The sequence below is a fragment of the Hydractinia symbiolongicarpus genome, chromosome 5 (assembly GCF_029227915.1).
Source record: "Hydractinia symbiolongicarpus strain clone_291-10 chromosome 5, HSymV2.1, whole genome shotgun sequence".
Lineage (NCBI taxonomy): Eukaryota > Metazoa > Cnidaria > Hydrozoa > Anthoathecata > Hydractiniidae > Hydractinia > Hydractinia symbiolongicarpus.
Genome location: NC_079879.1, coordinates 4568547 through 4852121, shown reverse-complemented (window position 1 = coordinate 4852121; position 283575 = coordinate 4568547). Strand labels below are relative to the sequence as shown.

General features: G+C 33.8%; 31 protein-coding genes across 38 annotated transcripts; 16 read left to right on the top strand and 15 right to left on the bottom strand.

The window, feature by feature from the left end:
* Positions 1–14251: 14251 nt before the first annotated feature.
* LOC130644305 (ubiquinone/menaquinone biosynthesis C-methyltransferase UbiE-like) lies at positions 14252–18675 on the top strand. Of its 3 annotated transcripts, none has more exons than XM_057449847.1 (3): positions 14252–14529; positions 17646–17827; positions 17934–18675. In XM_057449847.1, the coding sequence occupies exons 1-3, from the start codon at positions 14523–14525 to the stop codon at positions 18534–18536; spliced, it is 792 nt and encodes a 263-aa protein (XP_057305830.1). In that variant the 5' UTR covers positions 14252–14522; the 3' UTR covers positions 18537–18675. The 3 variants fall into 3 exon arrangements, with proteins under 3 accessions (XP_057305830.1, XP_057305832.1, XP_057305831.1); XM_057449849.1 differs by having other exon boundaries at positions 14252–14666; XM_057449848.1 differs by lacking the exon at positions 14252–14529 and adding an exon at positions 16043–16471.
* A 1939-nt stretch (positions 18676–20614) lies between these two features.
* LOC130645916 (uncharacterized) lies at positions 20615–25116 on the bottom strand. Its single transcript, XM_057452041.1, has 8 exons — positions 24571–25116; positions 24258–24440; positions 24020–24165; positions 23686–23857; positions 22726–23448; positions 21970–22301; positions 21191–21736; positions 20615–20659 (listed from the first exon to the last, which is right to left on the bottom strand). The coding sequence occupies exons 1-8, from the start codon at positions 24935–24937 to the stop codon at positions 20615–20617; spliced, it is 2514 nt and encodes an 837-aa protein (XP_057308024.1). The 5' UTR covers positions 24938–25116.
* Positions 25117–29931: 4815 nt separating this feature from the next.
* Positions 29932–39117, top strand: LOC130644303 (exodeoxyribonuclease-like). Of its 3 annotated transcripts, XM_057449844.1 has the most exons (12): positions 29932–30015; positions 30991–31053; positions 32046–32095; positions 32483–32540; positions 32774–32863; positions 33418–33518; positions 33589–33632; positions 37196–37267; positions 37354–37384; positions 37826–37938; positions 38524–38704; positions 38868–39117. In XM_057449844.1, the coding sequence occupies exons 1-12, from the start codon at positions 30001–30003 to the stop codon at positions 38998–39000; spliced, it is 951 nt and encodes a 316-aa protein (XP_057305827.1). In that variant the 5' UTR covers positions 29932–30000; the 3' UTR covers positions 39001–39117. The 3 variants fall into 3 exon arrangements, with proteins under 3 accessions (XP_057305827.1, XP_057305829.1, XP_057305828.1); XM_057449845.1 differs by lacking the exon at positions 32046–32095 and having other exon boundaries at positions 29949–30015; XM_057449846.1 differs by lacking the exons at positions 32046–32095; positions 32483–32540 and having other exon boundaries at positions 29933–30015.
* Positions 39118–42491: 3374 nt separating this feature from the next.
* Positions 42492–48340, bottom strand: LOC130644297 (solute carrier family 22 member 7-like). Of its 3 annotated transcripts, none has more exons than XM_057449835.1 (9): positions 47421–48339; positions 47045–47148; positions 45229–45555; positions 44573–44788; positions 44104–44238; positions 43516–43607; positions 43306–43414; positions 42975–43177; positions 42492–42897 (listed from the first exon to the last, which is right to left on the bottom strand). In XM_057449835.1, the coding sequence occupies exons 1-9, from the start codon at positions 47790–47792 to the stop codon at positions 42851–42853; spliced, it is 1605 nt and encodes a 534-aa protein (XP_057305818.1). In that variant the 5' UTR covers positions 47793–48339; the 3' UTR covers positions 42492–42850. The 3 variants fall into 3 exon arrangements, 2 of the variants coding, with proteins under 2 accessions (XP_057305818.1, XP_057305819.1); XM_057449836.1 differs by having other exon boundaries at positions 47694–48338; XR_008982595.1 differs by lacking the exon at positions 43306–43414 and having other exon boundaries at positions 47421–48340.
* Positions 48341–55845: 7505 nt separating this feature from the next.
* LOC130644302 (profilin-4-like) lies at positions 55846–58788 on the bottom strand. Its single transcript, XM_057449843.1, has 4 exons — positions 58619–58788; positions 56440–56574; positions 56249–56354; positions 55846–56165 (listed from the first exon to the last, which is right to left on the bottom strand). The coding sequence occupies exons 1-4, from the start codon at positions 58763–58765 to the stop codon at positions 56137–56139; spliced, it is 417 nt and encodes a 138-aa protein (XP_057305826.1). The 5' UTR covers positions 58766–58788; the 3' UTR covers positions 55846–56136.
* A 7218-nt stretch (positions 58789–66006) lies between these two features.
* On the top strand, positions 66007–68812 carry LOC130644301 (protein FAM228B-like). Its single transcript, XM_057449842.1, has 8 exons — positions 66007–66149; positions 66471–66593; positions 66730–66807; positions 66885–66983; positions 67074–67172; positions 67288–67368; positions 68027–68259; positions 68501–68812. Exons 1-8 carry the CDS (start codon positions 66063–66065, stop codon positions 68652–68654), a joined length of 954 nt encoding a protein of 317 aa, XP_057305825.1. The 5' UTR covers positions 66007–66062; the 3' UTR covers positions 68655–68812.
* A 432-nt stretch (positions 68813–69244) lies between these two features.
* LOC130644300 (vasoactive intestinal polypeptide receptor 1-like) lies at positions 69245–79865 on the bottom strand. Of its 2 annotated transcripts, XM_057449841.1 has the most exons (14): positions 79742–79865; positions 78722–78798; positions 78373–78607; positions 77861–77985; positions 77220–77334; positions 76661–76814; positions 76174–76240; positions 76043–76103; positions 75898–75974; positions 75652–75775; positions 75538–75579; positions 75398–75449; positions 70510–70581; positions 69245–70380 (listed from the first exon to the last, which is right to left on the bottom strand). In XM_057449841.1, the coding sequence occupies exons 1-13, from the start codon at positions 79745–79747 to the stop codon at positions 70556–70558; spliced, it is 1161 nt and encodes a 386-aa protein (XP_057305824.1). In that variant the 5' UTR covers positions 79748–79865; the 3' UTR covers positions 69245–70380; positions 70510–70555. The 2 variants fall into 2 exon arrangements, with proteins under 2 accessions (XP_057305824.1, XP_057305823.1); XM_057449840.1 differs by lacking the exons at positions 69245–70380; positions 70510–70581 and adding an exon at positions 74626–74788.
* Positions 70814–73637, top strand: LOC130644298 (ectin-like). The gene is made up of 3 exons (XM_057449838.1): positions 70814–71584; positions 71782–71990; positions 72801–73637. Exons 1-3 carry the CDS (start codon positions 71016–71018, stop codon positions 73475–73477), a joined length of 1455 nt encoding a protein of 484 aa, XP_057305821.1. The 5' UTR covers positions 70814–71015; the 3' UTR covers positions 73478–73637.
* Positions 79866–80027: 162 nt separating the features above from the next.
* Positions 80028–87777, bottom strand: LOC130644299 (ectin-like). Its single transcript, XM_057449839.1, has 3 exons — positions 87162–87777; positions 86723–86931; positions 80028–81696 (listed from the first exon to the last, which is right to left on the bottom strand). Exons 1-3 carry the CDS (start codon positions 87566–87568, stop codon positions 81020–81022), a joined length of 1293 nt encoding a protein of 430 aa, XP_057305822.1. The 5' UTR covers positions 87569–87777; the 3' UTR covers positions 80028–81019.
* Positions 87778–88559: 782 nt separating this feature from the next.
* LOC130644295 (uncharacterized) lies at positions 88560–93131 on the top strand. Its single transcript, XM_057449834.1, has 2 exons — positions 88560–88721; positions 90984–93131. The coding sequence occupies exon 2, from the start codon at positions 91008–91010 to the stop codon at positions 91977–91979; it is 972 nt and encodes a 323-aa protein (XP_057305817.1). The 5' UTR covers positions 88560–88721; positions 90984–91007; the 3' UTR covers positions 91980–93131.
* Positions 93132–97604: 4473 nt separating this feature from the next.
* LOC130644294 (prefoldin subunit 5-like) lies at positions 97605–98303 on the bottom strand. The gene has a single exon (XM_057449833.1). It carries the CDS (start codon positions 98275–98277, stop codon positions 97780–97782), a length of 498 nt encoding a protein of 165 aa, XP_057305816.1. The 5' UTR covers positions 98278–98303; the 3' UTR covers positions 97605–97779.
* Positions 98304–98336: 33 nt separating this feature from the next.
* Positions 98337–99573, top strand: LOC130644291 (centromere-associated protein E-like). The gene has a single exon (XM_057449830.1). The coding sequence runs from the start codon at positions 98435–98437 to the stop codon at positions 99383–99385; it is 951 nt and encodes a 316-aa protein (XP_057305813.1). The 5' UTR covers positions 98337–98434; the 3' UTR covers positions 99386–99573.
* Positions 99574–100150: 577 nt separating this feature from the next.
* On the bottom strand, positions 100151–110217 carry LOC130644286 (TBC1 domain family member 12-like). Its single transcript, XM_057449824.1, has 9 exons — positions 109329–110217; positions 104398–104763; positions 104186–104292; positions 103451–103629; positions 102839–102910; positions 102524–102652; positions 102142–102251; positions 101674–101777; positions 100151–101411 (listed from the first exon to the last, which is right to left on the bottom strand). Exons 1-9 carry the CDS (start codon positions 110162–110164, stop codon positions 101215–101217), a joined length of 2100 nt encoding a protein of 699 aa, XP_057305807.1. The 5' UTR covers positions 110165–110217; the 3' UTR covers positions 100151–101214.
* Positions 110218–112596: 2379 nt separating this feature from the next.
* On the top strand, positions 112597–120262 carry LOC130644283 (VPS10 domain-containing receptor SorCS1-like). The gene is made up of 2 exons (XM_057449822.1): positions 112597–112906; positions 115166–120262. Exon 2 carries the CDS (start codon positions 115216–115218, stop codon positions 118480–118482), a length of 3267 nt encoding a protein of 1088 aa, XP_057305805.1. The 5' UTR covers positions 112597–112906; positions 115166–115215; the 3' UTR covers positions 118483–120262.
* Positions 120263–122486: 2224 nt separating this feature from the next.
* LOC130644292 (uncharacterized) lies at positions 122487–123794 on the bottom strand. The gene is made up of 2 exons (XM_057449831.1): positions 123494–123794; positions 122487–123291 (listed from the first exon to the last, which is right to left on the bottom strand). The coding sequence occupies exons 1-2, from the start codon at positions 123696–123698 to the stop codon at positions 122573–122575; spliced, it is 924 nt and encodes a 307-aa protein (XP_057305814.1). The 5' UTR covers positions 123699–123794; the 3' UTR covers positions 122487–122572.
* Positions 123795–125310: 1516 nt separating this feature from the next.
* Positions 125311–129980, bottom strand: LOC130644288 (TAF5-like RNA polymerase II p300/CBP-associated factor-associated factor 65 kDa subunit 5L). The gene is made up of 6 exons (XM_057449826.1): positions 128957–129980; positions 128295–128413; positions 127329–127466; positions 126619–126812; positions 126145–126258; positions 125311–125766 (listed from the first exon to the last, which is right to left on the bottom strand). Exons 1-6 carry the CDS (start codon positions 129910–129912, stop codon positions 125404–125406), a joined length of 1884 nt encoding a protein of 627 aa, XP_057305809.1. The 5' UTR covers positions 129913–129980; the 3' UTR covers positions 125311–125403.
* A 7098-nt stretch (positions 129981–137078) lies between these two features.
* Positions 137079–152324, top strand: LOC130644287 (cilia- and flagella-associated protein 99-like). Its single transcript, XM_057449825.1, has 23 exons — positions 137079–137424; positions 141623–141697; positions 142706–142781; positions 142855–142949; positions 143472–143525; positions 143844–143902; positions 145569–145657; positions 145935–145993; positions 146253–146279; positions 147117–147197; positions 147352–147458; positions 147664–147709; positions 147934–148227; positions 148300–148358; positions 148499–148581; positions 148869–148921; positions 149327–149407; positions 149488–149547; positions 149872–149955; positions 150331–150410; positions 150474–150562; positions 150858–150931; positions 151578–152324. The coding sequence occupies exons 1-23, from the start codon at positions 137317–137319 to the stop codon at positions 151692–151694; spliced, it is 1950 nt and encodes a 649-aa protein (XP_057305808.1). The 5' UTR covers positions 137079–137316; the 3' UTR covers positions 151695–152324.
* Positions 152325–152471: 147 nt separating this feature from the next.
* Positions 152472–160479, top strand: LOC130644284 (uncharacterized). The gene is made up of 33 exons (XM_057449823.1): positions 152472–152615; positions 152711–152759; positions 153598–153650; positions 153761–153834; positions 153975–154041; positions 154144–154230; positions 154307–154354; positions 154443–154503; positions 154678–154730; positions 154839–154912; positions 155017–155086; positions 155174–155260; positions 155358–155417; positions 155495–155555; positions 155770–155822; positions 156008–156081; positions 156159–156228; positions 156314–156400; positions 156481–156606; positions 156760–156820; positions 156962–157014; positions 157099–157172; positions 157289–157361; positions 157467–157795; positions 157882–157951; positions 158255–158341; positions 159021–159083; positions 159177–159306; positions 159420–159472; positions 159637–159710; positions 159835–159907; positions 160030–160116; positions 160266–160479. The coding sequence occupies exons 1-33, from the start codon at positions 152567–152569 to the stop codon at positions 160364–160366; spliced, it is 2631 nt and encodes an 876-aa protein (XP_057305806.1). The 5' UTR covers positions 152472–152566; the 3' UTR covers positions 160367–160479.
* On the bottom strand, positions 160364–167784 carry LOC130644289 (uncharacterized). The gene is made up of 4 exons (XM_057449828.1): positions 166787–167784; positions 163049–163129; positions 162823–162915; positions 160364–162623 (listed from the first exon to the last, which is right to left on the bottom strand). The coding sequence occupies exons 2-4, from the start codon at positions 163082–163084 to the stop codon at positions 161007–161009; spliced, it is 1746 nt and encodes a 581-aa protein (XP_057305811.1). The 5' UTR covers positions 163085–163129; positions 166787–167784; the 3' UTR covers positions 160364–161006.
* On the top strand, positions 163859–167204 carry LOC130644290 (creatine kinase M-type-like). Its single transcript, XM_057449829.1, has 7 exons — positions 163859–164124; positions 164673–164886; positions 165198–165344; positions 165423–165569; positions 166064–166297; positions 166366–166523; positions 166635–167204. The coding sequence occupies exons 1-7, from the start codon at positions 163894–163896 to the stop codon at positions 166740–166742; spliced, it is 1239 nt and encodes a 412-aa protein (XP_057305812.1). The 5' UTR covers positions 163859–163893; the 3' UTR covers positions 166743–167204.
* A 150-nt stretch (positions 167785–167934) lies between the features above and the next one.
* Positions 167935–170583, bottom strand: LOC130644293 (uncharacterized). The gene is made up of 6 exons (XM_057449832.1): positions 170096–170583; positions 169570–169679; positions 169448–169463; positions 169244–169340; positions 168574–168643; positions 167935–168088 (listed from the first exon to the last, which is right to left on the bottom strand). Exons 1-6 carry the CDS (start codon positions 170505–170507, stop codon positions 167939–167941), a joined length of 855 nt encoding a protein of 284 aa, XP_057305815.1. The 5' UTR covers positions 170508–170583; the 3' UTR covers positions 167935–167938.
* A 3651-nt stretch (positions 170584–174234) lies between these two features.
* LOC130644282 (uncharacterized) lies at positions 174235–178013 on the bottom strand. The gene is made up of 6 exons (XM_057449821.1): positions 177853–178013; positions 177403–177574; positions 176252–176399; positions 175752–176153; positions 175188–175618; positions 174235–174765 (listed from the first exon to the last, which is right to left on the bottom strand). The coding sequence occupies exons 2-6, from the start codon at positions 177547–177549 to the stop codon at positions 174709–174711; spliced, it is 1185 nt and encodes a 394-aa protein (XP_057305804.1). The 5' UTR covers positions 177550–177574; positions 177853–178013; the 3' UTR covers positions 174235–174708.
* A 2366-nt stretch (positions 178014–180379) lies between these two features.
* On the bottom strand, positions 180380–187337 carry LOC130644281 (serine/arginine-rich splicing factor 10-like). Its single transcript, XM_057449820.1, has 5 exons — positions 187178–187337; positions 183055–183159; positions 181386–181489; positions 181221–181266; positions 180380–180716 (listed from the first exon to the last, which is right to left on the bottom strand). Exons 1-5 carry the CDS (start codon positions 187237–187239, stop codon positions 180545–180547), a joined length of 489 nt encoding a protein of 162 aa, XP_057305803.1. The 5' UTR covers positions 187240–187337; the 3' UTR covers positions 180380–180544.
* Positions 187338–190330: 2993 nt separating this feature from the next.
* LOC130644280 (uncharacterized protein KIAA2013 homolog) lies at positions 190331–195525 on the bottom strand. The gene is made up of 4 exons (XM_057449819.1): positions 193922–195525; positions 193553–193746; positions 192781–193290; positions 190331–191428 (listed from the first exon to the last, which is right to left on the bottom strand). Exons 1-4 carry the CDS (start codon positions 194238–194240, stop codon positions 190589–190591), a joined length of 1863 nt encoding a protein of 620 aa, XP_057305802.1. The 5' UTR covers positions 194241–195525; the 3' UTR covers positions 190331–190588.
* A 529-nt stretch (positions 195526–196054) lies between these two features.
* Positions 196055–199015, top strand: LOC130645915 (uncharacterized). The gene is made up of 2 exons (XM_057452040.1): positions 196055–197489; positions 197550–199015. Exons 1-2 carry the CDS (start codon positions 196055–196057, stop codon positions 199013–199015), a joined length of 2901 nt encoding a protein of 966 aa, XP_057308023.1.
* Positions 199016–200275: 1260 nt separating this feature from the next.
* Positions 200276–201175, top strand: LOC130644278 (protein AMN1 homolog). Its single transcript, XM_057449817.1, has one exon. The coding sequence runs from the start codon at positions 200322–200324 to the stop codon at positions 201084–201086; it is 765 nt and encodes a 254-aa protein (XP_057305800.1). The 5' UTR covers positions 200276–200321; the 3' UTR covers positions 201087–201175.
* Positions 201176–203986: 2811 nt separating this feature from the next.
* On the bottom strand, positions 203987–212507 carry LOC130644279 (collagen alpha-1(IX) chain-like). Its single transcript, XM_057449818.1, has 14 exons — positions 212142–212507; positions 209023–209058; positions 208841–208876; positions 208700–208735; positions 208348–208392; positions 208153–208197; positions 207144–207179; positions 207010–207036; positions 206320–206346; positions 206222–206248; positions 205978–206049; positions 205814–205894; positions 205368–205406; positions 203987–204277 (listed from the first exon to the last, which is right to left on the bottom strand). The coding sequence occupies exons 1-13, from the start codon at positions 212377–212379 to the stop codon at positions 205378–205380; spliced, it is 735 nt and encodes a 244-aa protein (XP_057305801.1). The 5' UTR covers positions 212380–212507; the 3' UTR covers positions 203987–204277; positions 205368–205377.
* A 1209-nt stretch (positions 212508–213716) lies between these two features.
* LOC130644277 (THO complex subunit 1-like) lies at positions 213717–217216 on the top strand. Its single transcript, XM_057449814.1, has 3 exons — positions 213717–214607; positions 215534–216068; positions 216781–217216. Exons 1-3 carry the CDS (start codon positions 213771–213773, stop codon positions 217122–217124), a joined length of 1716 nt encoding a protein of 571 aa, XP_057305797.1. The 5' UTR covers positions 213717–213770; the 3' UTR covers positions 217125–217216.
* Positions 217217–239626: 22410 nt separating this feature from the next.
* LOC130644276 (uncharacterized) lies at positions 239627–240258 on the top strand. The gene is made up of 2 exons (XM_057449813.1): positions 239627–239895; positions 239982–240258. The coding sequence occupies exons 1-2, from the start codon at positions 239695–239697 to the stop codon at positions 240159–240161; spliced, it is 381 nt and encodes a 126-aa protein (XP_057305796.1). The 5' UTR covers positions 239627–239694; the 3' UTR covers positions 240162–240258.
* A 3517-nt stretch (positions 240259–243775) lies between these two features.
* On the top strand, positions 243776–244407 carry LOC130644275 (uncharacterized). The gene is made up of 2 exons (XM_057449812.1): positions 243776–244044; positions 244131–244407. The coding sequence occupies exons 1-2, from the start codon at positions 243844–243846 to the stop codon at positions 244308–244310; spliced, it is 381 nt and encodes a 126-aa protein (XP_057305795.1). The 5' UTR covers positions 243776–243843; the 3' UTR covers positions 244311–244407.
* Positions 244408–250147: 5740 nt separating this feature from the next.
* On the top strand, positions 250148–250919 carry LOC130644273 (uncharacterized). Its single transcript, XM_057449811.1, has 2 exons — positions 250148–250457; positions 250544–250919. Exons 1-2 carry the CDS (start codon positions 250224–250226, stop codon positions 250736–250738), a joined length of 429 nt encoding a protein of 142 aa, XP_057305794.1. The 5' UTR covers positions 250148–250223; the 3' UTR covers positions 250739–250919.
* The last annotated feature ends 32656 nt before the right edge of the window (positions 250920–283575 follow it).

Here is a 283575-nt window from a genome sequence, read left to right as displayed (position 1 = left end):
ATTTACGTTGGAATATTCTTCAAGAAAAGAAGAAATTGTTCTCACATTTGTAAATAATCAATTTTAGATTTTTGTCAAGTGACTTATTCGGGACAGGAAGACAAAAATCAAAGGGAGACCTTTCTGACTATAACAACTTGGTTTAAATCTAATTTTAGAAAATGATATTAAAAAGACAGTTACAATAACTTTTGTTAACACTAAAGTCACTAAAATTCCAAAATCAACATGAAATAGATGTAAGAGCAACTATTCCATTACGTCTATTTATTTTCATTCAGGACAAGATAAATATGGAAACAAGTAAGTGGAGAATTTATAAATTATCGAAAGGGTAGCTGAGATCTAGGGGAAGTGGCAATATTGCAAGAGAGGATGTATAATGACTGCATTCAAATAATCACAGCAACGGAAAGAGAAAACAAACAAACAATTAGATAAACAAACAAGTTTTAATAAGTTAACAAAAAATAGGTAAGAAACGAACAAGTTAACGGGTAACCGGTATACAAACAAACGGCTTACTTTAAAAGATCTCGAATACCAGAAAACATTAAGTTTTCCCATAGTTGCAAAGTTCACCTTTCTCATAGTTGTTCCTTAGTTGTCTTCGGATAGGCAGAGAATCAGACACAATTTAAACACATTCTGGTAAAGAACACCAAGACCTTTTATAGAGGATTGACTTTTCCCATGCCACATACGTGACACTTTTACCTTGACCATTCATGCGTTAGTCAAGGCACGTACACTAAGCTAAACTGTTGGTTGAGGGATTTAGATATGGTGTAAAAGAATTGTTTCCACTAAAAGGTTGAAAAACGTATTTTTCTTATTCGCATGCAACGTCATCGCTTATAGACGAGTTTCGAATGCGAACTCATATAATAAGTGCGGAAAACAAATGTACGTGTCCCGTAATTTGTTGAAAAGTTAACCAAGCTACAATTCTATCGATTGTAATTTAAAGTATAACACCAAAACTAAAAAAACAAAATGTTCACCTAAAAAAAAAAAAAAATTAAACCTCGTACCAAGGACCTGTTAGGCTTTTTATATTTGGACAAAACACAAAAAGCGTAACAGGTCCTGGGGACGAGGTTGCTGGAAAGTTTCCCTGTTCTGATTGATTATATGTGTCAAGATGAATACGCAGTCCTACGCTATTATGGTTGGCAATAAAGTGAAATACCACACAAAAAATAATGTTTTAATGAAGTTCGAGATTTGAAGAGTTTTAATAAAGTTCGAGAATGTTATAAAATAATGATACTCCCCCCTAATTTGTATTGACGATGAGAAAACGCTCCATTTTAACAAAAAGCTGAACGCCAACCTTGTCTCCAGGGAATCTTTGTTTTTCTTACATCGGAAGCCGATCTCACCACCCCGATATAAAAACGAGACAACCGTTCCTGGGAACGAGGGTAGCTGAATTTAATATAAAGAAATATAAAATGTCTGACATACCAAAACGTACATAGAATACATACATTTTATAGAAAAGATTATTTTTTTTAAATGAAAAGGAAATATCTTACTGAGTAGCATTCCAAATGAGAGGAAACAAACAATTTAGTTTAGTAACTAATATGCAACTTTGCCTCCAGGCTTTTTTTGTAAAAAGATTTATTAGTTTTCAAAAAATTTAAGGTATCGAATGTATCAACCTTGTTCCCATGCGATTTGTATGGTTTTAAAATAAGCTCCTTCCGTCTTCATATCAGAAAAGAACACAGGAGACGTAAGAAAAGAGGTTTCAAATGTTATTATTGTAGCGTTAAACTGTTATTTCATAAATACAGTTACAGAAACATGTTTTTTTTGTATATACAACAAACCAAGTCAATTTTGCTCTGGTCACGGGCTGGATGACATAGTTCACTTCGTGAGTTACACAATAAAAGGGAACACGGAATTATGTTTCTAGTAAAAACAAGAAAGAGAAATAAAAAAAAATAACGTCATAAAAATTTATTCCTCTGCTTCTATCGAGCCTATTTTCCCAAATCCAAAAAACTGAAGTTGTCTTGTTTTAAAAGTTGGCTATCTACTTTTTTTGGTACTGTAAAATGTAACGTCCTGTGAAAGCATAAGGTGACGGTTACCTTTTGAGCATGGTTTTTTAAATCGCGATTTTTTCAGCTATAGTTAATCAAAGTTTATTCATTCATACATCACTTTCATTCATACAACACCTATCAAATGGCTTAAAAATAATTTAAAACTTTTTAACTCGTAAAAAGTACAGAGACATTTTTGAAACACACCCTGGCTTCAAAAAAGTTACTTCATTTACAAAACTACTTCGTTTCCAACTCTCATTCGATGTTCTTTAGAATCGTGATAGATGTATGTAAAAACTATTTTTTAATTTTTTCCCACAAAGTCCCCGTTTTTGATTTATCTTACTTTTTCTAAAAAAGCCATTTTTTAACTTAAACTCTCGTCTTTAAGATGTAATATCTAGAGAATCGTTGATTTTTTAAAGACAAAAAAAAATCGCTTTTAGATAAACACCTTGGCTTCAGCGCAGTAGCTCTCCCTTGTAGAGCTTCTGTAGGTTTGTAAAAATAATTTGAAATGTGGTAGATGGTATACGAAAAAAACAACACTACGAAAAAGTGTTTCAGAGTTTTTTTTAAAATATCACAGCTTTCAGGCATACTCGTGATGATGGTAATACTTTCAAACTTCCGAGGCGATGAATATTCAGAAGGTTGTCCTTTTAAATTTTATTATTCACAAAGATGTGACTTAGTATATCATAGAAATTAAAGCAAAATTTTTTTTCCAAAGCGATGTCGACTGCCCGAAGTGATTTAATAAAAGACATGAAATTAACGGGTAAGTTTATTTTTCTATATTTCCAAACTTTTTTTTCGGCATTTTAATGAGAGAAGATGTGTACTGTTATAGATTTACTGGGATTCTTTTTGCTGACAACTTGAAGGAATCTGTACAATCGAGGCAAACCCACATACAAGAATTAGCGCCAGGAGATATCACAGGAGAAATGCGTTATAACGCTTTTGCAGTCCTTGTCAAAGATTTTTGCGAAGCTTTGAATATTTCTTACATTCAAGATCGTTAAAGACAATTAATTCTGATATATATCACAACCAAATCTCGGTATAGGTTACGGGAAATAGCAAAGCATGGTTTTCCTTTGTTACGTGGTGTCATTCGTACATAAGCGCAAGAAATGAACACATAAAATTTGGTACTTATTACAAAAATACCAATGGGTTTGTTTACAAAAGAGAACAACCTCGATGTTATTTGATGTTGTTCTTACAGGTAGCTTAGCTACTATAGTTACATTAAGGATTAAACTAGCATTTATTACTTAATACTCAGTAAAATAGGTCAAGTTTGAATATTAAATCGCTATAGCTAGCTAGACTAAGCATGAAAGGACAAGGCTGAGCTTTTTAGCTGGGTTAAAAGTCAAAACTTAAAGAGGGAAATTACATCACATTTTTTAAGATTTTACATTAACAAAAATTAAAAATTTGAAGATAAACTTTTGCGATTTTGTGATTCATTAGTTTTCAAATTTCTCGCTGGAAATTTTTAAGGTTTAAAACCCATGTCTCACAGTAACTTTTTTGTTCTTATCCTAATGTTAATACATAAGCTATGCAAGAACTTTTGCAGGAAAATAAAAACACATCAAGAGAAAAAGTTTGTTATTAAAATATTATAAATAATTTCAAACCGATTAGTCCCTGCAGTCATTTTGGTGTCAGCATGAAAAACTATGCTAAAACTATACTAAGTAAAAGTCCTATTACTTCAGTAAAAATTGAAATAATGACTTGAAAATTGGTATTATATGTTTTTAGACCAGTTTGATGAAATGAACCCCAAAAAATTTTTTACTACTATCATAGTTTCTGAATTCCTGAATTTAGCCATTTTTGGAGACTCCGAGAAACTTTTTTTGACAGCATATCAATTTTGACAAGCCATGTGAACAGAAAACATTCTAAGTGATTCTCAGGATTAAAAATAATTCAAAAAGATAAAATGTGTCCCAGGTTTAGGACCAAATACCTTATCCAGCTTAGAGAAAGTGGGAATGTGCTTCTACAGCACAGTGCTAAATACATAATCTAAATTTTATGCCGTATAAATACAAAGTTGTTAGAAAGTTATTTTTTTGTCCACCTGAATCTGCAACACGTTTACTTTGCACTAATCGCCCAGTCTGGTGCCACTCACAATTAATTTTTGAATATCCACAGGAACTTTTTATGCTAAATGAAAAATGCTAAACAACTGTATTTGCTTTGCAGAAGTAACAATAGGCTTATCTTTATCATACGTCCTGTGAATGTTGGTTTATGAAAAAGATATTCTTAATGCTACAAGCGCTCCACTGGATTTGTAACACATTACCCTAAGTGTCCTCCATGTGAAACAGTTTACGCTTTACTAAGTCTTAACCTGAAGACTTTAGGTCTTCCCACTTCAAGCGAATATTACTTCTGGCTATACTTTCCCAAATTTTGTTAATTTCATAAAAGAAAACTGAAAATCTACAAAATTATTTATATATGCAGAAATTTATTTATGAAATATAGGTTTCAGTTTGTCGTGGAAACATGCAATGTCTTGCATAGCTAACTAGCTATATACTCAGGTCTTGAATGTTCACTTCTATGGGAGGTCTAAATAACTACCTAGCTATTTTTATTTAAAATGACAGAATGCCTTGAAAAATCTTTTGTGCAGCTAGGTACATTAAAGTAATATATTTAGCTCTTGTACTTTATCACTTAATTATTTAATAACAAATGTGCCCTGGAGTGCTGGCATGGTACTGGTTAGGTACCTTAAAATCACAAAATAAATATTATCCAGATGTGACCATCCCTCATCATCAGACATGGAAAGGCGTTTCTGATCTTTACTTCTCATTGTGGGGTACCTCAAATTCTTGTAAATCCAATGAAAAAAAATTACTTAAGAATTCCTCTTCTTTCCCTTGCACTACTCGTGGCATTTCTTTGCATGTCTTTAGTTTCAAGCCACGATCCCTGAACTTCCAACCCCGTCTCAGTCACAAGTTTCAGCGCTAGCCAAAATGACGGACAATGTCGAGGGACTCCGGGTAATTTTGAAAAATGTGGTTCTGCCTTATGATTTTCAGATATTTGCTGCTGATATCAGCATATTTTGGCCCTCGGGTGCCACATATAGGAGTTAATTATCTTTAAACTAACAAAAAACTTGGTAAATAATATATATGTATCTGTTTAAAACATGTATAATTCAAAAAGTTAAAAAAAATGTCAATGTGCTGCGTTTGTGTGGAATCCCTGAGGTTGGTAGTGTGTACCTTCGATGTGCTGGAACGCATCTAGTTGTTTTATTTTTATTCATTTTTTTAATTTTCTTCGTTCCTTTCTGACCTCTGTGGTGGCATTATCTCGTCTCCAGGGATGCTTATCACTTTTTTGTCTTAGGAGGGACTGGGAACGAGGTAGGAACAATCGATTACTTCGAAATGTAACATTATTACTATACAATGTCTACAAGTTAAAGATGCCTTAGGAGGAACTGGGAACAAAATTGGTAATTGGTAAAAAGACTACCTGTGGACTTCCATCATGATTTTTAAAACAGTTTATTTCGTGGTCTGTTAACCAATCCAAATACTCCACTGTCAGCACTTCTCCATTATTCTTTTGTTCGTTCATCAAATTGCACAGGATGAAAGATCAGCATTTATAACCAATATCGAGAACCTGCGAAGAAACTTCGGCAATAGCAGATACAATACCGTTACTTGCAGTCCATCCTCTGGAACTGCCGGAGTCATCAAAACCAGAAGCTACATCTACTATAGTATCAACATTAACATTTGCTTCTTTGGCAATCAGCTCTTTCGCTCTTTGCACACATCGAAAGATTTTCTTCCCGCAATTCAAAGGATGTTTTTCCCCAAAACTTTACGTGTTCTACGAAACGTGATTTTGCCACTGGGTTTGACAATCCCAAAACACTGAATATTTTTAAAAGCCCTTTATTTCCCTTTCCGGCAAAGCGAGCCGCAAGTACGCTTTGACGGTTGATATTGTAAGTTTTGTCGGGCTTTTCAGTTGTCAAGAAACTCTCGTTTAGTGGGCATTCGCTATTTGTCAGTTCAAACTTTGTCCCAAATCCAGCTCGAAAGCTACAGATTTCTTTTATAGTTATGACATTGTGACAAAGTTTGCATACACACGATTTTCTCAAGCATTCCTTAATGAAATCCATGTTCGTGATCCAGCAGTAGCACAACGTCAAAGGTTCATCGTATTCTTCGTCCGACGAATCTTCGCTTTCACCGGAACTTTCTAAGTCATTTAACATTTTTCTGTGACTTGAAGAAACAGGACAGGATGGCACCGAAGAAGATGAAAGTTTACTTTGATTTCTAATCAATCTCCTTTTTGCTAGAGAATTAATTTTTTTTTATATTTTTCTTCTTTCGTTTTTTTGAAGACACGAACGGCGTATTACGATAACTTGACATTTTTAGAAATAAAAGAATTGGGGTGTTTTTTCCAGATGGTCATTTCTTTTCGGAAAGGAAATATAAAAATTTTTTTTTCATTTTAAAAATTATGCTCAAGAGGATGAAAGTATTAAAAACATTCACTCGTAACTCCTATTCAATTTGAGGTGTGAAAGATCGAGCTGAAAAAAAATTATTTGGATAAAATCAATATTTCCTTTCGAAAAATAAATAAATAGTTTCACCATTGGAAAGATCGTCGCTTTTTTAGTATAAAAATCGATTTTTTGATACAATAAAGGTATACCGTCACCTAAGGTAGGATACACGTTGGTAGGATTTGCACTCTTTGAGGTTAAGGCTACACTTCTATATGTCTCGTATCGCTATCATAAGAAAATTGATAATCGAGCAGATTTTTCTTGACTCGTTTTAACATGCTTTCTGCTGGCGTATATCTATCCAATATTAAAGCATGTGTTTGTGTTTGAACATGTATGAGACTGTTTAAAAAAAAAAAAAAATTGAAAAGTTGATGTTAGCAAGGTATTTTTTGTGAAAGGATTTTAATAAGAATACAAAAACTATAAATATATTCTTTAGAAAAAAATAAACTCCACAGTGTTCTATGCATGATGAGGGCGAGCAAAAAGCTAACTGATTTATTGTTTTTTTCGAAATTGGTAAAATGTAATTTTCGGTCAGGCATTTGGCTACTGAATTATCTTACTTTATTCCATAAAATTAACGAGTCATGAAATTAACGCGGTTTTTTAAAATTCGCGTTAATTTCATGACTCGTTAATTAAAACACTGTTAATTTGGTAACTTTTTTGTAATATATAAAAACTTAAAAAAACTTTAACAAAATTTTCCTATTTACTTCTCATCAGACGATAACTCAACGATGTTCTCTTTTCAGCAATTTTTCTAAAAATAGCTTTTTTGTATCATCTTCGTACTCTGATCCAAGTGAAGAATTAACTAAAATCACTTTCTCTTTCAAATTTTTTGAAATTTTTAAAATTGTCTTTCCAAACAACGAAAACTTTTATTTTGATTTTCAAACCGCCTTGTAATAGAGGAGAAGGCTTTACTTTCTAAACCCCGATAGTGACGTGATAACCATTGAAGTTGATCTTCGCTTGTCAACTTTAAAATCAGAGCATGCGAAAATCATAAAGAGTCAAACTGAAAAGGTCCTCGCATCAGCACTGCTGGTTGCAGGGCTGCTGGGATATGCACTCATAAGTTAATGAAGAAAAATGGTAGATATTAATCATTAATATAAATGGTATACTTTAAGATATTAGACACGAAACTAGCGTGCTGTATAATAATATGCACATACCATTGTTGCAGTGCAACTGTTCTCACCTGCTTTAAGGCGAATCTCCACTAGACGATTTCCACGACAATCGTCATATATTTCGTGATGGCACATACTCAAAAAGAAAAAAATATAATTAGAAAAAAATAGTGCTTTGAGAAATAAGATGGCATCCGAAGAGCATGGTCATGTCGTTTTGTCGAGAATAGTTCAGTAACTTAGCACAAATCAAACAATTATGAGTATTAATTAGAACTATTAATTAATTGCGCCCCGCCGAAGGGGCGCACATTTAGTGGACCGCGGGTATATAGTGTTTGTTGCGCCCCGCCGAAGGGGCGCACATTTAGTGGACCGCGGGTATATAGTGTTTGTTTTATGTATGGGAGAAGTTTTTTTCTTACTCTCAACTTCGCGGGGGAACTTCGGCTCGAACATCCAACCTAGGTTTGATATAACACAACCTGTGTGTTTGGTACCATCAAGACAAAAATAACACTGATCGAGCAAAACTTATCTTGTCTCGGTTTCCTTGTTGTCTCTGAAGATTTGACTGCCATAAAAAATATTAATCGAGATTCTTTTGTTATGTTAATTTAAAGCTTTGTAATATTGTCTCGTTTAATATGCTTAAATGTCACTGCAGCCCACGTGAATTTATCTTCAAGAAAAGGTTTGTTTTTCTTTGTCCAAGTTGTTTCGAAACTTGTTAACAGTAAGTAGAAGGATTACTTATATTTTATATGAAATTAAACTCAGAACGGTTTATGGCGTTGATCCAAAGGCCGCAATTTATAAATGCATCACAATTTAAAGTCAATCAAGAACAGAACATTCCGTGTATGGCCATGACTAAAACTGCTTGCATTTTGTTGGTCTTCCCTTCCCGATGGTCTGGCTTGTCGTAATAGCTTTAATGATGTAGCTAGGGAGCTAAATACTTATTTTTAAATTCTTGCATTTTATAAGTTAATAGTCGTAAAACTACTCTCACTTGTACTACAGCTATCAAGCTAGAACTGCACAAAATAGTGCTTTCATTAGAGTCCCTTTTTTCAGAAGCAACAAAAAACTTTTATCCTGCCCTGTGTAATTTTATCAACGAGGGTGCTGATAAGCCACATACACCGTAAAAAGTATAGGCGTTTTGGGTGAGTAAAATAACTTCTAAAGGAACCTTTGTGAGGCTGCTATCATGTATTCTTGCGGTCAGAATGTTCTCCTTCGTTGCTATCCGATGGAGAACAAAGTGGACTTTTCACGGTCAAACCTTCAAAGTAGCAACCTTACTTAAACAGAATTTACAAGTAAAACGTCGTTAAAATGTCGCAAAATGGCAAAAATTAAGCAGTATCTAAAACATATTAAAGATTTGACTAAAAAAAAAAGAATTCCTTGAAAAATCCAGTATTGTATTTATGAAGATTTCACCACAAAAACATTAATTACGGCATTTGTACCCCATTTCATAATGGCTGCCCGTGATTGGTTGACACGAATCCGACCGCAAGAATATATATAAAAAGATATTTGTTGAATCATGAAAAAATATTGTTGTTCATTGCACGGAACTGTCAAGTTGAACTGATAAATTAACCAATAACATAACATAGTTAGCCCTTGCAGTACAACTAGACGCTACCCACAGTATGTTACAGGTTTCTTTGTTTTCTTCCCTTTTTTATGTTTTTTCTTGAAATTATAAATGATGTTGTTGATTTATCAAATCTGACAAATTTATTAATTGAGTGTCTACCCTTTTTTGTATCAACTTGTTCAATTCAATTCGAAAACAATGACCAATCAATTTCCTCGATAATAAACAATCAAATTTGTAAAATTCAATAAATCGATTTCAACAAAATAAGTCCTGTATTGTCCACAGGTTTGAAAATCTTGTATCGCCTGCTTAATATTATACTTGTTTAACAATGATATCAAAGCCAGCTTGACTAAATTTATATATATATTTTTATTTATATAGTATACCTTTTGTGTATCACATGGCATTGATTTGTATGTTTTTAATAAATTCTAACTTTAAATCAGATAAGTAGACAATAATTAAACAACCTAGTATTAATTCAGTTCTGGTAAAATTGTATTCTTCTTTCTCAATTTTAAATATACTTTCTTTTTCAGATCATTTGTTATGAAACCATGCACCATCAGCAGTTTCGAAAAATCTTCAACGAGAGAAATTTTTAAGGATTTTATTGGTAACTTAACAGAGTAATAATTCATTGAAATTGAAATTGTTCAGAAGTTATTATATATATTCGAATCGTGAAGTTCATACATAGCAATCCTGCATCCTGGAATTTTCGAGATCAGTTATAAAAAAATCCAGTTAAAGTTTTAACTATTGTTTTGAATATATACTATATATATGTAAAAAAAAAATTATTTTTTATTTATCAAGTTGTATTTTACGCAATAATAATTGAGAATTAGGATACTTATGATGTGTTTATATACCCCATTGTTCTCTGTTTTAAAGTCTACTTCAAATTTCAGAATCTTTTAGGCTAATGACGGAAATCTTCAAGTCGCAGGGCTTCTTATTTAAAAATTTTCCCCTGGGCAATAAGCTTATTCACAAGCCTCTATGCAATTCCGTACTGCATTTCTATCATATTCGTCATATTTGGCGGAAAATGTTTCAGCAGAATAGCTTTCAGACACAATTTGTTATTACAGCACAAGAATTTTTGGAGATTTGATAAGTCAAAAATGTATGCGTAAGTCTTTTGAACGAATTTTAACCAAAAATCAAAAGCAATGATTACGTGAAATTACACAACAAGAAGGCTAGAGGCGTTTAAAGTGTACATATATTTAATCAAGATCTAACTTTATAGATAGAGCCTTAGCCAAAATGTGAAAATAACGAAAATAATAAGTTCTAACACTGCAGTTTTTATAGATTTCAAACGTCCACCATTTTCCATTTTAATTTTAAATCCCGTTCTAAATTTGAATGTTTGAAATCGTTATTAGTAATTCGGGGCGCATTAGTGGTAACTATGGCTAGTTTTATGTATGGGAGAAGTTTTTTTTCTTACTCTCAACTTCGCGGGGGAACTTCGGCTCGAACATCCAACCTAGGTTTGATATAACACAACCTGTGTGTTTGGTACCATCAAGACAAAAATAACACTGATCGAGCAAAACTTATCTTGTCTCGGTTTCTTTGTTGTCTCTGAAGATTTGACTGCCATAAAAAATATTGATCGAGATTCTTTTGTTATGTTAATTTAAAGCTTTGTAATATTGTCTCGTTTAATATGCTTAAATGTCACTGCAGCCCACGTGAATTTATCTTCAAGAAAAGGTTTGTTTTTCTTTGTCCAAGTTGTTTCGAAACTTGTTAACAGTAAGTAGAAGGATTACTTATATTTTATATGAAATTAAACTCAGAACGGTTTATGGCGTTGATCCAAAGGCCGCAATTTATAAATGCATCACAATTTAAAGTCAATCAAGAACAGAACATTCCGTGTATGGCCATGACTAAAACTGCTTGCATTTTGTTGGTCTTCCCTTCCCGATGGTCTGGCTTGTCGTAATAGCTTTAATGATGTAGCTAGGGAGCTAAATACTTATTTTTAAATTCTTGCATTTTATAAGTTAATAGTCGTAAAACTACTCTCACTTGTACTACAGCTATCAAGCTAGAACTGCACAAAATAGTGCTTTCATTAGAGTCCCTTTTTTCAGAAGCAACAAAAAACTTTTATCCTGCCCTGTGTAATTTTATCAACGAGGGTGCTGATAAGCCACATACACCGTAAAAAGTATAGGCGTTTTGGGTGAGTAAAATAACTTCTAAAGGAACCTTTGTGAGGCTGCTATCATGTATTCTTGCGGTCAGAATGTTCTCCTTCGTTGCTATCCGATGGAGAACAAAGTGGACTTTTCACGGTCAAACCTTCAAAGTAGCAACCTTACTTAAACAGAATTTACAAGTAAAACGTCGTTAAAATGTCGCAAAATGGCAAAAATTAAGCAGTATCTAAAACATATTAAAGATTTGACTAAAAAAAAAAGAATTCCTTGAAAAATCCAGTATTGTATTTATGAAGATTTCACCACAAAAACATTAATTACGGCATTTGTACCCCATTTCATAATGGCTGCCCGTGATTGGTTGACACGAATCCGACCGCAAGAATATATATAAAAAGATATTTGTTGAATCATGAAAAAATATTGTTGTTCATTGCACGGAACAGTCAAGTTGAACTGATAAATTAACCAATAACATAACATAGTTAGCCCTTGCAGTACAACTAGACGCTACCCACAGTATGTTACAGGTTTCTTTGTTTTCTTCCCTTTTTTATGTTTTTTCTTGAAATTATAAATGATGTTGTTGATTTATCAAATCTGACAAATTTATTAATTGAGTGTCTACCCTTTTTTGTATCAACTTGTTCAATTCAATTCGAAAACAATGACCAATCAATTTCCTCGATAATAAACAATCAAATTTGTAAAATTCAATAAATCGATTTCAACAAAATAAGTCCTGTATTGTCCACAGGTTTGAAAATCTTGTATCGCCTGCTTAATATTATACTTGTTTAACAATGATATCAAAGCCAGCTTGACTAAATTTATATATATATTTTTATTTATATAGTATACCTTTTGTGTATCACATGGCATTGATTTGTATCTTTTTAATAAATTCTAACTTTAAATCAGATAAGTAGACAATAATTAAACAACCTAGTATTAATTCAGTTCTGGTAAAATTGTATTCTTCTTTCTCAATTTTAAATATACTTTCTTTTTCAGATCATTTGTTATGAAACCATGCACCATCAGCATTTTCGAAAAATCTTCAACGAGAGAAATTTTTAAGGATTTTTTTGGTAACTTAACAGAGTAATAATTCATTGAAATTGAAATTGTTCAGAAGTTATTATATATATTCGAATCGTGAAGTTCATACATAGCAATCCTGCATCCTGGAATTTTCGAGATCAGTTTTAAAAAAAATCCAGTTAAAGTTTTAACTATTGTTTTAGAATATATACTATATATATGTAAAAAAAAAATTATTTTTTATTTATCAAGTTGTATTTTACGTTAATTACAATAATAATTGAGAATTAGGATACTTATGATGTGTTTATATACCCCATTGTTCTCCGTTTTAAAGTCTACTTCAAATTTCAGAATCTTTTAGGCTAATGACGGAAATCTTCAAGTCGCAGGGCTTCTTATTTAAAAATTTTCCCCTGGGCAATAAGCTTATTCACAAGCCTCTATGCAATTCCGTACTGCATTTCTATCATATTCGTCATATTTGGCGGAAAATGTTTCAGCAGAATAGCTTTCAGACACAATTTGTTATTACAGCACAAGAATTTTTGGAGATTTGATAAGTCAAAAATGTATGCGTAAGTCTTTTGAACGAATTTTAACCAAAAATCAAAAGCAATGATTACGTGAAATTACACAACAAGAAGGCTAGAGGCGTTTAAAGTGTACATATATTTAATCAAGATCTAACTTTATAGATAGAGCCTTAGCCAAAATGTGAAAATAACGAAAATAATAAGTTCTAACACTGCAGTTTTTATAGATTTCAAACGTCCACCATTTTCCATTTTAATTTTAAATCCCGTTCTAAATTTGAATGTTTGAAATCGTTATTAGTAATTCGGGGCGCATTAGTGGTAACTATGGCTAGTAATATAATAACAGAAGTTTTAGTTCACATCAAAACAAGTAACGCATCTTAACATCAGCCATCTTGAATATGAAAGAAACTTCTATAATCCAAGAAGCGAAATTTACAACGTTAGTTAGTTGCAATTTCTTTACATTTCTATACAGGACATTTATGTGGTGGAGGGTCAGCATGCACAGAAAAAGTCTGTAGCTTGAGCATGCGTGGAATTTTAGAGGCAAGAAATTATAATAAATCTAAAATCCAAAAATAACCTGAGTCATTCATTGCAACCTCGAATTAAAATTCTGCTAAATAATATTAAAATATGTGTATATGTTCTTTTTTTGTAATTGCAAGAAAAAAGGACAACCCCATGCTCGAGTGTTAACAGGCAATTACGGAGTTTCATACCACGCAGGTGTTAGAACTATAAACACCCACATAGGGACGAATTTTAGCTTGTTTATGTTTGACTCTATTACTCCTATTGTTTTCCCTGTCAGTTGCTAAAAAAATTTATAATGTGTAGGCGCAGTTGAGACATAAATTGCTCATTTCAGTTTTTTTGCAGTGTAGAACAGGTCTTACAGAAATAATCTCTTTTTCACTTTAGTAACCACGATTTAGCATGCACTGCAGCAAGTGAGAGATGTGTCGTCTCAATTGACAGCAGTTACTGTGAGATCGGGAGACAATTTATCTTCCACAAATAATTCTGATATCAGGAACTATTTTAGCAAACAGAACTGTATTATTCATTTCTGTTCACAAACAGTTGATAGCTTGAATAAATTTTAAAGATCTTCTTTATCCTTGATTTCAATATGAATGAAATTTCTTTCAATGAAAATTAATTTCTAATCAAAACCAAAGATGTTGCAATTTCTTCATAAATTTCTTGTATGAGATGATAGATTTAGCTCTACTTTATACATATTTTACGATTTGAACGTTTTTTTTAAAATATTTAGAGCTAACTTGAGGATGAAGTCAGATCAATGAAACGTAAGTGGATATTTTCTGTCTCGTTAGAAACTTGAGTTTTTCAGTGAAAATTAATAAACAAAGAAAAAATAAAATTCAATTCGCTGCCAGCCGGTCACGTGCAAAATTTGCAGTCAGTTACCTACACTATCCAGCTTGTAAGTTGCAGTCTTGGATTTGCAGTAAAAGGTGTTTACAATCATTGCTAAGTTGGGAATGTTTTTTGTGCAATAACCTTACGCTTACCAAGCACTTTCTTCTAATTCTTTTATTGTGTTTCTAATTAAAGAAATCTTGTTTAACACAGAGAGATATGACTCACACGATAAAAAGAATTGACATTTACAGTAATGGACAGCCCCTACCTAGTTCAAAGGTGCTAGGGTCTTAGGGCAACCCTCCACGAGTGCTTCAAACTATTTTGTGAATTGAAAATGGCTGACGTGACACATGAAAACTTGTTTAAGAGAAAGAGATGCAAGTTCGATTCAAAATTTATCAACTGTAGATTGTTAGCAGAAGGATGTGCTGAGGCAAATGTCTATTAACAACATTTAAAAACTCAGAAAAAAAAATTTCTCCAGCAGATTTTAAAAGGACGATTTAAGGCAGAATTTAAGAGTAATACAAAAAAGCTCCCAAAAAAGGATATTCTAAATTATCTGGTATCCGAATTATGCGGCGGATACTGTTTTTAAGCGTACACGCCTAATTTTTGTAAAGAAATTATCCTCTTTATATATCTGCTACTCTCTGATTCACGAAAATTTTTAGTTTACAGAAATCACAAATTCTTAAAGGAGAATTCAAGATGCAAATTCTCGATAACCTCCCATGTTTTATTAAAGTCTTAGTAAAACATATTCCTCCTAAAAAATATTCTTGAACATTTTGATCAGCAGAGTTGAGTTTCTTCATCATCTTTCTCGTTGCTGTACCTAACAGTGGTTATGTGCTATAAAGTATAATCTTTACGCTCAACCCTTACGGAGAAACATTCCATGGTTATACCTAGAAACAACCTTGACAGGGTTTGTTTGTTATGAAGTATATTGTTACAGTCTGACATAAAATAGGTTTGCCCAACATCGGTTGATTAAATTTGCGTTATGAGGTATGATATATAGTAGATAAGGCGAAGCTAACAAAGAAGTATATTTTCGTTCCCGGAATTTCGGGTATATTTTGAAAACACCGAGATTTTATTGGAAAATTATTTCTCGTACACTTCTGCGTAATATTTGGCTCATTTTTTACTACGTCGCGTGACAGGGTTGACGTAGGTAGCCTGAAAACTGCGTCATTGTGTCGAAAGATATTTCTTACTCGTGGCAAATTAGAATCAGTATGACGTTGGTGTGAAACCTTTTTAATTTTATATCATTCAAATGTTTGTAAATTGTGTAAATAGACAACTATATTAAAGTGAGAAAATAAAACACTTAGAGTAATTGTAGCTAACACATTAATAGAATACACCTTTCTCGAATTTTATAAATTATTTTAACTATGACGTCATCCGAAATTTTATAACGGTTCGATGCTCTTGAAACAAGGATAATCAGATAGAGTATTAGATTGACAAAAATGAAGTTTTTAGAACATTATAATATTCTAGTTGAATTTTATTTTGATTTTTAAAAAAATTATTTTAAAAACCAAGCTATACTTAGGAAGCTCGTCTATATAAAGGATTTGACCGTAACTATCAGTTCGCAATTGAGGCATTTAAGGAACAGAAATATTCACGAAATTAGGTTATCTGTGCTACCACTTGATAAGGAACCTAGAGACGAGAATCATTTTTCGTACCAACTTCTTTAATTGAGTTTGGCATAATTAATAAATTCGGGAAAGTTCTATACATATTTCGTGTTTTAACAGTTGGCCAACATTTTTTATTATACAGAATAATTTCCCGTAAAGGCTCAAAAATTAATCAGAAGTGAAATTGGATTGAGCGGTAAGTGTTGTTACTACAAAATTAATTGTGACCAAAAAATAAATTACATGAAAGTATCAGAAATTAGTAGACACTGTTGTTAAATTTTGAAGAGAACATATAGCTTCACTTTTTAGTGGGGGTACCTATGCTATTGTAGTTATTACCCACGTTGCAGCTTAGTGAAAGTCAGATTTGTAAAAATAACACATAATATTCGCTATGAAGAAAGTACTGATTCCAAACTATATAAAAGCCTTAAAGAAACAGCATAAATACAGCTAGCTAGCAAGCAGAGCTAGGAAGATTTTTATAATGTAGCTACGTTTTTAGACAAAATAAGTTAGTTTGATTGAGATTTATAAATGGGAAAAAATGTGATAAAACGTGATAAAATTTTATCCTAACTTGTGAAAACAAAAAAATCGGTAAAAAAAATTAAATTTAAGGGCCCTGAAGAAACCATCCAAATGGTTAATGTTACGCACATCGTCTTGTAAGTATTTTGCCAGGGCTTATAACTTCATGTTGTACTCATAAAAGGAATCTGTCACAATTTGTAAAGGTGTGTGTGTGTTCAAAAAGGCGTGCTAAAATATTACGGTTACTTAATTGGATTCTCACTTTTTTTGCCAGCCTAGCGGCAAGCTCAAAGGATGCGTTAACAGACAGAAGACGGGTATAATACCCATATCTATCAAAAACTTTAGTGTAAAAATAGAATTTATATCCTAGACGTTAACTTTTGTTCCATAACGTTTCATCTTTTCTAAACGCATTTCAACCCTTGTGTTGAGAGCTAAGGACGCGCGTGTTCAATATATAGTCTATTCCCAATAATAATAATAATAAACAACCTCGTCCCCAGGACTATTTGCTTCTCAACGGCGCTGCGCTTTCTGATAGTTCTAGACGCCACGGTAAAAGGTGCTGGGGTCGAACTTGTTTTCGACATGCTCTCCATCGCAGTGTTTACTCGAGCTTGGACAAGAGCCGCGTGAGTTGTACATAGAATGTAAACTAATATGTCAAAAAACATTGATCATTCTGTTAAATATGACGAAATAACTCTGCAAACATGCCTGATAAATAGCGATCAGGAAATGCTAGGATCAACGTAGTAACATGGAACTCTTAAAGCAGTAATGCGGAACTCTTAAATACTTATAATAGGCTTGTTTTTTGTGTATTTTAGTCGAAGCATTTCACTTCATCATGGACGCGTCTAAATCAGCAAAGTTATACCAAACCAAAACAGTGGAAGTTCAACAAAAATATGGCAAGGAATTGTTAAATCACATTGACTTGCAACCAGGTTATAAAGTTGGCGATATTGGATGTGGTTGTGGGAATCTTGCTGCAGAGATGTCAAAATTGGTGAGTTAAATTATTGCTACTCTATTGATAATCGTTCACTGATCTGTTTTAGTTTTAGAAAAGAAAAAAACTATTTTGTTTTTGTATTATATTCTGTTTATAACAGGTAGGTGATACTGGGAAAGTGATTGCCATTGACCCTGATGTGAATCGTATCAAAGTTGCTAAGCGAGAATACGGAACATTGAAGAATGTTCTGTTTTCTCCCTGCAAAAGCACCCAGTTTCCTGTAAACGAAGAAAAGCCGTATGATGCATTCGTTAGCAATGCTGTTTTGCATTGGATTCCAACAGATGAAAAAAGGATAACGTTTAGGCGTATCATGCGGTCATTGAAACCAGGTGGTCTCTTCGTTGGAAATATCTCTTTTAATAGATCTATTAACATGTCTCTTGCTGCATCGCTACTGACGGAGGAAGAGCAGGATGAAATTACGGGTATGTATTACAGAGAGAATGCTGAGATTTTGCACGAATTGCTTGATGAAGCCGGATTTGAGACAGTGGAGTTTAAGTACCGATATCGAGAGGTAAATATGGGCAGCGTGGATAACTTTCTCGAGTGGATAACAAGTACGTATTATGGAAAGTTTGATTTTAAGTCAGCTTACAACAGACGCAAAGAGAACGTAAACTTTTGCAGACATGAAAATGGAGACCTCAAGCACACTTCAGAAGGAGCCTTATTTGTAATGAAGAAACCGGAATAATGTCAATCGATGAACCAACGCAACATAACCTTCAGAACCATATTTTTTTAATTTTTGTTTTCTCCGTTCAATACCCATGACGTGTGTTAATTTTGAGAATTTAAGAAAATATGATATGTTATTACAACAATAAACACAACCGTGAATAATTCTTCCTGCTTGTGATTAAACGAAAACTGTTTTGTTTCCCTATGTGTGATTTCGATATTCTCAGTTTCTTCAGCATCACGGAAAATTTTAATGGAACAGGAGTTCAATGCTGGAAATTAGTTTAACTGCGATAACCTGGCAATGCAAATTTAATTGTGCGACGTTTCTTATGTCAACAAATACTTCAAGATGGCACGCAAACTGTAACAGCAATATTACTTATTAGACTAGTTTTTAAACCGTGGGAATTCAACAAAAATTCTTAAAAAATATATCGCGTTTACTATTTCGGCCAAAAATATTTCGAGCATTCTATATACGAAATCAGCCCATGTGATACACAAAATACGGCGATTATTATTAAAGACTAGCCGAGGGGAAACGTAACAAACAACAGGTAGAGGAATTATTAAGCACAGTGTGTTGCACATTTGTTGACTTATTTTCAATAAGATAATTTTTGCAATAGCGGTTCAAATAAAACACAAGATAACCTTTATTTAAGTCCATTAAAAACACAATAAACACAAGCCTCCGGCCTGTCGTTACCCCATTTACAATCCGTCACCAAAATTTTGAGACAATTGAACTTTTTAGGACATTTTGCAGAGTTGACAAAAGCTAGGATCTTTAGTTCGTTGTAAATATAGACAAGTAAACGTGTTTAAAAAGTTCAAATTTCGTGCACTTGGTTTAGAAATAGCCTATATAATTGCTTGTGGGGACGAACTTTAAATTTTGCCACCTTATTTCAATATATTATATCCTTTATTCTTGTTAAAAATAGATATCAAAACTGATAAGTCTGTGATCTTTATCTCTATCCATGGCACAAATTGCAGTAGCTCTAGGTAGCTATAAAAACAACATCAGAAAGCGAAAGATAACAACTAGTAGACAACATTGTTCTTTCCATCATATGTTAACCTTTGGTAGCAAAAATTTTATTGTATTATTTATACCGGCGTAGTTATTTCGTTACATAATGTACGGTCTTAGAGACCGCAGCCAAAAGGTTACAACCCAATTACAATTACACAATCACAATTAGTCGCCATTATCATCGAATATTCTCTTTTTATGTTCATACGTAACCTAAGAGGGATATCATCCTTTTTTTACTAAGTTTATCAAAAAATGTATGTTAAGAGATAATTTATTCGTTTTAAACCAATCAATCAATTTTGTCAATTCGGTGCTAATAGTTTTAAACAGGACATATATATCTTTATGGGTAAAAGAATATGTAACACTCAAGATGCTCTAAATATATCACTGATTTATTTATTTATTTATTCGCGAATATCTATGCAGGATAAAAAACTTCAGTTTCTAAATACATATTTACAAAATATTTTATATAAAGAAACTGTTATCAGTGTTTGTCCTGTTATAAGCTTAAAATTAAAACATAAACAGCATAAACTCGGGCAACTTACGGACAGTCTCCAATTATTTCGGGTAAAACACGGGTATACCGCGTTTTATCATAATCGTCTACCGCGTTTTGCTATCTGACGTGCTTTTTGTCGTTTCAAGTTTGTGAAGAAGACAAGAAGGTGCCGCCATTTTTGTGTTTTTGTGTTGACAGAAATGGTTGGTTGTACCATACATTTGGCTGTTAAGGTATTTGTGATCACGCAGTAAAAACAAGGTTTGTAATATTATTTATTCTATATATTTGAAATTTTCTATATTCTATTTGCCTATAGCTACCTGTCAAAATTATATATATAGTAGCTATAGCAAAAGCTAGCTATATATTTCTGGAAGTGTTTACCTAAACTTTGTAACTGTCAGAGCTATACATAGCCTTTCTGGCTGTTATATACATAGATATATACATAGATAGATATATACAATATAAAAACAGTTAGTCAAGAAATTAAACTGTTTATGTAGTTCTTAGATCACTGCAGATTACTTAGCTAAATAGTTGTGGGTGCAAATCCTACCTCTGTACGAAAGAGTAGCTTAATTAGAAAAGCAGTTTAGCTAGTATTCTCTTGATTTAGGGTGCAGATATATAACCCACATAATGGATTGTAAAAATGGACCTTTTTAAGACTGTTAGCTAGCTAGCTATTTCTTCTAAGTTTTGCACAATACAAGATTATTGCGTATTAAGCCCGTCAAAGCAACAACAAATACTTTGATATCTTTTTAAAGGTATTAATTTCCTTCTCGTGTTGTTCTTGTTTTTTCGTTTGTGCAAAATGATGATCCACAATAATATAAAAATACATTTCCCATACGAAACGTATCAGAAAAAAAGTTTTGTATATATATATATATCAAATGTTTTTATTTTAGCTAGCTCTGGCTAATTTGTTGAAAAATATGCTTCTTAAAATTTAAAAGCGCATATTGATCCTTTTGCTGAAAAACTAAATATTTGTCCATTGTTCAAGAATTTTTTTGGCGTGGTAATTTAATTTATATTTCTCCATGTAAATTTTATTTGATTTAAGCTCTTCTGTATTCGGCATCTTAAAATTTTTTGCTATGAAGTCTTTTTCCCAATCTTTCGTAGCTTTTTCTGCTTCATGCTGAACAGCCATCACTTTTTCGCGAAAATGAATGATAAATGCTCTACATTTTTTTCTTGAATGTTCACTTTTAGTCAGCTTATATGACATATGATGACGGTCGAAGTCCTTCAATTTATCTGAATAGCCAAGAACATACATTATGTTCTTGCATACACCTGATTCAAGAATTGGGTTTTGGTCAGCTTTCGTCTGTCTGTCTCTACAGATCTTTTCCAACTTACTATTTTCTGCAGTTTTTTTAGGATTAGTAACTGAGTCAGCTATGCAAGGTTGTTGTTCCAATGTAATTGTGTTTGATGTTTCTTTCTTAAAATGAACAGCTTGGTCAACTTCTAAATCCAATAAGGAAGGTTGCTGTTCTAATGTGATATCTATCTCCATTTCTATCTCTTCATTATTATCATGTGATATATACGCATTATCATATTCTGCATTATCATCATCAGCCATCAGTTTGATATTACTTGTTATGTTTGCTTTTGGATTTGTAACGCCAGTCTGAGAGTAAGAAAGAGTTCATATGAGCTAAGAAGCAGGCTAGGTATCTGTAGAATTAAAGATAGATGTTGTCCAGATATAAGTAGATTAAGTTGGTTAGGACACTTGCAAGAATGAAGGAGGATAATTGGGTAAGAAAGTGTAGAGATAGACTTGATACAGAGGAATTTGAGTTGGGGGCTATTAATATACCCATCCTACAGACAGTAAGCCAAGAATGACGTATTACTTACTTCTTCAAGTGCCTTGCATTCTATTAAATCTCCATTTTCGTCGAAAGTATTTATCTTTGTGATTGGCAATTCAATACCACGATCAACGCATTTCTTCCAACAAGCTTCTACATCTTTTGCTACTGATTGCAGGTTGTCTTGTTTGAAATTTGTCATCAAAGGCCCTTCAACTCTGAAATCATCATCCTCTTTTCCATCATGAAATATGATAATATCATTTTCTCTATGCCACCAAACACCATTACCATAGAGCAAAAAATCTGCAATTCTTTCCAAGTGTGCCTGATATTTCCGTAGAGGTAAGTTAATGTTAAAACAACTTCTTTTCTCATCTGAAAATTCAAAAAAGTTTATTTCGAAACAAAATGACAATCATACACTTTTTATCACATGTTAAAATTTTAAACAAAATTAGAAAGATTAATGTTTGAATATCAAACCAGACTTTTTATTAAGTCAAGCACTTCAAAATATATTTAATTATCACATAGAACAGCCTTTCTGTTTCAGTTTATTCCATGACGACAGAACATTGCCTACGTAAAATGACATTTTCCTGTTTTGCGTTGGCAAACTCGTGTTCGACATTTGCAATTTATATTTGTTTTGCGGCCAAATGCTGCAGTACACAAATAACAGTTAAATATTTGCCAATGTGAATTGAAAACTTTTGTTTTCATGTGGACATTCGTCTCAGCAATTTCTGAATGCCAACATGAATTAGAAAGCCAGTAGAAACAGATATTTTAGACTTACCAAGTACACTCTCTGAAAATTTCGATATTTTAGATGTGTTAGTTGATTTTCTAGAACATTCTTTGGCAATAAATTTCTGTTCAGCTTGAATACGGATGATGCTATTATCACGTATGGATTCTAAGGATCTGGCTGATGTTCTCAAACTTATTTGATTAATTTTGCTGAATAGCTGTTCTTCATTCTCTGTGTGTAAGGAGCTTGGTGAGATAATTCTCGATACTTCTGCTAAATGTGTTGTCAAGCCATGATAATAAATGCCATAAAGCTTTTGTGTAGACATTGACTTTAAATTATGCCCAAACAGATCTTGGCACAACATGGCATGCTGGAAACTAATATTATGTAATCGTAGAATAATTCGTGGGGACCTTTTTTGGGATTTAAGATATGATAACCGAACTAGCTCCATCAATGTGTACAACAACTCTTTGATTTCCTTTCTGCAAGTGCTTTGCATTGATTGGTAAACAACTATTGATGACAGCCGATAGTCAGATCCTCTCACCTTGTCCTTCGAACCATATGTGGCATCTAGGGACTGTTGAAAAATTTTATTCTCTTGAGGTGTCAACACTTCATGCAAAACATCCCACAAATTCTTGATATGTCCTTTACAATCATGCAGTGGTTCAATCGGCATCACTTCATAATTAGCAAGATTCAAGGACTCCATTGTACTATGTTCATTTCCAAAGCAAAGAGCTGGAACACGGATAATTCCTTTAAAAAAAATTGTTGACTGAATTTATAAATTTTAATGAGTGTAATTTTGAAAATAAAATCAGAATTGTTTTTATGCTTTTCAATTTTCCTCAACATATCTGATTTTCTTTTGCTTTATTTGTAGAAAAATTTTCAGACAAATATCAACTAACATCAACTTATATAAAACTTTTGCGAAAAAGGCCAAAATTTGCAAAAGTTATTTTAGTTTATCAAAAATAAAATAGCCCTAACCTGTCAAATGATTTTTTAGTAGCTGTTCAAGGTCCTTTTTGTGCAACTTTTGATGAACTGGTAAGTCACGGTCAAGGTTTCTGTAATTTACTTCAAGACCCAGTTTCTCCACATTGAGTTGTTGAAATGGAGACACAGCTTTTTGTTGTTGTCCTGCTGGGCCTGATATTACCTAAAATAATCAAAAATAGTTAGTTAAAAATAGTTAATGTTATGTAATAGAAATCTATAAATTTGTCATTCATATTTTGTTTCATTTACCTGGAATAAATAATTTTCTATACTTTTTGTCAAAATTACAAATAACGAACAACTTATTTTGAAATTTATGTACCTTCTTCCTTCTTTGTTCCAAGGACACTATTTTGTTACTGTAGACATGGGCTATATCTGTAAATCTTGATTTTTTGCATCCACAAAGACAGGGAAAGTTTCCACCATGAGAGTTACCACTCTCGTATTGTATTTCAGGATGGTCACCTAAAATATAAATGAATTCCTGTTATCCTTTTTTAAATAAATTGTTGCATTATGCAGATTAAACTTGTGTGAATTGAATTCCATCAACATACCATGAAAAAACCTTATCACATCAACCACTTTCTTATCATTGACAATTAATGGGTCAGACAATTTTCTAATGTCATTAAGTCTGGTTTCGACATATGAAAGCTTCTCTGCAATGCTATCCTGGGCAAAACCAATAATATAAACGGATGGACGCTCCACAAGTTCTTGAACATCATGACAAATTCCTAAAATTTAATTTAGCGAACATTATTAAGTGGCATTTAATGTCTACTATCAAAGTAAAAAAAGTAAATATTTTTGATTTTAGATATCTAGAATTTTGGTGATCAATAACAATACTTCTAAATGACATACCTGTTTTTGCATACATTTCCTCATCTGTATAAAATAACTTGTCATCGTAAACAACTTTGACAGTCAATAGTAAATGGCCAGCACTCAAAAGTGATGCATGATCAGACCATAGTATGAAGTATCTTGTCAAAGCACCTTTTGGATTTCTCATAATCCCCAAACTTTGATGTTCTTCAAAAATCTTTCTGCGAATGTCACTCAGTGGTATACAACGACCAGATACTGTGAATTCTTCATTGAAAATCACTCCATTCTTTATCACAGCTTTTTTATATTTTTTTGGCTCAACCAAAGATCCTAATAGAATATCTCCAGATTCAATCTTCTTCAGTATCTCCTCTTTTATTTTTTCAAATGTAGGGGGCATAGGAACCGACACTCCACTTCCATCTGTAAAAAATGAAATGTTCTCAATATCTCTCTTTCTGAACAAGGAATGTTAAGTTGATTGTACAAACGCTACGATATATACATCCTCTTTTTGTATAATACATATTTCTAAAAGTATTGTGAAGATGCAATGTGTTTTAGGTAAACATTGTTCTACACACAGAAATCTACTGTAACACTTGAAAGAATTTAAGAATCTTTTGCTATAAATTATACAGATTTGATGACAAGACACAATGTTGGAAGCGTACATTATATATCAATTCTTCTTTTTTTTAGGTACTCACCTGGAAACTTTTCATATTTTCGACGATATTTGCATGGGTTAACAAAATTGTTTGCAAATTTTGATAAATCAACACCGTTATCTTCGAGAAATTCCTTAACAACTGTATTTCCAGTAGTTCCAGGTATATGATATTTTCGGGCCAAGTCAGAGTAATTTATCTGCAAGAGGAAATAAATCGATGTGTCACACAAGTTATTTTTTTGTTCAAAATTGGACAATGATATAAATGGCAATGTGTTCAACACAAATGTTAACAGATACATGAAGATATACCTTACTACCAACATCCATTCCTAACACTTCTTCAAGTAGAGCATGACGATCGAAATTTAATTTGTTTGGATCTGGACTATGTCGTTTTTTCTTGATTGGTGTGTCATCTACGTCTTGATTTTGTTGTAATTTTGTCCGCCCTATGGTTAGAAACAACTCCTTAATATATTTTGTTTAAAATAATTTTTACAGTTTTTAGTTTAGTCAATAATGATTTGCGAGACTGAATTCTACGAACCTAAGGTTTTATTTATTTTTGCTATTTTTTTTGCATTTATTCACACAGCAACTTATTTTCATAACATAGTTTTAATTATTTCTGCGTGTTAATTTCGTGGGGTTATATACTTCATCATGATATATGTTGATTGCTTATTTTTTCATTTTAATATTTGTTTATATATATATATATGCGTGTATATAATTATTTATAAATTTATATTCAAAAAATGCAACAATAAAATAATACCATTCAAGAAAAACCAGTGCCTGTAGGTGAATGGAGATACAGTACAGGTGAAAGATTAAAATTAAAAAATATATATAGCTATACCTATCATTCTTTTAATTGAATTTTCTTTACTTTCAAAGTATTGAATCGATCTTGATTTTTTGTAGGAAGCTTTTGATTGTCTGATGCCAAAGATTGTGTCTGTTGCTTTATTTTCACCAAAACATTTTTTTTCCAAGGATTTTTTTATTATTTTATTCCGTTCTCTAAGCTCTTTCTTTTTATCAGACTTGGACTTCACTTGAGCAATATTAGCTGATTTGACCTTTGTGAGAACCTTTGTGAATGGAGTGTCATATATACTGTCCCATTTTGAGTTGATACTATTAAGTACAGATTCTGCCGTTGTTTTCATATATGACATGTCAGTCTTTGTTTGAGGAATTGTCAAATTTATGGTGATTGGATGAACTGGTGTTGTGTTGATACTGTTTGGAGTAGTAATCGTTGATATGTTGTTATATGTTACATTTACAGGTGTGGACGTATTATTTGTTGTAGTTGGAGTTTTATTATTCGTACTATTTACAGTGTTTGATATATCTGTTAATGGTTTTTTAACATTGTTGATTTTTTTTGTTCTGTGTGATGTTGAAACAGGAAATGTATTTTTATTTTTTTCTAATAAACTGCATGCTTGACATGCATGTATAGTATGCCTAATCTTCTCATTATCTTTGAGTTTCTTCCAATTGTCTTGAGAAAAATCATCTAGGTATTTTTCCCTTACTTTACCGTTCCACTTTTTTTTTCTCACAAACGCAGTAAGTTCCTTGGACTTTCTGTCAAAATGATTTTTCGTTATGGATACATCAGGAAACATCGCCATAAAATTTGAAAAACGCAAGTCACAGTGATGATGACTTATATTTTTCATCCCATTCAATACTTCAGCACGCATAAAAGCGCATTCAAAAACGTTTGCCATGATATTCGTTATTCGTTCTTACTTTATTCCACAAAAAAAATTTCCCGCTGAAGCTACCATATTTATGTTTTTCTTTTCCCGCAGTTTTTGCGCGTCTTTTAATATAACGGGAAAAAAATCCGACACCGTAGTAAAAATGACGTCAAAGTACTGAAAATGACGAAAAATCAAAGAAAACGTCGTGTTTTACAGTTCGCACCACTTAGGGGTATGTGGCGTCATCGGATATTTTTTTAATCCACAGATAATATGTCGACGACTTAAAAAAAAGCCGTTTATAGTTGATCGCGTATTTATTTATATGGGTTTTACCGAATTAAAAAGGTGAATAAAATCACGAAAGCGAGGCTATATCGACTTAAATACAACTAAAAAATTTTAAACAGCTTTTTTTCAAAAATCGATCCTTCACCTGAACGAATAAAAAAAACCAGGATGTTTTATTATCAGTCAGGTTGGTGCGCTTAGTAAAACCACGTTTTGGAGACTGTCCGTAAGTTGCCCGAGAAGGTAGAAAAGACTAAAATGGTAAATTAAAGGGTAAAATAGGTAAGAATACTGAAAAATCATTACGAATAAGATCTGGAAAAAGACAGTGAATTGTGGAAATTAACTTCAGATAAACTCGGGAAAAATTAAGTTATGACAAACATAAGATAAAAGATAAAAGTCTGTTCAGGATACATAGAAATCGAAATAGAATAGTGTTAAAATAAGACCAGAAAAATTATTATAAAAGCGATTTTCGTTCTGTTAAAGATAAATTATTAAATAATTTAGCACCAGCATAATAAAAACCAGATCTTGCGAATTCAAGCTTCCATGCTGGCAATTTTAGGCAGAGATCGTTATTTCTCGTCCTTTTTTTTGTGTCGTTGAACCTCAAAGTATTTGTCCAAGGTTTCGTGACATAACTCTTTGTTTAGACATTTTATAACCAGAAAACGGACTTGTTGTTCAATAACCTTTACGATAGGCTGAACTGGTGTTCCAACTATCCTTTCAGCACGGCGTTCAATCGAAGAGAACTTCCGTCGTTGGGTTTCGGTGAAGCAGGTCTTGATAGTTGAGCTGTAGGTTATGATCGGCAAAACCATCATCTTGTAGATGAGAGTGGCAGCCTCGATGGTCAGGCTATAAATAAGAAGCAACAGTGTTACTAAAATTGACCCTTAAGGTACTTCACATGTTATTCACCTGTAGTCAGTATTTTCGAAGAGGTAGTTCTTACCATGCAATACATGTATTTCCTATGCCATAATATTTTAGTTTTTCTAATAGAATCACGGTTGACTGTATCGAATGCCTTGCTGAGATCAATAAAGTAAATTTATTGTAAATTTATTCTCATCATTATTTATTTTTACTATTTTACTCCTTACATAAAATTAATAACATAAACTTTTTTCGTTGATGCGTGAGAAATAATTTATGACAATTCGCTTTGAAATAAAAAATTAGGCTCTTTATAATCAAAATTAGTGCAATTTTTCTCACTTCCGCCACTAGCTCTATCTCGCCGGCCCGCCCTATTGTTAAAAAGTCAAAAAACCCTGGGGACGAGGTTAAGTCTTCTCTGTTGGTTCTTGATTGGCTCGCGAAATTTTGAATGGGAAAAAAGTTAAGCGCAAAAAACCTGCGTCCTAGTTTCATGTAAAACATCCATGAATCTTGACCATGAGAATCCATCAAAATGGCTGCCTTTTGAATACATGAATACATGAGCTAGCGTGAACTGTTAATCTCTATTGTCTGGGGGGGATATCTTTTCCACTTTTGATTGGAACCCGGCTCTGAGAATACAAAAGTTTTACAAGTGCTGAACTTAATATTAATTAATGTTTACGGTGGCTCATATCTGCCATTTTTCATAGCAGTTGACTTAGAATTTTAGTGTGCAATAAAAACTAGTGACTTCATTAGTGCACACTAGAAAAAAGTACTATGTAGTGCGCAGTAGATAATAACCTATTGCGCACTAGCAAACGACTTTGGTGCGCCCAAGCAAACATGATAGTGCGCACTAAGATTATTAATTAATAGAAGCAAAGAAGACACAGTCGTCATATCCCATAAATAAATAAATAAATAAAAGTCATATGTTTTAGTATCATAGAACACTGCATGGAAATTTAAATGATGTATATATAAAGTTGAGGAAACCTTTGTTGGATGATAACACGATAGCTTCGAAGCATTGACATAATATAACATTCAGAAGATGAAATTTTAGATGAAAAAAAAAAACAAACAGTCTATCCCTACCTGAACTAAATAAACCTATAGCTAGATCCACCATTATGGCCATGTAAAATATGCACAACCATCTATCTATCTAAGAAAACTAGGAAAACAAAGGGAAAATGTATAAACACCATACTTTACGATAACGCAATTTAGTGCGCACTAGTCTTCTCTAGTGCTCACTTAAAGGTTTTTTAGTGTGCACTGAACATTTTAGTGCGCAGTGAGCATATTTCTAGTGCGCACTAGTAATAATGCTAGTTCGCACTAAATGTGCAGTCGTACTGTGCACTAACAACATTCCTACTGCGCACTAGCAGAATGTCTAGTGCGCACTAGAAATATTTCCAGTGCGCAATAGCAATATTTCTAGTATGCACTAGGCTGTATCTTTAGTGCGCACTGGAAAAAACTAGTGCGCACTAAATTTATATTTTCTATTGTTCTACAAACTCTAGTGCGCATTAGATCATTTTTTAGTGCACACTAGTACTGTTTTCTAGTGTGCAGTAGCAAAGTCACTACTGTGCACTGTAAAATGTTTTAGTTCGAACTAAAATCCCAAGTCAGCTGCTTTAAAAATATGGCAGATATGAGCCACCGTAAATGTAAATTCTTATTTAAATATATGGAGGCCTATGTTTATCCCCTTTTTGTGCTACAGCAAGCCATGTCAAGCATATTTTGCACTCATCATTTTGAATCATGTCTTTCATACTGAGTGCAACTAATAAATATAATACTTTTCAGGGGAAAAAATACTAGTACAGAATAATCATTTGTTTGGAAAAAAGAATGGGAAAAAGAGCAGTAAGAGCCATTTAATACTCTTGATTTCACTAGTGTTGTGACTGAGCACCTTTACCTTGTCCTGTAACATTTTGGATTTTTTTCCTATGCATTTCCTTTTTGTTGTATCTGGAACTTTTTGAAACTTTTTTTTTGTGTAAGTATATATACTGTAATAAGTAGGACAAGTTATGTTCAATCGTTTTGTAATTCTAATGCCTTGACTAAGACCTTTTTAAAATGCAAAAGAAGCCAAAGGCACATTAAAAATTCTGTTGTGTTTACACAATCATATTTGCAGAGTCCACTCTCTTTAACTTAGTTGTCAATTGAATTAGGTATGAATGTAACTATATCATATAAAGTCGTTTATCCTTTGGAATCTTTTCATTCTCAATTTATTTAAGATTCAGATTTTTTAAATCCAGGAACTTTAACGCTATATAAGTAAGTTTTAAAAAACGCTGACATTTACATTTTACCTCTAATAAGATCATTCTTAAACTAAAAAATTTACATATATATGTCAAGAAATCAAGATAAGTTAACACTGCTTGAATGTTTTAATGTTATGTAAGTTTAGTTTGCAAGGTATTTCTACTATTAATTTATGCTTACTACCTGATCACAACAATGATAATGTCATGAAAAGTCAGATGAAAAGATGATTACAAGCTGAATATTTTGGATTAAAAGAAATACTTTTAGAAAATTCTAAAAAAAAAATGATAAAAAACTTTTTATCCTCTATAACATCTATAAAAATATCATTGTCAATGCATGAATCACTTTAAAAATATTTATCAGACTTATAAATTATAACCAATTATATATATATAGGTTTCGTTTGATTTTGCATTGTTAGATAAAATCAAATCTGTGCATACTTTCTGGAATACAATGATCAAGAACTTGTGTAATTCTGTGTTGCTAAAAAAGGTTTATCTTCCTCTAAGTTTTATAAAATTTATCAATCAAAGTATGTTTCCTCTCCAGAGTGATGCAAAAGATTCAACACCGAAAAAGAAAGTGAAACAAGATGATGTCAACACAGAGAAGGCAAGTACTTTTTGTGTGCAAAAAATATTATGACGACGGTGGAAATATGGAAAACAGGTTTTTAATTTGGAAAATTGAAAGTTTTAGTCTGAAGTCTCCAAATTAAGTCCACTGAGGATTTAAGTTTTTTCTTTTATTGCCCAATTTAATTCACACCAAGTAGAAGTTTTGCACCATTGCCAAGCCATAGAATAAGATCTTTTATACACAGTTTATTGTATGATAAAAGTTTTTTTTTTTTTTTTACCCAATAAAATTTCAGTTTCATTTCTAGTTGTTGGGTAGAAATTTCGAGAAGTCATTTATATGTATGTCAAAGTAATCTCAGCTCCACCAAATAAAATCCATACCAAATTCAAAGACCTTTGGCCTCCTCCAAAAATCCATGCTAAATTTATGTTTTCCCTACATCAGAAGAAAATGAAATACACACAAAAAATTACTTATCACCTTTGCCAAATTAAATGTGCTGTAAAATTTGTATAAATAAGGTAATATATAATTTGAAATTAAAACAGAAAACAATGTGGTCAGCAATCTTAACAGGATGGTAAATATTTATTTTATTCTTTCGTATATTTCGTATATGTGTGCTTTAACTGCTCAAGTCATCCAGTGGATCTCCTATGCCATTTTAATTAATGCAAATTATTCAACAAACAAAAAATGTGACCAAGAAATCAGACCAAGAAAGCTTTGACTAAATGTTCCAAGTGAACTGCTCCTAGAGGAGTTCATCCAGATTCCAATCTAACTGCCCCAGATTACAACATAATGGTAAATGGAGCTTTTAAGGCATATAGATCTAAATCTCGTGTAGCATTTTAGAATCTATAAAATGGGCGGGGGTTGTTTCAAACAAATGTTTATTGCCTAAATTAATATCATAAAATTAAGTCTTCTAATACAATGCAATTTTTTTTGTTTGATCGAGAAATGTCATCAGTCACTGGCTATTTATTATGCAAAGTGGATCTATATTGCTTTAATAGGCTTCAGAATCTGTTTTAAATGAAATTAAGACATCTGCAGCAGATGGAAGGTTTGTGGTTGTTGTTGTTTTTAGTTGTGTGCTTTTGCTAATCTTAGTCTCGCCTGCTTTCTAGTTTTTGTATGCTTGATAGCCTTTTTTTTGTTTTTCTACTCCTAATCAACACTATAGTCTTGTATCATGCCTTTACCCCGTTTTGAGTTAAGGAAACCCCCGCTCCCTGATTTTGAGCCTAGCCTTGTTTTTTTTGTCTTGTTTAGAATTTAGTCTGTTCACATCAGTAATTTTATCATAGTCTAGTACTGGTCACATTGTATCATGTATTATTTTTGCCACATTATTAAACACATAAAAAGTTCCTATAAAACTACCTTATTCATGGTGAAATAAACATGTCAGATCAGGACTTTAAATTTAGGTTTCCCTCATTTTTTTTAGTGCAGCAGCAATTAAAATCATTTCATGGAATGTGGCAGGTTTGAGAGCATGGATCAAGGTTATATTAAATTATATACCTTTACGTATCATCTAATTTTTCTTTTCTTGCATTGAAGTCCTAAAGTTAGGCAACCGGTACAATTGAAATAATTTTCTGTAACCTTTTACCTTTAAAAGATACTTCTCAAAGTTTTTCTCCATTTGTTGTCCCCTGCATCTGATATAAAAAATATACCATCAAAAATGTTTGACTTTCTCCACAAATACTCACAAAATATGCATACAATTTAGAAAGATGGTTTAGATTATATAAAGAAAGAAGATGCCGACATTGTATGCTTGCAAGAAACAAAATGTACAGAGAAAGAATTACCTGGAGAGGTCAGTTTGCTTTAACAGAATGATTGCTTGTAGAGATAAATTTGTTTTGATGCCTTGAGAATGAATTGCTTGGAGAGTTACTTTAGGGGAAGAAACTTTCGCGAACAGAAATTCATTCGCGAAAGTTTATGTACGCGAAAAAAGGGTTATTTTCTTTCAATTCGCGAAAGTTTATTTAACCGGGAAAAAACTGATATTAAGTTCATACGTTGTATTTATGACTTTCCTGAGATGTTTTACTAACTCACGATTGACTGTTAATATAATAATACCTTTTGAAAATTTCTAAGGAAATTTTCTCGTTTAGAAAAATTGATTCCTCCGAAATTCTTGAAAATTATTAATTCGTAAAAGTTAATGTGGCGAAAATTTTAAATAAGGCTCATACGCCAAAGTTTATGTTCGCGAAATGCAAAAATTTCCTTCTCTAAAGTAAATGTCTTTTCATTTAGTACTATTTTTTATTTCAGTAAAAAAATTAAAGCTGTTTGTTAAGGTTGCAAATGTAAGCCACTATTTATTGATGAAATTGATGTACAAAGACATCCTTTTAGGTATTACAGTTGAAGAGTGGAAGCAAACTAACTAAAGACAAGCCAAATGATTACTACATGTACTGGAATGCGGCCCAAAAAAAAGGGTACAGTGGTGTTGCGTAAGTACATTGTTTGTTTTTGTACTTGAAATACTTTGCTTGTTACAAATTTATTATTTGTGGTTCGCAGGTTATGGTCGAAGAAAAAACCAATAAAAGTCAAGAATGGAATGGGTAAAACAACATTGTGTTCTATAGGATTTAAATAATTTTAGTTTTATTTTAGTTTTTGATTTTTTGTCGGTATATATATATTTATAAAGCTTATGAATAATCATTGTTTGTAAAATTGGAATCAGTTAGGGATGACAAAACTAAATTAGTCCAAAAATTAAAACTAGTCAAAGTTTCCATGGTGATCATAAAAGCATACTGCATATGATAATGCAGGGTGGCCACTCGTCCTTGAAAACCTTGAATGTTCTTGAATGTTCTTGAATTTTATTTGGTCTTGAATTGTTCTTGAAATAGTATGTTTTCCACCCTTGGTTCTTGAATGTTCTTGAGTTTTTACAATTCTATGAAAAATCTTTTTAGAATAGTAAAAAAATGTCTAGTAAAAAAAGTAACAGAATGCATGGAAAAAGTATTTTTAATGAAAGTTGGTTGAGCGATGAACAGTTTAAAATATGGTTGAAAAGGGGACCAGATAAACACAAAGCATTGTGTAGACTTTGTAACACAGTGATAGACATAACTATAATGGGAAAAAGTGCTTTAGCATCGCATTCTAAGGGCAACAAGCATCAAGTGAATGTGAAAAACTATAGTCCAGTTTCTGGTCTGTTCTTCAAAAGTAACCCTCCAAAGCCATCATCAAGCAAAGACGCCTCCCCCGCCACTAACAAGATTGATTTAATGATGAGTACATTAGCAGTTTCCCATGCTGAAATTCGTTGGGCTCTGAAAGTACTAACATCACATCATTCATTTCGTTCTTGCTTGAATTTGAACCAGCTATTTTGTGTGATGTTCCCTGACAGTGACATAGCAAAGTCATTCCAGTTATCAAAAACGAAATGTGCGTACTACATCGTACATGGATTAGCCCCATATTTCATGGAAATCTTGCTCCAAGAAATTAAAAATTCGCCAACCTATTCCACACTTTTTGACGAAAGTTTGAATCATTATAAACAGGAAGAACAAATGGACGTTCAGATTCGTTTCTGGAATGAAAATCTCTATGAAGTCCAGACACGTTACCTAACCTCAAGGTTTTTCAGGCGCCCAAATGCAGATAACATCTTGCACGAGATTCTTCAAGCAACTGATGCGTTACCCCAGAAATCAATGGTCATGCTTTCCATGGACGGACCAAACACTAATTGGAAAGTTTATGAAAATTTAAAATCGCATCGTACTGAGAAAGAATATCCCCAAATTATTGATGTTGGTTCGTGTGGATTACACGTGGTGCACGGAGCCTTTCAGACTGGCGTAAAAGCAACTGGCTGGAAATTGGAAAAGGTTTTAAAGGCCATGTGGAAGCTGTTCAATGATTCCCCAGCTCGAAGAGATCTATATATTCAGTTAAGCAAATCAGATGTTTTTCCAATAATGTTTTGCCAGACACGCTGGGTTGAGGATGAACCTGTTGCCATCCGAGCAAAGGAAGTTTGGGAAAATGTTGTGAATGTCATAAAGCATTATCAAACCTTATGCAAATCAAAACAACCAAGCAAAAACAGTTCGTATGACACCTTGGTCACCCACCACACTGACATGTTTATGCAAGTAAAGTTACAATTCTTTGTTGATGTAGCCAGCATGATGTCTTCGTATCTGAAGCAATTCCAGACGGATAATCCAATGATGCCATTTGTTTCGGAAATATTAGAAAATATTATCCGTCGGTTAATGAAGATTTTCATTCGGAAAACCGTTATTGATGAAGCTGATTCAGCTTATTCTTTAATTAAAATTGATTTGCAGAAACGAGAGAATCATTTACCACCGGAATTAGTCAAGTTACCAACTGCCACCAAAACCTTGCTTTCGTCCCTTCAAGCCAGTTTGACAAAGAAGTTGAAGTTTAAAGGAGAATGTGCTGCACTTATTAAAGGTATTATTGAAAAGCTACAAGAACGATCGCCATTGAAACACCTTTTTGTTCGATCTTTGTCTAGTCTTGTTCCAAAGAATATGATTGAAAGTAAAAACTGTCTACTTAAGTTTGAAAAGGTCGTGGACAAGTTTTACACAACAAATCACATCAATTCAAAAGAAGCAGATAATGCCAAGTTGCAGTTGGAGGAGTTCATCTCACGCACAGCTAAGACTCATAAAGATAAGTTTCTTGGCTTTAGCCTTTCTGATAATCGTTTGGATCATTTTTACCGCGAGTATTTAAACGGTTCTGATAAATACAAAGATTTATGGAAAGTCATGGTGATGGTCTTCACTATTTCACATGGACAAAGCCAGATCGAGAGAGGATTCAGCATCAACAAAGAAGTCACTATCGAAAATCTTAAAAACAAGTCACTATGTGCTCAGCGGTTGGTATATGATGCCTTAAAGTGTTGCAAGAAAGATGTGCATGATATTGAAATCACTGCCAAAATGGTTACATCATGTAAAACAGCCCGTTCTAGGTATGTATTTGCCCTTGAAGAAGTAAAAAAATCAAAAGAAAATGAAGCAGCGAATAACAAGAGAAAGATAATAGCATATGAGATTGATAGTGTGAAACGCAAACGAATGGAGGTAGATACATGTATTCGATCATTGAACAAAGATATGAACAACTGTCTTGATGAGGGCGAGGTTAGCCATGACATTGCTATGTTTCTGAAAGCAAATGCATTCAGAAAAGCCATTACAGAGAAAAAAGTGACAATGGTGGATTTAGATGAGGCTATTAAAAAACTGGAGGAAGATCTCAAAAACTAATAACCTCTATAATACTCGTAGTTTGTTGACATTAGTTTATTTCAAGATATATGGATTATTTATTAGCTTCATATTAGCGTCATTTTGTCTGGTTCATTTTCTAGTTTGAAGATCTTCTTATACAATACAATATATGTTCTATTTTTAATTGAGAATTAAAGTTTTATAAAACACAAGAAATAGAATCCTTTGGACCGTTTCCATAATACTGGATAAATAGATTTTAGAAACAAGAAGAGAAGAACACTATTTATTGAACTTTGTTATTTTTGTGACTTTTATATTCTGTTATTTTTAGTTTTACACTTTTGTTACTATATAATTCTAGCTTTCTGATAAGTATTTATAAACTTGTACACAAAGTAGCTATGTACTCCTAAAAGAATGATTTCTGGAACGATATCAACTTTATTATCAAGGTTTCTACATGTCTACACTCTTTTATTTTGTTCAAATTATCACAGATTATGCTATATTGATGTATAAAGTCAGTGAATTGATCAAGATATTAGCTTTTGTTGAAGTTGTTAAAAATTATTTTTGTCCTTGAAAACCAATATTTTGTTCTTGAATTGTTCTTGATTAGTTCTTGGATTTTTTTTTAATTTTGAGTGGCCACCCTGTAATGACGTGAAACACATTTTTGTTCCCTAAACAACTTGGTATGACAATTTTGTTTTTAAAAACGGTATTCAACAAAAATTGGCGCAGTTAACAAAAATTTTGACACATATTTTTTTGTTAACCTCAAAGTCAGAATAATCAGATTTATAATTCATAGTTTGGAGGGATATTTTAGAATTCAAAAGATTTCTGAAACTGCAAGAGGGTTTTTTATTCAGATGTGCCAGAACATGATAAAGAAGGACGATTAATCACAGCGGAGTATGACAACTTTTATGTTGTCACATCGTGTAAGTATGCTTATACTTTGCAACGTCTGTATGTTAGGCTCTGTTTTTACTGTGCAAAGTTCTTTTTATGTTAACATTGTTTTTAGACGTGCCGAACTCTAGTGCAAAACTTGTAAGGTGAGTCTTAGACAAAATAAACCATAGAAGTTTCGGTTATATGATTATAAATGTACTTGCGTCCGTAATAGGACTTTGTACATAAATAATTAAAGTTTAAACCATATATAGTCTTAGGGATAACTCGGAGGACACAGGAAAATTACAGATGTAGGGTATTTTTTCTGGTTCTTATGTAAATTAGTGTAATAAGAGTTTCACTCAAAGTGTTTTGTTGATCGTGTTAAGTGCGAAGTTCACACTAGGTTGCAAACGATATTTTGGCAGTCATATGATGGCCTATATTGGTGACTGACGGTAGTGAACTGTTCTTTGAATCACGTGGTACATAATTATGAGTTTTCTTCATTGTAGCTAAATGTCATGGTGTACATGATTACTCAAGCAAAATTGTTTAATGTTAAAATGAGATGTTGTAGTAAATGTTTGTACATACATTAGACTAGACTACAGACGAACTTGGAACATTGCATTGCAGAAGTATATAAACCAGTTAAATATGAAGAAACCTGTTATATTTTGTGGTGATTTGAATGTGGCGCATCACGAAATAGGTAGTATGTTGTAATTTATTAGTTTATACTGGAAGCTGATAGATTGGCAAGGAATAAATTCTGCTCAATTTCGCGAAACAAAAAATGAATGACACTCGTTTTTCAAAGAGGAATAAAATAAAATAAAAAAAGGTGAGATTTAATTTTCATAATAATTTTTGCGGAAACTAATTTTCGCAAAATTGACAAAACTCCGTAAAAATTCCTGCGAAACTTATTCCCTAAAAGCAATCATAGATACCTCGTCATTGCCTTTCTGTCATTCAGATGTCGATAAATTTCTAAAAAAGCTACAACTCCGGACATATTATACTTTGGAAAAGGGTAAGATTTTACGGATCATTACCACAAGAAATTGAGCACGCAGTTTCAATCTAAGGGACACGCACTGCGGACTTGTCAACGTTCACAGTGGATTTAGGACTTCTGATCTTAAGTTATTTCTTTAGATCTAAAATCTTAAAGGGTGATGATTTTTGCTGACATCAGCATGCTGAAAACCAAATTTTATTTCCAGGGTTGTAGTTTCATATTTGTAGGTTTGCTAACATTAACTATATTTTTACAAGTAATGTCTTTTTATAGACATTGCAAATCCAAAAAGCAACAAAAGAAGTCCCGGCTTTACTATCGAAGAAAGGGAAGACTTTACAAAACTTTTGGACGATGGTTACTTTGACTCTTACAGACATTTGAATCCCAAACAAGCGGGAGCGTATACCTACTGGACTTACATAGGAAATGCAAGGGCAAGAAATGTTGGCTGGTAAGGCTGTCTTTTGTTTGTTTATTTGTGTTATCGAGTGATGCAATTGTTCTCTAAGTATTTAATGTAAACTGCACCCTCGGTTTGTGGGTTGATTATTTTTTCTGTTGCGCTGTAATAGTATGGGGTGAATGAATTTTTGAATCTCAAAAACGTTTTTTAGGAGATTGGATTATTTCGTGCTTCCTACGACATTAGAAAAACATTTATGTGATAGTGCGATAAGATCGGAAATTCATGGTAGTGACCACTGTCCAATAGTGCTGACGTTAGCAGAATGGGATGCATCGACATGAAGAACAAGGAAACGCTTCATTTTAAAAAGCGCTTTATATTTTTTATTCATTAGTTTTTGTATATGTTTGTTTATAGCTACAGGGAAAAACATTTTACACAAGCACGTGTTTTAATAACATTTTCTTCTTCTTTTTGATGGCGTACGTTACAATATACTATCGGAAAATTTCCGAATTAAAAATGAAGAACATCTTCTAATTTTTTCCGACCTATTATCTACATTTTCGGATTTTGAGCATATGTTTCCGAAATCTTTAGTTTTTTTTTCGGTCTAAATGTTTTAGTTTCTAATGTTTCTAAAGTTAGAGCTTTTGTTTCCATATTTTCTTTCTTCAGAATTTTTTTTCGCGTGCGTGTGTAAATTCATCTGTCTATGCACTGTCATGGTATCCGCTGTAACGGCTGAGCGAAACACAGCAACGCTTTAAGCATGCATTTTATTCTTCATTATGGAGGTAAGAAATTCCTGATGAAGTATTTTAAAAGTGTAATTAAATTAAGGCTGTTTTGATACTTATCTACACGCATTTGCAATGTTGTACTAGTTGGAAGAAACACCTACTTTTTAAAGACTTTCAGTGTAGTGTACTACAACTCTCCTCTGAATATATTGGAAAAACTTAAGTTGTAAGAAGAGTAGAAGGTGAAGAAAAGCAGCTGGTAGGCTAGCACTTTATTTCACATTAATATCAAAGGGAAGTGGATTTTCTCAAACATTTTGTGGAGGGAGTGGGTTGTAGCTAACTGTGAAGTTAAGCGTTTTACTTACAATGCCTACGTTACAAGCTTGTATGATTAACGGTTCAATTTTGTTACGCTGGAAGTTACCAATTTCTGACCAAATTTCTCTCCCGATCTCAGGATTCCTTCTGAACTTACGGACAGCCCCCAAAGTATGTCTTGATAAAACGAATAACAATGTAGGGAGAATTTTCAGTTAACAAATGCCATGTAACAAGTACATAAATGTAACAACAATATTGACCAGCATTATTGAAACGAAAGACGTTTTGCTGGCACTTTCCGATTATAGCCTTAGTCAAATCACCACTACCGTGAACCCTAAGCTTCGAAATCGCTACTTTCTAGATGCCTATGTCAAGTAAACGTTTAAAATCTAATAGGACCTTAACCTCTAGAATTGAAGGAAACAGGGACCGAAAATTGGAAAAAGGAGGCAAGTCAACTATAAACACTGTTCGAACAATTAATTAAGCCTTTACAAGTTCAAAACACGCGAACCTATAGCTATAGGGGACAAAACTGTAGGCTTGTCGCAACATTTTTTGGTACTTAAGGCGGTCCTTTAATAGAAAAGAAGTACTTAAAATGTTTGGGGAAATTTGGTAATCGTATTCTGTGTCTGTGCGCAAAATAACTGGATTTTTTATAGCTATCAAGTTTTTGTTCGTTAATTATCATTCTTGGGGTGTTGATATTGGGTCCAATTTGATTCCAAAAAATAAAAAAACTTTCAAAGCCCCTGGTTTACATACTGTGGAAAAAATTCTTTTGGACACTGCAAATGATGACGTCACAAAACTTTTAGAAGCGAAGTCATTGCTACTTAATGCAAACTGCAAATGTAAGACACTAGTGGAAAATCTAAAACAAAGATGTCAGCTCTCTCATGACGGTACGTGAATTTTACTCTCATAATTCTTTGTAAAAAGTAATAACGAAAACTCTCACTTTAAAAATGGAAGTTGCTAAACCATGGTAACAGCATTTCTCAACCTCGTTTCCAGGAATTTTGCCTTGTTGACGGAGTTGATTGTCGATGAGTTGGCCATCACCCTGTGATAACGGCTCAGGGGCCACAAGACGAAGTTGAGCATTTCTCAAAGATGACTTTTTCAAAAAGTTATTTTTAAAATGATTACAAATTTTTATAATTAACTTCATAGAGACCATCGATCTAGCAGATATGCAAGGTGTGGTTCAAAAGTTGAGCGATCAAACAATTGATACATACGCTAGCGATTTTTTGCAACCGCGTGGTAATTACGTTCTTATCAAAGCGATAAGTAAGTTCGTTTCTAAGTCTACAAAAAGTTAATGTTCATGGTTGCAACAGTTTTGTAATAATAATTCTTTTTATTTAGAACGTTTAGATGACAACGGTCAGATCTGTAAAGAATATATTCCACTGTTAGATGGAATTGATTCCACCAATCCCGAATTTTTCGGTAAGTTTTTCCGTGTTACAGAAAAAGAAAAGAGCTAGGTTTGGTGAAAAATAATCTCATTTCTTCATTTTACTGGGCATTCTGTCTCAGGGGCAGAGGGTTTTGAGACCCCCCCAAAAAAAAAATTATAATAAAATTTTATATAATAATACGGAGTGTATGTGACAGTTATAGTGGATATCTTCATTTTCCTTTGATGTCGCCGAAATTTTCCTCTGATGTCGCCGAAAAAAGTATGTCTCAAATGTTAATCTTATGACGTTACGGCGCAACGTCAATAACATTACTTTATCGTCAATATCCTATATCAAATTAATGAAGCCATTACAGTGCACTTAAAACTTTGAGGCCAAATAACTTAAAAAAGAGATGATGACGTCAATGATTTTTAACCGCGTAGGTAAATAGGGACCACCTACGACAAATTTGGGTAATTTTCTCAAGCCTGGATCCCCGGATCCGTTTCGGAATGGAAGGGTTGATGACGTCATCAAAATCTCGTACCATATCTCGTAACCGTTTGTCAAAAGTACTTGATCCCATACATTTTCTTGATCAGCGTTTAAAGACCTATACGTTGAAGGCAACAGGTATAAAAATTTTTAAAAAATAGTTTTTTGTGTTTTCGCGGGTCTTTGCTGACGTCAGCATAATTTTTATACCCTTGTATATCATTAACCGTTCATCAAAATCACATGATCACATACATTCTCTTAATGAACATGTCGAGCTCTACACAATAGAGACAACGGATAAACTGAATTTCGTCAATTTGTTTTCGCATATGCACTGCTGACATCAGCAAAAGGTCTAAAATAACCAATTTTTACATTGCCCCCCCCCTGCCTAAGTGGATTTCTCCACGGGCCTTATCGACTAGTATGTCAATAATATAAAAGACACTTTTGCAATGAATACTTTTTTACTGAATCTAAGAGTTTAAAAACTCACCCTCTGGGTGTCAATCACTGTTCTGTTCTCATAAAACCTTTCGATATTATAAATTTTCTGTTTTAAAGGACACCCCCTCCTTGCTTTAAGATGTAAATCTCTTTTTTTTCCTACAAAAAGTAATTTTTTTCCAGCTCGGCTTTCCAACAAAAAAGTAAACCCCGATGCGTTCAATAAAGAGATCAAAGAGACGTCGAGGGTGATTCCGCGAAGGAAAGGAATTGACAGTCGACTCTCCACGAACAAAACAAAATCAAATATAAATGTGTCTGGAGATTCACAACGTCGAAGAATTTCAACTCGCCCCGCGTAGTTATATTCAATTGACAAAAAAAACAACGAAAGAGAGATTTATTTAAAATAAAGATAATATTTTTGGAAATACCATGTTACCATGCTTTCTTAAATTAATACTAAATAAAACTACACCGTGCTATCTACAGGAGCTACTAATTAAAAAAGTCTAAAAAATTGATATCAGACTGTGAACACCAACCTCGACACCAGGGCTTTTGAAAAACAATGAATCCTTGGGGTTGAGGTTGAGTGTAAACAAGAGTGCGCATATGTATTGTATACGCCTTAAGACTCACAAATCGCTTTGAACCCACGCACCATATATCAGAATTCATTAGTTAAAGACAACAAAATCATTCTGAAAAAAGTGTTTTTTTTGTGTATCTTAAAGTTCTTTCTCTGATACGCTTGACTAGATCACGGTGGTCATAGTTACTTCATCTTCATCAACAACACTATCTAAAAAATAATTATTTCCTTAACATCTATGAATTCAAATTAACGATGCTATTTAGAATGTCATCCTTATGTGTTACCTTTGTTTATTTCAGCAGTATCTGATATCTCAATATTTTTTGTTTCCGGCAAAGTAGTTGCCAATACGCACGACAGTAACGCTAATCCACCAATAGTAAAAGAGGGAATAGCAACGTGAAATTTTTTCATCCATTGTGATATCCATGGCGAGCTTGAAGCACCCATTTGACTGAGTACGTAAAGCAAACCCAATGCATGTGACCTACAACAAAAAAGGAGCAGAAGATAAAATTCTTTAGACGTAAAACACGTTCTTTTTGTGTTCACATTCATGAATGGTACATTTGGCATAACAAAACAATTAAATACTAAACGAAATTCACATTTAACCTAATATTTGTAGGGTATAGTTCGGCAGACCAAATTTCACATGCACACCAACTAACGAGTCCGAATGCTTTTCCAATCAATCCGATTGCAATTCTTATGTAAATATTCGCTAAAAAAGCATTTCAAAAAGTTTATTAGGATTTTTATTTTAGTTAGGAGTTGGTCAGGCGGTGGTAGTGGTAGTCATTGCAATTAAAAGAACTTTCTTACCTGCAATGTTAAAAGCAAGGAAACATCCAAATAAGATGAGAGAGGTGCTTGTAACGATATAGCCTGTTATTGCTCCTTTTTTTCTTCCTATCCTAAATATAGATTAAATTTTTATAAGATACTCTACATCTTTGTGTAATTTTTGATCTGAACTTTGTTGGTTAAAATTAACGTCGTTTCTAATTATTTCGAGGGGTTTAATGCTCGTCACCTATTCAAAATTTTGTCACTTAGGGCCGACACTTAGGTCGTCCCACTTTTCGCTTAATAATGCCTTTTTTAAAATAACGTACATCTTAAAGTAAAAATGAATAATTTTGTTGATATTGAACGTTTGTTATGAATCTTTCATTGCTGCCTCACTATATCAAAACTTAAAAAATGGTCCATGTTTTGTTAGCCCTAAATTTATTTTTTCGGCCTGTTTTACCTTCTAAATAGGACTGACAAAGTTTGGGCTTCAGATTCATTATATATAGATTGAGTCTTTACGGAAAAAGAGTGAAAAAAATAACTAGATAAATTCGTTACAAAAAAAAATCAAGAGTTGAAGAGAGACAACTTCGTATATCTTTTAAAAAAAATTACTTGTTTATGATGTAAATTGTTGATAAATTTACAGGAATTTCAATCAAACTCATCAAAACAAAATCACGATGTAGATTTCCACCAAAATCACTCGCAGCCATGGAAACACCATAGTATACAGCATCGTTTGTGAACCTAAATTATGGAGAAGTCATTACTGAAAGCTGCACCAAATATAAATAAAGTTACAAATAAATTGCTATAAACAACGTACTAGCTACAACAAATATTAGGAAGACGGATTTTAGCGGAAGTACATTTGAACCTTTGTAAAGCTGATACATGCGGATAAACAATTCTACGCGCTTTAAAAAGGCTCCTATAAATTTATTGATGGAGGTCAATTTCAACCTTAACGCTAACGAAGGTACTGCAAAAGGTCTTTGCTTTAGGCAGTGTTCGCAAAAATGTCGCTTAAGAGAGGTTCTACTGTACCATATTTTTTCTCTTGTTTTGGACAGTTGCTTACCACATTAAACAAAAGGAGAGAGTCCTCCAACTGCGACGTATTGTGCAAAATAAATCCTTATATGATGCATCTGATGAGTTCTTTTTTATAATTGGTTCCAATCTTGCAACGGCTGGATAAACTTTTTTGTTAACTTGTGCAACTTTACGAAGAATCTTTTCAGCTTCTAGTAACATGTGCTGGGAACGATACCAACGTACTGATTCAGGAGTCCATCTGATGAAGTTTAAACAAGAATTTTAAAAAACAACAATAACAACAGCTTCAGCAGCAAACATAACAACACAACAACAACAACAACAAAAAGAACAACAATAACAAAACAACAATAAAAACACAATAATTTTTTTTTTTTTGGGGGGGGGGAGATGAGCCGCGCAACGTCTATGGAGGCCAGCTGTCTCGGTTAGTCAAGCTGGATTACTTAACCCAAACCCCACTGATATTAAAAAACCTTCATAAAAATTTTTTTCTGTACATATAAAAATCAAACCAGTTTACTTAAGTGAGAAATGACTTACTTTGACTGCAAACCACCCAACTTGACACACCGGGCTGGCCCACCTCCATTAGAATTACCCTTTTAGTCAGTTGACGTCGACCTATTGGATCACTCTAATTAATTGGAAATCTAATTAACAAATATAATACCATACATAGCTCCGATGATTGGAACAAAGAGGTATGGAATAGATAACAACATCGTCAATTTTCTCCATTCTGGAACATACCAGGATTGAAGGCTCATAAAGCAAAGTGCTATAGTCCAAGAATTCCAGGTGACTAATCCAACAAAACCTCGATATCTTGGTCCAACAAGTTCCACTGACAGCACCATGAGTGGGACGACGATACCACCATGAAAGAATCCGCTAAGCACTCGCATTGCAGTAAACCACCAAATATTTGGTGAAAAACTCGAAATGAAGGATACCACACATAAACAGAATAAACACGAGAACATAATTTTCTTGCGACCGTACCTAGAAGAAAAGTTTCTGCTGTATTGTTTCCTTGATCTCATTTCTAATACTTCCTCCAAGTTCTAATTCATCTAATTCGTAAAGAGCAATTTCCTAGGTATTGTTTATAGTTAGAATATAGTGATGTATTTGCACATTTTTTTTGCCTACCCCTAAAAAATCAAAAAGCTTGGGTATCATACGTAATACCTTTCGTGCACATATATATATTTTTATTATGAACATAATGTTGCAAGCATTAACTTAAGCTCAGATTTACCAAAAAATAAACAGATTAAGCTAAAGCATAATGAAATTTGTTTTATGAAAATAAGCAATTTTTTCGAATTTTGCGTTAAAGAAAACAGTCCAAAAATATCCCTTTGTCGAACATTCTATACAATATACATTAATATTGCGCCCATGCCTTTGCTTGGAACACAATGAAAAAAGGAAAGAGCTGAAATTGATTTTAAATTGTAGTTATTTGGAGGTGTTACAAAACGAGCTGCTGATTTTTTACTTTAGTGACTTACACGAAATTAAAGCTTAAAGCGGGGAAAAGTTTATGAGCAACAAGAACAAAAGGATTAATTTGAATTATCTTGGATATTATATTGTATACACAGATATAACTGATATACAGAATTCTCTCTAATTAAAGGACAATCTAAGAGGCTGACACCCCTGATTAGCGGACAATTTTATTTACTGACCGTTTTCTGTTCAAAAACCTTTCTAAATAGCGGACACTCTAATTACCGAACAATATGGCTTTCTTTCTTTTCAATTGGCGGAAAGTCAAAGAAGATTGTGAGCCAGCAAACAAAAGTTAGAGAAAAATGAATAGTTATTTTTCTTGTCCATGAAGGCAGTAAGTTACAGAAATCTCTAGACCACAGCAACCTCCACGATCCAACCTCTTTCAACTAACTTAAACCGTAAGACTCGGCTTTATTTTGAAAATTGGCTCCTCAGTAGACACTTTGCTCTTGCACCGACGCTGTAGGCTTATTAAAAAGAATACTGGAATCACTCACGTTGCTTTTACATTAATTTTTCTGGTAATAGAAACTTTGAACATTTTTGATCTAGATAGCTAGCTAGCTAGATAGCTATTTTCTTCTCAGTTCTGCACAGAAGTAAAGTTAAAGCAACAACAATGCACTATGTTTTATTAAAAATGCGTAGTGTTCTATAAGAGGTGTGCAGGGTTTCAAAAGAGGTGCGCACTATTTTTATAAGAAGTGCGCAGTATTTCAAAGAAAGTGCGCAGCTTTTCATAAGAAGTGCGCAGTGTTTTGAAAAGAAGTGCGCAGTGTTTCATAAAAAGTGCGCAATGTTTTAAAATAATAATGCAGTGTTTCATAAGAAGTTTGTAAGAAGTACGCAGTGTTTTAAAAGAATTATTTAGTGTTTTTCTACAAATGGTCTACGATTTCTACAATAATTGGAGGCTTGAAGTACTTTACAATGTAATATAAGTCAAATATTATAAAGCTATAATTACCTATCAGCCAACCAACCAAACATAATGGCTCCTATCATTTGACCAATAAATAATCCTGAGCTTGCTATATGCGAAAATGCATCTTTGTCGCACACCAGGTCAAACTAAATAAAAGAAGATTGGTTTTTATTTTCTTGTTTTGTAGTGGTCATTGGCAAAGCGCAAGATGTTGCAGAAACTTAAAGAGACGGTGTATGCGAGTGACACAACGCTTTTTTGTCAGACGTGTCAATGAGTGCAGTGCTGGGTGAAGGACCATAAGCCCTTGGAACGAAGTTGCTCTAGTCAGGTCACTCCTACGCCTCCAACATATGGCCCTTCTCACTTAAATTTGGCGTTTAAAGCCCTATGGGAAAAAGTCAATAATATAAAATACCTGAGTTACAAGTGAAAATGATTTTGGCGTTACGTATTCCCATGATCCTCTATTCATACGACATCGCTTTTCATCAGTGGACTCGTAAATATTTGTATTATTGCATTCACTGTGGTTGTTTTGTGAACGTCTCCATGAAGGAGAAACATTTATGAAAACAGTGATTAATGCCTGATAGGCGGGCACAATTAAAACTAAGCTATAAATCACCATTACTTTTAACTGAAACGGACCAAGTTGCCCTATATGCTCTAAAATACGATCAATACTAACACTTTTTCTTGTTGTTGTCTCGCAATCGTCTGCGATTTGACTGTTTTCTTTATTGTCATGCATTGCAACTTTTTTTTCACTTAACGGATCTTGTGCCATTTTTTTAAAATTATACTTTTAATTCGTAGCATCCATTATAATCCGTTTTCAACTTTCCAATCAATTATTTGTCGTTAATTAACTTCTTTATTTTTCTTTACAACCACTCTCACAAAAGCTATACATAGTTTGTTTCGCGATATTGTTTATGTTAAATCGTAAAGTAAACAATGACAACTGAGCCTTTCACAAATGAAAATAACAGCTTAACAAGATACACAAATGTTAGTCACTCCGGTAGTACTTTCCGAAGGCTAATGTAGCAAAATTTGTTTTGAGGAATATTCAGATGTAAACGAATATTTCTGCACGAAATTCATATTATGATGTTAGGTGAATGTTTGCTAATTAATGAAAATAAAATATCAATCAATACAAAATATTCTTCACAGATATATACCTCCTTCCCAGGGTTTTGAACACTTTTAGACAATAAGAGAAACCTAACAAATCCTCGGGGCGAGGTTGGATATATATGCATGCTAGCTGAAAAAAAATGCGCCTGAGTGTCCTACACAGCCTGTTTGAATTTTCTTAGATTATGCATTCGCTGAAAAAGAGAAATATTTATTGTGTTTTAGTGCTAAGTAAGGAGCCAATAGAAACGCGCAGAAAAATAAATAATTTTTAATTAAAAAGCTATGCCAACATCTGGAAAAGATTTGCGATTTCCTGAAGATAGATATTATTGAAGGTGATAATGAAAGATTAACATATCGAAAAAACTTGAAACATAGAATTTCATAAACGTACTGAGAACAAAGTTGGTAAGTTTTTCGTGGTTGCATATACGTTACTCCTTAAAGGATAGAATGCTTTATAGAAGATGGTGTAGTGGTAGTGCATTTGACTTGTATAAGGTTTCAGGTTCGAGTTCCCACTCCGGCGAAGTTGAAATGTAGTGTTGTCAGCACATTTAACACATTTTAATATAGACCTTGGAGGAAAGACAAACAAGTGAGCAATGCTATGCGTATCTCGAGCGGTAATGTAATATAGTTACATTCGGAGGGGAGGAAGAGCCAACCGCTCGGATGGATTCCCCCAATGACGAAAAACTTCCCGTTACTTACATATTAGAAATCCAATTAAATTATTTTCAAAGGTAAAAATGCGAAAGATGTATATTCCAACGTCCTCCCATGATGAAGGTGATACAGGACCGTTTAATAACTACGGTTGTGACAAATATAAACATTTCAGGATCCTGCATGTCAGAAATATCCCACAGTTAGGTTTTCGTTAAGCTATTCACACTATTGCAAGAAACTTTGTGATTAATTCTTTTCTAATGTTTCATGCGTGGTGGGAAAAAAGATAAAATGATCTCGACAAATAAACATGTCAAACCAGTGTTGGCAACGATTCTATTCTATTTCAAATAGGTTATTGAGCTGTTAAACAAATGTTTTGCTCTCAGAGGAAAGAACAGGTTTGCATCTTGCTAAGTTCAAGTTTTATTATTCTCTAATAGATTGTATTTAACAGAAAATAACGTTATTTAGTAACTTAATAACTGTATATATTGGATACACATGTTAGCAGTACGGTCAGGCTTGTAAGAGGGTCAGGCTAGTAAGAGGGTCAGGCCAGTAAGAGGTTCAGGCTAGTAAGTATGCAATCGGCCTTCTGAAAAGCTAAATATATGAATATGCTATAAAACGTTAATGCTAGGGATCGAATAGTGGTAAATCTTTAGGGAAGGGGGTGGAACTACTAAGCTGATTATCAACGTGTGATACTTCCCCTTGTGCTGTTTTTTAACTCGGTCACATGACAAGGAATCAAAGTGGATATAACAACTGTATGGTGGCCGAGAACTGCCACACGAAAAAACTCTGTTTAATTGCGTTTTTAATTGATTTATCTATTTATAAATTTATTTAATTTCTGTTTGTTTTGTTTTTTATTAACTTTGACTCTGACTTTTACTCTGACTCACATCTTAGCCTAAACCTTAAACGAAACTCCAGGTGTGACGTACGGAGTGTGGTTTCTATTCGGAGTAATACTCCGTATAGCTGCTATACAGAGTTTGGTTTAGCTATACGGAGTCTGCCAACAAATGTTCTTAAAGTGGAAATATTGCAATATTATGTGACTGTTTAAAACTATTTCCGAAAAAAATAAAAAATAATCACTATAAAGAACAAGTTAAAAAGACAAGCACATCATTTTTCTATTTTTTTTATCCATCATAAACATAAGAAGTATATTGCTATACGGAGTCAGTGGAAACATTAGTTTGATTGCAGCAAACGGATTATGGCATACAGATTGTGAGATACCGAGATTATATCATGCAGAATTTGCTATGTGGAGTATGCAGAATGTGCTATAAGGTGTATGACATACGGAGTATGCTACACGGAGTATGCCATAAGGAGTGTAATATGCTTCATATACGAAGTATGCTACACGAAGTGTGACATGCTTCATATACGAAGTATGCTATACGGAGTTTGATATGCTTAATATATGGAATGTAACGCGGAGTATACGGAGTAGTGTGACGTGCTTAGTATACGGAGTAGTGTGACATGCTTAGTATACGGAGTGTGACAGGCTTAGTGTACATGTTCATTAGGAACGAATTCGATGTTTTGTTAACGAGTTAAGGTATACAATGGCTGGTATAAAAGTACACAATTTTAAAGTTGCATAATAAAATGTCATTGATTGTATGGTTAGTTTTATTGCATATAGAAACATAAAAAACAAAGTTCTAAAGCTAAGAATGAATATAATGGAAGCCATAAAAATAAAATTCATACAAAACGCAAATAGTAAACTACTTCATATCCTAAAAGAATTCGTAGAGTCTCCCCAATTTTTAAAATTTATCTTAGCCCTAACGATTTTCTACACTGAAATAGCCCAGTGAAAATTTTAATAAGAATGCTTAGTTAAACTTCGACGCTCATGCTGCATTCGCTGATGTCTAGCGAAACTAGTGTCGGCATTATACTCCCAAAGCTGTCTGCGCCGCTTGCAGCTTTTTGTACTTAACATTTCCGTCTATACGGAGTAAACATGTCGCTATACGAAGTTATACTCCGTATAAGCATGCCTATACGGAGCCGTAATCCGTATAGCTGCACACTCCGAATGGAACACAGGAACGAAACGTTGTTTAGTCGCGCCGTTTATTTATTTTTGTGCAAATGGCGCATACTTCGCTTTCCGTACAAAAGTTTCCGTACAAAAGTCAGTTGACGTCGACCTATTGGATCACTCTAATTAATTGGAAATCTAATTAACAAAAATAATGCCATACATAGCTCCGATGACTGGAACAAAGAGGTATGGAATAGATAAAAACATCGTCAATTTTCTCCATTCTGGAACATACCAGGATTGAAGACTCATAAAGCAAAGTGCTATAGTCCAAGAATTCCAGGTGACTAATCCAACAAAACCTCGATATCTTGGTCCAACAAGTTCCACTGACAGCACCATGAGTGGGACGACGATATCACCATGAAAGAATCCGCTAAGCACTCGCATTGCAGTAAACCACTAAATATTTGGTGAAAAACTCGAAATGAAGGATACCACACATAAACAGAATAAACACGAGAACATAATTTTCTTGCGACCGTACCTAGAAAAAACGTTTCTGCTGTACTTGTTTCCTTAATCTCATTTCTAATACTTCCTCCAAGTTCTAATTCATCTAATTCGTAAAAAGCAATTTCCTAGGTATTGTTTATAGTTAGAATTGGATGATTACTGGTTACTTGTCGTGGATTTTCATTTTAGTCCTTATCTTAGTGTTTTAACTATGGGTTAACATTGATTTAATCTTTTTTCGGAGCTTAAAACATATTGATTGTATCAATTATAAGGAACTTATAGCTTGGCTATAGCTAAATCAGAATTTGATTCTATTTTTTATTCGATTTTATTCTATTTCTTAAGTATTTACCAGTGTTGCTAATGATTTTGTATCTCCATTATGATGATACGATCATCTTGAAGTTTGTCATTTCAGATGATTGTTCATCCCAAAAGTTTTGACATCAATCAAATATAATTGTAAACACAAGGTTTCACTTTATTATAGACAACAACATCATTGGTTAAATCACAAATTTATCGCCAATGAAGTCAGGAATTTTGCATTTGTTATGTTGCTGAAATTTTTCAAATCGAAGAGAAATAAGCTGCGTAGGAGCTTTTATATTATTTAGTATGTATATGTAGAGCCTAGCCGTATCTCACATTGAAAAACATAACACATCACAGGATTAAGACGTAAATCACGAAATTAGGATAAGCCGCATACACCGCGGAAAGTGCGGGCATTTTCTGGCGAGTTCGGCGTTTTGAAAAAAAATCAGGTATTCGCCTGAAAAAATCTGCATAGAACCAAACAAAAAAAAAAAGATTCACCACAAAAACACTCAATGATTTACCACAAATTATTTAAAAAAGCATAAAAATTAAAATAAACTATGTGGTAGTGAAGTTCTTAAAAGAACTGTTTTTTATGGTTTTTAATAAGATTTACTTGATAAATAACTTTATTAACTTAAGCGCGTGCCTTTAACTGTCGTCCGCCATGTTTTTGTTATAAGGTGTTGCATTTGGGAATCCTCTGGGCGAGTTCGGGCAAGTTTGGGAAAGTGCGGGCGGTTTCGGCAGGCAACCGTCGATTTAAATTAAGTCACCCGAGCTCGCCCTTATATATGCGAACGTTTGCAGCTTAGTGGCACCCTTGTTAAAAACCATGAAGTTATGTGGCGAGATGAGTCACCAGATCATCGCTGGAGTAATAAAAGGATAGTAGAGGACATATACTTTTAGAAAATGCAATAAATATAAGAAAGAAAGACAATGTGGTTGCCTAATATATTTTATGTATATATATTTAATATTTACATAATATTGTTATAGAGATTTATGAGAATAGCTGTCGGCTCCAATTTCTCAGTTTTATAACACAATTTTTGAGGATTGAAGTCCGAAGTACCTGTACTTTTTTCCTGATGTTACTTCTATTACGATATGTTTGTGAAGATTTTTGAGAATCACATCCAGGCTGCTACTTTTTACAAATTCCTTGTCTTTCATAAGTGATTTTACTTAAAATTGCAGTAATATGATGTGCTGATGGTACAAACAGGACTTGTCTATTAAGTTTTTTACAGGATTCAATTTTTCACATACCCAGTGTTGTATCTTTGTTTTTTATTATATATATACTTATATATATAGGTAATTGTGTATTCTTTTGTTATTCAAGGTTTTTGAAAACAATTTATTAAAAAAAAATATTACTGATATTTTTTTATAATAAAAGTTCTTTATATACAGTGTTTTTTTAATCGACACCACCCTCTATATGGAAGTACTCTTTTGTGCTTAATTGTAGGGGGGGGGTCAAATAAGCAGGGGGGTGGGTACTCTGGGGAAAATTTCTTAAAGTGGGGGGGGGGGTCATAATATAATGACCTAAGGGGTATTACTAAATTTTCTGTAAAATGGGGGGAGGGGGTGGGGGAATAAAACGACTAACTTTAAATAAACTAACACTAGTGAAACAACTAAAAATAAAGATAACAATGCTTTTGACATGTTTAAGGAATAAACTGTCCTTTGTTGATATTTGTTATTTTTAACCTGTAAATAGTATTTGTTCTTGAGATTTGTTCCAAAAGAGAGTTGTGTTTTGATTATAAGAAAAGATGCTGCTTTGTGATATCCAACAAACTTATTATGGGGGGGGGGGGGGGGGGGGGGTGATAATAAAATGAAGAGGTGGGACTCATTCTCAAAATTCGAAATTTGAAAAATGGAGTGGGTCATTATAAAATGATTTTAGGAGTGAAAAATTCGAAAAAGTGTAATTTGACCCCCACCTACAATTAAGCACAAAAGAGTACTGCTAATACCATTTATAATAGAACATTTCCACAAAAGCGTAGATAGTTGAGTTTCAACTGATGGAATGTCAGAATAGCCTTCTGTCAGTTGTTAGTGTTTAAGCCGTCCTACTTTCTTTCATAGGCAGATTTTAACCATGTTCTAATTGATTTATTAGGATTGGGTTGTGTGTTCAAACTGACAGGTTTTCTTGTTTATTTTTAATTTGCTTTTTCTATTTTCATTTATTTCACTTTTCATAAAAAATCAGTAGCTTTTATCTTTTTTTTATTTTGTTTTTAATTTAATTTTAATAAAAACTTGTTTTCCATTTACCTAAGTTTTAATTTAAAAAATTAAATTGAGTTAAAAAATTAAATTAAAAATCTGGATTGGCTGAGAGCTGCCATAGTATAGCATAATGCGAACACCTGGTTTCTATATTGTCATAAGGACATGTAGTGTTAGACATCTTGTTGCTTTATTGTCATTGGCAGGACACCTGGCTTCTAACATGCTTTTTAATGTTTTCAATGGTAATTTTTCGTAGTCATAGGAGACAATTCCTGCAGACCTATCTTTAAATACTTACGTGCAGGGAAAGGAGCAAATTTTGCTCCTTTCCTTGCACGTCACTGGTTAGTCTTTGCGCTACAATTTCTCGCCTATTCAAAATTTCTTTAATTTTATTGAAAACTTGTCCTTTCCAGCTGACGTGGTTGGTTTTGTTCTCTTTGCAGCAACGGCTTTTCGGGAAACTTTAAAATCAGTCATTCTAAATAAAGGAAGCATAAAAATTGTCATGACATAGTAAAAACCGGTGTTTTGAAAAAAGGGTTTTACACTGTTAAGAAAGAATTTTTCGCAACTTCCATGGGTAGTTTTTGCCAACATACACAAGACAATGGGCAGGTTACTTGCGTCTCTACATAAAACAAACAGATGTTAGTAGAAAGATTAAAACCTGTAATAGCAGCTGAAAAGGACAATAGAAAGCCAGTTCCTTTGTTATAAAAGATCTCATTCATTTGTACGATAGCGTCTTTAATAATTATCTTTTAATTACTCACTTTACAAATTGCTATCCAAATTATAGTGAGAGGAAAAGTAAGAACAATTCTCGTTCTAAATGTTCGACCAATGAAATCCTTACATGTTCTAATGAATAAGAGGGAACCTGAATCTTTATTCACCAAGCAACCTGGTGCTTACCCAAACTACGCATTTCAATACATTGTCATAAATAGATTTACCTGGATTGTTTCTTTTTTTTTTGTTACCTCTTGCTTCTCGAATTAATATTTTGAATTATTTGGCTGGTTTCTTTCCTCTTGTTCTTACTTGCTTAGTGTAGTCGAAATGCATTGTGGTATACTATGGCAGCTTTCGTCCAAGCGACAAATCGATTTTAAAAATTTAATATAAAAGCATTTTTAAAAACAGAAAAAAAAGGTAAAAGTAAAAGTATAATAAATTGAAATAAAAAAATGAAAAAATAAAAAATGAATTAAAAGTAAAATGAATTGAAATTAAAAAAGTCAAATAAAAAATGAATTAAAAGTAAAATGAAATGAAATAAAAAACAAAAAGCAGAATTAAATAATTTAAAAATAAATAAATTATTTAAAAACGCAATTAAACAGAGTTTTTTTCGTGTGGCAGTTCTCGGCCATCATACAACTGTATCATCTTGTTAGTATCCGTTATATAACTTAATAAATTCATTGTGGACAATATCGCATAGACAACTTTAGCAAAGTACACTTTCCTATACAAGAAATACGATTTTAAAAAAACTCAAGGCTAAAATTTTATTAGAAGATATAGTCTAAAAATTTAAAAACAAAAAATTTGAATTGATAAGGGTCTTGATAAAAAAGAGTATAAAACAGAGCCAGGCTCAACAATTTTTTTAGAAAATCTGCTCGCAAATCTTCATGGCGATCATATTTTATTTTTTTCTATTTTAGGTGAAAAACCTAAACTGATGTCTCCGCATAAAAAATAAGTTCTGTCTTTATTTTAATAATGATTAGCTTCATAATCTTTTTAAAAAATACAGCCTTGATACGCGTAAAGAAACTGTTTATGCTAGCAGAAACGGACGAGTGACAGGTGTTAAATTTTTTTTGTTGGTCATTCTTTTATACTTTTTTTAGAGCGATCATATCATCATACAGCATCGTTCAATCACTGGGTAAGGATAGGTTTAAAAAACAAACTGTACAACTAACAAGTGTCATTTTTTACAAATATATATAATAATTCTATAAAGCGATAATGCATATTTAGGTTTTACTTATTGATAAGAAAATATTGTACATGTTTGTGTGAATGTTTTAATAACAACTTTATTCCGAATACGTTGGATTTAACTTTGTATTTAAAATGCGCTAATTTAAACGGCGATCCTGCTTTGGGATTCTCTCTTGCTAACTTATACAATATTCCAACCTTTTCATTAGCTTTGTTCCATTCATTTTCCCTTCTCGCGTAAATAATCACCTGAGATAAAAAATAACCAAGTCTTAAAAAATTAACAAGTAACGTTAAATATCTGGTTTACTTATTATCAATGCTAATCGTACTTAGTTTTTCTGTTGCTTCCACGCAAACGCCAGGGTACATATCCTCTGAAAACAGTGATAGAAGTATAAGGGTTGCTGTTTTTGTTAAAACTATACCCTGCTTGTCCTAAAATTAGAATTAAAAAACAAGTTACAAATCTATTTTAAAATCTTCAGATAGTTAAGAAAAAAATAAGCTTCAGACTGCAGACCTTTTTTCCATATATAGAGTATTTGTCTGCACGTATTATTTTGTAGTGGACATCTTTCAGATTAATGCCGTTAGTTCTTGTTTCTGAACAATCATGAAATGCATTTTCTAGGTCCTGCATTTCTTTTTCTGTTAACTAAAAATAAAAAACACAAAAAATTAAAAACAGAATTTAAGCTGAGCTTACATAAACTGTTTTGTAATAGGTAGCTCTGTTCTTGCTGAGCTTATGTTGTAGCGATATATATATGTTTTTTCATGCAAACAACAATTAATAAAAAGAAAACGTAGGTATATATGTACCTCTTTACAGTTTAAAATGTTCGTTTATTTTCAGTATTAAAAAGAGAGCAAACTGCTTGAGTTTGATAAAAGCTTTAAAAATATTTCTTATGTTATATATCATAAAAATTTAGTATAGCTGCTAGCTATATGGCAGTAATCCTAACATGTGTAGAAGAATTGTAAATCTTCTTTTTAAAATATTTCACAAAAAAATCACTTCACTTTTCTTATTATATTCAGAGATCATAGCTAGTTAGGTATAACTAAAAAAAGGAAAGGTTATCTCTTTAATTTTAAACATTTTTACATTTTTATAAGGGCATAATGTAATGTTTGATCGAAAGTATGGGCTTGAGTAAGATAAAAAAGGCAAGGCTAAACTTTTTACATCCACCTGTTAAAAACAATATACAAATGCAACTACAATTTTGGTAATTGCTAAAATAATAATAAATATTTAAAGTGGCTAGCTTTCCCAGTAGTTCTAGTTTTCCCAGTCTACCTTGGGTGGCACAAGTCCATGCCGAGGAGCAGTAGTTGAAATATGGCATGACAAGTGCATTAATTAAAAGGTTTTTTGTGTGAGGTGTTAAACAGGATGGAATGGTTCTAATTTTAGAATATTTAATTAGTATTTTTCTATTTATGTCATTAATGTGCTTTTCCCATTGCATTTTTAATCAAATGTTACCGCAAGATATTTAACTTTTCGTTCCTCTTCAAAGGAATACCCATATGGTTGATAGTTTTGTTCTCAACTTTTTTTAACTGGCTGTGGTTGCCGAAAAAGATTGTTTCAGTTTTGTCCGTATTAATATTCATTTTGTTATTATTCAGCCAGAGGTCGACTTGCGAAAGTTCCAACTCAACCTGGGAGACAAGGGTATCCAAGTTTTTATGAGACGACATAATTATTGTATCATCTGCATATAGATGGTGGTAGTTTGAATTGATGACAGATTTTAAGTCATCAATATACAAAAGAAAGAGCAGGGGCCCCAACACAGATCCCTGCGGCACCCCAAAGCATCTTCATGAAGCAGATCTGATCCTGAGTTGTTTACAAGAGTCAGCTGCATTCGGCCCGTTAAGTAGGACTTGAACCAGTCAAAGGCAGCATCTCTGATGCCAAAACATCATAGTTTTTTTAACAAAATTTTATGATCAACAGTGTCAAAAGCTTTTTTAAGGTCAATGAACACAGCACAAACAAACTTATGTTGGTCAAGCTCAGTAAGAATAAAATCAGAGACATCGACTACTGCAGTTTCTGTGGAAAAGAGTTTTCGAAATCCGGACTGTCTGTCATTCAGGAAGTTGTGCTCAGAAATAAAATGAGACATTTGCTCATGCACTAAATTTTCAAAAATTTTCATGGGAATTGGCAAAATGGAGATAGGCCGATAATTAGTAGGATCTGTTTTATTGCCACTTTTAAAAATAGTCGAGACCCTTTTAGTCTTCCAACATTTATAGGTACATAACCAGTAAATAAAGATTTGTTGAAAAGACTTAATAAATAAATACTTAAAACTATAGATAGATAGATAGATAGATAGATAGATAGATAGATAGATAGATAGATAGATAGATAGCTAGACCTTTTTGAATGTTTACAATTTCCTAGCTCCTAAAAGGCAGGGGGTACACTTGTCTCATATAGCCTCTGAACATGTAAAACGCATAAAATTGTGTTTCCAAGTAGGCGACACTTGGTCCTGTAAGGTTAAAACTAAGCAGCAACCTAGCCAGCTAGCTAGCTAGCAACTTTTGGCTAAAAATATTCAAAGAGAAAAATACATGGTCAGAATATACACGGCAATCAAGCAAGGAATCCATGCTTGCTTGCATATATTCTGCCCGTGTATTTTTTGCTTCCAGAAAAGTGTATTTACCATAAACCCACTTGAACATGCCCGAAGAGCGACATCTTTTCTTGTAAATATAGCACAGTCTTCAACGTGGCCAGTAGATGTAAGGTTATCCTGCAAAACTGACTGCAGTTGGTTGTTCATCGTATCGTATGGTACCGAAGCTACCATTTATTTACCCAAATTGATATCACGGTTGCCGAGAGTAGTGTAAAAAAAGAGCATTTGAGAGATGCTTTTTTAGTATTACTCATGCAAATGTTCGTAAGGTTTAACCAATTCTTGTTGTAAAAAATTGATAAATAAATCTGTTTATGCCAGAAATAATAATGAAAGGTTCTCATATCTTTTTATATGATCACAAGGACAATGATTTTGTTGCCATAATTTTTTACCATGACAACTAAAATGCAGTGCATTGCACGCGGGTTTTGTCCAGCCGCTTTCATGGCTTCCACATACATCGACACATCAGCTTAAACGGCTCTTTTTTTATTCTGTATTGCTTTCCCTTTTATAACCGTTCTTCTGCATTTCTGTAACACGGATAACAACATATGTTAACATATTTATACCTCCACATCACAGCAGAAAAAAAATGTATCTATCCACCGAACAGTTTACCCTTCTAAATTATAGCTATGCTCTTTTAACATCTTAACTTGTACCTTCACAGCTTCTTGGAATAGACGTGCATGTGTTTTAGTTGTTACTCCTGTATTGGAATGTGTGTTTTTAGCATGGCTTAAAGGTTTTTCACTTTTATTAAACAGCTGGGTTGGCCCAGCTTGTAGAATTTGGCTGTTGTTGCCTATTATCATGTTGTTGCATGAGAAGATGTTTCTAGCGGGTTACAAGTTAAGGTTATAAATGCATCATCAGCACTGTATAGCTTATGAAAAGTGTGATAGTTATAAGCACTATAAGATAATGGTGCCGTCATCTTATGGTGGCTATAACCTTTATACTTTTGCGCTGGAAACCAGGGTTCTATGCCTCACTTGGTGGCCATTCAATGTGAAAGATTGAATTCTACTATACCCCCAGGTTCCAAAGCCATGTATATAAGGAAAATTAGGGAGATAGTAGTGCAAAATGACTAACATCACCACCTAATTTCCAAGTTATTTAGCCTCAATGTTATGGATGTATTGTAATGGCTTCATTAATTTAAATTTAAGCTATTTGCATTAAAGCTTACCTCCCGAGAAAAATTAAGTTGACCTAAATTAGCTCATATTCATACGTGATTTACAAATATAAAGTTTATTTTCCTTAATTCGCACTTATAAGTTAATAATGCCTATTCAAAGATTCAAAAATTCACCTCCGACACGAGGTAAAACATCCGCAATGTTGTTTTATAAATTTCTTCACCTTGAGTGCTCTGACGTCACCTGTTAGAAGATTGTAAATCATCTTCCACATTGAATTTTTTTACTCAAACTTTAATAGTGAAATTCATTGGTAATGAGTATGTTTACCCCCGTGAAAATATCAAGAAACTTCGAAAATGAATACTAACTTCGGTTGAGAAATCATCATTTAATTGCAATACCGAGAAGCTGTGACGCAAAAAAAGAAAAAAAGAGCGACAGGAAAAATGTTGTAGAATTTCAATTTGAGCCTATCAGGCGAAATACTAAACCAAGCACTGACTTGGATTTCAGTTGGGAGAGCTGTGATGAGGATACTATTCAAGAAGAAGTCGTTTCACGTGTTGCTGTTGCTGTAAGGACGTGGTGCAAGTGTGGAAAGTGTAAGATAATGACGAGCGAAGCGGAGTGTCGTTGCTATTGCGGGTTAGAATCCGCGAATATTTTTAATTTGATCAGTGAGTTTTGATATGTAAACGTATTCGAATTAGATAATAGCGCATGAGTTCAATGAATGACGATAAAAATAAAAAAATCTTCTAACCTTCTTCTTTTTGTTTTTTTCTTTCAAACTCAGTTCTAAAGTAATGAACTCGGAAGCAAAATGAGCTTCGCAGATCTTAAAATTCTTTGGAAGCGTATCCTCTCTCTTGATCAGTTTGATCCATATAGTTCGTTTTTTTGGATCTTTGGGAAAGTTGAAAAAAATACACCTTGTTTCTTTTGGTGGTTAAGACAACTAGGTAAGTGGGCAAGAAGCCATATTACTATTTAAAAAAAGGATTCGTCCTTATTCATCAACGTGTGGAACGTTTTTTTTACAAAACACATCATATCACATCCGCAAAGTTTCGCCTCTCATTCCTGGGGTCCGAATGTGAGCTTCTAACTAGTGACGTCAGGCGCATAATTATACTCTTAAATGGTCACTTGCAAAATGGCGAACAAGTGAGGTGAAGGCTTAAAAACATGAGGTAAACATTGTCTGTTTCTTGAGTACTGTAGTGATTTTAATAAAATAAACGTTAAATTGTTTTTTCTGAAGATGTTATGAATCGATTTAGGTCAACTTTAGGTAAGCTTTAAATAATGTTATTGACTTTGTGACGTCTGCTTTGTTGGATAACATTTAGGACATCCATTTTTCAGCGACTTCATAGGAAAATGAACACATCTGCTTAGCCTATTACAGACATTGTGGCGGTTCAGTTTATGAATACATCCGGTCATCATTTCTGCAGTTCAAATTCATTCCGTGCTTAGCTCTCGTTGAGGTCGGACGTATCTAAAACGCTCCGGTCTTGGCGCGCTAAGTCGAAGAAAGAAAAAAGAAGACTAAAGCTTGAAGAGCTCCTGCTTTGACAGCTAAGTCCTTTTTGATTTATTATATACTGTACTGCCTTCTTTACTTCATTTATATCTTTTCATTTCTTTAATTTGTTGTTTTGTAAGTTTTTTAAATTATTGTTTTTGTTAATAAATTGTTTTTATCCCAGTCAGTTTTTTATCCATCTATCATCTAATATGGTAGCTTTGCTGTGTTGTGGGTTCCTGCTGCTCCTTCTGTGTAACATCGTAAGGAAATGGGCTTGCCTCAGATCCTTCAAACATAGTTTTGGAAGAGCACATAACCGTAGAATGATCTCTCTACGACTTAAAAATAACTTTACTCAGGTAGGAAACCCCACATTTACGCTAAAACTGATTTTTGTGTTCGTTGTATTTTTGAGCAATACAAAACCTTCGTTCAAAAGTAGCTCACCCAACAACAACGAAATGAGTCGACTAGATAGGAGTTTCTTTTCTATCTCTTCACTTGATGCCTGCAATAGAGTTTCTGAAAGCCAGCTCACTCTCCAATTAAAATTAATGGCTTTATCAAAACTTAAGCCAAGCAGGCACAAGTATTTCTATTTTTTAATCCTCTTGTCAGGGGACATCTGCCTCAACCCAGGTCCTGTAAAGTATCCCTGTTCTTCATGCTTAAAACCTGTGGCAAAAACACACAAAGCACTTTCTTGTGACAAGTGTGGATTATGGGCTCATAAAAAATGTGAGCGTATTTCTGATAAAAAATATCAACAATTTATGAAGACTCCTGAAGATAAACTGTTTTTCGTTTGCAGTCCCTGTCTTTCTCGTAATTTGCCCTTTGCTAATGAGGAGTCATTTGGTGACGAAATTCCGGACAACATCAATATTACTATTGATGAAAACTTTGATTTTGAGGCAATCAGAAATGGGAAGGGCTTAAAAATGGCCCATCTCAACATTAATGGTCTGTCATCCAAACTAGACTATGTTAAACTTCTGCTACATCAAACAAAACTTGATGTATTCTCCATCTGTGAAACCAAAATTGATGACACCATCACTGACAATGACGTTAAAATTGATGGCTATGTTTGTTATAGGAATGATCGGAATAAACGAGGTGGGGGTGTTCTAATTTTTGTTAATGAAAACTTGGATAGCCACCTTTTGAAACACCTTTACTTCGAAAATGTTGAATCACTATGGGTGAAAGTGTGCCTGAAAAAAACTAAACCTATTTACGTGTGTGGGGTTTACAGGCCACCTGGAGGTAGTGATTTGCAGAGTACCGAAAACCTGTGTACTCATTTTAAACAGTGTTTTAACAAGCTCCCAGAAGAGAAAGAAGTTTTTATCTTGGGAGATTTTAACTGTAACATGCTTTCAAAATATGCTCTTTCCTCCAAAATAAAGGAATTATGCTCCACTCTTTTCCTAAAACAACATATTACGGAGCCAACTCGTGTTACTGAAAATAGTAGCACTCTTATAGACTTGATACTTTCTAACAGTTCTTGTATTTCTAAAACTGGTGTCATGGATTTAGGCATCAGTGATCACAATTTAGTTTATGTGATCAGAAAATTCAAAAGGCCAAAATTTGAACCTAAAACATGCAAGGTTCGTAGCTACAAGAACTTCAGTGCAGAGGCTTTTCTGAAGGACCTCAGGAATTTAGACTGGTCATATTTTAATAATTATGATGACCTTGATAAAGCATGTGAGAAACTGAATAAAAATGTTAAAACAGTGGCTGATAAACATGCCCCTTTCAAAACACATAGATTTTCTGGCCGTGTTGAGGCATGGGTCACTGATGAATTAATAATAGCCATCAAAGAAAGAGACTTCTTGAAACGGAAAGCATCAAAAACAAAATCCATCATAGACTGGGAAGCTTTCAAACAAAAAAGGAACCAGGTAATAGGTCTCAAAAATCGACTCAAAAACGAGTACTATAATGACGTTTTGCAGGACTTTCAAAAACGGCCAAAACAACTTTGGAAAACCCTAAAAAAACTGGTTCCTGATAAGTCAGGCAATACTACCTCGATAAAGCGAGTAGTCCAAAACGATGGTACAGAAACTTCTCACCCAAAAGAAATTTCCAACACATTCAATTCATTTTTTGTCAGTGTTGGTGCCAAACTAGCCTCTAAATTTTCTTCTGACACTACTAATGTTAATCCACCTGTTAGCGGACACGATTTTCGGTGGGCTCGTATTGAGACCAAAAGTGTCGAAAAAATAATTAGATCACTAAAACTTAATAAAGCTACAGGCTTGGACGGAATTGGTTCACGACTGCTAAAAGCAGGTTCGTCAGTTTTAAGTATTTATTTATCAAGTCTTTTCAACAAATCTTTATTTACTGGTTATGTACCTAAATGTTGGAAGACTAAAAGGGTCTCGCCTATTTTTAAAAGTGGCAATAAAACAGATCCTACTAATTATCGGCCTATCTCCATTTTGCCAATTCCTATGAAAATTTTTGAAAAGTTAGTGCATGAGCAAATGTCTCATTTTATTTCTGAGCACAACTTCCTGAATGACAGACAGTCCGGATTTCGAAAACTCTTTTCCACAGAAACTGCAGTAGTCGATGTCTCTGATTTTATTCTTACTGAGCTCGACCAACATAACTTTGTTTGTGCTGTGCTCATTGACCTTAAAAAAGCTTTTGACACTGTTGATCATAAAATTTTGTTAAAAAAACTATGGTGTTTTGGCATCAGAGATGCTGCCTTTGACTGGTTCGAGTCCTACTTAACGGACCGAATGCAGCTGACTCTTGTAAACAACTCAGGATCAGATCTGCTTCATGAAGACGCTTTTGGGGTGCCGCAGGGATCTGTGTTGGGGCCCCTGCTCTTTCTTTTGTATATTGATGACTTAAAATCTGTCATCAATTCAAACTACCACCATCTATATGCGGATGATACAATAATTATTTCGTCTCATAAAAACTTGGATACCCTTGTCTCCCAGGTCGAGTTAGAACTTTCGCAAGTCGACCTCTGGCTGAATAATAACAAAATGACTATTAATACGGACAAAACTGAAACAATCTTTTTCGGCAACCACAGCCAGTTAAAAAAAGTTGAGAACAAAACTATCAACTATATGGGTATTCCTTTGAAGAGGAGCGAAAAAGTTAAATATCTTGGGGTAACATTTGATCAAAAAATGCAATGGGAAAAGCACATTAATGACATAAATAGAAAAATACTAATTAAATATTCTAAAATTAGAACCATTGCATCCTGTTTAACACCTCACACAAAAAACCTTTTAATTAATGCACTTGTCATGCCATATTTCAACTACTGCTCCTCGGCATGGGCTTGTGCCACCCAAGGTAGATTGGGAAAACTAGAAAAACGATTAAAATGTGTCCGTACCTTTCTTGGGAAAGAGAGGGAATATTCAATGAATAATTTACTCATCAAAAACGATGCCATATTAGTTTTCAAAGCCATGAATCACATTGCTCCTGATTACATGCGCTCAAAATTCCTTTTGACAAAAAACTGTCATAATCATCAAACAAGAGGAGCTTCAAAAAACAGGTTCACACTTCCCTTGGTCAACACGGAATTTGGCAAAAAAGCCTTCCCATTTAGAGCTGCAAAAGTGTGGAATAATCTTCCAGACCAAGTGACCTGTGATGGAAGTCTGCTTTCGTTTAAGACTTCCATCTCTAATGTATTTGGCAAATTCTAATGGAGATCACTTTTGAATTTTTTAATTTTTGTTTTTTATTCTTTTTCTTTTCAATTTTCACAGATTATAAATGTTACTATGTTTGATTGAGCTGAGGCAGTCTAAGGTTTATCATTTTTTGTTTCTTTTTTGTTCTAGTGGCCCCCAGTGGAAACAATCCACTAACTATAGGTTTTTGTGATTTTCTGGGCTAGCCACTTTAAATATTTATTATTATTATTATTATTATTATTATTATTATTATTACATCTTTCTATTATCATATAGACGATAAGATAAGGCCCATGGAAAAATCCACGTAGTTAGAAAAACAATGGAAAAATAGGTTTTTTTAGATTTTTTGCTGACATCAGCAGTGCACTGCAGATAAAAAAATGCAAAATTTAGTTTATTTTATGTCTATTATGTGTAGAGGTTGAAACGTTGGTAGGATCATATGTTTTTGACAAATGCCTAAAGAGATATAAGGGCTTAAAAAGTTTGCTGATGTCAGCAAAAGCCCGTCAAAACACAAAATATGTTTTTTTTTCAAATTTGTATATACATAGTATATAGTTCTTGAAACGCTGATCAAGAAAATGTATAGGATCACATATTGTTGAAAAACGGTTGCAGAGATATTGAATTTTAAAGGTTTTATGATGATACCTAAACTCGTCCATTCAGAAGAGGATTCCGATGTCCCAAGTGGTCTTTAGTTACCCACACAGTAAAGAACTGATGTCTCCGCCTTGTTTCCAAGTTATTTGGTCTCAAAGTTTTAGGTGCATTGGCATAGCTTCTCCTTAACCAATCTTCTTAAACGCGTTGACGTCAGTCTAAATGCATTGACGTCGCACCGTAATGTCAGAAAATTAAACATTTGAGACATTACTTTTTCGGCTACATCAAAAGGAAAATGAACATATCCACTTTGCCTGTCACAAACAGACAGACACAATTTCTGTATTATTATAAGAGATTATATATGTACATATAGTTCATTGATCAGCAAATTTCACTGCTTGTTGCAGGTTTACCTGTATATTTCATGTTTTAGTTAATATATATAAATAATGAAAAAGCAACGTCCGAAAACAACGGGAAGTATTAAAGTTTTTATGAGGGAAGTAAATCAAGATTTACTTAAACATGGGCTGCAGGTTAGTCTTTTTTACATTTGACTTTGAAATATTGAGGTAACTGTTATTTATGTGTGTGCTGTAAATTTATAGTTTTTTCTATGAGTCATTCTATTTATATGACTACAGGGTAATTTAAAGAAGGACAGCTGTAGGATAAGCAGGGATGCATAAAAATTGAAATTGACAGATGCATCTAGGTGCATGAAGATCTTTACTGTACTAATTTATTCTACAAAACACAATTGGCTAAAGAGCTATATAATAAACATTTGTCCTAGCCTTCACCTAATGAAGTTAAATTGCTTCAATATAATATGACAGAAGAAATCTTTATTCCAGCAATCGAGAGATAATGCAAGTATGCCTCAAAAAAGCTTGTCTTCTAGGACAGTTTACATGTCCAGAAGTCCTTCTGCTTCAATCAGTGGGTGGCTCAGTGAAAAATCAATAAAAACTGTTCAAGTAAGTTGTTTATGAGATCACTGTTGCTGTGCTTTGGTTATCAATTAAGTATGTAGACTTTGTTACTATATATAACTTGTTTAGTAAACATGTCCGGAGTACTTTTATACATAGTTGCATGGGTGTACTTTTTCAGGAAAAGACTGATTATGAGTCAAGTGCTATCAAAAACATGTACCTAAACTTACTCGAAAATGAGCAGAAAATACAGCGAGTAAGTGAGCAAAAATTAAGTTTTGAAAAAAAAGTGAAGTGTATATGTTTTATTCACTTTATTCTGTTGTGCTTCAGCATTTAGATTATGTTATTGAGCATGACAGTATGGTAAGGAAAAGAAGATTACAAGCGTTGTTGAAAGAGTGGTATGAACAAACATATAACCCTTTAAATGTGAGTTTACACTGTGTTTACTATATCTTAAAAAAAGTTTTCTTATCAGTTTAAGTTTTGTGGCTTACAAAGATGCGTGCTTTTTCGTAGGAAAAAATTTTAGAAGAAATGAATGGAGAATCGTATAAGACATTGGAGAAAACGAAGAGAGAAGAGTATAACAAATACTTGAAGCATCGCAACGAAAAAGTATAATGGAATTTCAATATTTATTGTTTTTATATGAAATTACATGCAAGTTGGATTCCAAAGAAAACAAGGAAAGGTGTCTGAGTACATGTAAACTAAGAATGTTCTGTTACAGGGTCATGTATTTCTGGATGTATTTGAAAAAGAAGAGTATGATCCGTTGTCCGTGAACAGCGAAAGACCAGGACCAATCAAGGTAGGAAGGTTGTAGTTTTCTTAACATGGATTTTATCACTGCACTATATCCGTTTCTATGATTGATGTGTTTTTGTATGTATCACAAAATGTTTTTAAAGCTGTATTGCGATTTGTCCCGTATATTCTACCATTATGAATGTATAATACTTTCCCATCACACCTTAGCATGCTATATGTCGCAAATTTCTCTAATTTTGCTAAATCGCCTATTACCTATGCTTCAATTATCGTCCAAAAGGAGGGTAAAAGAAACTAGATTTACTTAACTTGGTTAAAAATTCCTTGATTTGCAAAAAATAAAAACACAAACACAACCTGCTAAAATAACCACTAAGGTAATTTCCTAACTAGAAACAACTTTTTGTCTTGCAATTAAGCTGATAAATCTCTTTTTAGTTTTTGCTAGTAGCTTATGTCCAAATGTTCCACTAAACATTTCTTATCTCCTGCAAACATAGATGCTTCAATGAAAAAATTCAAACCCAAGATTGTTTGTTTGTTTGTTTGTTTTAATGTTGGTTTTTTTGTTTGTTTGTTTGTTGTTGTCTTTTGGTTGTTTCTTAGTTGGTGATTCAGCTTTTGGTGAAATTTATACTTAATTCTTAATTTGGGAATTCAAGTCAGGTGCGGTTTTATTTATTTATTTTTTGTTTAAGGCTGTGACGCACAAATTAGCTGATCCACTTTTACAACAACAGCAAGAAAGGAATGAAGAAGAAAGGGTTGTGTTAGCGTGTGATCTGGGCACTAGGTTGTCAGATAAACGTATTGAGATGCTTCGTCTACCGCCACTTCCACTGGTGCCACTTGGGCGCCATGGGACAGAATGTAAAACATGGCTTGATATGAAATTGACAGACATACAAAGTGGCGTTAGACAGAGGAGCCAGTAAGTTTGGTTAAAAATAAACATTGTGTTGCCAAAAAAATAATTAATTAGAAGCTAATATTTCATTGGCAACGGGATCCAGTAAGAATCCGCTTAAACCTTGCTTTTTAGTAACTATAACTAATTATTCTCTTTGGCATATCGATTCCTACTGATATAGTCTTTCTTGTTATGGAGTCTTGGTACCTTCTGTTAAATTTACACTCACTTGATTTTGTGTTAGTATGCTATTCTTATCTAGGGAACGTTTTTACGGCGTACGAAATATGACAAGCGCGTGTCCTTACGAAGTAATACACCCGGATACTGACCTGGAGATATTTGATAAGAAAAATCATTGGAAAAAGAAACGACAATTTCCCGAAAAATATGACACTTCTATTAAATTAGTTTAAATCTACTTTTGTATATTTTTGTAGTTATTTATATTTTCGTATTTATTTTGCGGTTAGCTGGAGGGATTGATAATTAAGCACCAGGCTGCTTTATATTTTTTATCGTTTCTGACTGACCGTGTAATCGCTAAATCTAGAAAAGTATCATAAATACTTTACCAATATGGTTTTGCCATAGAACTTCCACTGATTTTGCTAATGTATACTTTCAAGATGTCCATTTTTTTTAAACCACTTAAAATGTCCTGAAAACAGACAGCAAATTTATTGTTGGTCAGTTAGTGCAACCCCGTTTATAAAGAAATAAAAATAAAAATGGTGAAAGAATTAAATTGGTGGTAGCCTACATATTAATTGTATGTACTTCCCTTGTATTCAGATACTAGACCCTCCCAACCCAAAGAAATCAGTCTCGGTTAAGAAAGACAATAAAATTTTTGTCTGCGTTGCGCAGAGACGCTTTTTAACGATTTTTTTGGAGAATTTTTCGAGACAAATTTACAAGGCGAATCCGGTTTGTGGTGCATTACCTTGAAAACAGATATTTTGGAGTATTATTGCATATTATAGGCAAAAAACCCAACGGGGAGAATGCTCATTGTGATAGTTGAAGATAGTTGAAGCACTATGGAGATAATTAAATTTAGAGCATGAAAGGGGAAATTCTGAATATTTAGGTATTCTAATTGTGTAGATTTGATACTGTCTTCATAAGGAAACGACTAACTGTTTAAACAAAGGAAAATAATCAAAAAGTAAGACAGCTAGCAAGGCGAAGCTTCTTCAGAAACAACAACAAGTGGTCAGTGTTGCAAAGAAGTCTGATTTCAGTAAGTTAAAACGTTTCAATAATAAAGAATAACACAGAAACTTCGATTGATTTATCTGACTTATCATGTTCGGAACTTTGTTGATACATTTATAAAAGCATTACGATGGAAACACAGCTACGGATATTCTCCCTCCTTCATTATTTTTTCTGTAATGGCATGAATCCAGCAACCATGTTTATTATCGCATGATTCGTGCAATGAAATGCAATGGCGGTTCTGTAGGCGAAGAGAAATTGGGGTGAGTTTGTTATTTCCATGAAACATTTGAACATGTTCTGGTTGTCAGTTTTCAATAAAATTTTCTGGGTAATGTTTTCTCATGTATATCTTTCAATTTTTACAATAAAATAGGCACCTCAAAAAAAGTTGCCTACAGGGTGATTACGTGCCTTTAGAGCCTTTCGACACTTAATATCTTGACTATTTTTTATCTAGAACTTTTTTTGTCTGTCCCCTGAGAGTTCGAGATATCGAGCGTCGTCTGTAATTACATAAATACTTACCAGAAAACAATGCAGTTAAAAATGTCTCGTAAAAATTCTCACAACGCGGGAATTAGCGTTAATGTGACTTAATACTATTTTCATATTTTACATGATTTCTTTGATGATAAACCATAAACTGGGACTGGTTCTTTACTTTCTGATAAATCCTGCCTGCTTTGAGCTATAAAAACCAGTTTCTTTCGGCAAGGAAACGAGTTTGCAGTTTTAAAAATTACGTACGTTCGCATATAAAACAATTACGTAATTAAAATGCGTCCGCATAATCACCAGATAAAATGTAAACAAAGATGTCAGTAGTAAACGAAAGTGACCATCGTTCGAGGTAGCTCCTTCTTTGTAGCCATTTTTTTATATTTTACGTGCTGGGATTTCATAGTCATCGGGAAACTGTAAAAAACAAAATTTTTTAGTTTTTTCTTTATTGCTTCTCTGTTGTTAGTACAGTTGATAGCAGCCAAATTTGGTATGTTTATAAGCAGCTGAAGGCGAATAAAATAACTTTTTAAACGAACTTACCACAAATGCCTCACCACTAGCGAACACTTTCTTATTTGAAAAAAATTCATAATTTAAACTCGGTCCAATCCTCTAAAAATTGCAAAACAGTCACAATAATAAACGGCTTTCACGCATAGTAAACATCAGTTGTTACTAAGATGGTAAAATTTTTTATAAAGAAAGATATAGGTATTTCAAATCTATCTATTTTAAAAAAACAATAATTGCAACCTCGATCCCAGGGTCTGTAGCGTGTTTTGATATGAGAATGACGGTCAGACTATAATATTATAAATTTTACGTCTTTCAACCTCGCCCCCAGGCCTTTTTAGGTTTTTATATAAGGACAATGTTCCAATATAAGCCTAAAAAAGCCCTAGGGACGAAGTTGTAAGCCTTTAATATTTTAAAGAAAAAAATATTCCTAAAATTCTTTATTTTTGTTATTGTCATTTTTAAAAAGGTATTTAATTCGTTTTTTTTAAAAATAATATAATTCAAACTAAAAATATTTGTTGTTTTTGATGGTTAACTTCACATCATGCGTGACATTCTTCACGCTTCATAAAATTTGTCACATTTGTTGCACGCAGCTTATTTCCATGCGTCCACACCTCGGTAAGCACGTGAATTCACGTGAAGCAAGAAACATTGTTCTAACAGAAATGCCGTCGTACATGCTAAAAATGTTTTTATTTTCATTTTCTTTAATAATCTTATCAGGTCAATTAATTCATTCTCATATAGCCACGTGGAAAGTAGATGAAAGCAACGAAATGCCCAACATTCACAATTTGAAGATAACAAAAAAAGATGGAAAGGAGAGAAAAGTTGTTGATATAATTCGGGAAAAGTTTGAATGTGATTATGCTCATAAAATTGTACGAGATATACACAGTGAGAAAGAAATGGCTTGGAACGAAGAGTTGGCTTATCAAGCCGAACAATGGGCAATACATTTAGCCACGGACGTTGGAAAAATAGAACATTCTTCCTTCACCTTTCCAAATGGATCGCGGTACGGTGAGAATCTCTACCAGCTAGATCACGGTGCACCAGCTGGATGTAATTTAGCTGTACATGCTTGGTATAGGTACACAAATTCATTCTGTTGATCATTTTTAAGAGTTTAAAAAATATAATTTACAACACAATCGATGAGACTGGACTAAAGGTTAATGGCCTTCTCACTAACATAATATCAGATAACATCTGCAAACCTAATATCATATATAAATATTTTTATTTTAATTGTAAATAAACTTTTATCTATTTTTAATTATTTACTAGCGAAGCTCATGGTTATAACTACAGTCACCCAGGTAAAACCTACACTCATGGCCACTTTACTCAACTTATTTGGAACCAAACAACACACTTTGGAGTAGGAATTGCCTTTGAACCAAAATCAACAAGATCATTTATCGTTGCTAGGTATGTACCCCCTGGTAACTGGGATTTCGATGACTACAAAAAAGATGTTTGGAGACCAAAACCAGGTAAATTTTTAAAAGAAATTCAACTTTTCTGGTTAAATAAAATGTAACGAGTCTTATAATTACGTAAATTCTTCTCCCTGGAGATTGATTTTTGGTTCTTCAATAATCAGGATGTTTGTGTGTACACAAGTTATTCAGAAAGTGAAAACTGGAATGTTAGATGAACATACGGGGTTAATTTGTTGAAATTAACAATTTTAATTGTTATTAAAAATTACTTAAAAGAGGAGTGGGCCTATGAGGCTAATCGAAGATCTAAAAGCTGACAGAACTCACACAGTATTTTTATCCTGCGTCTAAAAAATTTCTTTAGTTCATAACAAGTTAAGACAATAGGCCAATAAACGATCCAAAGTAGACGTTGGAATAGATTCATTACTAAAACTTCTTGCACGATTGGGGCAGATCAGACCAAAGCACTTTCCTGTTTAACCAGGTTCTTCTTTGTTAAGATCTATTGACAGTGTTTTTGACAAAAACAATATTAAACTTTTTGTTTTCGTGCAACTGAGTTTGGTATTTTAAACACAGTGTGAAAAACGGACATAGGCTGAAAATTGAGCAGACATGTGCTTCGTCTTTGCGATCTATTTTCACACGAACTCAAAATAATATATACAAAAAGAAAAATAATAAAGTCACATGACCACCAATTGGTCACGTGATACCACCATGTATTTTACTTTTAACACACGGAATCAGGTAATGAATTTCTTGGTGTACTGCTACTAACACGTAGTGGTACAATAATATTTTCAACAAGCCTTGGCTGTATTGTGTATTTCTTTTTTTCCTACCAATTCTTAATAGGTTCGCACATTCCTACTATAAAAGAATTGCTTCCAATTGGATCACGTGATCCTTTGTTGGTCGATGTGGGTTATTACAAAGAAGATAATGATAACAAGAAACCTCCGTGTATCGATACGACTGATTGCTCGTATTATATTCAACAAGGAGATTGCACACATCCAACGTACAAGAAAGCCATGCAACAGATATGTTACAAAAGTTGTAGTGGATGTACTCCAGGTGACCCCATTGATGGAGGGTGGACAAATTGGCATGAAGTTGACATATGTACTGCAACTTGCGATGGAGGGCTCGTTATGTCGTATAGATTTTGTACAAAACCTTTTCCAAAATATGGCGGGAAACCCTGTGAAGGGCAACGGGTAAAGAAAACTGATTGTAACACACAACCATGCCCGGAAAAAAATGCTGTAAAAACAACCGCGGTAACAAGTGAGGCTAGCACAACAAAGAGTCCAAACAAAAGTCCCTTACGCACCACCAGTAGACCATTCGTGTATTCCACCACTAATTCCGGAGAAACAATCACCAAACAAGCATGCAAGGATAAAAATAAATGGTGTCCAGAATATGAAAAGTTAGGTTACTGTACCGGTAGCAAGTATTCACAATGGATGTTTTTAAATTGTAAATATTCATGTGATGTGTGTGATAGCAAAAGATTTATACCTTAATAATCTTAACATAAGGCTAAACAAAATTATTTAACGAATATTGATAATCAACAAACGCATATCTATATTTGACGATTGTATACTTTCATTCAATAACGTTTAGTTCTTGGTTTAATTTGATAAAAATAACATTATTTTCATAATTTATTAGGGCTTACATTCTGATCACCGTCTCAATAAAGTTGCTAATAATACTGAAAACATTTTGCAAAAAAACGTAACTTTCTTGAAAGACTTGAAAATAATTTAAATTTTTATCAGTAAAAACGTGATTTCAGAAACCAATTGGTCTTTTATCTGATCACCGTCTCAATAAAGTTGCTAATAATACTGAAAACATTTTGCAAAAAAACGTAACTTTCTTGAAAGACTTGAAAATAATTTAAATTTTTATCAGTAAAAACGTGATTTCAGAAACCAATTGGTCTTTTATCTACTAAGAATGGACACTACTTGGTGACCCTTTTTAATTTAGGTTGCCAGTCAGGACTGCACTGATGATGAACAATAGTGAAGTGTACCAATACCTGGCTAATGCAAAAAAATTACTAAAAATTGAATAATCATTTTTTAAGACTGTGGAGTATTAAATGACCCGGATGTGATTTATGTATACAAGTCGGTTTGTTTGTATATTTAAAATTGAAAGTATTTTTAATTCTTTGAAGATATATTTTGATTGGATAAGTGATATGTAGTATTAAATCACTTTAACAAATTTAAAAGTTTTGACACTTGTCTCACAGATGTGGTAGGGAACAAGGTATGAAGTTTCGCGGAATTTTAGATTACCAATACAGGTTTGTGCATACAACGGAAAGTTTACCGTTTTTGTAGATTTTCATCCTAAAGGTTGCCTGTTCCTCCCCATCCAGCTGTAATTATGCTATTATACCGCCGGAGAAAAATATAGCGTTGCTCTAACTTGCCTAAATAACTTAAAATTCGACGTGTTTTATTTCGCCCGTCAATGACAGCCTGATGACACATGTAGCTGTCGCAACGTAGTCTTGAATAATCTCGCTTGTTTATGACCTTATAATATTGCTGCTTTTTGAAGTTACGAATACAAGTCAATGCGCTACTCCACTATACTAATTCTACTCAACATATATACTCTTTAAGGCAAATCTGTGAAGAATTTCAAATAAATTAACATCGTTTTTTTATGTCATATGGATACATGTTCATTATTTGATAGAAATCACAAAGAATTTTACAGGAAGTTGCACGAAGATAAATTCCACATTGTTGATGATTTTTTTCACATTGAGGATGTGTGTTTCTCTGTCAGGCGCTGTCTACTTTGTTCTAGGAAAATATGTAAAGAACACTACAAAGTGAAAGTAGTAACGTTAAAAATGATAAATGTTTGAGAGAAAACAGTAGAATTGAAAAGCAACTTCTTGTCAGGGAGATGCATTAAAAAGGTCACATTGCAATTTCTATGTGAAAGGTCAAAAGAAAAATAGTTTAAAAATAGTTTTTCAATAACCACAACCACATGTTCGATATGTGAAAACAAATTTTCATTTACAGAAACAACTGGATCATATACCAGATAACAGTACAAGTAAACCTTAGCAATATTTTTCTAAGTGCTGAAAATATGTTGGATTGAGTAAGAGAGAACCCACGACCTCTCGCTCGGTTAGTTGTCCTACGGATACAGTAAGCAATGGGAGGATACTAGATACCTTGTTTCGACATATCACAGGGGCGTATAAGTCTACTAACACATGTCAACGGAATGTAATCGAACAATGCACAGTTGGAGCTCAAATACTCACAACCAAATTAAATTTTCTGCACATGTTAACTGAGCAATTTAATAATGCAGTTTGCATTTAACAATTAATATGTTGAACACTTAAAAGATTAAAACAGCTTTAAATAACATTTATTGAAGAAATTAAAAACCTTTTTTATGGTAACAACATGCGCTGCAAGACATCTTTGTGTTCCTCCTAACCTAGTAGCAAAAATTAATTAGACGTCGTTAAAATGCGAAACAATTTTGACATTAAAAGTAAAGTAGTATCTCATAAATAGTTTCTTACTTCTTTATCCATTCCACAAAAGAGAACAAAAATAATAACACCCTAATAGAAAGTATAAAAAAGAATAAAAGTATTGAGTGAAATAATAAAAAATGGAAAAGTAGTGAGACTTACGTAAAATCCGCTAACAAGGAGGTATATGTAGGACAAAATTATTGGACTGTATTCAATGAATAAAGCCATAATGAACGGCGTGCCCAACATGTGGGACAACACGAAGAATGCCTTCACTGCCCGTCTAAAATTGAATTGGCACAACAACAACAACAATAACAAAAACAACAGCAATAACAATAATAAAAACAATAACAATAACAACAACAACAACAACAACAGTAGTAACAAAAACAGGTGAAATACCTCTCTCTGCGAGGGTTGGGACATTCGCTTTTGCTGTGCATATGGTAAAACAATATTAAAAGAATTGCAAAGTTTCCCTATTAAAAAAAAATGATAATAAAAATAAAAAAAGGTATACAATATAAATATGAAAGTAATTAATTACCATTAAAAATGCAGCCATTGGAGCCTTTAGAAGCCACAATGAGCTTCTCAATGATAAGCAACTAAAAATGAAACAAACACATGAAAAATAGAGCAGCTTAAAGAAGTATTTAAGGTGAATAGAATACTTACTCCTCTGTATAATAAAATTCTTCATAGAAACAAGCAAGTGTTATAGCAGTAATAACAACTGGCACACCTGTAACAGAACAACAAGACTTTAATATCCTCGCTCTTAGAATTTACCATAGATCGATATGTGTAATGGTTTCAAAAAGCAGTAGACTTCTTAAGATCGGTGATGCACAACGAGTTCACGGCTTTGTTTAGAAATCAAGATGTGGTTATGGGATTCGCTTTGCAATCACAAGATCCGTGATTCGGTTCCCAGCGCACAGCGGGCATGTTTAGGAAATGCCTTTACTGCAGCTACGGGTTAAACCATGCCATGTAAGGAAAAATTAAAAAGGCAATGCCGGTGTATACTTGTATAGATTCAGAACACAGGTTCCACATTGATAAGAGTGTTTACAACGCTGAAGTGGCTATATCCTTTTTTAATTTTCTGAATAATAACAATGTTATATCTGAAACGGACATAACATTAAACTTTACTCACCATAACCAATAGAAAAGTAGGTAAGATGTAGTTTTTGTTTCAATTGAAAAACCAACACAATAACGATTATCAAGTTTATTCCCTCGACAGTCATCCAAGCTGTGCCTGCAATCAATGCACAGTGTTTTAACACCATTGTTGTTACACAAAGTGGCTAAACGAGAATTAATGATTTGGCGACAGTTCATGTGTTCTTTTGTATTGATAAAATGTTACGTACTTGTTTTTATAACCAAAAAAAAAAAAAGAATGAGCTCGTTAAAATTTAGTATATTGATCTGCAGTAAAACGTTGTTTTTAGAAATATGATGACGTCATATTAAAATTGTTATGTAAAAAAAAACATAAAAAATTACATGTGTCAACAAGTGATTATTTTAATTTATGGTATATCATATTTCCGCTGAGTTTCAACAGCAGGGCTTGTTCCACTTAACAATTATTCAAAATGGTAACCTTAAAGTTACTCGATGCCCAAAAAACCCAATCACTTTTTGCAATTCCTTATTGTTGAGTTAGCATCCTAAGTACAATATCAGAACAGAAATTAACAACTTACATGGAAATTATCATACTGTTCGCGAAATGCAATTGCTGAAAGATACAGCGCACATGATGCTGCAGATGACGCCATTAGATGTTTATGTATAAAGGTCTTTGTACACGATTGCTTTCTAACAATATTTTAAAATAGTAAAGTCAATAGGAAGTCTATTTTACATTTAACACAAAAGTAAACGTATTTTTTATAATCAAAAATTTTATAAGGAACCACAATAAATGTTTTTTAGGAACTTTGAATAAGTAACATTTAATAAGGGAAAGGAAAAACACATCAATTCACTGGTAATGCAGGCTTAAAGCTTCTGTTTTTTTCTAAGATCATCCTGTCATTTAATAAACTCTTTTTCCTTATTCTGTTTTTAAATCAAAGGTATTATATAGAAATTTGACAATTATAAGTGAATTCGGCCAATTCGTTAGCAAAGTTTTTTGATAATCTTTAATATTCTTCATTTTACTTTCAAGCAACTGTTAAGCGTTTTTTAAATCAATTTATGAACCTTTTCCCAGGTGAAATATCAAGTTGCTAACAAAAGGAATATGTGTCGTTGACAAAATGCTGTGATAAAGACAAAAACCTTTTATGTGATTTCAAGAAGATTCTAATAACGGCAACATAAAGAAAATGTCACAAACCCGTATATATGAAGAAGAACAACACCAAGTGTGAAAAACACGAACGATGTTAAGGTTGATATAACATCTACAACTGATTGAACATACTCATGAAACAAAAACTCATCGTTATCGCTTCTTGAGATCTGAAATAAATTTTAATTTCATCAATATTTAGTTCTTCTCCAGCCACCGTGCTTTCTAGTTCTCTTCTGAAACTGCTTTATATTTTGGGCCTAGTGTTGTCATTCTGCGAAGTTTACTGTAAAATTTACTGTTTTTATGTGAAAAATTTTATAACTCTACGAATATGTGCAATATCAAAACATTCTTAGTCTTTGCATCTACACTTTTTTTGTTATGAAGTCTAATTCATGTAAAGTTATGAAACAGACTAAGCCAGTCGGTCTGGTGGTCTTCAAAATCAATATTATGTCATTATGAACTATTTTTCAGCAGCGCCATGCGCAGTTCACCTCTCCTTTAAAACTATATATATAAAATATCAGGCATACAGATAATAATATAAATACCTGATCTATTGGCTTCGCATTGTTTTCTTGGTCAACATGATTGCTTGTATTGTTATTTCTCCATGTTTGGCGTGTGAAAGCGCCGTTAACAAGGATTGTCACGTTTTTTATCCATGTTTGATGTGTCGAAATGTTAACTTTCACTTTGTAGGATCGATTGGCTAGTTGTATAGCCGTATGGCTTTTCCTTTCCGACTTTGTTATGACGCGTTTCTTAAATGTCCACAAACTTGTACTAGAAACATGAAATTAAGTAAAATTTACAAGTTATTCTTTCTTCATCGTTGCTGAGAATAAGATAAGATGATTTTCAAACAAAAGAAAAATTTAAATATAAAAAAAAACTTACCTCCCAGCAGCTATAAATGCAATAATGCTCAAAGGGGTGCACATAAAAACAAAGAAAGCCAGCTTCCAACGGACTAGCTATATATTTGAAATAAAAAGTAATTAGAAAAAAAAACACTAAGCAAGAATATCTAATCATTGTATTCGTTTTTTAAGAAAGATCATATTTCATATCTTTAGAAACGTGTCTACTTTTTGGTGAGATGTGTTAAACAAAACCTTGTGCTCTTTGCAGCCTGAAAGGTTAAACAAGTGGGTAAATGATCGCGGTATAGCCGATTCTATTGCTTTAACGATTTATCACATAACACAACTCCACTCTTTAAACAAACTTGTACTGCATAAAAAACCCACCAGTCACACACAATTTCAGAATTTGTAAATATATATTTTCAACATTTTTATAACCATCAATAAATTCCTTCTGAGTGATAGAAGATGGGGATGTAATCAAGATGTGATGCAATGATAGAGCTGCGGTCTGCTTGTAATCATGACGTTACACGTATCAGTTTCTAACCGACCCGCTTTGATTACGCTGTATCTGGAGCCTTAAACTTTGCAGAAATGTTACTCCAAACAAAAAGGATATCAAAAATTTAAATCTTTTATTTTAAAAGTTATAGCATCCGAAATTTTTATGTCATAATGTCCCTATTTTTTTAAGTATTTTGAAAAAGCAGAACTTAAAACCTGCTTCTTCCTCCGCTTACCTCGCCCTGCAAACGTGTTTTAAATTTGACATATTGCTGCTAAAAATGAAAGTAATTTTTAGCACCTGACATATACTGACAAAACATATTTGAGCGTTGCCTTAAAATGTTGTTTTCACTCAGGCGGCCCTCTAGATTTCTACTTAAAAATTCAGTATTATTAGCAAATATATAAGGGTCAGAAAAGATACAAGATGCCTGGGGACGAGGTTGGAGGGCATATTCAAAGTAGGGGACTCAGCAAAATGAGGGGGGGGGGGGGGCTTGAACAAGTACAAATAGCAATTTAAACTTTATATTCCACTTACCAACATTATGAAAAGACACTTAAATCCCTCAAACACGACCTACTTTGATGTGACTTTAGTATGTTCGAGGAGAAGGTGTATTTAAGATCTTTTTATTTATTATTACCATTAACAATCTTTAAACTTTAGTTAATAGCTTTTACAAACTATACTGGTAGAATTGCGAAATTTTGTAGTTCTGATTGTCTATGAACAGATTTAACATCTGCTTCAAAACGAAAATGCAAGAAATCAGAATTCGCTCTTTCGAAGGCACAATTAGAAACCAGTAGATTTACAAACACTTTAAACAAAAGAGTAAATAGTTCAGTCAAATAAAGGGGGAAACCTTCCATCCAAAGCTAGATGTAACTTACATAGCATGATAGAATGGTCCTTTTTTGTACTGATATTCATCTTCGTGGATCAAGATAACAACTAGATTAGGTGGGAAAGGAGTTGTCTTATTTTTTCATTCTAAAACGTAGAACTCCAGACAAGGTTGCGACCATTGCCTGTTTGCATACAGTAAATAATTTAAACTGGTAATCCGTAACTGCATCAGATAAAGAACATCTGTAACATCATTAGCGAAATTTCCTTTGACATTAGCTGTCTTGTAGGAAGTTTTCCGGGGTTGAGAGTAGAAAGTTTAATATAGGATTTTATTTACCCTATATATGTCTTACTGAAAGTCATATAAAGTATTTTCGAAGAAAGTGAATAAAAAAACTAATTTCGGAATTTTAGGAATTCAAAGATAACTTTTACAAAACATAATAACTGTTTCTTATAATAATCACCATTCCTTCCAAAACAGTAGTTTTAAATTTCCTAAATTAAATCCTTGCTTCTCTTTCAGTCATCAGTTACGAGAGCGATGTTTTTTCATAACATGCGTACTGAAAGAGGATGCTCAAATATGGTGATACTTAAACTTCAGCACAGTCCAGGACGTGCAATTTTAACGCGGGCGGAATTTACGCTCATTGGTTAGTCACAAAAACATTACATAATCACTAGCGGACTCGAAACAAATGCTTGGCGAGAAAAATTTTTGAAAGTTAACTTATCTTTTATTGGCGGTGAAATTTGTTAAGAAAATAAAATGCCGGATAAATGCTTGTGAAAAAACAAGTTGTGATACAGCCAGATTTGCGGTAATATTTTAAAATCTTCAACAGCAGAGCGAAAGTATTGTTGATAATGAAGGACTAGATGGAGTGCAAACAGGTGTAGAAAACTGTAAATAAAGGCGTGAGTTTTGAAGCTGGTTAGGCTTCGTGTTTGCTAAGATTATTAAGGTATAAATCTTTTGCTATCACACACATCACATGAATATTTACAATTTAAAAACATCCATTGTGAATACTTGCTACCGGTACAGTAACCTAACTCTTCATATTCTGGACACCATTTATTTTTATCCTTGCATGTTTGTTTTGGGATTGTTTCTCCGGAATTAGTGGTGGAATACACGAATGGTCCACTGGTGGTACGTAAGGAACTTTTGTTTGGACTCTTTGTTGTGCTAGCCTCACTTGTTACCGCGGTTGTTTTTACAACATTTTTTTCCGGGCAGGGTTGTGTGTTACAATCAGTTTTCTTTACCCGTTGCCCTTCACAAGGTTTGCCACCATATTTTGGAAAAGGCTTAGTACAAAATCTGTACGACATAACGAGCCCTCCACCACAAGTTGCAGTACATATGTCAACTTCATGCCAATTTGTCCACCCTCCATCAATGGGGTCACCTGGAGTACATCCGCCACAACTTTTGTAACACATCTGTTGCATGGCTTTCTTGTACGTTGGATGTGTGCAATCTCCTTGTTGAATATAATACGAGCAATCAGTCGTATCAACACACGGAGGTTTCTTGTTATCGTTGTCTTCTTTAAAATAACCCACTTCTACCATCACAGGGTCACGTGCCCCCACTGGAACTAGTTCTTTTATCGAGGGTATATGCGAACCTGTGAAATAATCTATATAATAATACGCCAGTTCCGTGTGTCTGTAACAGGCAAAGTGGTGTGTTCTTTTTTCTAGAGAAACAGCCGCGGTAACATGTCACTTTTGCTAAACTTTTATTTTTATTCTGTCTTTTTTTTGATTTTTCAAACTGGTTTAAAATTTTTCTTTTAAAAAAAGTTACGGTAACTTATTTTATTGTTGAATTTCCGCGCCCGAAGGCGTAGGAAATTCTTTAAAACCGTCGTTTTTTCTTTTGGAGCATTTTTTGAGAAAAAATCGACCCTGGGATTTCACGTTCCTCTGATTTTTTGTTACCTAAATGTTATTTTACGCCAAAATTGGTTCAAAAATTAAAACTACTTTTTTTCCACAATATTTGGCACAGTTAATAAAAAAAGTATGCTGAACATGATGGTGCTATCAAAATTTTGTTTTTTTGTCAACTAAATGCCGTTTAAGACCATAAACGTTTCAATCGGATGACTTTCAACCATGAATGATAGGCTATAATTTTTGTTCGCAATTTCTTTTAAAGTGTGAGTTTATTATGACACGTTTCGTTTTGTTTGCGTTTGTTCTAATATGTAATGTCACTTGTGTGTTTTATCTTCAGAGCTTTAAGCACCAAACCTCTTCGAATGTTTGGCATTATAACAACGAATTAGCAGGTTGTCATCAAATATTTTGGTAGCGAGCGAAAATTCTTAGAGCCCCCAGGGCTTCTTGTTCTTATAAAAACCTTTATGTAATGACTTAATTACACAAAAGTCATGGGTAATTAATTTTTGCTATCCCTTTAGCACGTGTCTATTATCTACTGTTATATGAAAAACATATTGGTTTTATTTATTCCCGCTTGAATGGAATTATCAACAAAACGTTTTGACGAAAAGAACAATGAATTTTATGGTTAATTTGGCTCACTATTTCGCTGTTTTTTATTTGGTATCTATAGTGGATATTTCCACGGAACTAAATATCTATATAATAATACGCCAGTTTCGTAACAAGCAAAGTGGTTGTGTTGTTTTTTCTAAAGAAACAGCCGGGTAACATGTCACTTTTGCTAAACTTTTATTTTTGTTCTGTCTTTTGTGTGCTCTTTCAAATTAATTTTGTTTTAAAAAAGTCACGGTTAATTTATTTTATTGTTCTCATAAAACCTTTGTGTAATTATGTAAACTTTATTAAACAAAATCACGGATAATTAATTTTTATTATTCCCTTAAGCACGTGTCTATTGTCTACTGTTATATGATTTCATTTATTCCCGCTTGAATGGAATTAACAACAAAACGTTTTGGCGAAAAGAACAATGAATTTCGCTGTTTATATTTTATTGCATGCGAATTTAAATTTACCTTGACGGGAGCTTTGTTATAAATTGTTATACGAGTAAAGTCACAGGCAATTAACGTTTTTATTATAGTTTTCAATTTCGTTCAAAAGTTTTAATTGTTTTGTTTTAAAATGAAACTGACAACAAATGATTTTTTGATAAGAAACATACTATAAATTTTAAATGTTATTGAGTGGATATCTCCACGGGATTTCGTTTAAAACGTTTCTTTTTCAGCCTTCTTAATAAAATTATCAACAAACCTTTTTTTGTGATAAGAAGCATAACAAATTTAAGTGGATTATCTATATAATAATACGCCAGTTCCGTGTGTCTGTAACAGGCAAAGTGGATATCGTCATTTTCCTTTGATGTTGCCGAAAAATGCATATCCAATATGTCAAAAGTTCATGTTCCTATACATTTTCTTGATCAGCATTTCAAGATCTATATGATGAATGCAACGGGTGTACGAATTTGTGAAGAAATTTTTCTTTGGAACTTTTGGTAGGAACTTTGCTGACGTCAGCAAAATTTTTATACCCTATATCTCCTTAGGCTCTTTTCAAAAACATACGATACTATACATTATTTCGATCAGCGTTTTAACCTCTGCACATTACAGACAACAAATGATTAAATTTCACCAATTTTCTTTTTGTATATGCACTGTTGACGTCAGCAAAAAATCTAAAGCAACCTAATTTTCCATTGTTCTTCTGCGCCTTAGTGGATTTTTCCACGGGCCTTATTGACTAGTCTAATATAATAATACGAAGTGTATGTGACGGTCATAGTGGATATCGTCATTTTCCTTTGATGTCGCCGAAATTTTCTTTGGAGTTGCCGAAATAAGTATGTCTCAAAAGTTAAATATTATGACGTTACGGCACGACGCCAATAACACTCCTTTAACGTCAATATCCTATATTAAATTAATGAAGCCATTACAGAGCACTTAAAACTTTAAGGCCAAATAACTTGGAAACGAGGTGGTGACGTCAATGATTTTTCACCGCGTGGGTAACTAGGGACCACCTAGGAGCAATTTGGGTAATTTTCCTAAACCTGGGTCCCCGAATCCGTTTCAGAATGGACGGGTTGATGACGTCTTCAAAAAACCCTTAAACCCTACTATCTCTGCAAACGTTTGTCAAAAGTACATGATCCTATACATTTTCTTGCTCAGCATTTTAAGATCTATACGATGAAGGCAACATGTACACAAATTTCTAAAAAAAAATTTTAAGACCTTGACAGGCCATTGCTGACGTCAGCAAAATCTTTGAACCCTTATATCTTCTTAACCGTTCGTCAATAGCACATGATCATATACATTTTCTTGATCAGCAGTTTAAGCTCTACACAGTAGAGGCAACGTGAAAACAAGGTTCTTTCATTTTGTGAATGTGTTGCTGACGTCATCAAAATTCGAATGACGCTTATTTTTCATATTTATCCTGCCTCAGTGGATTTTTCCACGGGCTTTATCGACTAGTTTATATATAATAATACGCTAAGTGTGTCTGTCTGTGTGTCTGTGACAGGCAAAGTGGATGTCTTCATTTTCCTTTGATGTTGCCGAAAAATGCATGTCTAATATGTTAAATTTTCTGACGTTACGACGCGACGAAAATAACACTACTTTAACGTCAATATCCTATATTAAATTAATGAAGCCATTACAGTGCACCTAAAACTTTGAGGCCAAATAACTTGGAAACGAGGTGGTGACGTCAATGATTTTTCACCGCGTGGGTAACTAGGGACCAACTAGGACCAATTTGGGTAATTTTCCCAAACCTGGGTCCCCGAATCCGTTTCGGAATGGACGGGTTGATGACGTCATCGAAAAACCTTCAAATCCTAATATCTCTGCAACCGTTTGCCAAAAATACGCGATCCTATACATTTTCTTGATCAGCGTTTTGAGATCTATACAATGAAGGCAGCAGGTATACAAATTTCTAAAAAAAAAATTTGGGGGGTTTGACTGGCCATTGCTGACATCAGCAAAATGTTAAAACCCTTATGTCTTATTAACTGCTTATCAAAAAGATATGATCGTATACATTTTCTTGGTCAGCGTTTTAACATCTGCATAGTACAGGCAACGAATAAACTAAATTTCGCCAAATATTTTTGTAATTGCACTGCTGACGTCAGCAAAAAATCTAAAACAACCTACTTTTCCATTGTCCTTCTGCCTAAGTGGATTTTTCCACGGGCCTTATCGACTAGTCTATATAATAATACGCCAGTTCTGTCTGTCTGCTGTGACTTTTGCAAAGTGGATTATATTTTCACAATTTTCTTTAACAAATTCTATAAAACATCTCCTATAACATTGTTCTGTAATTTACCAAACCTTAACGTTAAAATAGTATTGACGTCAAAGGAAAGTTAATTAAGATTAGTGAAGCCATTATAGTGCACTTAAAACTTTGAGGCCAAGTAACTTGGAAACGAGGTGGTGACGTCATTGATTTTTCACCGCGTGGGTAACTAGGGACCACCTGGGACCAATTTGGGTAATTTTCCTAAACCTAGGTCCCCAAATCCGTTTCGGAATGGACGGGTTGATGACGTCATTAAAAAAACCTTCAAACTCTAATATCTCTGCAACCGTTTGTCAAAAGTACATGATCCTATACATTTTCTTGGTCAGAGTTTCAAGATCTATACGAGGGAGGCAACAGGTACATGAATTTCTGAAAAAAAAATTTTTGTGTTTTCACGGGCCTTTGCTGACGTCAGCACAATTTTTAAACCCTTATATCTCCTTTTGCGTTCCTCGAAAACATATCATCCTATACATTATTTTGATCAGCGTTTCAACCTCTACACATTACAATAAAAGAATAAATAAATTTCTCTAACTTTTTTGGGATCTTCACTGCTGACTTCAGCAAAACATCTAAAATATCCTATATTAAATTAATGAAGCCATTACAGTGCACCTAAAATTTTGAGGGCAAATAACTTGGAAACAAGTTGGTGACGTCAATGTTATTTCACCAAGTGGGTAACTAGGGACGACGGGATCAATTTGGGTAATTTTCCAAACCTGGGTCCCCAAATCCGTTTCGGAATGAACAGGTTTATGACGTCATCAAAAAACCTTTAAACCACAATATTTCCGTAACCGTTGGTCAAAAGTACATGATCCTATACATTTTCTTGATCAGCGTTTCAAGAGCTATAACATAAAGGCAACGGGTATACAAATTTGAAAAAATAATTTTCTGTACTTTTATTAGGGACTTTGCTGACGTCAGCAAAATTTTTAAACACGTAAATCCCATTAACCATTCATCAAAAGCACGTGATTATATATATTTTCTTGATCAGCGCTTTAAGGTCCACACAATAAAGGCAACGTAAAAACAAGGTTCTGATTCTTTTTGCAGATGGGTTGCTGACGTCATCAAAATTCATATGACGCTTATTTTTTAATTGTATCCTGCTTCAGTGGATTTTTCCACGGGCTTTATTGACTAGTCAGTAATAAAGTAACAGAAATAATATCTAAAAATTCCTTTAAAGTGGACATAACGCTGTTACGTAGTTTATATACATTTTCTTAAAAAAAAAACATTTTGAAATTGGTATATTAATGGTATATTGCTATATGAAGTTGTTGAACCTTAAAACTCTATTTACTTGAATTTCTTATTGCTGATTACCTGGCTTTGGTCTCCACACATCATTCTTGTAGTCATCAACATCCCAGTTGCCAGGGGGTACATACCTAGCAACGATAAATGATCTTGTCGATTTAGGTTCAAAAGCAATTCCAACTCCAAAATGTGTTGTTTCATTCCAAATAAGTTGAGTGAAGTGGCCTTGAGACTTTGTTTTACCTGGGTGATCGTAATCGTATTTGTGAATTTCGCTATAAAAACGAAATAAACTAAATTAAAACAGTTTACATGAAAGGTAATAACATTGCATGTTTTGTTTTGTAAGTGTCATGCTTCGTTGGACGACGAATTATTGCACACAATGTTGTTGTTGTTGTTGTTGTTGTTAATGCTGTTGTTGTTGTTGTTTGTGTTGTTGTTGGTTGTTGTTATTATTGTTGTTGTTGGGGTGCAAACAAAAATATATTGATGATGAAAGTACCTATACCAAGCATGTACAGCTAAATTACATCCAGCCGGTGCACCGTGATCATGCTGGTAGAGATTCTCGCCGTACCGCGATCCATTTGGAAAAGTGAAGGAAGAATGCTCAATTTCTCCAACTTCCGTGGCTAAATGTATTGCCCATTTTTCGGCCTGATAAGCCAACTCTTCATCCCAAACCATTTCTTTTTCACTGTGTATATCTCGTACAATTTTATGAGCATAATCACATTCAAACTTCTCCCGAATTATATCAACAACTTTTCTCTCCTCTCCATCTTTTTTTGTTATCTTTGAATTTTGAATGTTGGGAAGTTCGTTACTTTCATCTACTTTCCACGTGGCTATATGAGAATGAATTAATTGACCCGACAAAACTATTAAAGACAGTGAAAATAAAAACATTGTAGTTTCACTGATATTTTAATCGATATTTTTAATAGATGTAATCATTTAGGCACGGTAAATATACTGTGTGCTTACCGAAGTGTTTCAAAGTTTACATTGTTGCTTTTGGATGTTATGTGAAATCTATCAAGCGTTAAAGATGTTTTCCACGCAGTGAAAGCAACCATTACAATCATGGAAGTAAAAAAAATTTCAAAAGTAGTATGGATTAGATATTTTTTTAGCTGAAATAATGTGTACTGTTTTTTTAGGTCTCTTTTTTCATTTTTCCATATAATAAGGCTATATAATAATTATATAAAATATAATATTTTCACGAATAAAAGATTTTATAACAAAAAAATCTTTTAGGGAAATAGAATTTGGAAAAATCCGAACAAAAAGTTTGTTTCAAAAGATGTCCTAAAAGAGCGTGTAAAGGCTGGAATGTTACTTTCTTACTTAAAATTTGGGACTGTCAAAAATTTGGGACCGTCAAAAAGTATAAAAGTGTTGCATTTCTGTAATTTACAAACTTTTTAACTGCTATGTTTTCTACTAAACTGCTTCGTCAGCATAAAAGCTTTCACCGGTTACTTCATTCTTTGATCAGCTTTCAAATTTATTGTTATTATTTTTATATTTAATTTTTTATTTTAATATATAATTATTATTATATTTAAAAGCCACTTAAAAGTAGATCTATACTTTAATTACAGAAACATTTTGTAATAGATCACACACATTTTTGTGAGATATCTACCCTGCCAATTAAGTAAATAATGTTTATAAAATTATTTATGTGAAAACTGTATTTTTTACTGGTTTTATCTTCAACAAAAGTTAAATAGTTAAATAACACTAAGGTGTTATTTAACTTTTCATTCAACTCTAGTCAAAACGAGGAATAAACTTTAAATGAAAAGAAAAAAATAATTACCATAGCAATACTTGTACACAGTGTGATATTTGGTTTGTAATTTATTGGAGTAAATTCTGCATGTTTCATTGATACGAATTTTATTTGGTTAAGAGTGTTGATGAAGAAAATAATTTTCACTGTTAAGCATTTTACTTCGTTGGAAGGGGTATCCAAAGGGGGATGAAAACTTTGATAGCTGGTTGCACTTTTGAATTTAGCCACCTTAATTCTAATAGGAAGAGTTGAGAGGTATGGTAACGAAGTTCTTTTATATAACTTATTTTAAAAATCGAGATATTTCTTAATTATAATATTTAAAAAACAGATGTATGTTTGAAAAAAAGTTTTAATTAAATTATAAATCATTGTTTATCATTCTTTTCTATTTTAACTCATAATTTATTAGAATATTTTTTATTTGTTGTTGTTGTTGTTTACATCAAACGTAATGGACCAATTGTGTTGTTTACATTTCCAAAGCAAAATTTAAATGACAATTTTTACTATAATTAACCAACAATATTTTCTTTTCTTTTTTTAATTTTCCTTCAACATACCTTCTGTATTGAAAGGCAAAAATAGTAATAAATATTTCGATATATAATAACATGTAAAAATGCTACTTTATTTGGCTAGACGTGCACGCTGTTATGCCTAAAAATCGGGGAAACTCGGATTTGAAGCAATATGTAAAAACTAAAGTAAGTTGAAAGAAAATTAAAAATAAAATCATGAATTTTTGGATTCAAGTTTAGCAATGCGATGACTAAGTCACCATGCTATGAAGTATTATTTTTTGAAAGTTATAATGACAAAGTGAGTTGGTGGTGGGATCCCCAATATAAATTGCGTAAAAAAATATATTCCACTGCATTGCTGAAAAACAAGAGTTCTGTGGTATAACTTTGTTAAGTTTTAAAAAAATTTTTAAAAATTAGCAAGTCTTTCTCTTATCATTGTGTAGACGGATTTTCTTCGTTGGTGCGTTGTTAAAAACGCGACTTAAGAAAAAAAATAATTTAAACACATGAAAAAGTACGGTGAAAGAAAGTTTCCTGCAGAAGTTTTGAAAAAAAAAATGCTGCATTCGAATATTAGTTATTTCTATGTATTTAGATAATTGGTTTTATCTATCTCTATGTTTTATGAGAGATGTGATGTTTCCACTTATATTAGCACTTGCTTTTAAAGATTGCCGCCATTACTATTGTTTACAGCAAACCCAAAATTTAGTTTTACATTGTAAACAGACGGTCAATGTAATAGAATGCCATGCAAATTATTTCACAATAAATAAACAAATAAATAAAAATGAAGTTTTTTGTGTTAAAAAAAATTTCCATGTTGTATATATTTGGACAAAAGATTTGTTAGGAATATGATTTTTTCAACAATAATGAATGGCGAACTTCAATTCCTTCTCTTGAAAAATCGGACGTAAAATTCACCATGTCTATTTATAGAAAGCAATAGCGTAGCTAACTAAGCCTCCTCTTCGAGCAAGTCCCTATTCAAATTTAACAATCAACACAAACTAATTTCTTAAAGCAAACCCCGAAATAAAATTAACCAATGAGCACATAAGTTAGAGTGGACACACACGTTCTACCTTATTAACTAGTACTGTTAAATATGTTTGTTTAGGGGAATGAGACCAATTGCGCTCAAAACATTATGAAAGAACGGATTTCGCGATATTGATCAGTTGAGCAAAAAACAATAGAAGTAACCAATCAAAAAGTGCGGTCGGTATTCCGACCGCAGAAAATTCGTTTGGGACCCAGCGTAATTTTTCCCACGTCAATTATTCCGATTTCCCGGTGGTAAGAAAAATTATGTTGGGTTTCCTGGCTAAGAATACCATCGCCTTATTTTTGTTCTCTGTTTTGACACTATTAGATTGAAAATTGTTTGAAAAGTTTCTACTTGTATTTCAAAGAAGTAGGGGTTGAAGAATTAAATAAAAGTGTAGCTAAAAGAAATAATATAGATCTATTTATTCATTATTTATTTATATTCGTTCATTCGTTATGTATTCTGTTTTCGCTATGCGTTTTAATTCACCAATAGTATGCTAAAATTGTCTTTTCTTAACATTTATTACTGTATATAAAGGAAATAAAGTGTACAAAAATTTGTACAGAGTAAATAAGAACTCAGACAGAACTTAAAAAGTTTTTCGTTGTTTTTGCATCGCGTGCTAAACCATACTTCTTTGTTTGTTATCAGCTTTTCACTCCAGTCAATGTGTACACAAGCAGACAATAATTAATATTTTTATTTGTTCCTTTATTATTTTGTTTTGAATGTTACTACTATATATTAAATTTCTTTTTCAATTTATTACATCTATAACATTTGCTAAATTTTGAATCAAAACTTTAAAAAAAAATAAAAAATAAACAAAGCAATATTTTCTCGTAACGTCTCTTATAATTTACTTCTTCAAGCATTGGGTTTTAGATGCATATTTTTTGTAAAGTGGTTTGCAGTGATGACTTTATTCTTTAGTATCAAGAAACTGGGCACAACAATATGGAAGAAGAACCAGCCATTTTGGCGTTGTATGTAGTGGCAAATTTATTTCCATTTTTATTTCACGTGTTTGGGCTGTTCCTGTTGCTTCAAATCAAAGAACTTGAAATGAATGGCAGCCAAAGAATCTTTCTTATTCACCTAAGCTCATCAGAATTACTTCTAGCAGCTTTCGGTTTAGCAAGAGACATCACGAAAGGTTTCAAAAGCAAATTGGATACTCATGTTTACCATGTAGCGAATATTCTGCAACTTTCTGGTATTTCCTTTGTCTACTATGCTGTCATGATCTTACTTACTACAGACAGATTCTTTGAGTTGTATTTGAATATAAAATATCCCTTGTACTGGTCATCGAGGCAAACAAAGCGTGTTATGTTAGTAACATGGCTCCTGGCAACCATGTTTACATTGGCTGTTATCGTAGTTCACTATGTATATAAATTCGATTACAGAAAGATGTTCTACACCTACTTCTATCCTATCATCGAGACCATTTTTCTAATTGTTGCTGGTACCACCTACACTTACGTCCTTAGGGTGTACCGCAAGGGAAACAAAAAAATAGCAAATTTAGCAAAATGTAGTAATGATATCAACACAGGAAACGACAGAACTGGGCGAAGAAAAAGTGTTCGCGTTAATATAACCAACTCAACATTTTATTTACCAACTTTGTTAATATTATCTTTTATTTTACTTATTGTTCTTCCAGACTTCATTCATTTCTTCGCATTTCAGTTAGGTGCAACTTTACCTGAAGCAATCGAACACTCGATATATATTACGTATCAATTAGCTTTCACTTTGGACGCTGTTTTTTATATATTTCTTTGCCCACCCGTTAGGAGGCTGATGATTAAGTTGTTCTGCAAAAAGCGTCATTATAAAAGAAGAAACGCGGTTTTCGAGAGAAGAAACGCGGTGGTTGAATTGCAAACGAGTTCCGCCGCTTCAACAATCACGAGATAAACAGAATGAAGAAAAAAAGAAAAGAAAATATATGAACAACTCTGACTTTTGTTTGTTTTCGTTAAATCGTTTTCCTAACACAGAACAAAAGGAAACATTTAAGTTTCTGTGACGAATGACAACATACATTTTTTTAATAGCAGGAACGACATCTTACAAAATTCTCATTTTTATGTCAAAAAGAATAAATAAGAAATATTGAATATGTTATATATATACGGATTACGAAATACATCGGAATATTATTAACTATTATAATAACTATTATTTGTTTTTAAATAAATATTTGTAAAATAAATATTCGCCAAACACAACTTATGTTTGTTAATTAGAACATTAAAAAATAAAAAAAAATATGTTGCAGGTTGGTAGCGCCTTGTAGTAGTCGCGGGCTGGAACCTGCTATGAAACACATGCATAAACAACAAAACATAAAATTTGTATTCATCTGAAAACCCCAACTTTTCCCATTCAAATTTTTCAGGAAAATTATAATTTTTTATTGAGCATACCCCTTGAATGAGCACCCACTCCTCCGCTTTAGGAAACGAGCACCTATTTGGATTTTAGTCAAAACGACCTGCAAATTCTTTTTCAGGAAAAATAAGGAAGATAACTGAAGAGTAACAAGACGTATGATATACGCAAACAACCTCGCGAATAAAGTTTACAAAAAGCTGTCTATCAAATTGGGATTTTTGTTACGAAGTTAGACACGACATATTTTACTATTCAGATACGCAATAATATTTGTTACACATTTATTTTTCAAAATTGATTTGTGAGACCTTCCTGAACGTGAAATTCCTCGAACTTTTAATTTTCGATGGGTCCGTCTTGGGTGAACCGACTGACAGGAAGAAGAAAGACCACAAACCCACAAACCCCAAAATTTGCGAAATTCATTAATTCAGTTAATTCTGCCTAAATTCACTTTTAAAAAGTTTGGTGGAAACACCTTTATTTACTAGTTAGTTAAACAAGTGTTTTGAACACTTGTCTTATCTTTTTAAAAAAGAAAAAAAAAGTAAAAATAGTTACCAAGATGAGATTCGAACACACGACGACTCCCGTGTCGGTGCTCAGAGAGGCAAAAATTTCCATTCTTGTAGGACACATTTGCGTTTTAATACAAGCTCACGAGCTTGTAATAAATAACAATGACTCTTTAGTTTTTATTCGTTTTTTGTTTAAATTACCTTGGATTCTGAATACGTATATACTTCTGTGCAATAAATTTGTTCTTATTCGTGTTTTTCAGAACTTAAGAGAACATCAAATTCACAGATCCTGGAGTTTTTGTAGGATTGGAGGAAATAGATGATGCTGAATCTTCCATCTGACGTTCAGATTTTTCTAAAAATATTTTAACCCACGTTGGATTGACGTTTACACTTTTCTTGAGTAACTTCTCAGTTGAAAGGAAAAGAAACACTGATGGAAATAATCGCTTTTAATGCAATTCTCGACTTTTTGCATTTTATTTTAAGCTGTGTGTAATTACTTTTGACAAAATCTCATTCTTAACGTTTTTAGAAACTAGGTGCATAAAAACGTTTAATATCATGACAATCACAGGAATAAAATTATTTTCATTTATTGATTTTTTTTCACAGGGGGTATTTTATTTTGCGAATGGTTATTACGTTGCAATGTAATGGTTTCTACAACCTTTTTACACAGTTGGTTGTTTAGTATTATACCTAAATTTTCTACTATGCAATATATCAGCATCTCAACTGTATTATTAGAATGCAAATAAAAATGTAACTACCATTTATAGTCATCCAGACATAAATAGTGTTTCGCCCCATAGGAGGAAGTTAAAATTTTCTTGCTGTTTTTTAAGATCATAGGTTTCTTTTTTAACATGGTTTTTGATATTCTTAATAGCACTTTGCAGACCAGAACATATAAATCTATGTCAAATTTACTTCTTGTCTGTTAAATGCTGAAAAAATCTTATTTTTTTTATCCTCTCTTAAAACTCCATGCAGTGGTAAAAGTAGTTTTTTAAAAGAATGATTTAAATATACTAGGATTTTTTCCAAATGGCATCAAAGTTGACAGACTTATCTCTTATAATAATACGCTAAGTGTGTCTGTCTGTCACTTTTGCAAAGTGGATTACATTCTTCAAAATTTTCTTTAACAAATTCTATAAAACATCACCTATAAAATTGTTCTGTAATTTACCAAACTTTACCGATAAAATAGTATTGACGTCAAAGGAAAGTTAATTAGGATTAGTGAAGCCATTACAATGCACTTAAAACTTTGAGGCCAAATAACTTGGAAACGAGGTGGTGACGTCAATGTTTTTTCACCGCGTGGGTAACTAGGGACAACCTGGGACCAATTTGGGTAAGTTTTTCAAACCTGGGTCCCCGAATCCGTTTCGGAATGGACGGTTTGATGACGTCATCAAAAAACCTTTAAACCTTGATATCTCTGCAACCGTTTGTCAAAGATACATGATCATATACATTTTCTTGATCAGCATTTCAAGATCTATACGATGAAGGCAACAGGTATACATATTTCTGAAAAATTTTTTTTGGGTTTTCACAGGTCTCTGCTGATGTCTGCAAAATTTAAATGATGGTTGTTTTTCTCTGTTATCCTGCCTAAGTGGATTTTTCCACGGGCCTTATCGACTAGTCTATAAAATAATACGCTAATTCCGTGTGTCTGTCTGTCACTTTTGCAAAGTGGATTACATTCTTCAAAATTTTCTTTAACAAATTCTATAAAACATCGCCTATAAAATTGTTCTGTAATTTACCAAACTTTACCGATAAAATAGTATTGACGTCAAAGGAAAGTTAATTAAGATTAGTGAAGCCATTACAATGCACTTAAAACTTTGAGGCCAAATAACTTGGAAACGAGGTGGTGACGTCAATGTTTTTTAACCGCGTGGGTAACTAGGGACCACCTGGGACCAATTTGGGTAATTTTCCAAACCTGGGTCCCCAAATCCGTTTCGGAATGAACGGGTTTATGACGTCATCAAAAAACCTTTAAACCACAATATTTCCGTAACCGTTGGTCAAAAGTACATGATCCTATACATTTTCTTGATCAGCGTTTCAAGATCTATACGAGGGAGGCAACAGGTACATGAATTTCTGAGAAAAAGTTTTTTGTGTTCTCACGGGCCTTTGCTGACGTCAGCACAATTTTTAAACACTTTATCTCTTTTTGCGTTCCTCGAAAACATATCATCCTACACATTATTTTGATCAGCGTGATTCAACCTCTACACATTACAATAAAATAACAAAATAAATTTCTCTAACTTTTGTGGGATCTTCACTGCTTACGTCAGCAAAACATCTAAAACAACCTATTTTTCTATTGCCCATCTGCCTAAGTGGATTTCTCCACGGGCCTTATCGACTAGTCTATATAATAATACGCTAGGTGTGTCTGTCTGTGTGTCTGTGACAGGCAAAGTGGATGTCTTCATTTTCCTTTGATGTTGCCGAAAAAGTTATGTCTAATATGTTAAATTTTCTGACGTTACCACGCGACGAAAATAACACTACTTTAACGTCAATATCCTATATTAAATTAATGAAGCCATTACAGTGCACCTAAAACTTTGAGGCCAAATAACTTGGAAACGAGGTGGTGACGTCAATGATTTTTCACCGCGTCGGTAACTAGGGACCAACTAGGACCAATTTGGGTAATTCCCAAACCTGGGTCCCCGAATCCGTTTCGGAATGGACGGGTTGATGACGTCATCGAAAAACCTTCAAATCCTAATATCTCTGCAACCGTTTGTCAAAAATACGCGATCCTATACATTTTCTTGATAAGTGTTTCAAGACCTATACAATGAAGGCAGCAGGTATACAAATTTCTAAAAAAGAAATTTGGGGGGTTTGACTGGCCATTGCTGACATCAGCAAAATTTTAAAACCCTTATGTCTCATTAACTGCTTATTAAAAAGATATGATCATATACATTTTCTTGGTCAGCGTTTTAACATCTACATAGTACAGGCAACGAATAAACTAAATTTCGCCAAATATTTTTGTAATTGCACTGCTGACGTCAGCAAAAAATCTAAAACAACCTACTTTTCCATTGTCCTTCTGCCTAAGTGGATTTTTCCACAGGCCTTATCAACTATAGTATATAATAGAAGAAACAAAATGGCAGCACTATCTGATTAGAATTACTTTAGTTCTAGAACATATTTCAACATTCTATTTAAAGTTTCTGGTAGTCAAATAAAAGTTATTCAACATCCGGTTTATTCACATGAACAAAAGCCGAAACTTGCCTGAAAATCTCATTAGCTTCTATTTTCAGGTAAAATTTAAAAAAACTGGGTTAATCATGTGTCCAAAATTCTCAGAATTATTCCTTATGATAAAATAAAATTGTCTTAAAAGTTTCAAGTTCCAAGAATAATCCCAACAAAAGTTAATAAATTTTCCTAGTTATAAGAATTTTATAAAAATTTAAGTAGTTTTGAGTAATGGCAAATATCTTAGATTCTGCAAGGTATGGGACCTAAAAATTGGCATGCAAGTGCCTTGTAAATAAATATAAAAACTCAGTAAGTACCTGAGTAAAAAAACAGAGGGGGTAGGGAGGTTTTAGGGTCACGATTTTTTTATTTTGGCCTATTCCCTATTAAGACTTTCTTTTTTGAAACCAATGTTACCAACTTTTACACATTATTTCTAAGCTTACAAGTAAATCATAACCTGAGAATTTAAAAAATGTGGTGTCTTTTAGAATACAAACAGTCAGTATATACATAGAACATGTGAATATTCCAAATAGAGCAAACAGTCAAAATTTCTACACAAATTTTCAACTACATAAGAATCTTTCTCTGTTATCCTGCCTAAGTGGATTTTTCCACGGGCCTTATCGACTAGTCTATAAAATAATACGCTAATTCCGTGTGTCTGTCTGTCACTTTTGCAAAGTGGATTACATTCTTCAAAATTTTCTTTAACAAATTCTATAAAACATCGCCTATAAAATTGTTCTGTAATTTACCAAACTTTACCGATAAAATAGTATTGACGTCAAAGGAAAGTTAATTAAGATTAGTGAAGCCATTACAATGCACTTAAAACTTTGAGGCCAAATAACTTGGAAACGAGGTGGTGACGTCAATGTTTTTTAACCGCGTGGGTAACTAGGGACCACCTGGGACCAATTTGGGTAATTTTCCAAACCTGGGTCCCCAAATCCGTTTCGGGGTAGGGAGGTTTTAGGGTCACGATTTTTTTATTTTGGCCTATTCCCTATTAAGACTTTCTTTTTTGAAACCAATGTTACCAACTTTTACACATTATTTCTAAGCTTACAAGTAAATCATAACCTGAGAATTTAAAAAATGTGGTGTCTTTTAGAATACAAACAGTCAGTATATACATAGAACATGTGAATATTCCAAATAGAGCAAACAGTCAAAATTTCTACACAAATTTTCAACTACATAAGAATCTTATAAAAATTTTGTATATAAATTGCATGTTGAATGAGGGAATAATTATGTCACACACATGACCTTTGTGCTTCAGCAAACAAACAAAAAAGGAACAAGAATTACTTATACAGACATTAACCGTACACAAAGAAATATCCTGTTACTTAAAAATGGTATTTCATGCTCAGTTTTCATTTATACAAGATAAAATGTACATAGACATGCATAGTGGTTTTCATATTCCCTAAATAAAGTGACTTAGAAAATATATATAGCTAGCTAGCTAGGTAATTGCCTACAATATATATAGTTATATATACTGTAGCTTATAGTTTTTATGTCTTTAGTCCTTCTACTTTTGAATTAAGCTGCTGTTGAGACATTTGTTGAGATACTTTTGCACTCAGTGCCTCAATTAATGCGCTACGTGCACGTTGCTTCTCCAGCAAAGCTGGATGGATTTTTTCAACTTGCTTACCAACAAATTCTATCTTTCTCCTAAAATATTTCTTTCCATCTTCAACAGATTTTTCGACATAATAACCAGTACCGATATCTACCATTACAGTACTCGTGTCATCCAAAAATCCTGGTACATACATAGAAGATGTCATTGGAACCATCAATTCTTTGCCTTTCTTATCAACAGTCACACGACCTAAATTATCCAATGAATCACTAAATTTCTGTTGGGCTATCTTGAGTTGATTGACAGATTCTGTTAAAATGCCAATTTCTTGGTCAATATCTTTTTTAATTTGATCTAACTGTTGTATTGACAGTTGATTGATAGGGATCTGCTGCATCTTCTCTCCCGCGCCTTCGGCAGCCATTTTGAATTAGTCTATGTCGAATAGCGGTTACGCATGCGTCCGTAAATGTTGCAGAGATTGCGCAAAATGGTAGACACGGATTGTAAACAAATCGCAGAACATTATATCAGTTTAGTTTTTTTAAAAAAAACACGGTATTAATACTTTTTATGCAAATATGTCTCAACGTAAAACGCAAAGAGCTATCCCCGGTAAACTTCACAAATCTCCCATAAGGATAGTTAAAAATGCACAGTCCATTGGTTTAGACAAAAACACCACATTAGAAGGTTCCGCAATCGATATCGTTTTGCCCGAAAATGCTACTGCGAGTAATACAACCATATCTCAGAGAAGAAATAATTTCAATAAAGATTCATTTAAAGAAAAATATTACGCACTACAAAAAACTGTAAATAAATTAAGAGATGAGATAAAGTCTAAGAAAAATAAAATTGAAGAACTACAGCAAGAACTGGAATCGAGAAACGATCTTTTGATCACAGCAAAGTCGGTACACGGTGCGTGCGAAGCAGAAAAGGAAAAGTTACGAAAAGCTTTAAATGACAAAATGTGTAAATATGAAAATAGTAATCTTCAGAATAAGGAAATATTAACTTCTCACTCAAAAGAGATTGATAATCTAAAGCAATTACATGCAGATATCATTATCACCTTAACCAAAAAACACGAAGGAAATGTTAGATGTTTGAAATCTGATTTGGAAATTCAATTTAAAAAGGAAAGAGAAATACATGCTCAAATCGTAAAAAGCAAAGACGAAAAGATTGACAAATTAAAGTTTCAGATGTCTACTTTCCTTAAAGATAATTCAGAGGAAAGACAGCATCAAATTGATGAGCTTCTAAAGGAACTTAAACGTGTTTCTGACGAGGCGGAATATGTAAAGAAGGCGTTAAAAAAGTTGAAATTTAACAACAATCAATGTCAGAAATGTGCATTTTATGAGAAGAAATGTAGCGAAATTTCGACTGAGTTATACGCGAAAAATGAGACCTGTAAAAACCTATATCAAGTTTGTTCAAAGATGGAAAGGCAATTAACTCATCATGAAGAGTTAAGCAACCTGTGGGAAAAAGTTAAGAAAAGTCAAGAAAATGCGTTATAAATTTATTCTCTCATTTCAGTTTATTATTATTATTACTATGTACTTCAATTTTAGCAGAATTCTGGTCCTTAAAATGCAAATAAAGCTTGGGACTGCTTGGCAATATATTTATTTGGCACAAAATCCGTTTATGATTGTAAAGAATATTAAAAATAGCATTTTAGTTGTTCAAAGAGTTACTGCTATGATTATTTGCTTTTTGATGTCAACAAATCTTAATGAGTTTAGTAGAACAATAAGATCTTCACTTTTAAAGATGGCCTAACACCAAAATAATTTTTAATATTTTGTAGGAATAAAAATCTGCTTATCAGTCATTTAAAAAATAGCTTCAAAGATTTTTATCTGACCTTATGACATAATAATTGAGGATTGCTCCCGTTATCCAGGAATAAAATTCCCCTGATTTGTTCATTGATTTTCAGCTATTTTTTCATAATAAAAATCACAAACAGAAAAAAAAATACTATGAATAACCAGACAAGCTACGTGTTAAATTTTGCATTCTAGTGTTTTGTATCATTCAAATTTTAGTATTTAGTAACTAGAAAAAATTCCTTGATTTATCAAATTTGATGACAATTTATTTTTGAAACTTGCACAAAATTATACTTTTCCTGCAGTTTTCATAAATTCCTAAAATTCAATACATCTTAAAGAAAAAATGACTGCGGGTACCCGTCGAGATGTATTTTTCGTCGAATTCCTATTATTAAATGCCATGAAGAGGATTTCATTAGGGTCAAATGTGAAGATAAAAAAGCATAGACTTTCTTATCTTTATTTGTAAAAAAATAGAAATAATTGATTGTATAACAAGTTTAAAGATGTCCCATATACTAAAATAAGAAAAATTAAAAATATAAACCGAAAATTAATAAAAACCAAACGACATGCATGTACCTAGATAATTTTGCTAAAACCAAATTTGAGTTATGCACAGAAAACTCAATTGTTTGAAGTAGAATAAAACTCAGTTATTGGTTAAAATTCACGCCACTCATCGGGAATGCACGTGTATGAAACACTCATTTACATCACCATAATATTAACCATGACGCCCACGTCTTTTTAGGGTTGTTGTTGACAAGGTTGTGACTTGATACTTCATACATATTACGTTACGAAAATTTGAAAAAGCTAGCATATCAAGTCAAATAATTTCCTAACTTATATCACAATTCTCGGTTTATTCAAAATTTTAGCGAGGAAAACATAAGAAAATTGGACATTGTTCTGTAAAAAAACTGTATCGTGAAATTTCTTTTTTTTTTTTGCTCATTTCATTCTCATAACAAAACCAGTTTAAACATGACAAAAAATCTCCACCTAAGATAAAGATATATATTGGAAAAGCTTGACTAGAATAAAAAGCGTTGTAAAAGATATAGCAGAAAAATTGACATTTCAACATAGGTGCGCTAAATTGACGTTTCAATATAGGTGCGCTAAATCAGGATATAAATTAATTTTCTTACAGAATTAATTTTTGAAAACCATAAAAGCAAACAGCGTTATTCTAAACTAAAATTTAAAACTTATTTTAAGAAATTTTAATAGATCCATAGTTGATTAACGTTTCGTATACTTGACTATTGTCGACAGCTTACCAACCGTCAAATCTTTTTGTATATATTGCTTTATTAAGCACATTTCAATGACTGAAAAATACAGTTTTTTTGTGGCGAAGACTAAACTGAAAAATAAGCGTAGTTAAACTGACCAGCAGAAGCGTGGTTTAACTGACCAGCAGATATTTACAAGTCTTATCATTGAACTATAAAAATATTATTTACACTATTATTATTATGAACATAGCGTTTCATTCATTACGTTGGTAAGTAAGATTTGGCGCGTGATTTGAAAGTTTGAAGAGTTTGCTGGAATTTAGATTTGGAGAAGTTAATTTTTTCAATGTACTGAAATAATTCGTCAGCTGTGATTGTGTTGGAGAGTTTTGTAAGATATTGCGCTAATCGAAAGAATTCCATTTCCAAAAGTGCCTCTTCGTGCATCAGTAGAATCCCTAAAGATTAAAAAATATATCACTGGCTGGTAAGTGTCAATATGCAAAAATAGAGGATTTAACAAAAATATTTCCCTAAAAAAGACACATAGTTAAATGGAACAATGTAGTTAATCCCAACTCCTCAATTTCCTCAATTAGTGTGGAAGAAGAAGCAGTCTGAAAAATTGTAAGATAAGCAATACTAGAAATGTGAAGGTGATTCCCAATCTTCAGGTCTTAATTTAATTTCTGCATAATTTTAAGAGATTGAAAAACATACCGAGTGCAGTTCTAAATAAAAATTCTTCTCCATCTCTACAAAATAAATCCCAAACACGACAGGCTGTGTCCAAAGGTAAAGATTTGCTAAACAGCGTAAATATCCTAAAAAAACAGAACTTTTAAATTGCGGACTCAGAAATAGCGACAAGAAGTTTAAGGTCCTAACGGCTGGCCCTTCCTTCCCAACGACTACAACGTTACTTCAAGATATACGTATAGTATTTCTTCAATTCGCTTGTCTGCCACCAAAATAAATTTGTGTTAGGTAAGACACTACATGTAAGTAGAATGGAGTGAAATTTGAACCTACAACGTTATGAATACCAACCGAATGCGCTACCACTACATAAGGTCCTTTTCGTGGCAAGAGCTTACTAGCATTGTGCAAATTTATTGATTGTATGATATACATGTCTCTTAGTGTTTCAGACTCTCACATTACAATAGTATAAATAAGTAAACTTACCAGTCGATAAGATATATATCATGACTCAAATTTTCTCCCCTAAAATGCATATGAACTCGTGGGAGCTGTTCTTCAAGAAGAACATCAAACGTTCGATAGTATGCTTCCATCTAAACAAAAAGAATCTACTACTATGACAAGAATAAACACAACGCATTTTTTTAGGCTTGTGAATTTAAAATAAAACGAGATGTTTACACTTTTAGTTTTAATTATAGTTGCACGGTATATAACACTAAAATATTCACCACAATACAGTTTGTATAATTTACCTCCTTAACATACAAGGATACCAAAAAAGAAGTCATATGACCTAACCCCAGTGAGGAGAGAGATTGCTACTGTTCAAATCTATAAACAACCAAGAATGTAAAAGTCTTACCAATGCTTGGTTGACAGTGAAGAAAGCCATTTGACAAGAACGACTCAACAAGTTGGTGAAACAGATGAAAGCTTCAGTAAGGTCCATGTTAAGTAGAAGCATTGCAGCCAAAAACGACATGCCTTGTACCTAACAAAAAAGACAACTTACCAAAGTCATTTTTTATAAGAAACATACTTTTTGGGTTCAGCCTGGATGTTTTTTACATTTAAAGGAGATTCTTTGAAAATTTATGGAGTCACACCCCTGTTTTAGACCCTTTTGTTTCTTATTAAAAAAAGACCAGTAATTTAAAACGTACAGAAATATACTTACATATCCTACATCCGGTCTGTGACAGGTGTATGCAGCAAGAAGAGTTTTTAGAGGTTCGTGGTAGGGACCACCCTAAAAAACAAGAAAAGAAATAAACAAAAAAATAGACAAAAATACACGTTGTTTTTTTATGAGGCACCTAAGCATTTCGTTGAGCCTGAAGGTTAAAATTTCGATAATTTGAGTCTGAAAAGTCTCTTAAAAAAACTTTTCTTTACAATGCTTTTATGAGGTATGGGCTATGGTTTATGAGCAACATATGCTATGTTAGCACAGTATCGTACGAAAGATGTAATATATAAATTAGTTTGTTATAAATAGATGCATGTTTAAACATCTACTTTATGAAAAACACTTTTTATTCTGTTCCCCCTTTTTCTGTTGTATGTATATAAGTTTCTTAATGTTGGAGAATTTCTCAGCCTACTTAAGTTTCTCAAAAGTTTCTTAAAATTTTGACTTTCTGAGCCTAAGGTTTCTTATAGACTGTTTTTTTTTAAAGTGTAGTTCCATTTACTTATTTACATAAATAAATTCTTCTATTAAGGAGTTTAAAAGTTAAGTATTTAATATATACACTTTTTGTTTATTAAATAAATTCGCTTTACTAACCTTCTGGAAAATGCACAAAGCTGGAAACGTTCGAGAGACATCCAATGATATTAAACCAATCGTGTTTTCTTTACTAACTACTAACGAACTTTCTGAATTGTGAACACTGTTTATCGGTTCGACATTTCTTTGCATTTTTGATCTTTCTTTTGCATGTTCTTGAAATATCACAAACAGTTCTAAAAAAGAGACTACAATTTATTACAACTTATTTTGCGAAACTTCTTGGAAATATACTGGAATGAAATGGAATGGAATGTGAAAAAGGCAATCTCATCTCAAATGAATTTTTTTTTTTGAATAAATGCACCAAAAATTTTAATAATCACGGAATAGGGAATCAACATGCTGATGTCAGCAGCGGAGATCCAACAATTAAACAACAGAAAAAGTCATGTGAAAGCGAGCTTAAAAAAATTTTAAAATGGCAGCATACTGTATACAAACGCGCCTAAAAACATCAACTTAAAAAGTTAACAGTGAAAAACTTAGACATCTTCATAAATTAAGCTAGCCTGCCTCGTGGTTCGCTCACATGTGTCTGGTATTTTGCTTTTTTCGAGGGCATTGTTGTTGTCGTAAGTAAACCATATTGTTTATTAAAGAAAATTGTTGGCATTACCCAGAAAATAGCTGACTCATTTTAGTGCTTAACCCACGATCACATATTATCTTTAAGGCGTTTACCCAAACCTTCACGTTGGCTTAATTTAAAACAGGACGTCAATTACTTACCAGGAGTCATGTGTAGGTCATTTCCTATAGCCAAGCTCCAAACAACACCACGGACACTTGGAGGTACACCATTCCACCAAAGATCTTTCACCTTCTTCGAATTTTTACTACGACGAATAAAAACAAGAATGGCAAAAATTATTGGTACGGCCTATATCATAACAGGAAGCAACACATTAAAAAAAGTGCCTGAATAAAATGCAGAAATTTACCAGGTTTGCCAGTTCGGTATAATTTCTTCTTTCCATACTTTGACCACATTGGACAGCTGATCCTCTAATTTACGTCTCTCCTTCAATTTCTTTTTCTCGTTTTCTTGGTCCTTAAGTTCTTTACGTTTCGCCAAGGCAATCATTTCAGCATATTGTTCTCTGTGCCTTTGCTCTTCTTTTGGCGATTTTGGTGGCAAATGAGCTGGTCTGTTTTCCAGTATAAGCGCCGTGGTGGATGAACCTACCGTTTCTTTCTTTTGCTTTCGTAAACTTCCAGGACTTGTCTTAAGTGAGGGATTAACAGACACTGGTACAACAACCTTACCAAATACTTTCCAAGATTTTTGGTGACTTCGTTTCGGAAGCCTAAATTATAAATTAAGTAAAAAACAGTTTTTACTACTTTCTAAAAATGTTAAATTTTTCGAAAGTGTCCCATAAGTAATTAATTAAGCATTTCCTTAGTCCTATCCCCAATGCTTCTTTGATAGCCTCAGAATTGGAGAGAGGGGGGAGAGGGGAGGAGGATGAATGTGTTTCTCTTTCTCCATAAATTCTGTTTTTACAATGAAACTTCTGCATAATCCTTTGTCCTTATAATAATGTACAACCTTACAAGTCAATTGTTAATTTTAACACTGGATCAAAATTTGAGCTATTTTTAGGCTATCAGTTAATCTCATTTAATCATTTATAGAATTCACTTTTGAGCAAAGTAAGTATATCTTATTTCTAGCAATCCAACAATAATACATATATTGATGGATATTTGTTAATTTCTAATCCTATTAACCACCAGCCAAGAACTTGGCAATGAAACTAATTAAAAATATATGTTATTAAAAAAATGTCTTTTCTCTACAAGAATGTAAATAAGCCATTTCCAAACTTTTCCAGTAGGCCAGTAAATAACCACTTGGACTTCATGTGCATGTTTTGACACAACGTTTTAACAAGTTTATACATAGTTTAATTCTAGTGAAAAAAAACAACAAAGAAATTTCACTAGTGCTTTAAAAAGCATAAAAGCAAATAAGATTCGAGTTTCAAAATTTCATATCAAATTATTTCTGATGTTTTTATTTATTTAGTCTACAACACTGAACTTACAATAGACTAAATTAATTTCAGGTGTAAACCAGCCTCTATGTTTCATCTATACCTCTACTTCATGATCAATTTGTCACAAAGCAACTTATATCTCCATATAATCTCACAACCAGAACACAATAAATTTTTGAAGTATAGCTAGACACACACAATGGGGAGGGGTTCATACTAGAATTTTAAAAGCATGCTATAAATTTAAAGCACAATTTAAAGCATGCTTAATAATGTGATCGCATTTCTGCTTTATTGAAATGTCTTTTAAATTATGCTTACTTGCTTTAAACATGCTTTAAATAAAGCAAAAATAAAGAGTGCTTCGAGGCACTCTTTACTTTTGCTATAGCTGTTATAAGTACATGAAACAATAGAACAAAAATTATGCGCAAATATTTAAGTATTAAAAGTGAGGATTTTGAGCGGGTATTATGGAGTTAAGTTCATTCGTATTTGAGAAAAACAACAACATGAACGTTTTGTTTTAAATTATGTTTACAACTCTCCCTTTGATGTTATGGGAAACTTGCTAGTCAAAGCATGCTTTATTTTTATACTAACCATGCTCTATGCTAAAGTGAACCCCACAATATAGACAGTTAGCATAAACATAGCTCTTGTTCCAAATTATTTTTACCCAGAGTTAGCATGGTTTAAGTTTAAACTTGCTGGACTTGTGAGAACACTTACCTTTTGCATTGTGGTTCATAAGGATATTTTGTACATTAAATATTCATGATTTTTGTAGATCTTAAGAATAATTATCAAATTAATTGACACAGATATAAACGTCATCTTCTTTTTTAAATGATTGATTTATTTTTGCAAGTTAGGAAAATATGAAACATTGTAGAATCAACTTTTTTGCAATTTTTTTTCCAAAAAAAAATCTATATCTATATTATAATACCCGTATACATTTGCCTGTCACACAAAATGATACAGCAAGTACATCACATGCAAGCTGTATAAAAAGACGGGCGCATCTGTGGATTTTGCCACGGGGCACCGACTAGTGTTATAATAATGCTTACAACACATGTCAACATTATTATAAGACAATACAAGTCCTGTTTCGTATATGACACTGTCTTCTTTAGGCTTGATTCTCAGAATCAATAAAAATCTTTTTACTTTCTTTTATCTACATATTTCTGTTTTTTACCAGTACTTGGATTTCACTATAGCTTTTTAATAAACAATCACTTTAATATTTTTGGTTATATTAGCAAAAATGAGTATAATTTTGAATTTATGGTGTTCATCATTCCTTATTTTTTAACCGATATTGTGCTCAGTGGACCACTCTTGAAAAGTTTCTCAACAACAAAATATAGCGCATAAAGCAATTTCTTGTGTTCTTTTTTTTCTTCGTGTGCAACCAATATACATATAATGTCTTATAATGTCTAAGAAATAAAAAAGATTTTATTCATTAAAAACTATTTTAGTTTTTCAAATTCTCATCAGTTTTTGTTTTTCTTATCAATACAGAATCTTATGAGTGCGCTTATAAATTAATTCATTTTTCAAAATTTAGCTGCTTAACCCTATTCCTGCTGGACTATTTGGGGGCTCGGCAGTGCTAGGGGGATGCTGATTGCCCCTCCCTCCTTTGTAAATTCTGTTGTCCAATAGGCATGAAACTTACCACAAATGTTTACCCAGACAAAAAATTGCTGATGTCAGAAAAAATTAGCTTTAAATTTGAGATTTATGAAATATTTCTATAATTGATTTGTAATTTTTAACGCTAATGTGATAAACAAAAAATGATGTTGCAATAATAAACCACTTAAAGGTTATAAAAAATAGATTTTTAAAAAGAAAAAAATCTAAAAATTTTCACTCAACTCAAGAAATTGATTGGCAAGCCAACACTTCGACACATTTTTTAAAAAAAGAGATTTTCGGAAAATTAAATAAAGAGTTATGAAAAAATTGGACAGGAGGGTAGGCTGAATCAGCCACCCCCACTGCCCCTAGTATCAGTGGCAGAGAAACGTTTGAAGAAAATGTAAATATAGATCAGTCAGGCCTGTACAATAGCAGGTCGACTTGATTTCCCCTGAGCAACAATAATTGTAAAAAATTTCCTTGATTTAAAAAAATGTACCAACAGGAAATTCCCTTGCTCTACATATTTATTTGACCAATGGAGCAGCTTTTGCACAGTGCATAGGATAAAGACAAAAAAATTAACTTGGCTGGTAATTTTGACCTGCCTCAGAAAAACATTTGTTTAAATATTTTTTGAAAGTAAAAAACTGTCTTATTTAGCCGAATATTGTCAAAGAAAAAAAATGTAGTGAATAAATAAATATAGTGTGTAAGTTGAAAAGTTGTCTCTTCCAAAAATTTTAATTCTGATAGATAACTTATTGAATTTAGTTTAACATTTTGCAAATATTGTCAGTTACAGGTGTTCCTGGAAATACTACTGGCTACAACAAAATATTTGCTGAACTTGTCATTCCTTACAAGCTCATCAAACAGTAACCCTAAAGTTTGCAGAATTAAAACTAAAAGCTTGCACAAGGATGCCCATAGAAATGCATATGGCAAAACTTTTTCTGTTACAAAGTGATAGTAAAACAGGTTAAGTGCTTGCTTCCAAATGTTCACATGTACAAGCACTTGAATGTTAAAATCAAAATATTTTAGTTAGACATGTTTGGCTGTTGAAGCAATAAAAATTCTAAAAATATTTGTCTTTAATTACCATGCAAGTTAAATATGTAGTTAATTACCACACTGTGTCTGAAATAGGATTTATAATCTGTAAGATTCTCCTGCTGCAGAGGATTTTTTTTTTTCAAAATCAAGTTTTTTTTACATGATGAACAATTGCTTTCAGTTTGCTAATAGTGTAAAATATTAGTTGAATTTCCGCGCCTGAAGGCGTAGAAAATTCTTTAAAAAGCATTTTTTGAGAAAAAATCGACCCTGGGATTTCACGTTGGTCCGTCACAGAAAGGCGTAGGAAATTCTTTAAAACCGTCGTTTTTTTCTTTCGGAGCATTTTTTGAGAAAAAATCGACCCTGGGATTTCACGTTGGTCCATCACAGATGTAAACGTCGTACCCAAGCTCCTTAACTACTGGGAAGTCTAGTATTGACGCTTCAGGCCAAAATTGGTATTTGTTTTCGACAAAATTTGGCACAGTTAACAAAAAAGTATGCTGAACATAATGGTGACATAATAATTTTGAGTTTTGTCACCTAAATGTCATTTTAGGCCAAAATTGGTCCAAAAATTAAAACCACTTCATTTTCGGCTAAATCTGGCACGGTTAACAAATAAAGTATGCTGAACATGATGGTGACATCAAAATTTTGATTTCTCTTTCCTAAATTTCATTTCAGGCCAAAATTGGTGCAAAAATTAAAACTACTTTATTTTTAACAAAATTTGGCACAGTAAACAAATAAAGTATGCTGAACATGATGGTGACATCAAAATTTTGATTTTTTGTCAACTAATGCCATTTAAGACCATAAACGTCTCAATCGCAAGACTTTTAACCATGAATGATAGGCTGTATTTTTTGTTAGCAATTTCTTTTAAAATGTGAGTTTATTATGACACGTTTTGTTTTGTTTGCGTTTGTTGTAAGATATAATGTCACTGATGGGTTTTATCTTCAGAGGTTCATGCACCAAACCCCTTCGAATGTTTGGCACAATAACACAACGAATTAGTAGGTTTTCATCAAATATTTTGGTAGCGTGCGGAAATTCTTAGAGCCCCCAGGGCTTCTTGTTAAAATTTAATTATATATAAAGATTTAAGGAAGAAAAAATGAAAAACTTTCATAAATACTTACCCAGTCTTTGGTGGTGTGTCCATGACAGCAGGTGGTTTGAATGGGTGTTCATGAGACAATCCATCAATATGATCAGAAGAGTTTTTTGGAGGTGTATATGTGTTAAGCATTTTGCTAGGAGAGGGAGGATTAAGTGGAATATCTGTAAAATTGCTATTTGTTATTTTTGCATTGGCTTCTGGAATTTTTCTACTAATAAAACTAGAAGTTCGATGAACTGGTAATGATGGTTCTGTTGATAAGTCAATGTCTTGCAAAACATCAATAATATTATTGTCCAACTTTGACTTAGTATCATCATTTTTGCTTCTACTATTATTTTGTGAGGTGTCTGTAATAGTTTCTACATGATAAGATTCGTGTGTGGTACTTTTAATAGAAGATGTCTCTACACTTGAACCTTGCCCACTGTCATTATTTCGACACATTCGAAGTTGGTAGTCTTCTTCATCACTGTCTATATCAATGGCTTCATGAGAAGGATTCACAACAACATATGGGTATAAGTTTTTTCTAGAACCATTGATGTATGGTTTATCTAAATTTGTCTTTATATTGTTACAACTACAAAAGTCATTAATATCTTTGTCTGCAATATTTTGCCCCTTTGTTGAATCATCGTCATGCTGCTCAGAATTGCAGTCAAAAAATTCATCACTTTGCTCATCATCATCTGTAGGTTGTTCATAAGAGCCTGCTACTAATTTATTTTCAATAGGTTGGCTCTCGTTCTGAATCAATGAAAAATTTTCCAATATACAATCATCTTTTTCAAGGCTAGATTCTGTACATGACTTTTTCAACAACTGGCTCTCTTCCACTAAGGTTTGTGTCATTATACATTCATTGGTATAATAATCTAATTAGTGATAAAAGTAGATTGTGTTATAGTTAAATACCATAAATATAAACATAGTGTTACTGTTAATTTCTACTTAGCCTTTTAAATCATGATGATAATACAATGACAATAACATAGGAGAAATTGAAAGTATACAATTTTCTTTTAAAAATGGTGATCGAAAATTTTAAACAAGAGATTTTACATGTGATGCAAAAGATGCATTAATTACTTGCACCAAATTACCATTTTAATAGTGAAACTAATACACGCTTTTTTTATAAGAAACCAGCTTTCCCTATTGAGGCACAAGTTTCTTATTTTTAGATTTTAAGGCTAAAAGTTTCTTCACAGTTCCTTAAGTTAGTAGTCATTAACCACCTGTACAGGACATCCAACCAACGTTCAAAAACTTTGTTTTCAGTTTTACATTCCCTGATACTAGTGCTAGTTAGTAGTATGAGTATTGCTTTATATTGCTTTTGGAAATGAAGGGTCTTTTCTTTCTTAAGAGTTCTAGTTTAGTCTGCTATTTTCCTAATTCAGCTGAAAAATTGTAGACTTTTCTGCCGTTAGTTTAAGTTTTGCCAAATTTTCCTTTTTTTATAAGAAACCTGACATGGGGTTAATCAAGGGCTAACCATAGCAAATAAGACTGCGACTTAAGGATTACGCTGAAAAGTTTCTTGAAATTTTGACATGTGTAAAAAATTGTTTGATACTTTTTGTATAAAGTTATCTTGTGACTGCTCAGTTTTGTGATTTGATGGAATGAGCGAAAAATGTAAAAAACATACTATATAAAGTAATTGACATGAAGTCCCTAAGATCAAGTAATGATACAAGTGGGACATACGAGACAATAAGACACGGGACTGGACAAGTGAGCAAAGAAATTGAATAAACAAGGCATAACAAATGGTAGCACATCATGACAGGGTACATTTTACGGGCTGATATAAACAATGAATTTTGATTCAATAATTATATAAACACAACACACGGTTTTAGCCAAATCTGACAAACAAGCCAACAATCTCCATCAGTAGGCAAATAAAAGATTGAAAATAATAAAGAAATTGTATGCAGATCTAGTCTTCACCACCTACCCTTAAACACCAATATTTTATAATAGCTTTCTTTGTTCATAATTTAATGTGAGCTCCTGCAGGTAGTTCTGCAGAAGCCTTGCAGAATTATTGATGTCCTAGCTGACATTTTATGTAAACGAAGCACAATCATAATGGTTATTAATAGCGTTGCGTTAGGAAAACAAAAATTGGATATTTTTGTCATTCTAAGCTTTTTCAACTATCCAAAATTGGTTAAAAAATAAGGTCGCTCTTAGAGGTGACTCTTACACCAAATATTTGTGATGTCCTTCCAGTAACCTCAATCAGACAAAAATATCCCTGTTAATGTAAAGAAAAAACAACACAAAATGATGGACGATGAAGAAACGATGGGTTAAATATTGGTTATTGGTGTTATATAGCTATTTGCTTGATTCCTGATTCTTTAATGCATATAATTTAGCAGTGGTATAGCTCGTTGGTTAGAAGTTTCGGGCTATGTTTAGACTATTTAACCCACATATATTAGCATTCAAGTAAAATACATCATAGTTATGCTGTTATTTGCTTATTTAGACTTTTAATAAAGGCAGCATAGTATATATACTGTCAGCATAATTAGAAGTTTTCTCTGACTGCATATTAATAGGATTTTAGGGATCAAATCACTATTTTTTAGAGCTTGAAACAATAAGTCGTTGTTGGAATAACATGTCTGTCCAATATACAACCTAATGGGTGCTGCTAAAAGTAATTCTTCAAACAATCTGTTCTGTTCTGTCATCTCTGTGTCACTTCCTTTCTTCTTCGCGATACTAAACGGCTGCGATGGAGAGCTTGAAAGTAGTTTTAAAGGATTGATATTAGCCGTACTTTGTTGCAGATGTTTTATACAAAAAGGGCGTTCTTTTTGCGCCGAGGCGTTTTGACCGTTCTAGTGCGCCCAGAGATATGTGTAATAGCCTTATTATTAATAAATATTATGCAATATTTAGTTTTCTTGTATTTTTAAATTACTGATAATCAAATCAAATAACAACGACCACACACAAATATAAAATAACTTAGATTAATTTCTTATTGTTTTTGCGGTTTTTCGAGTAGAGGTAGGTACGCCATATTATCATCAAGAAAATGGCGGAAATATTGGGAGCAGATTTTCACCATTATTTTCGTGTGGATACGCTTATGACCCAGATGTAACCTTTGGTTTTATAAAAAGGGGCACAAAAGCAAAAAAACAACAACAAGGGGTCAACATCAATTAAAGAAAGGAAAGAACTATAAGTGTTTTGGTGGAGAGCACTTTCGGAAACAGGGAAATGTGAAAATGCGAAAATATATTGTATTGACTAATGTATAAAAATCATAAGAATTACTTTTTTAACGGCTCCAAAATTAAACGAATTCTATCAAGCGATTGACTAAAATATAAGAAACACCAGTATTTGTGGTTACAAAAAACGTGTATCTAATGTTTTAAAAAAAATCTGGTTATTGTTCACTTTTACTTTGTTGAAATCTGACCATGTTGTCAATAAATTGTTTGTTTAAGAAGCTCGTGTACTGGCGCCTGTTTGTAGAGTAGATATGAGGGAAGACTGTGAAGACGCAAAAGAATAAATCTCTGTTGTCGTCAGAAGGTTGGGCGAATTAAAAACAAGGTATTTTTCGACGTTCTTTTTATATTTTTTATTTTCAATTTAATATTTTTCTAAAGTGCGTCCTTTTCTAAAAAATAGACTCATAACTATTCGATGATAATGAATTTATATTGCATAACTCGATACTAAAAATATTTCACTTGACTCTGTTACCTTTGTAATAAGAAACACTAGCATTTCTGTACAGTCTCGTTTTTAATTTTTCAGCAATCTCACAAGCTAATTAGTTGTTTAAAATATTGCCATGATTCAAATCAAAAAACGAACAGAGACAGTCGCGTTTTTTAAAAGAAGAATTGAGAGAACGACTTCTTTAAAAAAAAAAGACGTTATAAATATTTTACACATTTTGAATATCAGCAACAACTTATCAATAACGTAAAACTCTTTGTTTAAAAAAATAAGCTTTTAATATGCAACTAGCTGGATTCAAAAGAAACAAATTCAAAACACGTTAATTTTCCCTTCACACCATTGAATGAAACCAAAGGCGATAATAAATCTTCGGCATCTGCAACACAATAGATTTTTCATTTTTTACCTTAAAACTTTTTGACATATCGATTTTTGCAAACTTCGTTGTTCAAATATGAAAGCGTGTTTATTTTATAGAATTTTTTATTGCGTTATTTTCATAGGAAATATACGTTTAAAAATGATTTTGTTCGGGTTTGTTGAAGAACTAAATAGTAACGGGATTTCAACGGGAATACGAAAAAGAGTGTTATGGACTCTTCCGGTTAGGTTAAAGAATAATTTTGCAGCGTTTGCTCGATATTATCTAAACGCCTCATCACTAAGGCATGCTAAAAGCACCCAAAACACCGGTAACCGAAAACTAGTTTTAATTATCTAGCAAAGAATTAGGTCTTCTTTTTAGCAGTGTCCAACTCCCTCAAACGTGGCGAAAAGTCATAATGGGATTTTGTTATAATGGGAACGCTAATTAATTAGTTCAGGTGTCGATAATAAAATAACACAAACTTTTCACCTCTCCCATCTATATTTTTATTTATTGTTTTAGTTTGTTGAAGACTCAAAAAACCGTTGCTTGATAAGGTTCATTGATTTAATCATAAGATTCAATGTGTTCTAGCATGGGTACTCATAAATTAACATTTATGAAAAATGCAGTCGTTTTTTGTGTTAAAAGATATTTTTATCCAAGTTGTACGCAACACAAATCCCTTACTACTCACATCCCTCCCCTTCTATTCATTCCTTATTAAACAAAGAGTTCTAATTAACAGTTTACAATCAAAAGCAGTGGAAGCCTGAATTGTTTTTGGTTTGTTGAATCCGCTTTTTGAATATTTTGTTGAAAAGTTAACACTTTAGTATTTTTCCTATTATTATCACGTCACATTAACATCACATCAACGTCATATTTACGTCATATCTACTGTAGAAAATTCCTTTTATATCATTTCTGTTTTTCGTCGTATCTTAGCCGATTATTTCTCGTATTGATGTGAATTTTCAGTATAAATGACCAACATTAGGTGACATTCGAAAATTCAAATCTGCAGGAGAGAAATTAACTTAAGACTCTATTTCAAGTAAGAGATATGTTCTCACTATTTGACTATTTGTAAATTTCCGCATACAATGATCATCATTACGTCACAACCAAGTGGAGATCAGATATTTTAACAACAAAATTTTTTTATTGGTATGCCATATAACTGACTTGACGCAATGTGTTGGTTTCCCGCTGTGAAAATCTTTTGAATACAAAGCTGTGTTTGCTTTCCTGTTTGTTTAAGTATGACAAGCTAGTATCATGACAAATTAACAGCATCTTTTTGTGTTATTTACAATATCAACAGAAACCTTCGATACCTATTCACTCCTAACAAGTTTTCGTGATCTGTTGATATGGCACACAAAAAAAATTCACAGCAAGTAAATATAACGATTCTTTTCAGTTTTTAGTTGTGGTGTTGACTTAGCAAACTTTATAATCGCATACACTTATGTAAACAAACAAGTTCTTTTGTCTTTTTGTTTACGTTTGCCTAATTAATCTTTGCGATTTTTTTTGTACTCTTAACGGTGACCATTCAACAAGTCTACGCATCTTCTAACTGAGTCGTTTTATTATTATTACGAGAAAATATATCGTGTAACTTGGCGAGAGATTTTAATAAAGAAAGGAGTTAAGAAAATGCTGTTATCCAATTAGTTTTGATATGATGGTATTTATAATGTTTTTGTGAAATGGCTGCTTAATCTGTTTTTCTTTCTTTAACTTTTTAGACAAACAAAAAGTATACAAACGGAGTTAAAAATTACTGGTGTGTTTTGCCATGGTTAGAGTTTACATTCTGTCTGTCCTGTTGGTTTTGTGCTGCGTTAATTCTTCATTAGAAAGAGTTTATGACGCGGAGGAAACATCCGAAGGGGATTATGTTACCGTTCTCCACCGTAAAGATATCAAGCAAGGATTTACGCCACCTCGAAATGTGAGAACAAAACGAGACACTTGGAAAGTTGTGAAGAAAGTCAACATTTCAACTCATGTCTTTAAGAGTGACTCAAATAACGTGGCTTTTGTGTTTTGGAAACACTCGAAATCCAAAGTTATTTTTATTATCACTTGCAATAGCGCAAACACGACAAACTATAACAAGTTGAGTAACAAAGGATGCAACAGTCGGAGTAATTTTTATCGCTCGGACAACAGCGGACAAACGTTCAACTTGGAAACGAGATTTAAGGATGCGCATATTCATAGCATCTTTCTTTCACCACTGGATACAAAATTTATCATTTTAACAGATTTTAAAAATCGTACTATCTATACAACAAAAGATGAAGGCATTACGTATAAAAAACACTCTGTGTCGTTCTCCCCAACTTTCATTTATTTTCATCCCAGTTTAAAAAACTTGATTGCAGCGTTCGATAGCACTCAAAAAGGAGATAACTCTCTTTATGTGAGTGAAAATTACGGTCAAACATGGAAGCTTGTCTCAAAACGCGTCCGGAATTATTTTTGGGCCCAAGCTGGGTATGATAAAGATCTTACAACTCTCCACATAGAGATTGCTTCGGGAAAACAGATTGAGAATTTAAAAATCAGCTCTATCCTAGCCCTCAGCTCCACCCCATACAACAAAACAATTAAAGCTTACAAGAACTTTTTGGAACCTTTCTCTCTTTACATCAACCAGGAATTTATAATTGTGCAAGAATCGTCGAACAAGAAATTATATGTATCGGCAAATAGAGGACCATTTGTTATGATGAAGTTAAGAACGGAATTTAAAAATCACCTTCATCATGTAATATTTAACAGTAAAGAAAACGAAATTTTATTGGGTGTTATTCATCCTGACCAGACAGCAACTTTGTACATATCTGACAGCACTGGTGAGTTATTGACCATGCTCCAAACGAACATTATGACTGAAAAAATGACACGGACAGGATTTGTTCCAAAAATTGACTTCTACCAAGTAAAAGGATTGAGGGGTACTTACATCATTAATAAGAAAGGAAATGGGACTTTGATCACGTTTGATAAGGGTCATGCGTGGGATTATCTTACATATAATTTAAAACAGAAATTTTCGTGTAAGAAGCACTGTGATTTGATACTGTACATTAAAATTGACAGTTACTATAGTGATTATACCGCACCGCTATTGAGTAAAGATAGTGCACCAGGAATCATCATAGCGCAGGGTTATATTGGAAATTTGAATGAAATGAACCGTGAAATTAATAACCGGCATCAAGTTTTTATATCAGTTGATGGTGGCCATTATTGGACAAGATCACTTGACACTTCCAATGGTTACGCAATATTGAACCATGGGGGGATGATTGCTGCCACACCTTTAACATTTACTATAGATCACGATGTAAAGTTTACTTTGGATTATGCTGATACTTGGATCACTGTCCCTTTTACTAAGCTTTATTCTCGAATTTCAGCTATCATTACTGACTCGACAGCAAAAAGTTTAATAATAAACGTGTTTGGGTTTCTCCAAGATCAAACAGAGGACCTGGATGTTCCTGCAAACACTTGGGTTGTTTGGAGCTTCGATTTCTCATCTTATTTTCACAGACTGTGTGATACTAGCGATTTTTTTGGGTTTGATCATAATAAAGGAAAATGTGTGATGGGAGAGACAGTTAGTAATGAGAGGCGCAATGCTGATAAAAAATGTATCATTAGTCCTACATTTACTACTCATTTCACACGCAAGTCTTGTCCGTGCACGAAAAACGATTACAATTGTGATACCCTGTATAATCAAGTTCGAAACAAAGATGGTAGCTTTGGTTGTACGCCGATTAATGCTAATCACACTACAAGTTTGTCAGGCTGTAAAGAGGGCGGCAGTTATTTAAAAACAAAAGGTTTTCGAAAGTTAAATGGTAATAAATGTTCAGGAGGTATTGATTTGAATCCAAAAAAAGTAAAATGTCCGGTAGCGCCGCCGGAATTGATTCGGATTGATGTCCCAACTGGTACGCAAAATACGGTTTCGACTCCGGTACAATTTAAAATAGTTCAGACTCGAGGATTTTACAAAACGCAATATTACTGGGATTTTGGTGACGGTCTAAATGGTAGAAAAGGAAACTATAGTCAAGTAAAAGATGTATTAAGAGTGTTTTATCGTCATGGTCATTACAAAGTGACGCTTTATGCAGTTAACAGCGCTGGGAACAATTCAGTTAGCGTTGATATTGTTATTCTTGACGAATTCTTTATGAAAGATCCATACATACACTACAACGATCCTGTAATCGTGAATACGGATTCATCCTATAGTCTCGAAACAATTGAGGAGGATGGCACGTCAAAGAAAATCGAGAACTTGAAATCAGCATTTTATATTTGGGCATTTGGTGGTGCTGTACTGGGTGGTAAACAAGCAAGTGTAGTTTCATATTCGTTTCCTGAAACGGGAGTATACCGGATTGAAGTTTCGATAATTACACCGGTCAGTCACAAAACTGTAACATCGGTAGTAGCCGTCTATTACGATGCTATAACATTTAATGTTAGATTTTCTTCGAAGCTTGATTATTACAATACAGAAACTGAAGCATGGGTTATAAATTTTTCTTACAAATTTAAAATGTTTTTAGCCATTAAGTATGATATACACGATACTGAGAGAATTATTGTTAAAACAGAGCCAAAGAAGCCAACAAGAGTCCAAGTTATTTTAACTGATCGCGAAACGACAGCAAATGTCCCTGATAAGAGCGCTACATACTTTGCTAACAAAATCATAAATGATATAAATGAGAATCGGCCATTACTTCACGAGTACGCAGCACGTGATATTCACGTGTTATCTGCGAGTCTGGGTAAGAGATGGCAACAAATAAAAGAAAAGAAGAAAGAAACAAAAGAAGGAAATGCATGGGTATACATTTTAGTGACATTGATTGTGTTATTTGTACTGGGAATATTAATTGCACTCTATCAATTCCATAAAAAAGGAAAACTTTTCTTTTGGAGACACGACGACGGAATGGAAAGTAAATTGTTTTCCGACGTTGACGATGACTGTGTCGGAATGGAAAGCGACAACGTCGAAGCGTAAAAAATTTTTGTTATGATGACGTTGTCGTGGCGAAAATGTTGGCATTACAAATTTATGCGGGAGAAATTTTTGAAACAGAGCTCATGTAGGTTTTGTGATAAACCTAAAAAAACAGAAAAAAAACAAGCAAAGAAATATTTATTTTAATGATGTAAGGTGAAAATGGTGACAGACTCCCTTATAATAATTCGCATTTTAAAGTTTTAAATATTTTATGGTATTTGCTGTTTTCTTATGCGAGTTTTGTCGTGCGTTGTATATCTTTCTATGACGTCTCCGAGTTTTGAATAATTCGTCTCCGCGTTCCGAATACTTATCTTAAACAAATTGTCAAATATTTAGCTTCTGATTGAGTAACTGTCATTCAGCACATGTCCATTGCATTGCTACAAGACACTAAGAAAATGTAGACCTTTTTCAATTTTTTTCATTTCTTATATCCTTTGATGTGCCCGCATCTAACGTATTTTTATTTTACGAGTTGACAAAATGTTTTTTCAATAATTCTTTCCCGAACTAGAGGAAATAGTTACAATAATTTTCGTAAATTGCTTCTTTTCTAAGAAATAGTAATTTCTACACAGTCTCGTGTCTTTGTTTTCTTCCTACCCATGCTGTTAGCGCTTTGTTAAATGTTTATAATTTTATAATGAACTAATAGAAAAACTTTGATCATCGAAAGATCAGCTTTTACTTAGTTGATTGAATTGAGAAAACTTTTTGTGTCGAGAGAACGGACTACTGAAATTAAATTGATCGAAAACAAAAATAACTATCGAGTTATTTAAGAGTAAAACACACTATGAATAATATTTTGTATACATTTTTAACTCGCAAATATACTCGATCACTCAAACATCATTCTGGGTTAACTTCTAAAACGTCTGAAAGTCTGAGTTTTTAGGGCCTTTGTATATCAATCAAACAAGGTACGTACTCTACGTAATGAAGCATGCAAAATCTCACTAAATTATACATATGACGTCAAATTTTAAATGTTGTAGAAATTTTGATAACAATTTGATATTATATATTTTTTAAGGTTGATAATATATGTTATTTCCTGAAGAATTGTATTAAAAACCATTTGTAACATTTTGGAAACTGTATCAGTTAGAAACATATCAGAAATTTTGGCAATCTTATGCCTCCCGAATACGAAAATTTATTCCCCTTAATTATTCTTTCCTATTATTACCGTGTTTTACAGCAAAAGCTTGAAATATGGATGAAGTTTGCCTCTGCTATCTTTATCTTGCGCCTAACGGGTAACTCGAACTATTATTCACGTGAACCATTTTCTAGGGTCTCTTGAACTTTCGTTAATACTTTCTTATAAATAACTCCGTTTAACTCGACCCATTTTTTTGTCTCTGGTACTCTTTACTATAGATAGTCAGATTTTAATTTTTTAGTTTTATAACTCTTAATGTATCATAGGTAGATAATGTTGTCTGTCACGGAAAACTTCAATTTACTTTAAAAATTTAAAAGGGACATGCATGCCTTTTTCATCGCCAATCTTTCCAGGCAACTGTTGTTCCTCCTCTTGAAAACAATCGCTTTAACTCGAACTATAGTCTCATTTTAGACTAAATTCAACTTAACAGAACCTTTGTTCAACTCGAACATTCCCTCAGTACCTTGTAGCTTGGAGATCCGAGTTAATATGTGTTAATTGTATTATCGAAATGATAATCGTTCCGGTAATTGAAGAAAGATATAATTCTTTTTCTTTTTTTGACTCGATTATTACATGAATCCCGACGCACATTTGAAATATCTCAGTGTTTCCATACGTTTTTTTAAATAATTTCAGGGCTGAGTCGCAAATTCGGCCCAAAAAGCGCAACCGTCAAGATACTTGTCAGACTGAAAATTTGGGAATTGAAGCAGCTGAAGAAACAACCTGTAACTTTTTTTTTTATTTTCTAATAAAAATGACATTAAAATGGCAAATGATAAAACTAAAATCGTGTAAAATTTTGATGTTGTGATTACAACTTCTTAGCAACTTCAAGACTCAAACAAAAAGTTTGTTGTAAGCAAATAAAGCTAAAATGAGAAAATAGAGTTGCTTAAAAACAAAAGAAAACAAAATTGAAAAATGTGTCATCACATTTAAAACGTACACACCTGTCAAGTTTGTGTCGTCATATAAGAGAATAAGTTTTCGTAAATTTCGCGAAAAGGAGCTTTTTCTGTAAGAAATACAAAATAAGAGGTCAAATTGTTCTTTAAAATAAATAAATAAATAGATAAATAAATAAAAAATAAACGATAATAATTATAGTAATAATAATAATAATCCAATGATTTATGTAGGAACTAATTTTCGCGAAACTAATAAAAAATCAGAAAATTCGACAATATTCACTCCCCCCCCCCTTGACTGTTTTTTCTTAATAACTCCTTAACGCTATGCTGCATGGCTACAATTCTTACTGAGTTTCAATATATATCTATTAGACACCTGCATACCAAATTTTTAAGTCCCATGCCTTTCAGAGGCTTTGATATTGGCTATTACTCGAAACTACCCCTAAAAATCTCTATGAAACCCTTATAACGGGGAAAATATAATAACTCTTGTTAGGATTATCCTTAGAACTTGAAACGTACAACACAACTTTGTTTCATCAAGGATAATTATTTCCCATGTTTTGGATACGTGATTATTCCGATTTTCCGATGTTTTCGGATTTTACCTGAAAATCGAAAAAAAACCCGGATTTTCGCGCAATTTTTGGCAACTTTTCATGCCATCCACATAAAAACCGGAAGATATGTTAAATAAATTTTATGTTGCTTTTAGAAACTTCGGACAGAATGTAAAAATTCGGCGGAATCTGCCCCCCGGTCATAATATGTTCGGAAAACCCCGGACAGGATTTTTCTTTCATACACAGCTACTTATCATATTGTAACATATGTTGTGCAAGCAATAATGTAAATAAATTAAAAAAAAAACATAATGTAACATGCACCAACGCAACACCTATTTCTTCAAATTGGGGCTTTGAACGTCTATCAATTATATATACATCAAGTTTTCCTTTTTATGTATAAGATAAAAACAAAACGCGTAACACTAAAATTGTTAACTACTCAATTTAGTTCAATATAACATAAATATAATACCAGACTTTCAAAAAATAATTATGAAGTACCAACAATTTTATTAAAATCTAGCACATTTTCAATTAGACATAGGGGACCATACCTTTGGAATACCTTTTTATCTGATACAATTAAAACAAACAAAACTCTTATTTTTTTAAGAAAAATACAAAAACAAAATTATTAACGACAGAACTTATAGACATTTATAAATATTTTTAGAGACACACTCATATATAGGCTTTTGTATAGTTAACATATTTCTTTACTATATTTGATATCTATTTTAATATTATTTTAACCCCCTCTCTTTTTTGTTTAAAAACGGGGCTTGGTGATAAGGCAACTTGTGCCTTCCTTTTGCTCCATCCCTTTTTTGTAAATATTTAAAGAAATTAAAACCTGTAACATTTATATAACAGCAAAATATCTATCTAAAAAAATCCCTTAAGTTATATTCTTCTTTGAAAAAACAACATAAATGAATGTGTCACTAAATATCGTATCGTATTTTCTAATTACAAATTTGACAGTCTGGGATCGGCAAATATTTTAGAAGTTAAGCAGAGAGGTCTGTTTTATCAAAAATCTGAAAAATAAGGAAGATTTTATTGTAATGGATAATTACTATACCGAGAAGATGATAAGCGTTAATTCCTCGTATTTTGTCTCGTAAGTTGAAAATAGGGATGTATAGACAAATGTTTTTATCTGAATATAAAAATGTCAAAAAATGAAAAGTAAAAATCGTACACATATATAATATAACTTATACTACATATATAAAATTTGCAAAGTATTATCTTTTATGACAGAAAGACTTTAAAACAAGAATGTTTGACAAAGAACAGAATTGTAAAAACTAAGAAATAAAACCAGGGAAATAATCTCGCATTATTATTTATAGTTTTTCATAAATATATTAAAATATACAAGAAAGTAATCTTTTATATACTTTTATTATAAGAATTTAAAGCCCAGCTTGCTTTTTGCGCATGATGATGTAAACCTCTTTAAATTTGTCAAACCCAGCAAGAACACCAGCACCAGCAACACCACGCAAAATATTAGCCCCAGCTCCTTTGAACAATGACATAACACCTTCACTCTTCAAGATTTGAACTGTGCAATCAATCGACCCTTTGTACTTGACAGCTTGTCCAGATGTCATCATCATGCGTCTTCGGATCGTATCAACAGGGTAGGAAATAAGTCCAGAGGTTACTGTGACACCATACCCAAGGACAAAGGATAATGCAAGCGAAGCATCATCTCCAAGAAGGATTGGTTTTAGTGTGTCATAGAAACCAAAGTAACATCCTCTGTATGCAATAATTCCAACACATGAGATAACGAAGCCACGGTACAATCCAACGATACCATCTGTCTGCAATGTCTTGCGGTAAACGTCAACTAGACCGTTGTATTGACGCTCCCCACCTTTTCCAGTGGATTTCAAGTCGTTTGCCAGCTTAGTACGAGCGTAATCCAACGAATAGACAAAACATAAAGACATGGCGCCTGCTACACCTCCGGCAGCTATATTTTTGCCAAAATTGACAAGGTAGCCATCATTTTTGTTTTGTTTGAATATCACCTTTATTTTGTCCTTGAAAGCAAAGTTTAACGCTTGAGTTGGAAAGTAACGAATGCAATTCGCCAAATTTCCTCGCCAAAACGGGTAGAAACCTTAAATAAATTTTTAACGATATCCAGACTAATAAGTAAAATAAATCCATAGCTAGCAGCTAACGACAACAAAATGCAAACTCTGATAAAACAATGTAAACAAAGAAAAGCACCGACATAAAGTTCGAAAGTGCACATAGTAAATTCGAATTTAAATCGAACTCAAATCGAACCTGAGTTTGTAAAACAAAAAGTAACATACCTTCCGTCCGAAAAGTCTTCACAGTGCAGTCCACTACGCCTTTGTAGGGTTCAGATAGAGTTCCTTGTTTAATCATTTCATTTTGATTCTGTATCAAAAGCTTCACACGCTCGATTGGTGCAGCAGCAGTCTTTGACACTGCAGCAGCTACGCCACTTAACACAAAATTTTCAGCGAATCCAAGTTTGAATTTTTGTTCACCCATTTTAAGAAATGTATTTAAAGTTGATTTAACTGTTGCTGAGCTTCTGAGGTAGTTTTGAACTGGTTGTCTGTTCAGTACAGAATGAGCTGTAAACTTTTGGAACCACTATTTATACCTTCACCAGGACAACGCGTATTTGACGTCTAAAAATACCGGTTTGTAACAGGTTTGTCCACATACTTTTGTAAATGCATCCAGTGGATGTGGTCCTGTAAAATCTAACGTCATCGTTTTGCCTTGAAATTTACGAAATATGAAAATCTTAAACTTTGAACTTTTTGTTACACTTTGTGACTATTTTAACAAAATTTGGGCTAATGTTCTCGAATATGTCGAACAGGTTTAAAAAAATGAAACAGCTGATAAAATCTTTCTTTAATTAACATTTAAACGTTTTCAAATACTTTCAGGATATAGAATTAATTTACAAGCGAGGCTACCAAACCGCCGACAAAAATCTCTGTGTCTCAAGATCACTCCCCCCCCCCCCACCACGCGCTTTAAAAAGCCGTTTTGTAGTGGTCCGAGAGAAACCCTTAAGTTTTAGTATTGGTTCAAATTAACTGTCATTTTATACAAGTCGTAACAAGCCGTGCTAAGCCGTGCGACACAACTATTCCTTGGGTAAAAACTGAATGCAATTTTGGGCAGAGGTATAATATATTGCATACCCCTTCATGAGAAAAGGTATAGAAAATACGTAGAAACCAGGCTCGTGTAAATTATATGCAAGCCCAGTTATTCAATGCTTTTTATGAAGCTGTGAAAAGATGTTAATTGATGTAAGTAAGAAGAAGCGAGTGTAGCAAGATTTTTTAACCAAATGTCAACCTTGTCCCCTGTCCCCAGGACGCTTTACGTTCTACATAATTGTGGGATTTTTGGTACAGAAGAAACAATTTTTAGGCGACGAACAAAAGTAGCATGCGTTATTATATAGCCGTTTTCTATTCCTTTTTGAGGGCGGGTGGAGGGGGTGTACATAACATCCTTTTTTAGACAATGAGCGTTACCCAATGCAACAACAACCACACGCGAATTTCTTTCAATGAAAAACAAAGTTAATAAGCCATGCCATTTGAGAGATCAAGATTTAAGGTCAACACTTATTCGTATATGAAAAGAGCAACAACAACAACAAAACAGGTGTGATCCATATTCCTCCTTACCCTTCTTTACAAAAAAAAAAACACGCGGCTTAAAATGTAAATTCCGCTTCTTCTTAACTATGATGATCATGAATAACGTTGTAGCATATTACTCAACGAATTACAATTTTTTTCATGACATGCTCATTAGAAGATTAAAGCACGAAATTAAGAAAAAATTAAGTGAATTTTGTAGTCAGTTATTTCATCAAACTTTAAAAGCTCGTTTTTTAAAAAATCGTTTTTTCTTAAACTTGTCTTGGTGTTTAACGTCTGGTGGACGTAAAAATTTTCACCCTATTCGCAATATTGAATTCCGCAAAATAACACTTTTAAGAGAAAATCGCGAAAAGTAGGCAAAAAAAAAAAAAAAATCCCAGAAGGCAGACGTTACAGGAATTTCGATGTTTCGATTCGGTGTTCATCATTGATTCACCTTAGACAACAAGGTTAAAAATATAAAGTTGAGAAGTATGTAAGCTTCTTAAATATATAAATGAACACAAATAAAAATTTATATGAATAAATAATATTTACAACTAGAATTATTTAATAATTTATTTTCCTTTGGCAACTCCTGCTGCCAAAATTAAATTACCAGAAGAAAATTTCAAGTTCGTTACGTTCGCAAGATTCGAATCATAACTGCCAATAACATCATGACTGTTTTTGAAAACTAAATTCCCGCTCTTTTTAAGTAGAGTCTCGCTTTCCCAAACTTTTACAGTTGAGTCTAAACCGCTGGACGCCAACATTGTACTATCCGAACTAAAGACCAAACTATAAACAGTTTTTGTGTGGCCATGTATTTCATTAAGTAGCTGTCCATTTGACAAATCCCAGACTAAGATGCTCGTATCTTCTCCTGCTGAAACGAGATATTTTCCATCCTTTGTGAAAGCCAACGTGTAGATCGGTGCCTGGAATCAAAAAATGGATCGAAACTAAAAATGTTTGTCAAATCCTTCGCAGAAATACTTTCTATTTTCAATCTACAATATTTCATAAAACAGAATATCTTAAGCGGCTCCTTAATAATAGCCGTATACCGTCTGTCTCTTTGTGCGCGAGGAAAAAATCGTGTTACGGAAGTACGGAATGTTATATATAAAGGACGGTTTTCCAAGGGTTGACAACTAGTCTATAGCGAAACCGTCGATTTTTTCATGTGCCACTGACTAGTACTTTTAATTAAATTTAAATTTGTGAAATTTAATACCCGTCAAATTTGTCCTTAAATTTGTGGTAGGAGATGTGCACACAGAAGGCAATACATTAAACTATAAACCAAATTTTACCTTATGTCCAACAAATACGCGTACGAATTGTCCCGTCTGTAAATCCCACAGCCGACAGGATTTATCTGAAGATCCAGAAGCAATGTAATTTCCATTAGGGTGAAAGACTACACTCTAAAACAAAAAAACAAGATGCGGTTATTTCAGCTGTTTCAGAACAAGTATCAAAACCATTGATATTTTCCATGATAACTGCCTTTATAAGCACCATTTGCGTCAGTTTAGATTCTTTTTTTTAAAAATTACCCCTTAGTTATAGATCAAGGGTGACACCTTCTTCTCTGCCCTACCCTGTCATGAAAAGAGCTATAAGCGGACCAAAAATTGTTTTTTAAAGGAAGAAAAGCACATATCTGTTAAAAATACTGCATATTTTATGCGAATAGATTCTTTATTTAAGCTTTTTACGTCCTTTATTTTAACTAGTCAAACATAAACATTATAACCTAAGCTAATAAAAACAAAGCAACTTACATCGACGCTTTCATTATGACCTGCAAATATTCGTAGCGGAAACGCGTACTCCGTATTCCACAGGCGCAGCGTTTTATCCAAAGATGCAGACATAAAATAACATCCCAAAGGACTTGCACTGACATCCCACACAGCGTGGTTGTGACCTCTGTAATCGACTAAACAACTGCGCATGTCTGTATTCCACAAACGAACTTTTAAAAAAAGTTAATTTTCAAGCATAACAAACCGGTTAATATGAAACTAAATCAACTAAAAATCAACCAAAATTAAAAAAAAAACTTAAAAAAAAAGTCGTAATAAAAGACTATTGTTAAAAACTACTAGGGGATTTCAAATTTCAGGAAAAAATTACGACATCACATTTTATTTATACAAAGAGAAAAAGGTGGATGAAGATACTTATAAAATCAGTTTTTATCATTCTTCAACAAAAAAAATTCTCTTCAGTAATTAATAAAAAAAGCCATGTGTATCTCGTTGTGTAGTATCCATTTCGTTATTAAATCCATGTTCGGAAGATTTTCTAATGAATTCTTTCTATCCTTATCCCATCCCTCTTAGTTTAGTAGTTTAGTTAGGTATAATAAAAAAAACACTTATTATAATCGACTGAGTATAATTACATGATTGCGTATTTCATATAGAAACACAACTTATATTGTCCATTCTATAAACACAATAATAAAAATGGTGATTAGATCACTTACCAGACTTATCTTGAGATGCAGATAATAGAAGGTGATTATCTGGAAGAAATTCAGTTTGGTATACCGATCCAGAATGTCCTCTTAATACACGACAATCTTTAGATGTATTAATATTTGAGCTCTCGACTGACTTTTCATCTAAAAGATAAAATGGTGCATTCAGTTGAAAAAACATGGCATTTCCTATATTCAGCTTTGATTGCTTAGTGAACTTCCATTATTTAACCCTTTCTTTTTGTCACTGCTATTATGAAATTTCCATTGTGGTTTTATTGTCGCTGCATTGAAGTTTTGTGAAATGGAATAAAAAAAGTATTTTTAATGCTTAAAACGTTCAAATTAATGAAACTGCATACATAAAACTCAAAAGTCTGTATTGATTTAAAGTTTTTTGGTCAATTATTTTTATTGTTGTGTGAAAAATTCAGAATTTGTCCGCATCAACAGTTACAATAATTCCTTAAATCATATTTTTCACATTTTACAAAAGGAAGATGGTATAATTAGAAAAAAAATAAGTTCACATTATAACTTTCCATTCCATTATAACCTTCCATTGTTCTTGACAACGAGCAATGCCGCTTTATATCAACCCGTCGTCAAAAGCGCTAAGCCAATCAGAATGCTTGAAAACCTGTATTGCCGAGACGGTAAAAAATCATACATTTTATAGATATTTACATAAGCTGCGCTCTAATGTTGCTTTAGAGGAAAGATTACAGAAGTATAAAACGATTTTAAAGTTATTGTGTAATCTTTTAGCGTGGATGAAAAATTTAAGAGTGAAGAGTTTGGAATTCTTTCTACCAAGAAAAAAAGATTTAGTGATTGGTTAAATCATGGATGCAAAAAATGTACATTAGAGAATTTTGTGTTGTTGGAATTTTATTAGATGTCTTTAATTTGATTAAAACGATGCGACTTTTTTTCAGAAGGTTAATATAATATAGAGGAGGCTAAACTTACCTTCAGCTGAAGAGAAATCGACCTTATGTTTAGACATCAAATTCCATAATCGCACGGAGGAATCTTCAAATCCGGCAGCTAAAATTTCATCATTATGAGAAAACGTTGAGCATGTCAGCCTACAAATGAAAAACAAACATGACATTTGTGGAAACTTTTAGAATGTAAACACGTAATTTTTATGATCTACCTGAAATGCTCAATTAGCACTGCCCTCTTCCGGCCCTTATAATTACAATCCTTTCGGAATTAGTGCAGGATGAGTTTATTTGAATTCAAAAGGGGCAATAATTTGAGCATTTCATAGTTTTGAAAAAAAACCCGTACACACGCTTTTTTGTTATTTCTTTTTCAAGTGCATTTTCACAAATTAGAGTCTCTATTGAAAAAGCATGACTAAAAAGTTAGATTTCAAATAAAGATCACACCAAGCACTTTATCAGGTAATTAAGGCATTTAAGGTATCTATAACTTCTGTGTTCATGTCACTATTTTTGCTTTTTTGTTAAAAAATTGTATATAATTTCCTGTTTATTATCATAAATGATTAAATCTTATACTTCTCTTCCCATCTTTTGGTTTCTGCTCAAACCTTTGCCAAACTAATTGTTAAGTGACACTTAGATTCCTAGAAAGTTACATGATTTAAATTTAAAATTTACCCATGGTATGCATTTACAAAAGAATATAAACAAATTGAGGGTTTTAAGATCTTTGAAGATTTTTGAAGTTCTGCAATAGAATTTTGCAAGCTTTTAACAGTAAGTTGTTCTGCATCACTCCAAGTGGAAAAATATTTCTCAGTGAAATCCTCTTCTGTGTCGCTGTCTGTTAGGTAACCAATTGATTTACTGCTAGATAAAATGTTTGATGTTTTCACAGTAAAATGTCTGTTTAGAGTTTGCAAAACCAAAGTGTAGTTCCCATGTCTAAGATGCTGCAATAAATACAAGTAAACAGAATGCGACAACTTCAAGTTGATTTTATTGTTTCGAAGTTCATTAACACTTGGATATAACACAATTTGAGAAACTAGTGTAATTTTTGAAATGAACTGTGTAATTTCCTTTTCATGTTCTTCATGATCATGATGAAATTTATTATAGAAAGATTGTGCTGTAGGAAAATCAGGTTTTGCAATTAAATCCAGGTAAAAATGTATAAATATTGGAAATAAAATGGATGACAGTTCTCTTTTATATGAAGCATTGCATGCAGCCAGAAATATTTTCAGACTTAGATATTGTTCTTCATAAGCACTTGCATCAGTCATCATAGATGCATATGACACTGCATTTCTGCCACCAGTCTGCATACTATCCATTCCTAACATTTCAAAATATTCTTTTGGAGGAACACTGCTCCCTTGGGGTTCACTTTCAATATTTATATCAAAATCTCGAGTATCAATAGCTAAATCTTTTTCTGTTTTAATAACTATATTTGCATCAAGGTTATAATCCCAAGGTGTTATGTTTAATGCATTTAAGGATCCCAAACCAGAACTTGTACTCGGTTGACTTCGGTTTGAAAATGATCGTTGCTGTTTATACCATGAAACTAATTCATTAACTTCTTCAGTTCTCTTGCGCTTATAACTCGATAGATATTTATTCATTTTAAATAACTATTTTCATGGTAAATAACTAAAAGTATATTAACACAGAATGTAGTTGAACATGAAGTTGTGGATGTGAGATCAGAATAAAATTACATAAAAAACATGTATGCTTTTGATTTTTTCAGGCCAATTAATGGAAAATTGTTTACCCCTAATCCATTAAAAAAATATAAAACAATTTAAATTAAGGAAAAAATACTACACCAAGAAATGGATTATTTTTGAAAATTAAAAAAAGTGTGTACCATAGAAAGGTATAAAAACAACTTTATTTTGTCATCAGTAATTATAGACCTGTTAGGGGATGCGGATTCAAACTTTATCAATGCATACAAAGGTGAATTGATTTACAAAATTTATCTACAGTTTGAAAAGTTAAAACAATTCTACAATGTTAAAAACAAAACCAAGTCAAGTAATACTCAGCTAAAACAATTTTTTCAAACTTAAAACGACAACCAAAACACTTTTGCTTTGGAACAGTAACAGTAAAAACATCTTGGCATTCAATATAGGCCTTCCAAAGCAAAGAGGTGTGAACTGTCAACAAACATTTTTATTAACATTCACCCCAATTGCAAACTTTCTTGCGGATTCCATTTTAAGTAATGCACCTCTTACACGATACAAGATGTTAGGCTGATAGTGGCACTGTAGGTGTGAAAGTGTGTGCATGTATATAAAAAGACTGGTATAATCAGTCAAATGATAAAAAACAGCCTGAATTTCGCATTTTAAGCTGATGTTAGCATTTTCTGTGCTATTTCGTTAAAAAATGAATGAAATCATTGGAAAAAAAAGTAGAAAGTTGTTTTAAAAATTTTCTAATTTTCTATATTAACATTTGTTAAAATGACTAATGATGGGTAAGATGATTCAGTCTTTTTCAAGAATATTTGGGTAGGTGTGCGATGATTCGCACATGTAAATCAAGTAGCACGTGCGATATAAAACATACGTGCAAAGAATGTTACGCATGCGATACGGGCTCCAAGGTTATTTTTGTTGCGCATTCATTTTGCAGTAGAAAAAGGAGGGAAGATGATTCAGTTTTTTTCAAGAATATTTGAGTAGGTGTGCGATGATTCGCACATGTAAATCAAGTAGCACATGCGATATAAAACATACATGCAAAGAATGTTACGCATGCAATACGGGCTCCGAGGTTATTTTTGTTGCGCATTCACTTTGCGGTAGAAAAGTGAGGGACGTTTTAAATTGTGAACTCCAAACAGGATGATCGAGCATCTACTGGTATATGCATGACTATACTGTCATTTTTATATTTTTTGTTTATTTTTCAGGTCATCACAAGCAAATAGGCAAAACTATGCCTTGTTTTCGAATTAAAAAAATCTTTATCCTTTATCGTAAAACTCATTCTGAAAGTTTAGCTACACTTTACTTTTCTACAAAAAAATTATACCGCACATGGGTTTCGTTTTTACAGGCATAAAGAAAAAAATCCATTAAATTCGGACCTGCTATGGTTTATAATTTGTTTTGTCAAAAAAAAAGAAATTATATAAATCCATGATAAAATGTCTATTCCGCCGGTAAGTGCATATTTGCAGACTTGCTTCATCCGTTGTCCGTCAGCGTTCACCTCCACATTAGTTAAGAACCGCATGGCTGGATTTCTTGGTAAGACCTGGTTACAAACGACAAAGGGGCCAGGCAAAAGAGATTTATGTTTATGTAGTTCTTTTAACTACATCCGGAGTCTGTGAAATAGCTAGAATGGCCAGGTTGGCTATAAATAGGCTTGCTCATGGATTAAATCTGATAAATGGAAATCTATCGGACGCTTTGTCTGGCGAGTTTCCAAAAATTATTTCAAGGTCTGCCATCGCACGCTACAAATTGGTTTTTATAGGTTGATTTTGAAAACTCAATATTTATTTTTTCAGGTGTGCGATTAATCACACGCCTGAAACGTTTTAGGGGTGTGCCAAGGCGTGCGCGTGCGATCGCACGCCTCTCCTGAAAAAGGCTGATGATTATAGAATTATTAAGACATACCCAACTATCTCCTCCCCATTGCTGAAACTCATTTTATCATGCACACTGTGATTACTGAAATTCAAAACAGTTTCTTACAAATACATTCCTTTGTTTATCATCGACTAAACATGATGCAGCGTAGGAAGAGTTATACATCTGCCTTTAAAATTAATGTGATAAAAATAGCTGAAGAAAGAGAAAACAGAGTTGCGGCACAGGAGTTTTTAGCGGATGAATCAATGGTTCAGGGTTGGAGAAAGGAGAAAAATATTTTGGAAAAAAATCATAAGTGACTTGTTCCTTTTGCTCAGGCACATGCAAATATCCGAATCTTGAGCGCACATTAAAAGAGTGGGTATTGATTCAACGTGAAAATAAGCGAGGTCTCACCACAGTAATGGTGCATTTAATATCTAAACAGCTAGCTGAGGAAATTGGGATTAGAGACTTCGTAAGTGGGCCATCGTGGTGAAGTCGTTTTATGGAAAGAAACCAACTCTCAGTACACACAAGAACGACGATTGGGCAAGAGCTTTCTGACGATTGGGCAGAAAAAACTGTGAGTTTTCGGGCATTTGTTAATCTCAGGAAGCAAGGGTTATCATTGGCTGAAACCAAGGTTATGTCTTTAACATGGACGAAGTACCAATGACATTTGATTCTCCATATGCTCGCTCTGTTGATGTGACAGGCATCAAAACAGTACCTGTCAGTTCAACTGGACATGAGAAAACCCATTTTACTGTGGTGTTGGGCTGTTCAGAAGCAGGTACCAAATTGAAACCAATGATAATTTTTAAAAGAAAAACAATCCCCAAAGAAGAATTTCCGAAGGGTGTTGTAATTCACTGTCAGAAAAAGGGCTGGGTTGATATCGAAGGCATGGAAAATTGAGTTAGTAAAGTTTGGCAAGTGCGGCCAGTGAACTTTTTAATAAAATGTCTTTGCTTGTGCTGGATAGTTTTAGTGCTCATTTGAACGGAAACGTCCGTAAAATGTAAAAAACTGAGCACAACACAACCACTGCAGTTATACCTGGTGGCTTAACGAAGTTGTTTCAACCACTGGATATCTCAGTTAACAGAGCTTTTAAAGCTAAAATTCGAGAGAGATGGGAAAAGTGGATGAGTGAAGGTATTCATACATTTTCCGCTTCGGGAAAAATGAGACGAGCTACTAATGCTGAGGTGTCTCAATGGGTGCTAGATGCTTGGAACTCAATTACCTTAGAAACAATAAAGAATAGTTTGAAAAAGGTTGGAATTACTGATAACATCAACAATAATTCCAATCAGCCTAATGATGGAAATGATGACATAGAATTTTCGTTAGATGGAGGTCGGCCAATAATACCTACAGTTATTGTAGATGCTTTTGCTAGCGATTCCGAGCCTGAAGGTTTTGAGGGGATTTCAAGCAGTGACGATAGTAGTGATGAAGATTAAAAAACATTCCTTATACTTTGTATTTTGTTTTACTTAGCAGCTCTGAAAACGTGTATTTGCATATTTAAAAGTGTCTTTCTTTACATAACAGGTGGCAACAACAAAACATGTGCAACATTCTGTTATTAAATATTTAATTATTTAAAAATATATTTGATGAATGCGTTAATGTTAAGATGAACAGATCAGTTGATCAGGGACGTTTAAAAAATCCTGTTTCGTGTAGCCAGGAAATAAATAAATTAACATTTTTAAAAGATTTTGTACTCTTTACTGATAACATGAACCCTTTTTCACAACTTAAAAGTTTTCTTTCAAAATAGCTACAAATAAAAAGAAAACAGCATTGTCTGATTCAGTACTGTTGGCATCAGCAGAAGATCGACTTGCTCAAATAAATTTCAATTATTATTTCGGCAATCGAAGACAAGGAAGTAAAGGATACGGTAACCCCCTTCAGAGACATTTTTTTTAAAAAAATTATTTGTTTTAATTTTAATTCTTTGGCGTATTTTCCTGATATTTTTAAAAAAAGAATCAAAAATATTTATTGTTAAGAGGGATAAAATGAGAAAAAATCCTTTTTATCTTTTAGAATTTTTAATAGTGTGCTCAAAGTTTAAAATTCCTCAAATATATTAAATCTGTATAATAATTAAAGAGAGTTTTGCAGAACGAATAAAAAATTGTATCTCAACATATAACATAGGAAACATTCACACTTTAATAATCTATACAAATATATTATATCATCTACACCTTTATAAGTTATTTCTTTATTTTTTTCGTTTTTATCCTGTTATGTTATGTTATCCTGTTGTCTGTTCAACAATAACTAGACCCATAGTTCTACGAAAACACTTTACCTTTAATTTTAAATAAAATATTCATGAGTTATTAATCATAACGTTTAAGTGGGTGTAACCGTGATTCTTGCAGGTAAAAGCAAAGGTCTTTGATTTGCTTTTTCTCGAAATAAAATTTTCTGTCGCAACGGTACATATTTTTGTCGAACACTCCCCTCCATCTTGTAGAAATTGTACGAAAACAAGTTTGTTGCGACAATTATATATTTGGCTACAAAACTTTGCTTTTTCTAATGCAGAAAATGAGTAAATATCGAGTTATTGATCTACCATGCTTAAAAATAGATAAATCAGTCATAAAACAGCTATTGTAACACAAAATATGCTGTATTTTTGGAACCACATGTTGTTTTGAGTAAAAAAGCAAGGTTTTTTAGAGCTAAATAAGAGCCTTGCAATCATATTTTTTTCAACGAACAAAAATTTTACTGAGGGGAGTGTTCAACAAAATGAACTGGAAGGGTGAATTTTTGTATATAATTTTTTTCTCCTTTTTGGATTTTTTTTATGGAAATGTTTTATCATCACTCTAGAGATAATTTATTTGGCTTTCAGAATTTAAATATTTGTTGGGGTTGATATAGCGAGCAGAGGAGATATTTTAAATATGCTGAGTATGTGCCTCAGGGGGTTACCATATCCTTAAGACTGAGAGAGTTTAAACGTCCCCCACTTGTCTCCAGCATGAAATAAAATGATACTTAACTAAAAACAAACAAAAACGGAACCACACGCACAGGGTACGTAAAAATCGCTGAATTTTTTCTTAACACCAATGCGGGTTATACATAGTATAATTTTTTTATTGCCGTAATTAAGCGTTTTTTTACATCGCATTTTAAAAGTTTATAAACGAAAAGCAGGGATAGAAATGCTCTTTTAGATCGCATTTTAAAAGTTTAAAAACGAAAAGCGGCAATAGAAATGTTTTTTAAGATTACGTTTTAAAAGTTTAAGAACAAAAAGCAGCGATACAAATGCTCTTTTATATCGCATTTTAAAAGTTTATAAACGAAAAGCGGAGATAATAATGTTTTTTTAAATCACATTTCAAAAGTTTAAAAATGAAAAGCGGCGATAGAAATGTTTTTTAAGATCACATTTTAAAAGTTTATAAACAAAAAGTGGCATTTAAAAGTTGTGAACAACAATGCCTCTCGTATGTTTCTTAAATTAAACCTGCTGGAATCTTTTTAAGTAAATAAATCAACAATTCATTCTCGCGCAATGTATTATAAAACTTCGCAAAAGATTTTTATTATTTAATTACTTCACGCTAATACTTAAGGGAATAGCTTAACAATACATTTACACAATGCATATCGCTATTACAAGAAATATAATTTCTTCGTAAGCGCATTGTTTTTTAACACACAAATATAAACTTGCAAAACCCTTAAGGGGTTTAATTATAACAAAAGACAAACGACTGTTGTCCTCCACGCAAAGGTGTGATATTAGCATGTATGCGGTAGATCACATTCAGACTGTACTGTATAGAGAATGAAGTATTTCAAGCTTCAATGATGTACAACAGTGGCTCGTTAGAGATAATTGAGAACTTCTGTTACTTAGGTGATATGTTGGGCAGTGAAGGGGGTGATGGATGAAGTGTTATACTTGCAGAATATGTTCTGCTTGGAAAAAGATCAGAGAATTACTTCCTTTGTTGACTAGCAGAGTCTTGTCAATTGAGTTAAAAGGTAGGTTGTATACGGCCTGTGTAAGAAGTGTTATGTTGTACGGTAGTGAGACATGGCCAGTGAAGCAGGAAGATCTTGACTGTTTAGAAAGGAATGATATGAGAATGGTTAGGTGGATGTGTAACGCCAGTCTGAGAGACAGAAAGATTTCAGATGAGCTAAGAAGCAGGCTAAGTATCCGTAGAATTAAAGATGTTATCCAGATAAACAGATTGAATTGGCACTTGGAAAGAATGGAGGGGGATAATTGGGTAAGAAAGTGTAGAGACTTGATAGTTCCTGGGGCAAAGCCCAGAGGCAGACCGAGAAAGACTTGGCAGGAGGTTATAAGGACAGACTTGATACAGAGGAAGTTGAGTTTAGATCTAACACAGTCTAGATCAGATTGGAAGAGGGTCATTAATATACCCTGTCCAACCCATACTAGCATGGAAAACGGACGTTAAGCCGAGAATGACGATGATGATGGGGTATATATGTTGTTTGTTTTTTGCAGTCCATTTTTGTCCAGGTTGAAAACAGCTGTGCTGTGGTTGTGCTGAGTAATCTTGTTGTTTTAGAATTTGGTATATATATGTTATTTGATTACATTTTCTTGCACCTGTTGAACTAGATCATTCTAGCGAGAAAGGTCTTGCCTGTATAACTGCTAAAAGGTGTAGCACATTATAAATTTTGCAGCATACAGAATGCATAATTTCTAAGTTATATTAATAATTTGTTTAAAATAATTAATAATTCTGTACCAGTTAAAAATTATCTACGATATGAGAAAAAGTTCTTTTGGGGTGGGAGGTAGCTTGCTAGCTAGAGAGCTAACCTTTTTAAGTTGTTTAAAAAAGTGAGAGGTAAGATTTAGATAAACAAAGGAATAGTATATGTTGTTTAACCAGTTATGAGGTTATAACGGACTATAGCTATGTAACGCAGTAGTTATACAAATATAAGAAAAACCAGTTCCTACAAAGCTGAGAGCAACAAAGGAAATTTTGTTTAACCAGCAGCACTCTCATGAACTGTCGGAATCCTCGTTTAGACAAAGTCATCAGCATTATGTTTTCGTGTACACATCTACGCGATATTCTCCTTGTTCTGCAGATTACATATAAAAAGCATATGTGTTGCCATGGTACCAGTCTTGATTGTTCAAACAATTTGTAAGTATGTTGTTGATTTTATACAAAATAATTCAAGGCAAAGTTGCTCATTTCAAAAATGGCTGCTCATTGATTCGATTCTGCTTTAAAAATATCTTTTACCTTTTATTTTTATTTTACCATGTAGCTATAGCCATAGTTACATTTTATATTTCTTTGTGTTATGAACATTGTCTTTCCTTATGTAAATTTAGCTAAATGTTTTTATATTTATTAAGAAACAAAAATGAAACACAAAGAGCTGATCCACATTGTGGTGTCTGCCCTTAACGAGTTTGATCCAAATGTTCAAGGATTACAAGAATTTATGCATGACTTTTTAGTATCACAACAGGTAAGTCAAAGTATTACTCTGTTTATTGCTAGTTCGCTTGAGAAACCAGTGTTAATATACACATTGGGTCAAGGGAAATTGCATCACAGATTATGTCTAGGAAAAAACTGATGAGGAATGTCTTTTTTTAGGCAGGGGCTCAAACACATGCAGGTAGTGGACAAGAAATTGTCATGTAATTTCTCCGGTTTTTATAGATGAGTTGAGACGTGGCTTATATTTGATTTTGCATCGAAAATAATGCACACACATGGCATGGAGTGGGTTTGTTCTGCCCAATCTTATGCCACCATCAAAAATATGTTATGTTCCCATCCTGAAGACTCAACAAAAATAAGTCGGTCTTTTAAAAAGTGTGTCACCGGATAGGACAAACCCAACTGTACACAAATGACTCTTACAATTTTAAAAATTTTTTGTCTTAAAAATAGGAGAGGCCTGACTATTGGCAAACAATTCCTATACTGTTAAAAGACTGTCAAAGATGAGGACAGGTCAACTATTGACAAAGGACACTTGTGCTTTCAAAAATTGAACCAAAAAGGGACAGGCCTAACTATTAGGACTTTTTAGAGACAGCCACAACTTGGGTCAGTTTGAAGACTCCCAGAAGTTCAACTTTGTACCACACCGTTTCGAATTTTCAAAAAAATGAAGACAGGTGTGGGCATAACTATGAAAAAATGCAGTGTTTATAGGAGAGGAATAAAAAGAACAAAAAATGTAAAAAAGAGAATAAATCATAAATTCTCTAAACATAATCAATTACAAATATCAGCTAAAGTAATGAGCAATACAAATACCATGTCATAATCTCTGTTTTTCTTGAAAATTGAAAAAACACAGACATAAATTGACAAGTTAATTTGTTTAATGTGGATAAATAGAGCGTTCGACTCATGTCCAAGTGGTTGAGGGTTTGATCCCTACATATAAGGCTGTCGTCCAGTTGGGCAAGAATTTCAAAAAGGTTTCTGCAGCGCTAGTGGGAGATTTAAAGATTCCAGAACTGCCTTTGTGGACCACTCCTGAAAATAATTATAAAAGGTGTATTGCTCCAACCTTGCACCTGGTGAAAGTTAAAAATTTTCTTATGATATACACCTATTTAAAATAAAAAAAGATAAAGCACAGATGTGTTTGAAATAAAAAAAATCTTTCTCTCTATTCTCATTAAAAAAACTTTCTCCTTATTCTCATTAAAAAAACTTTCTCCTTATTCTTATTATCACCTACCATCTCGACACATCAAGACAGATTTTGTCACGATACTAGATTCTTGATAGATTGTGACAATTTATTTTGATTGTTTCTTATTATTATAAACGCAGTACATCGCGTATCGAGGGAGTCCGCGCACGTTGCGCGCTCGATATGTTAAACAACCTTCTTCCAGTACTGTATATAAGGGCAAGTTTAGGCGTATTTTCTACTTAAACCGGTGGTTGTCCTCCAAAACCGCCCGCATTTTCCCGAACTCGTCCAAAGCATTTCCAAAATGCAATTTCATGTAGTGTTCTAAATGCCCGGGCAATAAGATTAAACAAGGACGGGCAGGACAGGCATTTGTATTGCCAAATGAGGTTTAGCAGGGCTTCCTAATTAATTTGACTTCTGGAAGGTGAGTTGTAACAGACTCCTACTGTGATGTGTTCCCTTTTACTTGTGGTTAACCCAAGCCATGTAAGAGAAATTGGGGAGATGGCACACTGTGTGGGCCGTTGGATGTTGCTGGGAGTTGTTTAGTAGAGTGCGGCCCCTAATTGGGTCTGTGTAGCTAAAAATGAGCATTTAATACTCTAGGACTCTCCATCTAAGCCATGGCGCCTCCTCGAAACAATGAACAGGGTATATTCCTCAGGGGCGGATACAGGAATTTAAACAAGTTAGTCCATTTTTTTACAACTCGCAAAGAAATGGGTGTTAAAAAAATGCAAAGGGTTTAAGGATGTTTTTAACTTAGCGCATAAAATCCCATTTTAAAAATACATTAAAGCCAATATGAGGAAAACCAAGCAGGGACAGGTCTATATATTAGCCAGTTTCATACTGAGATTTAAAGCTATTTTACTTAAAATGACATGTTTCATAGTGACCGGTTTGCACACTATATTGAGGTCAAAATTTCTGCACGCTTTGAAAAAAATCTCCAGTATTAACCCTCTATCCAGGAGGCATTTTTTTAAGAACTACAAATTTTTGTGTACCGCATAGCTTCCTCTCTACGCTGGAGAGCATATTTCAATGGATTTTTGGTGACCAGCCGAATAAGAGTACCGTTTTATGAAACCCTGTGTGAGAAAAAAAAAGGAATAAAATTTATACGAGACAACATAAAATTATATTTTATAAAATATAAATTACATTTTTTATGTGAATAAGCCATTTTCCGTTTTTATATAACTAACAAAAAGTTTTTAGCTTAGTGATTTTTTATCTTACTAGTTCAAAAATAGTGCGAAAGTTTTTCTGCACAATTTATCTGCATTCTAACTAGCTAAAAACACATTAAAACATTACAAAATCTACTTCTTCCTAAACACCATCCATCGATAAACAAAGTTCACCAGAAAATAGTATTTTTCGAGGTCTTGTAAAGTAAACCACTCTTTTAAGCCAAAATCGTTGATTTAAAAAGAGCAGCTTATTCCACCTTCCATCTGCTTTTAATTCAAAAATTTGTATTGCCAAGCACAACAACTTTCTTTATCCAACTTAACTAAAAGCAAAGCTTTAATAAAAAAACATCATGCGTTTTCTTTCTCCAGCTGACAAAAAACGTTGTACAAACACCACACATGCTAGCTACGCCTTCAAAGTTTCATATTCAATTCAGCATGGAAATCTCTTCACAAGTCAGTTGCAATAACCTTATCAGGGGGTAGTTGTACAATTTTTGTCAAGTTCTTATTTCTTTGCTGTTTTATGACCTTGATAACAAATCTTCAAAAGTAAATATGTTGTTTCTTATTTTATTTTTGTTGCAAAAAACTATTGTGCGACGAAGTAAAGCATCATTTTTTTGTTTTTAACGGTTTATAATGGCATTTCACAAGCCACTATACCCCTTAATGAATATTCTCGCCTTATTTGACTTACTTGGGGGTTGGTTTATGCTTTTTACGGTCACATGTTACCATTATTTATATTTTTCACCCCCTGATACAACAAGTAAGTCAAAGTACAGCGAGATTGAATTAGGTGGTATACGCTACAATTTTTACAGTGAATTAAAGCAAATAACTGAATTTTGTGCCCCCTAATAAAACAATATGCGAAGTAAGTTACAGGATAATTAAGCAGTTTTTTACATATTGCGCCACATCATTAATGAATATGTGTGTATATGTTGTGTGTATTATGTGTAGAAATTCTATAGAATTTCAACCCGGAGCATATTATGAAAGCCACCCTGGAAAATTTTGTGCTTAAGTGAAACACTTTTTTGAAATTGAAACAACAAGGCTTTTGACGAAAATTAAGTACGTCCACCCGACTAGCTTGAAATACCCTAAATCCGCCACTGTCCCTCGATATTTGTGAGGCTAGCCATGTAACATTATGCACATCTATCTTACTATCTATCTAAATGCTTAAGTAGGCTTATTTTATGATAGTATATATATATACTAACGTTTTCATTTTATTTAATTTCTGTCATCTGTTTCTATGACTTGCCTCACCATTGCAAATAAGAATTATACAATTTATAACTTGAAAAAATATTTTTGGACGATGGTCATGAATTTTTTTAAAAATCATGAAAAATCTGTGGAGAAGTGATTAGATTTTATTTTAAAAATTTTGCGTCCTCCGTATGGAGATAAATGTCACCCACACAATTATAGTTTTCCCTTTCCATTATTATTTTGAGAGAATTTTCCTTCATAGCCTATTAAAAAAGAGGTAAATTATTATAATTGTTTTTCTGATGGTTGCAATGCCCCGGATTTATTACATGTCCTAAAGTTTTAAATTGCTCTTTTTTAGTAATGATAATAGCATTTAAATTAACGTGACAATGCTACAACACACAAGTTTTATAAATTGTTCTAAGTGTATTTTTTATTATGATACCAATGTCATACTTCTGCAATTGTTTTCAAGTGATAGCTTCTATTTCTAAGGTAATAAGAATAGGAAGCCATTGGGATCAGTTTTTATGAGCTTATCTCTATGTTGAAGTTTTTTATTGTAGGAAACACATCCAGATGATTGTACATTTATACAAGAAGTTTTCTCTGGCTGTATACGATTTGAAATGGCTATTAATGTAGGAAAGATTTTTTTACTTTTTATTTATTTTGCAGACCAATTTCAAAGCAAATTTCTGAAATTCTTACTGTAAGCCACATGTTGGGTATTTTTTTCATCTTCCATCTGAACCTTGGAATAATGGTGCAGCTAGAAAGTTTTTCAATCTAAAGTAAAGCAAACCATTGCACTCAAACTCATTTTTGCTGAAGTCAGCAGCAGTGATTTTTAACTGTACAATGTGTCAATAAATAGAACAAATTCTTTCGAATTCTCTTTAAAAATAAAATGGTATACGCTAAACAAGTGCTGAAAAATTCTGTTAAAAAAAGTGCAAAGATTTAGTAGCTACTTTTAAATTGAGTAAACTGCATCTGTATCCATACTGTATAAGCAGGTAAGACAATGAATCTCGTATTATGTTTCTTTTTTGTTTACACCCTGTTTCTAATTTTATATTTCTTTTTATCAATACATTGTTTAGTTATCGAATCCTTGTTCCTGGCATCAGTGAAAAAAGCTTTAGTTGATATAATGTTTCTTAAATAAGTTACTAAATGTTAGCCATTGGTTTGACCATTTAACTTATTAAATTGGTCCCTTAAAAACTTTTACTGTTATTTATTTCCAAGATGTCTAGACATCTGAAAAGGATTGTGAGATGGCAAACAGGGTGGCCTAGGGTTGTTCTGTTTCATCAGCTCAGAAATAGTGCTTGTCAACCTAACTTTCTTAGTGCCTTAAAATGTACTTTGTTTCCAAATGTGATAACTTTTTCTCCTTTGGGAAAGATATTCATAGAGAAATATAAGTAAAAAACTTAGTGAGACTAACTTGGTCCTGTGTAACCCTAGGAGTACATTTATTTTATTTTATCCTTAAACTTTTTTATTCTAAAAATGTCCTTGAATGACCTGGAATTTAAATTTAATATTGGGTGGAAGATGAAAGATATTTTCATTTTTTAATGTCACACTTGAAATAGATTTGTATTGATTTTTAAACTGAGATTTCTTGATTTATTCAGGTTGTTGTAAGTGGATTTTTTCGAAGTGAGACAACCAGAAAAACCTGTTTGATGAGTGATAAAAATTTATACAGAGGTAAATAGGCAATTTCCTGATAATCAATTTCACCTAAGTTTCACTGATTGATGAAATTTATGAATTTTTTCAGTGCTTGTCTACCTGTCATTGTTCCGTTTGGATGAACTAGGAGTGGCTCACTATAGAAAGTTTGTATTGTCGCAGAATTTAAACAAAATGCACAAGGTTAGTATACTTAAAGGTATATCTTTATCATCTTCAACTCAAAATTTATGAGAATTAACAACCAAAAACAACCATATCAGAAAATATTCAATTTAAATGATTTAAGTGAATTTCCGAATGTGTATAAACTTTTTCTGAAAAAATGCGTTTTAAGAGATGCTCAGTAGCCAAACTTTATTTCAGTTTGACACCATTATATGGTAGGCTAATATATGAATATATTATGTCAAGGTGGTTACACTTTACCTTTTGGATAGAATTTTCTTAAGAAGATCAACATGTGTACAAGAATTTAATAGAACAAACTATGTAAAATGTAAAATTATTTTGACCATAATCAGACATTTTTTAAAGTTATTTAAAAACCAAAAGCTTTCAGATCCAAATAAGAGTCTGATAAAAAAAAATTGCTTAGTTGTCTAAAATATTGTAAAAGACAAATATGACACATGTATGGGCAATCTTTTAGCTAACAAGCACTAACAAGCCTATTGTTAATATGTATTTTTATATATTTTTCAGTTTTTATCATTTTTTCTTGACGAGACAAGATTGAAAACATGGATTTTTGCTGAGGTGGGTGATTTTATTATAAGGCTGTATATATAAAATCACCAAGGTTGGTGTAGAAGTCAGTTCGGTTACCTGTGCCAAGATTATTACCTAAGGTGAAAAGTAATGAACCAACATTCAAAGTTTATTTAAAGATACTTGATATCAGATGAGCAAAATCATTATGTTAATTTTACATAGGTTGTGGAAAGCAACAATGAATTACAGTTTTTTATGCTTGTATATACTAGTAGGTTTTTTCATAAAGGAAAAAGTGCTTTTAAATTGTGATTATGTACTAATTAGGATTATAAATGTTGAACTTTTCTTATCTGTTTGTAGTGGTGTAAAGCTTATGATCATAGTTACGTTCAAATAAATATGCTGTCTCCTCTAATTAGGTGAGTTCATTAAAAAAATTTTTGTGCCATCTCCAGGTATGCTTTCAAAGATGTAGCAACAAACGTTTTTGACTTATCAATTCTTTCAGGGAAGATTTGTGATATCTCTAAAAGCATTTTGTATTCAAACGTTATCCTTCAAGAAAAACATTTATTTTTTTTTTCTGCTTGTGAAGTTTAATTAAGAGCAACACACATATGCAAACAAAATTCTTGGGTTTTGGTTCTTGATAATGATGTCTAAATTCTGTACAACGTAAACATTGATGTGGAAATGTTGTTGTAATATGTTTTCTATCTGTGGTATGATTTTTTCTTTGATGGTGGTGTGCATTAAAGGGTTGCAAAATTATGTCATTTTTTCATGTTCTTTTTAGCAATTTGAAAAATAAATATTGGAAATATAAATATTGTAACAAACAACCAAGTTTATTTTTGATGTGATCTGATTGGATAATTTTTTAAAATTTTGATTTTCTGAATATTTTCTTAAGTAATAAATACCCAAAAATGATTTCTTATGTAGCCTGTCCATGACAGCTGTAGCTGAGGAAAAGTACCCCAGAATGAACTTGCATATTCATGACATGATAGAATTTATATTATTCAATGGAAAACAAATGTTTGTGACAGTGTTTTGTGTTTTATGATACTACAACACTAAGCTAATATTTAAACAAAAAGAATGACAGCAAAAATTAGTGGTGGACAAGAAATCCATTAACCAGAAGCATTTTTCGGAAATTGAAAATAATTCTAAGAATATGTACAGTTTGACCTAGCTAGACTGATATTAGGGAAACAAGGTAGGACCCAGTCAGATTTTTTACCCAGTTATCTTCTCCCTTCTTCTAAGTGCCTCAACCAACTGACTAATCAAAAGCTCGCATAATAACAAAATTTCTGATTACTTAACTTATTTGTGGAGAATCATTTTATAGAAAATAAGGAAGACTTTTTATCACATTACTTATTATTGACATGCAGAGTTGCAGAGTTGCAACTATTAAAAACTTCTTATAAAACATTTTGATGATCCTTTCTATAAAATGATGCATTACATCAGATCACATTATATTAGCCGATATGATTGATTTACACAATTTGTAAATCGTAATACCATTATAAATAATAAATCGTAGTACCACCAGTAATACCATTCATTTGGTATTACTGATAGTACTACGGTTTTGGTAAAAACAAAAAACAAAATCAAATTGCAAGATAAAACACCTGCTGGACAGAGGTGAGACCTGCTCAGTAAATTGGCCATCTTTAGTGAATTAATACGTAAATTCCTAAAGGGACCATAAATGTTCAACCTGAAAACCTGTGGCTAAGCCTCTGTGTTAAGATTTAATTCCTTTGAAGTCAGAATCTAAGAACTTGTCTGTGGACAGATTTTTCACGAAGTTTAAAGCTATTGCCCTATTTTTTTGAAAGTTATGCCAAAAATAAAATATTCCCTCTATCCTTTTCCTATCCTCTTCTAGTAAAGATATTATAAATGAATATTATATAGGTAAAGAATATTTAATAACAGCTAGGAATATAAACCTTTTCTGATGCCTATCTGAGAAATATCCAAATTTATATCAATAATGCAAACAGAACTTCTTTTGCCACGGCTCACAACAAACTCATTTTGTGAGGACTTTATTTTTAGATGGTTACCTGAACTGCAAGAAGTTTTGAAGACGCTGACAGATAAAGTAAAAAATATACAACACCAAAGAGATATTCGCTCACCAACAGGTCATTCAGTTTTACAGTTATTATTTGTGCATTGCAAAATTTATAACTAGCAACTGCAGTAAACGATTAATGTTATTTAGAACTCGTTTTGAGAAGCACAAAAAGCTAAGAAAACAAAAATTCAATAAAAACGTAACTTTGTGCCTCAAATAACTTATTGACATAAATATTAAAAATTGATCACATTGAAGAGATTAATTAAGAATTTAAGGCTGAGGAAAGTCAATGGGTTCAAATTTAAAAATTTATTCGCCTTAAAACTTATTTTTGTATTTAGCTGTAAAACCATTCAAACTGACCAAAGTGAAACCAAGAAGCGTTCCAATTCCTGAGAAGGTAGATATAAATTTGTTTACCTTGAATACTGTATTAAACCCCCCATGGATTATTTGCTAGACATGACTTTTGAGAGTGGGTGCTTATTGAAAGGGAGGGGAGAGGGATTTTATTGAAAGGAGGGGCTTTCATCAAGTATTTACGCTATATGTTTTCTAAATGGTGTTTCAGAATCAAGGATTTTTTTGTTAAGAAAAGCAGTGTAAAGATATGTTTAAAAATAAATGCTGGATGCTGATATAAGACTTGTTTTTTTTAGATACCAACGTTGCAGAAACATCAACCTGTAAGTATAAGCAAAAAATCATAAAAAGACGTACTAATATAAGTCGTTAATCATTATAATAAAATAGTAAAATATAAGAAAATGAATCTAATTCAGTAGTGATTCACATTTTAATATTATATTATTTTCATGAGAAACCATAGGTAAGACTATTGAAGTTTGACTTACATTTTAAAGTAAACTTGCGACGGATAAAAATCAATTAAGACACTTTCTCAATGCAAACAGGTGTTCTGCGATATGCCAGCTGTACGTACATTGCAGAACGCAAAATCAAAATGGTTTTGCGTTTTAAAACTTATTAACCAGGTCAAGTAAATCTCTGAGAAATATAATTGATGCAATTTAAGGGGCAATTTTTGAATAAAAAGAGTCAATTTTTGTTTCTTTTTGAACATAACAAAAAAAAAAGTCCACATGCATTAAACTCCCTGGTGTAAGTAAAAGCAAAAGATGCTACATTTTTTTTTTCGGTATCAGAAGAGGGTATAAGTGTTTCTATGAATTCTTCTTGTAAAAGAGACTCAATTCTGTAATATCTAGAATTACTTGTTATAGAAACAGTTATTCATTTTATTGCAACTATTTTTTCCCAAATTACAATTTGTTTAAAGAAGGGTCAATTTTTCCCCTTGTTGTTTAACATTCTAAACATAAAAGTATCGACAATCAGAGAAATAATATTGGATTTAAAATTACAATAATTTTCGTTATGGTATTGAATGCTGGTTTCTGATTTCTGCATTTTTAAATAATTCAAATTAAGTAAAATTTCTAATGATTTGCCTTTCCTGTTGCTAAGTCATTCTTAGTATTTGATGTAACGAACATGTTTAGGTCCCTGAAAGCACTTATCGACAACCAAGAGAAAAATTAGTACTGAAAACTGTAAAGAAGAAGAACAAAATAAAAGCAGAAGTAAGTTCTATTAGTGCTTCACGTGGTCATTTGTTTTTATATGTAATTGTTTTCTCTCTATTACATGTTCTACCTTTGATTATTCTTTTTTATCCCCGTACTTTATTTTGTAAATATTTTCATTCTGCAGAATAAAATTCCGTTCTCTTCGTAGAAACAACTCATCGAGGCTTCTATGAACCAGTTTGAATGTGCAAATGCTGAAAAGTCGGAAAAAACTAAAGATAGAATGAAAAAATACATGCAAGTAGAAGATGAAAAGTTAGTTCCAATCATACTGTTATTTATTCTGTAGTAGCTGAATTTTTTTCTTCGTCTTTGTGAAACCCATTTTTTGGATGTCACAATCGTTGTACTGTCCATATTTCCAATCGTCTGTGGGAAGTTGCAATCTTCTGTCATAACTAACTGGCCTCCAAAGAAAATCTCAGCCAACCTTTCACAAAGCGATATTTTTATCTTCCAGATTGAAGTTCAATATGTCAAAACTAAGAGTTTTACCAGCACACAAGGTAACGAATTTTTCTTAAAACAAACCTGCAATTTTAATACTGGAAAATAGAAGAAAACATGCAGTTTTCGAACAATCATAAGAAAACGAACGAATCAGTTCTATTAACAAAACTGCTTTGCTTAAAGCCTAAGAGCTCTTCCTAAATACTTGTCGTCAAGGACAAACCCTTTCGCGATTTCAAGCCTTGCTGCTACATATCTAAGGATGATATTTTGTTTGCAGGAAGATAACACACCTATTCGTTTGAATGCTGCTGCCATCATGCGTGAAGGACTTTTGATTCAAAAAAAGGAAGAAGAAGAACTAAGACAACTAACAGAACTGGCAACAGGTGGGCGAGACAAAACTGAATTTTTATCATGGCAGAAAACAATGCGTGAAAAAGATCTAACAGAAAAGTTAGCTAATATTGAAGCAAAGAGGCTAGATGGAAAGTTGAGCTATGAAGAAGCCATACTTGCAAGACAAATGCTGATTGAAGAAAATAAACAAAAAGTTCAAAATATCAAACAGGAGGTACATATATAGGGAATTCGTTTTTTATTTTCCCGCCTCGTCTTTGTTATGGTTGTGCTATTCATCGTTTAGACTAAAGAGATGATGGATGCGTATTTAAAAGAAAAATTTGAAAAAGAGAAAGAAATGCGGTGAGAGCCTTTTTATGTCCTCACATGCAGGCATCATTAACGTTATTCATGTGAGTAGTAAATCAAGCTTAGGCGGTTTAAATAAGCCATGGGTTATTATTTGAAAATGATTGTATCGTGTAGCTGTTATTTGTTTTTAGAACACTTGTGGAACAAATTATGGAAGGACATGAGAATGCAAAAGAAGCAAAAGTGAAGTTGAAAAAATACAAACGTTCAATTGGTTTGTGAATAATTCACTACTTCATCCAATACTTCAGTTCTTACAGTGAATCATTTAAATTTAGCTATCCTTTTCCTCTTTTTTTCTTGTTTTTCCTTCTCTATCTTCATTTAATTTTTTGCAAAGCAGTTTAGGGATTACACATCAAATTTGAGATTCTATAATACTTGTCGACTTTAAGTCCTTAATTTTCTTTAATATTCTCACCTTGTTCTCTATTTCAAAAGTATATTTTTTTAATAAATTTTTTTGGCGTTGTGTTTAGTTGTATGTACATGTTGTTTTAGTTGCTGACGTCAACAACGAGAGTAAAGAACTTATGAGGAAAGCTTTAGAGGAGGTTTGTTTATTTGTGTGTGACCACGTCTTACAACTTCCCAAATTTTCACATTCTCTTAATCAAATAAATTTTAAAGTTGTCATTAAAAATACTTAAAATCTTTTTTGTTTGCGCTCATACATTTACTCAATGTATTGTACGTGTTATGATTTTGCCTGATTAGAAACTGGACAGCCCATTTTTGTGTTGGGTGTCCAACTGAAGTAAAAATGAACAAACTAGTGCACTTCGCTCACAGCAGTGCAGCAAAAATCCGAAAATTTGTAACAAAAAATCTAGACTTTTAATTCTAATTCTAAGCAGATTGAGTTTCTACTTTTAAAGGTCCTGTTCGCGGTGTCATTTTGCTCATTACTGTCCCTTTGACACCACACAATCTTTCGTTTGTTTATGTGTTATTAACAGGCAGAGATGGAGATGCGTGAGAAGGTGTCCCTGATCGCAAAAATACGAGCAATAGAAAGTGTACCAAGGATACGGTTTAAGGTAACATCTTTCTTATTTTGTGCCTATCTATTTATGTCTATCTGTGGACTCTTCTTATTATTGTGGTTTCGAATTTTTAGTTTGTTGACTTGACAGAAACATCAGGAGCTGGCTTGCTTGGGGAAATGTCATTAGCAGAGGTAAGCTTCTTGGAGGTTTTTTTTGGCAATTTAAGTTCTTGATAAAGACAAAGAAAAATAGTATATGCGTTCCATTTTTTTTTTTGGTTAAAAAATTTGTCTCAATAAAATGCTGACTTTTGTTTGTGTTCGGTTCAAACTAGTGATGTAGAGTTTTGCCGTTCACTTTTCAGCTTCACTTTTATCTAAGTAAAACGTTGTGTGGGGAAATATCAAACCGTTTTAGAGACTCAATTTACTAATCTGAACCAATATTCAATATTTTTAAACTTCTTTAATGTTGTGTGCAAGAAAAATGACGTTTTACTTCGTGTGTTTTTATAGCTAAAAGAAAGATTGCATTTATTGAGGATTGGTCAAAAAGAAGAGGAAGATAAAAGAAGGAGAGAAATTCTTCAAAGTAAAGTGGTATGTTGTATAAATTATTGACTTCATATCGTATTGCCAGGTTCGTATTCATACATATTTTTTTTCTAAAATGATGAATTAATACGAAGTGCAAGAAGCCATGCAGTAATTGATAGCCTTAGAAGAAGAAATTTTAAACCATTTATAAACGCCCTTCACCTTATTTTTGACTTGTTCGCAATTTTGAGCAAAATTAACTTTTAACTATTTGAGGATACTACTTCGCGGTCTTTATTCTACAATCTTATAAAAATGTACGCGTTCGCAATTTTTTACAATTCTCGAGATCCTACTTGCAAACTAAATTTCTTCCCTTAAAGTGCATGTATTGACAGTAAACATTTAAAAATTCTTTCATATATTTTGTTATCACAGGATAAAGACCAGAATTTGATGGACACGTTAGAATCTATTGCAAAACATCGTTCACAACAGGGTAAAGAAGCCGCAATAAGGTATGTGCACTTTGTTAGCTACTCTTGTTTTGTTCAAGTATTCTTTTTATATCTCTCTTTTAGATTTGAAGAGAAACGTTCAGCGACAAAACGCGAAATAGCAAACCCCAAGGTTACAGCTCTTCAAGAAAGACTCTCTGCTAGGCGAGCAGGTAGTTGGAATTATATTTCTTGTCATAAATGTTAATTTTATTATTATTTTTTATCCCTTTTGGCTCTTCGTCAGCAATAGTAGAAAGATTCATTATGGTCAAAACAGGTTAAAGAATCAGTACATAAATCACAAGACAATGCGAACCGTGTGGGCTTACCTTGTAAAATTTGCGCACTGCGTGCACGATTAAACTTTGACGAAGAAATCAAAAAAAAAATGTTGTTGGTTGATATGTACATCAGTTTAGAAAATTTTGTTTGGCATCAAACCTTTAACATTCATGTTCTTTTTAGAACGTGAGAAATACCGCATCCAGTCAAGCCCACCCAAGTTGGCTAGCAAACAAAAACAACTATCTACGCAAAAGGTATTACGTGATGTTTATTTTATTGATGTACTACACTTTCTAATCAAATTTTCACTAACAGGTAAACGAAGTGATTCGAAACGGGGGAAAAAATTTTCCCAGCACTTGATCTTCGGTGTTATCCTAGTTGGAGAGGAGTATCAAAGCTAGAGTAAAAGCAAGACAGTTACGATAAATTCCTCTAATAATCCCTTGGAAACTCCCTCAGATTCTTATCGAATCCAATTATCTTTTTATTTGAAAATTACAATTTATTTGGAGACTTTCCGTACATTATTTTTTAAAAAGTTATTTACTGTAATCCGAACAAATAAAAACAAGGGATTTTAGATGAAGTTTGGAGATAATAAATTTGTGTTTTTTATACTGGAAAGATTAATTTAATTTATGAATTTTGAGCTAGAAATTCTTAATTTGTAGTTATTGCAAATACTTAAAATTTGCATGCTACTTTTTAATTAAAAAAACAAAAACGATTTGAGGCCATTGTAGAGGGTCTTGAAAAACCAAACGTGCTATTTTGTTACCCCCTCACTATAAAAACTGCGTCACTGGTCCTGAATTTTAAACATATACCTGTTGCTAATAACGTGTAATAATAACTGAAAACCACGCTGTGATAAACAAAGAATTATTTTGTTGTTAGGATACATTGGAAGAACTGCGGTGGAGAGAGCTGGAGAGAAGTCGCGAAAAAGCAACGAAACTTCATACGCTTACTGTACAACGAGTGCTGAGTGGTGGAAAATTAGTCAACAGTTGACTGGCTGAAAATGTTTATAAAATATATAAATTATAATTTGTGCGAATATTAAAGAGAACCAGTTTCGCGTTTTTTTTATTCGCGTATCGTAAAAAAATCTAAGAAAAATTATTTTTTTATATTTTTAATATAAAGAATTTCCATGGAGCCATCTGTTTACAATTTCTACTTTTTTGTCCACATTTACAGTGGCCAATCTTCTTTGGTCGGTTACTTCAGCATGATTATTTTGTTGAAATATTTCTAATTGCTGCATTTTTAAAATCTGTATGATACAATTCGCTTTATTTAATCGCGCCTTCCGTAAATTCCCTTTTTAGTGAAGTCAAGCTATATGTTTTCACAAGAACTTGTTATTTTAAATTCATACATTTTCTGTAATGCAATGTTCTGAAATTATTTTTTTAATTTTTCTGCCAAAAACTCGTTCTTGCAATTACTCCTTGAAAGTTTTACGAATCGTAGCCATTCTACATTTTTTATTGACTCCTAAGAAATACGGCAATGTATTTTAAAATGTACATATTTTAAGATTATAATATAATTTATGCAAACTATTTTGCAATTTGTGAATTAAATATTTCACTGTTACTAGCGACGTCTGGTTTTAATCTAGACTGCGGTACGTTTATCGTGAGTTACGGCGCGTTCTTTTCGAAATTCGATCGAAAGATCTTGATCGATCAAATTCACAGCGACAGGTATCGAACACATTTTTGTTTAACTGTATTGTTGAAAGTATGTGGGAAATGAAGTATTTGTACTGGTTATGCGACGTGGAATGCTCAAAAATATGTTCAAAATGCTGTTCGTGAGTGAAGCCAAACAAACTGTTCATTCATTCTCCACACCACAGACGAAAGAGGAGAAATATGAAGTTCGTCGTATTCTTGTTCGCGATATTTTTCGCGGTATCGTCAGGTAAATTTGGAATAAAATAGTTTACTCTTTTCTTTAACTAACATATCGATCTAATGTATTTCCTATGATCTCTACTATAAAATTTTTTTGTTTAGCATTGGAATGGAAAAAAGTAGAAGATGCAGTTACGGAAGCCAAAACAAAGTAAGTTCTTTTTGAACTTTTAATTCCACACTGTATTTCTTATGTTTTTCAAGAAGCACACTTTCCGGCCGCAGGAAAGATATTTTTCAGCTTTAAAACAATTTATCTGTAGAACCCTCATATTTTATAGCCAAACAAAATGTTTTTTCAGTAAGTTCTGTCTAAATTTTCTTATAAACACCTGCAAATACCGATTACCTCCCAAGCGCATATATTTGTTCAATGAGCACTTGCCTAGAACAGGAGCTAATTGGAGATTTTGTGGGTTTTTTTGTTCGTAAATTTGAAAACGGTAAAGGGACCCTAACGCGTGAAAAAAAAAATTTTTCTTGATATGTTAAAAAGGATAAAAAGTTAAAGTCTTGAAATTTTTGGGTTTTTCAAATTGTTCTTATAAAAAATAAATGTAAAACTTTTAGAACTTAGCTAGGTTTCTTAAAGTTTTATTTTTTAACAAGGTCACTTTAAAATATTTTTTTTTCTCGAGCGCCTTCCTTCTGTCATGGTTGCTTATTTGAATTTTCTTAAAAGGATTGGAGCGTTTTTCGAACAGTAACTTAAGAGCCTTGTTTTTTTTGGTTTTTTTTTTTTCAGGAAAACGTTTAATTTAAGTAAAATAAAACTCATTTTTCTTTATTTAACTTTATCTTTGTAGTGCTATTTTTTGAAAAAAAAAAGATTAAAATAAAAATGAAATTTTTGTTTCATCGCTGCGAGTAGGGTTCGAACCTACGCGGGAAGATCCCATTAGATTTCAAGTCTAACGCCTTAACCACTCGGCCATCGCAGCTGTAGCTCTCGATTCAAAATAATTAAAATAAACACAACATTTTTTTAGTGATTTGTTGGTATTATTTGTGATCACAAAAAGTAAATGCAAGCCATGTAAAAGTATGTATGTTACTTCATTTGTATCTCTGAAGTGTATTTTAATGAAATAATTTATTGTTTTTTCATCAGGTTTTTTACACACAATGTTGCTAATATTCTTCTTGTTACAGAGTTATCAGCTGAACTCGAAGTTTCTAAAGAATTTGCTGAGCTAAGCGAAAAGTTTGTTTTGGCCAAAGCAGAGGTTGGTAAATCTTAAAAAGTATTTTTGGTTAAGAAACTTCCATAGGATCAGTGAAAAATAATTAAATTTCTACTTCGGTTTTCTTTACATTAAAGCTTACAAATAGAGATTTCTATCATAAAAAATCTCTATTTACTTAGGATGAGCTACCAAAGGATTCAAAATTTGATTTGGATGGAAAATATGTTCCTAAAATTGTTTTTATGAGTAAGTGTTTCATTTTCGTTTCTTTAAAGTAATTTAAAATCTGTGTTTTTTCCTATTGTGTTTTGAAAGTCCAAAGTATTTAAGTTGCATATGGTTTTTTAGCTGGAAATGGTATTGTATTGGAAGATGTTGTCAATGCTGATGCAAAAAGTGCTAAAGCCAAATATTTTTACCGAAAAGTACAGCATGGTCAGTAATTGTAAAGAAATAATTTTCTGAGGAAACTGAAGACTTCCTGTTACTTGAATTTTATTTATCTCTTTAGTTCTAAAAAGTATGCAAAAAGCATTGGATATTTTCAACTTAGATCATGGTAACCACTTTTATTTATGTTAATTCTTAGAGTATCCAATCTTTAAGAACAAATAGACGAAATTGAAACTATATATGTTTTTACTTAGGGTTTGGCAAAGATTATCTCTGGTATGATTGGGAGAATGGATTAAAAGCAGCCAAAGAACAGTACGTAATCACAATGTTGTTTTCATGAGTTCTTCATGTTGCACCTTTTTGCTGTTACAACACGGTAAAAAGAAAATAGGAATTGTTTCCTTCATACAGTTACAAGTCAAATAATCTTTTGAGGAAAGAACGAAATTTTATTCAAATCTAATATTTATTTTTAAAATATTATAGAAATAAACCAATACTGGTTGTGTTTCACCAAGATTGGTGTGGAGCTTGTCAACGTAAGTTTACTTTCCATGTTGTCATACATATTTAGTATAAGAAGCCTGTTTATAAGAAATGTATATTTCACATTCAATATTTTTTAACAACGCTATCCTTTTATTTAGGTTTGAAACCAAAGTTTGCAGAATCTAGTGAGATTAAGGAATTTGCGTCTGAGTTTATTATGATAAATACAGATGTAAGTAGATTTTTACGCAAACATTTGTCACACATGTACACCAACACTCCTAAACATGAAGCTGTGGGAAGTTTACATTCCATGTTCTTTTTTTGTTTTTTCAGGCAGAGGAAATAGTAAAGGGTGATAAATACAAGGCTGATGGTGAATACTATCCAAAGATTTTATTCTTAGGTAAAAGAATTTTATCATTATTTCTAGTTTAAATCGATAAACATAGTTTTATATTAACAAAATTATTTATATGTCTTACTTTTTCAGATAACGATGGAGAACATTATTCTCAGGAATGGAATCATGGAACAAAACATAGTCATGTTTTGCACTATTACGGTGATGGACAGGAAAGTGAGTGCATGACCTATCTATTACTATTTAGTTGATTTTTTTGTTGATTTTAAAAAGTTTCATAAAAAGGTTGAATTATGCTCATTTACTTTTTTAGTTTCTCTCTCGATGAAAAGAGTTCTTGGAAATCGTACATTGGTGTTAGCGAATGATAATGGTAGGTATTTCTAATTCTTTACCTAATAAATAAAAAGTTATGCAAATAATAAAAGTCAACTGTTCATATTTTTATAGGATTTGGCAAGCATATCAATTGGGTAAAACACGATCAAGGTTTAAGAATTGCAAAAGAACAGTAAGTGATTCTAAAAAAATTGTTATAAGTTTGTAAATACTGACGAAGGATAGCATGCTTCAGTAAACATTAATATCCACTAGGAAATAATGCTTTTTTTCTGATGACTGTTTATCTGAAAATAATTTTCTGAGGAAACATGTGTTCTGCAAAAAATAATTATTTGAGGAAACTTTTCTGTTAAAGTCTTTCATGTAAGTTATGTTTTTATTAGAGGGAAACCTATGATGGTCATCATTCACAAGAGTTATTGTGGAGCTTGCAAATGTATGTATTTTAATTCAAGGGTTAGATAAACAATCATATGCTGGTGTAGCTAACTGTCACTATATTGTTTGGCTTTTTTATTTATTGTTACCATGGTTATCTTCTCATAAATCGATACAATAATATATGTAACTTATTAGTATTGGATTTCATTTGTTATAAGTTCATTTTTATTTTATTAACAGCATTAAAACCGAAGATAGCAAACGATAAAGAATTTGCTGAACTTAGTAAAAAATTTGTCATGGTTAATTGCGAGGTTTGTTTATCTTTTATTTAATTCCATTTAATAATTTATTTTTTATTTTATTTTATCTTTTCTTATTATATTTTTAGGACGACGATGAGCCAACTGATGATCAGTATGACCAAGACGGTGCATACATTCCAAGAATATTTTTCCTTGGTAAGTCAATTTAAAATTTAATAGATTAATAGATTTAGACGTTGTTTCTATCCAAATAAATTCCAAATGAATTTATATTTTTTAGATAACTTGGGTGTTGTTGAACCATCAATACACAACCCATTAGAGGATTACAAAAAAGCAAAATACGCTTACGGATCATCGACTTCTCGTATGTGTGTTATACATTGATGTGTGCACAGACGAATATTTGTGAAAAAGCTTAATACTAAATATTATTATTTAATTTAGTTATTGAGAATATGAAGAAGGCATTAGAAATGAAACTTGGGGAGAAGGTATCAGGCGAAACTGCGTCAGCTCAATCAACGCAATCAACACAATCAACACAATCAACTGAGCCTATTGAAAATGATGGTATTAAAATTAATGCCTGATTATTCCAATTATTATTAGTATTTACTAAGGATAGCCTCTTCAGTTTTTATTGGTACTGATGTTAAGGTACTGTATATAAAAATAAAGTCTTTGTCGTCTTTTTTACTTAAACACGTCTGGTGTTGTTTTCAGGATTTGGAACAGAAATCACATGGTATCAATACGAAGATGGATTAAGAGAGGCCAAAAAGAGGTAAGAATACAAAACTATTTCAAGTCTTAAAGCCTAAGTCATTATTCCCCCTATTCTAACCTAAGTATGTCCCATCCGAAATTGTTATAAAAAACAACGAGAGACGTGCCTTTTTTTTACCAAATTGACATTGTTTTTCAGTCATCAAATCATCATGATTGTCTTTTACAACAACTACTGTGAATTCTCAAAGTGTAAGTAAATTTGTTTTTTTTTTGTATATTATTTTTTAAATCCTTGTAGATTTTTGTTTATTTAAATCACGTTTGTATTTTTAGACATGAAACAACAATTCAAGGATACTACAGAAATCGTTGAGGCTTCCAAGAACTTTGTTATGATTAAGGTTGAGGTGAGGAGAGCCATTATTGTTTTGTTATAACCTAAAAACAATCTACGTATTTTTAAGTGTATATAATTGAGTAATGACAAAGGCCTATTTAAAATTAAAAGCATTATATTGTTTAGGAAGAGGAAGGAAAATTATTGGGCGATAAATTCGATATAGATGGTACTTACACCCCTCGAATATTTTTCATGGGTAAGTTCTTTGAAACTATTATACCTATATTTTTTAGATTGTAATTTCAAGCATTCTAATGACATAGCATGAAGCATAATTCTTATAATAATATTGTTTCTATAGATCCTGATCAGAACATTCACACTGAAGTGAACAACACTGAGTCACCATACACTAGTACCATGTTCTACTACGGTTCACCTAAAGATATCATGGCTGGTATGAAAATGGCTTTAGAGAAAATCAACTTATCTCTTGGTCGTGGGTTTGGTGATTTCATTAAATGGGTAAAATACGAGAAAGCGTTAGAAATAGCCAAAGAAACGAAAACTCCGGTTATGATGATCATACACAAGACATGGTGTGGGGCGTGTAGTGCGTTGAAACCAATTATACATCACTCAAGACCAATCTGGCAGTTGTCACAATATTTTGTCATGACTAATGTTGAGGTAAAGAGCAGTGTTAAAATTTTGTTCAAAAGTAATAGTATTTTGTGCATTTTAAAAAAAGTTTCTCGTGTTGTTTGTTCATTTAGGATGAAGAGGAACCATTAGATAATCAATACTTCATTGATGGTGGATATTATCCCAGAATTTATTTCTTAGGTAATGTTTTTTCTAATTTGTATATTCTAAGCATGGCAACTTCATTAAAAGTAATTTTTGAACATCATTTTTAAATAACGCTAGAGAAAAACACAAAAAATGTCGCTTGTTACGTGCAAAATCTACAATTTTGAAAGATGGGATTAAAAGCATAACCTTAGTAAGAGCGGCTGCGAGGCTATGATTCTGATAATTTTAACGTAATTGGAAATGGGGCAACTGTATATAAAAAGCAATATAGTTATGCTATGTTAAAACGTTTCGCTGTATTTTTCTTACCATGTATGTTTTTTTCTTCTACAGATTACAATGGTAACGTCCATCATGGTTTGCACAACAGAGATCCAGCATTTCTAAAATACAAATTTTCATACGCCAATGAAGAGCAATGTAAGTTTAATCTAAGCTTGTTGATAACCTGACCAAATTTTGTAACACTTTTTGAAAGTGCTACTATGCAATTCTTTTTTTCGTAATAAATAATGGTATATATTTTAACACGTGATGATCAATACCTAAAAATGTTTTTGCGTGATCTTTATTTCCACGCATCGTGTTTTTATTTATACCAAGAAAATAATTTTCACGGAAAATTTTTTAAAAATAACTCGAAGTTGATAAGTCATAAAAATTTCACGAGAATTAAGTTTCGTAATAAAACAACTTGATAATATTTTTTTTCTTAATTAATACCGTTTTTAAAGGGTTATTTATTAAGAGAAATAAATGTATACTGCTAAAGTAGAAATTCACATTTATAAGTAATTCTAAATAATCAAAAAAAAGAATTATTTTAAAACGTTTTTCAAACACAATAAAAAATCAAATTTTGCGGAAATTTTTTTCCAATACTTGCGAAATTCGCGAAAATCCATTCCCTAATGTAAGTGCTTATTTGTGTGCCCAATATTTTGGACTTAAATAACATAAATTGGATATAGGATTTACACGCAGTTGTAAATATCGGCGAACGTAAAAATGGACCAAATAGTGGCCGGTTAGAAAAATTTAGTTGTTGGAACGCCCATGATAAAATTTCAAACAGTATAACATGGCCTTCTTGTTTTAGTATTGCTAAGTATGAAGTTTGCTATTGCTGAACTGTCACAGTACGCTGCACCAAAGACAGAAGGTAAGAAGAAGACAGGTTAGAGTTAAGCTCTCATTTTTAAAAAAAATCAAGTTAATTTGAGATGTGTATACAATTTCAATGTCTCTTTCTCAGATACATCATCAGAGCAAGAGTCGACGGACAACGCCAGCGAGAAAAAGTTGACACCGGGAAAGAAAATATTATCAGAGAGTGGTGTTCGTTGGGTAACTATAGACGAAGCTTTAGTGGAAGCCAAAGCTAGGTAGAATTTGCATTTTTTTAGTTTTATTTTCGTCACTCTTTTTGAGACTTTATCTATACTAAACTCGTGTCAGAGTCCCCAAATGAAGTGTATTTTTTTGTTTCTCTTTTCAGTGGTAAACCGATCATGTTTATCATTCATCGAACCACTTGTCCCGCTTGCAAAGGTAAGATTACTTTGACTTTCTCTACAAATCTTGCTCTTACGCAACCTCGAGGACTTACTGGCTTTTTATATTTGGACGGTCTTGAAGCCTAACAAGTAAAATTCGCAGGTGCTTTTTTTTTGCGATATACAAGATGTACGTTATGATGCTTATATGATTTTCAGCTGTGTTAAAAATGATATCTCGTGACGAAAATTTCAAAGAAAAGTCAGCACCATTTATTCTTGCTGATATTGAAGTAAGTATTTGAGATACATAGCTTTTCTTCAAAACATCGTTTTGCAGTCTCCCATCCTCCTAGCCGTCTCTTGCTAACTTCAAAATGGTTTAGCCTATTTTAAAAATATGTTTTGGTTTGATAGGATGATGTGAACGAGGAAAAAGCAGATTCGTATGATGTGGATGGTGGATATGTACCCAGAACTTATTTCTTAAGTAAGAATTTTTCTCTTCATTTTTTTTTAAATTGGCCTTTTTTGACAAACTGGTAATTGTATTTGAAATATATTCTGAACTTCCTGCACTGATATATCAATTAAATTATTTTTTTCTTCTAGGTCCTGATGGTCAAATATTTAAAGATGTTTGGAACAAAGGAACCAACTATTTGGAAAATAAATTTTATTATTACGAGATGAATACACGTAAGGAATATTTTTTGTATCCTCCACATCTTATACCGCAAAATTATTTTCATTTCCTCGTACTTCGATTTGCTGTAATTTTCATCCGCAAAAATTCATCCGCAAAGATAAGTTCCGCAAATAAGATAGTTCATTACATTTATTTTTAGTGTATCGCTCAATGGAACGTGTTCTAAAAATGATGGAAACTTGGTCACCAGACTCCAATCAAAGCACAGAGGAAGCCACAAAGAAAAAAGACGAACTCTAAATAAATCAACGATCTTATTTCTTTATTATACTATTAATTCTATGTTCGTTATAATTTCTTATTTATTAGTTTGTAGATTTTTTCTTTGTCCGAAATAAATCTTTTTACAATAACATTTTCTTCTTTATACAACTCAAAACATTATTCCTGTCCAACTTGAAGATATTTGTAATGAGTTCAGGGTGATCTATTCTATTTTAAAGATTGTAAATTAGTTGTGAAGAAAGAAGATTTCAATAACACCTACCACCTGGTGAAGTTCCCATTTCGGATTTAGTGGTCCTTATTTTACATTTCTGGATTACACCCTGGACATATAACTTGTGACAACGCACGTATCTCAGTTATTCGCGAGATAACGGGAAAAAATTAAATTCCTGCCCGTCATCGTGAGTTCCATATGTTTCAGCAAGTTTTTTATCAATATTGATAATTTCATCGTTTTCCCTAAGAACCACATCATAGCCACTGACGTCAGGGTGTGGATTACACCACCCTAAAATTTATTAAGTTGTGAAGAAAGAAGATTTCAATAACACCTACCACCTGGTGAAGTTCCCATTTCGGATTTAGTGGTCCATATTTTACATTTCTGGATTACACCCTGGACATATAACTTGTGACAACGCACGTATCTCAGTTATTCGCGAGATAACGGGAAAAAATTAAATTCCTGCCCGTCATCGTGAGTTCCATATGTTTCAGCAAGTTTTTTATCAATATTGATAATTTCATCGTTTTCCCTAAGAACCACATCATAGCCACTGCCCGATATTGACATAGCCGGGAAATGATCCTTGATGAACGTTTTTATCGAGTTAAAACCCATTTCGTCGTCTGCATCGTTATAAGCATAATAATAAAACATGTTTAATAAATCTGCACGTAGATTATTCTCGTATTCTTTCTTCGTGGAAAGCGTTCGTTCTTCTTCCATTGTTACTAACATGGATATAACATCTTGATTTTTGTTTAATGCTGAAAGTATTTTCAACAAGTTTTTAATTTCATCCATGTATTTTAGTTTTTCAGCTTTTAATGGAGATTCTAAATAAGTCGCTCTATGCCGAACTCGATACTGGTTTGCGCTGAATGGAGACAATAAGTTATATTTAGGAATAAAGAAACTGAACAATGTTTCAGCTTCTAAGCAGTCGTAAACCTTTTGAAACAAGTTAATAACAGCGTCAGCTATGTTGATCTCGCTCCAGCAACTCTCGCACGTGCACTCACATAACATTTGATACATCACTGTTTTTAGCCAGTATGATGGCATCCATGAAGTCATCAATCGTGTATTTGGATCATATATTTTAGACAGAAATTTGTTTCGAAGAACTTTCACTAACCTTAATAAACACTTGGGCTTCGAATCGTTTGGGTACTGGTTTATTATGACTTTTTCATACACAGAAAAAGACAGTCGGCAATTTTTATCGCGAATGATGTAAAACAAGGGTTTTGATGTCTCGATTACTTGAACGCCTGCGAGGGTAGAATAATCGAGCCAAAAAGGTACTTTCTTTAACGGGACGGAGAGACAAAAATCAACACCAATGGCAAAGTTTTTGTAATCATCTCCGTCATATATAAGTTTCAAAGTGTGTGCTATTCTTGAGGTAGTTAACGTTCGTCCAAGCGTGTCAGCACTAATCCTCCAATTCTCAGGCAGAATTTCTAAAAACATGTCTTCCAAGATACCATCAATTTTAGTGAAAAAAGAAGAATCACCATCCTGATCAAGTGAAAACATACTCTTATCGATAATATTGTATTCTAACAATTGAAATTCATCAGCGGGTTTAAAATTGATAACATTTGAATTTGCGAATTCAGGGACAATAATCATAAAATCAAATTCATCTGGACAATTTGTTTTCAAACCTTCAAACACACTTCCGGTTTCAAGGTAGTAACAGTCCCGAAAGATTGGGTATCGCTCGTGTAATAAACGACAAACATCTTTACAAAAATCCAACATCGAATTAATAATGTATTTTTCTTCTTTTGAATCGGGAAACCTAGCATCATTTTCCAATAAATTATCCACATATTCAGATAGCAATGTTCCCTTTAATCTGCCAGGTTGGGCATGGCTGTGCGTAGTCGGGTCCACTTTTGCACATTTTGGAATATTTGATCCTGGGTAGTTTATGGATGGAACCAATGCCGTGGATAAAATTGTAGAGATAACTTCGTTTTGCCGAAGAAACACTTTTGCCTTGGGCGTTATTATGGCGTTATTATGCGCAGTAGACTAAAAAATAAGAAACTTAGGACTATGTTGTAAATAAACTCACCAGATTTTTTTCAAATTTTTATGGTAAGATTCCTTGAGCGCCAAAATTAATAAACGGGGGGAGGGGGTCCTTATAAGGTCTGGGGGACGTTTATTTGGCACCTTAGAGTATTCTGCCTGAAACTTTTATTGACATGATCATAAAAAACCATCTTACAATGTTCTTGACATAACTTTTGTTGAAAACGTTCAGAGATAATCGATCCTCCATTTCGTCTACTTTCGCGGAAATGGCACGGTCGAGAAATAACTAAAAAATTCGGATTCGAAGTAAGCATTAACTTATGTTAAGCCGGATTTTAAATAAAAATGTTGATACGCGAATGGTACCGAAATCATTAAGATTGAAATTATAGAAACAAGCAAGAGATAACAAGACTCACCCTTTCCAGGTCCTTTCCAATTCCTTTTCTTTCCATCGCTAGAAATTCCAGTTCCAGTACTTTGCAATAAGATCACTAAACCTTTGAAGACATTATATTAATATTAACAGAGGTCATTTTAATTCAAATTAGCATGTAAGATAAGCAAATTAAATCATGATGAATTTTCCCGCCTGTTGTCTTGATGTTTACACTTCCGAATTTTTCCCGGGTCGATCTTTTCTGTCAAGAAGTAATCAGTTTTAATTTTTAGAGTTTTTAACAATAAATTGGAGTTAGGTCCGAAAAATTAAATCTCTGATGCCACCACGCATATTATTCGCTGTTTCAATTTATAAAATCTTAACACTGCAAATCATGGAGTTGCTGCTACAGGCCGAAAACTTCGTTTGTTTGTCAAGTAAAACTTCATTCCCAGGGCATGTTGCCTTTTTAAATGGCTGCTCCATAATAACGGCTAAGGGGCCAATATACCATGGGGACGTGGATGTGCCCCAAGCCAACAAAACTTTTTCTTTTTTTTAACAAAGTATTCGATCAATAAAAGTGGCGGTATGTGTATTCTGTCTTTTACCGTGTGCATTTTAAACAGTGTAAAGCGAAATAACAATGTTGTTGTTCACTTTTTCTCTACACTTAGTAATAAACGCAAAATTTAAAACAAAGAAGAATGACGTCAAATAAATTTTCACTTTAATTACGTATTGATACGAAAATGTTGACGCAAAAACCGGTTTGACAGGAAAATCGATTAGAAAAAATCTATAAAATGACGCAACAAACTAAAAGACGTCCTTCAGTTTGATTCGATCAAGGAAACAACATCGACATTAAGTGCGAACAAGATGAACACCTTTACACGTAAGCTGGTTGTAGGCGGAGGAGCTGCCGTTGGTCTCGGCATGTGCTACGCTATGCTGAGATCGCCTTCTTTGGGAGGGAAAAAAGGTAGAGCTGGAGTGAAAAAAGCATATCAGCAGTTTGATTCCATGATGGATTATCCTGATTTGAGCAAACACAACAACTGCCTAGCCAATCATCTTACGCCATCAATGTACAAAGAACTGAGGGACAAAGTATGTGCTCTATATATATCCACGTAAAAGTTTACTAGCTGTGAGAAAAAGGGTGACCTTCTCCATAAGTCCCCTCTCCCCTGTCAGACAAGTTACTTCGTGCGTTTTAGTGTTTAGATAGATGTGCATATTTTACATGGCTAGCGTCACAAATATCGAGGGATATACCCTGCCTATTATTATCAGGAGGGGGCATGGCTTCAATGAGGAGTCATAGAGTATTTAATGCTCATTTTGAGCTACCCAGACCCAATTAGGGTCCACCAGACAACTCCCTGTAACATCCAACGGTACACACAGTGCGTCTTTTTTCCAATTTCCCTTACATGGCTTGAGTTAACCGGGGCTATGGTAACATTCACTCACCCATATTGAACCACCGCCAAAGGAAATTAAACCCCGGTCTCACGCACAAAGTGCGAGAGTTAAGAGTTAAGTATGGGCGTCTAATTTTAGCGAAAGATAAATTTAAAAGTTTTGAAAATTTAGATTTTCACGCACTTTAACTTACGCGTCACAACTACGAATATTTTATCTCCTTTCATTAGACTACTGCAACAGGATTTACACTTGACCAAGCCATTCAAACTGGAGTGGACAACCCAGGGCATCCATTTATCACCACCGTGGGTGTCGTAGCTGGAGACGAAGAATCGTACACTACATTTGCTGATTTATTCGATCCGATCATAAACGAGCGACACAACGGATTTGGTAAAAATGACAAACATGCTACCGATCTGGACGCGTCAAAAATTCGGGGTAAAAATCTGATTATTTTTAAAAAACACAAGAATTTTGATAGAGGGTGGCCACTCGGATTTTGACCTTTTCCAAGGAGTACTCTGGTTTAACAAAAGCCAAGTTTGAATGAGAAAAAGAAACGTTCCCCAACATGATGATTAAAAAACGAACCTTAACGAAAAAACAAAGCTTGTTTCATTCTGAAGCTCTTTAGGTTTTTCCAGAATTATATTTCATTTCAAAGAGTTTTTTAGACTGGTGCGACCCTGTTACTGCACATATGCTTACGTCTAAGTCTGTACAATATAAAACCTTACTTTAAATTATAGGTGGAATCTTTGATGAAAAATACGTCCTTTCAAGCCGTGTCCGAACTGGAAGATGTATTAAAGGCCATTCATTGCCACCACATTGCACACGTGCTGAACGAAGAAGTGTAGAACACATCCTTGTCAATGCTTTGGATTCTTTGGAAGGTAAAAAAACTAGTTCAATCTTCTTTAAAAAGTGGAAAATTGTTTTCATCAGAAATATCTAGCAGGTTGCTTTTTTAGGCGATTTATCTGGTAAATACTATCCATTGAATGGTATGACAGAAGCAGAACAACAACAGTTGATTGATGACCACTTTTTGTTTGACAAGCCTGTGTCTCCCTTGCTTACATGCGCGGGAATGGCGAGAGACTGGCCAGATGCACGAGGTAAACAGCAATTATTTTTACAAGTGATATTTAACATAAACGAGAAGAAGTTTAGGCGAATGAGATTTTCAGGAAATTTATTTTCGTAATATAAAAGAGGCGAAAATTGTCAGAATTTTTCAGTTATGTCAAAAATACCTTTTTTAACTTAATTTCGTGAATTTGTACGCCGCACGTGATAGGTAGGGAAGTCGCCTAAAAGAAAATCGAATAGATTGACGATGTTTGGCCAAATTCACACTACCACAAATTCACTAGAAATTGTTTTATTTGATGTTAAATTGAATTGTCTTTGAGACCATTTTGCTTCTAAAAACCGTATGCTCAAACATATATTGTTGCTTATGGACAGTATTACTTCCATTAAAGTTGCTTAGCAAACTTGCAGGTTTTAGTACAATTGCTCAAAACTGGTGTAGGACTTTTCTGTTTCCTTCAAGGCTCGTTCTATCAATAGTTCACTTTGCTACGCATTTCGGCTACTGTGGTTTTAGGTATCTGGCATAATCAAGACAAAAACTTTTTAATTTGGGTAAACGAGGAAGATCATTCGAGAATTATTTCTATGGAGAAAGGAGGTAACATGAGAAAGGTTTTCGAGAGATTTTGTCGTGGCTTGAAAGATGTTGAAGAACATATTAAAGCAGATGGGCACAGCTTTATGTGGGATAAAAGACTTGGGTACATACTGACGTGTCCTTCAAACCTAGGAACTGGTTTGCGAGCAGGTGAGAATTAAAGTGTTATAATGACGCTTTCCTATTTTTTTATGCGAGATATGCACGTTTTTTTTCAGGTGTCCATGTGAAACTGCCTCATCTTGCCAAGGACAGCCGTTTTGATAAAATCCTTGAATCGTTTCGATTGCAGAAGCGAGGAACAGGTGGAGTAGACACAGCCGCTGTGGGTGGTACGTTTGATATTTCGAACTTGGATCGACTTGGATACTCTGAGGTAAAAGCGACTTGTTTAGATCTATGTGCACCCAAAGGATAGAAACTATTAGATATGACGTAATCATTTATAATCATTTTTAAGTTACCGCTCTATCTCCATCATTTCTAGGTTGAACTCGTGCAGAAAGTTATTGATGGTGTGAACAGCCTTATCGCTATGGAAAAGTGTTTGGAACAAGGGAAAAAAATGGATCATTTTCTTCCACCGAACATATAAAACATTAAACTGAAAAAAAAATCAATTGAAATTTTTTATCTTACCCAACCTCTTCTACATAGTAGATAACTTTCGAACTTCTTCATGAAACCTTTTATTTATTCACTGTAAATTAAAGAAAATTAAACGTGAGGAATAATCGAGAATAAAGAAGTACAGCAGAATATCTTTCAGGAAAGACAGAGAAAGTAACTTATTGGAATATCATGGTGTGCTATTTAGAACTAGTCTATCCAAAAAATTGAAACTATGTTCCCTGGTTTTTCCTCAATTCCTTTTTTTAATTAAAACTATTTGTTAAAATATCAAACTTTCCGTGTCAAACAAAATTAAGAAAAAGACTACAATAGAAACAATATTAACATTAAATATTTACATTTGTAAATTTCTCATATAACGACAACATATTAAAAGCATGCAAACGAAACTTCACTTGCGTCCACGCAGAGACAATTTCAAACTTAACAAAACTTTTACCAGTTAAAGTACACAACTCGTTTCCAGGTGTTAAAATCACAAAGTAGATTGATTTTTTTATCGGCTTTAAAACTAGCTGTCACTAATAGGCCACTAACATTGGTCGGCTCTTTGTATTGCTGAATGGATAGGGCAAAAAATATTTTTATATAAAAATCTCACCTTACTACCAAAATATATACATTCACTTCAACACGAAGTCGTGTGATTTAAATTCAGAAAAAATGAAGAAAAATTCAAGCCTCACTTCAAACACTTGAATAAAATTTCACGCGCTAATTTATATTTTTCACAGAAAAAAAAAATTGACCCGTTAAAGTAAACTTTAGGAGACGAAAGAAAATGGTGTGTATTGCATATGAAAGGCGAAAAAGAACTAGTCTTTCCTTCGTCCATAGCTGATGACGTATCATTAGACATGATGCAAATTTCCATATCGTTTTCACATTTCTCGCTTTTTTCAGTTAAGATAATCTGGGTTGATAATAGCAATACCCTTTTTACACCACGTGTAGACCTGTAAACGAGGTAAATTTTTAAAAACTTTAAATGTATAATGAAAATTGGTGGCCCTAGTCGTACGAAGCAGTCTCGTTTACGCGCAAAATTTTATTCACGTCAAAGTGCGTAAATTTGACGATATCAAGGTGGTAATATCGATATTAACGTAAAAATTTGTTTAAAGAATATCTCGTAAGGGTTTTTTTTTTTGAAAAAATTTATATAAATATAGGGTGCAATTGTTTCTTTTTTAGTTTTTTGCGACAGGTCGGACACATCCCTTTTGTTTCTAAAGACGTCATAATACATTTGTTACAGAATACGTGACCACACATCGTAGACATCAGTTGTTTCTTCTGTGATAAAATCTAAAAGAAAGAACAAAGCAGTAAAATACTTTATTTGGCCTTCTTACGCCCACAATGAGTGGCGGTAATTTTAGAACACGGCGTAAAACAAGATTGGCGTGTAAGTGTACGTTCATCAAAACCTACGTAAGGGAAATCAGTGAAAGCTTATGACGTAATCAAAGGTGTTTCGTTTAACTCCTTAATAAACCCACCATGATACAAAAAGGATATACTCCTTTATATAAAATTCTAAATACAACTGTTTAACAATATGATAACATAAAGGTATAAGAAGACATATTCCACTACAGATTGGCTCATCCTAGCTTAGCTTCATGGTAAACCATGATCATGACCGTTTTATCTAACGGAGAGAAATTTTGTTTTTAAATGTCCTTGACTCACTAATGCAAATCAACTGAGATCTCAGCAATAAACAGAAAAGACCCCGGAAAACAGAAAAAGTTTACACCCCAACATTGCACACACATTCGTCAACATACCTCTTTCGCATCTTCCATGCATATTGGACAACTAATTGTGAACGCACTTCCTGATGGATTGGGCGATTTACTACAAGTTAGAAATATTTTGTAGTGTAAGCAAGTATCATTGGGATTTAGATTTGTATATGCTATTGCAGGAGTGATGCAAATTTTAAGACAAAACTTTTTATACATAAGACTTTTTAAGATTTAGTTAGAAAACATAAGAGGGAATCCCGTCGGATAAATTTATCTCGTTCTACTTAACGAGTAAAACGTTTTTGCAAAGTTGTGGAAAATAATTACTTTATCGAGACAAAAAGTTATTTCTTTTTGCATCATGGCTTGGTTTCAAATTTTTTTAAAAAAATAGCTAAATGAGTCGTAATATTCAAAACTAATGTGCAAGCCGATTTTTTTTTAAAAAAATATACAAAATATACTGTTATTCCTTTCAAGGTGATAAATTTTTGTAAACACATTTTTGTTGTAAATGCGAACAAGAATGGTATTGGCTGTTCTCAATATTCTTTCTTTGATAAAAAAAAAGCGACAGTGAGCTGAAAAGATTCTTACAAACTACAGAGAGAACTAAGAATGGGAAATCTTAAATATTGACAGAGTTACATTATTTAAAGAACTTATTTCCAAGGGATGTTTATGCAACAAAACAAATTTCATGCCTCACCTTGGCAATTTTAACACATTTGGTAAATCATCACCATCACTCTTGTCCTTATCATTTTTATCTGCATCACCATCTTCGTTATGTAAGTCATGTTGTTCTAAAAAAAAAACAGAAACATTTATTAGGCTAAGTTTACTTCATGGAAAAATTGAGCTCTGCTAATTCTCAAATCTCACAAGATAAATGTAATTCCAACACACATACCTGTAATGTCAGAAGTCTAAAATGATATAAAAAATGATGTTAAAATAAAATATATAATTAGTAAAAATAACAAATAACACGATACATGTAGCTGTATTTGCAAATATATTGAAAATGCTTACTGTGGAACTTAAGTTGCTTTCCGAATTTGTTAAATCAACATAATGTCTAAGAGATAAGCTACTTCTTGAAGAAAGGTTTCTCGGAGGACTGATTTCAATTACATCGTTACCTAAAAAATAAGGATCCAGAATAACTTTTTAAAGTCAATTAATTTAAGTTCCTTAATTAATATCTACAATCTTTTTTAGCAATGTTTTTGGTAAGAGCACAGATCGTAACTTATTATTTGTTTCAGTTTTGGTAAAATTTGGTATATAATATATAATATCCATACTGTTTTTTGTGGAATTTGTGATTTTTACCCTATTTGCAAAATAAGTCCTGGGAAATTGCACTTTTAAGAGCAATTCGAAAAAATAAATTCTGCAGAAATAAACAAAGGTTTATTAATTGAAAAAATAAATTCTGCATTGAGGTATCGTAACCATGAAAATATTTATTATTTAGAATAATGGGCTTCCATTCTCACATGACTATAAAATGCAATTATTAGTACTGTGTTCAGTGTATTAATATATTGGTTACCAGGTGGCGAGTCAGGACGTTCTGGCAGCTTGTCAACATCAATTATTTCTACAATTACACTAGTCCTATTGCTTTGTAACTGTGCATCAGAGCTCGATGACTCCCCAGGAGAAACTGCAGGAGCAAGCTCAATTTTTGTAGCAACATTTTCATCAGACACAGCTGGTTCAGGAGAAAATGATACTGGTGGTGCAAAAACAAATTCAGTTGTACTATTTTCAGTTTGGGGGGGAGTAATCAAATTAACTGATGATGAAGAAGGTTGGACTGAGTTAATTTCAAAACTTCTCGATTCGTCTTCATTTTCTTCTTGCTCTCTATTTGAATTGGAAGGCTGTGTTTCATTTGATGTTGTTCTTCGTCTTTTAGCAGAGCCTTTTCTTTGAGTCAACCTTTTTCGTGGTTTTCCCATTTCATATTGTTAACATGGAAAAATTCTCTTTAATCTAAAAACAAATAATGTCTTATCAATGTCTTGCAACACCTGCTAAGAATACTTTAGCTTCCATGCAGAAAAATCTTATTCTTTAGGTTAACAACAAAAATTGCTTAGAAATTCACAGACCAGAGGAAGATTTATTCAAATTCAAAATTTTTCTTTCATCAGTTAAATTATCTCTCGACTAAAAAAAACCACACATAAAAATGTTACTAGCATCAAAAAATATACTCAAAAGATGTAAAAAAAAGAAACAAAACACAACCATATATATACAGTGTATATATATATATCTATTTGTCAACAAATGTTTTAATAAGGGAAGTGTTTTTTGCTGAAATTTGCTGTACAATAGGTAGACATCACAAATATGCCTCATTTAAATGAAGTTTTCAACTATTTCCCAGGAGACAAGTATAGTATTGATTTGTTATTCTAGTTCTTCGATTCTGTATATCAAAAATTGCGATAAAAAGGCTCGGCCAGGTGACTTTGACAGCTAATATTTGTGATGTCTGGCTTATATATTTTGGATTTAGGCAAAATTTTCTTGTCCCAAGCCAGATTTTCCAGATCGTTCCCTTATCAAAATAAAATGGTAAAATTGAAATACATGAACTAAGAAGATGCTTATATGAACTAAAAAAGGTTACAAGCTTTGAAAAATCGTGTATAAATACATCTCGTTTAACAAAAGAAAAAGTGTCTATACATGTTCATTAAACATATTTGTTGCTATCAATTATATCTTCTACTCTCCTTACTGATAATCTTTTATTGCCACCATCATACATATCACCATCCAAACATGAAATTACCCAGTCACAATGACTGGAAGAATCCATTTTAATTAGAGCAGTTTTTAGCTTTGTGTTTTCAGATTTTTGTGTTTGAAAGAGAACAATATCACCACAAGAAGATATACATTCCTGAAATACTTCATCATCAGAACCTATGGGTATGTTTTCAATCAAAATATAATTTTGACGGTTTTCTAATGTTGACAAAAAGTCAATATCTGTAAAATCTTTTACATCACTCTTACAAGAATGATTGTCTGTTGTAACTTGTGATGATGAATTTAATTCTAATCCTAAAAATAAATCTCGCTTTTCACATTTCTTACCATTTAACATTTCAACTTCTTTTTCAGATAGTTTTTCTCTCTTTTCTATGTTTCTTGATAATGCTAATTGTTTTTCTTCTAGGATTGTATCACAGATAACTTCATCATTAGTAGGAGTAAATACAACTTTTTCATTTTTTTCTTTAAATATTGAAAAGGGGTCATTTAAATCATCAGCAAATTGTTCCCTAACTTCTTCATATTTTGCTGTTTTTGTTTTTGTTTTTGAAAAAGAATAACTATTCTCCAGTTCAGCACTGTTCCTTCGTTCAATATCTAAATTGTTATTACTAAATACAAACCCATTATCTGTTTCTTTCTTTGAATAAAAAAATCTAGAATTTTTAACATTTTGTTCGCCTGATGATATATTTTTATTTTTTGATGAATTATTCTTATTTGCATTTAATGAAGGCCACTCTTTATCATCTTGCAGCTTTTTCACTTCCATTCGCTTTGAGACTTCCAATAAACTGTGTTCAGGGAGAGCTGGTATTTTACAATTTGTTTCAAAATCATTTTTGTTAACATTTCTTAAGCGTCTACCTCGACCACTGCCTTTTTTAGCACCATCAATATCTGAAGAAAGACTTTCCTGAATAACTGGTATAGTAAGTAGGCTTGCCGGAATATTAAGTTGCCTTTTCCCTCTTCCTCCTACTGGCAATATGTTTAAGGGCTCAATGGAGATTTGTGATTCTAAGACGTCAGTGGCGAAATGCAAATCCCATGATCTCCAACGAGAAGCCATTTCCAAATCTTCAAAATGTTTTCCTTTTCCCGGAAAAAAATAAAAGCATGTGCGATTCTAACGGGAATTTATGGTAAAAAAAGATCTACTTTGCCCACCATTTTTTTGCCATTAGTGGGAACTACCATGCCAATAAATGCCAATAAGTCGTTTTATTCTCGTTCTTTCTTTGAAAAATCAGCCTGAGGATTTCTTAAGTATTCTTTTAAGTATTCTTACCCTATATTCCTTCTTACAAAGCACATTATTATGTAAAAAAGCGTTTAAAAAAGATAAAGTTTATTAAAACAGGGTTAAGATTTTTACAGGCCTTTAAATTTGATAAAGAAAGCCGTCCGTATCTGAACTAGACTATTTAAACATGGCTAAAACTAACAGTAGCCCTGGTTGCTTATTTGGAGAGGCACTCTTTTTATAAATAAATGTGAAAATAAGGTGGATGTAAAAATAAATCGCGAAATCATTAACGTGAACTTAACCATCTTTTTCGTCACTTTTGTTTAACTTTCCAACCACCTTAAAATTTAATATTTCAACGGAGTGAAATTTATGGCATAATAATAGTATTTTAATCATTAATTATTTTATTAATATTATTTATATAAAAATCGGAAAATTTTATTCTCAATACCTTCTTACTACGAAACAAAATTCGTACACCCTTGCCTTGTAATATTGAATATGTATACAAAAATCTACCAATAATATAGAACAGCAGGAAGGCGTTTGTTTAACACCATCTCTTTTCTCTACAAATTATGGTTAAACGAAGCAATTCGGTCAAAAATGACATACTGTTTCGATTTAAACCGATTTTTTCAAAAGCTGGGATAAGAAAAATGTACAGTTGGTGAAGAGGAGGGATGCAAGTCTCAGGTTAATTAAATTCACCCAGAGAGGCAACATTTATATATATTACGTCAAAAGTTAAAGAAATTTAAGATCTGAAATTTTTCTAGTCTTGATTACAAAGTGGAGTTATCCGAAGAAAGCTTCGTGGGCAACCTCGTCCCCAGGGCATGTTGTGTCTTTTTTGAGATATCGGGATGGCGATACGAACATGGCCCTGGAGGAGGCCTCATAAAACTTTGGTTTATTGAGACAAATCTCATTTAATATTACAACCAAAAAACTGTGCATTTGAGGGTCACGTGACGAGGCCTCCTCCACGGTCATGTTCGTCTCGCCGTCCCGGTTATAGAAAAGAGATAACAGAGACAATATAAACGTTGTTATTTGCCCTATACGTTTCTCCTAATTGCGACTTATATTTTACATGTTCGTATATTTTATCAAGAGGTTAAGACACTCTCGTAATTTAATCCTTGAAATCTGGTTTGTAATATTTTGGCAATGACGTATGCAATGAATGCTACCAAGATTTTCTTGTTTACATAATAACTGGTTAGAAAGAAGATTGGAAGAATTGAACCAGACTGTAAAAATAAAAAATGTATTTTTCGAATACTTTAACTTGGAGAAAGGTTTTAGCAAATACCTGGGCGATCACTTAAATTCTTGCCACCATTCTTCCTTATTTTTACTGGTCTGTTACCATTTAATATTTTGTTGTGAAGTTTCCGCCTTACACATTGATTATGTAATGTTATATTTTGAATTTAAATCATACAATGCTTTTTTTCTTTTTAATTCTCTTCCATTGGACAAACATTTCTTTGGCGCAAAAAAACTTGTCAAAAGTTTTTTCTTTATTTTCCTAAAAGTCCTTACTTTTGCGCATCATTTCGGACTAATCTTTCATAGCCTGTGGCTTGCTAAATAACTGTCAACTTCAATAGTAAAGAAAAAAATAACACAACTCATATAAAACTCAATCTATATAAAAAGTTATCAGTTACAATATTATCAAACGTGGAAAATTGCACTTATATTTTCAAATCGTTTTACTATTCAAAATATAAAACTACAATCTTAAACCGTACATTGTCTTTACACAAAATAAGTCTTTACTTTCAGGAGTTGAATTTACCTGATATGAGACACAAAGAAAAAAAACTTGCAATGTAAAAAGGGGCTAAAGTAAAAATTTCCATACTTTAGTAGTAAGTTACTTTAGTAGTATCTAGCATATATAAAAATTACGAGGTGACATGGGAGATCTTGCGGCTTAGACACAAAAAAACTATTCCACAAAAGTTTCATAGTTACAAAAAAATGAAGTAAGTCAAGTATATACCCAGGACACACTTGGAGAACTTATTTATTTACATAACAAACTGCTCTACATAACACTGATGACAAAAACAAACTGTCTTTAAAAATTATAAACTGCAATCTCACTGCATGCTTTCTTTTTCAGGTGGACCATATGACGATCGGTTGCTTGTGGATGGCTAGAAAAACAACAACAGTAGTTTGTATAATACAATGCATAACAGGGTGTGTAAATTACCTTAAGCAGCTATACCTTGCGTCTCACTGAAAATGGGAATATTAAATACCAGTCAGCCCGTAGATAACGGATTTGCCCGCCCTTCAGTTATCTCATTCCGTGTTTCATTTACACGACTCAACTTTCCATCATAAACAGAAAAAGTAGATTATTGGCATTTTCTTCTGGCAGTTTGTTGTATTCTAAGATCGAATTGTTATCTTCCCGATCCAACCTGGGTTTGCACACTTGCGCTCAATTTGATAAAAGTGCTTTTTAGCATGCTGTTAACCACAGAATGCATACATTTTCCCTTTACCTTATTTCCAAGGAAGTAAAATAGTTTTCTCTAAAATTAGTCACAAATTTTTGAATTAATCTTACCACGCTGCTTCCACCGGAGTTATATTCCTTCAACTTTTGCAGAAGCTCTCCAAAAATTGGCATGCTTTTTCTTCGCACGAACTTCATATATTCTTTTTCACGTGACGTCAAGTTACGAAACAATACTTTTAGATCTTCTCCCTCGACATCTGAAGTGCTGGATGCCATGAATAGATCGAAAAAATACTTGAGAAAACCAACGATGGATATCACAATACCCAGAATGAAAATATACCACATCACAATAAGAATGTATTGGTACAAAATATGCTGAGTCAGCTCGCAAACGTATGTATGTACATTTACTACAGCCTGAAGATTGTCGGCTGCCACTGATGTCAACTCACACAATCCAAACCCAGGAAGTAAATGGTGACCAGGTTTAGGCTCGTCAGGTTGGGTGTAGTCATGACGACCTTCGTTTGTTTTTCCTAAAAAAATTAAGCATTTTATTTTAACAGCACATCGAAGACCGTAAACAATCATATAGTAATGTAACTAGAGCATTTTAGTATCTGTTTCTCTTGAAATATAATAACACATTTCAATGAGAAGTGTACGCACCTAGCCAGCTTGACCAACGCCCTCCGTATTTAATAAACTCTTTATTGATAGCGCTATCAATGACAATAAAACCAGCTATATTTGCAACAACATACAGTATTTTCACCAAAATGTTGAGTAAGACTCTAATCGTTTGGTTTGAAGTTGATCGGGAATGTCGGGAAAAATAATTTTGAATAACTTTTTCAAAATCCACATCCTGGACAGTTTTACCAGCGATTAAACCTTTTAAGCTCTGCATATCTGCATTGGCAAGACGGAAAAGTAGGTATGGTAAATAGTACAAGAATGCAAGAGCTGCTACACCAATTGGAAACCATTGATATTGCAGGAAGAATGTCCTCTCCATCTCTTGACAGCTAGCGCCATTAGATTTACACAAATCGCCATATTTGTTGTAACCTGTAATTTTTAGGAAGAAAAAGTAACAGGTGATATCTCAGGAAAAAACATTGCAAATGTTACAATACTGTTTTAAAAAAGAAGAGAATTAATAATACCATTCATGCTGATGTCTGTTGGAATTCCATAATAAAAGCTTTGATCCTTTGGGTGGATTTCTCGGTAAACGTATAAGCCATTGATCCAGCATGCTTTTGCTACAAAGGCTCCGTTTATGTCATGAGATTTGGGGACAATGCAGTTTAGCTAAAAAAAGTGCATTCTTATTTGTAATGAAACCTTAAAAAACCTTTAATGATGGCATCATGAAAAAATAAAAGATTTCTATGTCGTTGTAATGCTTGGTGCATGGTGCTAGTTTTCACAAAGTTTGAGCAAAAATGGAATAAGTTGTCCAGAAACTGAGCATCACTATCACCGTCAGCATACTTTTGTATTGGGCTGAACCCTCTTTTTCTAAGTAATGATTTTATTAGTAAAATCAGAGGAAAACAAAGTTGAATGCTTGTTTTAAAGCTCCTCTCTTTAAAAATATTGTGGTCCCTGTCGGTCTCGCTCAACCTTGTTTACGGTGTCTGTTGTCTCTTTTTCATATTAGGACGATGCTTGCTGTCCCGATTATTAAAAAAAAGAGACAACACGCGCTGGGAATGAGGTTGGCTCTCACTTCGGTAATGTTGGTCTTATTTGAACATGTTGGCCTCACTTTGAAAAGGTTGGCCTCAATTTAAAAGTTGTTAATCCCACTTTTAAAACCGTTTGCTCCACTTCGCTATGTCACCATCAAATTTACCATGCTTTTTTATTTAACGTCTGTTTTAATTTACAAATATTCGGCAAAATAGTTTACAAATATTCGGCAAAATATTTTTGGGAATCAAAAGGCCCAAATTTTGATACAATTTTCATTTTTTTTGTGCTGTATTTATTTTTAATTAAAACTAGTTTAATTTGAGAAAAAATATTTTTAAATGGCCAAAAAAACTAATATTTTAAAGTCAACATCCTTTTGTATGGCAAACATCGTTCATAAGCTTCTGTTTGCTTCTTATTTCCATCATGAGGCCTGAGAATGGTTGTGGGACTGGAATTAGGTGGATTGCTTTTATCACGTTATTTCGACCTTTCCCAACCTTTACAAGTACTACGACGGAAGAAAAAGTCAGTGTTGACCTTAAAAAGATTTGAATTTTCTTAAGTTGTTTTATTATTTTAAGTTTTTTATTATTCTAATACAAAAAAGTTTTACCTTATCTTTCATCCAGGAGATGGCGGTCACAGCTGAGGTCAACATCATCATTTTCACCATAAAAATTCGACTGAATTGATCTGTGTAAGAATCTTGACGAGGCTTGATGTTCACTTGAAGCATCTTCTTTAAATCTGGCGGCGCCATTTTGAATAGTTGTTTAGCTAACACCCTGTACCACCAAAAAATGTTTTTTAAGTTAAAATTAGATGTAATTTGTAAGTAAAACATATTGTTTGGACTGTTGTTGCTGTGGGAACCAAACGAAGACATGTCAATTTCTAACTCGTAAGACGATTTGTATATACAACGTACAGCTCACTACAAAAATTTCTTTTTAGACATAGAATTTTAACCATGCTAGAATTTTTTATAAAGATTTTGCTACTATTAATTCTTATTTTTTAGCAGAAAAATTTTAGCGAGTATTGAGTATACTTAATTTTTTACCTTTAGTATTTCGATTAAAATTGTTTTCTTCTTCCCACTGACAGTAGACTGAGTCAACACAATAAATATTTCACAATTTTCACAATTTGAATGATACAAAAGAAAACGACATTCGTGTGTTGTTTTTGTTGAAGGTTCAAAGTTTTTCTTGCTGTGAAGTAGATTGTTTTAAAAAAAATTGAATAGAAAAAGTTGTCATTTTATTAAGAGTTTGTTTACAATCAACTCATGCGAGTGTCACATTTCATCTCTGACGTTATTGTTCCCAGGACTCTTCACGTCGTATGTACTTACTATAGCACGTACACGCATCAAATTCGACCCGTTAGTCAACCGGGACAAAATGAATTTACCCTCTAAGAAATTGGCGTTCTTTCGAAGTGTAAAAGCAACTTTAAAAGCAGATTCCGCTATCTCTATGTTACAGAATATGAAATCCGAGACTGTAAACTGTCTGGTTTTGAAAACAACAGATTGTTGTTTACTTCAAACAAATTGATTGTTAATTTCATTCTCCTGTTTGCGTAGAATAATTGAAAACCGGACAAAGACATTCTTGACCCCAGGGCTCTTCGAGATAAAACTACTTTCGAGCTCTGGGGATGAGAATCGAACAAAAAAAAGGAAAGTGCAGTTAAATATAAAACTGAAACCCTAAAGCTATTGTTTGTGTTTTTTATAAATAGATAAGATAAGATATATATTTCGCCGTTAAAAAAGAATACAAGTCAAATGCCACTAAAAGTTAAACACACATTGGTCGGAGCATGAAAAAAGACACAAATTTCATTTGACTCTTCATAACAAATTTCCAAGGTTAAGATTTGAGAAATTTGCCAGGTGATTCTGACAGACCCACTGATATAAAAATTTTTATTTTTTATTTTCTCGTTTCCTCTATTTCTTAAGACTTGGAACGTTGTTAAAGAAAAGTGCTTGTACAAGACAGGAAATGAAATAAAAAATTTAAGTTTGACGTTTTATGTCGTTAGCCTAGTTAATTAAGCTATCTTAAAAATACTATAATTCGACCTCTCTCATACGAAAGCTTAAACTCAAGCAAATGTGTCGGAGCAAATCCCTAAAATCCAAATTCACCAATTAACAATTATTTTTCAGAGTACTAATCCCTGAATTAATCATCTAGCACGAAGTCAACGTGGTCACATCTAACCTCATAAATAGATGAGAATTAATTTTATTTCTTCGAGTGAGTGAGGCCATTCGCACGCTAAAAACAAAAGATTCATGTGTTCAATAATGAACACATGAATAAAAAACAATAGAAGTAATTAATTAAAAGGCGCGGTCAGAAAAAAAACCCTTGTGTTGGGATGTCCTGCCCGGATTATAAACAGGGCAGAAAATACATAATCGGGGCAACATAATCAAGACCAGGCCGGCTTAAAAAATTTATTTGGCACTTTGTACGAGAGTTAAAAATATTATTCACTTATAGAATAAACATAATCAGGACAGACCGGCTTTTATATCATTCGTTATCAATTCTGGCAAGCAAATAGCCCTTGATGCGAAGTCGTTGTAGTTCTCAAATGAAACGAAATTTCATGGAAACCAAATTTGGAGATTCGCACGTTTAATAACTTCTCACCAAATTTAATTCCCGCAAAAGTAATAATTTAGGTCATCCCCAGAATTCAATTTACTTCCGTGAAATTTAGCTACTTCTAAGTCTATTATGTTGAACTTACAAGAGGAGTTCATATTTAGAATGACGTCCAGATTTTTTTTCGCTATGCCTAGTTTTTAATGGTGTTTTATCCTGCGGAGAATAAAAAAAACACGAAATGCAGCCTGGCTTATTATATCAGCGTTCATAATCCGGTCACCACGAGATACTAATTTGGGCAAAAAAAACAACATGATACGGCTGTCCTGTTTGAAAAAACATAACCAGTGATAGGGAGGTAAATAAGTCTGTCATAGCTTTCACCACAGTATCACCCATTTTACCATAGTTTTAACGCGGAATGTGAAAAGTTTGAAAATAATAGAATGACGAAAAAAGGTTACACAGGATACCAAATTCATTTTTCAAACAACTAGTTAACAACGTTTAATTTGCGGAATAGAAGTTAGTTCGAATGCTTTCCTCATACAGGGATAATTGTTTTGAGGTTCTCCGTCGTGGTAGGAAATTAAGGACTAATCTATGCACATGAACGAAAAGTGCAACATCAAAATTAAGTTTATACTTTTTCTTAACAACAGACTACAGAATAATTTAACAACTGAGCACAATGTTACAATGTTAATTTACCAATAGCGATTCATGTCACACTCCTTGCCCTTTTTTATAAAAATATCAAAATTATAATCACATTTAGGCCACATTCTTATTTTTCTAAACAATAGACCTATTTTGAACCTGTTCTCCTACAGCATTTTCTGAAAAAAGAGAAAGCGTGCAACTAAACAGACACCACCCTAACAAATCCCAAAGAATACTTAGTCCGTGACGAAATCAAAATATCGCGTGGTAAATTAAACAGTAAAAGCGAAGAGGTTGTTTTTATAAAATAATATTTCTATGTTACTTTTGTTACAGTTATTGTTAACAATAATATCAAATGTCTTTCCTTATTAAAAACCACTCGCACACAACGGTCAACAGTACACGTCTATTAGACATACAACGAATATTTATGTACAGAAACATGCTAAAAATTCTTTAATGAGATCTCGATCGGCTTCTACTTCTTCGTGGGGGACTTCTACTTCTGCTTCGGCTAGCGTGTCGCGGTGGACTACGAGATCGTGAACGTGAGTAGGAACGACGTCTGGGTCGACGGCGCGGACTTCGTGACCTGGAGCGACTGCGTGAAAAACTTCTTCGGCCGCGTCTAAAACAAACGGTATCTTTTGAAAACAGGCAAAAAATCTTTTTTGACTATACGGAAGGGGCTACATATCCACTCTACACGATGCTAAACTTGTTACCCTATTCTTTCTTTTTCCAACCAGATTAAATTTGGACATTTTTTGCCATATATACAAATAAGCCATCTCCTTTGGCGTGCACGGCGTTTCTCAACTATACATAGTTTTCACTACCCTGAAAGCCCTGTGATTCTAGCCATGATTTTATTTAGCTAAATTATTTTCTTTGAGTATAAAGTGCGATTGAACAGTTAATTAACATTTTTAGCAATTTCACAATTCACTTAGATTGTTGGAGAAACCGCTTATTGCAAGTTTTGTTAAAAGACTTTGGCATAAAAGGTGAAATTCTTCTAATATTCTCCATTTGTTGCAGGTTCTCATCCTCACTTTCACCAGATTTGATGTCGCAAAACACGCTTACATGAGTTTATTAGTGTAGTAGTATAAACGAATTTGTCATATACCTTGGCCCTCCTGATCCGCCTCCACGATACCTCATTTGAGAAGGTGCTAAAAATTAAACATGTAAAAATAATTGCGGAGTTAATTAATCTCGTTTCTATAAAAAAATATCATGAAATTTTATACTACTGTTTCACACCACATTGATGAACCTTTTTCACACTTACTTTTACGATCACCTTGCGCAATTTGTACTTCTAAAGCACGTCCGAATAAAGTTGTACCATCCAAATAATGCACAGCATCTTCAGCATCCTCCACATAATCAAACGTACACAGTGTGAGTTAAGAAGAGCTTATAATAACGTAAAGATAACTTTAAAAAGGTTTCTTTATTAAATTGAGATTAAACTTATAGCACCTGTCAATTTGATAACACTTAAGCTTTTCCAGTTCTTGTTTGGCCTTCTTTTAATGTATATTTTGCCATATTTAAGCACGGAAGGAAACCTTAGGTTCAACTGAGGCAAATAAAAAAAAGACACACAAAAATGCCATTCATGCAAGAACGTCCGGAAATGTTCGTATTTTTGGGTTTACAGTGTTCTAGAGAATGGATGGATATTCAAGGTTGTCAATGAGTTTTATTGCAAGGAGTTTAAGGTTCCAAAGGTTTGGAAACGCACCTAATATATGTTTAATATACCGAGTTTGAGAATCCAAATAAGCCAGTGAGAAAATAAGTTGCAAATCACTGCAGTAATCATACAAAAAAAGAAAATTGAATGATTTTCATTCATGGTAGTATCACATTACTTTTACTTAGGCATAGTTGTACCTACAAGCTTTGTGAAAAACTGTAAAAGAAAAAGAGGAACAACTTAACGTCGTTAATCGCCTGTTAATAAATAATTTTTAAAGATTTATTTTGTTGTTGTTAAATGATGATAATAGTATACATATGACAAATAGTTATAAAGATTCAGTTTATTAAAAGTGTGATAAGGAACTTTTTTAAAAATAAAATGCGAGATCTCACTAATAAATATTTATCTTTTTATTTTTGGAGTTTTTCAACGTATTTCTGCTATGCAGTACAGCTCAGCAGATAAAAAGTTTTCTTAAAAAATATGGTGCTAAGTTTTTGTTGTTTTTTCTGTTTATTACCTTTTAAGTGAGCTTTTCAATAAAGAATGTGGTTTATGTGCATGATTCTTTTATCTTTTTAATGCATATTTCTTTGTTGTGCAGGGACAAAAAAATTTTATTCGAAAAGTATTTTAGGGCATTAATAGCTAAGAGTTTAAACATGCATACCTTCTAGCTCTTTACTTTTACTTTAATTTCTTTTGGCAAATTCTTTTGTCTTTTAACCCCTTTCTTTTGTCTTTTAAACCCTTTCTTTTGGCAAATTCTTTTGTCTTTTAACCCCTAACTTATTTTCCTTTATGAAAATTCTTTGTCTTTCTCTGTGGCTAATTGTAATCTTTTATTTTCAGTAACAAAATCTTTGAGATCTTTGTAAGAATTAACCATGCCGATCTCTTTATCTTTATCAACTAAAAATTTGAACAAGTCAAATATAACGTGCCAAGTGATTAACTCGTTAGTTTTTACACATGCAAAGCAGCGTACCTGTGAAAATACTTTTACTTTTTGGTTCAACATATCCATTAAGGCAAACTTTTCTTTGAAATTCAAATTATTTAATATTTTCTTTTTTATGAATTTTTCTTGGTTTATATTTCTTTTCTTTGGTTTATATTTCTTTGGTTTTTCACTTTAGTCTTTATCTTTTAAACTAAAAGACCATTTGAAAAAATTAGTTAAACAGTGGTAGAATTTTATATGAATAAGAAATCAAGAACAGATCCTAATAGTTAAATGAAAAGATATTGAACATAGGCAAAACCTCTAGGTTCTCTTGTGTAGTAATCCAATGGTACATATACATCACTTAGTGGACCATACTTGGAAAACATTTTCCGCAGATCATCAGAACTATAAAGAAAAAACACAAAAATGTTAACCACAAGGTTGAATAAAGTTTCTGTGGATAAATGAATAATATTCTTTTGCAGATATGCCCACATACCACGTATAGGCCACCCGCATGTAAAGCTACCCTTATTTGACACTTCTTTTACGAAGAAAAAGAAAGTTTTTCAAAATGCTGATTTATTTCTACTTTCTCTATATTTTTTCTCATGTTTTTTTTATGAACTTTTGCTGCAAACACATATATGCAAGTTAATTTAACACCACGACCCAAGAAGCAGGGTTGGGATATAAGCAAGTTACAATGCAAGTGATGATGATAGTGAGATGAACTATGAATAATTCAAGGCTGGCAATGATTTTTTTTTAACACCCTTCCCCAACAAACTTTCTTAAGAAAGTATGCTTGTGGTACCATCACAGTATATCTGCCATTTGTCCCGCACATAACTTTGATGGAAACATATAAGTTATGTGCAAGATCCTGCTGTTAATAAACCTTGATGCTTTGCTACAACCGTAAAGTATGTTTTTTAATATTTAAAATGGTTGCATGGTTTTTCAGACTAACTTTTCGATGCTTTACAGCTTGTGCTTATATTCAATAAAGTTAAGGTAATTGAATTTATGTACCAGCAGCTTGTTTAACCTTTTTATATTGAATCTTTTATAAATAAAATTGAATTTCTGTTTTATAACTGTCGCCATATTTAACGATTCCCTTGATCACTTATTTCCAGCCAAGAATCAGGCCTTCCCAAAAAGGTTTTCAGTCTGAGGTAAACATATTGCCTTGCCTTTTATAAGCACTGAGATGGACTTTGCTAAATCACTTTTGGAAATCAATAAATCAGAGACAAAACAACAACAAAAAATCGTAGATATATCTCTTTGCGTTATGAGCAATAATTATGATAATTATGTTATCACACACTCTTCTATACTAAAACGTATCGATACGACGATCGTTTCGTTTCCGCGAATCAATAAAGACAGTGATAATAAATCGATTTCCTTCGACAATATTTCAAAATATAATAATTTTACTCACAATCTTATTTTTATACTTTCGCTCTATTTCTCAAAGTGCAAAAATTTTCAATGATTTAAAAGTTTGGCATTTTTGTATAGTGTTGACGGGTTTGCCATTTTGAATTAAAAATAAATGAAAATTACAGTGGTACAAAACACCATAAGTGCATAAAAAAAATGCCTTGTGCAGCCCTTAAAATTTGCGTTGCTGACATAAAATACGAAGATACTGTAAGTTGCGTCGGCAAAAAATTGTTGACGTAATATTGTTAAAAATTTTTAAAAACAACAACTGTGGTATTATTTGAGCCGCTCCCACTCATTGCAACCAAAGAAAAATCACTCGATTTTCAGTAAGTTAGGCCATTATCACTAACTAAAATCGCTGATGCTGGTGGTGGTGCAATTGGATTCGTAATAATCGAAAAAATTGTATATCGTAAAAGAAGTCCAGAAGTTCTCTCTCTCTCAACAGACATGGCAGGCAATAATTCAGCCTTGCCCTCGGTTTTGTGAGGAGAGATGTTTTGCAAAGACTCTAACAATTTTTAAAAACAACAACTGTGGTATTATTTGAGCCGCTCCCACTCATTGCGACCAAAGAAAAATCACTCGATTTTCAGTAAGTTAGGCCATTATCACTAACTAAAATCGCTGATGCTGGTGGTGGTGCAATTGGATTCGTAATAATCGAAAAAATTGTATATCGTAAAAGAAGTCCAGAAGTTCTCTCTCTCTCAACATACATGGCAGGCAATAATTCAGCCTTGCCCTCGGTTTTGTGAGGAGAGATGTTTTGCAAAGACTCTAACAATTCAGTCTCCTGTAGAGTTTTGGATTTATTTTGAACTGTGCTCGTGACTTCTGCGATATACAACTTAATGATGTCCTGACCTAATGAGTTCATCTTGAAACATAAAAAGCCAGTTGGCAGTAAACTATTAACTTAACAAAGTTCACCATTTTCGTTGTTGAGAAAAGGGGATAGACACAAAATAAAAATCAGTCAGAACACCTAGGATACTTTTTCATTCAAGTTCAGAGTGGCCACGCTAAGTTCCTACTACAGGCATACTGGCTGGTGGCGTTACGGAACAAGGTGGAGAAAGGGCGCTGAACTTGATGAGTAAAGGATCTGTTCCAAACCTATTAAAACAAACTTCTGCGCGACAACATTTTGATGGCTTGTTCTTTTTTGGGTAAAACCTCTCCATGTTACGTTACATGATCGCGTACATTTAGAAGGCTGTTCATAATAACTTGTCATCGTGCACCTAATGTACTCAGGCAAGTGATAAATCATGCACCAAAATCTCTGAAAACATTTTTTAGGAGCGTGACGTACCACACGCCTGTATTTTTTTATATGATGCAGCCTGAAGTCGATAATAAAAGAATAACAATGGAAGAGGGTGTTACAACAACCGTTTGTCTCGCTAAAAAATATGTAACTAGTTCCCAAGGTGAAAGATAAAAATACTTGCATGCTCAAAAACTTGTTTTTAAAAGTTATGCAGCAAGAATTATTCTTGTGTTGTTTTGAAAGTTGTACAGCATATACTTGTGTTGTTTCGAAAGTTATACAGCAAGTTATACTTGCGCTGTTTTGAAAATTATACAACAAGTTATTCTTCTCCTACTTAAAACAATAAAACAAACAATTTTAATGTTTGCGCAGTTTTAAAGGAAAATCAAAATTTAAGTGCACATTCTTTTTCGGACTATGGTTGTTTAGTTGAGAATATTTAAAGTCTTTCCCAGAGTTAAAATAATTATTTTTTAAATCATAACTGAAGAGGGTGTTACGACAAGCGTATTCTATCTTGTTTTAATTATTTTTTCCTGAATGGTATCGACTAAAGTCTTGCTGTATTACAGTTTAGCTAGCATAATTTTAAACATGTATTAATCATTATTTTTCACTTGTATTATAACTATTTTAGCAAAAGACTAGACTTTTTTTTAATCATGTAACTATTATTGTGATTACAAAATTAGCGCATCACCCATTTTAGTTTTATTGCAACAAATTACCATGAACAAAGAGTCAACTTCCAATGGCCTTACCAATGGTAGTCCTAAAGTAGCATTATTGATTCATCTTATCTAGATAGGTAAGCATCATTTTCCAGACATATTTTTTTATTGTGGTTACCTTTCGTTAGCTGATTATTTCATTTCCACATTTTTTAGCATTCTTCCCCCTACAAACTAGGTTTGTTTTCACTGTACGAAATTTAAAAAATGGCGGATGTAGCATAAATGTGATTCGTCAATTAAGCAAAATGTCAATCATCATTACGGCAACAAAGCTGAAGAGGGTAAAGGTTGTCCCCCGAAACCGCCCGCACTTTCCCGAACTCGCACAGAACATTCCCGAAATGCAATTCCTTGTAACAAATCATGCGAACGATGGTTGGGAAGAAGGTGCTTGAAGAGAAAGGAGTTAATAAAGTTTATATATAAGTTACTTATAAAGTAAACTTTTTTAAAAACCATCAAAAACAGTTCTTCTAAGAACTTCGCTACCACATAGTAAGTTTATTTTAATTTTTATAGTTTTTTTGGTTCATATATTAGTGTCTGTTTTTTTTGGGCATTGTTTGGGCCTATGCGTGTTTTTTCGGGCGAAAAATTAAATTTTTTTCAAAACGCCTAACGCCCGCACTTTTTACGGCGTATGCGACTTATCGGCACCCTCGTCAAAGCTGAACCGAATCCCTGAATAGTGGCTCTGAAGAATTTAGAGTACGTTATTTCCGTAAAACATTTGCACATGTTTATGATAACATAAAATAAAAATCAGAATAATGTTTTTTCATTAACATGTATCTTTCAGTTTTCACAATAAAATAGAGACCTTAAAAAAATTTCCAAACAAACTGATAAAGCGCCTTAAATTGAAATTAAAATAAAGTGAAAATTCAGCTTAAGTAGAATAAAGGCTAATTACCTTAGGTAAAAAGGAAATATATAAATATGTACTTACACAACGTCATGGTGTATATTTCGGACGTAAACAGAAGTTGTTGTTTTTCCACGTCGTGACATAACAGATCAGAAAAATCACAAAATAGTGAACCAAATTGGCGCCTCCGCTCTCTTCTTGCTTTCTTTCTTTCTGACATGTGCAAGGGGAATGGGCACCACTAAGTATTTCTGATTCGGAAATCGGAATAACCGACTCTTATACCGGGTATAAAGGGCTTTTTGTAATGTGGGGGGGGCAGGAGACGAAAAATAACACTGCAAAACGCAAGTTTTTCACAACTCTTTTTTTTATCAAGCAAATATAAGGCCCCTTCCTGAAATCAGAGGCACATGGACAGATGTTATTAATGCGTATACAATCTTTTCCTTATTTCAGTCTATCCAATCTCGTTCCCCAGGGCAATTTTTCGCTTTTTTGATATTCCCGAGAGGGCGTAAAGAAATCATTTCTTCTCGCCGTCCGAGATTGTCAGAAAGAGAAAAATGGGCCTGGGGACAAGGTTGCACTCTATTAATAAGTACTTCTCTGTTTGTCTCTTTCTTTCTTTTTGACTTGTAAACATTTTTTCTAATGAACTATATTTCCTTTAGTACTTACCGCAGAGTGTATAGATGAGGGCTGCAGCTACCAAGACTCGAACCCATCCAGGCCGGTTAGTTAGCAGAGTTCTTCATATGACTTCTACGAAAGGAAACGACATTTAAAGGTTCCAGAATCTTTGAAGCTATTAGGCTTAGCTCAAAGAAGATGCCATCGAATATTCCCGTGACATCGATAATGATTTAGGGTGATAATGACAGGCCAGTGGATGATAATAGTCATCTACTAGCCGTTTGTGATGTCACGGTAGAAGAAGAAGAATTGCTATGTGGTAGCAAAATTAAGCGCTAAAGTTGGAGAAAAAGATGACAAAACTAATTCTGAGTGGGAAGTTGATGAAAATTAGTTTTATTTTTTTACCTTTAACAAAGCAAGAAAAATTTTTAAAAAAATTTAAAAAAATCTTATTTTTTTCTCATTCGCGAAAGTTTGTTTACGCGAAAATAACCTTTTATCTTCGATTCGCTAACATTTTTTCCGTGAAATTTGTTCCAAAAACCGTGAAAGTAAAAGACGCAGATTGTTAGTTGAGCTATTTGTAGTTTATATAGTTTTTATAAAATAATAATCAAACTAGGACATTTTTAAATGCTGAGTTACGCCAATTATTAGTTTTGATGATAAGGTTGTTTATTTATTTTAAATTTTTCTAAATAGAATAATATAGAATTTGCGTAAAATAACAAATCAAACTTAGGGTTGTTTTTGGTATATCGAACTATGAATCCCTTGTGTCGGAGCTTTTAAGTGTAAATAATCCTCCAGATGTAAAATTACGCAAAAAAAAAACGGTCTTTAGCCTTAACTCTTGCGATATTTTAACGAGCTAGTGGCAAACGAGCCACGTCTAAACAACGCACCGTGTTAAGCCTGTAACACTTTTAAACTTTTGGCGTTAATTTTTTTTTATTTCTATCTTCTGTCATTCCTTGATGCTATTTCAAAAATTTAAATGGTTTGTAATTCGAGTTTACTTTGCATTATCGATGATCTTACTTTGGTGCAGATAAAGAATGTTAACTGGGCGTCAAGAAAAGACGCTTAGTGAAATTCAAACTTAAGTTTCTCAAACCTGCCTTTTGACAAATTTTACATCCGATCTAATGCAATCCGCCTCAGAACAGGTTTGAAGCAACATAAGTTTATTTGTGGAGACCTTTACGTAGCGAACACATCTCTGTAGCAGACAATTTTTTTTGCGGCACCGATGGTTACTGTTTCCCTGATCTTTAATAACATAACGTAAACTTTCCACATGGACGTATTCAAGCATTGGACGCTTTTAAAAAAAGTTGAACGGTTCTTATTATTAAAAAATCCTTGGCTTTTGTCTATTACACATGTTCAGATTTCGCAATTTAACAAATCGTTTACAATACCAATAGACCTATTTCCATATCCATTTTGTTCCGCGAAATATGAATGCGAAAATGCAGAATAACATAAAAACGAGATTAGTTATGAGCAAATTTCGGGATGCTGGTTGTTTACACGCAAGTTTGAAGACCGAGCAAAATCACTGGACAATTTCATTTGCCAGAAAAATATCAAGATGGTAACTCTCTGAATACAAAATTTAAGAATTAAGATATCATCCCTTTAGTAAACCCTATATTTTGGAAGTTTAAATAATCTTTTTTACCAAATACAATCTACGATAGAAGCCTAAAATGTAACACAAATAAGCAAGAGCACTCCAAGGAAAATTTAAAGTTCAACTTTCCCCACCACGTCAAATTAGTATCCTAATTCTGAAACAAATGTGTAAAAATTTGAGTTATAAATACTTCCAAAACTACTTCCATTTGGGAAAAAATAAACCGGGTAAGGCACACAAAAGGTCAACTCAACTACTATTTTAAAAGCACTGACAGTAAAGCCTGACTAATGTTATTTTCACAGATGTTGTTTAAAAAATAAGGTACACTCAATAACTGGAGTTACAGGATATATACCAGCAACATCACCAATTTTGGTAAACAGCTTGAAATTTTACGTTTGTTTCAAACAATTCAACCAGCCAACTGGCTAGCTACCCATATTGTATTCAGAGCTAGCTATTACCTAGCTCATTAAACACTAAGAATAATAAACAAAAGCATTAGAACGGCCCAATGATACATGCTATTATCCCATATTATCACCAAATGTTAATAACAATCTGTATGAAAAATTAAATTTGCAAATATTGCAAGTAAACAAACCATATCTGCACTACTTCGCTGCAAACTAAAATTTTTGCTCATAACTAATCTCGTTTTTATGTTATTCGGTAATTTGGTATGTATATTTCGCGGAACGAAAATGGATATGGAAATAGGTCTATTAAACTGATGGTGTATGTTCGTTAAAATGATCTTTTATATTGGGTAGCGGGAAAGCTGTGTTCGCACACTTTTATTTTCATGTGATGTCTCATTTATTTTTAAATTTAAGTCCAATCTTGTTTCTAGTTCTTAACTAATTAAAAAAACTATTTATAACATTGTAGATATTTCATTTGCAAGGAAAAAAATAGCAAAATAAATGTAAAACATTTCACACTTGATATTCAGGTGCTCCTTTTAAGCATAATTTATTTTCAGAGAGAAGATATAAATTCGCAAGACGTACTAAAATATACAAGGAATAATTCTCAGTAAACGCTCCAATTTTTACACAATGAAAATGTCGTAGGAGCGAGTATAAATAAAGAACTAAAACATTAATGGTTTACAGGCACAGTTTTGATAATAAATTTGACAATTGAGTGTTACTGAGTTGCAATTAAAATTATTAAAAATAGAACATAAAAATAAACAACAAATATCAGCTAGAAAATGGTGGCCGTCTTCTTCCGGGTCCACGGTCCTTTCTACATTCATTATAAATCATTTTGACAACAATCACATGGAAACTAACTATCAATATTACAACAGCTAACCAAAATTTTGGCGACAGTTTTAAATGATGAACCTCTAAATGTGATTGGTGCGCTGTTTTGGCATTTTGTATTGCTTTCTTCATGAAGTCCGTTGTACCAATTTGTTCTAGTCGTGTCCGATTAGATGATATGAAAAACAGTGGTGTCACAGGGTCGGTAGTATGGACAGGAAATTTTAAAACTGTGTTACCAAGTTCGACAACCCTATCACATCCTGTCGAGCAGCCATAAATAACCGGTTTATGCCTCCCCGTACACGTGACTAGCAATGTCCGGTCTGAAGTTTTTCTATTAACGTAAAGTTGAATATCAAGAACATCATACGAATGAAATTGCTCCAATGATAAACTTCGAATTGAAATGTTGGATACCAAGTTCAGTGGATTCATTGCTAATTCGATCTGTTTATCATGATAATGCAGACCAAGAAAACTTAACACCATTGACTCTCTAACTAAAAACAAAGTTGTGCCAGAGATGCAACCAGAAGTTTCGAATAATCTTCTCCACACTGTTCTTTGGCGATATAGCGATTTAACGCTAGATGGTATGACCCAAAGATCAGCATTATGTATCGTGGGAGAGCCTTTATAACACTCTGTCTTTTTGTGGGTTGGTTCTGAACGATTGTACTTTAAAGATGAGTACATATAATACTCAGTTAAGTTGACATGAAGAGACGATGGAGAGTCTGGATCTCCATCTGACCCGATACTGACTCCAACCTACAATTCAACATGAAAAATTAACTATTCCAAAGGAATTTTCGAAAGTCCAAAACAATTGCGAAATCAAGGTAATTTACTTTCGCATTATGAAATAAATAAATAATCCTGAAATTAAAAATGCAAAAAAGTACAAGCAGATACGTCGCAAAAAAAAAACTTAAATAGTTCACTTGCGAACAAAATTTTCGCCAAATATCATAAAATTACTGATTCGCGAAAATGCATTTTTTAAACCTTTGCGAAAATTTAATCAACTTAAGAGTCAATTAATAGCTAGATAAATACAATAGGAGGAAAGTGATATAAAGGAATTTATTTACGCAACAAAAGAAATTGCAGAAAAAAGTTCACGAGACACGACAAAAAAGTCGGCAAAAAGTGACTAAATTTTGGCTAGGTGACTAATATTTTTGTCGACATTTTATTACCGACCAAACATTTTTGCCAACATTTTTTTCCGACCTAACTTTTTTTCCGACCATCTTTTTGCCGATTTTTCTTCCTTGTTGCCAATTTTTTATCAGTTTTATGCAATTATTCTTTATTAGTGGCTAAATTCAAAAACTTATTCGGCAAAAAGTGACTAAATTCAAAAATTTAGTCGGCAAAAAGTGACTAAATTTTGTCCAAGTGACTAATATTTTCGTCGACTATTTTTTTGCCGACTTTTTTTTTACCGATAAGGTATCAACATATTTCGCAAGAAATTGTCGCCACCCAGTCTTTTCAAATATTTTGGCCCAAATCGCGTATTCGTTTGTCTACAAAAATGCTTTTAACTTTTTCATTAACAATTCATAAAATTTTCACAAGCAGAAGATTAACCAGCAATACGGGTCTAAAGATAATGGCTTTTCTAAATATTTTTGTCCAATGAGAAGGTGTAGAAATTGCTGATAAAGGAGTAATGTAAGAACAAATCATAAAAAATGATTTTAGCTCCATATTGCGAAACGTCTTCTGCAGAAACTTTTGAAAGTAAAATAACCTGATTAAAACTTTTGAAAAGACAAAAGAATGTAAGAAAAACTTTTTTAAAAAAACGAGCCGTATGAATCGCTGCTATTCTTGTCAAAAAGTGTGTTGTTCATTTCATTTAGAAAGCGGGATAGAAATAGACAGTAGTAAACAATAGTCAGATAGATTAGAAAAAAGGGAATAAGTTCTCGTCTGAAATTCAATTTTAACGTTTTTGTGGAATTTACCATCCGGATTATTTTTTAGCAAAAATTTATTTTTATTAAAATTCTTGCGACTAAAATATAAGTCCTGGAATCAGCATTTAAGGCTTCTTTTAGTTAAAATGACAAAAAACCAACAGACACTTGGTGTAAGCTACCCAGTCTCACCTTCCAAATATCATTCCACGCATCTACATGCTGTTTGATAAGAGTGTCTGCAGATATATCTACCACATCCAATAGACGCTTCTTTACAGTATTTGACAAATCTATCTTTACTTCAGTAGTAGCAGATTTGCGTTTTCTTTCATCAGCTTTCTTTGACTTCTTTACAAGCTGGAACTGAGTGACAGACAAAACAGTCAGTTTATTTTGACTTTTCTGTGGCACTATGATTGTTGGTTGGAAATGAGAAAGACTAGAAAATACTTTTATTTCTTTCTCTTTCTGATCGCTAACATCCAACTTGCCATGGGCAACATTGTATGTAATATCGCCACTTTTAGTTTTAGCTTTTTGTATTGCAGCTCTCCAGCTTTTTTGACCAGCAGTATATTGCTTTAACTTTATAGTCACAGGTAATTTTCCACTGTTTTTAACTACAATGTCTTGAAGTAGTATATCCTGGTGCACTCTGTGAGCATAAAAGCTTTCTTGAACAACAATACAAGTCTTGTTCTTAAAATAAATAAATAAACATATATATAAAGTAGTGAACAATGTACCACATATTTAGCACCTTTTTTTAGAATTTTAAATAGCTTTTTCAAAAAAGTTTAAAATAAAAATTCAACAGAGCAATCATTCTCACAATGCAATTAAATTGAATCTATATTCACAAATTTTTTCAATCATCCACAATCAAGCATTGTTTTAATAGTTGCCCTACAGAAGTCCTTTCAATTATTCTCTATAAAATATGTCTGGGTATTTCACTTACCACAACATAACTTGTAAGTCTTTGTATCATACCTTCTTTTATGTTTAACAGGATAGCTTGCTGCATTGACGTAAATTTTTGGTCAATTTCAGGGAGAATAACAGGCACAAATGGAACGTCAATAGCTTCACTTTCAGTCATCACATAAAATTGCATTTTTTCCTTACTTATTGATAAACCAATCAAGCCGTTACCTGTAAGTTAAATTTTAATTCTGATTATAATAATCATTCTTTTGTTTCAACAGGCATGCAGTCTATTTTAAAAAGATACTGGCAATTCAAGAGACACATATCGCTAAAAAGGATAAATCCAACAAATCACATAAAATTTAGATTGTTTGTGTATTGAGATAAATCAAATAGTTACCAGTAAATGGAAAGAATTTATTTTCAGTTCTTGATTCTGGAATTTCTTTAAAAACAGCATCACTTTTTGCCATTAAATTCGACCATGACCTCAAGTGGAAGTCAAGACAAGAAGTAACACGGACCCGTTTTGTGGTTGTATGAAAATGTCGATGAGCTGGCAACATGTAAGATGACATCATATACAAGCATATAAAACCAAGAATTGAGAAAAACACCACTGTTTTTCGACTTCTGATGTTTTTTAATGTGCTAATGAGGACCATAATTGAGCCTTTAGCCCAGCTAAAGGCTTGCATCAGGACATATTTCAAAGGCATTTGTTAAGTACTTACAGCTATATACTGAAGCTTTTTATCTCATAAGTATATAAACAACATTCTGTAGTATGCATTTTAATTGCTAAAAGGAAAATGTTTTGGCCATGTTATTTCATATTCTTTGACATTTAAAATAAACTATGAGTAAGATGCACAATTTTCATTTTATAGAAGGCATTAACAATAACAGGGTCTAGGCAAAAAATTAAGCAACTTGTTTCTAGCAATCTACATCCAACCCCTGGACACTTTTCCTTGCCTGGCCATGAATTGAGAGTCTTTGATGTGTAAGAATTAAATTGTTTACCCACTTCTTTTCTGTACTTATGTAACCTGACAAGATTTATACTTCATGCTGCAATCAATTTACTAAACTGCCTTGTTAGATATATGTGTCCCCTGTGGCTACCATTTTAAGGTTTTGTGCAAGGGATGCACAAAACAGCTAATACTCAAAATATAAACTATAAAGACTTAAATAGATCAGCATCCTCTTATGTTATACTTTTACTTCCATGAGTGTTGCTTATTGAAGGGAGGTGCTTATTAAATGTTCCAACTGTTATGGGTGATAATTATTTGGGAATATCTTAATTAAGGTGCTTTAATGGTGAGTCCTAAAGTATTTAATGCTCATTTTGAGCTACACAGACACACCTTGTGCTTTTTCCAATTTTTCTGATTTTTTCTGCGCATGCGCAAAAAACCTGTAAAAACAAATTCTTCTGCTTGTTTATGGAATATTTTCACTGCAGTTGATTTACGTGGTCAATTCTCTTCATTGAACATTCACAGTTTGCCTACTAATAGACCCAGTTGTACATATTGTATAAACTTAAAAAATTTGCACCTTTTTAAAAATTTTGATGCTGAATTTAAATGTTTGTCAGAAAATTCAAGCATCAGTGTAGCTAGCAGTGTGCACCACAATACAATGTTTTTCAATGTAAAAAATGTCTTCCAGGCTTTGATTTCCCTTAGCGGCGATTTGACATGGACGTATGAATGTTACTAAGCCATGACCCCTCCTAGAAATAATAGACAGGGTAAATCCCCCGTCATTTGGGAGACTAGCCATGTAAAATATACACATAATATCTAGCTATCTCTATTTGGGTGCTTAGCAGCTATTTGAAAATCATTGTTTTCTTCGCTAGGGGATAATTCAAACTGTCAACTATTTTTAATATTGTTGAAGACCAATCCCATGTTTAGGTAAGTGACAATATCATTAGTCAATCAGAAAGAAATCCCAGCTGTTGGGATGCAACACAAACCCACACAGATGCAACGTGATAGCCATTTCACTGCCCAACGCGGAAAAATATACAGCCCTGACAATTTTCCGTGACCTGGGCAAAGATGATTATAAAAAGTGCTGACTCATCACAACAAATAAATTACAAGATGGGGCATATTATTTCTGGCGTTACGTGTAAAGTTGTATTACACTACGTTCGTGTGCAAATATGTTTTTAAAAAAACAGTCTCCCCTTCCCCAAATGTCAATATTCACTGTTTTAACAACAGTGCCTTGACGAACCTGACACTACCAACAAATTCAACACTGAATTGGGTTGGGTATTATACATCCCAACATCATTTCCTGTTATTAACTTTTAAACTGTTGTTTTATTTATTTATTTTAGCAACTGGCTAGTTCTGCTTTTAGTGTTTTTGAGTTTTACTGACTCTGCCTTTCCTCCTCTCGTTTGTTGTTTAGGGAAGGGGAAAGCCTATAGAGTCTGGTAAATAAACTTTTGTATATATTATAGCTTTTTGTTTTATGTCATTTTTGTTTTCTCTCTATATTTATGATAAATTATCCGTGTGGAATATGTGGGAAGTATGTAAACTGTAATCAAAAGGCAATTCAGTGTGATATTTGTGATTTCTGGATTCATATTAAATGTAATGGTCTCAACGTCAAGGATTATGAATCTCTTCAAAATTCTACCCAGAAATGGTTTTGCTGTAAATGTAATAATGAAATTCTCCCCTTTGGGATAAAAGCTCCCCCTCTAGTCTACGACAAGTCACTTTCTTCCCTTGAAATCAAAAAATTTCTTACAAAGCTTAATACTCTTAAAATCAATGACATCCCTGAAATGGGTGGTGTCAACTGCAAATATTATGATCCAAATGAATTCACTGACCTTCAAGTTACTTCTCATAAATTCTCCCTTTTCCATATGAATATTGCATCTCTGTCAAAACATCTTGATGAATTGAAGGTTTTATTACAACAACTTGGGCATGACTTCAGTATTATTGGTATCACTGAAACTAAATTCCAGATTAATTTCCCTTCTATTAATTGTGATCTACCTGGTTACTCCTTCACACACACGCCTACTGAAGGTGAAAAAGGTGGTGCTCTGTTGTATGTTTCTAATCACTTGCAATTTATTGAACGTCTTGATCTTGATACACTTGCATACAAAAGCAGTGAACTTGAATCTAAATTCATTGAAATTATACAGGCTAAAGATAAAAACATGATTGTAGGATGCATTTATAGACACCCCTCAATGTCTGTTGATGAGTTCAACAACCAATTTTTAATGCCCCTTCTTGAGAAAGCGTCTTCTGAAAATAAGCCAATCTTTCTCCTTGGTGATTTTAGTATTGACCTTCTAATGTCCGAATCGGTTAAAGAAGTTTCTGATTATATTAATATTACCTCCCAGTTTAATTTAATGCCTCATATAATTTTGCCCACAAGAGTCACTGAATCTACCAGCACAATTATAGATAATATTTATTTTAACTCTGCCAAGTGGGATACTTTGTCTGGTAATATTATTAATTCAATATCTGATCATTTCCCCCAGTTCTTGGTGTTAAGAGATTTGTTTGCTGTCAATCCGGCTCATGTATCTAATGATATTTATGCTCGTAACTGGAAAAAATTCAGTCATGATGCCTATCGCACTGAACTACAATATACGGATTGGGATGCTATACTTCAACCAAGCACAGATGATCCCAATGTATCGTTTGATAATTTTTACAACAGTTTCAACAGTCTTTTTGATAAATACGCTCCATTAAAAACGACTTGTAATAAAAAAAGTAGAAAAAGATCCAATCCTTGGATTACTAATGGTATCCTTACCTCTATTACTAAAAGAGACCTTTTTCATAAACGTTTTTTAAGAGAAAATGATCCATATTTTAAGTCTCTCTTGTTAGAGCGTTTCAAAAAGTACCGCAATAAAATTGTAACTCTGTGTAGATTGAGCAAGAGTAATTTTTTCAATAAATATTTTAGTGATAACCAAAAAAATATTGGCAACATTTGGAAAGGTGTTAAAAATATAATTTCTGTTCGTTCTTCTGCTTCTGCTTCTCCAACCTGTATGAACATTGATAACTTACCTGTCACTGATCCAGTGACAATTGCTAGCTCTTTTAATAATTATTTTTCATCAATTGCTGACAATATAAGAATGGGCATCCCATTCACATCAAAACATTTCTCTTCCTTCTTAAAAGATTCTGTTCCTAATTCAATGTTTCTTTCACCAACTGATGATATTGAAGTTCTCCATTGTATTTCTTCCTTGGACCTTGGTAAATATTCTGGGCCATTTAGCATTCCTGCCCAAATTTTTTCTACTGTTAAAACTGAATTATCTGTTCCACTCTCTAAACTTATAAATTTGTCTTTCACTTCAGGCATTTTTCCTTCTAATTTAAAAACTGCCAGGGTTATCCCTATTCATAAAAAAGGATCCAATATGGAACTTACAAATTATCGACCTATATCCTTACTTTCAAACATTGATAAGATATTTGAAAAACTTATATATAAACGGGTATATGGGTTTCTTGAAGCTAACAATGTCCTGTATAAGCAACAATTTGGTTTCAGAAAAAATTACTCAACCTGTCAATCACTAATGAATATCTCTCAAAAAATTATGGATGCTCTTGATAAAGGAAATTATGCATGTGGAGTGTTTATTGATCTCCAGAAGGCTTTTGATACTGTTGACCATGAAATTCTGCTTACAAAGCTTCATCATTATGGAATTCGAGGTAATGCTCTCTCTTTATTTAGGTCCTACTTAATAGGTTGCCAACAATTTGTGTCTTTAAATGGAGCTAGATCAGCAAATAATCTTACCAGACATGGTGTCCCTCAAGGCTCTGTTTTACGACCACTTTTATTTTTAATTTATATAAACGACTTGAATTGTGCGATTAACTATTCTATGGTACACCACTTTGCTGATGATACAAACCTCCTGCATTTCAGTGACTCTTTGAAACAACTGGCCAAACAAATGAATTTAGACCTCAAGCTTCTCTGCCATTGGCTGAATGCTAATAAGATTTCTCTTAATGCTAGCAAGACAGAATACATTATATTTAAACATGCACATAAACCTCTTAATTATGATTTTAGGCTTCTCATCAATGGTAAAAGGCTTATGCCTAGTGATTCTATTAAATATCTTGGTGTTCTATTAGATTCTGATTTAAGCTGGAAGACTCAGATCAATAATACTGTTGCCAAGCTCAAGAGGGCTAATGGAGCTTTAGCTAAACTTCGTCATTATGTGCCTCAAAATGTCCTTATCCTAGTCTACTATGCCATTTTTCATTCCCACCTGCAATATTGTAATCAAATTTGGGGTCAACCAAATAGTCTTGATGTTAATCGTATTGCTGTTTTACAAAATTTTGCTATCAGACTAATGACTTTTGAATCTCGAAGAGCATCATCTAATCATCTATGGCAACCTGGAAATCCTCAAATTCAATGATATTTTCCAGTGTCAGAACATTCTGTTTTTGCATAAGCTCTTTCATGATAAAATGCCTGCTACTATCCAAAATACTTTTGCGGTTGACTTCAACCATGCCCAGAGCACTAGTGCAGAAAAGGCTGGCTTGATCAATCTTCCTACTGTCAATACCGTTTGTTTTGGTAAAAATTCTATTAGATTTAACACCATTAAATCCTGGAATAAGATACAGACATCAATGACTAAAAAATTTGTTTCCATAGATTACTTTGGTCTAAAAAGTGATCTAAAGAAGTATTTTATTGCCTCTTATTAATTTGTAACAAATTTTCCCTTTGTTCTCACACGGTTCATTTATCTGTTGATTATATATGTTCGTGCCGTCTTGTGTGTCCTGTGCCGTCTATTGTACTCGTCCAAGGGTGGCCTTATCCTCGTCTTAGCTTCTGCTATTAGGTAAGGTCTCCCTTCAAAAATAGTTTGTTTGTTTTTTCTCTTCATATTAAAATTTATTTAATTATTTGAACTGTACAGCTATTTTTGATTAATAAAATTATCTTATCTTATCTTATCTTATCTGAATATGGGGGGGGGGGGGGGGGGGGGGTGACGAAGGTTGTTATTTCAAAAGAAGCTTAAAAACATAAAAATCAGGACGTTGTCCAAATATTTATGCATACAATTGTAGATTTCTATTTTTATCTTTTTAAAAATAAAATTGAAATAGTTATCTAGCAATGGGACTGAAAAAAAATAACCTTATCGTATTTTTTTGGATAGTTAATTAGTTGATTCCTCTCCTCCCTCCGCTGTTTTTGCTAGCCAAAAAAAATTTTAAAAAAAGGAAAACTAGAGCTAGCTATAGTTACCCCTAGCAACAACAATGTTAAAATATATGCCTCTTCTACCATGACAACATGGCTTTTTCAGGATTACTCTCTTTTCACATATAGCTAGCACTTTTGTCCATTTTTTATAATTTGCTTTCTAGGAAGTTTATATCAGTTTTGAAACAAGGCACAGTAAACACTGTGCCTTGTTTGTTGACTTTTTACCTATATTGTCATTCACATTCATAAGTAAAAACAAAATGAGGTTTAACTTTAACACTAATTTGGTGAGAAAATTTAGTGTTAAAGATTATTTACAATTTCTTTTTCTGTTTTGAAATAAAATGAGTAATAAATATTATTAATTACTGTTACAATGCACTTCAACGTGAAAATACATTTTGATTAATAGAACAGTTATAAGTAATCTAGTGCCTTTACTTCGTTTTCATTTGTTGTTGATACCTTTAGAGAATTGAAAGAAAGCAAGTGATATGGAATCATCAGGGCTGAGGTCCTTGGTCAAATTATCAACTGAAGTGGTTTTGGTCAATACAGATTTATATGCGTCTCAATTATATTTTCTTCCCATTAACATTAAAAACAACTTGTTATACTTGATGTCAAAAAGAGGATTACTGCGTGATAACAATGTTGGGTTTTTAGTGCATCAAGGTGTCACTGAGTTGGACTTAACTGAAAGTGATATTTCTGATAATGGCTTAGTTCAGCTCGAAAGATGCCCTAAATTGTCAAAACTCGACTTAAATTCAATTAGTGGTAAAAGAACTAACATATCAAGTCTTGGTTTGTTAAAACTGTTTAAAAGTCTAAAGTATTTACATATTGTATATTTAAGACGATGTGTTTTAGTTGATGACAGACCCATCACAGTGTTGGCAAAAAGTAACTTTCTGTCAGAGTTAAACTTGGGTGGATGTCCATTAATTACAGATAAAAGTGTTATAACATTGTCTCATTCATCTTCTCTAAAATGCATAAATCTATCCAGAACTAAAGTCACAGACAAAGGTCTTATTAGTTTAGCCACAGGCTATTGTAAGAATAATTTAAGAGAACTTCAAGTTAGCAACTGTCAGGAGGTAACAGATGTGGGAATAAAATCTTTGAGTCAAAACTGTGAAAGGCTGACTATATTAACCTTTCATGGTTGTCCTCATGTATCTGTTGAATCTAGTCTTAATATCGATGCCAACGAGAAAAAATCTATGAAAATGTTGACATGGACTATATATTAATGTATTCAGGTTTACTGATTCCACGAATCTAAGTTTGTTTAGCTAATTGTATTATTTTGAAACAATCAGAAAATTATTTTGTTAGTGAAGAGATTATGTGTGGAGCAAAATTCCAAATTTTCAAAATTAAGGTACAAGAAAAATCATATTTCATATTTTCCCACAAAAACATTTGTGACTAAAGAAATTAAAAAATGATGATATTTTCATTATTTAATTAGGTTATATGACATATGATATTATAATATGTTGTCACATTGCAGTTATATTGATGTAATTTTAAACAACGTTTTTGTAACTAAGCTTTCATTATTTAACAGTTAATCTGTTCACTTTGTCTTCATTGATATAAAGCAACGGATTGATATCGTGAAACAAGCGCTCTAGCTATTCGCGATAAATATCTTTTATACAGTTTGTTTCGTTGTATGGTGGCTATAACACAATCATACAATATACAATTGTATTTGATTAAAAAAACTACAAATCCAGTCGTGAAAAACCTATTTGCTATTGAGAGCCCTGCTGAAAAGAAAATTTTTTACAGAACATGTTTTTTATGTAAAATCTAACTTATTTCTACAATTAAGATTATGCGTTTGCGATCGCAATGCCTTTGAATGGAAAATTTGACTGTTTTCATTTAAAATAAGACCCCAAAGGAATTCGCTATTTTTTACGAAAATTAGTCCCCGAGAATATTATTTCGGAATTTGCCATTCGGAAAATTTGCTAAAAATAATTGTCGCGAAACATGGATTTTTTCTTCATTCCAAAAACGATTTCGTAAACCGTTATTTACCTATTTGTTTACGTTTAGCATTAAAACAGATACATGAATTTCTACTTCAGTATAATCTTTATGTTACGTCTCTTACAAAAAAATCTTTGAAACAGAATAAAAAGAGAGAAGAAATATTAACAACAAATTCTTTCTTCGCAAATTCACGAAATTTAGTTTTCGCAAAATACTTATATATATATATATATATAGATCTTGTGGACCAGGCTCTCTATCTGTCATGATGGGTACAAATGCTTTGTTCTTCATCTCCCATCCCCAATTTAATGGCTCAAAATCTGTATCCACGAGGTGTTACCAAATCTGCATTTGATGGTAGACTCTAAAACCATGATAGAATGCTGCCCTTGGCGATGGTGGCAGGATAGATGGATTAATGTTTGAACAACTTGACATAACCATATCTTCGTAATTACACCTACTTGATCCAGCTGACCTGTATCTTTCCAGCTGACCTGTATTCTTTCTTCAAGCATTGCTTCCATTTCAGATATTTATTATCTTTAATTATTTTTCTAACTAAGCTTTTCATTGATATATAATATGTCTATATACTAATTATTTCCGGGTTGAACCTATTTTTCTACAGGACTACACATCGTGCACATCGTGCGTATGTATCGTAAATGTGTTAGTCGTTTATATCCATACGTATCCAAGTTGACTTATATTGCTTCAAAAATCTGTATTAAGGTGTTAGGGTAATGTGATATTGACCAGTTGAGGCGTGAGGCTTGTCTGGGAGAAAAAGAGCTTAAATACAGTATATTGTAAATTTGCCAACTTTTATTCTAGAAAGTTTCATTTGTTTGTGCAGAGCCGTTGTAAAGTGTCTGCTAAAAGATGACCCTCGGTTTAGGTATTACTATACTCCTTACTTATCACATCCATGCGATCGCATAGGTTTAGTGTTTCCATAAAAAGTAAGCTTTAAAGTTAATCAAATATCCTCCGCTTTTGATACAGCTGATGTCAACTGTGCTTTATAAGGGTTTTTAATGTTAAGGAAGAAACTCCACCCTCCCTTCAATGACTCTTTATTTTGCCATGCCACGCAAATTTTTAAGTCCCATACGCCTTTTAAAATTGGTCAAATTTCAAGCCTCTGATGAAGTCACATAAGCAAAAACTAATTGCTGCCGTTTTGTTCCTCTCACATTTATGACGTAGTACAAGTATGTCAACTTTGACTCAATTTGGAAAAGCATATCAAGTCATATGTTCAAAAAACCACAGACCGAATAGAGAAGTTTTGGGAAAAAGAGGTTTTAACAATTACAGAAAGACACTGTGGCCTACGAGTGTCAACACAAGAAAGGTCACAGCAAAATAACGAAAGACCACTTGACATCTAGTTTTAGGTGCTTTTGCTAAATGCTTGCCTAAAATAACTATCTTAAAAAGCTTTAAAAGATTTGTACAGCTATTATAAAGTTACATCTTGGTAGACCGTGGAATGTCATTCAACGAATGTCGATTTAAAAAATTATAATACGAAACGCTCATAAAATTTGTCTCCTCCGGGTTTTGGTTTAACTTTTTTTTCAAAAGACCTTAAATAACCAAAAATCGAGAAATTAATCTCGTCACCGTAAGAATAACTTCTTCAGCTGGTATTTGCAAAGGTAACTGTTCTAATCGTCAGCCTGTATCAAAAACGCTGTAATAAGTACATCCTCGTCCCCAGGGTTTATTACCTATGCCAGGGCCGCTAGCCTTGATGTCAAAAAGGCAAAAATCCCTGGGCACGGGGTTGTAATAAGTACTAATAATTATTGGTAACAGTCATGACGTAATTAATATAATCTCTTAATCGAGATGTCACTTCTTTTTAACTTCATCCTCATTTCTTTAAAATGTTCTTTTCGCGCATTAAATTGTTCTGAAAAACACCAAGAATAACAAACTAACATATACTTGCTACTATCTCACAGCCTCGCAACTACTACGAGAATTATTATACAGAACCATTTTCAGAGAAAAACAAAAAATTTCATTCAGCTAATTCCTTTTCTGAAACTTTGTAAATAACAAGCATCGTGTTTTAAAATTGTTTATTTTTACTTAAATACCATCTCCTTACAAAGTTATAAAATGTACCTATCTCAGTAATAAAATATAAAATCATAGAAAAATTAAACTCTATTATCAAAATACAGTACTATGAGGAGTAGTAAGCTGTTAAAAATTCTCTAATGGTAGATGCTTGCAAAGATAAAATCATTAGGTTGCATATCTAAAGACAACGATTGATTGAAGGGGAATTTAAAAATCATAAAGGGACATCTGAATTTGCTAAAAATTTAATTTAAAACAAGTTATAACAATTCATGTTATCTATATAATAACTGCATTGTAAAAACACAACCAAAAACGTAGCGTAGACAATCTAAAAAATAGGATGTATTCAAATATTACTTGACGCTATGCTTTCATGCTATCTTAAGGAAAGAAATTTAAAAAAAAAGAAAAGATTGCGGAATTACAGATTGTAAATTTAGTCAAAATTCACCACCTTTTCATCCGCAATTCCAAAAAAAAAATTAAAAAAATTCGCAATCCAAAGTTGTCGATTTAAAAGACCAGTTGTTTTTGTCGTTGTGCTACCTTTTCGTGTTCTTTTATTTTCGCGCACTTGACCAAGTGCGATAATTAAAGGGCGCAAAAAGTCTTATTTTCGCGCAATTATTTGCATCAAGAGAAATTTTTAAAGACACAAATCTTAATCTTCAAGATGAAAAAAAATTCTTCCTTTAATTCCGCAATTTTATGATCGTATCATTAATTCTTAATCTTTAGTTTTGCAATTCATGAATCACGACATCTTTTCTTGCGCAATTTTTTCTTCCCTAAAGGTAGCCTACAAACAAACTGCGAAAATCTATGACCAAAAGATGTTCGAATATTAGCGGGTAATATTCTTTGGCATATACATCCATTTACAACCTAGTTTTTTTGATTTTTGATTTCTATTGTATATATACTTTTTTTACTTATCTTTTTTATGTATACTTTTTTTACTTATCGCACGTTAGGCGCCCTGTAAATCCAGTCAATGCAAAAAACGTGTCTTCTCATAAAAGATATACACCGAGCAGTGCAGCGCGTTAAGAAACGTAAATTTAACAGTCGTCGACCTTCCACCCCTTTATGTTTTGAAGCAGCCCTTCTTTCAAGCATGACAACTTTTCGAGGCATAACCGTCCTCTAAAATTAAGATCACACAAATTCCCTGACGTTGCCTCAGGATTTCACAAAAATAAAATTATATATCAAAATAAAAATAACTTCGCTCAAGTCTAGAAACCTGATTGTTGACAATGGTATTCACACCACTTTAACGAAGATTAATTGTTTCAAAATTATTATCTGACTTCACGTTTTTTAAACATTCCTGACTTTTTTTTAAAAAAATTAAAGTTTTTTTCAGGTTCTCCAGGTTCTGTGGCAACCTTATTTAAAGTTCTCTGTATACTTACCATTATAAGATCAAGAACGTTCGGGCTGACCTTGTGACCCTACAAAAACAGTAAATAAATAAAAACAAGGCAACTTTAATTATGGAAAAACCTTAATATTTTTTTACATCTTCTCTTCGAAGACAAGAAAAAGATGTGCTTAAATACACGGGTTTTTCTCATAAGAAACCAACCAAATAGCCAACTGGTAAAATGTCTTAAATTATCAGTTCATTTTACTATAAAACGTTTCTAAAAAGATCAGCAAAAACGTTGAAAAGTGTCAACAAGATTTACAGAGCAGGTTTTGAGAAAACATGGCAGAATGATAAGAATAACACCAGAAAATTCGCACAATAGATTTAAAGTAAAAAAAGAAGCATATTTACCATAATATTTACAGGTAAAAAAGAAACAAAAGCTTAAACAACACCTTTTTCTACAGAAATAGAAATTGTTAAATATACCTCGTGGTCCTTCAGGTCCTGGCTGCCCCACTGGTCCTTCAGGCCCAGGACTTCCAGCTGGTCCTTGTGATCCAGGTGCACCTGTGAAAAAAAATACAAATACGTTTTAAACAAATAATACATTCCTAAATGTGGTTAAAAACTATTATCACATATAGAAGTACCTTCAGGCCCAACTGGTCCTTGTTGACCTTCAGGTCCAATTGGTCCTTGTTGACCTTCAGGTCCTACAGGTCCTATAAAGCATAATCCTCAATTACAGAAATAGCAAAAGTGTGCAAATAAAAAGCTAAGTGATTTTTTGAAAGTATTAGGGTCCGATCCTTTTTATGTCCGTTCTAAATTCATTTTTTTTACTTTTCAAGAAAACTCGACAGCTTTAAGGTTAATCCAAATAACTTTACTTACCTTGTGGGCCTTGTGGACCAGAATCTCCTGAAAGTAAGAATAACAGTATGTTATGGTCAATAATAAATATAACAAAGAACTACGCGAAAAATCGTTACCTTTATCCCCTTTTGGTCCTGCTGGTCCTAAAACAAAAAGTATAAACAGAAATTTAAAAGAAACACGAGTAAACATTATTTCAAAAAAATTGCACAGAATAATTGATGCGTACTTTATTGGGATAAATCTTCGCGGGGGGTTAATTTCGCGGATTTCGCGGAATTTGACCCAATACGCGAAATTAAGTCCCTGCAAAAATCTGGGAAGTAGTCATCCACCAAAATTTGTCGTCTCTACTTCCAAAAGTGTTCCTACTTCCTTTGTCACCTCCCCGTTTTCCCAAAAAGAACGAGTAAAAATTAAGAGATAATCTATTCTATATTTCAAAATAAAGTACCTCTACTCATCGCTTAAGTATCTACTTTTTTGCCTGGCTTGGGTTTTCCAGCTGGTTGATTTTGATTTTTGAGCATTCAAAAACATTGTTCTGATGTCACGATCGTCTTTGTAAAATTCATTGTTTGAGGAGATTTTTCGACAATAGATTTGGCTGTTTGTCACGAGAGCTAATTTTGTCAGTTTAAAAAATAAGTTAAAAATGTCGAAACGCGAAATTAATTCCCTGCCAGATATTAGAAAATGGCTCATCCGCGAAAAGAAGTCCCCGCGAAATGCTCAACTTTCTCGGATGGGTTACCTGCGAAATTTAATCCCCGCTAATATTTATCACAATAAAGTAACCATATTACCTTCTATTCCTTGCGGTCCAATGTCACCTGATAAAAATAAGTGCAATACTCAAACTTTTGTCAGTACTTGGTAATAATACAATCCCAGCAAGCAGCGAAACTAAACTCTGCACATGCTAGCTAAAGTAGTATACCTTGTGCTCCTGGTGGCCCTGTGTCGCCTGGGTGACCTGTAAAACACATTTTATAAAAAAATAAAGAGTAAGAGAAATTTCCAGATAATATTTCAAAAATGGTAAATCTGAACATCACTTGCTAGACAATAATGTTAACAAACAGAAATATGCAGCCTTTCGATGCTTTCCAACAGTCAAGAAAAGTAAAAAAAAAGTAGAAATTACCAATACCCATGCTTAAGATTTTTTTCTCCTAAATTTTTTTGAACTGAATGTGGCGTGAAATTAGCCCGTTATGAAAAACAATACTTGTATAACATTTATTGGTGAAACAAACTAACAGTAACTAATAGTAGTGTATAAGGTGAAAACCCGCCTGTTTCTAGTTAAATTACATATAAAAAACAATAGAAACCTTCACCAATGCTGAGTAATGGTGAGTAATATGATCATATGCTTCAAACATATCCCTATTTCAGCATGCGTTTGCGTATAATGATATGTTTATAAAAAAACATGCACTTAGAGATTCAAATAAGAAAATAATGTTAGCAGGAGCTGTGTAGGGTATATAAATGACCTTTTCGATTTAAAACCCAAATAAGTCTCCAGATCACACGTACATGTATGTTTTTAAAAATCACATAGAAACTCAAATATAACAATAATTTTAACACATTTTAGATATCGATATCATATTTAATAAGTCTGCTTTTTGTTGCAGAATCTAAAACAGAATGTGTGCCTGCAATAAAAATACATACTGAGCTATATAACACATAAATGTTGTTATGTCTTGAGTATGTGAACAAAATTGAACGTAAATATAGAGATGGTGCTTTGGTGTATTTCAAGGCCAATGGATTGGCTTTGAAGTTAAAAGGGAGAATGAAAAAAAAATATATTTTTTGAAGCTATAAGTTATTTTTAAAAAAATGGTTTTCCTGGCTTTGTTGGTCCTGTTTTCCAAAATAATATAAATATAAAGTTAAAAAATATTGTATCAGAAAATGAAACTAAACAGTACCTTGTGGTCCAGCAGGGCCATTTACACCATCTTTTCCAGGTGGACCTACAAGGTGTAAAATAATGTCATATTAAGTCATTATTAAAAAGGCTTAAATTCTACATGTTTTCACATTACTCTAGGAGCATTTATAAAAAGTAAAAATCAAACAAACTTGTTCGTTTGCATAATTATTGTCATACTGAACATAAATACCTTGTTCACCCTGTACACCCTGCTCTCCTGGAGCTCCTGGAAATCCTAAAATAAAACAAAAAAGTGATTGAAAAAAATGACACTATTACAGTAACAATGTAGAGTACCTTTTTATTATATCCTAAAATATTAGGAATATTGAATAACAGGTCAATCCAGTTATGAAAAGAATCTTTTTTTATCCCTTTTATCCACTACACAGATAAGATCCAATCTATCTACATGTATGAAAGAAAGTGGTTATAATAAAAATAACTCTTAAATAATAAAAGGAATTCAGAAGGAATCTTGTTTTTCCCAGATTATTTTAAGTCTCTGTAAAAATCTTGAAACTAATAATCAGATATCATACCTCTTGGGCCTTCTTCACCTGGAGGTCCATTAGGTCCTAAAACATTTAAAGATAAACTAATTAAGAATCTCTGTGTTGTAATTTAGAACACTCGATCTGCATTAAGTGTACAGTAAGCAAAATATATTACAAAAATCTTACCAGGTATACCTGTTGCACCAGGGGGACCAGCAGGTCCTAGAATAAAGAGTTGGATTTTAACAAAAAGACAAACAAAAAAAAAAAAAATATTGACTTTAATTTTATGTTACCACATTGCCCCAAATTGTAAATAACCAAAACGAGCACAGATTTTTAATTTTAAAAATATTTTCATGTGATACCTGTTTCTCCTTGTTTGCCAGCTGGTCCAGTGCATCCTGAGTGAAAAAAAAAATGATTCACTTAGTTTAGCATTATTAAACATATAATATTTACAACACGAAAAAGAACAACATATTAGCCTTTTCTATAGTGAATTAATTTTAATTGGGCTCCATTTTAATTGGAAATCCTTTTACTTCCAAAACATATTTTTTGTTGTTGTTAAGTGTTAGGTCTAAAAAATCTTTAAAATTTGTTTGTGCAGTGTTGCTCGCAGTTCAGAAAAGTTACAATGTTTGTTGTTGCAATGCAGCAACCATAGGTACCAGTTGCAGATGGTATTGTAAAAGTGTTCTTGACCTAATATTATACATAGCTATCTATGCAATTAGTCAAAAAACTTTTTCTTAACAATGTTCACAGTAGTGGACGAAACACATACAATACAGCACAAATATAAACTTCTGCCTACGTGCAACTCACAAGAATAATTAATTTCATAATAGATCATTGTTTCTTAGAGAAAATATTGCTAAACTTCATTTTAAAAACAACAAGATGCACGTTTGCTACAAGCCACACGTTTTGTTATAATGCTGTGGTCTGCTTAAAAGCTGTCAAAATGGGTCCATAGAAGTGGAACAGAAAAAGGTGTTGCATAGTGTGTACGCAGACATATATATATATATATCTATATCTATATTATAATACCTGTATAATCTGTCTGTCTGTCACGCAAAAAGGTAGCTTAGCTGCGCAATAGTGAGAGGCATGCAATGCAGTATAAAAAGGACGGGCGAACCCCTGGATTTTCCACAAGCTAACGACTAGTATATATATATAGCTAATTTTTACAACAAATATTTAAACCATATATAGTGAGGGAGGGTAATTATTACGCCGAATGGTTATCAGGTTAAATATTACCCCCAAGTTTACAAAAAATGGAATTCAGCTGTAGCTAGCTCTATGCCCATTTATACTTCATAATTGTTAATTAAATATATAATATACAAACTCAAGTATTCAACTGATAACTGTGAATAATGCTCTAAATTATCATTACATTTTTTCCGCTGATAACAAGCTTCTATCATGCCTTAGTAACTTTTGCTTTTATTCCATCGGAATAAAAGCGAATACGATTGGAATATGCTTATTGTTAACACACTTTGTTCTTTAACATTATAGCTTTTAGAGTCCGTCATTTATTTCAGATATCAGTGTCATGTTGATATGGCGGAGAAGTTTTACGCTCCGATGTCAAGGTTCAATCCAAGTTACCAACTGATTTAGACAATTATTTTAGGCCATGTTGTAAGGTTAAACTTATTTCAGTGTCCTTTATCAACTTGCTTATACATTGGAAAACACGTTTTTTACTTTTTAAATGAAAACAATAAGTAGCTAACATCTTCTGAATACTTATGTTCTTTTAAACTACAGCCTAAGAAAAGTCTTTTTCTTATGACTATGGTGATGGTATCACTAACTAAAACTATTCAGGCTTCAGAAATACTGTGGTGCCGTATAACAATAATTGTATATCGTATCAAAAAGAAGTCCGGAAGTTCTTTCTCTCACACGACACAGCAGGCAAAAGTCAACCCTGCCCTCAGTTTTGTGAGGAGAGATGTTCTGTGAAGACTCTAACAATTGAGTCTCCTGTATAGTTTTGCTTCATGTAAAACTGTGCCTGTGACCAGCATTTTCGAAGCATGTCATCAGCCACTTCTGCGATATACAACCTTTTAGTACCCGTTGTAAAACGTTATTGATGTAAATTATTTATAAGAAAGTTCTTGCTTCCTTTTCAGAGCTTAGTTGTATTATTCACATACTCTGCAGTTGTTGGTATATGGCGTAATTTTACATCATAATAATTTTCCCTAACGGCGTAATAATTAATAAATTTTGCGGCTAATTGTTACGCTCAATAAATTGTGAAAAAGCTGGAACGAGGCAGTTAGGAACTAACAATTCTTTTTACTTTTAAAGATGGAACCATAGCTTTTATGAAATCACAACAAAGGAAATTTAAGTCAATTGCGCTGGGCAGAAAAACAAAGTTTTGGGATATGGCGTAATAATTACCCTCCCATTTCTAATAATCTACAAAGTAGCATCCTTCTTTTCTTGACTATCAGGATGCACATGCATACTGAAATAGAGCTATATTTATATTATTACAGTTTCCAGTGGGTTATTAGCTGGTGAAGTAAGCTAAAATATGTATAAACACGTTTAACTTCAATACAGGTGCTTGGTGCTTTGTCTACCTGCATTGGGTGTTGAATCAATTAGCCAGGACACAAAGTCTTCTCTCGCTTGCAGCATATATATTCAGGATTTCATATCATATTGACCTCCGACCTAAGTTGACAGGATTTCTTTGGAAAATTAAACAAATTTTACCACCCATCCACTTATAATATTGCTTCTTAATATACTTAATTCTTATTTTCCTTTTTACACTCATCACTACTGACGTGCTATACCAGTGATAACCTTCTTGGATCAACATGGATACAAATTTTCAGCACCTAGAATCCAGTCCAAATGCTTTAGCTACACGGTTTCCTTGCATTGCTTAATTTGGTGCCATGAATCTTCAAAGTTTTTGTCCAGTAGTGAAAATAATTTGCCTGTTTCACTCTGATTCCCTTTTTTAGTTGTTGAAACAACAATTGTAATTTGTAAAATATAAGAGAGAGAAAAGAAAAAACGAGAAGTGTAAAAAAAAAAAAAGAAACAACGAGAAGTTGTAAAAAAGAGACAAAAAGAAACAATGAGAAGTTGTAAAAAAGAGACAAAAGGAAACAACAAAAAGTTGTCCAAGAAGTTTTGGATAGGTGTCGACTGGAAAAGAATGTCTTTATTTTTAGTGCAAGCGGAGGAGAGTGCATATTGTGTGTTTTCTCTAGCCCTCTAGCCTCCTCACTCATTCATTTTAATTATTCCTTTACAAACATCACAACATTTTTTAATTGAAATACGTTTGGTACTTTAATAATGTGGTTTTTCCTGGCAACTTGCAGCAATTAACAATGTAGCTAAACATTTGCAACTTATCTTTGTCTAGCTAGTTATATCTTAACTAGATGTGAATGCTACAATAAGAAAATAGGGGCTCAGTTACCTTGAATTGGTATTAAGCCATAAATTAGAGCAATATTTATTCCTATCGAAGAAGAAGCAATAAAGAATATAAACAGTTGGAATCCTGTAACACCACCGCCACTGCCACTACCACCATTTTCCTTTTTTTTGCCATTAGATGTGTTTTTGGAAGTCATTTTGCTCTGCTTCGCTTCTGGAATAACTTCGTTGGCATCTGCAAGCGACGGATGTTTGTGCGCTTTGTTCTTTTTGCCCATTACAAGATAATTAAAAAAATGGTACCCGGCGAAAACAAAGGTATATAATTTTTTATCAGGAAACACGTTGCACTTTTACACTGAACTTCGGAACGAATTGTTTTTCTTTTCTCCATTTTTTTTCACCTGTCTGTGCGTTCTATTCAGCAAAGAAAAGGTAACTGAGACAAGTACTGGCCAGGCTTTTATGAAAGCCACCATATGCACGATGGCTTAAAGATATAAAGTTAACGGGAGGCATGTAAACTTAGTTTAGTGTGTGGGGGACATACACATTATTTCTTAAGGGGTGATAACGATCCAATTAATCGAATTCGATTTATCGAAATTATATTGAACATTAATATAAAACTGAACAGATTTTTGATAATTTCCTTTCGATAAAAATGTCTTTGTGAAGATAGAGTTGAACTCGCTGCAGTTACAGTTACTATTACAACAATTAAAAATTTAAAAAAACGTTAGAAACGGAGTGTGTTATTTGTTACTTTTCTGTTAATAAGCTTCATTCACTGATAAAAATCTCGTTGATTTCTGTTTTATCCTTTTTTGACGACATGATGTTTTTAAAGTTTCTCTACTAATGTTTATTTTTTGTATAGAAACTCATATTTTTGATGTACAGATTTTAACATTTTGATTGGCTAAAAATCTGTCGATTAATCGAAAAAGTTGAACCGGTCCGACTTTTTAAAAATCGAATTCGACAAGTCTGAGCATGCCAAAAGCATACGATTTTTACATGATACACGATCCAATTAATCGAATTCGACTAATCGAATTTGAATAATCGGATCGTGTATCACCGCCTTTAATCACCAATTCAGTATTGGATCAAGGGTTTTCTGTTCACTTTATCATATATAGTCATGCACCCTCTCGTCCCAGGGTTTGCCTTTTTGATACATACAAGAGACTACGTCAAAATATTTTTCGCCGTGTCTTCTCTTATTTTAAAAATATAAAAAACCTTACAAAAGGGTGATAGTCCTAGTGAATAAAATCATAGCCATTAGGCGGCAAGAGGAAGGTCAAGAACAATCCGTGTCACTTCAAATTCGTCTCCCCAACTCGGATTTTTGGTTGCAAAAAATGGTGAAGTCCTATTTCAGAGATGATCACTGCAATTGCGACGACCTTTATTTTTCACCATGCTTATATAAACGAGGGCTGAAAATATTTGCGACCATGGATTCCCTTTTTAGCAAAATTTTTTGAGTAGCTAGCTTGTCGCCTTTCGAGGTTTATCTCAAAGACCTCTGGGGTCGAGAATAAGTTAAGGGCAAAATATTTGCGACGGATATTTAAAGTGACAGGGATTGTTTTTGACCAAGGTTCCAACTTGATATGGTTTCATATATGAAGAAGCGCTCTATAATGCTAGACGCAAAATGGCGGATTCAGATCATTTCGTTTTCCTGGCCATGCAAAAGGATATTGTGTCATGTATTTCTAATCGAACTAACAATTCTGTCAAAGAAGAGATCGAACATATATTTAACTCACACCCTGGAAGTGAAACAGATAAAAAGACTGCTGTGGACCAAGCCTTCCGTGAAGTTCTTAAAGGATTAATGTCAAAGAATCGAACCAACAATGATGATACATTAAGCAACGGCGGCACTGCAAACGTCGAGGAAGCTATTACAAACGGTAGTGGGACATTTAGTATCATCTCTGAATTCGAGCAGTTAATCGAATTTGTTATTCTTCATACCAAGCATAAACTTTGTACAAATAACCTACCAATTCTTTTATTGAGTGATATTTTTGAAACTATAACACTGGAACATTGTGAAAAAATGTTTGCCTTTGTTGAAAAAAATGTTAGTATTTGGACATCTGAACCATTCTTTAGCAATGGTAAACATCACTTGTTAAGAATGTGTAATGATATTCTTCGAAGGTTATCCAAATCCCAAAATACAATCTTTTGTGGTCGAATACAGCTGTTCTTGGCACAACTGTTTCCTTTAGAAGAAAAGTCAGCATTAAATTTAATGAGTAGTTTCCATTCTGAAAATGTAACAATTTATAAGAAAAATCCATCTGAATTTTCTGATGACATTGGTGCAGAAAACATGGATACAGAGGATGGAGAGCTGACACCAAATCCTGTAGATTACAGTCTTTATGTTAAATTTTGGTCCATACAAGAATTTTTTCGATTACCAACACAGTGTTATACTAATTCAGGCTGGAGAACCCTTAAAATAAACATATCAGAGGTAAAGCTGTTCATATAAATTTAAGTATATGCATATATATAATTTAAAATCCTTGTCTCTTTTTTTTACAGCTTTGGAAATTCAATATGTTCTGCCCAGATAACGAACGTTGCCCAGATTATATATGGCAGCTTGCCCCATTTATAATCAGGGTAGAAAATACATACTGAGGGCAACATAATTAGGACAGGCCGGCTATGTACAGCAGTTAAAAATATTATTTGGCACTTTAGAACGATCATAATTAGGCCAGGCTGGTTTATCTATGACAGTCTATTATCATTTGTTACTTAAAAAACGAACAGCAGTCTAATATTATATGAGACTTATAGAACGAACATAATCAGGGCAGACTGGCTTATGCTGCAAATGTCAACCTTGCATATTACTTAAAAGGGGAACCCAAACTCATTAATAATGACAAAGGTTATAAACTTGATAAGCAACTTTTTTTTATAATATTTTGTGTTATTGTCCATTCAGTTAGAAAATTTGACACTTATCAAACTTACTATTTAGTACACTTGATAGCCTAATTTAAATAGAGTGACAACACCAAATTCAGACAAATTTGCCACCCATTTTAATGTTTTAACATCCCACATGTTTAAAAAAATGAAAAACCAACATCCTCTTTCTTTTTTAACAGACCCCTGTATTTATCTGATACCCTCCCCCAATTTATCCAGATTTAAATGAGTTTTCAGTACATTTAGGAAACTTTTGAAAATAAAATGTAAATTCAAAACGTCTTCAAGGATCAATAAAAAAAAAATGCTGTGGAGGAAAAAAATAATAAAACAGCTCAGAAATACTTCTAATAAAAAATTCCTCACACACTTGAATTCGATAATTAATATTTGTGTATGTGTATAAATATTTTTTGTTTTTTAATTTTTTTAATTATTGTTTTTTTTTTGTTTTAGGTTTTGAAAGTGTTTGAAAGTCACAAGATTGAGCACAATGTGAAAAAAAGTAAAGAAAAACAAATCGAAGATATCAAAAATTGCTTTGCAAAATATCTCACAAATGAGAAACTTTTAAATTTACAATTGAATGACAGTACCTTTCGACGTTACTTTTTGATGCAAGTTTTAATTATTTTCCAGTATTTGACTGGATTTGTCAAGTTTCGAGTTGCCAACCAAGTGCTTAATGATACTCAATTGACTTGGATCAAGGAAACAACTGAACGTGTTTATACCATTATTAGGGAAACACCACCCAACGGAAATAATTTTGCTAAGACTGTAGAGCATATCCTTAATCGTGAAGAAAATTGGATTAACTGGAAAAATGATGGATGTCCCAGTTTTGCAAAAACAACACAGAAACAAACTGATGAAAAATCAAAAGAACGCAAAAGAAAGAGAAATATTGGAGAAGATTTCCTAAATACTTCTAACAAGCGTATATATATGGGAACTCCTGAGTTGACACGGTTATGGAACCTTCATCCAGGTAAGTAGCATAGCTAACTGTTCAGGTTCTTAATACGTATCAAAATATCAAGTTCTGTTCTCAATATATACCTGACACTCATAACACTTTTTTCTTCATTGTAAATGCTGTAAATGTCCACATTATAAGGCTGGACTTAAAAATATGTATATTTTCCGGGTCAATAAAGTAGTGCCAAGTGGAAATTTCTTTTTGACCTCGCATTATGGTAAAATGGTAAAAACTATAAATAAAGTATACACTGTAATTATTAATTATGGTTGTCTTATTAGATAACTTAAGGGAATTAATTTTCTCAATATTTTCTGTCTGTTTCGCGAAAATTTGTACCCACTAAAATCATTAAGTAACTTGCTACTCGCGAAATTCATGAAAAATTAATTGCGAATTTTTTAATTTCTTTTTTTAAAAAAATAAAGTTTAATTCTCACGAAATATTAGGAGTTCTTCGCGGAAAATTGTGTTTATTTTTTGTTAGAGAGAGAGAGAGGGACGGGGGGTTGGGTATATTCCAGATATTATTATGTTAATTTTCCAAAGCAAAGTTTAGTCTGTTCTATAGTACTGTTATGCTTTAAAATAAATCATTCGTTTTTCAGTTTTTTTTAACGTGTGTTTTGTACTCTGTGCACAAAGCACTACTTTGTTCAATGATAACTTTTTTCATGAGACCCTACAGTGAAGGATTTTTTATATCTCTTCACCATTTTAGACAATTTGGAATCTTGCAAAGCTGAAAATCGATTAAAATTCTTGCCGACATTGGAACAATATTTTGAAGAAGCCGTGGAACAAGCTGATCCTGAAGCAGGCATTGAGGACGAGTACAAAGTAGTTAACCAGGCTAATTTTCAATGGAGAGCGCTGCGTCTGTTGGCGCGAAGAAGTCATCACTTTTTCACTCCAAGTGCGACGCCGTTTAAGGCATTGCCGGAGTATTTGTCAAGCATTATTGACAACTTGGCGAAAGATTTTCGAAAACCTGCAATCGAGACCAAAGTCGACATTAAACAAGAACCTGTTGATCCTGTTACTTCTCAAGCAAAGACAACATGACTTGTTTGAGAAACAGATTGATTGTTTAGGACAAAATAACAGTTGTATCGATTATATTTCCGAAGGAAAGAAATTTGTATTTTTTCTCTGTATTTGTTGAAATCTTTGTATCGATATCATTACCTGTCAACTGACTTTACATTAGCAACTATGCTAAAATGATATTCTCCTGTTTTCTAGGTGTGAATCGACATAAAAAGGCCGACACACTTTCATTGAATTACTCAAACCATATGGACCCGACAGATGGATCCTCATTTTCCGACCTCCATGCACAACGTAATATCGCATAATATTCCTTATTACCCTTAGAATACCCTCTATCACTACATAACAAATACATATTTTCTCTGTAGGTAGGCCATAACTAACGTAATATCGCATAATATTCCATAATTGTAGTAATACTTTATTGCTACATAACAAATACATATTTTCCCTGAAGATAGGCCATGACCAACGCATTATGCCACAATATTCCGCATAACTGTTATAATACTCTTTATCACCCTAACCAATATAAACAATATAAACAGCTAATGCTGGCCAATCTGAGGAAAACGTTGCTTTATAAAGTAGACAAGATTTAAGGTTGGATACATATCCATACACAAACAGAAACGATATTTTGCATAATACACTCTCACGAAAGGACTTTTTAAAAGTCCTAATAACAGCCACTATGAGGGAACATGTACTATAGAATAGACAAGCATTGAGGTACACTGAAAGTTTTAGGGGTGCTGTATGACTCCTTTAAGAGTTAAAATAACAGTGCATCTAAGCACCTTTTGGGGTGTCAAGTAAGTCTGCTATGGGTGCTAGATTTTAAGCGGGTAAAATATATTTAATAGCACCCTTTAGGATGCCCCATAGAGACATATGGGGTGCCGTCACTGCTGCGCTGTTCTACAGTGTCCACATTGTTCCTCCTAATTGTACGTATTGGGTTTTCTGATTTTCAAAAACGCCGGTGCATACAGCGCTTCGTGTACCGAACGATTAAATTTGTGTTTTGGTCCACAATCCTCTCGGAGTATTGGCTTTGCGCAGGTAGATAGACAATGGGAACAAAGTGAAATGATCTACAGGTAAGCTAGAGTGCAGCGTGAATTAGCTCGTGCTACCGCAACATTGAAATTTTTCACATTCCTTTTTCAATGAAGTATCAAGTAATTACATTTATTTTTAGTCAGGAACGACCATATTGAGTTGGTTAGTTACAATGCGTGAATAAATTATAACAGTTACAGACTAGTGATGCGATGGATAAGCTTGAATATTTATCTTGTCTTTTCGAAATAGTCTATGGAAATGCAAAAGAGGAGAGATAGGAAAATGCCGATCCTAGGACAGCGATTAATATATTCTGTGCCACTCCACGTCAAATTATGGATCATCCACGTCAAATCAACGATAGAAGAGTCCATAAAATCCATGTGCACTTTACCACTTTACGTCAAATAAGCGGGCATGCTCTATAATATCTGTCCAAAACCCCCTCCCCCGGCCGCGTCCCCCTGGCCCTCATCCCCGTCCCATGGGTCCCTCCCCACCCTCATCTGTCGTGCCCTATAATTTATAGTGTTATGTGTGTCTATAATGTCCTCTTGCCAGTGTGGTAATACCATCTTCCAAAATTATGCGTTTATCATCATCGGCATTGAGCGCCAGTTTGTTTGTTTTTATTGTGTGAACATCATGCTTAATCGATCGAAATGTCATTTGGGTTCTGTAAATGTTCTCACCCTCAAACAGGCATCTCTTATAGTCATCGAAACCTATGGTCTCCCTCACCACACATTTCTTCACCCCCTTACATCTCTTACCCTCCTTACCACATAGCTGTTTGTATGCGTAGGTCTTAGCTCTTAGGGCGATGAACTCAGTCATCACCTTACCACCCAACTCATCCTTCATAAGCCCAATGATCTTTTTATTCAAACCTAATGGTAGAGGTCTACCATCTTCCTTATCATACCCAGATGTGTCAAATCTCGCAGACACATCGTTCGCGATATCTTTGTAGAAGTCGTCTGTTTTTATGTGGTAAACGAATGAATCCGTATCCATGTAGCAAAGCTTCACATCATCACCATATTTCGGTCTCATGTAATCATGGTGGAACTCATACATAACCATCTTGGATAGATGGAGGATTGTGGGGCCGAGATAGATCGGTTTGTTCATTTTGATCTTGATCTTGGACATCTCTATCCCCATCAGTGTTTCCGAGAAATGGATTGCACCCCTGAAGTTTGGCTTCATCACCATTTTCTCATAATTCTTTTGGTTGGTGGCCAAACGTATATCCTTCTGTCTTCGCTGATTCTCCATTGTCTTACCAAAGACAGAATTGTTCATCAGCTTGAAGAAATCCTTTTCAAAGTCATTCTTTGACTCCGTGCGCAGCTGTGTATTGAAGTCGATGTAAGGTTTCAACCATGCGCTCTGATCAAACCTCAGTACCCTATGAACCTTATCCAGAACAAGACCGTGATTCAAAGCTTGAGCAAGCGCACGGATATGAATCACATAGTTCCTCTTGTCTGAAAGACACGGTGTCAGCTTCTCGACACCATTGATAACCTTCCTCTCAGGCATGAAAGGAAGATCGTTATGTGTGTCATGAAGATTATGTGGATATCTAACATCAACCTCAAGCATGTACCCCTTTTCACCGTTTTCCACAGCCAACTCTGAAATGAGTTCGGGTGTAAATTTACCGGAATCATCCCACTCAAACCCCCCGGTGGGCATCTTCTGTATCATGGCCCATCCATACAGATTGTTAGCATCAAGATACTGTAGATAGGTTGTATCTTCTGAAGTATTATACATATCACCCATATATGGATTATTTGCCTTCGCGTGTCTGTGAACGGCCTGACAGAGACCGCCCCTAATACCCATCTCCACAAACAGTAACATATCCATATCTGACAACAAATCCAGCTCAACATCTGTCTTTTTCAGGCATACCTGCCAAGCTAATCCGGGGGCCGTGTAAAAATGAGCGGGATCTAGTTTATAGTTTCTCAAACATGTCTCTCTGAATGTCTCAAACACATCACTCAGAAGCAGAACATCCGTCTTGAGATAGATATCATGATAAACGCCCATATTTTCAACTTTCATGTCCTTCCACACCTTCTGGGCATGCGCATAATCAGCATCGCTGATACCATTCATGTTCAACTTGCTATAAAAGTCATCTTTCGAAGGAAGCCTGGTTTCATTAAACCTATCGAATGAATCAACATACTCATATGGGTATACACCCTTCCTTCTCATTATGTTGAATTGCTCATCATTGAAGAATTTTCTAAGGTTTTTACACTGATCATCGGATAGATTGTCAGCTAAGGAACCTAATCCTCTTGACATAAATCTAAATGAATCGATGAATCTCAGCTTTATCTTTTTGTCTTTGGTCTCACCATTTTTGTCGGTGTATTCACCAACCTTAACATCGGTCGAGAAAGAGATATATTTCTCTTTATTTTCAGCGATTACACTCATACCACCTTCTCCATACTTCTTCGCAAGCTCTTTGATAAATAGATGTGAATCATATCCGCTCAGATTATGGAAGACAACCGGAATATAATTAGGCACCTTGTAACGGAGATTACATTCCATGTGTGCCGATCCACGAAACTTGCCAGTAAAATGACAGTGATCCCTAACCTTGATGTCATCATCACCAAATTCTCTCATACAGATGTGGCAGTCGGTGGAATTTTCATATCCATCAAGTTCTTCATCGGTTAGATCTTGCATACCAAGTTGTGGAAACATGTTGTATAACCTTTTCGCCTCGGAAACCACATGATCCACAAAGCGCGGAACACAGTCATCACCACGGTAAAGCTTCAGAGGGTCCAAAACTTCACCATGAGCATATTTACTATAACAACAGAATCCGGTGGGGATATGTTTACCAACTTTCTCGGTGGACGATCCACACTCTATCTCTTCAGGTTTTGTAAAAGCTTCGAAATCGGCATACATGATGAATGGGGCTTTGAGCTGGTACTGACCGTGGGTGAAGGTTAAGGTGCTACCCTCCCTAGGGAGTTGAATATTAACGGCATCGTTATTCTTACAATACTCAAAGTGCTCATCCCTTTTCTGTTCGCTTGGAAAACCAGAGAGACAATTCAAGCAATAATACTCTTTATGTTCATGCTTTGAGTTGGCCTTGCTCAGGACACCGCTCAGGTTCTTAACAGTGATATAATGCCTCTTATCCCCTTCACACAGTAAAAACAAAACAACCGTCTCATCCCGGTCAAGATGCTTCGACTTTCGACACATATAGACACCCTCTATGTCATCTTTTGTCAAAACATGCACGGCGATATCAGGGTTCCTTCTCTCAAACAAATCTATCTTGTTTAGTGCCATAGGGAAAGTTATACCATCCCAATTGCACTTGTCTTCAAACTTCTTAAGGTTTGAGATTCGTTCAGGATGATTATCAATCTTATCATGATATAAGGCAGCTAAAACGGCCCATTTGAAGCATTCTTCATCCTCGTTATGAGGGTTAATCACGGAGAACTTTCCACTGAAATTCTTAGGTAGCGGCAAGTAAGAACTACCTCTAGTTAATTTTAGTTTGTGAAAGTCCACATGCATATGTAGGATCCTTTCGATTGTGAATCCGCTGGCAGGTAGAGCAGGGTTTTCAATCTGCTCGATTATCTTTTTACACATACGATCGAAAACATCAGAAATGTCATCGTGGGCGTGCAGTATCTCCATATAGCTATTGAAAGCTTTATCGACATGTACACACGGGGCATCAGCCGAGCTGGTGTCCTCCCTTACCCATTTCACCCACAAGGTCGCCTGAGTCTTCAGCGACTTCTTCTGCCCTAGCACGTCACTCATCAACCTATTCACGACGTGCTCGACCTTTTCGAGAAAGACCCTGACATTCTTCCCACCATCCGAGTTTATTTTGAAACGTTTGTATGAACCTACAAAAGCTTCTTCAATGGGGGTATAGGGGTTTTTCTCCTCCTCCTCCACCTCTTCCTCCTCCTCCTCCACCTCTTCCTCTTCCTCTCCACTGCCCTTTTTATACAAACCCATGATCTTATCCTTCATGGTTTTGAAAGCTTTGCTCGCTTTCTCCTTAATAGCCTTAGGTACATGATTTATTAACCAGTCTCTCCATTCGATCAACTTGCTTTTCAAATCCATGTCTTGTTGGCTAGTGCCTGGTCTCGCCACGGGTATGGGTCTAATTGGTCTCGGCACGGGTATGGGTCTAATTGGTCTCAGCATGGGTATGGGTCTAATTGGTCTCGGCATGGGTATGGGTCTAGTGGGTCTCGGCACGGGTACGGGTCTAGTGGGTCTCGGCACGGGTATGGGTGCCGACACAGTAGTGGGTGTCAATAATTCGATCAGATCGGCCTTTCTGAGCCTTGAGTAGCCACGTAGGCCGCGTTCTCTAGCGAGAGCTCTTAATTCAACAACTGTATTTCTCGAAGTCATGCTTGGTTATGATATACGATCTGTGGATCTTTAAGGTGATATACGATCTGTGGATCTTTAAGGTGATATACGATTTTGTAATCTTTAAGCCATTTTTATAAATCGTAAACCGTGTTGGAGGGTCGTGAGTGTCCTAGTTTGTGGGGCAACCACCATGCTAAATTGTAGTAAAACACGCTTTGTGATACATACATCGATACACCATGGGTACCCACCCATTGGCACCTCGAGGGTCGTGAATCACATTTGTTACCCGTCCGAGTAACAAAAAATGCCCAATCACTTAGGTCTCTTGTCGTTATAACGTTTTTGACATTTCAGATACGCCTCCCTGTTGTTCGCCCTCCAGTTGGTACAGTATCCATACCATTCTCTCTTGGTATCCAGATCGATGGTGTAGGATGGGTCGAGATCATTCTTCTCAATCACCTCAACCAGTTTAGCCTTTCTCATACCCACGATATACTTAATTCCGCGGGATTTAGCAACCTCTCGCAACTCTCTCAGTTTCATCAATTTATAATCCGGTGTGGTATTCATGTCTGACATCTTAATATATAATAAATATAAAAACTTTAAGCACTTTTATCGTACCACATCATAACAAAAAGGAGATAAATAAAGGTGTGCATAAATAAATAAAACATGTCAAAACTTCAAGAGACTTACTATCAACCTCAAAATTTATGGAAAGGACAAAAGGCTGTTCAGAGCTTAAGAGGATTCGGCTTCGGGCCAAAGGAGATTAAGAAGTGGCTATCAAAGCAAGCATTTTGGCAAGTACATTTACCCGCCCCAAAACATGTTGAAAGACCACATTATGAAGTTACCACCCCTAATGATTTACATCAATTCGATTTATTGTACATGCCCGGTGACATACTGTATGGTAATAAATATAAGTACATTTTGTCGGGAATCGATGCTGCTTCCAGATACAAGGTAGCCCGACCTTTGAGGACTAAGAAAGCCAAAGAGGTTGCCGCTATGATTGAGGACATCTACAAGGCAGGACCATTAACTTATCCGAAAACTTTCCAATGTGATAACGGTTCAGAATTCAAGGCAGATGTATCAAAGCTGTTGGAGAAGCATAAGGTTGAAATTAAAAGGGCGACTACAAAATATAAGCATACGCACACAGCTTTTGTTGAGGCGTTGAACAAGATACTTGCGGAAAATTTATTCAAAATACAAGATGCTCAAGAACTGAATGATTCGGAAAAGGTATCATCTACATGGGTTAAGCATCTGTATAAACTGATTGATAGGCTAAACGATACAAAGACGCAGATGATTGGTATGAAACCAAAAGATGCTATTATAATGAAAGAGGTGCCTTTGGTTAATCAAGAGAGCTATCCACCCGAAGTAGAATTACCTAAAGATGGCCTGTATAGATATCTACTACAACCCGGTGAAGAGCATGATGATGGGCGGAGACGGGCAACCGATAGAATATGGTCGAAAAACACATATAGATTGCGTGAGGTAATAGCGCAACCTGGTAACCGTGCAATGTACTATGTTCAAGACGGACCCGGACGGGCTTTTGTAAAAGAGGAATTGATGTTAACACCTGAAGATACAGAATTACCTCCTGATTATGTGCAAGGTTGGTGAAAAAGGGGACGATATCTTTACCAGAAACAGGTAAAGATGATGCCGGGGATCGCGCGGGTCGGTCGGCAGATAGGGCCGCTATGGCTCAGTCTTGGGGGGGCGATCGCGCCGCATAATGTCACAAACCGCCTTAATATTAATTTTTATCGTACCACACGAAATATGCGAGCGGTGTACATGCGCACATCACTAACCTTGATTTACGGTCCTTCTGAGGCTTTGAACCTGGTCCATTAGACTTTTTTCAAACTGGTTGCGAGTTTCGCTCTCCATCTTTCTGTCGGTTTTCGTCATCTTGTCCAGAGCTTCGTAGTATATACCGCTCAGGGTTTGAAATTCAATGTGACTAATGTCGTCATTATTCAGAGCCCGCGAGACGGAGTTTTCAAACACGGCGATGGCGGACGTCGCAACATCATATAATTTCATGACCTTGTCAAGTTTGCTCCGATATCTTTTAATCAGAGCCATGACGGATCCCGTGAAAATGGTTCCGGACAGTGCTACGGCTCCCAATCCGACGGAAGCGGGGATTCCGATGAGCGTAGCACCGGTTACCACCGAACCTATGCCCGAAGCGACGGTTAGGGCCGTCGCGCTGGCATTTAAAAGCACCAGTCTGTGTAGCGTCTTGTTATATTTCTCATATTTTGTATTGAACTTATCGCGTAATTTTCTAAGCTCCCCAAGTTGAGAGTTCACAGTATTAGTATTAAACTTGTCCTGCTCGCTCGAATACTCGGGAGCCGTGGGTAGCTTCGGATAAATCTCTGCCATTGTGTGGTTACTACAAAGAAAAAAACTTTACTCTAAATAACCTATATCCAGTTTATCCAGATCCTTGAGAGTTCTATGATACGTATCACACAAATTCTCAAAATCGGCTCTACAGATCCGAGTGTGCCAGAGTAGCGTTTTATCGAAAACATCGATGGCATTTTGTACAACGCGATATGCGGCTCTTAATTTGATAAGTTTCTCCCGATATGTCCTAACATATTGGGCGGTAACCGCATAGGAAGCCGAGCCCAATAGACACATACCCGAATTCCGCATGTAATTTTCATGGGTACCGCCCAAATTTCTAATAATGGTCACCGTGGTCGCTATCGAGCCGGTAATTGCTGCGGTTCCGGATAATCCCTCCAGAATCGACCATATGATCAGAGATCTCCAGTGTTCGTGTATCCTGTCTTGGAACTTACCTCGTAATTTCACCAGCTCATCAAGTTGGGAATTGGATATATCTGTTTTAAACGCTTCTTCTCTGGTACTAGAACTCTCTGCCATTTCTATTATATTAGGAAAAAACTATCCTTTAAATAAAATAATGGCGGACATTGATATTGATCCGTTTGGTGACCATGGTCAACCCGACGAGGGTACCGATGACTCCACACCTCTGGTACCGAAGGAACGCACACGGGTACAGATACACACACCTGATGAAAAGGAGACATCATTCGGAGGAGGCTCCACTCAACGTACCAGATTTTTGCGGGAAATGGTTGATGTGTTGTATGATAGATTATCTGAAGGATCCCTGTCAAAACCTGAGGTGCTACATACAGACCTTTTTGAAATTAAGGATGGTGAATTATACTACAGAGATAAAAACGAACCTTTGACAAACAATGGAAGACTAAGGGCCACCGGTACTATATCAGATATATTAGGCAAGATAAGGCTGCGTAATTTAGGCTTTGACATACCAAAAGGTAAGATTACAGCCCGACAAGCTGCTAAGCTAAACAAAATACAAGAAGAATTACCCTCGTCATCTAAAATAACAACAGCAAGTGATGTAGAATTAGAAACTATATCCGGGGATGTGGTAAACAGTACGGAAGATTTAATTTCATTGGTCAAACAATCTGTAGACCATGAAGCAACCCAGACTGGTGATCTATTTGAATATCCTATGCGTGAATTGCTAGGATTGGATAGATCATTGAGAAACATAAGAGGAAGTCTTCAGGATGAAGTTGCAAAAAAGGTTCAGCTCGAACAGCATATTGACAGAGAAAAAAACAAGTTGGAAGAGATGGTAAACACACCAAATATGACCGAGGAACAACAAAATGAAGCGAAAGAAAGGTTGAAAGGTTTGCAAAATGAGTTGAAAGGCCGGCAAGAGATTATCGATATTCTCAAAGGTAAACTTAACAGTCAAATAAAAAGCATCAGGGAGACGATTACAAAAGTACTTGACAAAGAAACTACATTGGGTGAAAAGATACAAACGCTATTCCGTGAGCAGGGTATCACCATCGTCAGTGTACTAACGGCATTTGGTATGGTTATCGGCCTTCTAGTTGAAACTTTGACGCCTGGGGGTGGGGGGTCATCCACCGGTAATACAAAAAATCATGAAAAAACCGAAGGTGGTGCGAGGGAATGGATAAAGAACAAGCTGAGCGCGCTGGGATCTCTCCTGGGTAGATTAGCCGGTGCCGCAGCCGCATCACTACCTGGTATAATTGGATCCATCGTATCGTGGATCCTAAATAGAGCAAAGGAGGCCGTTGGTTGGTTGAGTCAAAACCTTTGGGCTTTGATAGTTGGAATCGGAGGTCTGGTATACACCTACATGGTTACAAAGCGTTAGTGATATTGAATATATGTTACATGACACATGTAACATAATACCCGCGGCATGGTACTATTTTTCGAAATACCACACGGCACTCCCGACACCAATCATGCTTAGCGCGATAAATGCCAATTCCCTCTCATGCTGGTCATTGCTGGGTGTATAAAAGTCGCTCAATACGGGTTTGCGCGGAATATCTGTGAGAGGTGATCCTCCAAATACTTTTTTATATTCCCGCATCGCGTCATCCAGCTCCGTGAATTTACCCTCGGCCTTCTTCTCAAGTCTGAGCTGCTTATTGATAAAGTCAACCCTCTCCTGTCTTTTACGTTGCCATATAACCTGAGCCTTCTGCAGTTGTTCTATGGCTAGATCATGCCGCTTCCGTTCCTTATCTATCCTATCCTTTGATAAACTTGAAAAGAGGTAGCTTGATCCGGTGAAGGCCAAAGCGTTCGCGAAGGCACCTCCCAACATCATTGCAATTGAAGCCATGTTTATATAATCCGGTATAATATAGTGGCGTTATTTTAATACGATAGCCTCGGAGTCTATGACATCAGAGTCGTCTATGACCTCGGTATCCACCTCCGTGTATTCCACCTTGGGTAAAATACTCTCAACTTTCTTACGTCGATATAAAACCCAGACCAACCATTCCAGTATTCGCAACATTATATATTTATAGTTTCAGGTATAATTTTTTGCTTAACTAGATATTCTCTTGTCATCTCACTTGCGGCGACTATGGCTACAAGCTTTCCTGTATCTTCCAGGTCAAACTTCTGAATTGAGGGTGGTGTCATTTTTAATACCTTTTTCCCGAGCATTGAATAGCCTACAGCGAAAACGCATACGACCGATGCCTTATAAATATCGTTGACTATACTTTTCTTATCCATGTTTATATACTTCGAGATTATAATATCGCGATATTATCCCTTTATTCCATTTCAAGTTTACTTATTCTCACGGTTTTTTTAGGATCGGAGGGTGGTGGGGTACCCTTCACCTTAATATTTTTGTCCTTATTTTTATAGACCACCAACGCTCCAATTAGTAGCATAACTATCACACCACCACCCATTATTGTGTAGTTCATGGGCCCTCCATCTGGTTTAGGGCCTTCGGTCATAGAATCCAAATCTATTACAATATCATTTGAATCTTCGGGCTGTGTTTGTGCTTGAGGTGTCGGCTGTGTTTGTGCTTGAGGCGTAGGCTGTGCTTGATTCTGTGCCATGAGCCATTTTTTATATTCCTCCCTCTTTTTACGGTTGTATTCCGCCAACCTCTTACCAGATTCAACCTTTTTAGGGTTCTTCGTTGTCACCTGAATAGGAGTCTGTTCCTCTGACATCTTTATTATCTATATCTATATCTATATTATTATTTGCGTTTAAATTTCTTCCAGCGATATAATGCCTACCTGTAATTAGACCCACACTGATTGGTGATAAGAATGAGCCGAATCTATAATACAAATCGCACGTGAACCTTTGAAGGGCGGAGTTTAGGAATGGGTCATTCTCCAGGTCATCTCTCAATGCATCTTGATTGTTTATTCCTAAGACTGTACAGGCCCCCATGGAATACATGTGAATGATTGATTGCCCCAAAGACTTCACCATTTGACCTGATAGTTTAGCTTCATAGATACTAAAGAGTTTCTTTACCTCTTCATCTTTGAGCTTTTGAATTTGCTCGTCCGTATACATTTTACCCAGGTATAGCTTGCTATTTCCGGTTAACACACACTCGAGCAATTTTTGCCTCTTGCCATCATCGGGTGTAGGACCCTGAATAAAAATTAAGTTGTCAATTGCAGTTTCAGCCATTTTCAATAGCGATAGGTATTTTTTAACACAAAAAAAGCAAAAACTAAGTACTACTACTAGTATTAGTACTAGTATTATGAAATTGATATATTCTATCATGGTCCTATAGTAGTCTATAGGAGTATTATAGGAGTCTTATAGTAGTCTATAGGAGTATTATAGGATAGTCTTATAGGAGTCTATAGATCTGTTACTTTTTGTTACAAGACTCTTGTAACAAAAAACGTCCAATCTAGCAAATCACGTGAGTTCTTGGATGTTCCATCCTCATGACTAAATGTGTATATTTTCCATCTTTTAGCCTTTCCTTAACCTTCTGGATCTCCGATGATTCAATGACATCATTCTCTTCGTGGATGGTTGCGAGATCATGTCTGTCCTTCGGATACCACACATATAACATTTTTGCCTGCCTTCGTAAGTTCTTCGGTATCGCGGTGTATGATTGTGTGAGTAGCCACATGGTGTGGTTTCGATGCCGACCGCTGATGGCCAGCTCCAGCAGTGGTTGCCTCTTTTTGTCCAGTTTCTCATCCGCGATGATGTCGTCGATCAGGAATAATGTTTTGTACCCGGCACAGAAATCCGTCATCTTTTGAATCCATTCATATAACATACCTCTGGGCTCAATTAGAATCACATATCTGTCTCTCCAAAACCATTTTCGACACATATATGTCTTATTCCATCTTAATGTTGGACATATAATCACAATGAAATCAAAGTGATCAAAGTATTCACTCTCTAGTAATGTTACAACGCGTCTGGATTTTCCGCAGCCCGTGGGACCGACGAATAATGCCGTGTGAGGATCTTTCATGTAGTCCATCTTAATATAGTACATCCATAATTTCACCGTTTTGAATATTTAATTGAGCATCCATGATTAGATATATGTAGGCGTTTAAGGATCCCGCGGTTTCGGCGGTCTTTTTAACTTGCAGTGTGATCCCCTCGCTCGCATTTTCAATCCGTCGGCCGTGCAGTGAGTTTTCATCTATGGTTCTGAAATCCAGCCATAGAGCATATTTCGTGGTTAGGTAGTCCGCGACCTTCACATCATGTAGTTGCAGATGTTTCTGTATTTCACCGGCGTTACCATCCCTTTGTTTGCCCTCCGCGAAATACTTGCATATTTCACCATAATGCTCAAACGGTTGCATCCCCTGAGCGAAAAGTTGGTTAGGCTTACCCTCAACTATGGCGGATACCTTTTTGATCTTAGGATTGTAGAACCTACCTGTATCTCGTTTGTAAGCTTTCTCTTCCTCAAACAGAACCAATATACCCTTCAGAGACTTGCACGGTGTATTGAACGACCAATTCCACGTTGTGTCTGACTTATCCACCCTAATTTGTCTATGTCTCAAGAATCTGTCGTAAAGTACGGCCATGTTTTGGTATTCATTTGAAATGAATCTGGCTAGTGTCGGTTGTGTCACAATCTCATATTCGAGAGATATGTTGGAGATTTTGTATTTAGCATCCGGCGCCGGTGCCGTGGCGGAACCCGAAGGTTTGGTAGGTGTTGATAATACTACCCTGTCATAATTGTTGAATGTTATCTCATAACACAGCCTATTACCTAATCCGGCCTGATAATAAGGAATCGTGCTATCCAACATTTCAAAATCTAGTGGTATGGTGAACTTGTTTTTGTATGCATCATAGATTGCTTAGTCCGCTACCTCCGATGTATCTTTATCCGCGGCTCCAACTCTCAGTTTCATGCAATTTTCCGTGCACCCTTCATCAAAGATGATACCTTGTCTTATTGCATTTCTTTTTTCGGACTTGGTTAACCATAAATCTCTGTAGCACCCGAAAAGAACAAAGTCATCAATGCTCAGAATCTCGGTACCCTCGAACTTGATGGCCAACTTTTTAACAATTGCCCTCCCTATGTTAGAGACCAATGTTCTCTTCGTGTCAGCTTTTGACTCGAGATCAATGTCGAAACTTATTTTCGAAGTACCGGGAACAATGACATCATCGTTACCTAAATTAGGGAACCTAATCAGGAGTAACTGGTTCTGATCAATCTCACTTGGGTTGTGAGTGACAATTACTTTTTGATGCGTTCCTTTTACACCATGTGCGGTTCTAAGTGAACGCTCTGGGTTTAACTTTTTCCCGTATTCCATGCTATTCCATATTACTTTTATTTTATTTTACTTTAATTCGGTTAATGCTATTGTATCATCTGTCCGCCGTATCTCTTATGTGTAGGGTAACTGCTGTCTTCATACCACCCCATAGCACCTTACCATCCTGACCTGTGACTCTCATGGTAAGTGATTGAAGTAAACCTTTCTTTAGTTTCTTATATTGCGGATTTTTCGGTTCAATATATGTAAAATCACCACCATACTCGGATATATGATATGTTATCAGGTTGTTGCTATATTCACCATCTTTAAGATTTAACGAGTTATCCAATTCATTAAGATTAAAATGTAGTTCCGTTATACCCCCTAGATTGAATATTTTACTCAACTTAGAGTTTCTAGCTAGTTGTGTTGATTTTACATCACCTCTCACGATTGAATTCAACTCCCTCCCCGTGTAGTGCTGACCCTGTTGTAACCTAACCGTGGTAACTCCGTCAGCCAAGGGTATATCTATTGGAGCTGTAGCTACATATGTGACATTATCCGAAAACGTCTCCACGATCGCAACCTCCTTTGTACCATGTGAGTTGTCTATCGGTTGATACAAATAGATTTTCTTCTCGCTATTTACGTCCTTTATTGTGATATACATTATTATATTAGAGATTGTGAATATATTTAAATCAAAGAATGGATGACATTTTCAGATATAACCCGAATGCGGCATATAAGCCAAATGGAGGGCTGGATCTTCAAATATTGGGCGCTAGGGATCTGTACAAACAGGCCATTATTGTGTCTGAAAGTGGCTCTTTCCCCGCTTCCTTTCCTAATATTTTTACCAATTATGAACTTAGTCATAACGCGCAACGTATGAGAATTTGGAATGATCAACCTTTTAGACTATGGCAAACCCAGCTAAATTTCGCCACTTGGTGTGCTTCAAGTGCCTGTGGGGTAAGTTCCGAACACCTGAAGGATGGTAGATCTATGGTCAGGTCGATATATCGTTTTCATGTGTATTATCACATTAGACGAATCATTAAGCGTCTGCAGACACCTCTACCCTTTGAAGATAGTTTTAATCAATATGACAATCCCTATTCAAATGAGGAATTTCTAAAATCTGTGGTGAGTATGATGTTGATTCCAACCCCATGAAATACAGAGGTCAGTACTTTTTCACTTCATATCAAAAAAGACGTAAAGACTATCCAACTCCCGGGTTGAGTTATTTCACCAACGACTCCATGACGCGGTGGATTGTGGAAAAATCCGATGGATTTACAAAAACGGGCCTTGTGAAGATCTCAAGCAGTGTTAGGGCCTATGCCTATCTTGTTCTTAGTTCTCAGACCTCGGCACGCTCCTCCATCCTTGGTAATGATTCAAGTGCTCTGACCGCCCAAAGAGTTTTTATGAATAACCTTGAAGACATTGTTAACCGTAGGGTTGATATTCAGGAGGACATTAAACGTTATCAGGATACGTTAAACTACGCTTCAAGTAAGGTTGATTATTCGGTTGGACAAGGTATTTATATGTTACCTAGTGACATGAATCTCAGAATTAAGACAGGGGTGGTAGGTTACAACAACAAGATTTTGATATCGGGTGAAGATCTTACCATTGGTATCAATCGAAAGGTCAATGTTACCGAATCACATAAGATAACTAAAAAGAAGCCTGTAACACCCGATCATCCTGATAAACACATCACCGTACACCACGTGGATACTACAGATAAACACATTACTGCACCTTACCACAAAGATACTCCTCCTACACACGAAGATGAGAAGATCGCTCTTGTGATTGTTATGACAACAGGTTATTTCATATGGTATTTGTTTAGATAAAGAATGACGTCAATTAAATGTCAATCAAGCCAGAATAACAATAGAGAAACAATGCATTCCTTACATACCAAATATCCTTAGCAACGGCTACTTTCGTTTTAACTTTTTTCTTATGTAAACAACTTTTTGGTATGTAAAATATGTAAAATCCTATTGTTATAAGCGTTTGATTGACAGATGGTAGATAACAAAAAACTGCTTTCCGATAGAATCTATAAAGTGGTATAAAGAGATGTAATCGTGAATATAAACACAATGGCTTTTCCAACAGTTGAAGAATTTGAACAAAACATAGAACAAGTTACTCCAATCATAAAGTGGAGAGAGCTGCCTAAAAACGATATTTACCTTGTTAAATATGTGAAAGAGATGGAAATATCAAGACCCGGTGCTCTTTCTGAAAAATCTATGTATGCGGAGGTTCAAGATAGAATGGGAAATAAATATAAGACATGGTTGCCTGCAAAACTTTGTGATGAATTGAAGGATTATGGTTGGAAGGGTGATGCCTTTGTCAGATCAAATGGTCTCAAGCAATCTCAAAAGAATCACGAAAATCAATTCTTCAGTTATGACATTATGTGGCGCTAAACCTTGCAATGTTGCAATCATCTTTACTTGTTTCTTGTAAAGATAGACACACATAACACTATAATTGGGGGACACGACAGGGGAGGGTGGGGAGGGGCCCGGGGGACACGGCGGGGGTTGTGGGTTGGGGCGGAGGTGGGGGTTTTGGACAGATATTATAGAGCATGCCCGCTTATTTGACGTAAAGTGGTAAAGTGCACATGGATTTTATCGACTCTTCTATCGTTGATTTGACGGGGATGATCCATAATTTAACGTGGAGTGGCACAGAATATATTAATCGCTGTCCTAGGATCGGCATTTTCCTATCTCTAGAGGAAAGAACTATTTACATTATAACTGTTACTTGTTCCTGAATGTTCGAACGTATCTGCAAATATGTTATTCGTTATAAAAAAACTAATTTAAAAAAAATTATTGTATTGTATCTCTTTAATAATAGCCGTATTCCGTCTGTCTGTGTGTCCGCGAGAGCCGCGTCCCGTAACGGAATCACGAAATTTTTATAATGCGCACTAATACCAAACGCGATATATTTTTGTCCACTTTGTTTTGACCGCTCGCGCGTGGAACACCATTCACAACGCCTGATTCTTTAAAAAAAAACCAAGATTTTCGCGACCAGAAAGACTCCAAGATCTTCGCGGAACGAAGGCCATTTTGATAATGGTCGTGTTTGTGGTCTGTGTGTGAGGTTTCTAGGCCTGTTTGACTTTTTTATCTTTTAAAAGCCTTATATATTTGTAATATTTGTTTTCTGTTTGTTTTCAATGTTAGGATAAATATATTGTCACGTTTTTTAGCCACGTACAGATCTTAAACGCACCAGTTTTAGGATGTTTGGCTAGGAACGAAGATTAGCTAGCTTTATTACCCCACTGTTGAGTATTTTCGAATGTTTACGTTTATTCGAACGTTCTCGGAAAATTTGATTGTTTTTTTTTTTCACGTGACCAGTCTATATGACGCCGTATTAACCGACATCAAAACAAAAACAAAACAAGAAAGTTAATGTAGCCCAACACAGTGGTCACAAAAATATTGATTCGTTAAGAAATTACAAATCAGCTAGTACCACTCACCGTTACAAAATGTCAAACATCTTGAGCTCAAATAATAACCAACTGACGTACATAACCAATCGACAGCTCTTAATACTTCCAGTTCCACGCAGTCTTCAACCCTCTCTTCATTTTTTTCCGGAGGAAATTTTAACAATTGTACATTTAATTTTAATACGAACACTCCACCAGCGAAACGACAAAGAATTGAATTTTAAAACTGTTTTGAAAATATTCTATTTTTAAAAGTTGTATTGTATTGTTTATTTTTGAACGAGTTGTGGATCGAATGTCTGTGTACGTTCGAAATATAAAGAAAGTTACATGGTTTCCACCTAAGCCTTGTTTTTGTTAAAGACCCCTGGACTCTAAAACCTTTTTTTCATTAATGGTTATGAAATAATCAGTGGGGTAATAAATGACTTATTAACCTTATTAGCCTGTCTATACGGGAAAATATAGACCTCTGTCACTCGCATGGACCTCACTGCGCTCGGTCCATGACGTCATGACCTCGGTCTATATTTTCCCGTATAGACCGGCTAAACGGTTAATAAGCCATTAATAGCTACTAGCTAGCTAGAGCCTCACTTATTGCTATTATGTATGGTATAAGAGCTTTTTATCCTAGCCAACATTTATTTTTATGTTGAGGCTGTGGCTATTTAGCTAGCTCCTTAAAAAGTGAAAGTATAAAAATGCAGTTTGGCTACAACAATATTCTTAAGCAATATATAATTTTTATGCTAAATGCAGTTAGCTAGCTAGGTATAGCTACATATTTTATTATTTTTTTGCAAACTTTTTCTGCAAATGAAATGGCTGAGCGATTGTTTTGGCTGGACGAGTAACGACAGGCTGTTCCCTGTGTTTTTATTTAAACCGAAGTTGCAATGAACATTTTTGGAAAAGGGTAATACGCCTTATGCGCCTGTTCAACTGTGTTTAACTGTACTAAGCGGTTAGCCCAGTGTTAAAAACAGACTGTTTTTTGTAAAAGGCTGTTACGCCTATGGGCATGTGCAACACCGTTTACCTGTATATACTAAGGTCAGCCCACCACTGTGACAATTAATTTTTAAACTTTCTTGGGAATCACGCCTGGACTAACCGCTCAGCCCTGTGTCTGCGAGAAAGTTTTTTCAAAAGGGTATTATTACTATACGCTGTACAACACGGTTTAACTGTACTAAGCGCTCAGCCCAGTGTCACGATTAATTTTTTAACTTTTAAAAAGACTTTTCCACAAAATAAAATAATATTGACCGATTGTTTTTGCTATGATGGAGTAACAACACTTTGTAAACTCTGTTTTTATATCAGTTATCGTTGCGGGAAAGTTATTTTTTGAAAAATATGTTACAGTCGCACACTATAATGTTGTATGCGCTTCAAATGATTAACGACATACTGTATACCTGTACTAAAGCGCTCCACCTGATCTGCGGGACAGTCTACAGCTCTTATTAAGCGCTCCACAGAGTGTTCAATGCCGGATCACACCTTTACTTGTGGCTTAACCCGGCGTTTGGACGCCGGGTTTCCCGGCTAGTCTATATTATAATACCCGTATACGTCTGTCCGTCCGTCCGTCCTTCTGTCTGTCACGCAAAATGGTAGCTTAGCTGCGCAGCTATAAAAAGGACGGGCGAACCCGTGGATTTTTTCACGGGCTAACGACTAGTATATTTGATAATATTTGAATATATTTTCTCATCAGCTGATAAAATTCTGTTGTTTTTTTCGTTTCGTTACGTTCACTTGCTGGGAGTAGGGAAGCGCTATTAGGGGCCAATTTCGATAACCTAATGGGTGCTAAGGTAGCAGTCCTGTTTCCTACATCCATTACGGCTCCAACTTAGTTTAGCACCCTTAAAAGGAGTAGATTGGCACCATAAAAGGTGCTGAATCTAATGCTGTAAAACTGATGGCACCCATAATGGGTGCCGGTAAATGTTATTTCGCACCTTTAAAAGGTGCCATTTGACATTAAACACTAGAAATCTGGCACCTTATGGGCGCTACATCATGGGGTGCCAGATACAATTGGAACTCTAATAGGTGTTCAAAATCGGACTGTGTAAGGCACCCTTTAAGGAACAAAGTAGCACAGTGTGGGATACACATCAATATACAAATAAAAACGATAATTTGGACAAATGGCGTTCCGCGAAAAAATATTGAAGTCCCAATATCAGCCAATCCAAGGAAACACACTCGTCCCCAGGCCCATTTTTCTCTTTCTAACAATCTCGGACGGTGAGAAGAAATGACCCTGGGCCACACTGGTCAGTTCTGCTATCTGATTGGTTTCTCAAGTTTCCGCTAATTATGAATATAAATTAATTTATGCGTAAAAAATTGAATAATGACAATTCTGCTGCTGTTCAAAAATCGATTTTTTATTGATATATACATCTATTTATTGTTATCATTCTGCTTGGAAAACATTTAAAATGCCAAACGAGCTAACCATGAAAATTAATTCAGTATTCTCATAAGAGCATCCTATCACAAAAAAATATCAGCAAAGAAATATTCCTTGCAACTAAATTTTTTGTTTACTGGCATAATTTTAGTTTGAATCTTATCTGACCTATTTCTGAGGTTAGAATAGCTTTTAAAATTTTCTGAATCTGTATCTTGGTCAAAATTGATATACTGTCAAAACGGCTTATTGGCGTCTCTGAAAAGGACTAAATTCTGAAACTCAGAAAGTATGATGATAATAGAACTATTTTTTGGCTCAATTTCATCAAACCAATCTAAAACCATATCATACCAAATCTTAAGTCAATATTTTAATTTTTACTGAAGTTATGGGACGCTATATAAACTATATACTCGGTTTAGACTTTTTTTGTTATTTTTTATGTTCACTGCTTTGTAATTTGTATTAAAACTCTTGAGATAATATATCACAGTGGTGAGCTGTTAAATATCTACCACCATCTTCAGTATATAGATCCTGGATTTAACCATATGCCTGATTGAGCGCTCAATCAAATTTGATTAAGTTTAATTTTCTGAAATTTCTTCATAGCGTGTTAAAAAAGGCCTAGCAAGAATCAGTTTAAGAAAATCTTCCTACCTTTTTCTCTTCCTCAAAATGGCTTTGTAGATTTTTTATGCCTCGTGTAAAATTATATTTTATCAGATTGGTTTAAAAGTACTCCTTAACAAGTTTCAAGTCAATAACTTTATTTTTTTACGGAAGCTATTGCAATTGGAATTTTCTTGAATTAGGCCGGGTAAATGTGCATTAAATGATAAAATGGCTCCGACGGTTAACCTACTGGCTTTTCATATCTTTTATAGTAACCAAAGCATATAAGGTAATAAAACATGCCCACTAATAACAACCTGATATAATTTAAAACGTAATGTATATATATTTTGTAAAAAAAACATTTTCGACATTTTGTGCAAAATTATTTTGTCTATAAAGGACATGGGCGTCAATTTTATGCAACGTCATTCTTTGCAAAATACTGCAAATTAAACCTGGCCAATTGGAAACAACTTGAGTTTCTTTCTTTTGTTCTTATCTTGATAGTTTGCTAGGAATAGTGTGCTAGCTAGCTACTTTTCTAGCTTTATTAAACATTCCCAGCTATTGAAATATTCTCATGTAAGCAGTATTACTTTATGATGTCTTATTTTATACTCTCATTGCTTAGTAATGGTTTTTATTAAATTTTTCACTTTGAAAAAAAACTTGATACTGCTGATACACCTCCTCCGCCATTTTAATACGAACAGCTTCCTCCTGTTGGTCACAGACTCGCCGCCTCGCCAAAATGTTTTGTATGACGCAATAATTATTTGACATATCCGCGCCAATCAGGTTTCATATCGGACCAGCCTCCTCCAGGGCCATGTTCGTATCGCCGTCCCGGGGTCAGAAAAGATACAAGATGCCCTGGGGACGAGGTTGGTAACATATCTAAGCAGATATGAAAGGACAAAAACATAGACATGTTGATCAGTAGAGAAACAGAAACATTATGGAAAAAAGGAAATTTTATTGAGAATATTTCTGAATTATGCTAGATACATATGGTTTTTGAATTTATACGTCAATTCTCTCATGCGTTTTAGTCCATATCCTGCCATGTCTTCGAGTCTTATGTTCCCATGCATTTCATTCTGTTTTGCAGCGTTTGTCACATGATTAAGATTATCAAAATGCTTAATATTTATTGATATTTAATATATATAATAGATTAATATCGGTTACAAATGTTTTTTTTCAACCTTGCACGTCTTACATCCCAACTGCTTTTGGAATTCCACACCGTTTTTTTTCAACCTAGTCTCCAGCGTCATCCATAATCGCAGGTTGATTTGTAAAACTGAACAGAGTTTGTGCACTCTTAGTGTGGCCAGAAAATTCTGTGTACGGCCATGTCTAAAACTGCTCACATTTTGTTGTCCACCCCTTGGCTGGTCTGGTTGGTCGTCGTAGGTTTATTGATGTAGCTGGGGAGCTAAACACTATTCATTATATTCGTGTATTTTATCAGGTAAGAATTATTTTATAAATAGGTGAGAAATGCGTGCTGGCTAGCTAGTTATCTCAATTTTTGGTATTAACTTGGGTCTCATTTTAATTGGTGCTGACATGCCCCTTTTTATAGTCGTGAAGTTAGTTAGCTCTCGAGCTAGCCAGCTAGCTACATAAAATAGTGCTTTGATTGGAGTGCCTTTTTTCTTTGCTTATATGAGAATCAAATCTGAGAAGTAAATCTGAGAAACAAATCTGAGAATCAAATCTTCAACCTGAGAAGTCTTTTTCAGAAATTTAGAAATTAAAATGGAAATATGAGAATCTAGGCACTTATTTCTTGATACTCGAGTAAAGAACATTTGGCTTTATAATTAAACATTTATATTTATATATATTTATATTATTTATAAAAAAAATAAGTTGTTTCATGTGCTAAATAAAATATAACATTTAGGTTTGTGTAAAAACAATAAAATTGCGCGCGAAACACAAGATTCTATCATAGTATCATAAGTCGCATGTAAAAAGAACAATACGTTGTCGTTCATGAGAAGAAACAATAAAAACTTAAAGCTTTGTTAAATTCTATATTTTTTTCTTCCGTTGATTCCTTAAAGGCTATAGCAATTACAGGGGTTAATTAAAGTTTGCATGTGAGACATGAACTCTATTATTAATATATTCGCATTGTTTGTTTACGCAATAGCTTTTCAAATCGAAAATTATTGCGCTGTGTCTCTTTCTCTATGTCCACAAAGCGTGAAACATCTGGATAATGATCAATGATATATATAGAAGCGCCCATCCCTTTAGATTCAGTGCGATCTGCTGTTTCAAACGATCGACATTTACGCTTTTCGCAATCATCAAAACATGATGAGATATCTTGCATTTTTGCTTTTAGTCAGCCTTGCAATGGTGCATGCAAACTTCTTCCGTAATGATTACAGAAGAGAAGGTCGGCTTGCAGCTCTACGATCTTACCAAGATTATGACATGGAGAAGAGGGGTGCCAATAATTGCATGTACACAGAAGGAAAATGCAGTGGATGGTATTCATACGGTTGCAGAACGGTAGGATATTATGTCACATTCGCTCAACAAAGTTTACATATTCTGCAGCAAAAAGCATTGGTTAATTCTTTATTATTTTTTTGTAGGGAGCTTGTTGGCGTCAATGTTGGTCGGGAGCACGCACGTGGTGTTACCAAAAAAACGGGAAAGGCGTAAAAAAGGAATGCAGCACTGATGACCACTGTAAGATATCAGACACTCAAGGAGCACAAGATACATGTGTTCTTTTCTGGAACATTCCAGTTTGTAACGAAGGAGCGCCATGATCAAATGAATAGATGGAAATTGAAGCATTCAACGCACAGACACTTTTTTTAATACTTTCACGCCCGCTTGTATTGAAGATAAAATAACACTCTGAAAGCAGTTATGTTTTAATATGTTGCAATGATTGAACTTTACCCCGTAATTATGTTTTGAATTTCCAGAGAATTGAAATAATTGAATAGATAGTTCTCATTGTGAGTTTTTTGTTCTCAAATATTTGGTGACACCACTTTAACGATTTGAGTGTAAAGAAAAGCGCTTAGGATTTAAGTAGGATTATGAATAAACTCCTAATAAGTAATCTTATAACTAGTTAAAGAATCCACTGAAATTATTGTATTTCTTATCACAATAACGTTTGTTGATAATTTCATTAAGAACGCCGAAAAAAACGTTTTAAACGAATTCCCGTTGAGGAATGCATTTAAAAGCATTTATAATGTTTTGTATGCTTCTTATCATAATAATTTGTTGTCAATTTTATTTAACAAAGCCCTCGTCACGGTAAATTTAATTTTTCCCAACTAATGAAATTACTTTTTTTATCACATGATCTCTTCTGGCCAATTAAAATCTGAAAGGTATTGTCTGCTACAAAACAAAAGCTTTTATATTAACTAATATTAATACACAAATAAAGAAATCGCATACCTTATATTAACAAAACTTTTTTAATTAGCAAATTTTCTTGTGTTTAAGGCAAAAAATAACAAACAAAATTTGTCAGAGCACCTTCAGATCACAACTAAAAAATTCTTTCAGCATGCATATACAAATTTCTCTTGATATAAATAGAGTGTATAAATATCGTTTATTAGCAATAAAAGTCGTTAAAAATTATATGTTTTCCCAAATTTTAGACATAATTTTAGTTTGAATCTTATCTGACCTATTTCTGAGGTTAGAATAGCTTTTAAAATTTTCTGAATCTGTATCTTGGTCAAAATTGATATACTGTCAAAACAGCTTATCGGCTTCTCTGAAAAGGACTAAATTCTGAAACTCAGAAAGTATGATGATAATAGAACTATTTTTTGGCTCAATTTCATCAAACCAATCTAAAACCATATCATACCAAATCTTAAGTCAATATTTTAATTTTTACTGAAGTTATGGGACGCTATATAAACTATATACTCGGTTTAGACTTTTTTTTTTTTATGTTCACTGCTTTGTAATTTGTATTAAAACTCTTGAGATAATATATCACAGTGGTGAGCTGTTAAATATCTACCACCATCTTCAGTATATAGATCCTGGATTTAACCATATGCCTGATTGAGCGCTCAATCAAATTTGATTAAGTTTAATTTTCTGAAATTTCTTCATAGCGTGTTAAAAAAGACCTAGCAAGAATCAGTTTAAGAAAATCTTCCTACCTTTTTCTCTTCCTCAAAATGGCTTTGTAGATTTTTTATGCCTCGTGTAAAATTATATTTTATCAGATTGGTTTAAAAGTACTCCTTAACAAGTTTCAAGTCAATAACTTTAATTTTTTTACGGAAGCTATTGCAATTGGAATTTTCTTGAATTAGGCCGGGTAAATGTGCATTAAATGATAAAATGGCTCCGACGGTTAACCTACTGGCTTTTCATATCTTTTATAGTAACCAAAGCATATAAGGTAATAAAACATGCCCACTAATAACAACCTGATATAATTTAAAACGTAATGTATATATATTTTGTAAAAAAAACATTTTCGATATTTTGTGCAAAATTATTTTGTCTATAAAGGACATGGGCGCCAATTTTATGCAACGTCATTCTTTGCAAAAAGCTGCAAATTAAACCTGGCCAGTTGGAAACAAGTTGAGTTTCTTTCTTTTGTTCTTATCTTGATAGTTTGCTAGGAATAGTGTGCTAGCTAGCTACTTTTCTAGCTTTATTAAACATTCCCAGCTATTGAAATATTCTCATGTAAGCAGTATTACTTTATGATGTCTTATTTTATACTCTCATTGCTTAGTAATGGTTTTTATTAAATTTTTCACTTTGAAAAAAAACTTGATACTGCTGATACACCTCCTCCGCCATTTTAATACGAACAGCTTCCTCCTGTTGGTCACGGACTCGCCGCCTCGCCAAAATGTTTTGTATGACGCAATAATTATTTGACATATCCGCGCCAATCAGGTTTCATATCGGACCAGCCTCCTCCAGGGCCATGTTCGTATCGCCGTCCCGGGGTCAGAAAAGATACAAGATGCCCTGGGGACGAGGTTGGTAACATATCTAAGCAGATATGAAAGGACAAAAACATAGACATGTTGATCAGTAGAGAAACAGAAACATTATGGAAAAAAGGAAATTTTATTGAGAATATTTCTGAATTATGCTAGATACATATGGTTTTTGAATTTATACGTCAATTCTCTCATGCGTTTTAGTCCATATCCTGCATAGTCTCTCATGTCTTCGAGTCTTATGTTCCCATGCATTTCATTCTGTTTTGCAGCGTTTGTCACATGATTAAGATTATCAAAATGCTTAATATTTATTGATATTTAATATATATAATAGATTAATATCGGTTACAAATGTTTTTTTTCAACCTTGCACGTCTTACATCCCAACTGCTTTTGGAATTCCACACCGTTTTTTTTCAACCTAGTCTCCAGCGTCATCCATAATCGCAGATTGATTTGTAAAACTGAACAGAGTTTGTGCACTCTTAGTGTGGCCAGAAAATTCTGTGTACGGCCATGTCTAAAACTGCTCACATTTTGTTGTCCACCCCTTGGCTGGTCTGGTTGGTCGTCGTAGGTTTATTGATGTAGCTGGGGAGCTAAACACTATTCATTATATTCGTGTATTTTATCAGGTAAGAATTATTTTATAAATAGGTGAGAAATGCGTGCTGGCTAGCTAGTTATCTCAATTTTTGGTATTAACTTGGGTCTCATTTTAATTGGTGCTGACATGCCCCTTTTTATAGTCGTGAAGTTAGTTAGCTCTCGAGCTAGCCAGCTAGCTACATAAAATAGTGCTTTGATTGGAGTGCCTTTTTTCTTTGCTTATATGAGAATCAAATCTGAGAAGTAAATCTGAGAAACAAATCTGAGAATCAAATCTTCAACCTGAGAAGTCTTTTTCAGAAATTTAGAAATTAAAATGGAAATATGAGAATCTAGGCACTTATTTCTTGATACTCGAGTAAAGAACATTTGGCTTTATAATTAAACATTTATATTTATATATATTTATATTATTTATAAAAAAAATAAGTTGTTTCATGTGCTAAATAAAATATAACATTTAGGTTTGTGTAAAAACAATAAAATTGCGCGCGAAACACAAGATTCTATCATAGTATCATAAGTCGCATGTAAAAAGAACAATACGTTGTCGTTCATGAGAAGAAACAATAAAAACTTAAAGCTTTGTTAAATTCTATATTTTTTTCTTCCGTTGATCCCTTAAAGGCTATAGCAATTACAGGGGTTAATTAAAGTTTGCATGTGAGACATGAACTCTATTATTAATATATTCGCATTGTTTGTTTACGCAATAGCTTTTCAAATCGAAAATTATTGCGCTGTGTCTCTTTCTCTATGTCCACAAAGCGTGAAACATCTGGATAATGATCAATGATATATATAGAAGCGCCCATCCCTTTAGATTCAGTGCGATCTGCTGTTTCAAACGATCGACATTTACGCTTTTCGCAATCATCAAAACATGATGAGATATCTTGCATTTTTGCTTTTAGTCAGCCTTGCAATGGTGCATGCAAACTTCTTCCGTAATGATTACAGAAGAGAAGGTCGGCTTGCAGCTCTACGATCTTACCAAGATTATGACATGGAGAAGAGGGGTGCCAATAATTGCATGTACACAGAAGGAAAATGCAGTGGATGGTATTCATACGGTTGCAGAACGGTAGGATATTATGTCACATTCGCTCAACAAAGTTTACATATTCTGCAGCAAAAAGCATTGGTTAATTCTTTATTATTTTTTTGTAGGGAGCTTGTTGGCGTCAATGTTGGTCGGGAGCACGCACGTGGTGTTACCAAAAAAACGGGAAAGGCGTAAAAAAGGAATGCAGCACTGATGACCACTGTAAGATATCAGACACTCAAGGAGCACAAGATACATGTGTTCTTTTCTGGAACATTCCAGTTTGTAACGAAGGAGCGCCATGATCAAATGAATAGATGGAAATTGAAGCATTCAACGCACAGACACTTTTTTTAATACTTTCACGCCCGCTTGTATTGAAGATAAAATAACACTCTGAAAGCAGTTATGTTTTAATATGTTGCAATGATTGAACTTTACCCCGTAATTATGTTTTGAATTTCCAGAGAATTGAAATAATTGAATAGATAGTTCTCATTGTGAGTTTTTTGTTCTCAAATATTTGGTGACACCACTTTAACGATTTGAGTGTAAAGAAAAGCGCTTAGGATTTAAGTAGGATTATGAATAAACTCCTAATAAGTAATCTTATAACTAGTTAAAGAATCCACTGAAATTATTGTATTTCTTATCACAATAACGTTTGTTGATAATTTCATTAAGAACGCCGAAAAAAACGTTTTAAACGAATTCCCGTTGAGGAATGCATTTAAAAGCATTTATAATGTTTTGTATGCTTCTTATCATAATAATTTGTTGTCAATTTTATTTAACAAAGCCCTCGTCACGGTAAATTTAATTTTTCCCAACTAATGAAATTACTTTTTTTATCACATGATCTCTTCTGGCCAATTAAAATCTGAAAGGTATTGTCTGCTACAAAACAAAAGCTTTTATATTAACTAATATTAATACACAAATAAAGAAATCGCATACCTTATATTAACAAAACTTTTTTAATTAGCAAATTTTCTTGTGTTTAAGGCAAAAAATAACAAACAAAATTTGTCAGAGCACCTTCAGATCACAACTAAAAAATTCTTTCAGCATGCATATACAAATTTCTCTTGATATAAATAGAGTGTATAAATATCGTTTATTAGCAATAAAAGTCGTTAAAAATTATATGTTTTCCCAAATTTTAGACATAATTTTAGTTTGAATCTTATCTGACCTATTTCTGAGGTTAGAATAGCTTTTAAAATTTTCTGAATCTGTATCTTGGTCAAAATTGATATACTGTCAAAACAGCTTATCGGCTTCTCTGAAAAGGACTAAATTCTGAAACTCAGAAAGTATGATGATAATAGAACTATTTTTTGGCTCAATTTCATCAAACCAATCTAAAACCATATCATACCAAATCTTAAGTCAATATTTTAATTTTTACTGAAGTTATGGGACGCTATATAAACTATATACTCGGTTTAGACTTTTTTTTTTTATGTTCACTGCTTTGTAATTTGTATTAAAACTCTTGAGATAATATATCACAGTGGTGAGCTGTTAAATATCTACCACCATCTTCAGTATATAGATCCTGGATTTAACCATATGCCTGATTGAGCGCTCAATCAAATTTGATTAAGTTTAATTTTCTGAAATTTCTTCATAGCGTGTTAAAAAAGACCTAGCAAGAATCAGTTTAAGAAAATCTTCCTACCTTTTTCTCTTCCTCAAAATGGCTTTGTAGATTTTTTATGCCTCGTGTAAAATTATATTTTATCAGATTGGTTTAAAAGTACTCCTTAACAAGTTTCAAGTCAATAACTTTATTTTTTTACGGAAGCTATTGCAATTGGAATTTTCTTGAATTAGGCCGGGTAAATGTGCATTAAATGATAAAATGGCTCCGACGGTTAACCTACTGGCTTTTCATATCTTTTATAGTAACCAAAGCATATAAGGTAATAAAACATGCCCACTAATAACAACCTGATATAATTTAAAACGTAATGTATATATATTTTGTAAAAAAAACATTTTCGACATTTTGTGCAAAATTATTTTGTCTATAAAGGACATGGGCGTCAATTTTATGCAACGTCATTCTTTGCAAAAAGCTGCAAATTAAACCTGGCCAATTGGAAACAACTTGAGTTTCTTTCTTTTGTTCTTATCTTGATAGTTTGCTAGGAATAGTGTGCTAGCTAGCTACTTTTTTAGCTTTATTAAACATTCCCAGCTATTGAAATATTCTCATGTAAGCAGTATTACTTTATGATGTCTTATTTTATACTCTCATTGCTTAGTAATGGTTTTTATTAAATTTTTCACTTTGAAAAAAAACTTGATACTGCTGATACACCTCCTCCGCCATTTTAATACGAACAGCTTCCTCCTGTTGGTCACAGACTCGCCGCCTCGCCAAAATGTTTTGTATGACGCAATAATTATTTGACATATCCGCGCCAATCAGGTTTCATATCGGACCAGCCTCCTCCAGGGCCATGTTCGTATCGCCGTCCCGGGGTCAGAAAAGATACAAGATGCCCTGGGGACGAGGTTGGTAACATATCTAAGCAGATATGAAAGGACAAAAACATAGACATGTTGATCAGTAGAGAAACAGAAACATTATGGAAAAAAGGAAATTTTATTGAGAATATTTCTGAATTATGCTAGATACATATGGTTTTTGAATTTATACGTCAATTCTCTCATGCGTTTTAGTCCATATCCTGCATAGTCTCTCATGTCTTCGAGTCTTATGTTCCCATGCATTTCATTCTGTTTTGCAGCGTTTGTCACATGATTAAGATTATCAAAATGCTTAATATTTATTGATATTTAATATATATAATAGATTAATATCGGTTACAAATGTTTTTTTTCAACCTTGCACGTCTTACATCCCAACTGCTTTTGGAATTCCACACCGTTTTTTTTCAACCTAGTCTCCAGCGTCATCCATAATCGCAGATTGATTTGTAAAACTGAACAGAGTTTGTGCACTCTTAGTGTGGCCAGAAAATTCTGTGTACGGCCATGTCTAAAACTGCTCACATTTTGTTGTCCACCCCTTGGCTGGTCTGGTTGGTCGTCGTAGGTTTATTGATGTAGCTGGGGAGCGAGCCATTGGTGGTCATTGCACGCTTGTGCATTACCCACTTATATAAAGTACCGTCAGGTCTTAAGATTTTAGCAAATTTGATATTGCCAAGCGTTGTAGAAGTGGATAACCGAAGAGCAAATTTCTGCACAAATGAATGATTTTATTCTTTTTGTGGCGGCGGTTGAGTAATTACTTTTTGGAAACTTATTCGGGCCAAAATTTCATTTAAAAATGCCTGACAAGCGCACATTTTCGTGTGACCTGGATCGCTATGGTAACAAAAAAGTCTTTATATGATCTTGCATCCTGTGAATATGTTTGACTAGCACGATTGTTGTACAAGTATATTTTTGTTAGTTTTTTTAACACGCTATTTTTTCGTGTTTTATTTTGTTGTTTGTATTGGAAAACTTTTTTAAGACAGAACAAGACGTATGATATACGTAAACAACCTCGCAAATAAAGTTTACAAAAAGCTATATATCGTAATTTCTGTTACGAAGTTAGACACGACATATTTTGCTATTCAGATAGGCAATAATATTTGTTACACACTATGCAGTTATTTCCCAAATTTGATTTGTGAGATCTTCTTGAACGGGAAATTTCTCGAAATTTCAATTTTCAATATGTCAGTTTGGAGTAAACTGACTGACAGGAAGAAGAAAGACCAAGCTTCACCTAAAATTTGCGAAATTCAGTAATTCAGTAGACCCGATAGAGTCGATTGTTTGAAGATACTGCAATGCAGGCCATAGTCAGAATGCTACATGTGAGTACACATAACATCGCTAAGTTAACATTTATTCTTTTTTTTTTACTAAGCGCGTATTCGGATTTTTTTATTCTCGTTCTCTGTTTTTTCTAGATTTTTTGTTAAACAAACCGAAAAAACCCGGAATCGGAAACGTGCGTTTAATGATAGAAACCCACAAGATAATCTATTCCGCAAAATGTTAGCTGTTTATACTCTCTGAAAAGAAATGCATATTATCAACCTTATCCCCAGGACACCTTGTATCTTTTCTAATCCCGGGACAAAAGATGTCCTGGGAACAAGATTGGTATATTATCAATATCTTTTCCCAAGGCTTATTTTTTTGCAATCTAATAGTGGCTAGGGCCGCGCCAGCAAACACATATATAAAAACAAGTAAAAATGAAGCTCTTGGGAAGAGATTTACGTCCATTACCCCTTGGTGGTGAATAAATACTTTTGTTTGATCAAAAGGTCACAACAAAGCAAAGCTTTTAAAATCACACAGTCGCTGTAGTTATACCTTCTTCATTCAACAACCTGATGACCTCTAAAAAACAAATATATATGTCTAGATAGTGGGAACTAGCCATTGAGCTAAAGAAATAATTGGTTTCTTATATCCGGGTCAACAATTCTTGCTGAGAAAGTGAGAAAAAAAAGAGAGAAACGAAGACAAAGTTCGTCAGTAGACTATAACAACAACTATTTTTCCAGAAATACAAAACCAAAGTTACATTATATACCTAGCTAAGAAGATTCGACAACTGTGCACTAACCAATGGCCACTTCTACGCTACCAAATTTGTTGTTTGGAGAGTCCCACTAGAACAGCGATGGAGAGCGGAAAACAATAGTGCACAGCGTGGGAGCTACGTTTAACAAAAATTAATTGCTCGTAACACAGATAGGACGTTGTGTGTGTGATTTGCAAGATATTTCGGTCGATCAAATTAAAGTTAAAATACTTGACGACGATTAAAATGAATATAGTAATTTGTCATTTTTGTGCATCCTAAGTTTTATTAATTTTTGTTAAACGAGCTAAGAACATTTGACTTTCTCTGAAAAATTAAACGTGTTAAGAACATTTGGCTTTTTCTAAAAAATAAACCGAGTTAAGAACATTAATTCTTAGTTACGTAATGTCTAATTGCTTCTTTAGAAATTTTTCGAGACCTTCAAAATACTTTAAAACCGTCGCTGGACAAGTTATACCCTGACGGTCATCGATTTCAGGATAATGATCCAAAGCACACGTCAATTTTAGCAAGAGAATTTAAGAAGAAGAAAAATTATTTACTGGCCTACACCCGCTGAAAGCCCAGATCTTAGTACAAATGAAATAATGTGGTCTGAATTAAAGCGATATATCGTCGGCGCATTAAACTGTCGACGAAGAAAGAGTGAATCAATGCTAAAGAATTTTGAAAAAGGGTAACGGTAGCTGAATATAATAAGTGCATCGACATTTGTATAAATTTATGTCAATTGTACTGAAAGGGAAGGTCGAGCATCTGGACGGTGAAACAATGTTGATTATGTTTATATTTTCAATTCTCGTAGCCCAGTTGCAATTTTTTGAAATGCTAAAATTGTGCTAAATAAAATATAACATTTAGGTTTGTGTAAAAGCAATAATATTGCGCGCAAAACACAAATTCTATCAAAGTATCATAATAAATCGCATGTAAAAAAATAATACGTTGCCGTTCATGAGAAGAAACAATAAAAATTGAAAGCTTTATTAAATTTTATATTTTTTCTTCTGTTGATCCCTTGACGGCTATACCAATTACAGGGGTTAATTAAAGTTTGGACGTGAGACATGAACTCTATTGTTTTCAACATGCAAAAAGAGCTCATGTATTTAACAATAGGTTAACAATAACAACGAAAGTTCTGACGTTCGTGTAAAGATATCGTGCATATTCAGAGTTACATTTAAGCGGTACTGCACGGCAACGCTGACCTTCGAGCTTCTTCCACTTCAAAATTATGCGAGTAAACTATTTTGATGGCGAGTGTAAACCCCTGAGAGCCTTTTAATCAATAAACTATAAAGTAATTCAGTGGAAAACCTAATTATTTTCTTAATCAAGCAAAATTGTCGGATTTGTTTATATAAAGAATCAGCGATTAGTCCTTTACCAAAAACGCGCAAAAGAAGCTGGAACTCAGTGATGCGCCTTCTCCGCATTGTTTGCTTACGCAATAGCTTTTCGAATAGAAAATTATTGCGTTGTGTCTCTTTGTCTGTGTCCACAAAGCGTGAAACATCTGGATAATGATCAATGATATATATAGAAGCGCCCATCCCATTAGATTCAGTGCGATCTGCTGTTTCAAACGTTCGACATTTACGCTTTTCGCAATCATCAAAACATGATGAGATATCTTGCTTTTTTGCTTTTAGTAAACCTGGCAATGGTGCATGCAAACTTCTTCCGTAATGAGAACAGAAGAGAAGGTCGGCTTGCAGCTCTACGATCTTACCAAGATTATGACGTGGAGAAGAGGGGTGCCAATAATTGCATGTACACAGAAGGAAAATGCAGTGGATGGTATTCATACGGTTGCCGAGACCAAAAGTTTTGGACTGGACATGTGGGTGTAACGGTAGGATATTATGTCACATTCGCTCAACAAAGTTTACATATTCTGCAGCAAAAAGCATTGGTTAATTCTTTATTATTTTTTTGTAGAGAGCTTGTTGGCGTCAATGTTGGTCGGGAGCACGCACGTGGTGTTACCAAAGAAACTGGCAAGGCGTAAAAAAGGAATGCAGCACTGATGAAGACTGTAAGATATCAGACACTCAAGGAGCACAAGATACATGTATTGTTAATTGGTGGCGCCGTCCAGTTTGTAACACAGGAGTGCCAGGATCAAATGAATAGATGGAAATTGAAGCATTCAACGCACAGACACTTTTTTTAATACTTTCACGCCCGCTTGTATTAAAGATAAATAACACTCTGAAAGCAGTTATGTTTTAATATGTTGCAATGATTGAACTTTACCCCGTAATTATGTTTTATATTTCCAGAGAATTAAAATAATTGAATAGATAGTTCTCGTTGTGCGTCTCTTTTTCTCGTATCTTTGGTAACAGCACTTAAATTTAAGTAGAGAAAAGCCCTTATTATACGTAGGATTATGAGATTAATCTTATATAATACCTAGTTATTAAAACCCATGGAAGAATCCACGGAAGTTAGTGCTTCTTATCACAGTAACGTTGTTGATGATTTCATTAAGAACGCCGAAAAAACTGATTTAAACGAAATCTCGTTGTGAAATCCATTCAAAAGCATTTAAAATGTTTTTTATCCTTCTTATCACAAAATGATTTGTCAATTTTATGTAACAAAGCATTCGTCACGGTAAATTTAATTTTTCCCAACTGAATAAAAAGCGTAAACAAAACGTTTATAAAATACACAATATTTTTGCTTGTTACAGATACACACACAGAGAACTCTCCATCTTGCAAATTAGACACTTAGAACATTCTATCTTGCAAATCATACACATAAAACTCTCCCTCTTGCAAATTACGCACTTAGCACGATCAATCTTGCAAATCACACACTTAGAACGATCTATCTTGCAAAGTACGCACTGACAACATCCAATCTTACAAATCACACACTTAGCACGTTCTATCTTTCAAATTACGCACATAGCGCTTGTGCTAGCTACATATAAATATGTCAACTTTTTTCACAGTAACTTCAAGTCCTTTTGCTCATATAGAATTCATATATTATCATTGTTCCAGCTCCATATTTTTTGAAAATCATTTTCGCAGTTCTTTTCATAGCCCTTGATAAGAATGATGTATTCTTTTGTTTGTTCGATCAACATATTTATATTTACAACATTTACAAAAAAAAGCAAGGTACTTAGCAATAGCTTTCCTTTACTTGTAGCCAATCAAAAGCGTGAAGATAAACAACAATTAAGATGTCTGATCTGTTATGAATTAATATTATCTGTTAGGTTGAAATTTTCTTCCACTTTAATTAGGACACAAGAAATTGTTAACTTTACCATTTTGTAAAATTTTTTCTTTCTTAAAAACATATATTTACAGGTGAGAGCCGTAACTTTATTTTCTTTCGCATAGATTTTCGTGTGCGCATTGCTAGGCATGATAATAAAATAACGTTCGTCATAATAAACTCCGGTTGCTTAGTAAAAACAGTGTGTGGCTTGCAGTTGATCATTGTCCAGAAAAGACAAGGCTTTTTTTATTGTGTTGTATTTTACAATTTTGCACGAATGCTAATCCAGCAGCAATACTTATCATGTAAGGATTAAAATAATGTACAACGGTTAGGGGCTGTCAACAAAACAATTTAATTACACTTAAAAATAAATAAATCTTTTCACTTTTAAAGCAAAATACACATAAATATATATGCAATGTCTGCGAAGCCAAATATGTTTAACTAATATATAAATACAATGAATAATGTTATTTTGCTTTATCATATATAGCTGTCTATGATATCAACTATGTTGTCGCCATTGGTTAGCATTGAGTAGCAGTTGCTAAGAGTTACAGCCAATAGTATCAGAGAAAGACAGAAAGATGGAAAGGAAGAGTAAAGAGAGAAGGAAGACACACATGGAATTATGACACTGATTTTTATGTTACACCAGTCTATGTGGAGTACGTATTAAAAAAGTACTCTTTGAGTATGCTATAAAGTTGTGCCTTGGTAGTATCAATAAAATATATTTTTGCTAGCTTTTTCATATTTCGCCAATCGGTAATACATCTACAACGTAAGGAGTTGGTGCCATATTTTACAGTTCTTAAGTTCAGTAGAGTAAAGTTTGTGCCTGATTCCCTGGTGTTCTGTGAATGATTTACACCCAACTCTGGCAAAAAAGTCATTAAATACAGAATGAAGTTCTTTATCGACTTGTGCTTTTAGGCACAGCAGTTTAATCGACAAAACCGAAAATGAGCCATTTTTGCGTTTCCTGCACTTTGTGCGGGACTGGGGCGCTGTAAAGTTTAATGGAAACAAAGACATGTTAGGCGCGAGTAACCTAGCTTCCCATGCTCCCTGTCAGTTTTTGGTTGTACGTTTTAAAAAAGTCAGCTAAACTGTTTTGTGACTTTTTTTAGTATGCTTAAAAACTAATTTCTGAATAATATGAGCTCAACTGATCAACTAAAACTTTTCGACCCCAGTGTTAATATTGAAATAATGATGACGTCAGCAGAAAATTGATGACGTTGTCAAGATTTTTTTTATGCCAAATTGTAAATGAACCATAGTCATGCTAAGTTTTATTGTGATACCAACTCTAAATCAAAAGTTACAGACGGGGCGCAATCAGCCCAACCCACTAGTGCTGATGAAGCGCCCATATAAGTCGATGAAAAGTTTAAGCTCTACCCAACATTAAGAAAAGCGTAGTGTCTTTTAATAAAATTTTTGCCAAGAATGTCTCAAGGTCGCTGACTTAACTAAACCATGTCTTGTAAAAAAGAAATGAACAGAAAATTCACTGCATAAGCAGTGTCTTTAATAACATACATGATGGTACCGCGTCTTTTTATCTTTAAATAAAACAAATGTATTATTCCCTGTAGTACTTCCAGTTATATTGTAAAAAATCGATATAGCTATCGAAAGTCAATTCAAGTTCTTCTTGCTTTTTTAAGGAGGATATTGAAAATAACCAAATTGTTAATTTCTTCAGTGTTCTATTTTATTAAACGCAGCGCATATGAGTTGTTTATTATGACATGGGTAGACATGAACAGCGTATATAATTCATATAAATTTTCCCATGCCATTCAGTGAAGATTTATTATTAAATCAGTTCATAGCTACTATTATGTCTTGGACCTCTTTTATATCACACTGTTAATGATTATAATGAAGCAGTGTGACTTCTGATGGTAAATCAGAAGCCTTGACGAAGGAGTGTTATTGAGTGACACTGTATTAATAAAGCTAAAAGTAATTTATCTGGTGAAGCCTCTTATATTAGAAAGAGATGTTGGCATCGATCACGTTGAATTTAAATTACTTTTTTTAATTATAAAAACATGTCAAAGAAGGCACGCTTAAACCGTAAATAATATAATCCTGTGGATAGATATTAGAGCTGTAATTACGTAGAGAGAAATAGGTTACTGAAAGAGACGATCGACTTGTTTAACTGTATTTGATGCGCCCTTATTTTTTAATGACGCAAGTTTTTCCAGGTAAAAATGAAAAAAAGTATTAGTTCTGCCTTTGATTGGTATTTATTGATTTACTGAATATAACAAAATTCTTTTTTAAGTTCTTGCGTTTCAGAAAAAATTAGATGGCATGCTACAAAACGCACGTCAGTCGGCTTACTTGTTAATAAAATGAGAAACCAAATAGAAAAAAATTGAAAAGTAACAAAAAAGCTATATTTAGCCTCAAATTGTTTTAAAATAATAACAATATCCAGCCTCAACCAAAATTAGGGCGTTCTCATAAAAAAGAGAAAGTGTATACGTATGTATATGTATTTTTTTTAAAATCTAGGTTGTTAGAAGGTTTTGGCTGTGATTTTGCCAAAAATTGAAAACACGTTAAAAGCGTACTCAGATTTCCTTCATAGATTGTAGGAACGAAACAACGTAAGTCCAGATTATTTGAGTTATTTCTTACTTTGTACTACTATACTTTATCAAATAATAATTTCAACGCGAATACTTTGAAGGACACAACCAAATAAATTTGAGGCTGAAAAAGTGTACACATTTAGAGTTGGTTAAAATTTAGACTTTTTTCACAGCTACTAGAACGAATCAAACATGTCACTCTACATCAAAAAATCGTATGTTGGATAAATGTTGGACTCGTTTTAACATTTCAAAAATTTCGAGAAAGAAGGAAAAATAGAAAAACATGGTGTTGGATGCAAATTTGTTATTTCTCTGCCTAAGTGCGTTTTTATCATGTTGGATTCGTCTGAGACTGTTTTCATCCAACATTTGATTTGAACATTCAGTACAAATTTTGGATGAAACTATAAAAATTCCATTTCATCCAACATCGTGAAATTATGTTGAATGAAAATGTTGGATTCTTTACTCCTCTCCTAGTCAAAAGAATTAGCATAGTGATAAGCAATTTAATCTGGAAAGACTTTAATTGTGTGTTACTATGACTACGTAGTATAACATCTGAATTCATCAGTATAGGCGGACTTTCACATGTCAGTCAGTTATAAGTTTATCCGACCTGATCTTAACTACGACGTGAAAATAAACATCATCGGCCAAACATTTAATAAGAGAATAATTGATACAATTTAAAAATTAAATTTAGACACAACGTCAATATTTGGTCATTTTCGAAATTGAATTTGGAATGGGTGGGAAAATAATGTAGCTATATAATGCCTGAATTTCTAAACTAAAACCTCAAAATTAAGAAAAGTACGGCAAGCGGACGTCAACTGCAACTAATATTTGGGTCTCTCTACGTAAGAAGTTCTAGTACTTTGTTAATCTTAAGTAACTTGAAGTTTGCGTATGTCTTGTGAAGAAACTGCACATATGATTTGTGGTAGTGACGAATAATTCCTGTTTATCTCATGCCAACTTTTTTAATCGGATAAAAAAATAACCTTAGCCCTGCTGTGTTTATAATCCTATTCTAGTTTAATCCGCTTAGGCAGAAGGACAATAGAAAAATATGTTGCTTTGATTTTTTGCCGACGTCAACCGCAACTAGCATTTAAATCTGTCTACGTAAGAAGTTTGCGTATGCCTTTATAATCATATCCTAATTAATCTTCTTATTATAACTGGATTTTCTTTCGTATACTCAAGTATATAATGTTTAATTGTATTTATTTACTTATTTATTTTATTTATTTAATTATTTATTTATTCGTGTACTAGTCGATAAAGCCCGTGGAAAAATCCACTTAGGGAGGATAGAAATGCAAACAAGAAGCCTCAAGGCTTGAAGATTTCCGTCTTGTCAAGAGAAACTTTCCACAGAGCAAAACGTTCAATGGTCGACCCAAGGCTTAGATTTCCAATTTAAAAACAGGATAAATGATTGAATAATTGCGCATAACTATGTGACTTAACCGCTTTTGAGGCTTTCTGACTATTCCATTTCTTGAGTAGTTTCAGTTGTAAAAACAATGATATGAGTCTGGGATTTTGAGTCTAATGTTCTTATAACATTGTTCTTATATAAAAAAGGGGTTAAAGTAACCTGGTCTGAAAAGTATTAAATATGGGCGACAAATAACGCAATTTATATATATATTTCAATTTAATTACACCTGAATAAATAACAAAAATATACAGATTTACACACAGTTATAAAGAGTATAAAAACTTGGGATCTACCTAGAAAGTTCTAAAAATTTCATGATACAAATTCTGTAAAATCATAAAAGAACTATAGACGTCTAGTTTCCCAGAAAAATAATGTGAAGTAAATACTATTAACTAAAATAAGACTAAAATAAATTATATAAATATACATTAGTTTTAGTGATTCATTTTTCACAAATGAATGTTTGCAGTTTACTCTGTCAACATTTTTTTGGAAATGCTGATGACGGCTGTGTTAGATTATGGCTGACCTAAAAAAGAAAGAAAAATACTAAAAAAACATATATGAAGAACTCAAAATAATCTTAACACATTAATGTGATATTGTTCTGTTCCCTATATATTTAAAGATGACAGGTATAAATGCAAGATAAAATAACATTTTTCACCATTTTATGAAGTTTTGATAAAAAAATCAGGTGATACTGTGAACCGCCAAGTATTTGTGATGTCTGTCTTTCCAAAAAGAATACCTGCGTGTTCAAAGACAAATTTTGGAAGTTTTATAAATATTTAATTTTTTTGAAAGTTCCTAAACTTGCCTAAAAGCATCCCTAAAATGTTATATGTTATATGTTTTATTCAACAGTGACCAAGAATACCATATTTACTCTAGTCTATTATTACTTCACCACTGGATTAGTGTTTTAACCTACAAATAAAGGTGGGTTTAGCAGGAATCCTATATTACAGGATATATAGGCCGGATATGTTGAATTATTTTTGGGTAAAAAACCTGAGTGTAGTATTGTTTTTAGCAAAACTTAGCAATTTTTTAACAAAGTTTGGAAATATGAAGCATAAGAAGTGTAAACACCTACCTCAAATCTTTTCCAGGCTATAAGCAATGCCTTTATACCTTTTTTTTTCATTTTCAATATGCATTCAAAATTGTTGTAAGAGCCTAAACTTACCAAGGGTACAAATTATTTGCACAATAAATTTTCCTGAAACTTATTGTTGTGGGTGAGTGGTACACAAAAATGTTATATATATATATTAATATATATATATATATAAATATTAAATATTAATTTTTGGGTGCCTAAAGTTCAATTATTTCAGCAGAGGCAAAATCAGTATTTTGTCTAACATAGTATTCAGAAGTTAGGGCATTTACAAATGAGCAACATAGAACCCAATAACTTAGATCCTAAAGAAATCAAAGTATGAAGAAATAAAAAATTTTTTAATTGTTGCGGCTAGCTGAAATGGAAAATTTTGCGGAATAATTTTTCAGAACCGATGTTTGACTGATTTCTAAAATTTCTGTGGAACATTTTTACAGATTTGGCCCAAAGTTCTGCAAAAAAAAGTTCCACAAAAATTTCTTCCACAGATAGTGTATGCTAATTTTGAAAATATTTTTTACAATCCATGGCAAAAAAAGGCAAGATTACTTGAAAACAGGGAAACTGGATAATAGAGTAAATATGTACAGTATACTTGATGCTTTTTTAAAGCTACGTTCACATGTTTTTGTGCACATCAGGGAGAATTTTTATTCATAACCTCATTTATGTAAGTTACGCCACACTTACATACAACTTAAGCTCGTATGTCAGGTTTTTTATGCACCAAATTGTTTTGCTTGTTACACAATGTAACACAATGTAGTCCATAGGCCAAAATATATAAGAAAAAATGTTCGATTTAGGATTCAAATTTATAAAAATGTTTTTTGAATATTTGTGTACAAAACAATATAGCAATTAATAAAGGCTAGGGTGAAGGGTCTCCTTAAGAGACAAGAGAGGAGTTGAACGTCCTCCACCATACCTTAGTTTAAAGGGGCGATTGTGGAAGTCCCATGAAATGCCACATAGTGATGGTGTCACTTTAAAAAACACCCAGTCCGGTCTGTGAACGGTTGGCGCTAGGAAGGGCATCCCGCTGTAAAACAATGCCAAAACTCTTTATTAATGGCCGTAAGAATAGTTGATCAGACAAACTGCGTAAACGGGGCTGGAACTCTAAGAAGTGAAGGTGTCGCGCACGGTAGGACAGATGTCAGGTGTGAGCATCGTCAGACCGTTACCCAGCTATCACATCACAAGGTAGATAACACTAGGTTGAGGATGGCTAGTGTAAATGTTGGTACCCTGAGAGGTAGAGCAGGTGAAGTAGTTGAAATGTTAGATCGTAGATCTGTTGATATGTGTTGTGTTCAGGAAGTCAGGTGGAGAGAAGCTTCAGTGAGATTTGTGGAAGGTAGGAGGGCAAGGTATAAGCTTTTTTCGATTGGTAATAGTGATGGATATGGAGGGGTTGGCATATTCGTTGCAGAGAAGTGGGTAGAAAAAGTAATAGATGTTATGCGTGTTAATAGTCGTATTATAGTAATAAAGTTTTTGATAGGTAATAGGATTGTCACTTTTCTGTCAGTTTATGCTCCACAGTGTGGACTCAGTAAGGAAGATAAAGATAAGTTTTATGATGAGTTAATAGCAGTCACATCAAAGTTTGGAGACACTGAACTTGTCATGGTGGGCGGCGACTTTAATGGTCATATTGGGAAGTCATCTGAAGGTTATAGAGGTGTGCATGGAGGCTATGGATTTGGGAGCAGAAATAAGGAAGGGGAGAGATTGCTTGAGTTTGGAATGGCAACAGACATGGTGGTTTGCAACACATCATTCAGTAAGAGACAGACTAGGCTGATAACATATGAGTCAGGTGGTTGTAAGACACAGATAGATTACTTCCTGGTTAGAAAGTCAGACAAGAAAGTGCTGAAGGACGTGAAAGTTATATCGGGGGAAGAGTGTGATTCCCAACATAGGTTGCTGGTTTGTGATATTATCTTGAAGAGTGTTAAAGAAGCCAAGGGAAAGTACAGGCCCCGTCAAAAAGTCTGGAAGCTAAAGGAAGAGATTGTAGCAAGACAATTTAGTGCAAAAGTTCAGCAGTTAGCCTACAATAGTCAATGTGATAGTGACAATGTTGAAAGTACTTGGACTACTTTGAAGAATTGTCTTCTAGAAGCTTCTGATGATACCTGTGGGTGGACGAAAGGACCAGCTAGACATAGACAGACCTGGTGGTGGAATAATGGGGTGGACCAGTGCATAAAGGAAAAGAGGAAACTTTGGAAAGAGTGGAAGTCAGTTGGTAGTAAAATATCGCGCTCGTACAGCAGTGTATAAGGCAAAATCAGAAGCAGAGAGAAACAGATTCGCAGATGTGTTAAGAAAGGAAGACCAGCGCAATGAGGTATTCAAGATAGCAAAGCAAATGAAGAAGACTAATCAAGATATTGTAGGTGAGAAGTGTATACGTAATGATGAAGGTGTTTTGGCTAGCACAGAGGAGGAGAAAAGGGTAGCCTGGAAGAATCATTATCAGAGGTTGCTTAACACTGAGTTTGATTGGGATGAGGATAATTTGTCTGATGATGATGTGAAGAAGGGCCAGCTATGCAGATCAAGACAGAATGGATAGTGGAGGCTATTAGGAAATTAAAGATTGGCAAGGCTGCAGGAGTATCAGGTATTGTTGCAGAGATGGTAAAAGCATCTGGATATATTGGAGTTGAGCTTATTACAAGTCTTGCTAACCAGATTATAAAGGATGGTGCTATTTCGAGTGAGTGGCAGTCGAGTGTTATAGTGAATTGTTTCAAGGGCAAGGGTGATGCATTAGAAAGGGGTAACTATAGAGGTTTGAAGTTGGTTGATCAAGTAATGAAAGTTATTGAAAGAGTGATTGATAAGTTACTTAGAGAAAGAATTGATTTAGATAAGATGCAATTTGGTTTTGTTCCAGGGCGTGGCACTACAGATGCAATATTTTTACTCAGACAGCTTCAGGAAAAGTATTTAGGAAAGAGAAAGAATCTCTATTTTGCCTTTGTAGAGTTAGAGAAAGCTTTTGATAGAGTGTCACGTAAAGTTATTTGGTGGGCTATGAGAAAATTAGGTGTGAATGAGTGGCCAGTTACGATGGTACAGTCTATGTACAGCAATGCTAGAAGTCGTGTCAGGATAAACGATTCACTTAGTGATGAATTTGGTGTATAAATGTTGGTGTACATCAGGGTTCTGTACTTAGTCCTTTGTTGTTTATTCTAGTCTTAGAAGCGCTGTCGATTGAATTCAGAACAGGTTGTCCATGGGAGTTATTGTATGCAGATGATTTGGTTCTCATAGCAGAGTCGATGGAAGAATTAGTTAAAAAGTTTAAGAAGTGGAAGAAAGGACTAGAAGAGAAAGGGCTAAAGGTAAACACAGCAAAGTCTAAAGTCATGATTAGTAGCATTGCAGCCAAGTGTGACCTTGTAGTTGGAAAGTGGCCTTGTGGAGTTTGCAGGAAAGGGGTTGGTAGTAACTCAATTTTTTGTCAGACTTGCAAGCATTGGGTACATAAGAAGTGCAGTAGTATTAGTGGAAGGTTAAGAGCTGACATACAGTTTGTATGCAAGCGTTGCAAAGGTGAGATTATAGAGAATGAAGTATTTCCAGCTTTAATGGTGTACAACAGTGGCTCGTTAGAGATAGTTGAGAACTTCTGTTACTTAGGTGATGTGTTGGGCAGTGAAGGGGGTGTTGGAAGAAGTGTTACTTGCAGGATAGGTTCTGCTGGGAAAAAGTTCAGAGAGTTACTTCCTTTGTTGACTAGCAGAGTCCTGTCAATTAAGGTAAAAGGTAGGTTGTATGAGGCCTGTGTAAGAAGTGTTATGTTGTATGGTAGTGAGACATGGGCAGTGAAGCAGGAAGATCTTGACCGTTTAGAAAGAAATGATATGAGAATAGTTAGGTGGATGTGTAACACCAGTCTGAGAGACAGAAAGAGTTCAGAAGAGCTAAGAAGCAGGCTAAATCTCCGTAGAATTAAAGATGTTATCCAGATAAGAAGATTGAACTGGCTGGGGCACTTGGAAAGGATGGAGGAGGATAATTGGGTAAGAAAGTGTAGAGACTTGATAGTTCCTGGGGCAAAGCCCAGAGGCAGACCGAGAAAGACTTGGCAGGAGGTTATAAGGACAGACTTGATACAGAGGAAGTTGAGTTTAGATCTAACACAGTCTAGATCAGATAGGAAGTCATTAATATACCCGTCCAACCCATGCTAGCATGGAAAACGTACGTTAAGCCGAGAATGATGAATAAAGGACTTGTTATCTTAGTACAAAAGTACACAGCCCTTTTAACGTATAACGAATATTATCAGAAAATTGCACTGCAGATTTGCTTGTCAAAGTTTGTAAATCTGATCTGCTGCTGATGCTGCATTATAACGATAGTCGTGTTAAATATAAGAAAACACTTATTTTACGTTCTTTATGTGAAACTTTATATGCAATACAGTCTGTAGCTAGCTAGCTACATGACATGCAAATGTAGCTTAAATCGGTCAAACTTTCCTTAAAACTACTGCACCTTTTAGGCTATTAATCATCAGTTTTGGTCCCCAAACTGTTAAGTCAGGTAATGGGATTGATCCCTAACTACATATAAGGAAGCCCATTTTATAGTTGGACAGAAATGCTAGGGAAATGCGTAGCTTAAATAAGAGCTTTAAACACTCTGAAGAATCGCAAATGTAAATCACTTTATCATAGCTAAGTAACAAACTAGCTAGAACATACAGCATTTTTTACCTGAGAAGTCTCATCGACCAAACATCCTGTTTTGCAAAACATTGATTTGGAGTTTCAAACATATCAAGAGGAACGGTAACCGATTGTTTTAGCAAGAAACTTTGGCCTGTGGGACCTGAAACTCGAAGAACTTCGAGACAAAGCATCACAGGAAGCCACGATATCAGGTTCTGACAATCTGAGACCCTATTGGCTAAAAAATCAAATAACGCATTTCTATTGGCTTTTAAGAAATTAAACAACTTCCAGGCCCGGGGTAAAATACTTTATTCTGGACACCGCGCGTCCAGGCTATAGGTGGTCCCTATCTCTCTATCTTCCAAGGCTATTTTAAATTTTGATGACGTCAGCAACCCAGCCACAACAAAAAATTAGAATCCTGTTTTCTTTTTGCCTCTATTGTTTAGAGCTTAAACTGCTGTTAAAAAAATGTATATCATGTGCTCTTGATGAGCGGTTAATGAGATTTTGCTGACGTCAGCAATGGTCCGTCAAAACCCCAATTTTTTTTTACGAATTTGTTTATCTGTTGCCTTCATTGTATAGATCTTAAAACGCTGATCAAGAAAATGTATAGGATGGTTTACTTTTGACAAACGGTTGCAGAGATATTAGGATTTGAAGGTTTTATGATGACGTCATTAACCCGCCCATTCCGAAACGGATCGGGGACCCAGGTTTGGGAAACTGATCCAAATTGATCCTAGGTAGTCCCTAGTTACCCACACGGTGAAAAATCATTGACGTCACCACTTCGTTTCCAAGTTATTTGCCTTTAATGGCTTTATTAATTCAAATTAGGATATTGATGTTAAAATAGTAATATTGACGTCGCGCCGCAACGTCAGATAATTTAACATTTGAGGCATAACTTTTTCGGCTTAATCGAAGGAAAATAAAGACATCCACTTTGCCTGTTACAGACACACACACAGACATACTCTCCGTATTATGATAGGGATGTTGTGCTTATAAAGTAAAAAAAAGTGTAGCTTTCCGTCAATTCCTGCAATCTTTAATCCACGACCGGCCAAGATTCGTCGCTCCATTATTGCATTTTCTCACTTAGCAAACTGTCCATCTGAGGCAAAAAAAGCGTTTAGCTTACTAATTTGTAGCTGGAGCGTAATTTAATCGCTTAACCCTATTAAGACCAGGGGGGGGGGGGACATAATGGGCAGCAGCGTAAATGTTGTAACTTTTTATGAATGATGTTAATTAAATGCGCTTCCGGGACTTTTCGTAACTTTTATCTGGTAATATGGTGATAGGGAAATCTTTCCAAAAAAAAAGTCACCAACTCGTAGGTAACGCATTGTTTTCATATATCATATCTTTAGAGAGTTTTACGTTGTTTTATATGTAACTTGAATATTTTGTGGAATGTATCAAGTAGTGCATTTAATATTTGGTAAAAAAAACAGGCGGTCTAATTTGCAGACCGGAATTTGAAAAATGTAGAGATCGAATGTGTTATCAATTATATAGCGTTTTATTCCATTTTTATCACTCTACCTTAAATATATGTTGAAATATATATGTTGTTGTGATATTTATTACTTTGTACAAAACATATGGTGTATTTTGCAGACCAGAATTTAAGAAAATACAAACCAGCATTTTAAAATCCGGTATTTTGTCTTCTCATCTCAGCCAAATTCTCCCAATATCTACCGTTTTGTTTTTTGATTTGGATTTTATTTAGTCAAATATTTTCAAGTATCATTTTGTACAGATATGGTTAAAATAGTCTTTGCAAAGGTTTCCATTTGCATCGTATGGTTTTCAGGTAGCACCTTTCATCTAAAGAGATAGAGAAATGTATGTTCTGGCACAGCCCTAAAACGCACAGTCGCGCACACCCACGGTCTGCCCCAACAAGGATATAATCAATGTAATGACGTCATCAAAGTATGCTAAATAGGAGCTCCAAAAATTTCAAGCTTTCCTAAAAATCAACGCATATCAAGGGTAAGTCCCTATTATGTATGTATGTATATATTTCGTAAGAATCTTTTTTTTTGTACATGTTTATTCGCGTTTACAATCAAATAATGACTGGAGCAAGTAGAAGACATATTTTGTCTTATCATCAAGCCCCATCTAGTTGAGATAGGTTAAAAGAGAGAAGGTTAAAATTAACTTAAAGAAAAAATATTTATAATACCTTTAGAGTTGTAAAAAATTACAAAAATGTGATACTAAAAATATCGTGAGTAATCTAAATCATTAAATAACAAGAAATGTTTTGTGGTTTTCCTAAAATGCGTCAACAAGCTAATAGTTTTTTGTCTTTATCTAAAATTGTGTTCCATAATAAAGGCCCAAGAGTAAATATTGAGTCTTTGGAATGTTAAAATTGTGTATTGAATATCTTGTCTCATACCTGTGTTTTATTTCCAGAAACTGATTTGTGAAGGCCTTTGGGACAATGCCATATCTAATTTTATGCATGAATAACAAAACCTGGTCTATGTTCAATTTATAGACACTCAATTATTATTTTTCTCAATAACGGTTCTGCTGTGGTGTATCTGTCTTGCCAAATATTATACGACATGCGTGCTTACTGTAAATTTTTGTAAGTTTAGAATGATTAGTGCTAGCCCAGACAATGTTACAATATGTTAAGTAGCTGTGAATAAATGAAAAGTATAAATTTTTAAGACAATGAAAATTTAGTAATGGCTTCGCTTTGTATAATATTCCGATATTTTTCGAAATCTTATTCTCTACTGTTTGTATATGGCTTTTCCAAGACAAGTTTTCGTCAATAAGAACACCTAAAAAATTTAAAGATTTTTCCCTTTTTATGCTAATTTCATTTAAACATAGATCTGGAAGGTTCAATGGCAAGTCGTCTGATTTAGACTTTTTGCAGAATAGCGTATATTTTGTTTTATTTACATTTAAGGACAGTTTTTTTGCTTTAAACCATTCATTAATACTACTCAGTTCTTTGTTTACCGTAGTAAAGAGTGTTTTTATACCTTTGTGAGCGTAGAATAAGTTAGTATCATCTGCAAAAAGAATAAAGTTTGTAAGTGTCGATGCATAAGGCAAATCATTAACATATATTAAAAAAAGGAGCGGTCCAAGTATCGAGCCCTGTGGAACTCCATATTTCACATTTTTGAGTTCAGTCGTATGATTACCGTGAGGAATATATTGTTTTCTGTCTGTAAGATAGTCTTTAAACCAAAGTAAGTTTGAGTCCTGTGCTCCGTAATACTGCAACTTTGATAATAAAATTTTGAGATTCACGGTATCAAATGCTTTTGAAAGATCAATGAACACCCCACCCCAAGTGTAAACATATTTTTATCAAAACTTTCTGAAATCTTATTTACCAGTTCGCTTACAGCGTGATCTGTAGAATGTCCTTTTTAAAATCCAAATTGCTTTATGTACAACATATCATTGTCAACAAATTAATTGTAAATTCTATTGTACATAACGCGAAAAACAAGGTAGTACTGAGATAGGTCTATAGTTAGTTATACAAAATTGAGTAGGGGGAATTCCCATAAAAATTATCGCATGCGCAGTAAATCTTGGCAATCTTCAGACCTTGTTAAAATATATATAAAATGGTACTCTGTTACTGGTGCTCCGTAGAACAACGCGACAAAGTCCGGTGCGCCATGGGATACAACCCTCCACAGGTGAGTACAACAAAATCTGGCTTTTATTGTGTGAAGGAAAACATGGATGCTCATATGAGTGATGGTGGCGAGTACATATACGAGGGCTACTTTTGTGGACATGCATGCTGCTTGGCTTATGTGAAAAAGCGAAAGGTGTATGACAGCACGTAAAAAGTATTGCTGTGGTTACTGAAAAGGCGCTACAAAGGAAGGCCTTTCCCAGACTGGAGGCCCCTCATCAGATTTGGGGGCGACTTGACGCAAAAGGAATTTTTAGGGTTGGTTTGAAACGTTATCTTACAATCTTGTTGTAAGATGACCCATAATAAAATGTGCGTCAGCTGTCAATCAAAATTCAATAGCCTTAAAACTATAGTATTCATGACCTTTCTCACCGGCATTGGTCTCTCTCTGCCACTTATAGCCTTAGCATGCGTACAAAAATCGGAGAAAGAAAAGTATAATAAACAGAGGATTCAAGACCTATGGAAACGTCTTGATGACCCCGAAGATGATGTTCATCCCTGTAATTGTAAATAAAATGAAGTATTGTAACGACTGTGAAAGGGTACTCGATGCGTACGACAGGTGTACCTGCGGACGTAGGGTTATGGTAAGAGGTAAAATGTTGTGTTGGTACTGTTATCACAAATATATCGCATATAACAGAAGTGGTTGCGTATGTACAATGACATGCAGTTCTTTGAAGTTGTTCGAAATATACAATAAAGAGGATGCTACAGTTTGAGAAAGAGCTTGTCAACCCGAAATATTCGACTCATTTGCTGCTACTTTTACGGACATCGACGATATCAACGCAGAATACCTAACAAATGTCAGATCCCATTCCTGCTAATGGGGGTAAAGATCAAGGTATATTATAGGCTACCATGCACGAGACCTTGTTTTAGCCCTCAGGGTAAAGACTCTTAAAATCTGGTCCCTACATGGAGTGACTCGGTACAACACAAATGCGGTACCGGCATTGGGTCTCGATTTTGAAGAACACCCTGATCGGTTTGCAAAGTATCGCCAAATCTGGTCCAAGATTGAGGAGTTGATACCTGAGCAATTGACGAAGGAGCCTGAGAAAAAGGATCGTTATGTGAACGCTAAGCTTAAATGCTACAAGGATGCAATTACAACCAAATTGCATGGCATACCAGTACCTTATGATGAACCCTGCCAAGCCAGTGCCATCCTAGCTATTTTGTCAGTGTATGTACAAGGCAAAAACTACTACCCTCAGGTACATATTACGGAATGTCGGTATAAAGACTTTAAAAAGGAATGGCTTTTAGGTGAGGGTTAGAAACCATATATTTATGGGTCTTATATAACCTATAAAATATACCAAATTAAAGCTTATACCCAGGTGGAGACTCTAGGTAGCGCTTGCATACTGCACAGACTGAAGTTTTTTTTAAAACGTCTTGCCTCCCTTTTTCCCGACCCTTGACAACTACCTGGGCACATTCTTGTTCGTTAATGCTATTCACGATACGATTAAAACGCGGTCACGTCTGTTCTTTTAGCAGCATATACCTTTCCCTTTCGCGGCTAATCAGGCTATGCTCGTAGTCACTGATCACGCCGTTTTCTATTGCCTTGCTGATCAGGTCGACGATAGAGTTTAATTTCGCTTCTGCGGGCAGCTTTATAACTTCATGTTTTTTAGATTTGACACGGAGCCGTTTTGAGGCGTTCCGGAGACCTGCTTGACTTATTCCGGCCGCAATCGCGATTTCCCCCCCCCCCCCATGGCACAGGCCAAGGGAACCCCTAAACCGGAGGCCGTAGCTTCGATGCCAAGCCCCGACGTAATCACTCCTATACCAAGCAGTCTATTGTCACAGAAGCATACCCATGTATTATGCATTTTACACCTGTCCCTCATCCTGCATATCGGCGCCTTGCGCAGGTGCACTCAGTAAATTTGGGTTAACATGTCCCACCAAACATTCCAGGTTAACATGTCCCACCAAGCGTTTAGCTCCTTTGTGGGAAGCGAGGCCAAAGTTTTAGACTTTTTACCGTCAAGCAGCCAGTCGTCTTCATCCAACTGCGGACAAACGAGTTTCAATCTATGGTAAATGTTGGTCATATAGTAGGCATCGTAGTCGCCCTTCATATAATACTTTTTGCAGGGTCGTAGGGCAGCCCTAACAGCTCTTGTAATTGTCGATTCATCACCACTGAGTACCCATTACCGACACGGAGCCTGCAGTAGCCATTTTTATGTACGAAAAGTTTAATCTTGTCCTCTGCTTGGCTATTCACAATAGTCGCAATATCCTCTACCCTGTATAAACCACTCATTATCTCGATCCGGGGCACCGTCTGGTCAGGTCCTACCTTACGTATAGTAAATTTGATATTGCTGTACAAATTCAACCATGCAGGTCGCATACTTATCAAATTTAGAGCAATCCTGTTATCCTGCCCCAGATAGTCCTCAAATATCGTTTTCGATATCAGTAATGTACAGCTGTTTCATTCTTTGTTTTAAGAAAAGGATGAACATATGCTCATACAACCCCAAGGCAAAATATAAAAGTAACCGGGGAGAATGACCCCTTGGTGTAACCTATCTTGAGCACCAGGATCTCTACGTATCGACTGAGTCCCATATTTTTGTAGTATTCCCTGAGTTTAACAAATATGGTACCAGGGTCCCAACAACCCTGTTAGTGTGGGGTGGGAAAGGCAGGCGCTGGACTATTGGAATATCCAGGTAAATTTTGTCACACATTGCGAAACGACGGCATTGGGTATATCCGCTAAGCACATGACGGGTCCGGGCGTAGCCCCTATAAACTCAATCTTCACCTTCCACCTGTACTACCACATGCGGCGTATCCTGGCAAGAATGAAGGTTCCCCTGCCTTACGATGATGGCTTCTCGCAATACAAAAACCCCTATAGCAGCTCAGGCTTTGGACAAATTTTTCGTGAGTATTGTGCAGATCCTAATGCCTTCTACAAATTCAAGCCAGTAATGTCGTCATTGACAAACGGGAGATGGTGGCCTATGGTTGATGGTGACTGGGCAAAGTTTATCATGCCAACAAGCCAAGGACTTACATCTAAAGGGTTGACCAAGCTAAGCGAAAGTATTAGGGTTTACGTGGTCTTGTTTCCGGGGTCCCAAGCAGGGGCCAAGGCATCCCTAATCGGGTCCGATGCTGACAACTACACGGCAAGGCAAATCTTATTGCAAAAATTTGAAGCTATGGTACAACGCCAGGAGAATGTAAGCCATGATATCACCGAATTTCAGAAGGTTTTACAGTATGCGATGACGCCGGTGAATTTTGCGGTTATGCATGGTGTGTATATGTTGGCCTCGGATATGAATCTAAAGATAGGCAAAATCGTGGGCTACAACAACAACATCCTCATACCTCCAACAAACGTTATTATGGGCATAAGGCTTGACCTTAATAACAAACCTATTGTGAGGCATGCAGCTGCCGCACCCCTCAAGCATAATATCAAAACACCCATACATACTACACCTCCTATACCTCTTAGACATAGTACACCTCCTATATTCCCTATAATGCTTGTCCCTCGATTCAATCGTGGGAAAGGCGTGGAGGCAGTTTATGCAGAAGTGCATTTTTGCCGTATTTTTTTGAGGTCTTACTACCTTAGAGTCGCGATAGGGATTTGATGGCTGTCTAGTGGTTCTTTTTGTCATCTGTTATAAGCAACAGATTAACCTTCTTGTTGCGCCTAATGTTATACTCGGATCGACGCCAGATGTTGATCTTTTTCCCCATTGCATATAAAATGTTTCCGGCAATGTCAGGGTCATTATCTTCAAACTTATAAACAAACAAATGTCTTTGATACTTGTAGAGTATTCTATACCCTGCCAATTGTAGTGGTTTAGATAGGTTTTTATCTGAGATATTCGATTTGGATTCCTCCCATCTCATGATGCAAGGATGCTATTATACTCCACCTGAAACATTTCTCGTCTTCATTCACTGGGTTAATAAAGGCCTTTTTTGAGGAGATCCATTTTGGTAGCTCTATATATGATGAACCCTTTGTTAGCCTTAATTTGTGGAAGTCTACGTCGAGGTGTAAGATTTGAGATATTGTAAACCAATCTGGGGTAGTGCAGGACTTTCCACATGTGTTCTCTTTTGAGCAAAAATCATATCTAACATATCGTCTACGTTGCTACCCTGAAATACCGACGCCATATTACTATGAAATACCTTCTCCACCTCAATATACTCACCGTCATTGGCCTGCTCCAGGTTCGTCTTCTTCTTCTTCCACATGATCCATAGGGATAACTGTATCTTTGCTGACCCCATATCTTCCACCTTGTCCTCAACCAAGGTTTTCACGTTTGTTCGCACAATCCCTATATACCCGTCGACGTCGGCTTCTCCTATACCGGGAATGCAGAAACTTCGGAAGGTCTTGTGGAGAGCATGCTTATGTTCCTGTGGGGTATAGTCCTGTCCCGGTTGATTGTAGAGATTTTGGATATCTTCGAAGTAGTCCTCCTCGGCCTCTTTTTCCACCTCATCATGAAGTATAGGTCTTATGTTGGCTGCCACACCATAGAGTCCCATTACCCCACGTTTAAAGACTGCATAGGTCCTCTTGACCCCCTCCTTTATAGGTTTGGGGACAGCATCAACTAACCAGTTCTACCATCCTCGCATCTTGGTTTTCACGATCGAACGATTTTTTTATAGCCTGTTTCTCGAATATATCCATAGCCTCCGGCGTTGGCACTATAGTCACGGGCTTGACCAGCTTTCGTTGTCTGGCCCATTTGGGTGGCCTCTGGGTGGCATCATGCAACAAGGAAATCAATTCAGCCTTGCGTAGCTTATAATACCCAGTTAAACCACGGATTTTTGCAATATCACGTAATTGTTTCACGGTGTATGAATCCATTTCTTTATTCTATGGATTATAACATCGTCGGAAGATTTCATTCTGCTCAAAACTAACACAGTTATTTCCCTTTTTACTGCGATCAGGGAATTCCCCCTACTCCTATTTGTATAATAGGGACTTACCCTTGATATGCATTAATTTTTAGGGAATTGTGCTAGAAATTTTTGGAGCTCCTATTCTGCATACTTTGATGACGTCACTACATTGATTATTAGGGATATATATCCTTAAATTCCATGGCTATGCATTGATTATTAGGGACTTGTTGTGGCTGACTGTGGGCGTGCGCGCCTGTGCGTTTTAGGGCTGTGCCAGAACATACATTTCTCTATCTCTTCTAATACGTCATACAGGAAGTGATGACGTCATAGCCGAAATTTAGGCTGAAATACACTATCATTTTTCAATGATCATTTTCCAATTATCATTAAAAAAAAGACAGTGTATACAGAAAAAAATGTCATTTTTTACACTCTCATTTCCAATGATCCTTAAAAATTAAAAGTTGAACATGTTCAACTTTTAATTTTTCAATGACATTTTTTTTCTATTGTTTTAAATCGAATCCATTGTTTTCGCACACGTGTTTGTTGCACGCGATATAGGTTTGGGCGTAAACATAGTTAAAAACAAAGATTTATACAAGATAATTCACCCGAGAATGAAGACGCAAGAAGCGACTGAAAATTTGGAGATTTGGAGAAGCCAGCCCAGTTTGTGAGATATCCCACATGATAAAAACTTCAAAGTTGCGGCTAGTTTGACTTTAACACGAATTGGGTCTCGTTAATGCGTTGTTTTTTTCTCAATGTCAACTTCTATGAGATTAAGGAGCTCATCAAAAATATTCCGCGGCTTCTTAAAAATCGCGTATACTCTTGGTATTGTAGTATTGTAGATGTCAAGTTCGGTTCGCCTATTTAACCACGGCTGCACCCATACAGTTCTGTACTTTCTTTTTCTACGTTTGACTATCTTTTTGGATAACATACAACAACGGCAGCTGCTATTTCTTCTTGTTGTAAAGAAACATGCTCAAGTCTCATGCTTTTAATGATAGTGTATTCGCGCCAAAATTTGTGATTTTTAACGTCATTGGAATGTATCATTAAAAAATGATCATTGAAAAATGATAGTGTATTTCAGCCTTTGACTTAAAGAGAAAATGAAAAGCCCTTGCAGGGTAAAAGATTTCAGATTCTTGTTCGTGTGTAATTTTGTTCCCTATGCCTAAGGTCGCCAGTAGCCTGTTTTTTACAGAACTTCTACAGTGTTCCGTTATTTGAAATAAATAGGTATTATCCTGTGGTATTATCTTGAACTTGCAAAATGTTTCATGTAGTACAAATTTCCAAAACGTTGTTTGTGAAAATTAATACTTTAACAATACAGCACTACACTTAACATTCATAAGAAAGAAACGAAGACGTTTTAGCATATCCATTATTAAATATCATTGCTTGTGGTGTAGCGATATTTTAGAAATGTTTTATTTTACCTGTGACATGACTAAATTCTTTATCAAGTTAAGATATCTAAGATTTGACCATAACGTTAGATCCTACAAGTTTATAAACAAAAAAAGAAATAGAAGTAGGCGAAAGAAACAAAAAGGTTAAGACTACGTTCATCGGTTTAGAATTAACAATAGAGACTAAATGCAAAATGCGATTCCGTGGTATTAATATGTAGACTAGGGTGAACACAGCAAAGTCTAAAGTCATGATTAGTAGCATTGCAGCCAAGTGTGACCTTACGTACAACAGTGGCTCGTTATAGATAGTTGAGAACTTCTGTTACTTAGGTGATATGTTGGGCAGTGAAAAGGTGTTGGAAGAAGTGTTACTTGCAGCATAGGTTCTGCCTGGAAAAAGTTCAGAGAGTTATTTCCTTTGTTGACTGAGTCTTGTCAATTGAGTTAAAAGGTAGGTTGTATGAAGCCTGTGTAAGAAGTGTTATGTTGTACGGTAGTGAGACATGGGCAGTGAAGCAGGAAGATCTTAACCGTTTAGAAAGGAATGATATAGAATGGTTAGGTGGATGTGTAACGCCAGTCTGAGAGACAGAAAGGGTTCAGATGAGCTAAGAAGCAGGCTAAGTATCCGTAGAATTAAAGGTGTTATCCAGATAAGAAGATTGAATTGGCTGGGGCACTTGGAAAGAATGGAGGATGATAATTGGGTAAGAAAGTGTAGAGACTTGATATTTCCTGGGGCAAAGCCCAGAGGCAGACCGAGAAAGACTTGACAAGAGGTTATGAGGACAGACTTGATACAGAGGAAGTTGAGGTTAGATCTAACACAGTCTAGATCAGATTGGAAGAGGGTCATTAATATACCCCGTCCAACCCATGCTAGCATGGAAAACGGACGTTAAGCCGAGAATGATGATGATGATGATGACTAGCCAGGCAACCCGGAGTCGAAACGCCGGGTTAAGCCACAAGTAACTGTGTTACCTGGCGCTGAACGCCTGAAAGAGCAATTAATAAGAAGTGTAAACTATGCCACACATTTAGGTGAAGCGCTTTAGTATAGTATGTGATAAATTGAATGAGGCGCAAAACATTATGGTGTTTCTGGTGGAATATATTTTGAAAAAAATAGGCGCACAACATTATAATCCTTCCAGTGTAATATATTTTTAAAATTTAGTTTACAACTCATCGCTCCCCTGTTATAGCAAAAACAGTTGGCCAACCTTTTTCAGAGAACGTTTCCGCTAAAAGTTCAAACATACTCTGGGCTGAGGGATTAGTACAGGCAAACAATGACACATATTCATATAGGCATAATACCCTTTTTTGAAAAAAAAAACAGCCATCATTAACATTGGACTGAACGGTTAGTACATGTAAACTGTGTCGTCAATGCGTTTAGGCGTAATACCCTTTTCAAAAAAACTTTATTGCAACTTCAGCTTAAATAAGAACACGGAAAAACAACCTGTCGTTACCCTGTCCAGAAGAAGAAGAAGAAGAAGAAGAAGAAGAAGAAGAAGAAGAAGGAAACGACCGCTCATTTAAATAAGATTTCTGGTACATTCGAAATCTTAGTTAACCCAAAAATTATTTTTTAATATTTCATAAAAAAAGTCAATAAATTTACAATTTATAGTTTCGTTTCACTTAGGAAAAGGTAAAAAAGGTCACACTTTCTCTCTGAAAATTTCGCTCAAATTCTCGACCCCTTTAAAAGTATAAAAAAGTTGGATCAAGCTTGGTTTATGACGTCAATGTATGCAAAAAGTTATTCCAGTAAAGAGAAAAACTGCAAGATTCAGTCTGAATAAACACAAGTTTTACACTTTTCTCCCAATCTACCTCCGATGATTGGTCTGGCTGCTTAGTTTCACCTTTTAGTCCCTTTATATACATTAAAAGATATTGTATCAAGTGAGCTATTTCATTTTTTAAATGTGTATGCAGACTCTCTGCAATGTTTTCTGTTTGTGTTCAATCGACATATTTAATATGGCCCAATCTGTCTGTCTGTCTGTCTGTCTGTCTGTCTGTCTGTCTGTCTGTCTGTCTGTCTGTCTGTCTGTCTGTCTGTCTGTCTGTCTGTCTGTCTGTCTGTCTGTCTGTCTGTCTGTCTGTCTGTCTGTCTGTCTGTCTGTCTGTCTGTCTGTCTGTCTGTCTGTCTGTCTGTCTGTCTGTCTGTCTGTCTGTCTGTCTGTCTGTCTGTCTGTCTGTCTGTCTGTCTGTCTGTCTGTATGTCTGTCTGTCTGTCTGTCTGTCTGTCTGTCTGTCTGTCTGTCTGTTTGTCTGTCTGTCTGTCTGTCTGTCTGTCTGTCTGTCTGTCTGTCTGTCTGTCTGTCTGTCTGTCTGTCTGTCTGTCTGTCTGTCTGTCTGTCTGTCTGTCTGTCTGTCTGTCTGTCTGTTCTTCCCTCTTACCACGCCACAACAATGCTGAAACAACCATAGTATTTTCTTTTTCGTAATCTTTTCATCGTCCTACCAACCTTTTTATACATGTTTTAAAGTCACGTCCCTTTTTACCACGATCTTCGCCACTGCAAAAAGTCGACATTTTCGACCTAGCCTCCCCGACCACTAATCCGGACCATTAATAGTCCGGCTATTAACTCTGTCATTTTGTTTAAATCGATGTGATACTACGCCTATTACTCATGTGTGACACGATTTACTTGTAATACACGTTCAACCTGGTGTTAACAACGGGCTGTTTTTTGTGTTTTTATTTAAATTGAAGTTGTAATAAGTTTTTTTTGGGAAAAGACTATTAGGCCTATACGCATGTATGACACAGTTTACCACAATTTCACAATACAACAGGTGTGAATTTTGAACGTGAACTCGATAGAGCCAACAAACCCAATACATAAAAAAGTTTGTCTTGTGGTAATAGCCCGAGCATGTTTTAAGTTCAAAAAATATTTAGCAATAAACAAACGTTATTGAAGAAGGAAAGCATAGCAATTTGTATGCATACAGGAAAATACATTTTCGAAAAGATATTATTTTTTTGCTTTACTGACTTGGCTTAATTTTTTTTGAATTGATTCAGTATCATTCAGCCTGGCCTATTATCATAGCCTTTTTATCTTGTCGCTGTTGTTACTCATAATCCATTTGACAGGAATAGTTCTGCTTACCTTACTCAAAGTGCATACATGTTTACGAAATGAGTTATGCCAGATTTGCAACATTTTCACGCAATGAATGTGAAACCTTCTATATTTATCTCGGTTTTATATGTTCTGTAAAATATCCATTCTTTTTGTATAATTAGTGCAAGTACATGGAAAGCACATATCACAATTAGACCTACCATATTACATATTATGCCCTTTGCTGACAACCTTTCGACCGATTTGTTAATCGATTGCCGTAACGTCACGTGTGCGACCTGACCCCATGACTTAGGTGTACTCCGGCTTAGTGAATATCTTGTGATATTCGTAAAGAATGACGACTGCGCTACGAATATGATCACAAATTTTGTTGTAGACTGTTAATGTAAAATTATTTGATGAGCTATGCTAGATACTTTTTCAACTTTTCGATTTTAAGGTACGAGTCGTTCCTTTCGAGGGACCGAGTTCGAGCAAAATTTTTTTGAAGCGCAGAGAAATATTCTCTTTGTTGTGTCTATGCTTTCACATATTAAGATGAAAATATCATCACGTTTTCTAGCCATGTGTAAATCTGGAACAAATCAATTTTAAGATTTTAGCTAGCTACAAACGTAGATTTCAAGGCAGCATCCTGCTTAAGCCAGCTAGCTGTACAGCCTTATTTATTCTTATTCTTTAAAGTTTCATGTATTATTATTTATCTTTACGTTGGGGTTGTGGCTAGCTAGCTCTTTAGTAACCTGGGTGAAAAGTAAAAGTAGCCGAATGCAGTTTGGCTTGCTAGCTAGCTACAGCAAGATTCTTAATCAATATTTCTTATACTAAATGCAGTTTAGGTAGCAACACTTTTATTACTGTTATAAAAACTTACTTAACGAAATAAAATTGATGGAGGATTCTTTTAGCTAGAGGGAGTAACGGTAGACTGTTGCCTGTTTTTTTTTAATTAAGCCGAAGTTGCAATAATTTTTTTTTTGGATAAGGATATTGCGCCTATACACATGTGCAATACCGTTTACCTGTACTAAGCGCACAGCCCGTTGTTAGCAACAGATTATTTTCTGTTGTTTAAATTGAAGCTTAGATAAGTTTTTTCGCCTATATGGATATGCAACACGTTTTACCTGTATGTAGTAAGCGCTTAGCCAAGTGTTAACAGTGTGTATCCTGTGTTATTATGTGAACCGAATTTACATCAATTTTTTTTTGAAAAGACTGTTACGCCTAAACGCATTGATGACACACATTGTTTTTGTTCTATGACAGGGTAGCAGCAAGTTGTAAATTGTGTTCTTATTTCAGCTAAAGTTGTGGAAGGTTATTTTTTGAAAAGTATATTCCACCGGAAACACCATAATGTTGTGCGCCTACTTTTTTAGAATTATATTACAACAGAAACACTGTGTTTTGCGCCTCACTCGATTTATGACATACCATACTAAAGCGCTCCACCTAAATTTGTGGCACAATTAACAGTTTTTATTAATCGTCCTTCCAGGCGTTTAACGCCGGGTAACGCCGTAACTTGTGGCTCCCCCAGCTAGTCTAAATATTAATACCATGGAATTGCATTTTGGATTTAGTCTCTTATTTCTAAACCGATGAATGTAGTCATAACCTTTTTGTTCCTTTGGCCTACTTCTACTTCTATATCTTTTATTGTCTTTAAACTCCATCTTTACGGTCAAACATTTTGCCAAAACGTCTTCGTTTCTTTCTAATGAATGTTAAGTGTAGTGCAGTATTGTTAAAGCATTAATTTTCACTGTTAGTTTTTTACGAGCATCCAAATCTGAAGTCTGATCGACTAGCATTTTTTTTTACTGCTTTGGGGAACTTAAACTTATGACCCTTTTTGACCGCTACCAGTAACATGTTGGTTTGTTCTAGCCTGTATCTCACACACTGCATAAAAACAAAACATTTTGCAAGTTCAAGATTATATTATGGGATAATACCTATTAATTTCAAATGAAGCAACAACATTGTAGAAGTTCTGTACAAAACAGACTACTGGCGACCTTGATAGGTATAGGAAACAAAATTACACATGACGAACAAAATCTGAAATCTTTTAGCCTGCAAGGGCTTTTCATTTGACTAAAAAACAATGTTAAATTTTTTCACAATTTTATGGATCAGTTGGATCAAATATCAAAAAAAGTTTTTGGGTTTACTTCCCCTTTAACAGAACGTAATGTCCCAAATGCTTTTCTAGTTTTTGTTGAATCATCAGTTTGTAAGGAACAATCAGTTCTTAGTTTATTATTAAAAAATAATTTTAATCTGGTTGTTGCTATTTCAGCCACTAAAACTTAATAAATTCACTGTTGTTTTATGTTTAGTGCGAGACACCTGTAAAATGATTGCATGATAGACGTATAAAGTGATTGTGTTTAGAATTGTTAATGTGGGGAAGTCTTCATTCATAAACTCTGCCAGACGCCATTTTATGTCAAAAGGTGAATTTTGTTTTCCAATAGAAAATTCTAATCTGTAATAGCTGTTTCAAACTTCTTCTCATTAAAAATGTTCTAATAAAAGCTACATGCCGCATTTTTTTTGAATTTATACATGTCATGACATAATATGTCATCCCTTCTGTCTAAATATTTAATGAGAACAAGTAAAAAGATGGGAAACCTAAATTGACAAAGCTAAAACAAACAGGATTTTGATAATAATAGCGCTGGCGATTTTTTACTTGCTACAAAGTTCACATTTTCACTCCTTTCATGGTTTACGTTATATACGAAGTGGAAATTAAAGTAACTGGAAGTACAGGATTTTTCAATGCCAATACAGATAATATCTCAGTCTGTACGCATTGATGTTCTTACTCATTGTGTTTGTTTTTATCTACGAAAGAACTTGTCCAACTAACTATTATTCTTGTTCACATTTTCTGATTAGATACTCTCCCACACATAATTGATTGTGGAGCGCAGCGAAGCCCATTTCCTTATTTTAATAGGCAAATATAAGTAAAAAGTAGCTACGGTGGAGAGTATATATCATTTTCTAAGGATTTTTACATAAAAAAATATTTAAATTTTGTAATTTTGTGGACTGGATTGCCCAGCAATTTAATCTGGTCTCTTTTACCGTTAATGCCTGCTTGAGCAATCAAAACTGCGATGGAGTGCAGAGCTATAACACAGAGGCAAAGGACCGGGACGAAGTTGGCAAACACGCTATCTATTGAATAAAAATTGCCCAGGTTTCCCAATATTGTTTTTTGCTTTTTTTTATACCAAGATATATATTTTACCCCTTGGGGCTTGTCTCCTTCTTGGCGGAACGAGCCATATAAAAAGAAATTCAAATAATGAGGATATATAAAAATGGATGCTTTTCAAGTTCGAAAAATGGTCACATTGTGCAGAATTTAATACTTAATAATTTAGTACTTCTTGATCCTCTCAAGCACAATAGTTAGCATCTTAAGAGACTCAAGTTTATGCTACAACGGATCCAATTTTTTACGTTAGCAACGTGTTCATCTCGTTTTTCCGATATAACTTCAGCCAGTCTATTATAGAATCTGGAGCACTCACGAGACATGTCTTCAAAATACGTCAAAACCACTAGTGTAAAGCTATCTTGGTCGATTTAGTTTACTTTTTTATTGCACCTCTTTTTAAGCTGTTCATGTGCTGCAGTAAAAGACTGGGTCGAGTAGACTTTAGCTGTAGGGTTGAAAACCTTACCGTGAAAGTACGCTATTTGTTTGAATTGTTGACGGTGGTAAGATTTCGCCAGTTAGTTCTTGCAATACTGATTCTGTTTTAACATCCTTGTAGGATTCAAGTAACAATTCTGTGGCAAAATATCTTATTTCATTATGTCAGATTGAAATAAATTCGCCTTTAGGGCATGATAAAGCATGTTCAAATTCGAAAGGAGCACCACATACGCATGTTGTTTGTAAACGTTTTAATAGAATATTGTACCTTATGTACAGACTGCCCCCAAAAGATTGTTTGCCAAGAAAAAATCCATACTTTTTGATGGGTAAGCTGGTCAGCCAGGTTGATGTTTCCATTTTAAGACTTGCTTCAATGGTTCCAGTTGTGATTCTGTCAGTTTTCCTGTTTTTATTTTTTCAAATGTTTCGTTATTCACCTTATACTTTTTAGCTCGATTTCTACTTTGTGATTATAAATATACTCCTAATTCTTCACTTTTTGTACCATTTCTTGCGTAACCGATCTCGAAGTTACGTATTCAATATAACCTCTTTCACACCGGTTATAGATAGCTAAACCACCACATTTGACAGAAAAGATCCCTTTCTTGATCATTACATACGTTCATTACATACCGTTAAGAACTGCTTTCCGGAAACTATTTCTGATGGTATTTTCCAAGGGTTCTAAGTTGGTTGAAATATGTGGAACCGTTTGCATTAACTAGGTAAACTTGTGTTGGTAACCATAAACAAATGCCATGTATGCAACATGAGGGTAAGCTTCACCTATTTGTGATAAGAGTTCAATTTTTGAAATGTTTTGTCCGTTTAAATTCTTGACTTCTGATAATAGCTCCTAGGTGACGATTTCCTCCTGCAGTAATTTGATGCTATCAGCAAATATTTCCATAGCGTCATTTAGGTGGTGTTCTTTTACAATCAGCCAACTTTTAATAGCTTTCGTTATTTGAAGTCATTCTTGCATATTATCTTTGGTCGTCTTTTAAAATAAGATTCTGAACTGTTATTTTTAAAGTTTTTTCCTTGTATACCTACGTTGCAGAACAGATGATCTCAGATATGAAATTAATTTACCATTTACCAAATTATTTTAATTTATAGCTAATACAAACTACATTGCAAACTTAAAAGTTTAAAATACACGTTTTTTTATAAGAAACATGTTTATAAGAAACCTACATGTAGAATCTTCAAAAGTTAAGAAATTTTTACCACTACATTCTATGTCTGTTTCTGAAATAAGAAACTTGTTTCTAACTAATTCTTACAATTAATTGAAGAAGATGTTACAATCGTCACTAGGGAGAGACTTTGAAAAGAAAAATGCTTTATTTTTTTATTTTAAAACCAACCAAGACGTATGATATACGTAAACAACCTCGCGAATAAAGTTTACAAAAAGCTGTCTATTAAATTGTGATTTCTGTTACGAAGTTAGACACGACATATTTTGCTATTCAGATGGGCAATAACATTTCTTGTGGACTACGCAGTTATTTTTCGAAATTGATTTGTGAGATCTTCTTGAACGGAAAATTCCTCGAAATTTCAATTTTCGTTGGGTCAGTCTGGGGTAAACTGACTGACAGAAAGAAGAAAGCGAAAACGAGAAATTCTTTTCGCTACAAAAAGAATTTCGTGCTCGTAATTATTTATATATGGTGGAGCGTCTTCGTTTTTCTCTTACGTATTGTTGTGGAAATTTTATTTTTCGCGGACTACTTTCCAGGCATTTGGGGAGACCTTAATTCTGCCTATATTCACTTTTAAAAACTTTGGTGGAATACCTTTACTTTACCAGTTAGTTAAATAAAGCTTGTGAACACTAATCTTATCTTTTTAAAAAATAAACAATATGCAAGCGCTGCATAAACTATCTCGCTATTGAAAATGCACAACTATGAACCATCCACAATGCAACCCAATTTTACAATTTCTGCTAACAAAAAATACAGCCTATCATTCATGGTTGAAAGTCGCGCGATTGAAACGTTTATGAGCTTAAACTCCATTTAGGTGACAAAAATCAAAATTTTGATGTCACTATCATATTCAGCATACTTTTTTTGTTAACTGTGCCAAATTTTGTCGAAAATAAAGTATTTTAATTTTCGAACCAATTTTGGCCTAAAATGACATTTAGGTGACAAAAAATCAAAATTTTAATGTCACCATGTTCGGCATACTTTTTTTGTTAACTTTGCCAATTTTTGTCTAAAATAGTTTTAATTTTTGGACCAATTTGGCCTAAAATGACGTTAAGTGACAAAAATCAAAATTATGGTGTCACTGTTATGTTTAGCATACTTTTTTTGTTAACTGTGCCAAGTTTTGTCGAAAACAAATACAAAATTTGGCCTGAAACGTCATTTAGATGACTTCCAAGTACTTAGAGAGTTTAGGTACAAAATTTAAATCTGTGACGTTGCAATTGATTATTTCGGACATAGTTAGTTACGAGTTAGTAAAAAAAAAAAGAGTAAAAATAGTTACCAAGATGAGATTCGAACACACGACTACTCCCGTGTCGGTGCTCAGAGAGGCAAAAATTTCCATTCTTGTAGGACACATTTGCGTTTTAATACAAGCTCACGAGCTTGTAATAATCCAAAGATTAAAGAAACTTTTAGAACTAACTATTTATTTGATATAAGAAACCCTAGAAAAATTAAGAAACTAAAAAAGAAACTTTTGGAACTAAAAACATGGAATTTCAGCCTACAAATAAGTATGAAGATATTATTACGTAGTTTTACATAAGGTTTCATTTCAGGGGCGAAATTTTCATTTCATCTGTTGTTCAATCTTTATAAATGTTCGCATGATTTCAGACCAAAAAAAGCTTAGTTAAAAAAGACCGAAATAAAACTACTGCGCATGTGTACAAATCTATTGCGCATGTTCAAAAATTTACTCACATAACCCCGATATGAAAATCTCTATATAAATACAACGAAACTTCATTGCGGTTTAAAATCTCAGTTCGAATAATCTCATGTCGCGTCCATGGAAAGGCTAACTTATTCTTTATAGCTGTATGCAATGATTGCAATTGTATCACAAAATAATGCAGTAGTACTCAGACTACCATACAGGTACCCAATTACATATTCCTCCTATACCTCGCAGTCCAACACCATTAAACAAGCCACCATAATTTGGTCCATTTCCACAATCAACTGAGCATGTGCAAAGCGTGTTTCTTTCCTTATTAAGACTCACTGCTACTGAAGGTGGGTAGATGGTGGCACCTGAATGCGAAAATTCAATGGTGGTCAAATTATGTTGATCATAGAACATTGTGCCAAGTGGTAACACTGACGATCCCATCTTAGCATATCTTGGATTGTTCACCATCCAATCACCTGGACGTACGAAGATCATACCGGCTGTTTTTTCAACACAACCCTGATCATTTAAAACGTGAATTTCAGGTTGGTACCTAAGTTGTTCGATTCTACCACCAGAATAAGGAAACATTGTGCAAAGAGCAGCGTAAACGGTACCAGTAGAGCCTTCATAGTTTTCAGCCATCGAAACAGCTTTTTCATCGCACATGGTGCGTGTGCCAGGTGCATTTATTCCTTTTAACGCATCATTGGGTTGCAGTGTTAATCGCAATCTCCCAGCAAATATGGCTAACCACAGTGAGTGTTGAACAGCAAATCCAAAGTCTCCAAATTTCTCGTTTTGTTGAAAGCTACTTTTTTGCCACCAGTCCCCTGCAAGAAGCACTGAACAACATGCAGCAGCTACAAGAACAGCTTTTTCTTCGTATTCTGCTTCCGGATTCGCTCCTGGCCACTCACAAGCATCTTCACCGCAGCTCATCTTTGCAAAAGGTTTTAAGTAATTAGAATATGCCGCTAACCGAGAAGCGAGAAATAAGACATAAGAAGGAGGTCCTCTTAGTTTGTCGATTTTATCTTCGATAAAAGTTAAGGCGGTTGTACACCAACGTCGCACGCTTGGTAGCACAGCTGGACGAATGCAGGAGGCTTTTAATTCATTAATGCAATGCTCATCGCAAAATTTTGCATCATAATGCTCGAGAAACTTTACCTTCGGCACTGTGTGCGATTTCCACGGAGCGCCTTGATACGTTATTGCAACATCATCCCCTTCCAGCAGCATATGCTCTATTATTTCCCTCATGTGAGGAATAGAAGGGCATTCGTTATCAGAATTTATTCTGCATTTCTTAAGGTATGCAGAATCAAATTTATAAAAATCAGCTCTCATAACGTTTCTAGAAGAGACACTGTTGAATTGAAAACACTTTAAACAATTCAAGAAACTTCCGGAAGGTCCATAGCAGCCTACACCCTCTGCAACAGTTTTACAGCCAGCTAATTGCGCACAAGTACTTGTTCCAGTTAAATCATAGTCAAATTTTTTTGATTCAATAATCTCACTTTCTTCATTGGATGGCATTGGTTGATTTTCAAGCAAGTAAATAAATATATCCATTATTGGGCCGTTATCAACAGTATTAAAATGGACGAAGACATAAAATAGAATAAAGTGAATGATACGAGCCATTGTCGATCTAAAGAATAATTTATGTGTATAAATTTTGATTGTCGTTTATTCTATAATTTTACTGTCCTTAGCTTAAATTAGATTATGTAAGAGGGAGATGTGGACGGCTCTACCTTAAAGCCAATTCTTTTGTGCAAACAGTACCTAGTCTTATGTCAGATCTGATCAAGTTTGTCATGAGGTCCGGGGATGCCTGTCTGTCCCACTCCAATTATTTGACAAACGCCCTTCCCGCCCCCCCGCCCCTCTTTGCCTTATCCTTCCCCCTTTGCAATCACCCACAATACAAAATTCTACCTATAGCCCTACGTTTAAACACGTAGAAAACGTTTGGCTAT

Excerpts from the sequence above, each read along its gene's own strand:
- LOC130644278 (XM_057449817.1), top strand. The coding sequence starts at position 200,322 with ATGGAATCATCAGGGCTGAGGTCCTTGGTCAAATTATCAACTGAAGTG.
- LOC130644276 (XM_057449813.1), top strand. The coding sequence starts at position 239,695 with ATGATGAGATATCTTGCATTTTTGCTTTTAGTCAGCCTTGCAATGGTG. Across the intron at positions 239,896-239,981 it reads ATTCATACGGTTGCAGAACG|GGAGCTTGTTGGCGTCAATG; the intron begins GTAGGATATTAT and ends ATTTTTTTGTAG.
- LOC130644280 (XM_057449819.1), bottom strand. The coding sequence starts at position 194,240 with ATGCCTTTGAAATATGTCCTGATGCAAGCCTTTAGCTGGGCTAAAGGC. Across the intron at positions 193,747-193,921 it reads TAAATTCTTTCCATTTACTG|GTAACGGCTTGATTGGTTTA; the intron begins GTAACTATTTGA and ends TTTAACTTACAG. Across the intron at positions 193,291-193,552 it reads GACTTACAAGTTATGTTGTG|AACAAGACTTGTATTGTTGT; the intron begins GTAAGTGAAATA and ends ATTTATTTTAAG.
- LOC130644294 (XM_057449833.1), bottom strand. The coding sequence starts at position 98,277 with ATGGCTGCCGAAGGCGCGGGAGAGAAGATGCAGCAGATCCCTATCAAT.
- LOC130645916 (XM_057452041.1), bottom strand. The coding sequence starts at position 24,937 with ATGCCCCCTACATTTGAAAAAATAAAAGAGGAGATACTGAAGAAGATT. Across the intron at positions 24,441-24,570 it reads GGAAATGTATGCAAAAACAG|GAATTTGTCATGATGTTCAA; the intron begins GTATGTCATTTA and ends ATTAAATTTTAG. Across the intron at positions 20,660-21,190 it reads ATTGGGAAAAAGACTTCATA|CTACTCTTTCGTACAGAGGT; the intron begins GCAAAAAATTTT and ends TTTCTAATTAAG.
- LOC130644277 (XM_057449814.1), top strand. The coding sequence starts at position 213,771 with ATGGCGGATTCAGATCATTTCGTTTTCCTGGCCATGCAAAAGGATATT. Across the intron at positions 214,608-215,533 it reads TTAAAATAAACATATCAGAG|GTTTTGAAAGTGTTTGAAAG; the intron begins GTAAAGCTGTTC and ends TTTTTGTTTTAG. Across the intron at positions 216,069-216,780 it reads GTTATGGAACCTTCATCCAG|ACAATTTGGAATCTTGCAAA; the intron begins GTAAGTAGCATA and ends TCACCATTTTAG.
- LOC130644290 (XM_057449829.1), top strand. The coding sequence starts at position 163,894 with ATGAACACCTTTACACGTAAGCTGGTTGTAGGCGGAGGAGCTGCCGTT. Across the intron at positions 165,345-165,422 it reads TGCTTTGGATTCTTTGGAAG|GCGATTTATCTGGTAAATAC; the intron begins GTAAAAAAACTA and ends TTGCTTTTTTAG. Across the intron at positions 165,570-166,063 it reads AGACTGGCCAGATGCACGAG|GTATCTGGCATAATCAAGAC; the intron begins GTAAACAGCAAT and ends CTGTGGTTTTAG.
- LOC130644292 (XM_057449831.1), bottom strand. The coding sequence starts at position 123,698 with ATGGGTGAACAAAAATTCAAACTTGGATTCGCTGAAAATTTTGTGTTA. Across the intron at positions 123,292-123,493 it reads GAAGACTTTTCGGACGGAAG|GTTTCTACCCGTTTTGGCGA; the intron begins GTATGTTACTTT and ends AATTTATTTAAG.
- LOC130644279 (XM_057449818.1), bottom strand. The coding sequence starts at position 212,379 with ATGGGCAAAAAGAACAAAGCGCACAAACATCCGTCGCTTGCAGATGCC. Across the intron at positions 208,393-208,699 it reads AGGTGAAGAAGGCCCAAGAG|GATTTCCAGGAGCTCCAGGA; the intron begins GTATGATATCTG and ends GTTTTATTTTAG. Across the intron at positions 206,347-207,009 it reads TGGACCGCAAGGAATAGAAG|GACCAGCAGGACCAAAAGGG; the intron begins GTAATATGGTTA and ends TTTTTGTTTTAG.
- LOC130644283 (XM_057449822.1), top strand. The coding sequence starts at position 115,216 with ATGGTTAGAGTTTACATTCTGTCTGTCCTGTTGGTTTTGTGCTGCGTT.
- LOC130644295 (XM_057449834.1), top strand. The coding sequence starts at position 91,008 with ATGGAAGAAGAACCAGCCATTTTGGCGTTGTATGTAGTGGCAAATTTA.
- LOC130644300 (XM_057449840.1), bottom strand. Across the intron at positions 78,608-78,721 it reads GCATTTATAGCTGCTGGGAG|TACAAGTTTGTGGACATTTA; the intron begins GTAAGTTTTTTT and ends TCATGTTTCTAG. Across the intron at positions 76,104-76,173 it reads GAATTTTATTATACAGAGGA|TTGCTTATCATTGAGAAGCT; the intron begins GTAAGTATTCTA and ends TTTCATTTTTAG.
- LOC130644303 (XM_057449844.1), top strand. Across the intron at positions 32,864-33,417 it reads AGAAAGAATTACCTGGAGAG|GTATTACAGTTGAAGAGTGG; the intron begins GTCAGTTTGCTT and ends ACATCCTTTTAG. Across the intron at positions 37,939-38,523 it reads TGTGGCGCATCACGAAATAG|ACATTGCAAATCCAAAAAGC; the intron begins GTAGTATGTTGT and ends GTCTTTTTATAG.
- LOC130644284 (XM_057449823.1), top strand. The coding sequence starts at position 152,567 with ATGAAGTTCGTCGTATTCTTGTTCGCGATATTTTTCGCGGTATCGTCA. Across the intron at positions 152,760-153,597 it reads GTTACGGAAGCCAAAACAAA|TGATTTGTTGGTATTATTTG; the intron begins GTAAGTTCTTTT and ends ACATTTTTTTAG. Across the intron at positions 156,821-156,961 it reads TTAAGAGAGGCCAAAAAGAG|TCATCAAATCATCATGATTG; the intron begins GTAAGAATACAA and ends ATTGTTTTTCAG.
- LOC130644299 (XM_057449839.1), bottom strand. The coding sequence starts at position 87,568 with ATGTTTTTATTTTCACTGTCTTTAATAGTTTTGTCGGGTCAATTAATT. Across the intron at positions 86,932-87,161 it reads GCTGTACATGCTTGGTATAG|CGAAATTCACAAATACGATT; the intron begins GTACTTTCATCA and ends TCGTTTTTATAG. Across the intron at positions 81,697-86,722 it reads TGTGTGGAGACCAAAGCCAG|GTTCGCATATACCCTCGATA; the intron begins GTAATCAGCAAT and ends ATTATTTCACAG.
- LOC130644273 (XM_057449811.1), top strand. The coding sequence starts at position 250,224 with ATGATGAGATATCTTGCTTTTTTGCTTTTAGTAAACCTGGCAATGGTG. Across the intron at positions 250,458-250,543 it reads CTGGACATGTGGGTGTAACG|AGAGCTTGTTGGCGTCAATG; the intron begins GTAGGATATTAT and ends ATTTTTTTGTAG.
- LOC130644275 (XM_057449812.1), top strand. The coding sequence starts at position 243,844 with ATGATGAGATATCTTGCATTTTTGCTTTTAGTCAGCCTTGCAATGGTG. Across the intron at positions 244,045-244,130 it reads ATTCATACGGTTGCAGAACG|GGAGCTTGTTGGCGTCAATG; the intron begins GTAGGATATTAT and ends ATTTTTTTGTAG.
- LOC130644286 (XM_057449824.1), bottom strand. The coding sequence starts at position 110,164 with ATGACACAAACCTTAGTGGAAGAGAGCCAGTTGTTGAAAAAGTCATGT. Across the intron at positions 102,911-103,450 it reads CTTTGTGCATTTTCCAGAAG|GGTGGTCCCTACCACGAACC; the intron begins GTTAGTAAAGCG and ends CTTGTTTTTTAG. Across the intron at positions 102,653-102,838 it reads ACAGACCGGATGTAGGATAT|GTACAAGGCATGTCGTTTTT; the intron begins GTAAGTATATTT and ends CTTTTTTGTTAG.
- LOC130644293 (XM_057449832.1), bottom strand. The coding sequence starts at position 170,507 with ATGGGAAAACCACGAAAAAGGTTGACTCAAAGAAAAGGCTCTGCTAAA. Across the intron at positions 168,644-169,243 it reads AATGTGTTAAAATTGCCAAG|TAAATCGCCCAATCCATCAG; the intron begins GTGAGGCATGAA and ends TCTAACTTGTAG. Across the intron at positions 168,089-168,573 it reads GCATGGAAGATGCGAAAGAG|ATTTTATCACAGAAGAAACA; the intron begins GTATGTTGACGA and ends TCTTTCTTTTAG.
- LOC130644305 (XM_057449847.1), top strand. Across the intron at positions 17,828-17,933 it reads CTGCAGAGATGTCAAAATTG|GTAGGTGATACTGGGAAAGT; the intron begins GTGAGTTAAATT and ends TGTTTATAACAG.
- LOC130644287 (XM_057449825.1), top strand. The coding sequence starts at position 137,317 with ATGAAACACAAAGAGCTGATCCACATTGTGGTGTCTGCCCTTAACGAG. Across the intron at positions 145,994-146,252 it reads GCGTTCCAATTCCTGAGAAG|ATACCAACGTTGCAGAAACA; the intron begins GTAGATATAAAT and ends TGTTTTTTTTAG. Across the intron at positions 148,922-149,326 it reads TGAGGAAAGCTTTAGAGGAG|GCAGAGATGGAGATGCGTGA; the intron begins GTTTGTTTATTT and ends TGTTATTAACAG.
- LOC130645915 (XM_057452040.1), top strand. The coding sequence starts at position 196,055 with ATGATAAATTATCCGTGTGGAATATGTGGGAAGTATGTAAACTGTAAT. Across the intron at positions 197,490-197,549 it reads TCTGTGTAGATTGAGCAAGA|GTGTTAAAAATATAATTTCT; the intron begins GTAATTTTTTCA and ends ACATTTGGAAAG.
- LOC130644291 (XM_057449830.1), top strand. The coding sequence starts at position 98,435 with ATGTCTCAACGTAAAACGCAAAGAGCTATCCCCGGTAAACTTCACAAA.
- LOC130644297 (XM_057449835.1), bottom strand. The coding sequence starts at position 47,792 with ATGGCACAAGATCCGTTAAGTGAAAAAAAAGTTGCAATGCATGACAAT. Across the intron at positions 43,608-44,103 it reads ACAATTTACATCATAAACAA|GATAGGAAGAAAAAAAGGAG; the intron begins GTAATTTTTTTT and ends ATCTATATTTAG. Across the intron at positions 42,898-42,974 it reads TACTGCTGAAATAAACAAAG|ATAGTGTTGTTGATGAAGAT; the intron begins GTAACACATAAG and ends ATTATTTTTTAG.
- LOC130644288 (XM_057449826.1), bottom strand. The coding sequence starts at position 129,912 with ATGAATAAATATCTATCGAGTTATAAGCGCAAGAGAACTGAAGAAGTT. Across the intron at positions 128,414-128,956 it reads TTTGTAAATGCATACCATGG|GCTGACATGCTCAACGTTTT; the intron begins GTAAATTTTAAA and ends TTTCATTTGTAG. Across the intron at positions 126,813-127,328 it reads TGCATCTCAAGATAAGTCTG|TTCGTTTGTGGAATACAGAC; the intron begins GTAAGTGATCTA and ends TTTTTTTAAAAG.
- LOC130644302 (XM_057449843.1), bottom strand. The coding sequence starts at position 58,765 with ATGGTAGCTTCGGTACCATACGATACGATGAACAACCAACTGCAGTCA. Across the intron at positions 56,355-56,439 it reads ACTCTATATATGGAAAAAAG|GACAAGCAGGGTATAGTTTT; the intron begins GTCTGCAGTCTG and ends TTCTAATTTTAG. Across the intron at positions 56,166-56,248 it reads GGAAGCAACAGAAAAACTAA|GTGATTATTTACGCGAGAAG; the intron begins GTACGATTAGCA and ends TTTTTATCTCAG.
- LOC130644281 (XM_057449820.1), bottom strand. The coding sequence starts at position 187,239 with ATGTCACGACGTGGAAAAACAACAACTTCTGTTTACGTCCGAAATATA. Across the intron at positions 183,160-187,177 it reads AATATACACCATGACGTTGT|TTCTGATGATCTGCGGAAAA; the intron begins GTAAGTACATAT and ends TTTTCTTTATAG. Across the intron at positions 181,267-181,385 it reads TGCGCAAGGTGATCGTAAAA|CACCTTCTCAAATGAGGTAT; the intron begins GTAAGTGTGAAA and ends TTTAATTTTTAG.
- LOC130644289 (XM_057449828.1), bottom strand. The coding sequence starts at position 163,084 with ATGGAAAGAAAAGGAATTGGAAAGGACCTGGAAAGG. Across the intron at positions 162,916-163,048 it reads TTGGAAAGGACCTGGAAAGG|TTATTTCTCGACCGTGCCAT; the intron begins GTGAGTCTTGTT and ends CGAATTTTTTAG. Across the intron at positions 162,624-162,822 it reads AAAGTTATGTCAAGAACATT|TCTACTGCGCATAATAACGC; the intron begins GTAAGATGGTTT and ends CTTATTTTTTAG.
- LOC130644301 (XM_057449842.1), top strand. The coding sequence starts at position 66,063 with ATGAAAAAGCAACGTCCGAAAACAACGGGAAGTATTAAAGTTTTTATG. Across the intron at positions 66,808-66,884 it reads ATGAGCAGAAAATACAGCGA|CATTTAGATTATGTTATTGA; the intron begins GTAAGTGAGCAA and ends GTTGTGCTTCAG. Across the intron at positions 67,173-67,287 it reads TGAAGCATCGCAACGAAAAA|GGTCATGTATTTCTGGATGT; the intron begins GTATAATGGAAT and ends GTTCTGTTACAG.
- LOC130644282 (XM_057449821.1), bottom strand. The coding sequence starts at position 177,549 with ATGGCGCCGCCAGATTTAAAGAAGATGCTTCAAGTGAACATCAAGCCT. Across the intron at positions 176,154-176,251 it reads AACAGACATCAGCATGAATG|GTTACAACAAATATGGCGAT; the intron begins GTATTATTAATT and ends TAAAAATTACAG. Across the intron at positions 174,766-175,187 it reads ACTCCGGTGGAAGCAGCGTG|CCATCCACAAGCAACCGATC; the intron begins GTAAGATTAATT and ends TTGTTTTTCTAG.
- LOC130644298 (XM_057449838.1), top strand. The coding sequence starts at position 71,016 with ATGGTTAACTTCACATCATGCGTGACATTCTTCACGCTTCATAAAATT. Across the intron at positions 71,585-71,781 it reads GCTGTACATGCTTGGTATAG|CGAAGCTCATGGTTATAACT; the intron begins GTACACAAATTC and ends ATTATTTACTAG. Across the intron at positions 71,991-72,800 it reads TGTTTGGAGACCAAAACCAG|GTTCGCACATTCCTACTATA; the intron begins GTAAATTTTTAA and ends AATTCTTAATAG.